At 33.8% G+C, this 248,694-nt stretch overlaps 18 protein-coding genes, 1 long non-coding RNA gene and 10 pseudogenes across 27 annotated transcripts; 15 read left to right on the top strand and 14 right to left on the bottom strand.

Annotated features, from left to right (window-relative positions):
• Window positions 1–14,753: 14,753 nt before the first annotated feature.
• Window positions 14,754–17,129, top strand: LOC120169780 (annotated as a pseudogene).
• Window positions 17,130–17,252: 123 nt separating this feature from the next.
• Window positions 17,253–22,783, bottom strand: LOC120169745 (transcription factor bHLH128-like). 2 transcript variants are annotated; one of them, XM_039177867.1, is made up of 6 exons: window positions 22,396–22,783; window positions 19,120–19,445; window positions 18,804–18,935; window positions 18,432–18,497; window positions 18,203–18,271; window positions 17,253–17,530 (listed from the first exon to the last, which is right to left on the bottom strand). In XM_039177867.1, the coding sequence occupies exons 1-6, from the start codon at window positions 22,745–22,747 to the stop codon at window positions 17,477–17,479; spliced, it is 999 nt and encodes a 332-aa protein (XP_039033798.1). In that variant the 5' UTR covers window positions 22,748–22,783; the 3' UTR covers window positions 17,253–17,476. The 2 variants fall into 2 exon arrangements, with proteins under 2 accessions (XP_039033798.1, XP_039033799.1); XM_039177868.1 differs by having other exon boundaries at window positions 17,255–17,530; window positions 19,120–19,442.
• Window positions 22,784–30,229: 7,446 nt separating this feature from the next.
• LOC120169744 (clathrin interactor EPSIN 2-like) lies at window positions 30,230–38,664 on the top strand. The gene is made up of 15 exons (XM_039177866.1): window positions 30,230–30,380; window positions 30,697–30,759; window positions 30,966–31,017; window positions 31,944–32,023; window positions 32,102–32,180; window positions 32,858–32,941; window positions 33,051–33,196; window positions 33,887–34,210; window positions 34,541–34,582; window positions 34,693–34,788; window positions 34,874–35,028; window positions 35,851–36,071; window positions 36,479–37,028; window positions 37,193–37,849; window positions 37,923–38,664. Exons 2-15 carry the CDS (start codon window positions 30,725–30,727, stop codon window positions 38,474–38,476), a joined length of 3,075 nt encoding a protein of 1,024 aa, XP_039033797.1. The 5' UTR covers window positions 30,230–30,380; window positions 30,697–30,724; the 3' UTR covers window positions 38,477–38,664.
• Window positions 38,665–42,108: 3,444 nt separating this feature from the next.
• LOC120169490 (putative pentatricopeptide repeat-containing protein At1g12700, mitochondrial) lies at window positions 42,109–44,692 on the top strand. Its single transcript, XM_039177619.1, has 2 exons — window positions 42,109–43,002; window positions 43,211–44,692. The coding sequence occupies exons 1-2, from the start codon at window positions 42,170–42,172 to the stop codon at window positions 44,133–44,135; spliced, it is 1,758 nt and encodes a 585-aa protein (XP_039033550.1). The 5' UTR covers window positions 42,109–42,169; the 3' UTR covers window positions 44,136–44,692.
• Window positions 44,693–47,960: 3,268 nt separating this feature from the next.
• Window positions 47,961–51,935, bottom strand: LOC120169779 (DUF724 domain-containing protein 10-like). Its single transcript, XM_039177895.1, has 6 exons — window positions 50,883–51,935; window positions 50,215–50,472; window positions 49,311–49,422; window positions 49,166–49,204; window positions 48,752–48,880; window positions 47,961–48,672 (listed from the first exon to the last, which is right to left on the bottom strand). Exons 1-6 carry the CDS (start codon window positions 51,933–51,935, stop codon window positions 47,984–47,986), a joined length of 2,280 nt encoding a protein of 759 aa, XP_039033826.1. The 3' UTR covers window positions 47,961–47,983.
• A 7,138-nt stretch (window positions 51,936–59,073) lies between these two features.
• Window positions 59,074–66,450, top strand: LOC120169737 (annotated as a pseudogene).
• A 796-nt stretch (window positions 66,451–67,246) lies between these two features.
• LOC120169740 lies at window positions 67,247–69,706 on the top strand. Its single transcript, XM_039177862.1, has 2 exons — window positions 67,247–68,292; window positions 69,380–69,706. The coding sequence occupies exon 1, from the start codon at window positions 67,300–67,302 to the stop codon at window positions 68,290–68,292; it is 993 nt and encodes a 330-aa protein (XP_039033793.1). The 5' UTR covers window positions 67,247–67,299; the 3' UTR covers window positions 69,380–69,706.
• Window positions 69,707–69,862: 156 nt separating this feature from the next.
• On the top strand, window positions 69,863–72,701 carry LOC120169741. The gene is made up of 3 exons (XM_039177863.1): window positions 69,863–70,089; window positions 71,309–71,486; window positions 72,118–72,701. The coding sequence occupies exons 1-3, from the start codon at window positions 69,884–69,886 to the stop codon at window positions 72,367–72,369; spliced, it is 636 nt and encodes a 211-aa protein (XP_039033794.1). The 5' UTR covers window positions 69,863–69,883; the 3' UTR covers window positions 72,370–72,701.
• Window positions 72,702–73,082: 381 nt separating this feature from the next.
• Window positions 73,083–78,386, bottom strand: LOC120169738 (annotated as a pseudogene).
• A 1,236-nt stretch (window positions 78,387–79,622) lies between these two features.
• LOC120169776 lies at window positions 79,623–80,425 on the bottom strand (annotated as a pseudogene).
• Window positions 80,426–83,083: 2,658 nt separating this feature from the next.
• On the bottom strand, window positions 83,084–85,590 carry LOC120169736 (pentatricopeptide repeat-containing protein At1g53600, mitochondrial-like). The gene has a single exon (XM_039177861.1). It carries the CDS (start codon window positions 85,541–85,543, stop codon window positions 83,360–83,362), a length of 2,184 nt encoding a protein of 727 aa, XP_039033792.1. The 5' UTR covers window positions 85,544–85,590; the 3' UTR covers window positions 83,084–83,359.
• A 653-nt stretch (window positions 85,591–86,243) lies between these two features.
• LOC120169775 lies at window positions 86,244–87,833 on the bottom strand (annotated as a pseudogene).
• Window positions 87,834–97,373: 9,540 nt separating this feature from the next.
• On the top strand, window positions 97,374–98,339 carry LOC120169629 (adenylate isopentenyltransferase 5, chloroplastic-like). Its single transcript, XM_039177738.1, has one exon. It carries the CDS (start codon window positions 97,375–97,377, stop codon window positions 98,332–98,334), a length of 960 nt encoding a protein of 319 aa, XP_039033669.1. The 5' UTR covers window position 97,374; the 3' UTR covers window positions 98,335–98,339.
• Window positions 98,340–115,074: 16,735 nt separating this feature from the next.
• On the bottom strand, window positions 115,075–124,719 carry LOC120169774 (annotated as a pseudogene).
• LOC120169991 lies at window positions 118,515–120,403 on the bottom strand. Its single transcript, XR_005520701.1, has 3 exons — window positions 120,287–120,403; window positions 118,754–118,798; window positions 118,515–118,668 (listed from the first exon to the last, which is right to left on the bottom strand). It is a non-coding gene; the product is annotated as an uncharacterized LOC120169991 (long non-coding RNA).
• Window positions 124,720–125,994: 1,275 nt separating the features above from the next.
• On the bottom strand, window positions 125,995–133,409 carry LOC120169990 (protein TIME FOR COFFEE-like). Of its 4 annotated transcripts, none has more exons than XM_039178056.1 (12): window positions 133,065–133,409; window positions 132,468–132,959; window positions 132,188–132,372; window positions 131,807–132,101; window positions 131,257–131,704; window positions 131,116–131,176; window positions 130,906–130,998; window positions 130,559–130,829; window positions 130,416–130,482; window positions 130,232–130,298; window positions 129,779–130,147; window positions 125,995–128,724 (listed from the first exon to the last, which is right to left on the bottom strand). In XM_039178056.1, the coding sequence occupies exons 1-12, from the start codon at window positions 133,171–133,173 to the stop codon at window positions 126,364–126,366; spliced, it is 4,818 nt and encodes a 1,605-aa protein (XP_039033987.1). In that variant the 5' UTR covers window positions 133,174–133,409; the 3' UTR covers window positions 125,995–126,363. The 4 variants fall into 4 exon arrangements, with proteins under 4 accessions (XP_039033987.1, XP_039033988.1, XP_039033989.1 ...); XM_039178057.1 differs by having other exon boundaries at window positions 131,807–132,098; XM_039178058.1 differs by having other exon boundaries at window positions 132,278–132,372.
• A 3,002-nt stretch (window positions 133,410–136,411) lies between these two features.
• On the top strand, window positions 136,412–149,840 carry LOC120169935 (NADH dehydrogenase [ubiquinone] 1 alpha subcomplex subunit 13-B). Of its 2 annotated transcripts, XM_039178001.1 has the most exons (5): window positions 136,412–136,422; window positions 143,288–143,293; window positions 146,859–147,084; window positions 149,321–149,392; window positions 149,483–149,840. In XM_039178001.1, exons 3-5 carry the CDS (start codon window positions 146,870–146,872, stop codon window positions 149,625–149,627), a joined length of 432 nt encoding a protein of 143 aa, XP_039033932.1. In that variant the 5' UTR covers window positions 136,412–136,422; window positions 143,288–143,293; window positions 146,859–146,869; the 3' UTR covers window positions 149,628–149,840. The 2 variants fall into 2 exon arrangements, with proteins under 2 accessions (XP_039033932.1, XP_039033931.1); XM_039178000.1 differs by lacking the exons at window positions 136,412–136,422; window positions 143,288–143,293 and having other exon boundaries at window positions 146,802–147,084.
• On the bottom strand, window positions 139,904–141,852 carry LOC120169934. 2 transcript variants are annotated; one of them, XM_039177999.1, is made up of 2 exons: window positions 141,703–141,852; window positions 139,904–140,969 (listed from the first exon to the last, which is right to left on the bottom strand). In XM_039177999.1, exon 2 carries the CDS (start codon window positions 140,894–140,896, stop codon window positions 140,084–140,086), a length of 813 nt encoding a protein of 270 aa, XP_039033930.1. In that variant the 5' UTR covers window positions 140,897–140,969; window positions 141,703–141,852; the 3' UTR covers window positions 139,904–140,083. The 2 variants fall into 2 exon arrangements, with proteins under 2 accessions (XP_039033930.1, XP_039033929.1); XM_039177998.1 differs by having other exon boundaries at window positions 139,904–140,970; window positions 141,707–141,852.
• LOC120169773 lies at window positions 143,412–145,264 on the top strand (annotated as a pseudogene).
• Window positions 149,841–150,503: 663 nt separating the features above from the next.
• Window positions 150,504–151,581, bottom strand: LOC120169772. The gene is made up of 3 exons (XM_039177890.1): window positions 151,324–151,581; window positions 151,088–151,135; window positions 150,504–150,743 (listed from the first exon to the last, which is right to left on the bottom strand). The coding sequence occupies exons 1-3, from the start codon at window positions 151,336–151,338 to the stop codon at window positions 150,504–150,506; spliced, it is 303 nt and encodes a 100-aa protein (XP_039033821.1). The 5' UTR covers window positions 151,339–151,581.
• LOC120169770 lies at window positions 151,386–160,944 on the top strand (annotated as a pseudogene).
• A 4,240-nt stretch (window positions 160,945–165,184) lies between these two features.
• Window positions 165,185–167,232, bottom strand: LOC120169425 (probable indole-3-pyruvate monooxygenase YUCCA3). The gene is made up of 3 exons (XM_039177566.1): window positions 166,540–167,232; window positions 166,076–166,447; window positions 165,185–165,412 (listed from the first exon to the last, which is right to left on the bottom strand). The coding sequence occupies exons 1-3, from the start codon at window positions 167,230–167,232 to the stop codon at window positions 165,185–165,187; spliced, it is 1,293 nt and encodes a 430-aa protein (XP_039033497.1).
• Window positions 167,233–180,152: 12,920 nt separating this feature from the next.
• LOC120169769 lies at window positions 180,153–186,456 on the top strand (annotated as a pseudogene).
• Window positions 186,457–201,341: 14,885 nt separating this feature from the next.
• LOC120169725 lies at window positions 201,342–210,383 on the top strand. 2 transcript variants are annotated; one of them, XM_039177846.1, is made up of 15 exons: window positions 201,554–201,616; window positions 202,275–202,342; window positions 202,628–202,709; window positions 203,173–203,276; window positions 203,984–204,110; window positions 204,854–204,948; window positions 205,200–205,323; window positions 205,984–206,064; window positions 207,240–207,338; window positions 208,335–208,493; window positions 208,597–208,654; window positions 208,748–208,809; window positions 209,156–209,200; window positions 209,381–209,557; window positions 209,653–210,383. In XM_039177846.1, the coding sequence occupies exons 3-15, from the start codon at window positions 202,671–202,673 to the stop codon at window positions 210,133–210,135; spliced, it is 1,653 nt and encodes a 550-aa protein (XP_039033777.1). In that variant the 5' UTR covers window positions 201,554–201,616; window positions 202,275–202,342; window positions 202,628–202,670; the 3' UTR covers window positions 210,136–210,383. The 2 variants fall into 2 exon arrangements, with proteins under 2 accessions (XP_039033776.1, XP_039033777.1); XM_039177845.1 differs by lacking the exon at window positions 202,275–202,342 and having other exon boundaries at window positions 201,342–201,616.
• Window positions 210,384–210,640: 257 nt separating this feature from the next.
• LOC120169768 lies at window positions 210,641–212,250 on the bottom strand. Its single transcript, XM_039177889.1, has 3 exons — window positions 212,070–212,250; window positions 211,209–211,684; window positions 210,641–211,124 (listed from the first exon to the last, which is right to left on the bottom strand). The coding sequence occupies exons 1-3, from the start codon at window positions 212,248–212,250 to the stop codon at window positions 210,834–210,836; spliced, it is 948 nt and encodes a 315-aa protein (XP_039033820.1). The 3' UTR covers window positions 210,641–210,833.
• A 491-nt stretch (window positions 212,251–212,741) lies between these two features.
• Window positions 212,742–216,298, top strand: LOC120169743 (annotated as a pseudogene).
• Window positions 216,299–225,620: 9,322 nt separating this feature from the next.
• Window positions 225,621–226,577, top strand: LOC120169487. Of its 2 annotated transcripts, XM_039177618.1 has the most exons (4): window positions 225,702–226,023; window positions 226,094–226,130; window positions 226,219–226,340; window positions 226,446–226,577. In XM_039177618.1, the coding sequence occupies exons 1-4, from the start codon at window positions 225,769–225,771 to the stop codon at window positions 226,506–226,508; spliced, it is 477 nt and encodes a 158-aa protein (XP_039033549.1). In that variant the 5' UTR covers window positions 225,702–225,768; the 3' UTR covers window positions 226,509–226,577. The 2 variants fall into 2 exon arrangements, 1 of the variants encoding a protein (XP_039033549.1); XR_005520662.1 differs by lacking the exon at window positions 226,094–226,130 and having other exon boundaries at window positions 225,621–226,023; window positions 226,446–226,458.
• Window positions 226,578–227,562: 985 nt separating this feature from the next.
• LOC120169586 (probable serine incorporator) lies at window positions 227,563–231,061 on the bottom strand. Its single transcript, XM_039177703.1, has 12 exons — window positions 230,844–231,061; window positions 230,437–230,513; window positions 230,076–230,235; window positions 229,848–229,872; window positions 229,488–229,577; window positions 229,234–229,408; window positions 228,840–228,913; window positions 228,509–228,578; window positions 228,168–228,239; window positions 227,972–228,105; window positions 227,795–227,868; window positions 227,563–227,709 (listed from the first exon to the last, which is right to left on the bottom strand). Exons 1-12 carry the CDS (start codon window positions 231,058–231,060, stop codon window positions 227,618–227,620), a joined length of 1,260 nt encoding a protein of 419 aa, XP_039033634.1. The 5' UTR covers window position 231,061; the 3' UTR covers window positions 227,563–227,617.
• An 8,550-nt stretch (window positions 231,062–239,611) lies between these two features.
• LOC120169701 (uncharacterized protein At5g19025-like) lies at window positions 239,612–242,310 on the top strand. The gene is given in 2 exon segments (XM_039177820.1): window positions 239,612–240,280; window positions 242,063–242,310. Coding segments are annotated over 2 exon segments (654 nt in total). The 5' UTR covers window positions 239,612–239,634; the 3' UTR covers window positions 242,071–242,310.
• Window positions 242,311–248,694: the final 6,384 nt, after the last annotated feature.

Genomic DNA, 248,694 nt, shown 5'->3' with positions numbered 1-248,694 from the left:
GGATTTGCCAAAATGACCAACAAAATCGCAATGCGATCGCTAATTCGCAACGCGATCTCCATTATCGCAAATTCGCGTTGCATTTTCGCAATGCGATAGTTGAAAATCGTGTTGCGATGGTCTACAGTATCGTTGCGATTTTCCCAATTCGCAATGCGAATAAGTAAATCGCAACGCGAATTGGGAAAATCGCAATGCGAATAAGTAAATCGCAACGCGAATTGGGAAAATCGCAATGCGATACTGACTATCGCAATGCGATAATAAAAAATCGCAACGAGATACTTACTTTCGCAACGCGATACTGACTTTCGCAACGCGATAATACATAATTGCAATGCGATTTTCAAAGCGCCATTAGTATCCTGGCCAAGTATTTTATTTTTAAATTCCAAACATGAATATTAATATATTGGAACACTGAACTGTCCACAGTATATCCCGTAATCGCAACTCATAACCTAAAACCTAAAATCACAACTCAGTCCCATCTCCATCTCTCACTCTCTCACCCATCTCCGACGAAATCCGTCCCCATCTCCGGCGAAATCCGTCTATCTCCATCTCTCAGAGCCACCCTCACAATCAGAAATGGAAAATCAACCAAATCAACCAACGAGGGTTAGTTTTTTTAATTATTTTCTTTTTGAAATTTTTGCATTATTATTAGGTTTTTCATATTGAAATTGATGATAAGTTTACTGGTAATTTCAATAATAGATTAACCATTTCACTTAGATTGCTTATTAAATCAACCAAGAATCGCAACGCGAAATGCAAATCGCAACGCGATTTTAGTTTCGCGTTGCGATTCTCTCGTTGCGATAGTCATTTTCGTGTTGCGATTTTCATTTTCAGAACTATTCTTCTTCTGCAAATTGAAACTTGAATGAATTGCATTACTTCAACCAAAAAACAAAGACAAATACGAAATTCACAGTGTTGCATATTTAAGTTTGAAGAATAAACTACTACTATTTATGTTTATTATTGTTTTTGGTATATCTTCACAGTGTAGTTTTTGGTATATCTAATTTAGTATGTTTATTGTTTTTGTAGAACTTTTATTCGGCTCAATTGACCTTGAGAAATAAAGTCAGCCTGGCCAAAATAATTACGTCGAAGCTTTCACCTGCACAAAGAAAAATGTTTGAGGATACATGCTTCGGGCCATGGCTGAAAGTACAACATCCCGATGGAGATGCGATGTTGACACACCTGTTTCTTCAAACCATGACTAGCGATCTACCAGAGACTATACAACGTCGTGATGAAGAGATATGGTTTGATTTTCCACCGGCGTATACGTGTTTTGGGCGGGAGGAGTTTTGCTTAATCATCGGTCTACGCTTCGGACACGATGATGTAGGTCGGTACACTAGACACATTACCCGCCCATCATGGCTATCCCGGGTTTTTCCTGAGCTGGAGAGGCCGAGTCTACACGTAGAAGACCTGACAAGATTTTTGAATAATAAAGATGGTTTTACTTGGATGGATGACGTCGACGTTGTCCGAGTATGCCTTCTAATTCTTTTGCATGCCGGCTTTTTAGGCAGAGAGGCCAGACAACCTATTCCAAATGATCTAATCAAATTGGTAGAAGACCTAAATGCGTGGAACCTGTTTCCGTGGGGCTCGTATTTATGGAAAGCTACATGGAATAAGTTATCGTCTGCCTTGGATGATCGAAAAAGTTTGCATGGCGATGGTTCCAAATACACTTTGACAGGCTTTATTTGGGCCTTTAAGGTAAGAATTTTTATATGATGTTTCCAAAATTATAAGTAATTATTTAACAATTACTAATGTTTGTTATTATATTGTTTGTAGATTTTGATATTTGAGGCCTTTCCCGCCATGAAGACATATGCAATAAAAACTTCAAATGATATTCCCAGGGCTATTTCCTGGAAGAGGAAACGGACCTTGCAATAGGAAGATTTACTACGGTATACGACAATAAATAATGTAAGTTAACATAAATACTACCATATGTTTATAAACAAGTTATTACTAGTACACGTTTAACTTTGTTTGAGCTTTTATATTGTTAGGAGGCCAACACTCCTCTACAGAGGCTGACACCCACGGAAGCTGAGCTTGCCACTGATTGGTGGCAAGCTAGTAAGCGTTTTTTTGATGGAACGGTTGATGAGCAGCCTCCACTTCGGGAGCCATCACCTTGCCCAGAGCTATCACCTCACCCAGAGCCATCATCTGATCGACCCGGCTATACACCTCCACAACGACAGCCATCACCTATTCTGTCACATCATCGAGCCTCTTCTCCACCATCACCGAAAGATAGGCGACCGGCAAAGATGCCACGACGTTTATCTCCCTGTTCTCCACCTCAACGGGATGAGTTAGGGGAGTTACGTGATGAGGTCAATGCCTTGCGTGAGGAGGTCGGTACTTTACGCAAAGACGATGGTGAATGGCGTGTTGAGGTGTCTACATTACGTTGTGAGGTAGCCGCTCTACGTGAGATGGTAGCATCGTTGCAGAATGAGGTTCATACTCTACGCAACGAGGTAAGTTTAAGATTTTTCATACTCGTAATTCATTCGGTTGCTGCCAATACTGCTAAACTATTTTTGTTAGTATTTGTTTTTGGTTCTGTTTTTGTCTGTTGGTTGAAGTAATGCAATCCATTCAAGTTTCAATTTGCAGAAGAATAATAGTTTACTTTCGCAACACGAAAATGACTATCGCAACGCGGAAATGGCTATCGCAACGCGAAATGGCTATCGCAACGAGAAAATCACAATGCGAAATGAAAATCGCAATGCGAAATGAAAATCGCAATGCGAAATGAAAATCGCAATGCGAAATGAAAATCGCAATGCGAAATGAAAATCGCAATGCGAAATGAAAATCGCATTGCGATTTTCTCGTTGCGATAACCATTTTCGCGTTGCGATAACCATTTTCGCGTTGCGATAACCATTTTCGCGTTGCGATAGCCATTTTCGCGTTGCGATAGCCATTTTCGCGTTGCGATAGTCAAATGAATGTCTAATAAGTGATGACAACTGAACATATCATAGCAATGTTCAAACTCAAGTTACTAATACATGCCTAACTGAAAATGTTAAAAGTGCACACATAAAATACACATAATGCAAGTTTTGTTAACATATATACTCCTTTTGGTTTGAAAATGTTTGGTTAAGTACCTAGAATTCAATAATAATTGTTAAAAGTTTATGCATGTTAATCCTCGTTGCCTTTTTCATTTCGCATTGCGATTCTATCGTTGCGATTTGCATTTCGCATTGCGATGGTCAAATGATTGCCTTTCGCAACGCGATTCTGACTTTCGCAACGAGATAATACAGAATCGCAATGCGAGTTTCAAAGTTCGCAACAGGTTTTAGTTTCGCAAGCCAAATTTTGTGTGTATATATATACGCAGCAGCAACAACTCATAACCTAAATCCCTAAATCGCAACTCATTCCATCTCCATCTATCACTCTCTCCGGCGACATCCGTTCCAATATCCAACGACATCCTTCCCCATCCGGCAACAGGTCTTAGTTTCGCATATCGTTTGTTTAGTTACAACCATGAAATCATCTAATGTTGATCATGTTTGGATAGATTTGTGTTTTGGAGGGTCATGGGAGAATGTTCATGGTGTTTTACAATATATGCCTTTACCCATGAATCTTCAACTAAAACTGTCATTAAATAAGTTAACTTATGAAACCCTAATGTTACGTGTTTCAAAGAAATTGAATTTAGAGCCCCTAAGTGGATTTAGGCTATCTTATCAGAGAAATGGTAAAGTTTATTTGTTAACCGACAATGAAGATGTTGAACGATTCATTGCTTACATTAATGTTTCAAGTGATGATGTTACATTGTATGTTGTTGAACCTAGAAGTAGTATTGTTGGGTCAGTAGCGGGTAGTAATCAGCTAAGTGGGTCTCAAAACCCACAGTCTTTCTCTAATTCAAATCCAAATCAACTTTCAGCACCAAATTCCGGTTTTCGTATTGACCAATTAGACGATGATGAACCAAGAGAAAAAATTGTGAGTACTAGTCAGTATTCGAAATTTGACCTTGGTCAATACCTGGACTTTGATATTGGTCAATACACGGATTTTGATGATGTTTCAGAAGAAGAAACAGACCCTGCGTGTAATGATTTTGATATTGGTCAATACCCGAATTTTGATGATGAAACACCTGTTGCCGAGGAAGATGTTGTTGATGATAATGAGGAGGAAGTTATGACTGTGAATGAACATGTTGAACATCCATTCTGTAATTCATATAATCCTGAAGAAGAAAAAGAAGAAGAAAAAGTCCCCGAAGAAAAGAAAATGCCACGGGAGTATAACTGGAATATGCCAGAATTACTTCAGTTACCGGAAGAAGAGTTGGCAAAGAAAGCAGTTGATTGTTACACAAAAGTTATTCGTATCAAGAAAGATGATTGTTTTGATACAAAGGAAGACTTGAAGATAGCTTTGTATACGAAATGTGTGGAAGATGGTTATCAACTAAAAGTTAACAAATCAAGCAAAGATCATTTCGAAACAAGGTGTACGATTGACAAAAACTGTACGTGGCGTATGATTGCAAAGAGGATAAAAGATTGCGCAATGTTTCAAGTTAGGACTTTTATTGATAAACATACATGTTCAAGAACCCAAGTTTTTCCTCACCATAGACAGGCAAACAAAAAGGTGTTGGGTGGTTTTCTGGCTGAGTTAATGTTTTTTGAATGGAAGGGTATATCGGGGACATGAAATTATGACTGACATGAATGCTCGGTTCAAGATTAGTATATCATATTCTCAACCTTGGAGAGCCAAATGTTATGCCTTGGAATTGTTGAGGGGGTCGCCAGAAGCATCGTTTGCCCAACTGCAGGCTTATTGTCACAATTTAAAGCTGAAAAATCTTGGGTCGGTAACTCATATCAAAACAGATAGAGATGGACGCTTTGAGTTGCTGTTTATCGCCATTGGTGCTGCGGTTAGTAAATCAATATAATTCTGTTGACTCATTTCTGTTAGTTACATGCATTTCACATTTAAATGATTATATTTCTTGTGTATATTATTTTGTAGATTCGTTCGTTTATTACTTGCATGCGCCCAGTTATTATAGTTGACGGAGCACATTTGAAAGGTCGATACCTTGGAGTAAACTTATTAGCAGTGGCCATGGATGCTAACAATGGGATATTGCCAATAGCTTACGGGGTTGGCAAATCTGAAACCTCTGATTCATGGACATGGTTTATGGGGCATCTTAGGGATTGCATAGGTCCTATTAGCAATCTGACAATCATATCCGATAGGGCAAACTCAATTGACAACGCTGTTAGAAGGTGTTTCCCATATGCTTTTCATGGACTTTGTGGTGTTCATTTGTATAGAAATCTAAAATCAAGGTCTGCTGGTATAAAAAAGCACAAATGGACATACTGGAAGGCTGTAAAGGCTTATCGGGAAGTGGATTTCAATAAGCATATAAACTGTTTAAGACGTATTTTGCCTCAGTGTGCTCAAACACTAGAAGATGTCGGGTTTGAAAGATGGTCAAGAGTACATCAACTTAGAGCAAGATATGGTTTCATGACGTCTAATAGTGCAGAATCAATTAACGCTCTAAGTCGTCATTCCCGGAAATTACCCATTACTATGTTAATGGAGTTTTTTCGAGCCTCTATTCAACAGTGGTACTACAAGAAAAGAAACCATACAGGTATTATTTCTTTGAATTCGTAACTTATCATATATTTTACTAAGTATTATTTATTTAAATTTACAGGAACATTGGAACATCGTGTTACATCATGGACTGAAAAAAAGATAACGAAACTGTCGCAACCGTCTTTCCGATTGGGCCCCGGAATTGGGCTTTGACTTAGGAAAGTGGATTAGAGTCACCACCGACCATTTTAAAATGAATTTAGGTGGGTCGGACACCATCTTACCTGATATGCGTTGTATCAGAAATGTGTCGGGTTCGGGAGTCGGTTACAGTCAATGAAGGATTAACACCCTTGAACCGCCCTTTCGGTACCAATTAACTTATTGGTTGTCTTTAATTGCGCAAAATTAAAAAATTTAAATTGAAATTTAAGTTACCCGATTCGAATTACTTACCTTTGATTGATTTAAACGAAGACCCTTACAAGACAAAAAATGTTAGGAAAAAAATAAATAAATAAAAAAGTTAACTTAAAATAATAATAAAAAGCGAATCACAAAATAAAATAAAATGATAAAATAATAAATTTAAAGGAAATAAGGAAAAATAATAAAAATAATAGAGAATAAATAATAATAATAAAAATACAGAAAACATAAAATATATATATATAATGAAAAAACACATGAGAGGATCAAATTGAAAGAAAACTAACTTGGGAGTACAGTTTAAGAGAAATTAGGGGTTAAATGATAAGCTCTACAGACGAAGAGGACCCATAATGTAGTTTACCCTTTCTAGCGCAAACACGCGTGGATTAGAGGCTAAAACGACGTAGTTTTGGTTCGCCTATTTAATCCCAAAACCAGGACTTTTTTCAAACCATATATCATTTTCCATTTCCCTCTCTCTCTCTACAGATCTCTCTCTCTCGTCCCTCTCTATATTTCTTCGCCCGGTGAGAAAGCCGACCCCTGACCGGTTGCCACTCCGCTGTCCGTCACCGCCTCCGGCCACCACCGGCGGTGGCCGAAAAATCTAAACAAGCCTAGGACACTCTCCTTGACACCCCGAGCGTCGATCCAAAGTCCAAATCCCTCAAATATCCCCAAAACGGCGTAGATCTAAAGTGCAAGTTTCGGTTTTTTACCCCTCTCGCCGGTGTCCCTTCGTTTCTCAAGGCCTTTGGCTTTGTGGTTTCTCTACGTGCTTGTTTTGGTTTGTTTACTGAGAGGCTTCGGCCTTTGGCTTGTATTTTTGTGATGATTTTTGTCTGTTGTTGATGGTCTTTTGGTTCGGTTGTGGCTCGATGATGCTTCTATTTTTATGGTCGTTGGTCTCTCGGTGTGGTACTGAGATGTTTTCGTGTTTTGTTCTCTCGATTGGTTCTTCGTTTCTAGACTTCTGGGTTTACGGTTCTTTTGATGTGTGTGTCTGTGGATCTCTCCCTGATGGCCCCCTGTACTGTGTTGGTCGTGGGTTTTTATAAACCCCACCGGCCGTTGTGAGTCCCGACGATCTCGGGATCGTGGTTGTTGTGGCCGGTCATCCCGGGATGGGTCAGTCCCGGGGATCTCGGCCGGCCGTTGGCACTGTTGACCGTTTGGCTCCCTGACTGCTCGGTGACTGAAAACTGGGAACCCTAATCCCTTGCTGGGCTAGTTCAGGCCCAAACTTGGACTGGATTCTTGAACATGGACCCTGCACAAAAATAAATGAGAAATAAATAAATTAAAAATAAAAATAAATAATAATAATATTATATATATATAAACGTTTTCAAAAACATATAATATATAAATTTTTAAAATGTTTAAAAAAAAACTATATATTATATATATTTTCAAAATAGTTTTTAAAAATTATATATTATATAAATGTTTTCATAACGTTTTCAAAAGTATATATTATATATATTTTAAAAACGTTTTCAAAAACTATATATTATATAATTTTCAAAAATATTTTAAAAACTATATAATATACATATTTTCAAAAAATGTTTTAAACTATATATTATATATGTATTTTCAAAAACAATTTGCAAACTATATAATATATATATGTGTATATATGTATAAAATAAAAATAAATAAAAAATATGGACGGAAATTAGTGTCTACAGAAACGTGTTGTGAAGTCAACGTCATGGAGAGTTGAACCATGTTCAAACACTTTGTTTGAAGTACTGGATAATAACTTAAATGGGCTTGTCGATCTAAATGCAAGGACGTGTAGTTGTATGAAATGGCAAACATCTGGTTATCCATGTGGCCATGTTATAAAAGTTGCTCTTCATCTAAACCAAGATGATTCAAGCACATACTCTATGGATTGCTACACTACAGAAGTATATCGACAGACTTATGCCGAGATTGTCTACCCTATTTCACATCCTTCTGAGTGGGACATACCAGATGACTTACAAACAATTTTGCCACCAGCTATGGACAGAAGGCTACCTGGCCGACCAAAAAGTCACGATCGTATACCGTCTAAGGGTGAAGAGAAGAAGAGATCGACATGTAGTCGGTGCAAGGAAAGTGGTCATACAAGGTTGACATGTGGATCACCAGTGCCATCACAATCATCTTTTCCTCTACCAAAATATGGATCATCATCAAAATCCAAAGCTCATATGGTGTCAAGAAAAAGGCAATCAAAATCGCAATCATCTTTAAAATCCCAATCACAACTGGCTTCACCTTTTGGAACTGTTAACTTAGGTGATTTTTAAATGCAAACGTTGTATTATGTAGATTTTATGTGTGAACTTTTAACATTTTCAGTTAGGCATGTATTAGTAACTTGAGTTTGAAAATTGTTATGATCTGTTCCAGTTGTTATCACTTAATAGGCAATCATCTTAATGTCCATCGCAATGCGGAAATTACTATCGCAATACGAAATGAAAATCGCAACGAGAGAATCGCAATGCGAAATGAAAATCGCAACGCTAATTTCGCAATGCGAAATGAAAATCGCAACGAGGGAATCGCAATGCGAAATGAAAATCGCAACGCGAATTTAATTTCGCGTTGCGATTCTCTCGTTGCGATTTTCATTTCGCATTGCGATAGTACTTTTTGCCTTCAACATAATGCAGATTGAAATCAACAAAATCAACCATTACATTTCAATCAATTAAACAAGCACAAATAAGAATTATGTTAACATCAATTAAACAAATCAACTTTTACAAATCACCTTTTACAAATCAATTAAACAATAAAAAAATAAGCAATAATTATTAGAGAAAATAACACTTCTACTATTGAATCAAATTTTGTAGCCATACATCATTTTCACGCAGCTCACTTCTGAGATTAACCTGCATAAACCAAACATTTGCTCAAACAACACTTTCTACACATCTAAAACCTACAAACAGCAAATTATTGAATTCTAGGTACTTAACCAAACATTTTCAAACTACAAGCCTATAAACATACCAATTGTTTATGGACATTTTTATAATGCGGATGCAGGTAGGCAGCATCTCGTATATATCGATCTAGCCATATAATGTCGAAACCACAAGCCTACTACAGCTCTATCTATATCGGTGGGAGGTAGATACTTTATACTTCCTGTGATCAAACGGTCCAACGCCAAGCATACGAGAGGACCACAATCCCCTCTGGGTCATTTCGTTTGTTGTGGTGCGGTCTCGTCTCTGCTAACTGTAATATTGAGCTTCTTTGGCTTCTTGTTTCCAGAACGAGTCCAATAATTTATCGCATCCAAGTATTTAGCCAAATAAGAGCTCCATCCCTTAATAATATCTCTTAAATCAGCCAATGATATGTAATTTATCATGCTGTCATATACTATTGCCTTAAGGGATGGGATCTGAAGCTCGACGAGAAGCCAATGGTTACGTTCCAAAACAGGGATAAACACCTGCAATCATAAGTAATAATTCATTCATTTGCGCACTTATTTATGAATACCTTTAAACTCAATCTAAAATAAACACTAACATTATCGACCTCCCACCATGCAGGATAAAGTTTAGCTTGTCCATTGCCCAACGCAAATGATTCATCTCGTTGATTCTTCAAGTGAACGGCGTTAAAAGACGTCGGCATAATTGTATACCGTGTATTTCTTTTATTTTCCTTAAGTTTCCTAATTATTAGAAGACATGACACCTACGCATCGATATGTTATTTTACAAAAAAAGACATATATTAGTAACTTACATAAATTTACAAAAAAAATAATCAAATGAAAATATAAGAAAAATATAAGACTTACCCCTCCATCGAAATAGCCATTGTCTTCGACCCCTAATAATACGCCCCACCAAGACCGATCAAGCAACAAATAGATATCATCATTGAGCTTGCATATGTCAGTGAAACACCCCTGGCTTCGCTCATGTAGATAAAAATCAACTGCGGTCTTAGCCCAAAGGGTGTTATCCAGAATTGTGTCCGGTAGTTGTTTCCTCTCCTCTTCAGATACCGGTATGGTACTGGCTGGTAACTCATACGAGAGCCAACTTGAATCCATCATGTCCGGCACGTCAAAGGGTTTCTCAAGAATCCTACATATGACGCCATGTGAATCGGGCTCTTGAATGGTGGGAGGGACCTCTTCAACGATGACAGTGGCCTCTTGAACGGTGGGAGGGGACTCTCGAGGAATGATAGGGGCCTCTTCAACGATAGGAGTGGACTCTTGAGGGATGATAGGCGAGTCGGGCTTCTTCTTGCGGTGTCTTCGCACTATTGGGGTATACGGAGACTTAATAGCACGTGCACGCCGTCTGATGCGTGAACTCTATCGTGCAAGAAAAACCCGACGTAAAGCATCCACCTTATCGGTCCGCTAAATAAAAATACAAATATCAGTAAATAAACAGACATGATATTTAAATAGTGAAAACAAAGATAAATATATTTCAAACTTTCAACCAAAAGACAAAACAAAGACAAATACTAACTTCATAGTGTTAAAGTAAAAAGTTTAGCAGTTTTGGCAGCAACCGAATAAATTTACTAAGCAATCTAAGTGAAATGGTTAATTTAAGTGAAATTACGAGTAAATTTATCATCAAGTTAAATATGGAAAATCTTAAACTTACCTAGTTGCGTAGAGTATGAACCTCATTCTGCAACGATACTACCATCTCACGTAGAGCGGCAACCTCACCACGTAAAGTAGACACCTCCACACGCCATGCACCATCGTTATCGCGTAGAGTACCGATCTCCTCACGCAAGGCATTGACCTCATCACGTAACTCCCTTGACTCATCCCGTGGAGGTGGAGAACAGGGAGATAGAAGTCGTGGCATCTTTGTCGGTCGCCTATCATGAGGTGATGGTGGAGAAGAGACTCGATGATGTGACGGGATAGGTGATGGCTCTCGTTGTAGAGGTGTACAGTCGGGTCGATCAGGTGATGGCTCTGGGTGAGGTGATGGCTCTCGAAGTGGAGGAAGTGGAGACTGCTCATCATTCGTGCCATCAAAAAAATGCTGACTAGCTTGCCACCAATCAGTGGCAAGCTCAGCCTCCGTGGGTGTCAGTCTCATTAATGGAGTGTTGGCCTCCTAAAAATATAAAAACTAAAACAAAGTTAAACGTCTACTATTAATAACTTGTTTATATATGATAGTATTTGTGTTAACTTACATTATTTATTGTCGCATATGGTATTAAGTCTTCCCAATCCAACATACGTTTCCTCTTCCAGGAAATAGCCCTAGGAATATCATCTGAGGATTTTAATGCATATGTCCGCATGCTGGGGAAAGACTCGAATATCCAAATCTACAAACAATATAATAACAAACATTAGTAATTGTTAAATAATTAATTATAATTTTGAAAACATTATATAGAAATTCTTACCTTAAAGGCCCAAACAAAGCCTGACAAAGTGTATTTCGACCCATCGCCCCGCAAACTTTTGCGGTCATCAAAGGCAGACGACAACTTAGTCCAGGTAGCTTTCCATATATATGAACCCCACGGAAACAGATTCCATGCATTTAGGTCCTCTACCAATAATATTAGCTCCTGAGGAATAGGTTGTCTGGCCTCTCTGCCTAAAAAGCCGGCATACAAAAGTAGTATAAGGCATACTCGGACAACATCGACGTCATTCATCCGAGTAAAACCATCTTTATTATTAAACAATTTCTTCATGTCATCGACGTGTAAGTTCGGCTTCTCTATTGACTCATCAGGAAAAACCCTGGATAACCATGATGGGCGGGTGATATGACGAGTGTACCGGCCTACATCATCGTGTCCGAATCGTAGACCAGTGATTAAGCAGAACTCCTTCCGCCCAAAACAAGTATACGCCGGTGGAAAATGAAACCATATCTCTTCCTCACCACGTTGTATACTGTCGGGTAGATCGCTAGTCATGGTCTGAAGCCACAAATGGGTCAAACTAGCATCTCCACCCGGATGCTGTACTCTCAGCCATGACCCGAAGCAGGTTTCTTCAAACAATTTTCTTTGTGCAAGTGAAAGCTTCGAAGCAATTGTAGTGGCTAGGCTAACTTTATTCCTTAATGTCAATGAAGCCGAAAAAAATTTCTACAAAAAAACAATAAACATACCAAGTTAGATATACCAAAAATTACACTGTCAAGATATACCAAAAACAAAACAATAAACATAAATAGTAGTTTATTCTTGAAACTAAAATTTGCAACACTGTTTTTGTCTTTTGGTTGAAATGAAAATCGCAACGAGATAATGAGAATCGCAACGCGGAAATGACTATCGCAACGAGAGAATCGCAACGCGAAATGACTATCGCGACCAGACAATCGCAATGCGAAATGAAAATCGCAATGCGATTTTGGTTTCGCGTTGCGATTTTTATTTCGCGTTGCGATTTTCATTCTCGAAACTATTCTTCTTCTGCATTACTTCAACCAAAAGACAAAGCAAAGACAAATACTAACTTCACATGCTAAACAGTTTAGCAGTATTGGCAGCAATCGAATGAATTTAATAAGAAATCTAAGTGAAATGGTTAATCTATTATTGAAATTACCAGTAAACTTATCATCAATCTCAATATGAAAAACCTAAAATAATGCAAAATTTTCAAAATAAAAAAAAAAACTAACCCTCGGAGGTTGATTTTCCATTTCTGAATGATTGTGAGGGATTTTTGACTGTGAATGGTTGTGAGGGATTTCGCCGGCGATGGGGACGGAAATCTTCGGAGATGGGGACGGATTTCGCCGTAGAGAGTGAGAGATGGAGATGGGACTGAGTGTTGTGTTTTTGGGTTTGAGGTTATGAGTTGCGATTACTGTGGACGGTTCAGTTTCCGATTTATTAAGAAAAAATTTGTGTTTGGAATTTGAAAAAAAAAATACGCGTTAATACGAATGGCGCTATGTAAATCGCGTTGCGAAAGTCAGTATCTCGTTGCGATTTTGTATTATCGCATTGCGATAGTAAGTATCGCATTGCGATAGTCAGTATCGCATTGCGATAGTCAGTATCGCATTGCGATTTTCCCAATTCGCGTTGCGATTTACTTATTCGCATTGCGAATTGGGAAAATCGCAACGACATTGTATACCATCGTAACGCGATTTCCAACTATCGCAACGCGAAATGCAACGCGAATTTGCGATAATGGAGATCGCGTTGCGAATTAGCGATCGCATTGCGATTTTGTTGGTCATTTTGGCAAATCCGAAAAAAGTTGGTTAAAATCGTATATTATATGGGATTTTTGGTCACTGAGGTTATTTTCTCTTTTTGAAATTATAAAGAAAGTCCTAAAATTCTAAAATAGTTTATTCCAATCTCATTAACAACCATCATCGACTGCCATTGTTGTTGCCGCTTTCGTCGAATCACGCCACCATCGTCGAACCATCGACTCATCACCTAGCCCCCTCGACGTCATTTTCCCTCTCCAAAAATAACTAAATAATCTAATAAACTTGGGATTAAGGTAAGAGATTTGGGGATTAGGGATTTATGTTCACGGATTTAGGGGGATTGAGAGAACGGTAGAAGGGATGGTCTGCGGTGGAGGACCGATGATGGGTGGACGACCGTTCAACTATACCAAAGGCGACCGGTGATGGTCGGCGACGGTTGGCATAGGGTTGGAATAAAGAATTTTAGGGTTTCAAGGTCTTTTTATTTGAATGAAAAAATTTATTTTGAGTTTTTTAATTTAATAATATTTTTATGTTTTTGATTTAAATAATATTTTTTAAAATTACCATATTGACACCTGTGTCCCTTATTCGGAAAAAAATTGGTATAGATTAGACACTTATTTTGATATTAATGGTATTAAGCCTATTTTTACCCTCAATTTGAAAGGGAAAAAAAAACTTTAAATCGTTTTCGTTTATTTTTATATTTAAATTTTTAATTCATTTATTAGATTAAATCAATTAAAAGAAGATAACAAATGAATATTAACTCGACAAATATATTATTGTTCAGTCATTTTAATCTGATAACAAGAATTAAAAAAAATGAGGATTAAAAGAGATGACGTCTTTTTATTGGCCAATTTATATTCTGCAAAATGTCTTAGAGTTGCAGAACATAAATGTTTTGGCGAGACTGAGCTTAGTCTGCAAGACGAAGTCCATGGGGCTTCTATGAGAGGGCCTTTTAGAGAACAGAATAGAACATATTCCTTCCCTAAAATTGGGGAAAGAAACTTATCAAAAACATGAATCATGATTTTTCAGTAGCATCAATGAATGTAAAATATAAGCTTAGATTAATTTTAAGGAGAAAATAAATAAGATTGTTACATGAAAGCTCAGGATTAAAACAAGAAAATGCAAAGTCCAATGCAGTAGTTATCAAGGGAAATCTTTCAATTATGAACTTTCTCTGTTCCTGTTGCTCTTTTTTCATTTTTCCCTAGCAAATTTAAAAAAGACAGTTTTATCATAAAATTCAGGCTGAAAACAATCCGAAAAGATGATTTTGTTTGCCGAATCAAATGGAAAGACGTACCGATTATCATTCCAACAGTGACGAATGTTAACAATCCGAAAACAATCTTCATAGCAGGGGCCAGGAAAGCAAAAGTAGTTTATTTTGGAATGGATCTAAGTTCTTCTTCCACTTTCATCTTGCTTGTTTATATGTTTTAACAAAAGGTAGTATTGAGGTTATTAATCTGAGATTATTGAGACTTTAGAAAGTGAGATTAATTTTTTCTCCCTTACATGTATTATGTAGATAGTTGTATTTTTGGATGTTTCTCAGGAGCTGGGTCAAGATGTAATGAAGCTAGAGAAACATATAAAGGAAGCTTTTGGGGCCAAATGGAAGGAAGAGCTTTGTGAAGGGAAGCTCATTTAACCAGGAAGTCCTGCTGTTCTTGTTGTTGCTCCTTCGGCTTTACGATCTATTGAACTTTTAAGGTTCGCTTGCTTCGGTTTCGTAGTGACTTTTGTTGTTTTTCATTTGCAATCAAAATCATGTGTCACATAGTCATTGGTTAACATTCACTTGGATTGAGAGCTGGAGAAAAAGAACTTCAATGGTTTCTTTCATTTAGATAGAAAAATGGGGAGAAGCGAAAGAAGAGAGAAAATTAATTAGAACGTACAAGCTTTTTAATTCCCTTTTCCAGGAGTGAATGTTAGTGGAAATGTTTTAAAATTTGCTTTATTTTCAATTCAAGCTAGAAAGGGGACTAAGGGTTATGTTTTGTATCTCTAGGGGCATGCGCAGATTGACTGAAGAATGTTCTGCTGTAAAACTATTTTCAAAGCACATGAAGATTGATGAGCAGGTAGATACCTTACTATGCTCTGAACCTCAAGTTTTAAATGCTGCATGCTTTTCACTATACTGTTACTCTTTATGAGTTTGGAACCTGTGGTGCTGCGAGGTTTGCATTTTTTAATGTCTTGGTATTTTGTCATTTGTATTTAAAAATTGGTGGACTGGATAAATATTTACAAAAGAGAAACCTCAACGAATACAGTATTACTTGTATTCAAGATTTAGAGACTAGAGTTGTGCTGGTGGATCAGATAACTTGTTTATCGTCTAAAGGGCTTGGCTTAAGGTTGATTCCCAATCTAAGATATAGTTGAAATCAAAGGAAGAAGATAAGTTACATGCCTATACCTAGGTCATGAGATTAGGGATATAAGCTACTAAACTAAACCTGAAAATGTTCTAAATCAAAGTAGTGTAGCCATTCGCAATTTTGTTTTCACAAATGTGCCTTGCCGTTGGTGTCAAAAAGTGAACAAGGACAATTTTCATAATTTATTGTCGTTCTCGTTTTTTTTTCTTTATAGAATGCAATTATAGGAGAAAATTAAGCTTTATGGAATCCAGTTCGGACAGTTTGGTTGATTTTAAATGCATTATTGCCCATGATTGATTAATTATGAGAAAAATAAATTCAATGTATGCATATGACAACGGTATTGAATTTTTTTTTGTAAATTGCTGCGGCATAGCTTGTGGATGACTCAATGAGTTGATGTATCTTTATTACAATGCCTCTGGTTACTTTATATGTATTATATGAAATTCCTATATCTTAATTAATTTTTTATTGTGCTTATTTTGCTTCATTTTTTGTTCTTGCAGGTATCTTTATTGAAGAACAGAGTTATTATCGCTAGTGGTACCCCAAGTAGGTCAGTCACGAGTCCTTCCGATCAAATGAACTAATAATTATTTAACCGAGTAGTTTATGTAAAGACAACTTCGAATAGATTAAATTTATTTGTTTGGTGTAGAAAGACCATCTACTAATACGTAAGAACAAAGGGACTAAAAGTTGTGTTCTTATAGTGGTATCAAACTGATTGAGTCATGGTTTTCTGATTCTCTTGTAATCTGAATAATCAAAAAGTTAATCGACATCAAGGCATTGGTCTTTCACGTTTATCGGTACTTCTGCTCGATATTCGCACAGATTTCAAAGGCTATTCCTTGCTTACACTTCCCCAAGTCAGGTTTGTCGTTAAACTAACTTATATGTTATCACTATTGTCCTCTTTGTTCCATTTCATTTTTATTTGTTTGTGTCTATAGATATCGTGATCTCGTCTTTCACCAATGGTGTTCTTAGGAACATGCTTGTGTCCCTACCTTATACTTCCATGCCACATTTGGATGGATTTGGGAACCATGAGCCATATTTGACTCGTTTATCAATTTGTTTGTTTATTGGCAGAGATGCTTTCTGGGACTTGTATAAGAACTACTTTCACCAGCAAGTCTTTCAATGCGATCTGCGCATCTGTCTTTATGGTCCGATTCCAAATGGTAATGAATTTAAGGGGCAAAAGTGTAGAATTAGCTCAAGGAGATAGAGAACCGTTAAAATCATAAAACAAAATGATGCGTTGTGCATGTATCATGCAATTTTGTTTTAGAAACAGTTTAAGTTCGTCATCCTTTGTTTAGAAATCTATTATTCATGAATTTCACTCTCATAGCCTGTTATATTCAGTACCTATCCATCAGTTTTTGTCCGTTTTAGTACCTAAACTGGATTTTAACAGGAAAACATGTCAACTTAATTTTTCATTCCCATCGAAAGCCAAAACATATGTTACACGACAGACACTGAACTTTAATAGGGAAATCTAGAACAATTAACAATTTTTTTTTCATTTTCCAACGCAATCACTTTCAAACTAGGGAAACTTTGTCACTCCATTTATATACAATTTCGAGTTGTTTACCTCTACTTTTTCATTATTAAGTCAAGATAATCCAACTAAATTAGTTTTGGCTTCAAAATTTGGAAATCAGACAACTTTGTTTCCTTAAACCTGTCAAGCAATCATCATAAGCTTTGTTTGCACCCGCATGTACACGTTTCCAATTCTTTGTGGAGTTTCTGCAAAAGAAGTATAAATGTCAAACATAAACTTGAAGAAAAGTTTCCAAAATGCTGGAGTTGGAAGACATTTTAGACCAATCTAAAGGCAATTTTTAGTTTACAACTGGCCCCGAATTCGAGACAACCTGAATTCGGGAAATGCATGGACCTATAAGTAGGGATGGACGGAAGGGGAGTGGGTGGGGACAGTTGCTCTTCTTTTAAAATTTCAAATTATTATATATTTTAGATATTTTATATTGGTAATCTGTTTTTACTCCTAAACTTTTAGAAGTTCAAAATCCATTAAAATTTTATAAGTTTGCCAACTAACATAAAATCTTACGTCTGCTTCTGTATGTACGTGACTTGCAATATAAATCCACTCCGATTCAAAAGTCTTAAGATTTTGTCCCACGAGAGACACCAGGCAAGATTGTATTTAAGCATCTAACTCTACCATATATGCATAAAATTTCCCAATCAGGTATTACGGTGTTATTGGGATGCCCATGGATTCCAAGCCTTAATGATATGTTTTTGGCCAAGAGAATTTATTGAATGTACGGTACCATGCACATGCATATCACAGTTAGATTCCATATCATCATCCACAGCAAATATGAATCTATCACGTTCAGAAGCATAATAATGATGATGTTTGAAACTAAGCTAGACCTGTTTACGAACCTGAACTTCGTTTTGAAGGCCTTTAATATGCTGCACAGCCAAGTCCAGCATATCTGAATAGCTTGTTTGCTGCAAGAACATTTTAAAGATGATTCATTTTGTCTGAAATAAAATTTTGGACCCCTTTTTACGATAACTTGAAAACCATAACTTCACAAGGTAATGAATGATTTGACGCAACTTTATATACAGATTCAACGTAAGGGCTAGAATAGAAATATGTTATTACCTTGTCCATGTTAGGAACAAGCTCTTGTAATTTCTTCAGTTTCCCACTTATTCTTGTTCTTCTCTCCTGTACATACATAAGAAGTTTTAATGATGGTGGATATGATTTCATTCTTTATAGGATTAAGGTACATGGATGCAGCCTAAACAACAGCACCAATTTTAATTGATAGCCCTGAAAAATGTTCCATGTGTGCAAGGCATATAAGAAAGAAGAACTTTCTGAGACAGATATTGAAGTTCAATAGAACTGGCTATTTGGAAAGACTATAGGTTGGTCTAACAAACTTCACTAACATCTCTAGATTTTCCCAAGAATGAGCATTTTGGTTTCTGAGAAGCTATAGCAATTCTCTCTTGGATCATAACTTACTCTTTCGGCAATGCTTCGAGGATGAGTGGCGCAGCCACGCTTGGCTCGGATTTTGCAAGGCACAGAATCTTCAGGAATATGCATCAGCTTTTCAACTGTGGCCATCTCAAGTGTTGTATGGGGTAAGCTAAACTGAAATAAAGATCAAATGGAATATATGAGGCCAATGCTGAGAAGTAAATATCAAGACTGTAAAGCACTTTGATATTCATAAATGGTGCTACCATTAGCTGCAAACAACCATATTGAGCTAAGGATGAGAAATAAAAGTCATTTTCCTGGGAAACAAACAGCAGTAAGTTCTTCATTTATCTACCTGAGTTTCCAATCCATTTATACAGTTGTAAAAATCACCATCAATATTCTTGGCCCTCTTGCTCGGTGGGGCAGAAAACACAATGGAGTTTGTATTATCCCATGAATCCATTCCAAAACCAGAAGCAGCAAATGAATGAGCAGCATTTGGGTGGTTATTGTTAGAGCTAACACCATCAACAAGATTCTCACTTACTTCAGTGATCTGAGAAAGAGAATCTTGTCCAGTGAAGCTCAATTGGGACTTGAGCCTTGCCACTCCATGGCCACCGTTAGCACTGCCTTGAGAACTATAATTTCTGTTGCCCATTGTAACAGAAAAACCTGAAACGATCATTTTTAGTTTTTGCTGCAACACAACATGATCCATTCATAGAAACTCTGAAACTCTAGATGTATGTATATAATGTGTGTTTAATATAAATATATTTATTTTTTAAAAATAAATTATATAGATATGAGTATTTGAATGACTAAATTCTTTTCTTTTAGTTTGAATATATATTATAAATAAATGCTTACATGTATTTTTAAAAAAATAATAATGAAAACAACATTAAATAAACTTGTGAAATTTAAAATGTTACACATAACTTTTCCTAAAATATAGGATTGTCCTTAGGATGCATGGTTTGGTGTAGGAAAATGTTACCAGGACTCTTTATTTATATAACTTTTTGTGTTCAACATTTATAATTGACATATATTTTGATATGATTAAAGATCTTTTAAATAAATAAAAATCCTAAAAAGAAATATATTACTTAGTTGATTAGGACGAAATAAAGAATTTTATATTGAAAAAATTGAGATAAATTTATAGATTTTAATAAAATATAAATTAACTAATTGATTTTTAGTCTAAAATATAATATTTTTATTTTAATCAAAGAGCCAAGATCCAATTCATTTTATATCATCTTATAATTCAAATAGATGAAGTAGGATCAAATATATAGCGTAAAATTAAAAATTTTACATTGATTTAGTATCGTTGGATAAATGAAAATAGACAGTTGAGATTAATAGTAAAAGATGTGAAGATATTCACCCGGAAAAAAAAAAAGATAATCTCATTTTTCAACTATCTATTTTTACTCATCCAATAATCTTATATCAATGTAAAATTAAAAAATATTTATTTTATATAAATAGATCATAGCCTAAATAGATATATTTATTACGAAATCAATAACATAGGTGGAAGGCACATTAGCACTAGATTAGTAGATATGAACAAAGCCAAGCTACAAGTCCACTAAAGTAACGTGAGATTGGGCATTGGCCACATCTTACTTTATTCCAACTTGTCCAACTTGCGCATTCATAAGGCATATACTTTATGTATCTACGTCGATTAGGATAAGTAAAATAAAAACATAATGCTTGGATTCCTATGAAATTGGTGGGCCACGTGATAGATACCCTCTCAGATCTCATCTGGCCGATAAAGAGCATAATTTTATTATGTTTGGGGTAAAATTTGAACCTTTTTAATAAGAAAAAATATATTAAAAAATATAAAATATATAATAATTTTAAAATTTCGAGTCTCGATTTTCACATTTAACTTTGAACCATACAATTAGAGATGGATAAAAAGAAAAGTGTAGGTTGCATTTCTTTCATACAATTCATGTTATGAACAAATTATTTTTTAAATTTTTGATGTTTAATTGACGTAAAATGACTTGGTCAATGTAATATATTTTGATGGTCAAAGTAAAATGGATTGTGTTTTGAAAGAATAATGTACCATCATCTAAAATTTGATAGTATATTTCTTTTCTAATTTTTCACTTCAAATCATAGAACACCCAAAATAATATTATTTTATATATTTATATTAATAGAATATTTTAAAAATTATAATATTAATTTATTTATAATGAATAGTATTATTTATTTATATTTGATATTTATAATGGATGTTTTTCAAAAATATTCTTTTAAACTAAAATCATTTCCATCTGTGTACCAAAAAGAGTTGTCGAAGAGACAACCTATTCTTATTGGGGCGTAGATAATTTTGGGGTAAAATGGGCAGAAAAAAAAATTGGGTTTCAAATTAAGATAAAAAAAATAGGTGTAAAAATGAAACTTTAATATAGTTCAGGGAAAAGTATGAATTAAACCTAAAAAATGGTTTCGGTAAACAACTTATTTTAACGAAACAAGTGACAAATGAATATGGAATTTACTTGGAGCAAGTAAAAAAAACTACGTCTACAAACTATATTTATTACAGGTAAAGTACACAAATGATCCCCAAATTAAAGAATATTATTTTATTAAGTCTTTCAACTATTAAAAGATACAAAGTGATCAACGACTATAAAGTGTTACTTTGTTGAGTATGTCGACTATTAAAAGTTACAATGGTCACTTGACTATTCAATATATTCCAAACTCGTTCTTTTTTGTTATAAAAATTGATGATATTCTAAGTTGAACGTTAACTTGTTGATTGTGATATGATAAAAATTGATCTTAGAATCTCAGGCGACTATCATATCTCAGTCATCACGTTCACGCCCAGCTTATAGAATCACCAATATTTTAACGAAAAAGAACGAGTGTGAAACATAATAAATAGTCGAGTGACCATTTTGTAACTTTTAATAGTTGAAAAATTTAACAAAACAATATTCTATAATCAAATGATCATTTTGTAACTTTTAATAATCAATGGACTTAATAAAACAATATCCTATAGATGATCATTTGTATACTTTATCCATTTTTTAAATAACCCGAATCCTACCACCAAACACTCTCTATATATAATATGTAAACTCTTATGTAAATCTAAATCGGGTCTAAACAATGTGGCCATTGAAATTAACAAAACTCCAAATATAAAAATTGGGAGCCAACTGACCTGAACTTTTTAATACAGAAAAAAAAAAGGACTAGAATTTTTAATCAATATAAAAATTGGGCATTGAAAAACTCCAAATATAACATTTGGAGATTAATGATGATAAATTAACAAAATGAAACAATAAACCGTTAGTTTAAATAAGAGACACCAAATTATGTAGGTGAGATACATTATTAGCCTAACATTTGCTGTTAAATTGAATAATGAACAGAATCATACATTTTGGTCAACGCCTTTAGCCATTCTGATTATATTATTTTCAGTAGAAGAAAAGCCACCGATGAAACGAAAAGAGGTCGTTAAAAAGTCAGAAATACCCCTAACTGGATAATGATTAAGCATATATGAGAACAAAACGATCGCTTTAAAAAAACAGAAGGAAGGAGGCATTACCGTTTTCCGACGTGAAGTGACTAAGGAAACCGGCAGGGGAACTGCGTTGTCTGACCAGAGAGGAGGAAGAAGGAGAAGGACCAGGATAAGATCCATGTGGATGATGCGGAGGTGGAGGAGGAGGAGGAGCGGACGATTTAGGCTCACGTGGATTGCTCGACGAGCTGGCTTTACAAGCTAACTCCGATGTTAGAGACGAGGAGTCGGCGGAGGAGAGGTAGTGGCCTACGAGGTTAAGATCAGCGCCGATGACGGAATCCACGGCGTTGGTGAGGAAGGAACCGGGAGCTGAACCGTAACGGGTTAGACCGGATTGGCCCATGGATTTTTGAGAGGAAGGTGGTGAATACATGGCTTTGGCTAGCTGAAGAAAATGGAAATTTTGGAAGCTAAAAACTAAAAAGAGAGGTTGTATTTTAAAAGCTGATGGAGTATATAAAAATTAAAGGGTAAAATACGTTAGATACCACTGAAATTTAAGTGTTGTATTTTTTATATCACTAAACTTTTAATTTTTTCAATTACAACATTGAACTTTCAATTTTCTCAATTATAGTACTAAACTTTGATTTTTGTTTCAATTATACCACTAGATCGTTAAATCATTAGCAACCGAATCAAAATGACATCATTTTGGTGATATATCTACGTTGACAATTGTCAGCCATCGTGTCGTTAACGATTTAATGGTTCAGTTGTATAATTGAAACAAAAATTAAAGTTTGGCGTTATAATTAATAAAAATGAAAGTTCAGTGGTATAAATGATAAAATTCAATTGTATTTGACGTAGCTTACCAAAAAAATGAGTGATGCATACATATGCTGCTTGGGAAAATGTCATATGAAGTTTTGTACGAACATAATTAGAAAGTTTAAATAATGATATCAAAATTTTAAAAATGGAAAATAATACACAAGTGATTCTCTTGCTATATGATATTATTTTATTAAGTATTGTGATTATTAAATATTATAAAATGGTCCCTTAATTGTAGGATGTTATTTTGTTGAGTCCATCAACTATTTTTTATTAATTTGGGGTAAGTGCAATGTAGTATCTCTTCAGTGATAACTCTCAACTTTTTGACATTGAACACTCACACGACATTTATAGTGCTCGAACTCAGGTACTCAAGGAATACCAACAATTTCTTTACCATTGAGCCACTTGGTTTGTGCCCATTGACTATTAAAAGTTATAAAACGATCATCCGACTATTCATTATGTTCCAAACTAGTCGTTTTCGTTAAAAAAATTAGTAATTGTTTGAGTGGATGTTAGTATGTTGTCTGAGATACTATAGTCGTTTGAGATTATGTAATAAGATTTTGTCATATCTTATAGAGTAGATTAACATATAGCATAGTTTGTCTTCAAAATTTTAATATAAACGAATGAATTTTGAACATAATGAATAGTCAAGTGATCATTTTGTAACTTTAAATGGTTAGAGGACTCAACAAAGCAACATCCTATAGTTGAGGGATCATTTGTAACTTTTGATAATCAAATGACTCAACAAAATAATACCCTATAGTCGGAAACCATTTTGTATACCTTATCCTTTAAAATTTAAATAGTTGTTCGAAAGAAATGAATAAAAATAAATTGTAAGTGTTAATTTTCTAGGAGTGTTAATTATTTTTAAAAACAATACTAATATTTTATATTTATATATAGATAATTTACAAAATATTTTGTGGGTAAACTATGCACTTAGTACCTAAAGTATTAGTTTTGATCCGTTTTAATATCTAAACTTTCAATTTTTTCAAAATTATATCTAATATTTAGTTTTCATTTCATTTTCGTACACAACCATTAAAAGCGCTTAGCATGTTTAGCACCTAAACTATTAGTTTTATCTGTTTTAGTATTTAAACTTTCATTTTTTTAAAAACTTAATATTAAATTTTGAATTAAAGTACTAAAATAAAACAAAAACTAAAGTTTTTAACAGCATAATACTAAAATAAAACAAAAATTAAATTTTATATATGATTTTTAAAAAATAAAAATTTAAATATTAAAATAAACTAAAACTAATAATTTATATACTAAATGTTCCGATATTTAGTTCGCCGGTGTTCCCAGACAGTTGACACCCTCAACAAAGGCTGTTCTTGAGGTTTTGCTTCCATCAGACGTTGGTGATTTCTTTGTTACGTCACCACTTTGCCTGTTTTTTATAAATCCATTTGAGCTGCCATAATTCACGTGCTGTTTATTTTATTCATACTTTGCCCAATTGGACCATAATCGAGTAAAAAACGGTGAATTACACTCTAGGTCAGTGTATTATGAGTATATTTATAATTGGATCATGTTATTTGAAAATGTTACATTTATCACTTTATTTATTGTTTGTTAAGAATTAGGTTAAAGTTAATTATATAACGAATATTCTTTAGTACATGAATTTTATACTCATTAAGAACACTTCTTTCTACCTCGGTAATAGAAAATTGTTGTTATTCATTGAGGTCTACAAGTAGTATATGTTCTAAATATACTCTCAACCATTTGATAATAAACGCTCAATCATCTTGCTACAATCGTTGGTGCTCGAACCCGTGACCTCTAGGAACAACAACAATTCCTTTAATCACTGAGATTGATTGGTTTGTGTTTATATGTTAAATAGTTAAGAGTTATCTCTGAACATATACTATATTGTATTTATCTTAGATTAATAAAAAAAAGTTACAATAGTATATAGTATAATTTGTTGAGTTATAATAATAAAATTAATTTTAAATATTTATATATGTTATAAATTAATCTACTTTTTAAGTTAAATTTAATATTCAACCTAACAAAATATAAAATTAGTTTTATAAATTAAGAATTTTTATAGTGAAATTTAACCTTCCTCCTCTTAAAATGAAAATCATTTTTATGAAAGTACTAATTAAAATATTAAAACTTTTACCATTTTGATGTGACATCTTATATGAATTTTTTTACATGTACTCTATATTCGCATGACACTATTTATCTTATGTACTGTGTTAATAAATAATTTAAAATTATAAAAATATCCAATAATAATAATAACTCAAAAAATAGCATGGAGTATATTATATCTTTTTGCATATTGCAATGTTAACATGATTGCAAATTTAATATTTTAATTAAAAAACAATTAAACTTTGGGTTAAGTTAAAAAAATACTCAAAGTATGCCCTTTTTCCTTTAAGTATTAGACAATTTTTTTGGTTAAACGAAATCCTCAAATTATGATTATTTTTATTTCAAGCCCCTAAATTATTTTTCGTCAAAAAAAATGCCTAATTTTATATGATATGTCAACGTTTTTTTAGTAAAAAAAATATTTTTCTAACTAAAAATGATAAGACTTGAATGACTAAATATAATAGTTTAAGGATTAGTTTGACAGAAAATAGTTTAAATACTTATAAAAAATTATAATCTGATTACTTGTTTTACTTTAAGTCTTAGACTTTTATTAAAATATTAAAGGTTCAATTTAACTAAAATGAAAAATAAAACACAAAGGGGTAAAAATGTAAAGGATAAACCACACATTTAGTACCTAAACATTAGTTTTGGTTTATTTTAATACCTGAACTTTTAATTTTTTTCAAAACCATACCTAACATTTAGTTTTCATCTCATTTTAGTATCCACCGTTGAAAACTTAATGTGCTTAGTACCTAAACTATCAATTTTAGTATATTTTAATACCTAAACTCTCAATTTTTTTCAAAACTTGACTTTAAATTTTGAACGTATACTAAAATTAAATAAAAACTAAAGTTCTTAACGGTTGGTACTAAAATGAAACAAAAACTAGACTTTCGAAATTATTTTAAAAAAATTAAAAATTTAGATACTAAAATTATCATATAAAGCACTAACATCTATTAAACAAACCGATGGTGTCCCCGAGAAGTCAAGACAAATAAAAAGGGGCCATTTTTTAGAGTGATTGTAAGTAATGCATTGAATCTCACCTTTTCTTGCCTAATTTATGAGGAAAGTTCAGTTAACCTACCATTTAATAAGAGACAAGTCCATTTTATTAGTACCAAGTGGACTGCTGCCTTTTGCGATTGGGCAAATCATAATTGTCTATATGTATTTATATCTATTGGTAGACCATTAGGGTTTTCGTATTAACAAAACCTTGTGTTTGGAAAAATAATTGTCTATTATGTCACATGACAATCAAATTTAAGTGCATGTGATATAGTCTGAAAATGAAAGATATTTTATTTTGACAACCATTACCCAATCACAATGGAACTTTCTTACAATACTAAAAAAATAAAATAAAATTGAACCAAGTTACTTCGGTGGTTAAATGAATGATTTTTATTCTTAGACGTCATGGATTCGAGCACCAGCAACTGCATCAGAGGTGATTGATGGTTTATTGTCAAATGGTTTAGAGTACTTAAAACATATACTACTTTGTAATTAGGGGTGCTTAATGAGTTGAGTAACTTGAACTCGACTCGGTCATAGCTCGGTAAAAACTCGACTCAGGTTCGAGCTTAGCTCGAGACCTTAACGAGTGGAGTCGAACAAAGTCCAGCTCGACTCGATAAGTTCGCGAGCAACTTGTTAATTTTTTAATATAATTTTTTAAGTAGTTACCTTAAAAAAATATTTCATTCAAAGAAATTACTAATTTACTAATAAAAAATAAAAAATATATATAGGTTGCTAATCTTTTGTTTTTTAATAAATAAAAATACTAAATTATTAATTAATATTTTACTACACTCAAAAATCAAATCTTAGGGGTTGTTTGTTTACTTCAGAATGATTACGCGTTGAATAATTCAATGGCCTGAATGATTCAGAGGCTCTGTATGAATTAGCTCTGAATGCGACATGCTGTTTGATAATGAATCTGAATCATTCAGAATGTACTTTGATGTTGAACCATTCAACACTGTTTTGCTGAACCATTCAATATAGTCTTCATTCAGTGGTTAGAAACAAACACGCTGAATGTTGAACGGTTCAACATTCAACGTTGAATGGTTCTATTCAGAGCCAAACAAACAACCCCTTATTTATTATTTTAATATATTAGCATATTGTTATTTTAGGATTTAGATTTTAAAATTACTTCATACATTCTTTTGATATTTTTTTGGTTAAATCTATTAATTTATGATTATATTAAGGTCTATATACTATTAGTATATTTTACCTATAGTTAAGAAAATAAGGTAGAATTTTCGGTGAGCTTAACGAGCAACGAGTCGAACAACAAATTTTTTCAATGAGTACAAGTCGAACAAAATTTTAACGAACAACGAGTCGAGTCGAGTTAAGCAACAAATTTTTTTAACAAACACTAATCTCAAAATTAGTTGAGCATTTTTTCACGATCTCAAAATTCAAAGCACTATTATTATTAGGGTAAATATATATTTCAATACTAAAATTTTACTTTGATTTCTAAGTTTTTTTTTGTTATTCTTATTCAATTTGGTATCTAAATTTGTTTTTTTTTTAAATAAATACTTGTGGATTTTAACTGTTTTGAATCAAGAAGCCAAGTTCAAGTATCAATTTGAAGAAGAAAAAACATAAAATTCAAATACATAATTGGACAAACAAATTAATTACTAATTGAATATTTAAATCAAATTCAAATATTTAATTGGACGAATAAAGATTGATATCATTTGAGCAGATTTTGGGTTCGAGTATTTTTTAATGCATATAAAAGAACCTTAGGAATAGCCTTTTTATTTTTAATGTCATTTATAATTAAAATATATGAATTGAAAGGAAAATAAATAATATATATTTTTCATTTTCCAAATGAACCTCAATCATTCATACTCCAAGTGCCACACTGGCAAGCATCAATGTCAGATTGATGAATGAACCGCCCTTTCTTCTTCTTTGATTTGACAAAATTGACGAAAATTTGATTTGGCAAACTTTTATTTGATTTTAACAGCGTGCTGCAGTTTTAATATATAGTTAGAAAAAAGTATTGTCGGTTTTGTTAATATTTTATTAAAAATATTAAAATATATTGATGTTTTAAGTAAAAATAATAATATTTTAAATAATTTTTATCGATTTTATTATTATTTAAAAAAGTAATAAAATCAATAATATTTTTTTTAATTGATTTTAAGAATGTCACACTATAAAACTTCCCAAGATAGATATTCGATTCTCCAAATACCAACTTCATTCATTGCACAACACCTTTGCCTTTAGCTCTCATAGCCTTTTCTTTGATTGCATGCTGTGTCTTGCCCGAAACAGTTGCATGAAAACTTTTATAATTTGACGTCTTCACCACACTTGATCAATGCTAAAACAGTTGGTACTATACAAATCTGACTTATTTCATGTATACAACTATATATATATGATTCAATTATATATTGTAATTTTCTTTTTTAATTTTACGTAAATTTAATATTGTTGGATGAGTGCAAATAAAATATTAAGGATACTTAATAATTAGATTGCTTTTTTTAACTATCAGTATTCAAATATCTATTAGTCGATTATTTCATATCATATTTTGCATATGCTCATTATGGGGGCGACTCTCTCAATTTAGGTTATTTCATTCACAAATGTTAGGGTTCAAACTCTTAACCTTATTTAATGAGTATTGAATCCACGACCTAAGGGAGAAGATATATCAACTGAGAGCTTTTAACCACGTGCTCTAGAGATTGTTGACTTGATTTATTTATTTTAATGAGTAAGCAAAATTAAATTTGAATTTAATCAAAATTATTGAAATATCATAATCAAAACTTAATTTATGTAAGTATATTAACTTTGATCGATAATTTTAAAATATACCCCCTACAAATACTTTTGAAATATAGATAATATATCTAATCTCATGTCTGAAAATGTAACTGAAACGGACATATTAAACTACTAATATTTTTCTGTAAGGATTTTGGGCCTTTAATGTTAAGGTGAAACCAGAGTTCCTTGGTTTGATTTTGGGCCTTGACACCTGATTTTTGTGCTACTCAGCTGCGAGTTCTGTAAACAAAGCTCCATCTTCATGTTAATACTGTCAATTTGACATGCCTTTTTTACCATAGATACAATTTTAATATGAGAGGGAATCCTCTTGTTACAGTTATTATTATTATTTTTCAATAATATGAGCCGAGTATAAAATAATATCGATTTATAATTTAAGATAAATTTTTTACAACATATACCCTGCATATATAATTTCTCGAACTCAGAATATCTTAAAGAAAACAACTACCGAAACCACTTGATAGGTTCTTATTATAATGATTATTTAATTGACATAAATAAAAAGAAAAATGTTATTTTAATAGGAACAAGTTACATAGGATTTTGAGAAACCTTTGACTTTATTTTTCTTTTAACTGCGAGTTGATGATAATTGTTAATGATCTTAATTTGATTGTAGTTTTATTTGAAATTAAATTGAAAAAGTGAATTATAGACCCCAAAATAAAATTTTTAAATAGTAAAAATAATAAATCTTATAAGTAATGATTGTATAAATTAGGAGAAAGAGTAAAATTGAGTGATAATTAGCGTAATTTATCAAAAAAAAATCAATACGAAGGTATACACAAATTCTCTCATTTTCTCAGACTTTATTAAAATACCGACGGTCTATTTTATCAAATAAAAAAAAAAGGAAAAAAAAAAGAAAAAAGAAAAAAAGAAATTGCCGCTAGATCTGCGGTTTCAATTGTGATTCAATCAGGTTCAGGCTTTGTTTATCTTGTTTGTTACATTTGTCCTCTTTTTTCCCTCACATTTAGATTTGTTTCGTTTTACTATTTATTATATTATTGGTTTGGATTTCTTATTTCGTAGATCTATTTCTACATTTTTGTCTGAGTTTAGCTACATTCGCGTCGCTTTGATTATGTTTTCATCTTGTTTAGATTGATAATTGTTTATGAAGGTTTATCGTTTCTCTTTCTGATCGAACGATTGGAGCTTTGTTTCTTTTTATTGTAAGTTGCATTTAAACAATTATATATACACACATTTTAGGTTGTTTTTCTTTGGAATGATTCTTAGGTTGACGATTACAAGATTCAGGGATCTGTTAATCATACATCTTGAAATTGTAGAATTTTGATCCCAATTAGCTTCTTTGAATAATAAAGCTTAATTTCATTTTATTGTCTGTAAATGATCTTGAATTTTGCTTTGAATTCTTTGACTTCTCTTTGTAATGTTTTGAGCTGTTACGCTCAAATGCATCTAATTTTACTCTATTGTGTGCGAGATCTGATCTTTCCATTTCTTGCCTCTCTAACGTGACAGGACTTCTTCATTTTGAAGGCAGGCTACGATGAAGAAGGCCTTAGGCCAAGCTGTTAGAGACCTGTAAGTGTGCTATTAGTTACTAATTCCTGTATCTGATGAACATTTGTTAAATCGTTTTGAATATTTAACAGTGTAAAGCAATAAATTTGCAAGTGTTATTTGTGAGGCATTATGTGGATCATTTTTTTTATCTTTTTGTATTCGTGCACCTTGGAATTTGCTATATAACTAGTGCCTAAATTATTTTTTATTCTTTGTTCCTGCAGCAAGCGAGGAGTTAATAAGAAAGTTCTTAAAGTTCCGGGAATAGAGCAGAAGGTAAGAATAATTTTTAGAAAGTTCACTGAGTTCTGTGGTGGGTGAAGAAATGGGATTATAAACAGAATCGAACATATGATTTTTTGGGTAAAGTTCTGAAGGATTAATGCTCTTGTCTACATTATAGAGAGGTGACACTGAGGGGAAAACATTTGTTTTCTGAAAAAAAATGAAACCGGTAAGAGAATTGTGAACTCTTTAGATTAGGGTGGTTTACTATCAGTCAGAGGCCTGCATGTTCCCTTTCTCAACTAAGCACTACAAGAAATGGAGCTTTCTGAAAAGTGATAATTTTGTTTGTAAGAAGAGCTTATGATGTGATTTAGGGGAAGAAAACAATAGTGACTGAAAGAATTAAGGCTGTAAAACGGGTTAGAAAGAAGTTGGAACTCTAGAGAACATTGTGTTACATAAAACCCCTAATTTCTTTAAATTAATTCAAAGAAAACAATAAGGATACTGCTGGCTGTAAAGCCTACAACCTGTTTATAGTAGGCTTTCTTGCAAATAAAGTTTCTAAACTCTTTTGCAAATAAAGCTCTATCCCTACCCTTAGATTTAAACCCTAAAACTAACTAATAATCCTAGCTTCAATAATATACCTAATACTTGGTAAAAAAAACTGAAACGATAAAATATTATAAAATAAATAAAGCTCTCCTGCATCAGCATTCTGGTGTTGAGCTTCCTGTTACAGGGCCGGTTTGAGCCTCTGAGTAAAATGTTTGGATAGATCCAAAAGGGTACTAAGAGGACTGATTCTTATATTTGCTCTAGGATCCCAAATTTTCATTATAAACTTCTCCTTAACTTTGAAAAGTGTTTCTAATGCTGATTGAGCTGACTCTTGACTGAATATCACCAGTAATACAATTAAAATTTTGTTTAACTGCTTGAAATAATAATACTTTATTCCTTGTCTTTAGGTTCTTGATGCCACCAGCAATGAGCCCTGGGGTCCTCATGGATCACTTCTTGCAGATATTGCCATGGCTACAAGAAATCTGTAAGCTAAAGGGAAATTATGTTTGATCTTCGTTACTTATTTGTTATGGAGAAATTTATTTTGCAAATCTTCATACAGTCACGAATACCAGATAATCATGGCAGTAATCTGGAAACGTATAAACGACACTGGAAAGAATTGGCGTCATGTTTACAAGGTTAGCATTTTTGTGGAGGGATTATGTTAGCTTTCATTTTATAAGATTGAGTGTTAAATATTTGAGCCTTTATTTAATGTTCAAGGAATGTTTTATTTTGGGGGTTTTGGAAATATTTAAATGATTTGGTGGGAGTTTTTCAAAAGTCAAAATTCTCTTAAATGTTTGTTATATCGAAAAGGGGGAGATTGTTAGCTTTGATTTTATAAGATTTTGATATAACAACGTTCAAGATATTTTTTTCATATGTATTTCCAAAGTCATTTTGTGAAATTTTTATTGAAGATTCTATGAAACATTTTCAAAGTATTTAAAACCTCAAAAATATGGGGGAGATTGTTGAGTTTGAATTTAATATTTGATATAAAAAAATTAAATTAAAAATGTTTTTGGACTTGGTCAAAATTTTCAATTTGTTTAGTTGTGTTTAGTATCAATTTGTTTTCTCTGCAACTGAAAAAAGTGTCTGTCTAGATATTCATGTAATTGTTGATATTTTATCCTTTCACTAAATCTCTTTTTATTTTGCATGGTCTTTGTGTTGTGATGTAGTACATTTTTTCTGTATTATATTTTGATTTGTGTTTTCTCTTCTCTATATTATTTACTTTTCCTCCGTTTCTCCTCTACTTTAAAACATACCATGAAGTAAGTTGTGTTATTTATTGAACTTTCAGGGTCTGACTGTTTTGGAGTACCTTGTTGCCCATGGATCAGAGCGTATGATAGAAGACATAAGAGAACGTGCATCTCAAATATCGGTAGTGTTTGTTTCTTATGACATTATTTTATGCAATGGTGATGACATTATCTGCTGCTCGTTGTGTTTAAATATTTTTGGTCTGATTAATATTCCATTTCATGTTACAGAGTTTGTCCGACTTTCAGTATATTGATTCCAGTGGAAGAGACCAGGGTAGCAATATCCGAAAAAAATCTCAGAGCCTTGTAGCTCTAGTCACCAATAAAGAAAGGATAATTGAAGTAAGACAAAAGGCTGCAGCTAACAGGGATAAGTGAGTTTGCAAACGTGTATTTTAATTTCCTTGCTGTTTTCAACATATGACCAGCATTGGCAAAATTGATCAGCATGCATATTTTCATCATGACAAGTACATGTGTGTGAGAGCTTATGTACTTTCAACACGACAATACATGTGTGCAAGAGCATGCAAATATATACATGCACCTTCTCTTGCATTTGGACTCTGATCTCTTGTTTTAATGGGAAGCATCTTAATAGCTTGGTCCATTAGTAGAGCACAAGGCTCTTAACCTTGGGGTCGTGGGATCGAGTCCCACGGAGGGCATTTCATAATTCGGAGGTCTCCTACGGAAGCTGCTCTCAACCTAGCGTTGGGGGCAGCCTACTATCCTACCTCCCCTTACCCCATTACATATGGGAATAAGGGTCAGCTAATTTTCTAGTATATTTTCACCATTGTTGCCAATAATAGTGATTTCTATAGGTTTTTATTGTTCTCCCATTACAATTTTGAATCTTTTCCATAGCTATGGTCCTATACCTTTTCTAATTGAGTTCTATTTCTCTATGTTCTGATGACATTTCTTGCTCACGATTCTCAGTATCCGCGATTTTATTTTCTTGTCCCAAATAATTTTCCTCGAAATCGTTTTAGTATAGGAGAATATAAATGAATGGAAATGCACAATTCTTCCATAATGCATAACTATTTGTTTTACAGGTTACAAAACACACCAACAGGTGGAATGCATGGGCCAGGTTCTGGGGGACAGGGGGACAAATATGATTATGATTATCAATATGGTTATGGAAAAGACAGGGAATACGGTTATAGAGATGATGATCGGTATGGTAGATATTCAGATGCTAATAGTCGTGACGGAGATCGTTATAGCAGAGATTATGAAGATCGTAATGCCAGAGATGATTACAGGTATGATGAGCACAGAGGTAAAACTAGAAACGTCGATGGTAATCAACATGGCACAAGAAGTAGGAGCTCTGATAGAGACCGTGCTTTTGATGATGATGGTGCTTCATCTCGGTATGCATTTATTGAACCTTTTTGGCCTTTATCTCGCTGTGTTCTTTTTAAGAGACATATTAATTTGTTGATTCTGTTATTATACTTTTTCTTGATTATCTGTTGAAGTAATCTTTTGCTTTTTCTGGGTTGCAATTTACACAGTGGAAGATTGAATATTTAATAAGTTCATTTCACTATATTAGGATACTTAAATGGTGCATTTATCCAGTTATTGATGTTCCAGATTTAGTAGTTTTTATGATCCCCCACCCCCCCTGAATTTAAAAGCATGGTGCTCTTACCTTCATTGGATACTTGTCATGAATAACAAGATCATCTTCTTTGCAGGGGCAGCAGTGCTAGAGCTGATAATTACTCTCAAGATGGAAGGTAACCCTTAGTGGATGCATTTTTAACTTGTCTTAGGTGTTCAATTTTTGTTAGCAAATAATTACCGGTTTCTTGTTTCTAGAACTTTATAAAAATAATTATTTTTGTAGGCAGCATGAGCAGAAGTTCTCTGAACAAAAAAATGGTGCTCCTCCTTGTTATGAAGAAGCAGTAAGTGAATCTCGGAGTCCTGTCCATGTTGAAAGGTATTATTTTGTACCATAAATTTTCAGACATGTTGCCTGTAATCAATTTATTCTAGTTGGTGCATTGAAAGATCTTTGATGATAGGGATGGAGAAACTTCAGTACCAGCTGCTTCCAGGTCGTCTTCTCCTGCCACCAATAACTCTAACGAAGCAACCTCTGACTTTGGTATTTCGGCATCCCCATCAAATAAAAATGTGGAGGCTTTCAATGAACTTGATTCACGTGTTTCAGATTCAGGTATGATATTCCTATACGAATACCATCGTTTGTTTATTCCAGTGGCATTGCTTGGATGATCATGGCTGCCTTTCACATGGAATCTGGGGCCATTATTGCTCATCCAATAAGAACATAGGTGGTTTGGATATTTTGACTTTAACAAATACCATGGAAATCTTAAATTTCCAAGTTGTTTAAGTTTGATATCCTATGTTGCTTGACATTCAATTTCATTTTTAAATTTATATCAGTAAAATATATATTTCTTGCAAAAGGGATTTAATTATTTATACGTCTATGGTAACTTTTCTGGATGGAATATTTTGGCAATTGGTTTCTATACAAATTACCGAGTTGTTTAAGCTTGATGTCCTCTGTTGCACGACATTCTATTTTATTTATAACAAATGGATTTAATTATTTATATGACAATAGTAACTTTTCTGGGTGGTAAACTTTGGCAATTGGTTTTTATACAAATTACCGAGTTGATATCCTCTGTTGCTTGACATTCTATCTCATTTTTTTTCTCTGTAAAATATATAGATCTTGCTGAATGGATTTATTTGTTTCTAAGCTGATAGTAAATCTTTTGGATGTTAAACTTGTCAATTGGTTTTATACTAGTGAGAATTTTAAATTATTGTACATGATAATTTTAAATCAGAACATAAAAGACTGTTGTTAGCCTTTTTTTTATTTTGTTTTCCCTTTACTCATTTGAAATGAAATTACTAGTTGGAGTTTCTATCGATTGCATTTGTATGAACATAAATTGGCTTCTTTTTTATGCTATTGCATTTATCCCTTTAACCTGGAACTTAACTTTCTTCTTTGCAGCTGCACCCACTCCTGCTTCTACGCCTGGCCCCGCCCCACCCACTGCCGCTCCCACTGCTTCAACCAGTTCCGAAATAGACTTACTTGGTGATCTGTCAGATTCATGGGCCGTGGTGCCAACTATACTTGAAACCTTTGCACCTGAGCTTGATACCCATGCTAAATCTAGTGCTATGCCCTCCTTTGCTGCCAAGCAATCAACATCCAACTCTGGAAATCAGGTAAATATGACTTGTTTTATTTAGGGACCTCTTAAAGTCCTTTTTCTCTACTTTATATACTAGGATTTCAGTCTACCTGTCTACAATGTGTTTTGATTTGATTCAAGTATCTTTAATTAATCAGCATGTAAAACATGTAGATTTAAAATTGCAGCTACTATGTGTAATAATATTCAATATCATCTTTATATTTACTATAGAAGGTTAAATTTTATTTTTGAACTATATTATTGGCTAATTGATTATGAGAATAACCATTTTCTAGAATTTTCTCTATTTCCTCCCTTTTCCCTATCTCTCCCCTTTATTTTGCCTCTATCTTTCATGTTTGTTCTTCGATTCCAGTGGACACATTTGTTATCGTAGTTCCGTTATTACAGAATAAGTTAGTTTTGCTCTTGATACAGGGTTTTGATGATCCATTTGGTGATGGTCCTTTTAAAGCTTTCCCTTCGTCGGATACTGCCTCAACTCAGCAACAAGTATTAGTTTTCATGACTACTATGCAGCCTACAATGAGCCAAAATGCAGAAGCAACTCAGCCATCTGTAAAATCCGAGATAGTCACAGATTTCAGATTTGGGGAGTCATTCTCTGCCAATGCTTATTCTGCTCCCATTTCCTCAAATGGTCAACCTCAAGTGAATTCACAATTTTTGCCTCAAGAATTGTCAGTTTCATATCAGGAAAATGATATATTGGTGGATATTCTTCCACCCTCTGGACCTGTAAATGATGCAGCTTCACATACAGCCCTATTTGCACCACCAGTAGCTACTTATGGTCAATTGGCACAGCCAGCTATTTATGGCCAGCATGCACAATCAGGTGATAGCATGTACCAACTCTCACAGCCAAGTACTAATCCTTATAGTCAGCCTGCGCAACCCAGTTCTGATCCATATAGCCAAAACGAGCAGTCAAGTACTAATCCATATGGCCAACCTGCACAGCCAGATGCTAATCCGTATGTCCTGCCTGCACCGCTAAATGTTAATCATTGCGGTCAGCCTGCTCAGCGAAATGTTAATCCCTATGGGCAGCTGCTCAGCCAAATGTTAATCCCTATGGCCAGCCTGCTCAGCCAAATGGTAATCCATTAGGCATGCCTGCTCAGCCAAATGCTAATCCTTACAGCCAGCCTGCACAGCCGAATGTTAATCCTTACGACCTGCCTGCTCAGCCAAATGCTATTCCATATGGCCAGCCTGCTCAGTCAAATGCTAATCCGTACAGCCAGCCTACACAGCCCAGTGCTAATATATACGACCAGCCTGTACAGCTAAGTGCTAATCCATATGCTCAGCCCACACAGCCAAGTTCAAATAATGGATATGGTAATTTTATCCCCCAGTCTGTGTCTACTGTCACTCAAATTCCGGGATCTGCAGGACAGGGCAGCAATGGGAGCTTAATGGTAGGTTCTAATCCTCCTGTCAGTTCACAAATGGCTCCTCGACCTCAAAATCCTACTGTACCCGCTGCTCAGTTCAACAGTGGAAAATTTCTTTCACAGCAGGGCTCTGCTATGCCAGTTGGTTCGCAGAGTGCCAGTCAAACCACAAATGGATCAGGTGCACATAATAACAATGATGTCGTGGGAGGCTTCCTTTCACAACCAGGATCAAACACTTCAATGGCACCACAGACAGCTCCTCCCTCATCAACGGGAGCACTTGCTAGAGTTCCGCAACCATCAAAGGATAAATTTGAGCCTAAGTCAGCAGTTTGGGCTAATACATTGAGCAGAGGACTGGTCAATTTGAATATATCCGGACGTAGGTACTTGTCTTTCCTGTTGTAAAAATGTCCCTTCCACAATAATTAACGTTATTTGTTTTCTACATGCAGCTAAAACAAACCCATTGGCTGATATTGGAGTTGACTTTGATGCTATTAATCGGAAGGAAAAGAGGTTAGAAAAGCCTGTCCAGACTGCTGTAACAAGTACTATCACGATGGGTAAAGCTATGGGATCCGGTTCTGGGATGGGTCGTGCTGGGGCTAGTGCTCTAAGAGCACCAGCAAATCCTATGATGGGTTCTGGTGTGGGTATGGAAAGCGGAATGGGTGCTGGATCTGTCAGGGGCATGGACATGGGAGGGTATGGCGGTATGAATCAACAACCAACGGGCATGAATCCAGGCATGGGGATGAATAATATGGGTATGAATCCAGGCATTGGGATGAATAACATGGGCTTGTATCCAGGCATGGGGATGAATAATATGGGCATGAACCCAGGCATGAGGATGAACATGATGAGCTCGGGCATGGGGATGAATATGGGAATGGGGCAAATAACTCACATGCAATCCCAAAGTGGAATGCCCGGCAGTTACAACCCAATGATGGGTTCTGGTGGCTACTATCAACAGCCACATGGCGGTGGTGGTTACCGGTGAGAAATCATTGTGAGATAAGAGTGACTGAAGTTGCCTGTGTGCTTGTGAGAGAAAAGAGGCTGCCACAGCAAAACCCAGATGACATGTCGCCATTGAACACCAGCGTCAAGCTGTAATTTTGAAGTCACACATTCTATCGGCAGTGGCCTGATGCGATCAATGTTTGATTCATCTCCTATTATTTCTCATTCTTGTCACTTGTTTGGGCCACCAGAATCTCGGTTCATTGCTGGTTTGACCTGAACCGTTGCGAAAATTGTGTAGCAGTGAAGAGAATATACAACCTTGCTCAGGTTGCCTTTCTTTTCTCTCATCATTCTTCCTTCCATAATGTTATAAATATAAATTATAAATATTTTGAGCATTTTAAGTTTGTTTGGGGGTATAGTGGAATAATAAATTTAATCATCATTTTTCATATTTTTCCCCATAATTAAGGGGAATAAATTAGGAAACAATTCCCAGTAGAATTCCAAGTAACTTTGTTGACCAATTAGACCCTTTATTGTTGTTGACCAATTTGATTGTTAACTAGTAATAGAAAAAATTAAGTGATTTTTTATTCTTATCTGAAATCTAAATAATTATCATATAGATTATTATATATAATATTATCCTAATGTATTAATATCTAAATTATTAAATCAAATAAAGCTCATAGATTACTAATTTAAGGAAAAAATCAGGAGATAATGCTTTCAAAATAAAAAATTCTTTAGATAATGCAGTTGAAGGATTAATTGCTGAGATAAGGTAATTTTTACAGTAAAAGAATTGGTTGTCAGCTGTTCTGTGCAGGTCGCCATGTCCTCCATGCGTCGTGTAGAATGACCAAGCAGTAGGTCGTCATGTACGCCTTCAAACTTTTCACCTTCAAACATGAATCTGTAGCAAAGAGGGAGGTAGGGAAAGGCTGCATCAGTGGAGGAGAAGAGAGGGAGAGAGGGAGAGAGGGAGAATAGATCAACAGTGAACGACACTATTCAAAATACCTTATTTGGGAAAATAATTTTTCTCTTTCCCCATTTCAGCCATTCTTTATTTTCAAAGATTCATGGGAGCAAAATTGCCAAGATATCTAATGTTCCCGTTATCTTAAATAATAAAAATATGATAAAAAATTAAAATAACCCTACTAATATAATTTCCTAACCACCTAATTTGAAGCCTAAACCTAAAATAAATTTTCAATTCAACCCTAAAATTAAACTAAGTTAAATTCAATCCCAAAATAAATTAAATATGTATTTTAAAGCCCATTTAAGTGGTGAGAAGTCCTGCACGCGTTCATTGGCTTCACCACTCGAAATTTAATTTAATTTAAAGTTTAAAAAATGCGATCGAAATTGTTATAAACATTATAATTTTTTAGTTAAATGTAATTTAAAATGTTAATTTTGTTAACATTTTTCGGTTGAAATTTATTAGGTTGTAGCATAATATTTTCGATTTAACCGAAATTATTAAAAATTCATAAAAATATTTTAATCGTTATACTATCTAACTTTTGAAGATAAATTACATTTAATATATAATTAATATATTAAATTTATATTTTTAAATAAGGTTCATAAGAATCATATTTATTTATATAAATTATCATATAATATAAAAATAATATTATAGTGGTAAAATATTATTTTAAATAATCACATTTTTACAATAATACTATTTTTTTCATCCCATAAAATTATAAATAGTAAAATATTGAATATTAAAAATATAAAATATTTTAAATTCTCAAAATTATTAATAGTTTAGTAAATCAAACTCTTTGTATATTATTATTATTTTTATAATTTTGAGTAAAGTATAAAAAATAATAATTTAGAAGGATCATTATAAAAAGAATTAATTAGTCCAAGGATATTCTTGTCCAAAGTGGTGGGAATGTAAGATAATCTAAGAATTTGAGGAATGACATTCTCACCATTTTAACAAAAAAAATACTACTATTGGGAAAAGAGTATTACCCAATAGAGTATTACTGGTAATGTAAGATTCTATGAACCAAACGTGGGAATACAATTTCAAAAAAAAAACATTCCCTTTGATAATGTAAGATTCCGCGAACCAAACGCACTCCAAACGTTTTGTTTTAAAGAAAATAATCTAGTGACCAAAAATCCATAATATACGATTTGATTTTTTTTTGATTTGCGAAAATGACCAACAAATCGCAATGCGATCTCTAATTCGCATTGCGATCTCCACTATCGCAAATTCGCGTTGCATTTCGCGTTGCGATAATTGAAAATTTTCCATTTCGCGTTGCGATTTTCCAGTTCACGTTGCGATTTTCCATTTCGCGTTGCGATAGTCTACAGTTGTCGTTGCGATTTTCCAAATTCGTTGCGATAGTCTACAGTTGTCGTTGCGATTTTCCAAATTCGTTGCGAAAATTCGTTGTGATAGTTAAAAAAAAAGATTTTGTTTCTTAAGAATTTTCTCTAAAAAGATAGTATCCGCGCGGACGTGTACGTATTACGTATTACCACGACCACGATCCGACCCGAGACGGACGGCGGCGGCGGCGCGCGAGAGTCCCCCTTGTTCTCTATCACTCAACAAGGAAGTGGGATTCGTTGCGAAAATCATTGTGATAGTTAAAAAAAATGTTTCTTAAGAATTTTCTCTAAAAAGATGTACCCGCGCGGACGTGTCAAAGACACGTATACCATTACCATTACCATTACCATTACCATACCATTACCACGACCACGACCACGACCACGACCCGACCGGACGGACGGGCGGCGCGCGAGAGTCCCCCTTGTCTCTATCACTCAACAAGGAATGGGAAAGCCAAAGCCTTAAATACCATTCTCAATAGTGTTCCAATACTATGTGCGATTGAGCATTACCAACACTTGTTTCCAATACAATGTGATTATCAGGAAACAATAACAATCATGCAACTTAAAACAACTGAATCAGCAACCAATGCATAGTATTATACGATTAAATATGTCATAATTAAAAGTCAATCTACAATCAATCGCGATTATTGCAATTTTAAGCAAAACATTCAAAAATAATATCATATTTAAGGCTCAATCCCACATAGTATTGGGAACAGTGTTGTAATGCTCAAAATCCCACATAGTATTGGAAACACTATTGGGAATGGTATTAAGGCTTGGCTTTCTCACTTCCTTGTTGAGTGATAGAGAAAAGGAGACTCGCGCGCGCCGCCGCCGTCCGTCCGTCTCGTCTGTCTCTGTCGGTCGTGGTATGGTAATGGTAATACGTGTCTTCGACACGTCCGCGCGGATACTATCTTTTTAGAGAAAATTCTTAAGAAACAAAATCTTTTTTTTTAACTATCGCAACGAATTTGGAAAATCGCAACGACAACTGTAGACTTTCGCAACAACAACTGTAGACTATCGCAACGAATTTAGAAAATCGTAACGACATGTAGACTATCGCAATGCGAAATGGAAAATCGCAACGCGATTTTCAACTATCGCAACGCGAAATGGAAAATCGCATATTTATAATTGAATTTAAAAAATTCTTTGGTGTTGCTAAATACAAATTCCTACCCGACCCGTACCCGATTGAGAGTATCACTTTTTTTATCCATGAGAACATAAGCTGTTGTTTATTCTTCTGGTTGCGACGCCGCCGTTTGTAGTTTATTTCAATCGCACCCCTTGTTTTTCCATTTCGCTTGATTAATTCCGAGATATGGGTAAGCTTAATTCTCCATTAATTCTTCGTTCAATTGTTAATGGTGGAAAGATTTTTTCTAATTTCCACTCTTCTTCTCGGAAAACGATTGCTACCCACATCGAAGGTTTAAATAAGAACACCATGTCTGTAAGGGGTAAGCGAAACAAGTATTATAGTTTCGTTAATGTTGGTGATGCTTTGATTTTGTTTGATGAGATGATTCACAAGTACCCTAGGCCTTCAATTGTGGAGTTCACTCAGCTATTAGGAGCAATTGTTAGAATGAAACATTATTCCGTAGTTGTTTCTATGTGTAGCCGGATGGAACTATCGGGAGTTCCCCATAATGTTTATTCTTTCAACATCTTGATTAATTGCTTTTGTCGATTAAGTCAAATTGATCTTGGGTTTTCAGTTCTGGGGAAGATGCTGAAGTTAGGCGTTGAACCTGATGTTGTAACTTTGTCCACATTGATTAAAGGACTTTGTAACCGAAGCAGGATTTCTCAGGCTGTGAGTTTGTTTCATGAAATGATCGAAAAAGGGTATCAACCTGATTCGATTGCTTACAATACAATACTTAATGGGCTGTGTAAGACTGGCAATACCATTCGAGCTGTTACGTTCCTAAGGATGATGGAAGAAAGAGGGTTGGACCCCAATATTATAGCATATAGCACTGTCATTGCCGGTCTTTGTAAGAACAGATTACTAAATGAGGCTCTTGATCTCTTCTCCAAAATGAAGGTTAAGGGTATTAGACCAAATATTGTTATTTACAATTGCTTAATACATGGTATGTGTAATTCAGGCCGGAAGGAGGCAACAAGGCTTCTGAATGAAATGCTGGATGGCAATATTTCACCTGATATTTTCACGTATAATATATTGGTCATGCACATTGCAAGGATGGAAGATTTCTAAAGCTAAAGATACCATTGATACGATGAGAAAGCAAGGCCTTGAGCCTGATCTTGTCACGTATAATATATTGGTTGCTGCGCAATGCAAGGAAGGCCTAATTTCTGAATCTTTAGGTACTGTTGACACAATGAGAAAGCATGGCATTGAGCCCGATGTTTTCACATATAGTATATTGGTTGATGCGCATTCCAAGGTGGGGATGGTGTCTGCAGCTGAAGATATTGTCGACAAAATGAGAAAACAAGGCATTGAGCCTGACGTTGTCGCATATAATATATTGCTTGATGCTTATTGCAAGGAGGGGAAGATCTCTAAAGCTGTAGGTACCATTATCACAATGAGAAAGCAAGGCGTTGAGCCTGATGTTGTGACGTACAATATATTGATCGATGCACTTTGCAAGAAGGGGATGGTTTGTGAAGCTGAATATATTGCTGACTCAATGAGAAAACAACGCATTGAGCTTGATGTTATCACATACAGAATTCTTATGCAAGGCATGTGTCAAGTAGGCAGAGTTTCAACTGCATGTGAACTTTTGAGAAAGATGCATGCTTCTGAACAAGCTCCAGATCTAAGAGCCTATTCAATTTTGCTGGATGGTTTATGCAAAAGTGGCGAACTCAAAGAGGTATTGAAGGTTTTTCAAGAAATGCGGAATAGTGGGTTGAAACTTGATATTGACTCTTATAGTATTGTAATTGATGTCTTCTGCAAAGCTGGGCATATTGAAGCCGCGAAGATGTTATTTCAGGAACTCTCAGTCAATGATTTAAAACCCAATGTCTACACATATACTATAATGATTGATGGATTCTGTAATAAGGGACTGTTAGACGAAGCATACCAATTGTTTAGGAGCATGGGAGATAATGATTGTTTGCCTGGTAGCTGCTGTTATAATCTGATGATCCAGGGGTTTCTTCGGAACAATTGCATCTCAAAGGCAGTTCAACTTCTTATGGAAATGGCCATTAAGGGATTTTTTGCAGATTTCTGCACTTCCACCTTATTTGTGGATCTCATATTACGATCTAATAAATCAATTTTGATTTGAAATGAATGCTTCATAGATAGTGGAAAGATTTCCATTTGCAAATGTGAATCAATTTGTCTATAACCAATTGTACTTTTGTGATAAGTTAAAAGTTTATTGAAACTACAACGAGTATTAAGGTCTATTTTCAGTTTAGTTAGTGGACTTTAAACATTAAGGAAACAGATAAATGCTATACACCATGTTTCAATTTTCACTAGTGATCTTTTTGAGAAGATTTTCTTCTGGTACCTCTGCACAAAGTGAGAATCTTGTCGATGGTAAAGTAGAAAATATGGTGTATAACATCTTTGAAAACCTAAAAATTAAGGGGGGGAATCGTGAAACTCTATCTCCTCTGCAGCTCTAATTGGAAGCTCCACCTTTCTTCATTGTGATGACTGTTTCCTGCCAAGCTGAGCTCATATTCAGCACCAATGACAATATTGTGGGTAAAGCCTCAATGCTCCACTGCAAAAGCTTGAAACAAGATCAAAGCTTCACATACAAAAGGCTGAAACACTTGCTGGTCTCAATTGGCAACTCTAGGAAGTGCCTCTCTGTTTCTTTCTTTCCTTAAAATGCTTATCACATAGTTGTACGGTTTAGGAATATAATAGTAACAGTATTTCTAATGCTTAGCAAGTTTTTGAGAAAACAGTTAACATTAACTTGTTTGGTGCTATATCTATGAAGGCTTTGCTTTCAAGCTTGTTTAGTGCGCAAGGTGCCTATCTAAAATCTAGCCTTGGAAGCTATAGTTAATCTGACGAGGATGTCACCTGTGGTCTTCTGCTTAAGTCTCAATGCATCCAGCGGAACAGATTGTAATGCTTCTTTAAAACTAAGTGAATGGAATTCATATTTCTGCTATTAATAATGGTGTCATAGTTTTAGTGTGCATACTATCTTCTCCACCTACTGTGATGAGACTGTTACCAATGATTAAATTGCTGCTAAACCAAAAGAGCATGTTATCATGCTTCTCACCCGAGGAGGAGCTCGATGTGAAGACAATCATCCACTTAACCTACTTGGTTGTAATCAGAAGTGACTAAAGCTAAACATAGTAGTGCTAGAGATTCTAACTACATCACAAGTAGCCCAGACAACACTTATTGCTCTAACACATTAGTAGTTCTTATGATCCTCCCTATAGAATTTTAAGTATGTCACTCTTACCTTCATGGTATGCTCATCTTCTCTTGCAGGGGTAGCAGTGCTAGAGCTGGTGAGTATTCCCAGGATGGAATGTACCCCTCAGTGGATGCATTCATAACTAATTAACTGGCCTTATCTGATCAATTTTTTGCTACTTGTTTCTAAAATTTCTTAAAAATCAATTTTTTTAGGTGACACGAGCAGTTCTCTGAACAAAATAATGGTGTTCCTCCCTGTTAAGAAAAAGCAGTTAGTGAATCTCGGAGTCCTGTCCATAGTGAAAGGTATAATCTGTGCCTTAAATTTTCGGTGACATGTTGCTTGCAATCATGTTTTTCTATATGGTACACTGAAAAAGATCATTGATGACAGGGATGGAGAAACTTCAGTAGCAGCTGTTCTATTGTAGCCTACAAGTGTTTTGTCATTTGATTTAAGTGTCTGTTAATTGAAACTAATTGGATGGTTAAAATTGAAACTCGCCATGCATAAATATGTTCGAGCAATGATTTTGATATCCTCTTATGTTGCTTCATATTCGATTTCTTTTTTGTTCCTCATGTAACTTTCCTAGTCCTGTTGCTAGGGATGGACTGAGGGGGCGGGTGGGGCACTCGTCTCCTGAAATTTTAAAATTACTATATATTTTAGATTTTTTTTCTATGTATTTTTTTATTGAAAATCTGTTTTCGTCCCCCTAACATAGAATCATTCGTCTCTAACCTTTAACTTTAAGAGATTTCTACTCATTTAAAATGGTTAAATAGGGTCAAAAGTTTTGTAATTTATAATATATGGCATTTAATGAACTTGCTACTAATGTAACGTACACGTTAAAAAATGTATTTGTTAAAAGGCAAGAATTATATTGGGGAAAATTTTGTTAAAAGTAATTGATGCCATCCTATGTCTACGCTCCTAACAATGTTCAAGATCAAATGGCATTTTCTGTGAACTCAAGTTCGGTAGGGGGAGTGGATATTAGGGGAGCCAATTTACAGTTAGGCAATTAAAACAACAAGATTGACTGTATCTTAGAGAACACTCTTTATCACCTACGACCTTGAGATCATTTCTTACGTACGATAACGTGTTGATACACGTAGCCTCGTATGACTAATTAGTCTACACCATAATTTCCTAGGATGTCTTATCAACACTAATGCAACGAGAACTCCGAATCGACACATGGCCAGAATATTATAAATAGCGATGAAACAGAGAGTAAGGGCACGTACAATCTTCTTCACCAAAAAAACATACCACCATCACCGAAACCTCCATAATCATCACTAGAGCTATCGTCCAACCACCTTCTACTGTTGTCATCTACTTTACCAGTCAGCAACACCTTTTTCTGGAATCACAAGTTTCACAAAATCTTGTTGAAGTCCACAACACTGCTTCTTTAATCTCTTGGTCAATTATGGGTAATTGACCCTTGGTGTTAGTTTAGTAAATAAATGTCTAAAGTTACTATATAAGTGCAGATTGGCACTAGCTTAAGCATATATGCAAGTATTCAGTCTCTTATTTTCTTCTCTAAATACTTTCTCCTCCTACTTTCTTATTTTTCTTTTCTTTCTTTTGTGTAATTCTTGAGTGTTAATATTAGAGAGCGAAACAAATCTGTGCAAGACATTAAGAATGCATGCAGTAACAAGAGAATAAACTGCCCGACGTTGGCTTCAAGAAGCTGAAGAAAGCTTTGAAGAAATGTCCAAGAAAGGGGTACTTAACATACGACCCCAAACCAACTAGTTTCTTCTCTTGTCTCAGCATGCACTCCTGATATTTCTTATCAGAAGATGCGCCTGTAGGCACTATGGGATGTGAGAAAGCTCACTGCAAGTGTTCTTCCACCCAGGGTACAATCTTTTTTATCTTTGTAGGTATATATTTCATCGGTGATCAATTATTCTTCCTTATAATGCTGTATTTTACTTGCACTTTTACGCCATTTTCGGTTCGGATTGGCCTTTAAAGTGTAATTATGAAGTAACTTCCATAACCTAGGGTTGTTCTTGAAATCTTGTGCTCGTGTTGAATTCAAGGTATTTTCTATTGTATATCAAGTATATATAGGTGTGCCGTCCTTTGAGTAGAAGGGATCTTCCCCATTTTTCACTGACAATAATCGAAGGCATGCACAAACCAAACTACCTCGATGGTAAATGAATTGTCATTCCTTAAGGTCTCAGTTTCGAGCCCCAAAAATATCAATGTCAGGATGTGAACATTCAATGTCAAAAGGAATTGTTGTTATTCTAAAGTCTCGGATTCGAGCCCCAGAAATGGAATTGTCATTCCTTGAGGTCTCAGATTCAAACCCGTCCTTGAGGTTTATTTTATATTTGGATTTTATAATAAATTAAATATTGTTGTGCTAAGAAAAAGATTGGGGATTTGATATGACAGAATCACAGTTTAATATGAAGCATTTGAACTCATGTGGAAAACAGTAATAGCATGGAACAAAAACTAGTTTTTAAACAAAAGACGTAACTAAACATGTTTTTAGCATAAATTACTTTTTAAACAAAACATGTAACAGAACATGTTTTTAGCATAAATTACTTGCAAGAACCCGACAACTAAATGGATCATCTAAACCATAATCACAGTTAAATTCCCAAAATTCTATGGGTACCTGAAAACATACAATCACCATGAGTACCCTCAAGACCAATATCCAAGTATGAGATCAGTTACCAGGAACTACCCGCTAAATTCTCGAAATCGGCCTCGACATTTTGAATGTCTTTAGTAGTATCATCTGCACATACTTTAAGTGAGGCAATTTCAGCTATTTTACTCTTCTTCCTCTGCAACAGTAATGCTTGCTTTTCTTCTAGTTCTCTCACCCTCTTTTGGTTTGCATCGATCTCTTCATTTATTTTGGTTAACTCATCAGAATATTGTTTTCCTTGCAGTACTACTTCTTTTGAATGTTGTTGAAGATGTCCATGTCTATCTTTTATCTTTAGCAACTCACTTGTTCGGTCCCTTACTGCCTTCACATTGAATCCAAGAATTTCGAATTCAGGAAGAACATCCAAAATGGTAGTAAAAAGGTTCCTAGGACCAGCAACTGTCAACTCAGAAGTCTTCTGCACCAAGGATGCAAAGTTCAACGTATAAGCAACAGCTAAACCTTCACGGAGAATTTCTTTTGATTGAACCAGCTGTCGAAAATGCGGGTTTTGAGGCATGACTTTGAAGATTTCCATAGATTCAACTGCTTTCCAGATTTCTAGGCTCTTCACAAAAGGTAAACCTTGACCCTCCACTCGCTCATTGTCACCTGACAAGCCAGCTAAAGGAGACTGCACCATTGATTCAAGTGGTTTCTCCCTTGGATCATTCCATTGATTTTCAAATCCAGGGGGGAAATCTCCTAGGTACAAACAATATCAGGATCAGAAAATTTACTGAAAAAGGGAACATGAATCATTATAATATGCTACATTATTTACCCGAGTCATTTCCGTGGCATATTATTTGAGGTTGCTCTTCCTTTTCTTGAAGAACTCTGCCAGACTCTCCAGCCACCTTGGTTATTTTTCTCCGAGAATATGCCCTCTCTATTGACATTGTTTGAGAGCCTATAAAATCAAGAACTAGTGATGTAAAATCAAAAACAAAAAGAAAAATAAAGGACATGGAAATTACATCCTTCCTATCGAATGCATTTCTCAGTAGTTAGTTCAAATAAGTCATGACTCGCATATGCAAGTTAGTACCATTGTCAACAATTTAATCTGCAAGCAATATCCTACTATCCTAATTCTTATTATATACGAGTTACTGGTTCATTCACAAGGTTTTAATAAACGCTAAAACAACACCAATATTTATTAAGCTGAAGCAGATTTTATGTTGTACCCAACCTGCTAGCTCCAACCCTGAGATCACAGATGACTCAGCTTCTGTTACAGCAGCATTTATATATTTTAAAAAATAAAGCAGTAGAAATAAGATCTTATGAAATTAGATGATAATAGAAACTGGTAGCTTCAAGTTATTCTACTTTACCAACAGGAGGAGATCGGGTGATTCGAAGCACTGATTTTGGTTGCCTGCTTTCCAGCAAACCATCTTCTTTCCGATGTCTGCTCATACCATGTTCCTTCTGCAGATTCATCTCCTGCATGGATAGGAAACAAGTTCGAAAAGCAATTCCTTTACTCTGTCTCACTCTATTATGTCAATGTACAAGGGAAGAATTTTAAGACATCATGGTCTTTTTTCCCCCCACAATGTTCGTGAAGTAAATCAAATGAACAAGTAAAATTCAAAATCTGACGTAAAGAAACAATCGTTCCTTACAACTTCGTTGAAACAACAGTGTTTCTGCTTTTTGTGTTTAAAGAAAATGAGATATTATAACAGTAGTGATTTAAAGGTCAACATCGGTTTCTTTTTAGCAATCATATGTTTTATCAATGCTTTTATTGCATTCCAAGGAACTTGCAAAAAATGATAAAAAAAATTGCAATATTTTGTAAAACATGGAGATACAACCCACATCATCTTCGGAAGTCAGTTCAGGATCCCCACAATCCATCCCTCCAACAATGTCATTACCTCACCCATACCGGTCACTAACCACATACTCATTGATAACAATTATCTTCAGTGATCTCAGTCAGTTCTCATGTACATCTCAGGGAGGGGTTAGGTGGAGAACCACCCCCTGATAAACCAGACTAAGGATTTGAAACAGAGTAGTCTAAAGTAATAATCTCATCCTTTAATCCTTCCCTTACCGACTTTCAATCCCCACCCAAAAAATAGCAAATTTACTTTAATAATGGTGATTTTATATTGAGATACAATGCTAATAGTAAATATCAGTACTCTAACTTCCTCTACACTTCAAAACAAGAGTTATTAGGAAAACTTTCAGATTCAAAGAGTATGAGTTTGCTAAGCTTACATGTTTGAGCTTCTTGGAAGGATGTAAAGATGTAGAATCACCTTTACGTGTTGACTGCCTTACTTGCTTACTCTTTGCTGGTTCTATAGATGCCATCAATGGACTCATCTTATTCTTTTTAGAAATTACACGGAAATGTTCATGCTTTTTGCTGCTACTTTTTACAGCATCAGGACTTCCAAGCTGAATATTTGCCTCCGCATCTCTGACAATGTTGCATGATAGCTCCAATTTTTGACGATCTGAAGAGGAAACTTCCTGAAGAAAAAAGAGGTCCAATTAAGTGCGCAGAAAGCAACTTGAGCACACAATTTTTCAGGCCACTATTTTGTTGATTCTATGCCTCAAACATGTGCCAAAGCATGGGCAAAATTGCAAAATGGTTCACTTATTTCAACTAGTTTATGTTGCATGGTAAGTTGAGCAGAAATGAGTTCAAATTAGCAGACCAAAATCAGATCAATGAAAATTCCTTGCCAGGAATAGTGACCCTAAAGATAACAAAAACAAAAGACTAGTAGTCAACCGTAAGTGTCAAGCTACTTAGGCACTATAAATGAAGCCAAAACTGATATACAGTACACCACATCAGATGAAAATTTTGGAGCCCGGAAAGCAATTGCATTTGGAAAAGAAGCATAAAACATTTAAAACCAAGAAGGGAATACCTGAAATTTGGAGGGTTTAACCCATCTTCCATTATCCCATTTCCAGTGAGGTCTCAAATTAGAAGAAGAAAACTCAATCTTTTCAGGTGGATCTGGAAAAGACACAATATACCTCTTCAGGTTGTCAATAACTTCAGAAACAGAACCAGTCCACCACCCATCAAGGTGAAACGCATCCACAACATCGTTTATTTCAAAACACTGATCACCAGGGATTTTGAGCTCTGGAGGTAATGGCCTAATAAAGGAAAGCTCAACACTTTCGGTTAATGGCGTTTGATTATCATCTTCGAGTAAGTGTTTGTACTGAACCAAGACCTTGCCTTTAGTTTTGTCCTCTAGGAGTTTCAGAATGGTACAAGTAAACCATGCTCCTCTGAGACCTTCTTCATCAGAGGCTACTTCGACCTCTCTGCCTTCACTCAAAATTAACTCACCATCAATGTCTCCCTCCATTGTTTTAGTTTTGTTGGTTTCAAGAGAAAGATGTTTCCGCAAAGAAAAAGGTACTTTATCATCCTTTTTGTCAGAAGGTACCTCCTTAAATACAGCTAGATCTTCACCAGATTCACTCTCATTCTCATTTTCATCCCTTTCTGGATTAGTGTCTGAATCATCAAATCTAGGTGTAAAGGGTGTTCGGGGCAACTGACATGCTTCACTGCCTTGGCTGACAGATTGTTCAGCACCTTCTATTGGTTGCCTAAGAGCACCAGGCAACATTGTTCCACTAACCTTTTCATCTAAGTGCTCGACATAGATATCTACAACTTTAGTCTTCCTTAACTGACTTGTCATTTCCAGAACCCCTTTATCATCCAATATTAATTTCAACCCTCCATCCAAAGGCTTCCCCTCCTCTACATAGTATACTTTCACTGCCATCCCTATATCGTATCCTAAGGACTTCACTGCTCCTAGTACAGTCCAATAACAAATGCAATCAATATCTTCATCATACTCAACTTCAGACCCATTTATGTATTGAACTGTTGGAGCTCTCAACAATTTCCCCCCGTGATGATACCTTAGCTTACAAACACTAGTACTCATGCTACAAAGACAATAAACAAATAAAAAAACATAATTACAACACATACAAGACATATAACCGTGCAAAAAAAAAAACTATACTAAACACTGTGCCATATACAAGTTTTTGTGCTCAAGTAAATTAAATGGCAAGCACTGAAGTGATTTTACGGTGTTCACGGCTTTTACTATAATTTACTAATATTCCTATCTTTTCTTTAGTAAGGATTAACCAAAAACACCTACTTCAAAGTTGAGCAAAGGCCATTTTGCTTTGTTAATTGCTTTTTTGATTAACTTTAGACAAATTGTTTTCATGTGGTACTTGAATTTGACAATTTTAACATGTGATGATATGGTATTTTTGCCACACGTCACGACCTTCGTGGATGTTGAGATGCCACATCACGACAGGCACCACATTAGAACAAAATGACAAGTTCAGGTACCAAATTGGAAAAAATGAAAATTTTAAGTACCGAATTGGACAAAAAAAACATAGGGACCACATTAGAAAAGGTGAAAATTCATGCAGCAAATGGTATAGTAATCCTTGATTTATTTATTAGAAAAAACTTAGTTACACTTATTTATGTTAATACTTGATTTATAATAGACATTAACTCATCAGTTATTTTACTAATTAAGTTGATATCACTTGAATCACAATAATAATCATCATGTTTCATAGAATCATAGTAAGACATGAAAAGTCAGTGGTCAGCTCATCTCTAAAGAAGTTTAATTTCAAGATGTTCTTTCCAGGTTTCAAGCTTCTCCACGACTAATTCCAATTTGGCAGTCCTTATAGGAACTTAAATAGCGGTCGGGTAGCGGAATAGCGGCCGTTATATAGTGGTAGCTGCAGCGACTGAAACTGTTATTGTCGAAAATAGCTCCAATAACGGTGGATCACGACCACAATTTAATAATAACACCAATTGCGGAACCGCTATTGCCGTCATTGTTCTGTTACGAAAAATATTTTTAAAAAATCCAACAGTCCATTGCGGCAATTAAAATTATTATATTTTACAATAAGTTGTCCCAATTTAAAAAAAATCATGACAGTGGCAAACAAAAAACGTGACCGCAACCACAATTTAAATAGCTACTCCATATGCTTAAGACCAAATAATATCATCAAAAGCATTAAAAGCAGAGAAGTAAACTAATACAAACGATATATCACAGACAAGCAGGGGACCACTTGGAACAATTTTATGGCGGCCAAACAGCACATCAAATACCGATTCATATGCTTCCACAGTCCCATGCAAGGCCACGTAACAATAAACGTAATATAAAACCAAGTAGAACAAGCATCGGGGTCTAGCAAAGATACCTGTCCTCTTCGACTCCACTCTCGACTCGTATTCCAAATCAGGGTTTCTACGAAATGCTCACCCAGTGGTACAGTCTCGGGTTTGGGGTTTCGAAACAGGGTTTCTATGAAATGCTTGTCCAATGGTCCAAAGAATTTTGGGGTTTCGAAAAACCGATTTTTAGTCGGCTCCTGAAAATCTTCACAGGATTTACAATGGTCGCTTGGAGTTGTCTTTTCAGTTTGATCCCCTTTTTTCCGGTTTATTTTTCTTTTTTCTTTTTTCTTTTTAATACAGCTCGTCATGATTAATTGCGTTTTGCCAATCAATTGATATATTATATATATATATATATATAAACTCAACTAAACCCTAAACCCTAAATCTAAAGTCCTAGACTCATGAAGCCTTAAACTCTTAATCATGAACTATAAACCCTGATTTTTAAATCATTAAATGTAAACTCCAACCCTTATGCATTGTATCCTTGATTCTAGGCCCTTAACTATAAGTCTTAAACCATAAATCATTAATTCTAAATTCTAAACCACTAACCCTTAATCATATATCTTAAACCATATAATTCTAGCTTTAAACCCTTAACCTCTGACCATAAACATGCCACCACCGAGGTACGTAAAATAGAAGAGTCTATAGTAAAACTCCACCCGGATAAAAGACCATCAAACAATGTTTTATTAGTTTAAATGATTATAATGTTATATCTATTCGGAAAATTTTCAATTATTGTAATAAACATTCAAACATATTGCAGAAGTCGTGTTCAAATTTAATATTAGAAAAAAAGTTGAAAGTAAGAAATTGAGTAATAATTTGATACTTGTTAATGATGGAAACAATGTCTTAATGTGCAAACTTTTTTTTTTAAAAAGGAAAGAAATGACCTGATTCAAAAATAAATATCTTTACTCGAATCCGATCCAAAAATTTATATCATAAATTCAATTGGATCCAATCCGAAAAAATATATCTTCCACTTTAGAGTATAAATCCAATCTATTCCAACCCCGTATAAATTAAAGGTTTAATTTAAAATAATAATAACTTTTTAAGGAAGTTACATTATTATCTCCAGATCAGGTCGGGACAGAGTTTTTTACCATTCACCCGAATTCTACCTCACCTCTTAAAAAATCTGATCCGATTCGACTCGAACTCGAAATTTAAAAAAAAATAATAAAACACTATCAAATTTGATAACATCAAAACCATCGAATTCGAATTAAATTGTCGTCACTAATTAGTACATCTATATGATGAAAACTTGAGTTGGGTTGGATAATTTTAGGCCGACATTGATTACTTCGCAGTTAGCGGATCATTTCGTTGTGTATCTAAATGGACTTTTAGAAGACGGTTGAAAAAAGATTCACATTATTAGATGTCTTTGAAATCTTAGACTAGGAAGCCGGTCAACATACGCTTTTGATTTTAGAGCAACCCATCTTAGCACTTAGTCATACACAAATTGATGTTGTGTCTTTTTTTAATTAATACGAGTTAACTATGAGATAATATTCGTTCAAAGATCCTCAACCGTTTGATAATGAACACTTAAATTTTAAGCATATGCGGTGTTTGAAATTGATACATCAAGATATAAAAACAAATGCTTTAATCACTGATGTCGTTCTGTTCGTGCATATATATTAAATTATCATATTCAAGTATATGACATGATATAAGACAACAATAGTCCAAATATTTCTATAGAGATTGGTACTCATATCCAAAATCTCTAAAAACAACAATTATTTTTTTAATCATTGAAATCTTACTCATGTCGTACAGTTAATTTTAGTGGGTGAGTATCTTAACAGAGAATTTCTATATACACAGGGACCCGAATCTGAGATTTACTTAAATAATATCAAGTTACTTACTACTTAAATCAACCCGTCAATTTTGTCCACGTTCAATTAAACTTGAATATTTTATATCTTGAAAATTGGAGTAGGTAACTACGTAAAATCATATCCGTTTGAAGCTGCCTATACCAATGCTGTTTTTATTAAAGCACAAAGAAAAATGATTAATTAAGTTGTGTTTAGCATCGCTCTTGTCTGTTTGAAAACATTTTTTTATAAGCAAAAGAAGTCAAAATCAAGTGTTTTGTTATTGGAGTCAAACTGAGAATTATTTAGCAACTGCGTGTTCGATGTTCCAGAAAGCACTAGGTTTCGAAAGGAAATTATTTTATTATATGTCCACTTTGTAATTTTTTATATTAAAGTATATAATTATTTTAAAATTTAATATCAAAATAAGTGTTTAAATTATATCGTTTTTCGAATAGGTGTAAATTATTATTTCTTCTCATCTATGTGTCTAATGTTACAAACATTACCATTTTAAATGCCTCGTTTTAACAGTCATAAAAAACCTGTTAATTGATATGTGTCACAATTTGATAAATTTAAAAATTTGTTTTTAAAAAATTAAAAAAACCCAAGTTTTCCCTAAAATATATAAAAAAAAAAACCTCAAACTCTCTAAATTTTTATTGTAGTCTCTTTACTTCAACCGTCGATCATCTCCGGCCATCTATCCGCGGGCGACTGACCACCTATACGTCAGCGACCACTCATTAACCTATCATAACCCTTGATAGCATCTCAAAACTTAAAATTTTCAAATCTATAAACTTCACTCTCGAATCCCTAAAATCCAAAATATCCAACCTTAAGTCTCTTTGCCCAATAGTGCTAATTGATTGTTTATCCGACTGTAGCAGCTGACCACTTGACTATTTGAGTTTTGATCGTTTGGCCATAGAAACTGAAATCACGAAAGGGTAGGGAAGGAGAGCAAAGGAGGGGAAGAGATGGGAGGAGATGCATGCAGGTTGAGTTTTTTTTTTAATAATATAAATATTTTTAAAAAATAAAAAATTCAAAATTTTAAGATTATGACACGCAACACTTAACGAGGTTTTATAATAGTCGTTATGACCGATGTACTTAAAGTGATATTGTTTGTAACGTTAGGCATATGGATGAGTCAAGAAATAACTTAAACACTTATTCGAGGAAAACGATATAGTTTGAGCACTTAGTTTGGTATTAAGCCTTATTTAATAAAAAAATTAATAATTATTTTATAATTTTTAAAAATTTATTTTAATAAGTAAATATATTTGGTCGGCTAACCAATGTGTTCATCTTATTCTCTCGTATTTCTTTGGGTCATGTGTTATAGATTCACTAGGAGTACACTCCCTCATTCTCTCATTTCTAGATAAGATTATGATTAAACTTAGAATTAGTCAAAAATATTATTTTAATATAATTTAATATTTATAAATTTATCTTAAATTTTTATTTATTTTTGTCAGTATAGCATTATACAATAATTAGTAATACCCTGTTTTTTTTGGTAAATTACATATTTAATATTTTAATTATTATTTTTGTTTTATTTTGGTAGTCACACTTTTTTTTGAAACTATATACCTAACATTTTGTTTACGTTTTAAAGTTGACATCGCGTTGTTAAAAAATTTAAACGATAATATTGACGTGTTAATATAAGGTGATATCACATCATCATTGAAAAATAAAAATAAAGCGTCAACAATTCTATTTATTTTTTAACATAAGGTATGAACTAAAAATAAATAAAATTTAGGTACTAAAACAGAATAAAAATATAGGCTAAACTATGTATTTAGTACTTAAACTATTAATTTTGATATGTTTTAGTACCTAAACTTTTATTTTTTTCAAAATCATACTTAATGTTTAGTTTTCATTTCAATTATTACCTCACTGTTAAAAACTTAACTTGTTTAGTACATGAACTATCAATTTTGGTCTGTTTTAGTACCTAAATTTTCATTTTTTTTCCTCAAAATTTAACATTTTTTTAAATTAATTTAGGGTAATTAAAAGATAATATTTGTTCAAATATAACTATCGACTATTTGACATTGAACATTCACACCCATGACATTCCTGATGCTCGAACTCGAGACCTCAAGGATTAACAACAATTCATCTACCACCGAGGTCGCTTGGTTCATGCTCAAATGAAAAAAATTGAAGTTTTTAATGGCGAGCACTAAAATGAAACAAAAACTTGTTTTGAAAAAATGAAAGTTTATGTACTAAATTAGACCAAAACTGATAGTTTTGATACTAAACACATAATTTACCTTATAAATAATAATCCATTTAGCTATTGAATATATAACGAGTTAATTGCATCATATGTCCCCAATCCAGACCCTCATTTCAAATGAGTCCCTAAACTTTTAAACATTTAATTCATCTTTAAACTATGATATTATTCTAGATTAATCCTCAAGCTTTTGAACATTTCATTTTCATCCCCAAGCTATGATCTTCATCCTAAATTGGTCCAAACTTTTTAAACATTTCAATTGTATCCTAAATTATTCGTATATACCAATCACATCTCTTGTTAATAAAATCATTAGGCAAGTTATATTATTATATGTTTGAAAAAAATACAATTTAGGTTAAACTATGGTTGAAATAGATTACATATTTGGATGAATATGGGGACGAGATTGAATGATCTAAAAGTTTAGAGATTAATTTAGAATGAGATTTGTAGTTTGGGGGATCAAACTCGAATGTTCAAAAGTTTAAGGACTAATTTATAATGAGAATCATAATTTAAGGATAAATTATAATATTTAAAAGCTTAAGGACTAATTTAAAATGAGAATCATAATTTAGGGACATATGATACAATTATTAACTCATATATAATTTACCCTTTCTTTCTTTTCAAATAACACCATAGAAGGAATTGACACCACAAAAGGTGATGCACCGTTAATAGATAGAGGTTAACGAATTTACACAAGTAAGGAAAGCAAATTAAAATTGGGGATTAGGGGGAGTGAGAAGGGATGGCAACGGCCAGGTTCGGGCCGGGTATTGATCCTCCCGTCCTCATCTCCATTTAAAAAATCTATCCATCCCCGTTTAAAAAATACGGGGATTTAAACGGGGATCCCCATCGGGTAATCGGGGAAAACCGCGAGAAACGAGTATATCCGTTTAGCATAAACAATTATTTAAACGGGTATCGGGCCGGGTATATATTTAATTAAATATATAATATTATATATATTATATATTAATTTAAATTAAATTTATTAATATTATATATATATATATATATATAATTATTTTTAATATTTATCGGGCCGGATAATCGGGGCGGGGATTACTAAACCCGTCCCCGTCTAATATAAACGGTTTTTCCCGTCCCCATTTAGCATAAACGGTTTTTCTCCGTTCCCGTTTAATTCGGTTTTCAGTTTACCCCATCGGATTCGAGTTTTTTTGCTATCCCTAGAGTGAGAGAGTGAACCTGAACTTAACCAATTTTTATCCTTCTCAAAAGAAAAAAATTATGGATTCAACTGACTATATTTTTTTCAATATAATAAACATTATCTTATTTATTGATCGAATAGTCCACACTGATATTTAAGAAAAATTATTAGATGGACTACGTTATTCGTAGTCCTAACAAATATTTTTTATTTTAAGATAGATCTTCACTTTTTTTTTCATTATATATATATAAGAATAATCAGTTAGTTAATTATTTAAAAATACTTTTAAAATTAATGGATATGATTATTAAAATTATAAATAATACGTTGAGTCGAGACAATAAAATAATTTATATTTTTAAGAGAGAAAAATAAACTCACCTCTTATCTCATGACATGGTGCTTGACTGAGCTTCTTCTACAAATCATTCATTATTTATATGGGATAATATAATCCATTAATCCTTCCTTCTTCTTCCTCTCTCAAACCCACAAAGCTCTCCATTTCCCTCCAATGGCTTCCTCCCTTTTAAAGACCTCCAAGTTCTCACCTTTCCCTTTCCCCTCCCCAAAATCATCCCTTTTTCTCCCCCATTCATCTTCCCTCCACTTCAAACCACTCTCTTTCCCTTCATTCCCTTCCAACTCATCCCCCAATTCACTCCTCGTTTCCTCCTCCTTGAACCCAAATCCTCCCTCAACCCTCCGCCGCCCCCTCTACGTCCCCGGCCACATTCCCGACGCCAACTACGTACGCGTCTTCGACACCACCCTCCGCGACGGCGAGCAGTCCCCCGGGGCCACCTTGACTTCCAAGGAGAAGCTTGACATTGCTCGCCAACTGGCCAAGCTCGGCGTGGATATAATCGAGGCCGGGTTCCCAGCCGCTTCCAGAGACGATTTCGAAGCCGTCACTGCCATTGCTAAAGAGGTTGGGAATGCGGAGGATGAGAACGGGTATGTGCCTGTCATTTGTGGGCTTTCCCGGTGTAATGAGAGGGACATTAAGGCGGCTTGGGAGGCGGTCAAGCATGCGAAAAGGCCCAGGATTCATACCTTTATAGCCACCAGTGGGATCCATTTGGAGTATAAGTTAAGGAAGAGTAAGGAGGAGGTTTTGGATATTGCTAGAAGTATGGTTCGGTATGCTAGGAGCTTGGGTTGTAATGACGTCGAGTTTAGCCCCGAGGACGCCGGCAGGTTTGGATTTTATCTCCCTTTGTTAGGCTACAACGGGCTTAGTTAATTAATTTTAGCTAATTAGTTACACCACTTCTATTAATCATTGGTTGTATTATCAGCTACAAATAGCTCGTTGTAGCAGCTGGTATATGCATTGTCAATGGTTAAGAAAGATTTTGGACATATGCATTGTCTATGGTTAAGAAAGATTCTGTATTTCAGGTTTTAGTTAATCTTTTTCTGTATCCTGTAATCGGGTTGTGTTTAACATTGCTGGGGTATTTTGCAGTAGGATCAGTGTATGCATTTGCTCTAAGCTACTTTTAAAATAAATAAATGAAAAAGGGTAGATTTATTTTCTTCGCTTTCTTATATGATATATTGTTTCTTTCTATCCTACCAGATCTGACAGAGAGTTTTTATATGAGATTTTGGGTGAAGTGATCAAGGCTGGAGCTACAACTCTCAACATATACTGTTGGCATAACTATGCCTGGAGAGTTTGGGCAATTAATTGCTGATATAAAAGCCAACACCCCTGGAATTGAAAACGTTGTTATTTCAACACACTGCCAAAATGATCTTGGGCTTTCTACTGCAAACACGCTAGCGGTGTGGTTCTACTTTACTTTTTAATCGATACACAGTGAGGTATACTTGGGTTGGATTTACATCTTGGCTACTGTGAATTCAGGGAGCTTGTGCAGGTGCAAGGCAAGTGGAAGTAACAATCAATGGCATTGGAGAGAGGGCTGGAAATGCTTCATTGGAGGAGGTGATATTTTGCTCTTCGCAATATTATATTGACGGTGTATTTGGAATTTCAGTTATGCAGAAGTGGTTAGAGAAAAGCCTGGTTTTCTTTAGCACCATACGGTGTACTTGGACATATCAGGCAAATAATTCACGATCTTGTGTCTGTACAGCCTAAGACATTACCCTGAAATTCAGTTAACGAGGGCTTATTGAATTTTCATGTGCTTCTGCATATGAGATGTGTAAACTATTTTGCATTAATCCGTTTTGTTTTCTGTTTGCAGAGAGAGAGAGAGGGGGAAGGGGGTCTTGAGAATGAGGATGCATAACTTTTTTTCATTCTAGTTTTGCAGTCTGCCTATGTTAAACATTTAAATCCTATAAATTGTAGACTTTTAGCTGTCAGTTTCTTTATTCTTGCTTCATGTTGACTTATGAACAGCTATTTTTGGTTGTAAGTGTTTCACTTTTGTCCCTAGTTGGATAGTTACTGTAAATTGTAAGATCAACTGTGTTTTGTTTTACTGTTTTGATTGCGACTTTTGTTTGTCCAGGTTGTGATGTCAATAAAATGTCGTGGTGAACATGTATTAGGAGGTATTTATACAGGAATCAATACTCAACACATTGTGATGGCAAGCAAAATGGTATTCATTTATGAACTTCAGTTACAATTCATTGACCTTACTTTTGAGTAAATTAGCTCTGGTAGTTATTGTTGACTTAATATGGTTGTTTAGGTTGAGGAGTACACAGGGTTACACGTACAGCCTCATAAGGCTATTGTTGGAGCCAATGCTTTTGCTCACGAAAGTGGTATCCACCAGGTTGGTTTTTCTAATATTTGACCGCTTATATGTTGTGAACCTCTGAATATTTTCTGTCAATGGGTAAAGTTTTTCTTTATGCTGATCTTGTTGATTGATTTGGGAGCATATTTACCATTGTGGTTAAAAGTTAATAGAATACACTGGCATTTGTTGTGATATTTTTCTTTTGCAAATTTTGCCGCTGTGAATACAGCTTTGTTGTTTTATCTTAAGAAAACTAAACTTATTATCCTCTTTTTCCTTTCATTAATAATTTGCATGGAGTTTAGACACATTGAAGAAATTAAAAATGGAATCTGTGCATGTTTTCTTTTATTTAAAATGTTTGAGGGTTTAGGGATTACTTGCTAGGTAGAGGATGTTGGTTGTGGTGTATGTGTGAGCTTGAAGTCTACTTATTGTTTGGTAGAATTTACTCTTTAGGATTTAGTGGGACTGATTTGAGGTTTAAATATAAAACCCTTAAAAAACCATTCTTACAAGCTCGTAGATCGATTCTTTTTACCAAAACCCCTGTTCAACCAGATTGTTTACAATTCAAGTTGCTAATTGCAGATGATAATATAAAGTCACGGATGTATAATGATATATATACATGTTTGAGGTCCGACTAGATGGCTAGATTCTGTAGTCTATCCATTTTTGGCTGTTAGCAGCATGTTTATTTGATCTGTCAATTTCCTTTCTTTGGTTACTCTTCCTCCAATTATGCTTTTGTCTATGCATATCCGTGTATGCAAATATATGTATGTTGTTGACCGTCCATTACTATTCCATCTCATGTTATTATTTGGTGAGTGAAACAATGATAACAAGCAAAAGTATTACACAAGTATTTTGTAGCATAATTCTGGGTGCAATGTCTTTAGAAAATGTGATGCTAGTATAAATTGAACCACAGTTTTATTATTATAGTCAAGGTTATCATTAGAATGTGATGGTACCATTTATGCTATCATGGCAATTTAAAATGCGAGCCCTCATTGTTTTTTGTTGGATGTGGTAGAAATGTAACGGTTTCTCCTTGCTAACTCTTTTATAAGGAACGCTACTTGTATGCTTTTGAAGTTTACTTAAATGTGATTTACTGGTTGAGGTTGCCCATCTGTTTCTTTATTTCTCCCATTAAGTGAATATTTTAAAAATTAGTTTATAATAATTTAAATATGATAAGCTACATCGGTGGTTTCTTCTACAAATCAGATGCCAAGTGAAATTGTTGACAGTCAGTGAAAGTTAAGGTCCAATTCAATCAAGCTCACTTTTAATCCCAAACTAATTGTTCTCGATTACAAGAATCTCTTTTTCTCAATCAGTTTGGTGAAGGACTATCCTCTAAAAGATTTAACAAAGGCAAAAAAATTCTTTTCTTTGTTTTGGTGTGTATGTGTATGCTTAAAAAAATTAAAAGCAATAAGCTTTATAATCCAAATTTTCTTTCTGTTCGGTAGGATGGAATGCTTAAGCACAAAAGTACTTATGAAATTATTTCTCCTGAAGATATCGGGCTTGAAAGGTCCAATGAAGCTGGTATTGTCCTTGGAAAACTTAGGTAGGTATTTCAGCTTTCAGAAAAATTTCCTCAATGGTATTTTTTTTTTTACTTTTGATTTGTTCTAGATAGTGTTTAAAATGATTAGATGGATCATGGTGATAGTTTTAGTGCAGAAAATGCTATAAGTGGTTTTCAAGTTGCTTTTCAATGTTGGATGCAATGTTGCAATGAATTTAACAAAAGTAGCTGAGGATTTAACATAACATATCTATATATTTTTTGTCACCAGTACACAGAATATTATACATGGTTTTTTAGTGTATCTTATATCACGTCTCGGTGAGTACTTTTTAACCTTCTTTGAGGATGGTTGAATCGCTTCAATGGTTTGGATTGATCTTTTAATAGGATTTTCCTTGGATTTTTCATGTTCATATGAAAAAAGTGATTAGTTGCTTATATCAAGGTAATCAATGGGCTTATTTATATCACTTGAGTTGCTATACACAAATGTTTCTCGGCCAAATAAAATAGGGTACATTTTTTAGCATATTTGATAAGTATATTGAACTTTACTTAATATTATTGAATAGCTTGGCAAGTTATCAGAATTATTTTTTAAGCATAAAGGGTCTCTCCATTTGTTAGATTTCTGGGAAATTTCTGTGCGACTTGAATATAGACTTCTTTCTTGTCCCACTAAATAAAGAATTATCAACTTTTGCAAGATTGATTATATCTTCTGTTATTTTGCTGCTACTAAAATTTTTGCAGTTATGATATTTGTCACGTTCATGTAGTTGGTATTTACCTATTCACTTTTTATTATTACAATTTCATTTGTTACAAAACTTATGATTTTTCTCTTTATTGTTTTTCTTTTGCAATTCATTGGTAAAGTGGACGTCATGCTTTGAGAGACCGATTGAAAGAGGTATGCTGCTATATGGCATGTGTAAAATGGATGAATTACCTTTCTTTGCTTCATCTAAGCACCTGGTTCTTGCTGTTTACCACAGCTTGGTTATGAGCTTGACGATGAACAGCTTGGCAACATATTCTGGCGCTTCAAAGCAGTAGCTGAATTAAAGAAGGTTAATGAGATTCTTTACTGGTCTCCTGGATTTCTTTTCTTGTGACATCATCATTTTAGTCGACTTTTTGTAATATTTCAAATTGAAAGAGCTGTGTTTTAAATTTAAGCTGTCTTCAACTGTGGAATTTCTGTTTCTAATGATATCTTCTAAGAAGATGAAAAATGAGGGGAGGTACGTAGAGAACAAATTTGCATAAAAAATTCCCTTGGGAAACTGACATTATATATGCCAGTGGATTCATAAGCTTCATTTTGATGTTGAATGTACCTTTAAGGCAAAAATCACCTATCTTTCTTAATCCATCATGGAAATATGACATGATTAACTGTTGTTATTTAATGGTTAAAGATATGATGTTGGCTTGAGAAATTGTCTGTGGGCTTAGAGAATGACCACATAGGGTTGAAAGGTGGATGGTTGCTGGCAGGTGATACGTTTCAAGGTTTTTTGGGTAGCCCTGGTTTAAGGGTTTTGGTTGAATGATGGCTTAGCGAATAGTTAATGATGAATGTTGGTCGAATTGTGTTCCAATTAATCGAAAATATATTTTCAAGATCATATAGTGATTATGAAAGGCAGTGGAAAGTAATGAAAGCTTGTATCAATTAGCTTTTGAAGTTGCCATACTTCCATGGCTTTTTTAGTTATATTTGGAAATTCAGTTTATTTTGAGTTGATTTGTATTGTTTTGTACTATCTCTTGATCTTACAAGGCAACACTAACTGTTGTTCTAAAGAAGTGCTATATAAATGCTTGATTTCTCTTGTTTGTTTACGATGATGATGTGGTCTATACTTATTTTGTTTGCTGGTGTTCCAGAGAGTCACCGATGCCGATCTAATAGCATTGGTTTCAGATGAAATTTTTCAACCGGAAGTTGTTTGGAAGCTTGATGAATTACAGGTAACTAGAGATAGTTTTGAACCATAGTTGCATGAATGTGACAGATATTTCATGCTATAGTGGGCGTATGCTTCATTAGTTTGTTATTATGGAACGCAATATTATACAAGAGGTTGTGTTGCTTTAAACAAAATATATTATACTTTTGCTTTAGTTTGAATATGTAGATAATAAGTGATACTTTACTATGTTGATCATCTGGTGAGAATTGTATATAAATGGAAAACATCAAATGCAGGTTACTTGTGGAACTCTTGGCCTTTCTACTGCCACAGTTAAACTCATTGATGCTGCTGGGGTGGAGCATGTTGCGTGCTCAGTTGGAACTGGGCCAGTAGATTCAGCTTATAAAGCTATTGATCTCATTACAAAGGTTTGATACCGAAGATCACAAGTTTCCCTTTGTTTACTGGAACTTTCTTTTTGGGATCAATAAGATATGATGCAAGATTCCTTGTCAAGGTTATTAAGAGTGTGTCCATGAGTTCTTGATTTGTTATATTGAAGGTTAATTCGGAGATTATTCTTTCAGTTTGAATATTGAACTTAAGTTAGTTTTACTCACCATTTTAGTAAACCTTCTTCTTTCCCTTCCTCCCACAATTTTATTGTTTTAGTCCTTCGCCTCTGATTTCTCTGTTTTCCTGTTTATTCACTCCCTACTTATCTTCCCAAACTTAATTCGTCATTCGATAGGGCTTCTAGGGTGTAACCATATGTCTTTTTTAAAAATATTTTAATAACTTTGATTTAGAATTTAGGCTTTTCCAAATTGAATATCTTCCGTTCTTCTCTTTGTACCATGTTCCTCTTCCTTGTGTGAATATATTTTTTGAACCCGAAGCTTTTTAGTTTGATTGGTTCATACAGCCACTAGTAAGGGACGGCATGTATGCAACGGTATCATGTGTTCATAATGGTGTTCTGTGGCATCTTCTATATAAGGAGGGATTCAAATCGGTGACAACAGTTGATAGTTCTGCACTTCAGTGTTTGAATACCGTATCTACATATTTTTGCTAAGGTTTGTGGTCAATACTTCATTTTGCAGGAACCTATCACACTTCTTGAGTACTCCATGAATGCTGTTACAGAAGGCATTGATGCAATCGCCACCACTCGTGTTCTAATTCGTGCCGAGAATAGACATGTTTTAACTCAAGTTTTGACAGGTGAAGCAGTTCATCGAACATTTAGGTATGGTTTCTTCTCTCTTGTTTCCATTTCGACATTTTCACTACTTCCACATCTGAAATCGAGTGAATAAAATTGACGTTTCGTGGCAGTGGAACCGGGGCAGGAATGGATATCGTTGTTTCGAGTGTCAAGGCTTACATTGGTGCAATTAATAAAATGTTGGGTATCAAGGAACAAAATCAGCCAAAAGGTTCTGTAGAGCAAACTCGAGTTTCTGCTTAGGTGGATACACATTCATACATCATGTCAGTTTTGGTGACTCCAGTTGCTCATCTGTTAGCAGCAATGCTATGAAAGGTGGTATTATTGTATACAGAAATCTTGATAAGTGTAAGAAAAGACGTTGGTTTTTGTTATTTGTTGTAATAAGAAGTCAAAACTGAGTGAAGCCTCTTCAGGTAATATTAAAGACGAACGAGTTTGTTGAATAAGATGCTGGGCCAACACTTGTTACTTGTAGGCACGTATGTTGGATATTTATTTTTAACGAAAAATTATTTAGGTATTAGGAGTCAATTTTTAACGAAATCATATTTAATGTTTAGTATTTGTTTTTTTAGTACTCGTAATTAAAAATTTAACACGTTTAATACCTAAATGATCAACTTTGGTCTATTTTAATATTGAAATTTTTAATTTTTTTTCAAAACTTAAAGTTAAGTTTTTAACGGGATGCTAAAATGAAATAAAAACTAACTATTATCCATGGTTGCGAAAAAATTAAAAGTTTAAGTATTAAAATAGACTAAAATTAATAATTTGCATATTAAATGCGTAATTACTCTAAAGAAAAAGAGGTTGAGAGAGTGAATAAAAAAGCAGAAAATTTTGATTTGATTACGAAAAATTTAAAAATTTAAGTATTAAAATGAATGTTATTTTGTTAATGTGACAAGTTTTATATGTTTAAAACATTAACGTGATATTATTAATTGTACACAAGTAATGATGTCATATATCTTAGTTATCATGTTAACGTTTAATTCATATCATCGTCAAATTTTTAATAAAAAATAAATTTAGAATATATGAATAATTAGATAATTATTTTATAATTTTTAATAATTGAAGAACTCAATAAAACAATATATTATAATTTGGGACTATTTTTGTACTTTTTCCAATAAAACATAGCACCAAATAACCATAGTTGGAAGCTGACCTATATATAAAATCTAATATTTGCTTCCCCGAACCGGCGTCCAAGAACCAACGCTTCTCTCTCTTTTTCTCAAACAGTTTCGTCATTACTTCTTTCTCAAGAATGGCTGATTATGCCGTGGATTCCGGTTCACACGTTGGTTCCAAGCGCAGAACCTCTACTGACACTGACCAACAAGAAGAAAATCTTCTTCAGCTCCCCTCTTCTCTCTCTGAGACTACCGTCGACCGCCGGGATTCAACCCCACCAGACCGCCAAGATGAAACGGCTATCGATAATAGCAGTCCAAAGAAGAAAGCCAAGTGCTTTCCCCTTCTTTCTGAGGGGAACCAAGAAATGGGTCTCCATTCTTTCACTCAAAAGAATGTCTCTCTTTCTGAGCCTTTCGAGAAAGAAGAGGCATATGATGTGGAGACCAAAGAGGGTTCCTTTGGAATTCAACAAGTTGGTAGCCAAGTCAATGCCATTGAAGCTGGTTTGGGATTTGAGGAGAAAAGGGTTATCAAAGGAAAAGATTTGGAATCTGAAACTGTCTTGGAAGCTGAAAAGAAACGACTTTTGGATGAGCTTGAAGTTGGAAACATCTTTGGAGGTACAAAAGGACTTGCCTTGCCTGTTAAAGGGTCTTTAATGGTTGAAGTTATCGATGATACGGCTTTGATTGGATCATTTCCTCTATCCAGAACTGGAAATGGAAGTGGAAAGGATGAGAAGCAGAAGGGGGAACATGAAATTGATTGTACCAGAACTAAAAGATCAAGAAGAAAGAGAAAGAATGTAAAAGAGGTTTTGGGGGAATCTGGAACTGTGAGACATGTTGAGTCAACCGAAATATTTGAAATTCAGAATGGGAAGAAAGAAAGCGGAAATCAGAATAAGATAATGTACTCAAGAAAAGAGTTAGAGGCTTTGAGGTTTGCTAATGGTGTGGGACAGAGGAATTTCTGGAGGGATGTGTATAAAAGTCTTGGTAAAGATGTGATCAGAGAGTATGAGACTTGGGAAGGTGGAAGCATCAGAAGAAAATCGGCTCAGGTTCGAGCTCCGATACACGTCATGACTTTGCAAAGAAGACTGGGTCTACTGCAATTATGAGTATGTTCTTTTATGTCTTTTTTATGATATGTTGTTTAATGATTTAAGTATGCCTTTGGTTGCTGATATCACTGTTTACTATCGTCTTGAATTTCTATGAGTCCAAAGCATTAGCTTAATACATCATATGGATGCTCTCATGTTCTGATGGTGATGCAACTTTTGAATTGTATGGTGTGATATGTAGTGGTAACTGGTAAGCTCCATGGTAGTGCTTTGTGTTCTCTTCTGCTTTTAAGATGCATTATCTTAGAATGTGGCTGTGATGTATAGGCTTATTCCCAAAGGTGTGGTCGGAACTCGGAAGAAGAGCTCATTGTTTTTGTATATAACTTTCGAGCAATGAATGAATGAGATTTTGATACATTGTCTTATCTAAAGTATTAATTTTTAATGAACCTCATTTGGTGTAAGAACAGGCCTGTTAGTTTTTAGTTTATATTTAGAGCTATACCTGTCAATCTAGTGTACCTTTTAGTTTTTACTTTGTTTTCATACTTATCGTCCTGAAGAATATGCAACTATTCTTTTTATACTTATCTGCCACAAAGCTTTTACTTTACAATCCGGCATCATACCTGTGGCAACTGAAAAATGGGGATTTTTTTGCTTCTCTAACGTAGTGTCGTAGATTATTCTTCAAGCTGTTTCTAAAATTCATTCAACTAAAGAAGGGACTCCTGAAGGGATTTGTTGTTCTTCTCCAGATGCATTTTCTAATACTCAGTGTGGCTTTCTGGTTGTCTTGATTACAGCAAGCATGTTTCTTTAATGGAATTTCAGCCAGTTTTGATAGTGAAGAATTTACTTTTGCTTCAGGTCCTCCAAATTATCTGATTTCATTCTCTTTACTATTTTTTATTCCTTCCTCGAGACCATTCCTACAAAAAATTGTAGTTTTATCTTTCAAAAAGTTAAATAACTAAAGCTTTTCCTCGTATTAATCAGCTCTTTTTTTAATATAAAAAAACTGATATATTTTAATTGATATGGAATGTCGTAGACATTTTGAGGAGTTTGTTCTTCCATCGACTAAAATCCAGCTCATTTGGTGTCAACTTGATGGGTTCATTTTCTGTTGTCACAGGTGTGGTTGCTGGAAGGGGAACAAGGAATGGTCTCAATATCTTTGTACATTGAAGAATTGCCTGAAGCATTCTGCAAAAGACCTTATGTGCAACAATTCAACTAATAGGATTTTCTTGTGTATACTTAGGTGCATTATACCCGTGTTTAGTTCCTATAGGCTAATGTACATAGGAGTCCTGCTGTGATTCTAATGTGTGTGTTAGTAGTATAGATATGCCATTATTTGTAACTAGAACTGATAAAGTGATGATATTCTTTAATGAAATTCAACTTTTGAATGCCTTGCAATGCAAGTGTTGCAATTTTTTGTGTTTCCGCTTGCTGTTACTTGCTTGTTTATAATGTTTTTTCCGTTTGCTGTTACTTGCATTTTTTCATGTTTTGCCGTTTCTTTGGATTAATATTCTCATATGCACAAGCACTCCTTAAAGTTTTTGATCGCTTTCAGGGGAAAATTATTCTGAAAATGTGGTAATGAACTAGAGTACATGGAGACAATGAGATGGAAAATATTTTTCCTTTCGGTTTTACTCCTCTTGATGTTGAAGTTGAAGATGCCATTGTTGACGTAGAAGAAGAATGTATTGAAGATGATGACAGCGACAAAGATTACACCACCATTCTTAGGCCCGCTTTCATGGTGGAAGGTGAACCTGACTTCGATTCTGGTCCTCCAGAGGACGGATTAGAATATCTTAGGCGTGTCAGGTAATCGTCCATTATCTTTAAATTGTCAGTTGATTTATTAATATAATTTCTATGTCAGCAACGCCGTTTTTCTTCCATGGTTTATCTGTTTTCACACCTATTCATAGGGTAGCTTCACAGTTCAAACCATATCATAGAAAGTGCAACTGCTCTCACAAATCACAATTATTTTTTGAAGAATTGAAAGAATATGCTTATTTATATAGTTCCAATTGGTATAATAAGCTGTCTTCCCCTATAGCCCTGCAACAATTCATAGCATAATCCATTTGAAGAAATTGTGTCTGCATCGTCCCTATCATATGTTCCAAACAACAAATTTTTACTGCCCTTGACGTGATCTCTGTTCCTCAACTCTCTTCAACCATTTAACTGCAACTCCTTTTAAATTCAGTTTCACAAATTGAACTTTTCTAGGTTCAATGATGGGTTTCCACTCAAAATAATTTTCTATCCCGTCTTCCTAATCCAAATAGTCTTCAACTTGTAACTTTCCATGGAAATCATCCTCTCCTTCACTCTTCCACCACTCACTTCTAGGGCAGGCAACAACTGCTCTTCCAAACCTCCTTTTGCTGCAAAATTTGCCGGTCCAGCATTATGAAAGGGGTTATCAGCCTCTCCTTCATCAGATTCACCTGCAGGACCCCCTTCTGGCTAACAATCGATCCTAATAACCCTCTAATAAAGTTTTATAATAAACTCTTACTAACAATCCTATTTACTCCTATTAGACTAGTTATACTATAACTCTGGCTAAGTTGTATCATAATGACATAATTCATTAAATGACAAGAATGAAGAAGAACCCAAAACATGCACTTAATTACTAACATAAAAACTATTCAAAAAAAAAACATTAAAAAAAAGCAAATTTTAAAAATTAAATTAAATTTATGCTCCTGCATCATTTTGGCCTGTAGGTTTTATGCAAAAGGTGCTATGATTCGCATTAGAATGGTTTGGTCATCATTATACTTCCACAAGTTTTATTCTCGGAATTTTGTCGTGATTTCTCTGCTTATGGTGTGTTTTATGAAGCTGCATATACACAATTCTTTGTTCCTTTTAGTTTATGAAATTCCAACTCTTGTTTTTCACTAGAGCTGCTTTTTTATTTACGTGAATGTGTGAGATCTATTGCGAAATTGAGATTTTCCAAGATTAACACGTCTATGTTTTAATCATATCAAACTAATAGTCCTTTAATTTCCCTTAGGTGGGAAGCTGCTCAAATTCCAAAAGTAAAGATTGCGAAGCCTGACAAGATTACATCAAACAAGGAACAAAGTGTTTATATGCCTCAGATTCCAGAAATTGCCAACTGCCCCGAACATTTGCTGCCATTGAAACAGTGGGAGGAAGCATTTCTTGCAGATTTTTCGGAGCTACGTATGGTACGTTCTTTCGGTCCCATTTGATTTTGTGTTCTGTTTACAATAAAAAAAACTCTCCAGGTTTTAAGTTCATCAACATTTTGGGTGTCCTCTCGTTTTATTTTAGCTGTCATCCCTTGACTCCGTTTGCTAATTGAATAATATTGAAGTGAAAATTGTAACTTTGACGTTGGAATATTGGAATATAAATACATGAAGTGAACCGAAGTTCTTATTATCCGAATAATGCTATTTCCAACTTTTCCTTCCTGTTTTCAAAGTGTTTAAAACTGAATTTTCTGGTACCATTGACCTTTAACGAGAAAAGCTATGTTGCATGGACTCAAATTTTAGAGTTGAATACAGACGAATGCGGTACGCCCAATATGGGCAAGTTCTTTTTCTAGAAGTTTTTGCATATATTTGGAGGGTTATATCGCCACCTATCTCCAAATATGTGTTGGTCACGGATGGAGGGTCATATCGCCACCTATATCCAAATATGTGTTCGACATGGATGTCAGACATGGGTATTTCGACAAAAGTGGAGCATGACAAACATATGAGAAAGGCTTTTGTTTCTTTGATTTCTAGATATATTTTAAGATTTGGAAACATGCAAGACAAATAACTTTTGTTTCTTTGATCTCAGAATGTGTCACATATGGAGGATCCCAGTGCCGAGGTTTCTTGTAAACTGCCAAGGTTAACCGTTCAAGTGGATGACCTGTGTCAGCTTCCGGAGGGGGGTGCTGTTGAGAATTTTAACCATACAACTGGTGAAGTCCACTCTGACCAGGGTTCTTTGTCAAAATCTGCAGACGAGATTTCACCGGCTCAGAACAATCCATGTCCTAAAACCTGTATCAATGAGACTGTGGTGACTTCCCAACCTTGTCTGTAATACAAAAGATGGACTCAGTAGCTCGAGTTTCAATGCTTAGGAAACAGATAAGCTCGGTTGAGAACATGAGCTCATTGTCGAGGAGCAACTGTGTGTGGCTATTTGCTTTATGTGCAGCAATCGACACTCCTCTGGATGCCACACTTGCGCTTCCCTTCGTAGTCTGCTTCGGAAATGTGCTAATTTGAGAGCTGGGAAGTCTGAGGTTGATGATGAAGTTATCATGCTCAACATTTTGGCGACAGTTTCAGGAAGATATTTTGGTCAGTCAGAAACCTGAAGGTTTGCTTCATATCAGTGTGTATTTATGCTGGGAAGCTATTTCTGTTCAAGAGGGTATAAGTAGTTCTGTGATTTTGGCCAAATGATTGTTGAATCCTTTCATTGGACTAAATGGAATAAAACAGATTTTTATTGTTACGATCAGACCTACTATCCGAAATCAATCCTGAACCTGACGATCATTTCTTTTTCTGATATACAAAATACGGGATTCCACTAAGTCGAATTTTAGGAAATCTCTAATGTTTGTCCTTCAACAAAGGAAGCACAGACCAATTCCATTTCTCTAACAAAAACAATCTATAATGCTTATTACAGCTTGCATCTTTCATGACTCTAAAGCTGCCATTTTTACTTCCAACAAAGCTTGAAAACATAAAGATCATCAATAAACAATATCCATAATAAACATGGATCATGCCTCAAAAGTTCAGGACTTCGGCAATGATACAACTTCTATACAAGACAAAATGCAGTAAACAATCTAAATGTTTTAAGATGCCTACCTTTCGATATTTATGTGTAGAAAGATGAAGCACACACCTTCAAAGACCTTGTGGATAAGGTACTGACTTCGTGGAAATGCAAACCAGGTCGGTTTAGGATTCATTTCCTTGTTCAAGAAGGCTCTGTGTGTTATTACCGCTTCCACGAGCCCTTTCTTTCCAAATTTGTTCCACTTCGACGAATGTCAATCCCTTGGTCTCCGGCACATACACAGTAACGAAAACGACTGCGAGCAAAGCTATGCCAGCCAGGATCAAGAAAGTAACACCAGTTCCTACGGCTTCGGCGACTGTAAGAAAAGTCTGAGCCACATCAAATTTGAAATCCAATTCACTGTGGCCGACATGCCACCGCATATCCCTCGGTACTGCTCAGGGTATATCTCCGAGTTCACAGTCCATGGAACGGGTCCCATTCCAGGTGCGAAGAATGCAATGTAAAGAGCTAATCCAATGACTGCCATCCATCCATAAATTCCATTAGAAGAATCAGGTGTTTGGGCAAAGAAAGCCCCTGCAAGGATGACAAGGGACACAATAACACCTGATAAGCTCGAAAGAGCCAGATTTTTCCTCCCAAAATGATCGATAAGGTAAATGCCCACAACAGTTCCTGCTGCATTCATGGCAGCGACAACAAGTGACAGCAGAAGAGCAAGCTTATTAGAATTGAAGCCAGCCATCTGGACAATTGTTGGACTATAGTACATCACAGTATTGATACCAGTGAACTGCTGCAAAGCCTACATATAATCACAGTTTCTATGTCATAAAAATAGTTATAAGAGTTGTATTCACTGTAATGTTCTTAATTAACTCCGAGTACATTTCATGTTGAAAGATATAAAGGTCACGAGTCACATTAAGTGCATTAAGAATTAGACGAAGTGACGTCTCAAAAAAATGATGCGATTACAAGTTGATTTTTTTAAAAGAATATATAAAAAGAAAAATGTAATTCTGAGGGACCACACATTCCAAAAGAACGTCGATGTTAGAGTCCTTACCTGAAGTCCTGCCCCAGCCAGAAAGGCAAGTCTAATTTCTTTTGTTCTGAAAACATCTAAATATCTGACGGTTTCTTTCTCTGACGTTCTTCTTCTTCTGCAGCAGAAAGATGATCCACTTCATCCTCTAATCGAGCAATGTCGTAAATATTAGAAAGCACCGCTATGGCTTTATCTTTCTCATTCTGTACAATATGATGAGATGGTTCGTTAAAGGAGTATACAGGATCCACAGAAATTTCCCCAAAAGTAATGGATGTACCTTCATGAAAAGCCATCGTGGAGACTCGGGCATACAAAGCATAAGGAAGAACTGAATGACAGCAGGTATGGCTGAAACTCCGAGCATCCATCTCCAAGTTCCTTTAACCTGTTCATGCAACAATGTTTTAGACAGCTACTAGAGGTACTCGAGAACATTTTGGAGTGCATGAAGTCCTATGATGCATAAACGCCAGGTAACAGAACTAAATCTGGACCCATGAACCATCATCCTTCGCCTAATCATATGCTTCTCTCACCTCTAATAACATTAAGACCTCGAAACTTGAATATCCAGAATTAAACGAATATGGTATTGGCAAGAAAACCACTGGTTTAAATGGATATGATTTTATCAAATTATGCTAACAGAATCATACGCTTATTTCTCTTAAAATGCTTCAAATCGTGTTGAACGAATAATGGTTCTCCAAGATTTCCAGAATCATACACTTATTTGTTTTTATAAAACCACTGGTCTCTATGGGGAGGAAACACCATAAGCTTACCCCCAATAGCCTTAAAATTGAATATGTATTCTGAGATCAAATTAGAAGCCCTTAGCTCTCTATGAGTGGACAATAAGCATCAAAAGAATAATGGATAATAAAGCTTCTGATCTAACTTTTAGCTTCCTATGTTCATTTATTTAGCACACATTTTACAGAACATGGAACATATTTACGCTACATACTAGGTAAAATTCAACATGTTGAAAATAATGGCTGCACATGCATAACCTAACTAGCAGAAAAGAACAAGTGAATTCCGTCACTGGTTTCCGTTCAAGACCAATTATATGCAAACCCCGTATTTATCTGGGATATGGTGTCTCCAAAACTGCAAAATTGAACACCATTTCATGCCAGCAGAAAAAATAATGAGCATAATTAGAATAAAATTATCCAATTTTTCCAAGAAAATAAACAATTACCTCGGGGAACTGGTATTACTTAGAACAAAATTTGAGGTTTACCAAATCAAGTATTTATTTAACTCAATAACACCACACAAGAGAGACTGATAATAGTAAAATGCCTAGTCATCAATGATTTATTAACCAGTAATTTAACATGCACATTTGACATTCTATCTTCAGTTTAAATATAAGATCATCTTCAACCTTGAATCTTATCATAATAAGGCAATTGAGTATTACTATCTATACCTTTTGAACCAACTCATTGAGTTCAGGATCTACAGGTGTCCGTTTACTGACTATTCAGCTATAGCTTGTTAATTGAACCATTTATTAGCTTCATTCAACACCAACCTTGTAAATATTGAACTTCTAAAGCAAACAAATTTGTCTGCGCAGGTAATTGGGGAATTTATTTTCAGTTTATACTGATAGAAAACCATTTTTTAAGAAAAAGAGGAATCCTACTTTTTATAAGATATGTATTTTTCATAAATGCAAAATATAATAACATTTTAATCATATCGTAATTATCATACACAATGTATATATATATATAAATATTGGTTCAAGCAGATGAAACCAAATGAAGTAGAAAAAGGAAGACAAGCTGACCTCTGTAAAAGCAAGATTTACAAGGTAGGAAAGAAATTGTCCACCAGTTATCATGAGCACATTTGTGCTAACTAACCCACCCCTTACTTCTGAGGGTGATGCTTCGGCAATGTATATGGGAGCAGTCAAAGATGCTATACCCACACCTAGGCCAACAAAAAATCGTCCCAATATCAGCACATACGGATCGGGTGCAGCGGCCATGACAACTGCTCCAGCTGTAAAGACAACATCAGCAAGAAGTGTAGCCTTCTTACGTCCATACGCATCGTTAATCCAACCTCCGGATGCAGCTCCAATGATTGCACCTACCAAGGCCATGCTGACAATAGTTTCCTGCCGAATAAAAACATCAGGATAATACCAAACAGGGAAAATTTTGAAATTAAAAAAATTATTTACATGTTAACCAACACTAGGAGTAATATAAGATACCAAGTTTAAGGGCCAATGGAAACATAAACCCTCCATGTCACCCAATCGCTCCTCTTCTGCACCTTTTGCAAACATAAGATTTGCCTATTTTTACCAGGAATTAGAATTGCCTATCCCTATCAACTAAAAGCTAGCAGCTTCATGTACACACAAGCTATATAGTTTAGGGGAAATGGGATATAAGCCCTCCGAATGCCTCAATTGCTACCCTTCAGCACCTTTTGCAAATGTGGGGTTTGTCTTTTTTTGCCAGGATTAGAATTGTCTATCCTGATCAATTAAAAGCTAGCAGCTGCATGTGCACATGAGATCTTGAGTTTAGGAGCCATGGGATCTATAAGCCTTCTAGAACACCCCAATTGCTTACCTTTTGGTCCTTCTGCAAACACAAAATACCCCGTTTTTGTCAGGGATTAGGACCGCCTATCCCATGAACTGAAAGCTAGCAGTTGCATGCACTCACAAGCTATTTTACTCAGACTCAATTCTAATTGTAACATGGGTATGTGCCTGAAACAGGTATGTACACTTTTTTTCCCAAAAGTTCCATGTATTAGGAGGATCCTTGGAGGATAATATCCCAATACACTTGTCCGGGACATGTGTACTTCAAGAAAAGTGAAGAGTTGAGAAGCAAAACACAAAAGATCCAACGATGCTGCCCGTGGGCACCTGCTCACAGAGCTCTCAGCATTTCTACCTCTCCCATTCAATCAACCACACCCCCTCCCCCAAAAAAAAGGGAAGACTTTCTTTGATTCCATTTTTTTCATGAATAAAGTAAGTTTAGCATTTCAGAACACCTTTAAAAGCTGAGAAGATAATACCTGCAGGAAACTACTCTGATTGACAACCTCAAAGTCATCTTTTATGTAAAGAAGGGCCCCTGATATCACACCTGCAATTATTACCATTTTCAAATGAGAACTTTTGCTTGGGAATCAATGTAAAATATTTATTTTTTTAAAATAAAGTAAACAGATAAAGAAATGAAAACAATCATGTGTTCCAGTTTTGTTCAGTTGAATTTCATGAACTAAATTAACAGTTTTAGGGGTTTCTTAAGTTACAAAACTATTCGAATGAGAAATTAAATGAAAATCAATTATGATCATGTTAAATTAAGAGTAAGTCCAAGTCCTCAAGTTTCAAATATGAGACAAGAAATTTGCTCTCTCAAAGAGTTAGATCAGTCCAATTCTGATGCTACAATCCAGATTCTAACAAAACTCAGTTTCATCTGCTGAAACACAGAACCGACACTCAAACAAAACTCGGATTCACCGACTGAAACATAGAAATCTTTGTCATCAGATGAAACATACATTCAAATAAAAGCTGGACTCTCATCCCCTATAACTGAAAAATAAAATCTGTCATCAGATGAACCAGACATTCAACAGAACTTGGTTTCACCTACTGAAAGACACAAATCATTGTCATCAGATGAATACAGCAAATCTAACGAGGAACAAAGAGAGTTGGAAATAAGGGTTGAAAGGGATTTGATAACCTGTGTCGTAGCCAAATAGCAAGCCACCAATTCCAGCAATCACAGTAAGTCCAAGAACATATGGATTACCGAAATAGGACATTCTTCTCTCTGGAAACAAATCCAGATACCCTGAACTCCCTGGTAAAGTCTCTAGCGTCATATCTCCACCAAGATAGCAACAATCAAATTCCTAGAAATTTATTCTCGGCTATCAACACTTAATTAGATTTTTTCAGCTGATTCCCAAACAAGGAACGATTCAAGATAATAATTTTCTGACTCTTCAGTCTTGATGATAAAAAAAAAAGTCAACAAGAGTTGTCAGGATCAAGAATCTCCCTCAAAACCCAGAAATGAAAACAAACAATCGTTTTCCTTGGGCTATATATTCGAGTCTCAAAGCTCGAAGAAAATGTTTGATCAATGAAACAGAGCAAGCATTAAGAGACCCAAAGTTCTGATTTCAAATGAAAGCTTAATTCTCGTCAGGGAAAAAATATGTCACTTTTCTTTCGCTTCCTCTCCGAGAAAATGTAAAACCAATATGATTTTCCCAGATAAATGTTGGGTTTTTGAATCTTTTTTTTTCTTTTCTCTCTCGTCTTTTTTGCTTGCACGGGAGAGAAAGAGAAAATTAAGAAGTGAAGGCTGAGACAGTGAGAGACGACTGCAGACAAGCGAAGCGTAGATTACCATGGGTTCAGCTGACCCAGAAAATGGAAAATTTACTCTCTATACAATAATTTATGCAAGTATTCAATTTGATCCCACAATTTATTTCTAATATATATAATAATAATAATTTATATTAAAATAAATTAATATCTTTTCGCCCAATAAACATTGAACTACCTATATTTTTACACATCGTAATTATAGCTTAAGTATTTAAATTTACTTTAAAATTTATTTTTAACGTTAACAATTTGTGTTATATAAACGTTTTACATTTGTGATATCATAATGTTTTAAAAACATCAATTAAAGGGTAAATTATATCATCTTTATTTTTGTCATAGATAATTTAATTTTATAATATATGTTCAAATACTCTATGAACAATCATATTCCTAATATTAAATACGATAAAAAAATCGTCAGTTTCTAATTTTTCTTATTCCTGTAAATAGGAATGGACATGAGTCGGATTGGATCAATTTTCGACCAAACCAACCCAAAAATTTTATACTTCCACTCGAAACTTAATTCGATATGAGTTTAGAGTAATTCCACCTGACCTGAAATCCGACCTAACTTTTGAGATAAAACCCGACTCCGACCTGACCAAAAATAATATAAAATTATTAATTTTATTTAATAAATAGGGACTTCATTGAAAATAATATAAAGAAGGATATTATTATAATTATCCTTAAATATATATAAGGTATTTTATATTATTTTCAGGTCGGATTGGATCGAATTTTTTCATCCTAAATCTGACCCGAATATGATTTCTTTTTAAAATCCGACCCGATCGGATCAAATCAAACCCATCGAATTCGGATCCACCCCTCCCTACCTGTAAACTAAGGCCTTGACCCTTCAAAAATGGCAAAAACAAAGTTTAATCTCTTTAAAAGTTATAGAATTATAAATTAATCCAATAATAAAATTACATTTTGGTATTCAAATTTAAAATTAATCTTTAATCTTTAAAACAACAACCAGTGATACGATGACCTAGTAAACAGCCAGTTAGTTCATTATTCTAAATATGTATAAATGTAATCCTAGTTATTGCCTTCTAAGGCAACAGTTAAATCCCAGCTTTCAACCCATCTTTCTGCCGTCGGCCGGATCGGAACATCGTTGATGGTGCGCTTGTAATGACCGAACCACTTGGACTGCATGTAGCCGCTTCGCCGCCACGGCGGCAAGTGCATGTCCTCGGCTTTCATGGATTCCCTCATCGCTTTGCACATTAGCTTCACGATCTGCTTCAGCTCTTCGGGTTTGCCGACGAAGACCGGCGGGATAAGTCGGAGCAATGAGGAGTAACTGGTCGTCGGTCGAGCTATTTCGAACTGAGCCGCGAGATTCACTTCCACAATGTAACGAGAACCATTGGTGTACAGTACATCTACGTATTCGTAGGCACCGGAGAGTAGTTCCGACCAAGTTTATCCCGCTGGGTTTTGCACAAACCGGCATCGAAGCCCCTGTCGCGCAGGTGAGACATCAACCGCCGCTTGAAATCATCAGATAACCCGAACCCTATCGACGTCTCACATGCATGTTCCGTCTCTTTCTTGACCATCTTCTTCACGTCTTCCTCTTGGTCGTACTGCAGCAAACCCAGCAACGTAGTACTTACCGTTTCGGAATCCGACCAGTCACCATCGTCGCGCTCTAGACAAAACGTCGTCGCTTCATCGGTTCCGACGTCGAAACCACCACCGCCGCCACTCTCGAAGAACGAATTCACGAGATCCGACAGGTCGGTCGGATCCTCCGGCGAGTGCTCGCTGCCGCTGGTCTCGTACAGCAGTGCTGCTTCGTTGAAAGCCGCAGCTATCTTATTCATCTTCGACATTGATCTTTGAGAATTGGAATTTTGGGTCATCTTAATTTATTTATAGTAAAAGAGAGAATTAAAATTCATATGATATGTAAAAGTAAAAAGGTATATATAATTACAACCTAATGTCAGCGCACAGTCAGTCGAGATATTCCCCGAAGATACAGGGAGAATATTAGGACAACTTTTTCCGTACTTATCTCGTATAGCCTGTAAGAATTTTGGTAAATGACGAGTTTTGCTTTAAATACGGTCTAGTTAATTGAGTGAAGGGTAAACTATGTAGATAGCCATCTATGCTTTCGGTCTTATCAACTTTGCTCATTAATTTAAAAATTAAGGGAGAATGGTCCTAATGTTATCGATCCGTTCGATTGTAGTCTCTCACAAATGTTAGGGACTTAAACAAAAGGGTGTTAACGAAAATTAATGGCCGAGGGACTAAATCGAACTGATCAATAACATTAAGGGTCATTTTTCCTTATTTTTTAAGTTAGTGACAAAAGTTGGTCAGACCCAAAACATAAGGGACCATCCACATAGTTTATCCTTGAGTGAAAGAGTAAAACAAAGAGTAAATTACATCTTTAGTACCTAAACTATCAATTTTGATCCGTTATAGTACCTAAACTTTCGATTTTTTCAAAATCATACATAAAGTTTAGTTTTTGTTTCATTATAGTATCCGCCGTTAAAAACTTTAGTTTTTGTTTCATTTTAGTATCTCGTTCAAATTTTACATTCAATTTTTAAAAAATTGAAAGTTTAGGTACTAAAACGTGCCAAAATTGATAATTTAAGTACTAAAAGCGTTAAGTTTTTAACGATAAGATACAAAAATGAAAACAAAACGTCAGGTATGTTTTGAAAAAGTTTGAAGTTTAAGTACTAAAATAGACTAAAACTGATAGTTTAGGTATTAAATGCGTAGTTTACCCTAAAATAAATTGCCACATCATTAGTATATATTGTTTCCATTTTAATTAAATTGCATAATTATTTTTTATAATAATTAAATTCATTAATTATTGATTATAGAGTTGTGATTACTTTACTATTACTAAGTTTATTCTTTAACATTCAACTAGTGGTAGAATATTTCGTTAAAAATAGATGTTTAATATTTTTCGTTATACTTTTAGGCGTCTATCATTAAAAAAATTGTTAAGTAAAATGAAACTCATATCAACTGAAGTAAATAAAGAAAATTTCTTTATATAATTATCGAATATTATAGATTAACAAAATATAACGTAATGTCATCATCCTCCAGGACGGACACAATTTTTTATGTTGAGATTGAACTTATAAAATTTCAAGAGATAAACAAATTTTTAATAAAAAATATATAAAAAATTAAAATACATGATAATTTAAAATTTTTAAAGACGACCCGTCTAGGTAAACCTCTGCCATCAGGAGTCATTTTCAGAGAAAATCATGGGAGATTAGTAAGTTAATTATTTGTTACAGACTGTACAAATGGTAAAGCCTTGATGTGCAAGTATTTGTTGAATTAATGAATCTGTAATCTTCTTTTTCTTTAAATGGAAACTGATATTTCTACCTAGTTTTTGTAATTATATATCTCAATAACAGAATTAACTGTATTGGGATAGGCCGGGCGTTTGTGATAAGCGCCATGCAAGTATCAAGTAGCTCGCGAGCTTTTCAAGTCGAGTATCAAGTATCTCGTTAAGAATTCGAGTTCGAGATGAGTTCATTCGATTCAAGTTTTGACCGAGTCAATCTTGAATAACTCATGATCTGTCTCGTCTCATTCACAACCCTAAAAATAGATGGAGATATGCAACAACAACTAATTTCTGTTGTATCAACTTCTGACATAATAATCATTACCAGTATAATCTGTAAAACAATTTAAAGAACAAATGAGAATTCAATTAGATATAATATGTTGCATTTGGCTGGTCTCATAATCCATTAGAAACTGATTGTCCATGCAGACCTCATATTCATATGAGCAAGACATGATTCATAACCATGTGTGCATGAGTGCATTGTATTTCTCTAATGTTTGGATTACGTTGCTCGAACTCAGATGTGATTGTCAAATATATTTGACATGTGAATAAGACGAATTTAGGAGAGGCGAACTTGAACGTATAAAATTTAAAATATATCATATATTTTAAACCAAAATATATGATAATTTTAAATTTTCATGAGGGCTTGCATGTCATATCCGTCTAACATGGATGTATGATATGAGTACTTCAAGGAAAATGAAGAGTCGGAGAAACATAAAGCATCTATGTGAAGAAGACACTCAGATGAGTAAGGCGTACATCAAATCCAACCACATAAACCACCTGCAGCAGAGAGCTGGGCAGTAAAAGGGAAAAGGATCTGCCAGATTGTTTCCTCATGGTCTTCCATTTAACCACTTGATTGAACACTTTGTTCATTAAAAAGTAATGTTCAACAATCTTTACAAAGCAATAATACAACTATTTAGATTCAAGAAAATATTGGTCAGATTTGCCTTCTTAAGAAGAATGAGACGAGTTTTTATCGAGACATGAGACAAATTATATCATTTCCCATACCTGAGCTTTTGTGTTTGTTGTAAATCTTGTACAAACTCGCATCTGCAAAATGGATAACAGATGAAAGATAGGAGACTACACCTGGTGAAGTAAAAGTACAACTATGAGTCTCGCTTACCGACTGCATTAAATTCTTGACTCCGAAAAATTAAATAACCACAGTGGCAGGAAAAGAAGGAATGATCAAGTTAGCACCTTTCAGGAATGGAACATTACTAGTGATGTTGAAGGCATTTTGTTCACATTGGAAAACCGACAGGAAACATCGAGTACCAATGCACGGTCTGCTTGAACAAAGTCACAAGCCTGTGATAGTAGAAACTATTACAGCAGAAGAACCAACGGAGGGAAAATATTAGGAGCTTAAGAATGGAGCCATTTATCTATAACAACCTAGCTCTTCCATTTCCTTCATAATTGTCTGTAATGTAACTCTAATCTCTTCTGAATCCTTATGAGATTGATCTCCTGAGAGAAACAAATGAACTTTGTCCTTAACCATCAACCAACTACACCCAGGGCTCTTCTGTATCCTTTTGGATTTCTTGTCCGTTCTTACTTTGTCTTCCTCTTTCTTCTTTCCCAGGATGGTATATAATTTGGACAAAACAACATAAGGAGTTGCACTATCGGGCTCCAACTTAATAAGCTGCTGAGCTGCAAGCTTGGCAAGACCGACATGGAGATGAGTCATGCTTGCACCCAAGAGGGCTCCCCAAACTCCAGTATGGGGATCAAAGGGCATTGAATAGATTAAATCAAGTGCTTCGTCAAACAACCCAGCTCGGCCAAGGAGATCAACCATGCAAGAAAAATGGTCAGGCCCAGGTTCTATGTTATATAAAGATTTCATGGATTTGAAGAGTTCCCATCCTACTTCTACGAACCCAACATGGGTGCAGGCAGACAAAACGGCTAGAAAGGTTATAGGATTTGGCTCCTGGCCTTCACTCTGCATTTTCCCAAACAATTTAAGCGCTTCTTGACCAAATCCATTCTGAGCAAAGCCGGCAATCATTGTATTAAAAGAAACAACATTCGGTTCTTTAATGCTCATAAAGACTTGACAGGCATCGGCTACATTTCCACATTTGGAGTACATCGAGATAAGTGAATTTTGAATTGACAAATCGAATTCCAAACGCATCTTGATTGCTTGTGCATGGAGCTGCTGCCCGTTGCTTAGTATTGCTGAATTGGCTGACGCACTCAACAAACTGCTCAAAGTAAGAGAATTTGGCTTTACTGATTTCTGAAGCATAGCAGTGAACCAGCGAAAAGCCTCCTCGTACATCTCATTGCTGACAAACCCTGAAATTACTACAGTCCAAGCAACATCATCTTTCTCGGGCATCATTCTAAACAACTCAACAGCTTTATCAGTTTGTCCTTCACCAAAAAAACCCATAATCATGGTAGTCCAAGAAACTACATCCTTTCTAGGCATCTTTTCAAAAAGTTCATAAGCTTTCTCTGTCTCATTCTCTTGTACATAACCCATGATCAAAGAATTCCAAGAAACCAAATCTTTCCTTGTCATCATGCCAAATACCAAATTAGCAGCATCAATACAACCAAACCTACAATACATAGTAATAATAGAATTTCCTAGAAAAACACAAAATTCGAATCCCGACCTTAAAACCAATCCATGCATTTGAATACCTTCTCTATATCTATCAAAATGTCCACAGGCTTCAAACATGATAGTCATGGTAGTAGAATTAACCAAAACTCCTTTTTCTTTTCTCATCCTTGAAAACAAACAAAAACCATCAATTAAATATCCCATTTTTAGGTATCCATTAATCATTGTTGTCCAAGTGACTACATTTCTCTCCACCATGTCGTCAAACAACTTTCTAGCCTCCACAATTTTCCCACTCTTGCAATACCCATCAACCATTAGGCTCAAAGAAACAACATCTCTCCGAACCATACCTTTGAAAACACCAACTGCCATATCCAATTTCCCAACTTTCAAATACCCATTTATCAATACATTTGAACAAACCGGTTCCCTCCATTTCCCAGGAGTAATTTCATAAATTTCCAAGGCTTTATCAAACCTTCCTTTACTAACAAACCCGGTGATCATTGTGGCGTAAGTCACTGCATCTCGTTCAGACATGTTGAAGAAAAGTTCATAAGCTTCATGTAACATACCGCCATTCTTATTATAAGCTGTGATCATCGCATTATACGAAGAAGTTGTTCTTTCCGGCATTTTGTCGAACATCTCACGGGCTTTCGAGATGTTCCCATTTTCTGCATAAGCTGTCAGCATGGCAGTCCAAGATACAGTACTTTTGAACGGCATGCCGTTGAAGATCGATTCGGCTTCTTTGATATTCCTATTTCTTCCATGTTGAGTGATCTGGGTATTGCAATAAACAATAAATTTGGAATTTTTGCAGCGGATTTTTGCAGAGTTGGGGATGATGCTATCCTTTGTGGAAGTGTGCAGGGAAGATATTGAAAATTTGAGGGAAAACAGAAAGTGGTTAAGTGAAGATTTTGGCTTTGTTAGCATTGCTGAGGAATGGAGTCCATTACTCAACATGAATTTCGATGTTGATAAAATTTTAAACAAATCCAATCAACACTTAAGCGCCTTTACATATTATGTTTTTTTTTAATATATGGGACAAATATAAAACAATTATCAATTTAAAGGTAACTCTCATTTATTTTATAGATAATGAATATTTATATACATTGTACTCGAATCTAAAATCTCAAAGAATAACAATAAATCCTTTAGTCACTGAAATCGTTTAATTTGTGCTTCCATTTTATGTTTAAATACGGTACTCAAGGCCCTCAAATTTTAAAAAAATGGTATGGAATAATTGCACGGTAATATTTATTCAGAATTTTCTTTATCTATCGACATGCACGTACACCCTACAAATACAATCATTTAAATTCGGAACCTCTATGAAGAATAACACTTCTTTTTACCGATGAGAACACTCAATAGGCTCACACCAAATCATGCAAGCAATATGCAACGCATGCTTTGGTCAGAACTTTCCAAATTCTTGTCATGACAGGTTTTCAGTAAGAACTTTTGTAACAAGAGTTGCCTCAAAATGCATATATGCTTCTAAGTCGCCCAACAAAATAGAAAGAAAGGTTCACACCTACATCTGATTAGATATTAGAATATCAAGTTGCAGCATATGACAATTCAATTAGCCGAAAAGAATAAGTTGAAGCAACCGAAATGGAAATCAAAATCCTGTCCCCAAGAATTAAAATGATCAAAGCTTTTTTCTAACACCGGGTTTTTTAACTGGATTTTTTAACCTTGGATGACGGGCTTGAGGCTTCCTTGAATGCAGAGGGGCAAAACTCAGTAATGCTGCAGGAATCACAGCGTGGCCTGAGTGGAGTACAAATCGTCCGTCCAAATCCCACCTGTTCAAACTCAAATTTAGTCATAAAAGCATTCGGTTGTTCGGCCTTAGTTGCATAAATTCAGGGGTTGGCGATAAGATCGTATGAAATACATTACCGAAAGGAACTGCAGTAGTAGTTATCACAAGTTATATAAAAATTGGAAAATTTACGAAAACAAGGATGTTTAAGGCAGTAACCATGAAGGTGAGACGTATACCAATGAATGTAGCATGTACGAAGCCATTCATAGATAAGATAAATTTAACCCTATGCATGCATCTAGTTCTATAAGAGTGCACATTTATGTTTGAAATTACACTTGGAAGTTGTACGAAAATATTTGTTTGGAAGTGGTGATTAAAAAAAACGTGGAAAGGAGGAACAAACATCATTTTGCTACTTTGAAGTCAAATTACTGTCAAGAAGTCATATCTCCATAGGCTTTACATCCACTACGTTAACTGAGTTGAGTAAAATATTTACGGATATCTTCCAATTGGGTTATTTTCCTAAAATCTTTATTCAAATATGACATCGATGCACTTATCCAAATAATTACAGGAATTAAATCCATTTCATCTATCTTCAGACGCTGAAACGTATTTGAAGTTCCAAATTTCGGTGTTATCTACAATCCTGATTAAATTCAGATAGATATCCAAATTGAGCACTTCTAATGCTAAAAATATATTACAATTAATCGAAGTAAGGAAAGAACAATGTCAAGAGTAGATAAAAGATGAAAGAACTAAACATAAAACATCCAACTTCTTGCCATCATCAATGTATAAGATGGAGGTTACCTGTTTTGTCCCAGGTCGAGACACCCATCCAAGCCGATTGGAAATGCGATGCACATGAGTATCTCTACACATATCCCTTGAACATCATTCCACGCAATATTCATAACCTAAAGCACCACTCAAACGACAGTAAAAATCCAGTGTACATATAATCGAGAAAAGGTACGCAATTACCCTACCAAATGAGCCATCTTTGGGCCTATCCCTGGAAGTATGAGTAATTCCTCCAATGTCCTTGGAATGTCCCCATCATACTTCATAAGACGGATTTTTGCGATTTTCTTCGTATTAGTAGCTTTCCTTGCATAAAACCCGACCTAAAACAAAGAAAATGGAATTTCATAACTCTTACAGTAGCCGAGAAAGATGCAGGGGGGAAGGGGAGAGAGAAAAGAATAGAGTAGGGAATAGGATAAAGTTACAGCTTACAGGCAAAAAAACTTCTACACCTCGTCTGGACTAGCACACAGAAGCCAAAAGAAAAACTATTGATACCTAGTTTTTTAAGTGAATTCTAGGATGACATACCGGGTAGATCAAGTTCTTGATAGTTTCTTCATCGGCTTTGTCAATAGCATCAGGAGTCCGAAGACAATTCTGACCTAAACGATGAATTGCTCCTGCACGTAGAGCATCATTATTAAAATGTTAAGAACATAATCAACAAAGTCATGGTATACATATGAATATATCAGAAAATATGAGACCTATAGAAAGTTCCAATGGTGATAGAATCAAATAACATGCTATCATTTACATCTCATACGTTGCACAGATATTCCTTGCCTAAATCTTTACGGCAAAATTTAAGAGTGGCAGTGGCCTGATTCAAAGCTATATTTTGTAAGGGGAGGGGGAAGGGTTGCCCAGGACCTATCCTGAACTAGAACTTCATTCAATGAAAGTTCTTTGCCATTGAATCGCAGGTTTGATTGATGATTCAAAACCATTTGTAGTCATTCATGACCATTACCAGTACATGCTCATGTTCCAAGTCTAAGGTTCACGAGAAGAAAAAAAAACGTTTTTTTTCTTCATACAATAATACCCTTCTCATTGATCTTGAAAATTGTAGTATTGTCAATGTAGAGCTTATCTTCGTCATATCAAACTCGCACCAATTCAGAAAAGGAGTCCTTATCACATAACATATATCTATATATGGCACATTCTTATAAATTTATCTCGTAACATTGACCTTTATTTTCTTTGAAAGCCTGCGATCAGAATACTTGTGCCCTGTCTTGACTTCTATCACGTTCGCATTGATACTATTGGTTTTCTTGTACAGACTAGTTCTAAACAACCTGCACATTTAATCCTACATACGAGGCGAAGCTTTATCTTGCAAATTCTACAGCACTCAAGTTGATTCATGTGAATAGATATGTTTCACATTTGGTATACCACAAATATGGGATTACGCTTTCCATTTTCTTCAACATAATTCACAAGTAGCTTATTTTGAGAATTAATTTCTCATTCACCGTTCAACCATTTTAAACATATGGTATACCATTATAAAACTCTCATCGAATAGAATATAAAATCGTAATTTTATGATTCAAACTTCCACCTCTGCCCATTAAAGATATATCTCAAAGTTTCTAAAAATCCCAACCAAGAAGCCCAAAATGGGATTAACGTCCAACTCTTGCTAAACCCCACCTCTTCTCAGCCCAAGTCCAGCAATTTCTTTTGGTTTTTTCAAGCGATGATTTGACTATATTAAATGACTTTGTCAAAAGAGAGTGAAAATATAATATACTCACTTTTTATTAGGGTATTACACATTTAGCAATTATATTATTAGTTTTAGTCTATTTTATTATTTAAATTTTTTATTTTTTAAAATCATACGCAAAGTTTAGTTTTTGTTTCATTTAGTATCATGTTCAAAATTTAACGTTAAATTTTGAAGGAAAAAAATGAAAGTTTAAGTACTAAAACGGATCAAAACTAATAATTTAGGTACTAAACGCGTTAAGTTTTTAATGATGGGGGTATTAAAATGAAACAAAAACTAAATGTTAAGTATAATTATGAAAAAAACTAAAAGTTTAGGTATTAAAATAAACTAAAACTAACAGTTTAGGTACTAAATTTGTAGTTTACCCTTTTGTTTAACCAAGGTTTCTTTCACTTGACTATTTTGGTAAAAGTTTTTAACGAGACAATTATATTGCATTGCATTGCATTGCATTGCATTGCATTGCATTGTTATAGAGTTTGTATCTTACTTATTTTTTAGGGTTTAATGAAATTTTGGGTAAATTACATTTTTATTATATAAATTATTAATTTTGATATGTTTTAATATCTAAATTTTTAATTTTTAAAATCATATATGACGTTTAGTTTTATTTCATTTAAGTACCCATTAAAAACTTAGCTTTAAGTTTTGAAAAAAATAAAAGTTTAGATACTAAAATTGATCAAAATTGATAATTTAAATACTAAATGTGCAGTTTATTCTAAATTATTTTATCATGATACATAATATACTATAGATATAAAAAATTCTATAAATAATATAAATTATTATAGATATTCATAATATTAAAAGGAGATAAATCATTACTTTCCTCAAATTTATATTGCTTATTAATTATTTATCATTTTTATTAATTTATCTTTGATTTTATAAGCATTATTTATTATAATCACAATTAACTTGCATTTATCTTAATTATTCATTTTTAATACAAAATAAGTTAATTATTCATTTAATTGTTAATTAAAGATACATGATGATAATGATTTAAAGCCGTTTGTGGAGAGGAAGAATTCCCCACAATCATTGCGTCGATAATGTTTTTATCTGTCTTTGACCTTTTTTTTTTCTTTTTTATTGGTTGTTTGACTTATTTTTTTAATTTTTTTATGTTAGATTTGATATTATTTTATTGATCAAGATGACATTTATTTATTATTTTTTCTGTTTTAGACTCTCAAATTAGACTTGAATATGTGGTTTGCGTTTGAAGATAAATTTTTCACGAAGCTCAACTCTAATTTGCATCTATGGGTGATCTTTCAGTGGTTTTGATCCTCTATTCTGATCTATTTTTCGATACAAACAGATATGTTCATATCTATCTTTTGTTCGAATTTTTTGAATGAATTTTTAATATTTTCGTTGTATAATCCGTGTATGATCTCAAGTGGCTTTTTTTTAGGCTAATTGTTATAGGGTAAGATTTTATTTTGGTATCTAAACTTTATTTATTTTTAAATAATATATAAAGTTTAGTTTAGGTTTTATTTTTGTACCCCATCATTAAAAATTTAATAGTGATGTTGTTGTATAACTATAAGGCAATGTCATGTCATTATTAAAAAAATGTCATATAAGCATCTATGTTAATTTTTTAATGACGAGATACCAAATTGAAACATAATTAAACGTTAGATATAATTTAAAAAAAATTTGAGCATTGAAACGTAACAAAAGTAATAATTTAGGTATGAAACGTTTAATTTGCCCAAAATTTAAATGACATTATTATCCTCTGTCGATTTTATTGATCTTGTCATTTTGATATTTTCTTAACCGAGTGGGTGGATACGGAGACCTATCTAGCTGCAATATCATTTTGCGATATATGGATCGGGTCAATAAGCTTTTCTTTTTGGGTAAACTACCATTTGGTAATTGAATTTTATTCTCTCTCCTATTTTACTCATCGTACTTTTAATTTTTTTAATTTACTCATTGAACTTTATAGATTATTTTTTTGTCACTCTGCCGTTAAATAATAAATGTGTTATGACATGCTCCTATTTTAACCAAAACGACGTCATTCTAGTCTAAAATCTTTTTTTCAGGAATTTAAAAGGACATCATTTTGATGTAAGTTGCCAAGTTTTAGTGTCGTTTAATTATTTAACGGTGGAAAACAAAAAAAATCAATTTGTAAAATCAATTTGTAAAATTCAGTGAGTAAATTGAAAAAACTAAAAGTATATAAGTGAAATATAAAAGAGAGTAAAGTTTAATTACCAAATGTGTAATTTGCCATTTCTTTTGTAAAACATAAAGAAAGGTTTGATGATGATGATTAGTACAAGCAATGGAAGCGCCGAATTCAAGGATAAACCTAGGCGGGGCAAATGTGGACGGTTGTCTTTCTTTTTCAATGATTAAGAGTAACATTTACAATTTCTTATCTTTTGATTTTGTTAAGATAGAACAACCTTTTTACAAAAGGATAAAAAAAAGTAAACAAATAAACCTCTCAAAGATAGGTGTTTACAAAGAATTAAGCTCACACAAATACAATATTTACAAGAGAAATGAAAATAAGATTGAAAAATTCTTCTCTTGTGTTTAAATGCTTGGATAGGTGTTCTAACCCTTCTTCAAGTGTCCTCAACTTGTATTTATATGTTGAAATGTTGTTGTGGCCGTTTCTAGTCGTTGAGAGTGTTTTGGAGCCGTTGGGATCAATTTTCGAGCAAAATAAAATTGTCCAGAACAGAGGGTATCGGTACTCTTAAAGGGAATATCGGTACTACTTTTGTTATTTTTAAATCAACTAGTCGTTACTAGCCGTTGAGGTCTGATCATATCGATATTACGTCAATGGTATCGATACTACTACACAGAGTAGTAGCAATATTCCTTTTGGTATCAGTACTATTTTTGCGTTATAGAATTCGAGCATTGTTGATAGTATCGATACTACCTAGTTAGTATCGATATTTCCCTTACCTTTGGTATCGATACCATATGAACAGTATCGGTATTGTTCATGAGGTATCGATACTGTAAGAATAGTATCAGTACTATTTGTACAGAAAAACGTTTTGTGCTCAATTCCAAGTTTTAAGGACTTTGAATTATTTTTGAAAACTTTGAATAAATTTAATTCAAGTCCAAAAACATTTTACCTTAATTGTTATATCAAAATATAGTTCAACAATTTTAGATTTTGTATGTATTTTTTATTGAAAATCTGTTATCGTCCCCTGAATTTCTATAAATTCAAGTTCCACTCCTTAAAATTTTATAAGTTTTAATTTGTTCTCTTAACATAAAATCTCGTGTCCCTCTTGAGTGAAATAAATGATAAAAAGCAAATGGAAAGTGTATAATTCATGCCTACAAATAAAAGGGTTTTGATATTCAATGAAATGGAAGACCATCTCTCTCAAATTTATATAAAAAAAAGAAAACTGAACTTGAGTGCCACACTAACATTTCAATTTGATATTTAAAGTGAATTCACCACTTATATGCAAATCGCGCGCTCAACCCATCATTTCATCGCCAAAAGAGATGGAAAATGCCCTATATCATATCCGTACCCTGCGATCTTAATGCCTGACTGATTTTTATCATCGGTTTAAAGATTAAGGTAAATGATTGATTTAAGTTCCTTTGTTATTAACCCTGGATGAATATGTGACATGATTAATGGACTAAAATCAAATAAGAGTTAATGGTTGAAGGATTAAATCTAACATATCAATAATGTTAGGGATCATGTACCCATAATTTTTAAATTGGTGATCAAAGTCGATCGAACCAAAAACAAAAGCGAATTATTCGCATAGTTTACCTTAATAATATGATAAATTATATATTTAATCACTTAACTAGGGATGGTAACGAGTCAGGTTTTTATAAACCCGACCCGACCTGAAAATATGCACCCTCCACCAGAAGTCAACCCAACTAAAAACTTTATATCCTTCATCTGATCCGGCTTGACCCAAAAAATACATATCATTTAATTAAAAATAATAATAAAATTTTTAAAAAATTACATTTTTATCCTCGGATCAAGTAGGGTAAAGAGCTTTTCCCGCTCTACCCGAACCTAACTCGACTTCACCCCTTAAAAATCTGACCTGAACCTAATTAAAAAAAAATCGATCTGATCAGATTGAAACCTGTCGGATGCGGGTAAAATTATCATCCTACACTTAACTATCACTTGAATTCCATTCAGTTCCTTTATTGTCCCGGCCTTGCTTATCATAACGGACAGTCGACAACGCTCCTTCGCAGCCTAGTTTTTCAATATTTTTGATCCAACCGAGAGATCCATTCTTAGGAGAATAGTAAGTAAATAATGTCACGTCATCATTAAAAAAAATTTAAAAACATAATACATCAGTATTTATATTTATTTTTAACGACGGGTGATAAGATACAATTTTTAAAAAGTAATTTAATAACCAAAGTTATAATTAGAAGATGAAATATATTTGTTCTCAAATGATGTTTCCGTATAAACAATTTCACCGGTTGGTTACCATAGATAATGTTTTTTATTCTCTTGCTAATGATTATAAGCAGGATGGATGCGAGAGCTGAAAAGCATGGGTTATTGACAATGAAACTTGTTTATATTAAGTGGATTAAGTGGCAACAGGTGTGATGGGAAACTAAACTTTTTTTTTTTTTTTTGCAAGTCACTTTCGGATTCATAATATATTTGCTATATTAAAGTAGTGGTTTATGCGCCATGGGGTGTTGGATTCATGTAATAATTTACATTTTGTAAAGGTTTTCATTATCATCATTGACGCACTCGCAAGGCAAAGGGCTTAATGATACTCCACTACACATAATTGAAAATTAAAAGCAGTATTCGGTTCCATGGTAATTATGCTTAGGCTGCACAACAAGATGTTGATCTGCAATCTCATTGCTGCCCCTAACTTGTCTTGGAATTACGGCCTATAAAAGGAAATCCATGTCAAAATGCATGCATATCATCACTTGCCTTGCACTAGCTTTACATTGTATCAAAGTTATTATTATTATTATTTTGGATGGTATAGATTAATTATAAGATAGCATCCGTTTATAATTTTTTTAATCATTGATAATATATACTTAGGGATGGGCACGGGACCCTCATCCATATACACACCTTATATGTTAATAATTTTTCTTAAACCCTAAAGTATAAATCATAAACTCGAAACTTCTAAAAAGAACGGTACTTTCTTTTACCACTGATGTTGCTGGATCAAAGTTATTAATTCGGCTAATTCCACGAGAAATAATTAACACTAACGGAAAAGAAGAGATTAACAAATCAAGAAAGAAGAGAATAAAAAAGGGAGGAAGAGATGAAAGATTCTTGGATGTGTAGTCAATCAAAATTGATGCATAAATTTCTAAGCCACCTTTACACTCTCATTATTCCTACACGGAAACCTACCCATATATGTGTGTTGAGACCTCTTACTTTTTAGGCCTGATTGATTTCTATGGATGCTATTTGTGGAAACATTTCTACTTCTTCTGGACTGCATACAAGTAAGAGTAAATAACACATTTAGTATCTAAACTATTAGTTTTAGTCCTTTTTAGTACCTAAACTTTCAATTTTTTCAAAATCGTTCAGTATCTGATCTATTGATCAACTAATCTGAATCGAGTATTGCAGAATTATATTCATTGTTTTCAAGTGCTTTGGGTGAGATCATAAATATACAAATATATTTATTTTGTGAGAATTAAAAAAAAAAGATCATAGGTCCCATAAGCATGCTACAATTATCATAAAAAATAACTATCAATTAATTAAAGGATTAATATATATATATATGCACATTTTTTTTGTTTCACATGATAAATGTAAAACATATAAAACATAATAATCAATTAATTAAAATTTTAAAAATAGACGGAATTTGTTTATACTTATATTTTGTATTTTTTAAATTTATATTTTTTAAAATCGTTAATTAAATAAAAAATAGATAATTAAAATTAAAAAAATAAAAATATAAGAAAAACATTAAAAAACTTAAACGCCTTTTTTATTTATCTAGGAATCTTTAAAAGATTTAACATTAAAAATTTTATAAATAAATCGTGACCCTTTCGTAATATACATAATTGTATAAACTACGCACTTGGTGCTTAAACTATTAGTTTTGATCTGTTTTAATATTTAAACTTTTAGTTTTTTTAAATTAAACCTAACGTTTAGTTTTTATTTCATTTTAGTACCTCACCATTAAAAACTTAAGGCGTTTTGTATGATTTTTAGAAAATTGAAATTTTAGGTACTAAAACGAATAAAAACTGATAGTTTAGATACTAAAAACAAAATTTACCCTATATAGTTACATATTGTTTAGCAATTGGATTTCATTAATAATAGAAAAAATCAAAATTATAACGCATCAAAATATATTGAGAAATTTTTGAGACAATAATCACCAAAATATTCATACAAAAGTAAAATATTAAACCTAAAGATATAGAGAAAAATAAAATCTTCAATTGAGAATGACGACCAACATCAAAACTCATAACCTTCATAAAACTTCTTGTCTCTATCAAATGAGATGATTTACGTAGTAATAAAAGAGTAGTGAGCGAACCAAACAATTTGACAGACTGTTTCGCTACACTATTATGATTATATTGGCACACAACCTTTTATCAAAAGAGAGGATCTGAATATATGTGACCACCGACAAACTAATCAGTAAATAAAAGTCGTGATGGGTTTTGTGCGAGAACCAAAACAACTATAGAGATATGTGAAAAATGTACCAAAAACTATAAAGATCGTATCATAAGAGCATAGAAAATACATACCTCAAGAGTAGAGAAAACCGTGTCACTAGAATAAAGATTATTATTCACAAGAAAATCCTAAATAAAATAACTAATAATAATCGACGGTTGACCACTAAGATTAGTACAGAATAATTACATATTTTATGTTGCACATCAAAGTGTAAAACATAAAGGTGGGACCCCCATAAGGAGTATAAAAGTAACCTAGTGTCCATTATAAAATTGATATCCTTGGTTGGGATAATATATGCAATATAAAATGATGTTATTTTATAAACGAACTTTTAATGGGGGAAAGTCATGGGTTGAATAAGATGGGAAAGAGAAAGGAATTTCCCTGGACACTGTTTGATTTAATTAATCAACATGTCTTGTCAACGGGCATTTTAATTTAAAGATGAAGAAGAAGAAAACTAACCACTCGTGGCATCTAAGAGCTTTGAGCTTTGTCCTTTCACTGGACACTATAAAACTACTATTATTTAGGTATCAAGACAACTTAAAGCAAAATTCTGTTTGCCCACTGCTTTTCTTGAAAACAACTAGCCCACCCACATTGTTGGGTAATTTCTTCCATTGTTATATGCCCATCAGCCCCATGATTTTGTTTATTCATTTTAGTTTAATTATCAGTATCCGATTTATTATCGAGAGCAATCCTTTTAATATGACTTTCTCAATTCGCAAACGTCGTAATTTTATTTAGAAGATCTAATGCATATTTATATGGGAAAAGAATAGCGGAATCCTCTTGTGAGCCACATTTTCTCCCATGATGAGTTGACTGAATAATTCACGAAATACAATACACTACCCGTTAAACAAAGGAGCCTTGTATATAACTTCATGGCAAGTTTCCATGAACTATATGAAATACGAAAATTGGTGACTCATATACCAAAGATGTCCGTCCGAAATTTATAATATATATAATCCGAACACATATACAATCATATTTTATAAACTAGAGGCAGCCCCAAGTCAACCTAGGAACCCTTTGACCTACTAATGACAACAGCCACTCGTGGCATGAGATATCCGTGCTACCATCGTTAAAATTTCATAAACTCGATCGTTTTAACATAAAATTATATGTGTATCCAAGTGAGCGTAATCAAATTCCCAAAATAAATGAACAAAGTAGTCTTTTCCTGGCAAGCAAAATTACCTGGCCTGATCTTGTCACAGTTGTGCAGGTTTGCATAAAATTTGAGCTTTAATTCAAAATATTCCTTCAGATTCAACCTTTTCCTTCTCTTCTTCTACTTCGAGGGTAAAAATTTGCAGTGGTGTTATAATATAAAGCCATTTGTGGTGGAAAGCAAAACAGTTGCTTTTGCATATACCTATAAAAGAGAACCTTTCCTCCACTAGCTTACTCATTTAAACACCCACCATCACCATTTTCAGACATTAGCTTCTCTGCAACCTTACACAACACAGTTTTCTCTTTTGTCTAAAGTTTTCTTTCTCTTCCAGGCCACTTGCTTCTTCTGGCCGCCGCATATTTGCCAATAAAAGGTTTGGTGGTCCATGCATATATATTTGCCACACTTTTCGTTACCAACTATATTTTTTTCAAGTGCTTGTTGTTCTGACCACATGCTGCCTTTTTGCAGGGTTTTTAAGATGAAACTCTCTCTGTCTGCAAGCAAATTGGTACAGCCCCGAGTGAACTTGGGGCTCAACCTGGAGGCTTTCTTCCGCCGGAAGGATAAGGTGGCGTTCGTAATGGGAGCCACCGGCACCGGCAAGTCCCGTCTCGCAATCGACCTCGCCACCCGTTTTCCGGCGGAAATAGTGAATTCAGACAAAATGCAAATATACAAAGGCCTTGACATACTAACTAATAAAGTGACTGAAGAAGAGTGCAAAGGCGTACCGCACCATTTGCTAGGCATAGTAGACCCCAACACCAATTTCACATCCATGGATTTCCAGCACCGTGCCTCTCTCGCCGTCGAGTCGATACACTCCGAAGGCCGCCTCCCGATCGTCGCCGGAGGCTCCAATTCGTACATCGAGGCATTGGTGAACGATGATCCCGAGTTCCAGTTAAGGTGCGAATGCTGCTTCCTGTGGGTTGATGTGTCACTGCCGGTCCTACACTCTTTTGTGTCAGAACGGGTCGATAAGATGGTACAAGCAGGCTTGGTCGATGAGGCTGCACAAATGTTCGATCCAATGGCAGATTATTCGAAAGGAATTAGACGTGCCATTGGGGTCCCCGAGTTGGACCAATATTTCCGAGGCGGATCAACTGTTGATGCCGGAACTCGAGCTAGGATGCTTGACTCAGCCATTTCGAAAATCAAGGAAAATACATGTACTCTAGCTTCACGCCAACTGCAAAAAATCCTCCGATTTTATAATCGGTGGAGCTGGAGAATGCACCGGATTGATGCCACCGAAGTCTTCCTAAAGCGCGGCGACGAGGCCGACGAGAAATGGGAGCGGCTCGTTGCGGGACCGAGCACCATGATCGTCGACCAATTCCTCTGTGAAAAAAGTCGTGTGCCCACCATTTTACCGTCGGCGACCTCGTCATCGGTCCCTATAGCCGCTGTCGTAGCTGCCGCAACACGTTGAAGTAAGACCCGAAGAATCTGACACATGGAAATAGTGTTCCACTTGGCATCATGCCACATGGCAGGCTGGCACCCGATACCCCTATATATATATATTTAAATTTGTTTTACAATGATTATTCGATAGTCATAATTAAAAAAAATAAACGGAAACAAAAAAAGGTAAACTACGTCTTTATGACCTCAACTATCACTTTTATTCTGTTTTGGTCATCTAATTATTTTTTTCAAAATCATACATAACATTAAGTTTTGGTTTCATTTGTCACCCACTGGCGTAGTATTTTTCAATTATGATATGATATTTTATTATAATGACATGTCAATATTACCGTTAATTATTTAACAATGAATGACCAAAATAAAACCAAGATTAAATGTCAATTATGATTTTAAAAAGTAGTTAGATGACTAAAACTAAATCAAAGTTATAGTTGAAATACTAAATGTGTAGTTTACCTTAAAAAATAGTTTTGCGGGTTGGAGATCGGAGAAGTTTTAGGTGTGTACAAATGGAAGCATCTTAGAAAACCATGCAGGCTGCTCTGTTCAGTACTTGGGTGCGGTGCGCCTGCATTAATCATCGTACAGGACACTGTCTTCTGTGGGGTCCGAGCATCTGTTTATAAAGAAAAAGTCTAATAAGCCCACGGATCCCTAGTCCTTGCTACCCTGTAGTGTCATTTTGTCTTTTCAATCTTTTTCAGTGTGACATGATCTATAATTTTTTTTAATTAATCGGTATCGAATGTATTAATTTACTAATTCAAATAAGGTACTATAGAGACGAGAATCAAATATGATCTTTTTAATTTAATTTACTTCTTTTATAAATGCCAAAGCTTGAAGGCTTAAACTTGTTTAAGAGATGTTATGTCTCATTCTATTATATCAATCGATTATTGATATATGTATTTTTTTTCTTCCTTACAAATGATAATCATTATAATATATGAATAAATTAATAGAATATTAAAATTTCCCTTCTTTTAGAAACCCATTATTGAATTAATCAAGTACATTTTCTTCTCACACATACGGTTTCCAAACCTTATCGAAAATCAAGGACCACAAAAAAAGATAAATTACTCATTTAGTACTTAAATTTTCATTTTAAAAAAAAAATTAACGTTAAATTTTGAACATTGGTACTAAAATGAAATAAAAATTGAATTTTAGGTATAATTTAAAAAAAATGAAAGTTTAGATATTAAAATTGATCAAAACTGATACTTTAAATAATAAACATGTAATTTACCTTACAAAAATCCATTAGTTTTGATGGAGAGAGTATAGTCCTTAAATGCTTGTCAATAACAAAAAAAAGTATATGCCTTAAGTTGATTCTTTTCACATCCTGAATTAGGACTAAATTGAAAGTATTGCAAAAGTTAATGTCAGTTTGTGAGTTTCTAGAAGTTTAGGGACTTAGGGTACAATTTATCCAAAAGTTTAAGTTGTTTTAAAAGCCAACCTATTTCTTCTCCACTCTTTCCCCCTGTTCGAGAAAACCAGAAACGTTTTTCTCTCTATCTACCCCTTTTAGCTTTTCTTCGATTCACCGTTAATCGTGTGGTGGTGTGCGACACCTCTGGTACTATTGTGTTCGTCTACTCGACCCAGTTCGCTCGGTGTTCTTGGATTTCTGTTCACCATCGTCATTTGTAACCAATGAAGGTTCAAATAGTCGGGTTTTGTAAAAACCCTTATTCCATCAATATTTTCAGGAAATTGATTATTGTAAGTGACTTCTCATGCTTTAAAATATTTTCTAGAATTTTTCTATATTTTTTGGCCACCGAAGGATGTCCCACGCGCCTCACGTATCGTCGGACGATAGTTGGTTTCGTTATGCCGGTTCGACCCTAAATGGTCTTGACCCGTTAACTTTGACTGACTCGACCCATTGACTTTGATCGTTGACTTTTTCAAAGACCGTTGACTTTTTTTAAAGACCTCTATCTTGACATTTTTCAAGTCTTAATTCTATTTTTGCAGTTTGTTTTGCCAAATTCTGACCCCGAAAGCCTAATTTTCTGAAGGTATCCTCGTGTCTCCGGATTACTCACCAGTAGACCCTGATTACTCTAATTCTGCTCAGTCAATTATGTTCACTAATCCTGAGATACGCGTTCCCAATCTGCAGGATCTAGTACCACTGATCGTGGGAAACCTAAGTCTTAATAGATATTGATTATCTTTTATAGGTGTGTCCCCTTGACCTTTTCGATATATTTAATGAGTTGTGTTATATGTTGCTATTTGTAAGCATGTTCGTAATCTGATTATATATATATATACGTGACATATCTAACTTATGAATGTTGTGACATCACTATTAATTTGCATGTTGATGCATTTCTAATTCTACATTGGCTTAGTCCCCATTCTGACATCTGCATAGGATTAATTCCCCGTTCTGACATATGCATGAGATTATATCTCCGTTTTGTTTCTATTGGGATCCTCTAATGTAATATACATATTCTGTTGATTTGAAATGTAAGGTAAAATTATGAATTTCGGTTGGGACATTCTGCTGGTAAAATATATGACTTTTAATATTGTTCGATCATTATTTTTTTTTTATTTTACGTTTGAATTTTCTGCATTTTGATATTACCTGATGTAATCTAAAGGACACACTAAGCTTTGTAGCTCACTCCGTTTATGTCTTTCTTTTTCAGATTAACCTGATATATGACCAATTTGGCTATCGAAGGCATGGTCTCAATTATATATTGTATGGGGTTTAATATTTATTTCTCAACCTTCCTAAGATGTGGCATGAGTTTATTTCTGATTTTGAATTCGGTAAATGTTTCCAAAACGATTTATTAATAATTTTCATTCATGGATCATTTATGCGATTAACGTGGTCATCCTGATTTACTTGTAACTCTTAAGTTGGGTCTAGGGGGTTACTGGAAAAGGTATAGAGCTGCAGGGCCATAACAATTGCATTTAGGTCAATTCAGTTCTCCTCAACACCATACTCAATTCCATAATATTTTTTCATCTTATGGTTTGCATGAATGATAGTTATTTTTTTTTTGTTCCGAAATAAATTGTAAATGTTGGTAGGTTAAAATGTGATTTTATTATTAGTTTAATTTCTACCTTTGTAATAAAATTCTATTGTTTGTTGATGAGATCAAAAGGATTTTGACAATTCTAAGTGGTTCATCTCTTCTAGTTGGGCGAAGAGTTGTAGTTGTGATATATCAACCATTGACATATGTCAAGGTGTTTTGTCTCTATAAAGAAGTAGAGATTAGACAGAAAAGAGTGAGGTGATTCCATTTGGATCACATCTTATCTATTGTCTTGCTCAAGAGATTTTATAGTAACCATTAGTGTGTGTCAACTTTAGAGTCATCATGACTACCAGTAAACTAACAAACTAAGTGGATATAATCAAGTGACAGTGAATTTAACTCTAATAGGACATATGGATATATCAAAGGTCATGTCAATAAGTTACAGCTTCCCGAATGATGTTAAATATTCAAGGTTATTCCTTTGAAGACATTTTGTTCTATGCCTTCCAGAGCTACTACGGTGCCAGAGATGCTTTTGAGTCCTCTGAGGCTATGAGGTGTGATAGATTAGTATAGGACCTTTGGTAAGGGTATAAAAATTTGGCCTCCTTACTTGAAAGAATGGCATAAAGTGGTTTAACCTAAGATTTAGTTATTGCAGTTTTACAAGACTTTAAGGGACTACTTTTAAGAAAACACCACAATTATTGCTTCTTGAATAGCTCATAGACTTAAATTTGTGATGCATTATATTTGACGCTGTAACACCTATCTCCCGTATACCTTTATGTATACAAGATACAGATGTTCTATCACTTTCAAAACAGTTTACTATATAAAAATCCGTACAAATTTATTTCTTAAAATGATAAATAATATTATAAAAATATTATATCATATGAATTATGATTCTTTATAAAAATTTAAGGCAAAATATGTATTTATAAACAGTACCGTGAACAGTAAATAATAGTATCGTGAACTATAATGAGCAGTGTCGTGAAAAGTGTACCGATGCAGTGCTACAGTAACGTGAACAATGTACCGATGCACAAAAATTTCGAATCAAAATTGTGTATTGATGCACTGCTACAGTAACTTCGGCAAAACATGTATAAAACTCATAAAAATTCAACCGTTCACCACTATACCGTTACCATTTACATAAATAAGTTTAAATTTATTTAAAACATTTTTATATATTAAAATCTATTACATGCCAACTAAAATATAACTAAAACAGTCCATTATGTCATACGGTTACTGATGAGGCGACCTTGACCGAATATCCAAATATCTCCTTAATCAGCTGTATTCAACCTACAAGTGAAATAAACACACGTTAAATATTACTTAGTGAGACATAATTAATCACAAGTAACATTTCTACGCTCAAGTTATATTATGGTATTAAACCTTCAAGGAATCTTTAATTCTAATAGATATACTATAATTTACATCACTGATGCCATTAACTTTATTTATCATTCATTATTGGAATCCATACATTCCATAGGAAATTCATACAATTCATATAATTTCCTTATAATATTAGCACTTTCAGTGCTCTATTTGGAATATTATATAATTAATATGATTTCCTTTTCATTTAGCACACGAAGTGTCCTATTCAAAAATCCATACCATTAGTATGATTTCTTTACCATTTTAGCATATGAAATGCCCTATGTGAAAATCCATACCATTAGTATGATTTCCTTATCCTTGTAGCACCTTTAGTGATTTATCTGAGAATCCATACACTCAGTATGATTCCCTTACCGTTTTAGCACATATAATTCCCTATATGGAAATCCATATATTCAATATGATTTCCTTATCATTTTAGCACACTTAATGCTCCATATGGAAATTCATACACTCAGTATGATTTCCTTATCATTTTTAACACATATAGTGCCATTTGGTAATCATTATACATACATTAATAATTCATGCTATTATAACTATTACCACATGTACGTAAATAATTAAATGCACTCACCTGGTTCGCCTTGCTATTATTTCCAATACACAAATCTGATTACTCAGCTACTTTGTCTTTGACTTTTGTTTTGCTAGACTCGGGAGCTTGGTTTCGATCTACTCAAGCATCCATTAAAGACACATTCAATATCACTTATTAGTATATTGAAATCTTTCATTTCCTAAACTAAAAGAAATATTATTTTCATTTATTTATTTAACTTATGCATCGATACATTTTATAGTGTATCGATGCATCCACTCATAGGTGCATTGGTACACATTTTACATTCGATGTTTTCATCTTAAGGGGTGCATCGATACACTCACTACCTTCGATGTTTATTTATTTAAGTGTGCATCGGTACACTACTTATGCATCGATACACCTTGCCCAGAATTTACATTTTGAGCACGAAAATCACTTCATTCCAGCTCAAATACTACATATTTCAAACCCTTTCATACTCTTAACTCAAATACCTTCATTTAAGCTCATTTATACGTATTTACCATATCCTTAACCTCAAAATCTTATCTTCTACATGAGATTCAAGAATCATACCCAATTTTCAACATGTTCTAAATCCAATTCTAACACTTCATATTTCTTAATTAAGTTGATGACAAGTCCAATCTACCATAAAATATTCATAAACCTTCATATTTCATTATGTCACTCAAAAACACATTTTCTTTAATTTCTAATTTCTCATCCATAGCTTATTTTTAATCTCTTTTAAACCTTCCTTTAGCTTCCATAATATACAAAGCTTCAATCCCCATTAAAAATCAAATAAAACAACCATTAAATCGAAAACTTACCTTTGAGATGAAGAGGAGAGTTTTCCACGGCAAGAAGATAAGAAGATGAAAGAGTTGACTTCCTATTCCCCTCTTCATCTTACCTCTTATCTTAATACTCCACTAATTGAATATTAAATTCAATTTAATCCAAATGACCAAAATATCCTTTTAATAATCCTTTCTTACAATTTAGTCTAAGTTATGAATCCATTCATCCTCGTCTTTCATTATTTAATTAATAAATCCTCGTATTTTTAAATTATTTCAATTTAATCCTTAAATAAATTTTTGGGCATTACAGACGCAATGAAATAACACGTCATTTCAATTGTTGTGGACGTATCGTTGTGTTATATTATATATATAAAGAGAATTTAGAGTGATAATCGTAAATCCTTTAGAGTTGTTATTTCCTCTTTGTGAGATTTTTTTTAATTTTATCTTGTTTTCATAATGTTGAAAAAAAACTGTGAAGGCTATGATGGATAGAGATGGGAGAATCAAAGCGAATCATCGATGATCGGCGAATGGTGATACTTTCGAATGCATAACTCGTTGGCTCGAGGTTAAAAATTTTCTTTTGAATAGTGGCATACATCGAGAGAATCATGAATTTGAATTTGGCATCCATTTTGGTTTACATTATATAAGCAACCATGGAGATGGTAGCAATGAGAACCTGATATGATTTTATGTTGCTCTTTTTATTTTAGAGGCCGAGTTTCATCTTCTTATACACTAATGCAACTAAATGATCTTGATTTCAAGTAAATATCCAAGTAAAAGAGCATGGAATATACCCTTTTATAAAGTTAACACACACATAATCTTAGACGTTTAAAAAGTCATCACTACAACAATTCTAAAAAGCGAACCCATAAACACAATGGACATTTTCGAATGTATGTTTCGACTTAAGCCATTTTATAACACTCCCTTGATTGAGAGAATATAATTTTTATATCCCCAGAGGTAACCTTAGAAAATTATTTCTCTCTACCAAACAAAATCTCCATGAGGACCCCTCTTCTTACAAGAGCCTCTAAGGAACTCATGTCCAATAAGCACATGAGAACCATAATCTCCAAGCCCGTTATTGTCCACAGAAAAAGGGTTTTTTGACCTAATACCCCAAACGGGTTAATTATTTAGGGTATTAGGCCAACATGGACTTTATTTTAGAAACTACAACATTCCTTACAGTGAAATCGAACTCGTCACCTCAAGATGACGAGTTCCTGAAGATATTATTTTTAAATTATCCTCGTGAAGTAGGCCCCAAGTGGTTCATTATTTTATAATCATTAAAATGACTTATCACCTCGACATTACAAGTCCGTTTAAAAATATTTTTTAAATTACAAAAAAAAAAGTATAAATTAAAGAAATTAAATGGAACTCGTCACATCGAAAAAGTAGTTGTTGGTCAACGACTATATGGAAAACAATCAACTTCAACTCGTCACCTCGAGATTAAGAGTTCGGCATGATAAAATTTACAGAAAAATAAAATTAAAGAAAAATGAACTTATTTATATTTTAAAAATACAAAGTAATTAAATAATTGAAAAAAAAACAAATATTTACAAAGAAAATTTATTTATATTTCATAAATTATTGACGATATCGCGGAGTGGTCGAATGATAATGCCTCGGGGCTTATCGAGTACGCTGGGGTCGTAGGATTTGATAGTCACCGTCGTCTTCCTGAGTTGTATTTAACACAATCTGAGATCAACATTCAAAATACGGTGATGAATTTATGACATTTGAAGCCATCATTGTCGTAATGCTTCGACTTGGCTTCTACTTTGTTGATCATATAGGATATGGTCTCACTCACTCTCAATCGCATATTCTGTCAAAGATTCTTGAGTTTATTGTGATGCAACCTATGAACCTCCAACCCAATTCGGTCGAGTCTCGGCTGAAGTATAAAATGGAATATAGAAACCAAAACTAGCTTGAGATGTATAATAGCACTTTTTAGTTGCAGATGCTGAAGCGAAAGAAAACGACGACGATGTTTTCTTCTTGGACTTGGACTTAGAATTGGCGCACGTGGCCTAGTAATATTCCCATTCTCCCTTTTCTTTTGGTGTTGTGAAATATGGTTTCTCATTTGCTTCATAATTTCGGAGATAGGGAGAATAGTCCAAATCTAGGTCTAGCGGTGTAATGTCGAGATGCGAGGGGAACGATTGTTGATGATGATTCCACGCGTCGATGTATATAGTGTGTTTCACCGACCAATTTTCGATATATTTCCCACGCGTATCAATTATATGGAGTGTGTTCAACTATCTGCGTAGAAATCGGCTAATGCAACACAAAATGCTGCATCACTCTATAAATAGTGTGTCACTCAACAATCGCATAATGCAATAACGACGTCATAACACGTTATAAGTAAGAACCCTAAAAAAATCCCCTTGGCAATAATTGGTTGATCTCCTTCTCAATACGAAAGCCAAGAGCTATAAATATTAAATATCAAAATCAGTATATATAAAGTTAAAAAGATTAAAAAATAAAAAATAAAAAAATCGTAAGTTATACCACATATCAACCAACGATGTATATTCTCATCTGCATATCTCGTGTAGTGGCACTCACCAACTTTGTCTTGGTTATTTTATGACGCCATTTAAAATTTTTAAAAATAAAAAATAATTACATTTATAAAATTCAAAAAATCATAAAAAATAATTACCTTGCAGCTAGAGGAAACTCGATAGGGGTTGTTGTAATTGGCGTCATAAACGGGAATCGATACCAAACCCACGACTGTAGCAGTATCAGACAACCGACGACATCGACTTTTCGACCCGACTGGATAATTGCAACATTGCAAAGCTCCCGGTATAGAAAGGCCAAAATCACCTAGCCCCAACTGGTATTACGACACACAAAAAAGTATTTCAAATATCGTTGATACTGAGTGTGCACCAAATTATTAGATTTATCCGGTAATAATACCATTCCGATAAGTTGGAGAAGATATGCTCAAGACACGAAAATAACTTCATCCTCGATAGACTTGTCTATCATTTTGAATTCCGATTCTAACCATGTTATATGTACCTGAAAGTCATCGATGACATCGGATGGTGGCCATTTTTCCAAAACTTTGTAGACTAAAGATCCAGGGTCGTACATGTTTTGACTCATCATGGGGCTCCATTTACATGAACATCATGTTGGTAAATGACGTCTTCCAAAGTAATCGTCGCTTCACCACTCGGGGAATAGAACATTTTTGTCTCGGGTAATTAACGTTCGACTAGAGCCTCAATCAACGTCGGGTACAACTTGAAGCCACACTCAATATGATCAGAAATATATTGGATTGCTGTAGATATATCACGGTCTGCTGATGCGGCTCTCCGTATGTCATCCCGCGCTTACGAATATTCCATTCATCATCCGACTGTTATACAATTAATGAAACATAGATGTTATCCAAGCGCAACATATATTCTCGAGTTGCCATTTTTTAAGATTTCGACATAATGTATTTTTTGTAATTTTTTTGCATTTAGGGTTTGGTGAGAAACCAAAGCCCAAACCTTTTTTATAACCTTACATACAACGGTTATAAATGGCTAATTTGCAAAAATACCCGACCAAACTTGTCACCTCGAGATGACGAGTTTCAATTGATCGTTGCCCATATAGTCGGTGACCAACAGTTAATTTTTTAAATTTGAATTTTTTAATTTATTATTTTTTTAATTTAAAAAATATTTTTTAAACGAATTCGATACATTGAGGTGATGAGTTATTTTAATGATAATAAAATAATGGCCCAAGTGGAGCCCATTTTATGGGGACATTTTAAAAATAATATCTTCGTGAACTCATCACCTTAAGGTGAGGAGTTCAGTGTTCATTGTAGAGGATATCGTAGTTTCCAAAATAAAGTCCATGTTGGCCCAATACCCTAAATAATTAATCCGCTTGGGATATTGGGCCAAAAAAACCTAGAATAGACTCTTGATAGACTTATATGATTTACTATAATAAAATCCAAAATCTGACAATCATATCTATTTAACATATTCACTTACTAATAGTCATAATGACTCTATATATGACTATGTGAGCTAAGGTCACAATAAGTACCCTTTAACAACGATTAAAAAAGGGATCCTAACTACTTTCTTCTCCTACCACATTGTTATCTCCTCTCAATCCAAATATATAATTAAATCATATATTTTTTCATACCTTTTATGGTTGATCGTGTTTGTGAAATTAGACAAAACTAAAACCAATAAGAAAAACGAAAGATGCCTATTGTGAACACACTATTTCGTCCCATTTTTATATTATATATATATATTTATTTAACGCATATATATATGTATGTATATTTATGTATCAATTCATTACACTTGCAGGCCTGATATTCGACCCAAGTTGGCACGCTGCTTCTCACGCAACGAACCCACTTTTCTCGGCCTCCAACCGACGTGAATGTGTAGGACACCAACTACTCAACAAAGGTCGGTTCTCTCAGCCACAAGCAACGTTCGTGGATGTCAAACAAATAAGAGTAGTAGAGTTTGGTTAGGACTCAAACTAGACTTAAAATAGGCATGCGTTTTTGTATAAATAGGCATGTAATCAACAGTCTTGAGGATACAATTGATACACGGAGAGATTACCACGAGGCATACACACACATAAGCTCACAATAGCAAACACACAGAGAGTCCGAACACTTGTAGAGCATTTTAAAAAAGAAATAAAAGAGGTATATATTTTAGTTTTTACCTTCGATTCGGTCGGCTTTTGTTGCATGTGTTCTCTTTTTCTTTGTTTCAAACTCCAAAAAAAAAAGCTTTAGACCGATGAACGGATGGGCGTTCTCGAGATCTTCATTTATAGATCTAGCCCCCGAGGTCAATAATCTTTGAAAAATGTTTTGATTTTCGAAGCGAGGATAGAAAGAGGTTTCAATTGGTGCAAGAAAATTTTGATTTTGCAGTCGATGACCGATGGTCGGCGCCGATCAACAGCGGCGGCAAGACGGCGTTTTCTGAGTTCTTGAATAACCACGGCGGAGCGTTCATCCTAGGATGAACAAAGGAGAGAATTTAAGTGAGGCAGGGGGGCTCTAGTGCGAGAAGAAAGCAAAATGAAGAAGTTTGAAAGTGTTTTTGAATTTTATATTAAATCCGAATGACCCATGACCCGACCCACCAAACCCCTAGACCCGCGTGTTTTCATTTAACAAGGGGCAAATCACCCTTTTGGTGCCTCGGTTTTAAAACATTTAATTTAGATCACTAAATCAATTTTTGAACCCGAAATCTTTGTAAATTGACCCTTGAATTTGTTTTTTTTTATTTAATCCTTTTATTATTATTTATTATTATTTATTTTTATTCTATTCTACTTTTATGTTATTATGTATTACATTATTATTTTTTATATATATTTTGTTATATGTTTTTTATTTACCTATTATTACTATTATTTTACTAATATTATTTCTTTATATATATATTTATATTTTATTATCCCTTGGGCCTTTTTTTACCTGCATGTACTTTCTTTCTGACTAAAATTTTTCCTTTTGTTTGTTTCGATAAAGTGGTAGTTTAAGTCAGTAGATTAAGTTTGCTTTATATATATTTTTATTTTTATTTTTCTTATGCTATTTGATCTTTGAATTTGTATGCATGTTACACGCTTTAATTTACTACCCATTTGCCTTTGATTATTTTTGTTTCTTAGAATGATTTGGCTTTACCTTCATTATTATTTTAAAATCTTTGTAGATGTTTAGGGTCCCATTTACGATTTGGTTTGAATATTAGATTTGTTTTAATTTGCATGTTAATGGTGTAGAGACATTCTCGTCTAGAATTTTATAATAGTTTTTGAAGGACTTTATTTTTTTATTTTCTTTGGTTTACTATTCTATTTTTTTATTTATGTTTTTTTCTTTGATTTATTCAATGTTCATTTATAATTACTATTTTTATCTAACATTTTTGACCTTTTTAATAAGAACTTCAACCAATCAAGAGGTAAGTTTTGGGATCGTTATTTTACCTTTTAAATTTAGAATTACAATTTTCTTAATTTAATATAACTGGAAATTACGTAGTACCGAAAGGGCAGCTCAAGGGTGCTAACCCTTCATTGATTGTAACCGACTCCCGAATCCGACACATTTATGGTATAACGCAGATCAGGTAAGATGGTGTCTGACTCACCTAAATTCGTTTTAAAATGGTCGATGACGACTCTAATCCATTTTTCAAGTCGAATTCTAATTACGGGGTCCAACCGAAAGAAGGTCGCGACACCTCTGTGGTGGCTAATGCTCCCATCCTTTTTCTTACAGAATTTATTTATTTTTTCTATCGTTTTTTAATGGTGCAAGTTACGAGTTGAAAAAGGAGGAAGGTTCCCTCGACACTTTTTGTTTTAAATGAAATATAAATGTCAATCAATTACTCGTTTGGGAAGCATAATATAAAGTTGGAAGTGAAGAAGATGGTCAATCATTAGATGTAGGCATGCATCAATCAAACATCATTTGAATTAAACAAAGGGTAAATTTTGTATTTAATATTTAAACTATCAATTTTTGTCCGTTTTAACATATAAAATTTTAATTTTTTTTTAAACCATAACTATTTTTTTAGTTTTTATTTCCTTTTAATACCCACCGTAAAAAACTTACTGCATTTAGTACTTAAACAATCAGTTTTTGTTCGTTTGTTAGTGACAGATCCATAAATGTAGGAATGTGAGTCTAAAATTTTAATATTATTTTCTTAAAAATAACGAGTGTGTAAAAAAATTATTTATTTTTCATTTTTCCTTATCATATTTTTCATTTAGTACCTATACTTTTAATTTATTCAAAACTTAACGTTAAATTTTTAACAGGGTACTAAAATAAAACAAAAATTAAATGTTATATAAGTTTTTGAAAAAAATTAAAAATTAGATATTAGAACATACTAAAATTAATAGTTTTAAGAGTTAAATTCGTAGTTTATCCTTAAAAAAAAGAGGAAGGAAAAACCGTTTGTAAACTTTAGTGTTGGAGAATCTTGAGTTGTTGGTACAACTAAAGGACAGGCGAACCATCCTCGAGACAAGTAGACTGTCATGTGCGTGCTGATAGTGATATGGATGGACATATATAGCACCCTATTCTTTCTTGAAAACCCATCAAACATTTCGAGTTTTTGGTATAAAGAGGTCCCAACATATATATACATATATATATCACCCATCTGATTTGAATCATAATCGGTGCAAAAACGATTATTCATAAGTCTGTCACTCCGAGATAAATAAAGACAGGCATAATGGAAAATATGTGGGTAAAGGAGAGCCAAAAATCGATTAATTCAGTCACAATCAAACTAAATTAATCGAATTAGGGGTGTTCATTCATTTAATTCAGTCACGGATCAAACTAAATTTTTATTAATCGAATTAATCGATTTTTTCATTAACCGTTAACTGAATAAAGTTTGATTAATTTGATCGAATACCGAATTAATCGAATTTTTAATATATTTTTAATTAGATTAATTTAAATTTAATATAGATATTTTTATTTGGGTCAAAATTTAATTAAATCTTGATAATCTAATGGACCTAGTGTGATTAAAAAACAATTGTGTCTTAATTCTTAATAGATTTGAGCTTAAAATATGTATCTAATATATATAATTTAATATTTTTGGCTAATTTGATTAGTTCAATTAATTAACTGAATTCGAATTGAATTAACCGTTAAATATTAAAAACAATTAAATGTTCCCTGATAGAACTAATTTAGTGGCCATCCATTTTAACCGAATTAATTCAGTTCGATCGATAAACTCAATTTAAACTTAAAAAATGAACACCCATAGTATGTATGTATATTTTCTTTTGATTATTTTTTAATAGTTTTGTAAGACTCTTACGTTAGTTTAGGTATATTTTACATTAATTTGTCGAATTTTAATATTATGCATTAATTTATATGACTTTATTTAGATATCATAATTTAAAATTATGACACTGTATTATGAAATTCCTAGCTCCGCCCTTGCTCTCAGTCGTGGTTAAGATGTATTGATAGTGATCTTAATTGATAGTGTCAAACATAAAGTAATTATGGCTATTTATTAGTTAACAAGTTAAATAAATATGATTATCATATTTTAGATTTAACTCTAATAGATTATATGAGTTTGTTAGAGATGTTATTTGTGCATTGTAACTTATTCGAGGCTATGATGCTCTTGGGACTTGAAGATATAGGTTCTTTGCAGAAGTATGCTCTGTCTTGCCTTAATATTCAAGTAGTTTAATTTTTCAATTTCTTAAAGTTAAATCAGGCTATACTTGATTTAATTGGATAGCTAAATTTTATTATTTAAATTAAATGATGGTAGTAGAATCAGCAGCTCTTTAATGTGTTTGCATTACATTTACTGCATATTTATCTTATAATCTTCTTAGAGAATTGACAAGTTCTATGTGGTTGACTAGACAGCTGTGTTAACCGGTTTTTCTTCGCTTCCATAGCTTGATAAGCCACTTTATGGGTTTATTAGGTGCGACTTTGCGAACTACCTTTCTCTGTTTCATCATATTTGAAATTATTGAATTATTTATTGTTTCTGGATTTGCTGTAAAACTATGGTTTTGCAGTGATTCACTCCCACTAATTGGTTATCGAAGAAGGTCATACTTGGTTCTATCTGGACTTTTTGGTGCTCTTTCATGGAGTTTGATGGCTACCTTAGTCGACAGCAAGTATGGTGCTGCGGCCTGCATTTTTCTCGGATCCCTTTTTGTTGCTTTCTCAGATGTTGTAAGTTCTGCTTTGCAGAAATCTTTCAGTTATTCACTTAAAGATGACTATTTCTGTGCATGATCTCTTATATTTGCACATTTCTTGTGACGTATCATTTCGAATGATAATGTTGTTGTTATCTAATCTAATTTTGTTAGATATGAAGTCAAAGTTTTAATCAAGAATCAGTGTCATGTTAAATGAAAATTGATTAGTAGGTTAATATATTTAGTCTTAAAGAGCTGAGAGCCTTAGTCATCCTCGGTGCAAGCTTTGGCCCATATGTGAAGTATAAAAGATCCTTATAATCTTGTGCGAACACATTTGTTAAACCAAGTGCAGGGGAAAAGCTGTTCTATTACTTGTGAGTTTTATTGTTACAGTGTTCCTTTAACAGATGCCATTTCTCTCTCTCTATGTGCACCTTGCACATGACTGAATGAGCAATTGCATGCATACGCTTATCTTAATCATTTTAGATGCTAGTCCTAATAGTTTCTTGTTCAGGAGTCATCCCATTCATGTTCTAGTCACATTTCTTGGATTATGTTAGAAACTGTTTCATGGCGCAGGTTGTAGATTCCATGGTCGTGGAGAGGGCTCGTGGGGAGTCGCAAAGCAGGTCACGATCTCTTCAGTCTCTTTCTGGGGATCCTCAGCGTTTGGTGGTATTGTGAGATACTATTTTAGAGGTTCGCTAGTGGATGCTTATGGTGTAAGGTACTTGAGGTGATTCATGTGTGGATGTAGTTTGAAGGATAAAAGGAATTTTGCCTAACCATTTTGTCATCAAATTAATATCTCAGGTTTGTTTTTGGTATCACTGCATTACTACCGCTGATAACATCTGCCGTCGCTGTTCTTGTAAAAGAACAACGTATGCTGGGCCCGACAAGAAAGCAAAATGGCCTTTCGACCAATCACACCTTTCTTGAAAGCTCAAGGGAGAGTATCATTCAGTTGTTGAATGCTGTCAGACAACCCAAAGTGTTTCTTCCCACAGTTTTTATTTTTCTTGTGGCAAGCAACACCTTAGTCAGACTCCGCTATGTTTTACTTCACGTGAGTTCTATTACTTTCAGTCAGTCCCTGGTTTTCTCTCATCTTTCGTATCTCAGCAAAAGGCCGTTTTCATTTCAGCACGAATAAACTCGGTTTCACCCCAGAATTTATAGGACGTGTCAATCTTGTTACTTGGGTTGCTACATTGGTTGGAGTTGGATTGTATAATGGGTTTTTGAAAACCGTTCCATTGCGGAAGATTTTTCTTGCCACAACAATTATCGGTACAGCTCTTGGAATGACTCAGGTTTGTGTTTTTATTTACTTATGCTTGCATATATTTCCGATTTGTGCTTATGAACATTTTGAATGCATAATATTTTGTCTTTGCTTAGGTCTTTCTGGTAACTGGATTGAACACGCAGTTTGGAATAAGTGATGAGTGGTTTGCAATTGGGGATTCCTTGATTCTAACTGTTCTTGGTCAGGCAATTTATGTTCATCAATCATTGTCTGCTAGTTGAACATGCATGATTAAAGTTTAAAAATTAAGCGTATCATTCCTATATTATGTGTATTTGCAGCTAGGGTCGTAAAATAATCGGGTTTGAACGAATGAGTCTACGTTCATATTCGTTTGTTTATTTTGAATGTGCTCGTGTTTGATTTGTGTTTGTTTAAATTTTTAATCTTATTTTCGTGTGTTTGTGTCTGGTTTGTTTAGGGTTCGTGAGCATGTTTGTCAACATGTTCAGCATTCTTCAACATTTTCATTTATATATTCAGAAAATGATGAAATTATGCCACTAGGCCTTAAGCTCTTTAGGTTTCACATTTTAAACTTCACAATTCACTATGTGTTCAGTTTAGTCCCTACTTTCACCAACATTTAAAATGTAGAAAAAAGAAAAGAAATTGTCTCAGGTAAACGAGCTTGTTTGTGAACATAAACGAACCGAACACATCTCTATTTGTGTTCGTTCGATTATTAAATGAGTATAAAAATTTAGTTCATACTCATTTATTTAACTAAATAAATGAACAATTTATTAAACGGTCCGTTCATTTACACCCACATTTGCAGCCAAGTTTGCTAACATAGTGTAAAAGTAAAACTACTGGACAACTTATTTGATTTCAAGTCTGCAGCTGATGTTCTATGCTCATCGACAATGTTGCAGCCTTCTTTCATGCCGGTTCTTGTACTTGCAGCCAAGCTATGTCCGGAAGGGATGGAAGCAACACTGTTTGCAACTCTGATGTCCATATCAAACGGAGTAGGCGTGCTGGGGGACGTTTAGCTGCAGAACCAAAAATAATATTGATAACTTAACCACCTTGATTATCCTATGCAATCTCAGTTCGTTGTTGCCTTTGCCACTGCTTGGCCTCCTTCCTCAGGATGACTCTGAAACTGTTTCTAAAGAGAGAGTAGATGTTGAGATGAAAGCTAATTGAATATATCGGATACAACATTGAAAGTGTATGGTCTTTCGATTACATACCCCAAATTCCACGTGCTGCTGCGATTTTGTTGTTTGGTTTTGAAAAGAGTATCTCTGCAAAAGCATTTCCATAAGCCAGCAGCGACACCCGGTTCTGAGGATCAGATGCAAGGTGCTCTATTATCATTGCAGCTTTCCGGCATAATTCTGGCACCGGATGTGGTGTCTTGATCACTTACGGTATACAATCAGCCGCCGTAAAAATAAGATAAGCTCTTTCAGCTATAAACTTCGATGATAACATGACTACGAATTATCACATTCATCATCAGTACGCCATCATCCGATATTAAAAACAAAACAAAACTTACCATCTCTCACTAGCTAGCTTCAACCTGTGGTCCATATTGATGTCGACTAAGTTATAGAGTGCACCAGTTGCAGTAGCTTGTCCATCGAATGCTTGCAAGCTCAAGATATCGACTAATCGCTTGTACATCTGCAATTACCATCCAGTTTGTATAATTACTTGTAACATGACATTTAATTGAGAAAATATTCAAGCAGAATGGTTTACCTAAGGAACAAAAGGAAAAAGGATTTATAATCATGCGCCCAAGAAATTCTGCAGCCGCGCAGTGCCAGTCTTTGATTGGAGATCTTAGCATCCCCATTATAGCTTGAACTGCACGCTTTCACTGTTCCGTAAACAGTCGGTGTAACCATCGACTCGAAGTTAGAAATTAAAAAGAACCACACACACACTATCTCAAGCAAGAAAGTAGATCAGGATTTTCACGTTATTTTAACTAAGATGGCTTCCGTGAACTGAAAATCCGAAGGTTGAGCAAAGGAGCTGAATTACAATCGCCTCGATGGCATTTGTGACAAGTTGTTCATCCTCCGTCAAGAAAATAACTAGAGAAAGCACACGGAGATATACTGAAAGAGTTCAGGTAACTTCTGCTATTAGATAATAGAAGAAAAAAAGACCATTACGCACACAAGTATGTATTATAAATGACAAAGACATACAAACAAACACTAAACTGTCCACGACGAAAGAGAAAAAGGGAATGGTAGTCTCACCTATGATGTGATCCTCTATACACTGAAAAACAGTTTCCAAGCAATGCCGATGCAGAGCCATGGCAATTTCGTTCTCCGGCATGAAAGAGAAGTTGCGTATGACATTAGATGCAGCAACAGCACACTGCTGTTTTTCAGCTCGACGCTCATCATCTAGATTAAATAAACCATCTTCATCAAGCCACCACTCCGAACGACGGCGTCTAGTTGTATTCTTAGGCCCGGATGTTTCAGCAGCAGAAGAACCCGACCCCAACCTGTCACAGCATAAAAAACTGTCCAATTTTATTTCCACCTCCATAAAACCAGCAAGACGAGAAAAACGACGTCCGAGCCTACCCCGACTGTGGCAGCAAGGTATTTGATCCCAATGCCTCGTACTTGTTGCTGAATCCTGTTACAACAGAATTTGCACCCAATGTTCTAGCCCTGTGTCCCTCTCCAAGTTCCTTAGGAAGTGCTATATCGCGCCGATCATCGATCTTCTCCGCATCATAATCACCATATAAAAGACTGAATTTATTGTTATAAATATGATCAAAACACAAAACTGAAGGTTTATTTGTTTGCCGACAATCGTTCCGATATTATACCACAGAGCAATCTAAGAGTGTTCAAAGCCAAGTTAACTCACTCTTCAAATCGCTTTGAAGTGCAAGAACTATCCTTCTATTGTTCTGCTCTACTTCCAGTAGCAAAAACAACAAATTTACCACCGCACTTAAGATAAAATTACCAAGAAAGTAATTTCAAATAAGCAAGGATTATGATGAGAATAGTTAAGGAATTGCCTCGACTTTGATTTTAGTTCTAAGTGTAGGGTTTACCAGAGAGGGAGCTGTGAATTTGGAGGGAAGGGCCGAGGAGAGTGAACGGAGCAACTGAATCAGCAGCGGAGGCGGAGGCTATGCTAGCAGCTGTGCTTACAAATGGTCGGCCTCTCTTCAAAGGTGGCGTGCAGTTGCCACCCTACGTACCACCTGATTTACCCTTCTTTCTCTTCTGCATGATTTTTGTTTTTCGATATGGGGAAAATTTGCCATGTAAATGTAATTGATCCTGTTAGCAGAACTATACACAGTTGAAGTTATAAGTCTTAAATGCACAAATCCCCCTAAATTAATTATTTATATAGAGGCATACCCTGAAATATATGTTTTAAGACGTTTTGCCTTTTAAAATTAAATCATTAAAAAAGTCTCAAAAGTCAAAACATCCCAAAAAAAATACTTCAAAAGTATATCATTTATGTATTTAATAATATCATCGTAAAAAATCCCTAAATAGTCCTTTTAACTTTTTTTTAAAACATTTCAACCCTCAATGTTTCATTCTAGGATAAAAGATTCATATTCTAGAGTATTAACGGTTTGTTGACCGTCACCATTTCGTTTTAACGCCACTTAATGGTTTCAATATTTTCTTTACCATTGATATCGCTAAATAGATTCTTTCGTATATTCTTTCATATGTTACATATTCATATTACTAAAACAAAGTCATTTTGTGTACCATCTGCTGTATGATATGTTTTGTAGAAAATGTTGGGGTTCATTGTATTCGGGGGGAAATGCCGTAAAATTGTCCATTTCTACATCATAAACATATGAGATCACCATTAATATTCTGTATTAAATCAAAACCTCCCCAAATTAAACACTATAATAATAACGGTTAACTCTTCGAATCAGGAAAAAAAAAACTAAGGTAAATTACGCGTTTAGTGCTTAAACTATCAATTTTGATCCGTTTTAATATATAAACTTTTATTTTTTTTCCAAAACCATACCTAAAGTTTCATTTTGGTATCCCGCTCAAAATCTAATATATGTTTTGAAAAGATTTAAAGTTTAAGTACTAAAACAGAACAAAACTGACAGTTTTGGTACTAAACGCGTTAAGTTTTTAACGATCGGATACTAAAATGAAATAAAAACTAAACGTTAGGTATGATTTTGAAAAAATCAAAAGTTTATGTACTAAAACGGACCAAAACTGATAGTTTAGCTACTAAACGCGTAGTTTACCCAAAAAAACCTATCAACAGTATCCAACATTTGCAACCTTGAGCTTCTTGGGGGCCTTCAAACCATTGATCCCATATGGGAATTATATAGGGCCATTTGTTCTGTCAAAAACTGATCAAAGGGAATTATCAGACTTACTCAAAAATGAAAATAAAGTTATCTATGTATCTATGTTTGTACCGATGGCCCGACGTACATGGGGAGTAGCGGATCGGGTTTACTTTCGACGTTGCCGAGCATCCTGTCATGAGTAAGAAAACATATTTCAATCAGCTTTCATGCTAAGAAAATGATGGTTGCATCGATGTTTATTCAACCTTCAAATTCAACATACAAGACAGTCATTGAAATTGAATCTAGGAATAGAAGATGGAAAAGGAGAACTTAGTAGTTGAAGCCAATCCTGCATCGTTAAATCTTCCGGTAAGCAAACTTAAGCTCGTGATTAGATCAGTAACATAGTATAACTTTCAACCCCTTGATTATCAGGAAAAAACATATAATTCCCACATAATGGGATGGGATGTCTGTTTGATAGCCAATTCTAACTCTATACAAAATGAATCGCATCCCTCTTGCAAATGGATAAATCGAAAGGCTTAAATCCAATGACAGCAAAATTTCATATTAAATTGTTCCGGTCTAGTCCATAGGACTTTCGGAAAAAGCCCCCCCAACCATTTTGGTGAATTCCCATATATCAATAAGCTTCACAGGTGAAGCAATAACATTCATTCATATTACAAGTTAATATTTAAACAAATCAAATATAATAAATTACAGCCTAAAGTCGGTATGCATCCGAATCGAACAAACCAAATTTGAAAGGTGGTGAAGAGCAACGATAAATCATTGAACGTGAGCATAATGAATCAACTTAATGAACCAAAACAAGGACTCAAGAATCTGGTATCAACACCAGAGACCTAGCCACATAACGTGAACAGCAAGTTCTTTAAGACAACGTATTATAGAACAGAATAGCAGTACAATAAAAGTTCAAGTTAAGGTCATCGGAAAGATGACTTAAAAACTAGGTCTTATAGACGAGGGAGTCACATTCGAACAAAGGAAAAAGTAATCGATTAGGAACCAATCTAGTCCACTAGCCCTATTGAATTGATGCAAATGAAGAAAAGAGCAACTGTAGAAGAAGCAACCGATTCAGAACCAATCTAGTCCACTAGAACTATTGAATCGGACCAAAGAAGTTGAACTGGTGCAAATGAAGAAAAGAGCCACTGTAGTTAACTTACGAGTTACGAACGAATGAAGTAATCTATTCGGAACAAATCAAGTGCACTGGTCCTGTTGAATTAAACCAAAGAAGTTGAATTGATGCAAATGAAGAAAAGGTCCGCTGCAGTTAACTTTCGAGGATAGCAAAAGGCCATACCGTAGGGCAATCGAACCAATAAAAGCCATCTAAATCAGTTGCATCTACTTCTATTTTTCCCAGAGTTGTTACCCTATAATGATAACTTAATAATTGGAGGGTATCCCTATCTGTTTAGCAAAAATAAAGTGACAGTAATTCAAGGTCTAGCATTTGCTCCATATCCAGAACAAGGGATAAAATTCAGGTGACTTATCATTTGAAATTCAAAGACACAATCAAATAATCCAAATCCAATCATCAAAAAATGGTTGGTTGACCCTTGTTCTCGTATGTAATAAGATAAGGGAAGTAAGATAGTAGGCTGTCTCAAATACCAGGTTGAGAGCAAACCTCCGAATTATGAAATGTCCTCCTCAGTGAACTCGATCCCACGAACTCAAAATTAAGAACCTTGTGCTCTACCAATCATCAAAGCAACAGAAAATCAAACATCCCAAACAAGAACATCAACATCTCTGTAGCTAAAAGATTAACCCAAAAATAGTATTGAAAAAAAAGGTGAAATATTTTTTACAAACCTCTAAGATTTTAGCCTCTTGCTCTAGCCTTTTGAGTTCTGCTTGTACCCTATGCTTCCCTCTAGCATCTATCTCCTTTGTAGTTAACCCAATTCAGTACAATCCGAAACAGGAGGAAAGGATAAAAAGAAGGAACCAAAAGAGTGTGGTTTGAGCAAATTACAACCTTTGAAGAAAAAAAAGGGCCAAAAGTTGAAGCTTTTTTAGTGGTATTAGAAAAAACATAAGAGGAGGGAGGCAAATCTTCATGGACCCCATGAAAGCTTTAATCTTTAGTCAACCCAAAGGAATTCTCTTTTCGAAGACAAAACAAAACAAATCCTTTTTTTTTTCTTTTTTTGCAACTACAAAAATGGATCTGTTGCGAGGGGATTTTTTGGCTGGCAGTGGAGAAACAGAGTTGGGTTTTATGCCCTTTCTGCTGTTTGTTTCTGGGAATTCGAAGAAAAGTCGGACAGAATAATATTGTAGAAGAAAAGTAGGATTTTAAGGAAGAGAGAATAAAGATACAGTTTTCATCTATTTTAATATTTAAATTTTTAATTTTTAAAATTATATTTAATATTTAATTTTTGTGAACATATTTTCATTATTTCTCTATTTTTCTGAATATATAAACGAAAATATTAACGAATATTAAAAGAATATATTATTAATTATGTTCGTAAATAATAAATAAATCGACCACAAATAACTTCAAAAATATATAAAAAAATATGAAGATTGTATTAAAAATTTAAGTAAACAAGAATTAATTGCCTTTTATGGTGAAGGAATTATTGTTAATTTTTTAATATTCAAGTTCAAGCACATAAATATCGACGGTGAGAGCTTTTAATGTTAAAAATCTAAGAGTTATATCTTAACATATATTATTTTTTATTTGCCTCGGATTAATAAAAATATATTATTAGTTCAAACTCGATTCATTCATACCCTTATCGATTGCTCTAGGCAATTTTTTACTTAAATAAATAAAATTTCTTTTAAAGCATTATTGCACGCCGCGTGAGAAAGGCGGCGGTAGGGCACATGGAAGTTCATGGAAACGGTTAACACGTCGCCGTGCTGGTTGTTCCGTGTACTACACGCCGTTCTCTTTTAAATGTAGGAGCGCGTGCTTTCTTATTATTCACGGGCTGTCTTTTGTCTACGACCTTAACTTTTGACAAGTTTGTTAGTAATTGGGTTGACCACGTGGACACTTTCCCATATCAATTTCTCAAGGCTTAATTGTACGTGAGACCCTCAAACGTTTTCAAAAAAGCTAATGTGACTCTCGGATTATTTTTGCATTCAATATGGTCCTCAATTTCAGATATAGAACTTAATTTGATTCTTTGACCAATGATTATTATTATGGTATTGACATAACAATTCACAATCACCTAACGAAGCATTTACTTTTAAGACACAAAAGCTGGATTCTCATTTGTGATTAACTCCAACCAGGGGCAGATGTGCATGGCTCCATAGAAGAGCCATTGCACACCCATATTTTTAATAAAGTTGTTATATTTTGTTTAATTTGCTAATGGGAATAGAAAAAGTAAGAAAAATTACATACTCAAATTTTTAGAATATAGTATTAAAATTTTGGAACTCTATTTTTTAATTTTTAGATTCGTCACCGACTCTAACATGCTTTTCACCTAATCACCTTCATCATAGCTTAAGTATTCTTATTAGCGTTGGGTCATATATGTGCCTTGAACGACTTCCTAATAAATTTTAAATTGGTATATATTTTAAATATTTTTTGTATTTTTATTGATAATTTATTTTTACCATCCTCTAAAATTTTTTATATTTATCATCCTCTAATTTTTTTTTATAAGTTCATCTCTTAACACAAAATTTTAAATTGGTCCTGTACGAAAATACTTGTGGTGTTGTTACTTGGTTTTACTTTTTGTTGCTTCAAGAAATACTTCCAATTATTGTACATATGAAACATCGGTGCATCAATAATAATGAAAGCCAAAAAGACAAGGCACTTTAGTTGTAGCTAGCAAGCCTTCCTTCATAACAATGCTACTAAGTAATATAATTGATTCTACAACTATTGGAATAATCACACTAACATGGTTCAGTGTAAACCTGATGATACAAGAATTACAAGGCCTGCCATTGCAAAACAAAGCTTACCGAAACTCCCCCTTGAACCTTTTGGAGAGATGGCGGTACTCGCCGAGGGTGACGGAACACTCGCTGAAGGAACCGAAGTAGCAGCTGTCGTCGGTTCAGAGGGAGCCGAGGCCGGAGCGGTTTCGGACATGCGAAGCACGTTGATGTCGACTTTCTGTCCGGATTGGCAGTGTCCGGGAACACCACAGAAAAAGAAGTGGTGACCTTTGGTAGTTATACTAATGGAGTCATTGCCTGTGGTAAATGTAGCCAAAGGGGCTGAGGTGTTGCAGGCCTTGTACATGGGATGGGTTACTCGCATCACATTGTGGAACTGAGCATTGTACTCGAAAACTGTTTGCCATTATTAATGGTGACAACAACAGATTTATGTCAGTCTAAACATCAAGTAATGCCAGTAGGATTTGTGGACGAATCTAAAAGACATCTGGTAATATAAGACTACAGAAAAATAGAAGGGTAAATTTCATATTTAGTACCTAGACTACCAGTTTTGATCTGTTTTAATTATCTAAACTCTTTTTTTTTCAAAATCGTACATTAAAGTTTTTGTTTCATTTTAGTATATCTGTTCAAAATTTAACATTAAATTAGGTATGGTTTAGGTGCAAGACTTGATAATTTAGGTACTAAACACTTTAAGTTTATGTATTAAAACGGACCGAACTTGATAGTTTAGGCACTAAATACTTATTTTAACGGTGAAATACTAAAATGAAATAAAAACTAAAGATTAGGTATGGTTTAGAAAAAATTAAAAGTTTAGGTACTAAAACGGATCAAAACTGATAGTTTATATACTAAATGTGTAGTTTACCCAAGATGGAAAATGGTTGAAAAAAAACTTATCAAAAGTGTAACTTTTTAGAATAAATTAACATTATAAGTTGATCCTAATAAATCATAGGGTGTAAGTTTTTAAATCTACAAAATAAGGGTAGTTAAAATAAACACAATATGATACAGGATAATACAGGCACAATCCTAAAATCAATCTCATAATTTAATTTTTAATCTACAAAACCACCCTAAAATTATATAAATCCATCATTCCATTTGTGACATTTTCATTGAATCATGACACATAGGTAGGTGATTCAATTATATTAGGAGAAGTGTACTGAAAATGTGAGAATGCATTATTATATAATTAAGCATGAACACACAGCTGGGCCCCATTCTTTTCCCATCAAAGAAGTTATTGAACATTATAATACAGCCGAAAGGTCCCTCAACTTTTTCATTTCTCACAGATGCTATTTTTCAAGTTTTGACAAACGTTGAATGGATGGATTTGAGACTCCACCAGACATCATAAATAAACTTGAAAGAGCTTTTGGGGTGAAATGAAAGTTGCAATGATAGAGGCATGTGAAAGTGGGTTGTGGTTCACTGGACCCTAACAAATTGGTGAATGTTGGTACCACTTTTTTTTATGTTTGTCTGCAAGTGTCCTGTAAGATTCCTTTGTGAGTTGTAAACAACACAACTTTATATTAGACACCAACTTAATATACCATAATTTTAATTTTTTTAGAGAATAATAGTCTTCAATCCGTCACTGAAAACAAGAAATTAAAAATATCCTTGCAGCTGCGATGAACCCAAGGAGTACAATGGGAGCAGTCTGTGAATTTTCAGATTCTATTATATTTTAGAATTTAATTATTCCATATAAAATTCTACGTCCGTAGATTACTCTTATTTAAATGGAATTTCAGTTCCAAACAGAGATATTATGCAATCTAATTTTGTTAGAACAGAAAGGAAATCCAATACACCAACAAGCACCTCGACAAACCCAGAACTGCGATAGGAAAACGCACGCAAACTAAGGAAAGGAGGAGGAACTCACCAATAATGTCACCAAGTTTGAAGGTTTTGGTAGCAGCCCACTGCTTGTAGTCAATATTGCCAATGGTGGTCCAACCGGCGGAGCCGCCGACCTTGTAAACAGCTGCGTAGGAAAATCGAAGCAAAGCAGCCATCAGAAGAAGAAAAGCCTGGGCCATAACCCGGTTTGCAGCCATTGTAAACTGTGTTTTACGCCCCTGGAGGAAGAAGAAAAAAGAGTTATTTTTTGACCTTTTAGCTGGATTTGGGAGGATGGGAAGGGGGAGGTGTTTATATATCTTCTCAAATTTGGTCTTAAATTTTCTGTTACATTTGGGAGTATGTGGTCCCCCTATTTTTCTCATATTTATTGGCATTGAACACCATTTTATTTCGAATTGACTCTACAATTCATTCTAATTTGACCTTTCAATTGGACATGTCGGTTGGTTTGGATCGGATTGGTTTACATTTTAAATTCTCTATGTTCGGATAATTTCATATTTAAATCAGATGATTTTGAATTACTAAATTATGGTAAAAGGTACGTTAAACCCCTGCACTTCAAAAAAATATATATATACTTTTCGTTTTATTTTTTTTAAATGTGGTCTTTTAACACACAAAGATAACTTAATGGGATTCCTCATTAAAATTTTCTGTCATCAACTAACATTAGTGTATGGTGTAGATCCTTCGCTACTAATGCTCAGTCAATCAGAAGTTTATGCAAAAATCATCTCATAATTGTTTCTCCTCCACTTGAATAACTGTCCATACATCTAAAAATTGATTATTTTCGTCCTTACCAACCAAACTAATTGTTTTCGTCTCTACCAACAACAAACTACAAACTGATTATTTTCATCCTTACCAACAACCACAAATATTATTTACTTCGTAACATATTTGAGAAAACATCCACATCAGTAATACTTATTATCAATGGCAAGAAACGTTGGTTAACAATCTATAGGGTTCTGAGAGACCCACTTGAATTTCTTTTTCTAAGAGAAAGGGACCCACTCCCAACATCATGAAAGACCTAATAGGTATTTGTTTTATTGGTAGATCTTTTGGGGTTGGAGGAGGGAACAAATGCCTTTATTGGTGGGGTCAACATCCACATCCACACCAAAATTTAGAGAAAACTGAACAACCCCACAGTTTCATGTTTTGAATTTATTTTTATTTATTTTACACCGATAAGATAATATAACATAATAGCTCTAAAATTATTTTTCTTAAAAAAGGGGACAATACAAAAGAATGTGAGCACGTGTGAAGATGAGAGCATCCGCATGTATGCCCCTCTAGTTCCTGAATTGGCTAGGGACCCACCCATCTTAAAGAAAAAGAGAAAGGGTAGATTTGGAAAAGTCTAGCACATATACATACATAGGAAAAAATGGAGACAGTATATCAGGAAAAAATGGAGAGAATTACTCTTAAATGTGCACGTGCAACACATATACACCTTCGAGTTGCATATATATTGTCAAAAGATTGTCTACCCATCTAATCAAAAACCCAAATAAAAAGAAAATAAAATTAAAGAGCAAAAAGAACCATCGTTACTGCCAACAATAGATGGAAAAGGTAGGTGTTGCCCTCCTTTGCTTTTCCTCCAGCCCTATTTCCCCTACTACATCTTTTGCCCTACAAAAACAGTTTTTTGACAACCTATTTCCCCATCTTTCTCCCCCATCAAACCATTCTAATTAATTAGAGACTTGAGGATGATCAAGTTTATCAACACAAGTGTATGCATATATGTTGGATAAACATTATAGTAAGCACAACCCACAAGAAACTCTGCAATACAAACATCTCTTCCCACTGCCCTATCTTTTTCTTGTTCCTTGTAAGGCGATAATCAATACGAACAAAGAACAGAAGGGCATAAATCTACTCACCAGCAGGTTGTTTCTGCTCTGCTGGTTTCACCTGAACAGCGGCAGGAACGGCATGAAAATACTGCAAACCCGGAACAAGCTGATATGGCTTTCCAGAGGACTGTGTGGTAGCGAATTGAGCAGCATGGATAAGCCCCTGTGTTGTTATTATGCCGCCTCCCTTTGTATTTCCCGCAGCAGCCGCCTTTGCAGGGTCGGTTGTACCAGTGTTGGCTGTGGAACACAATGACAACATGGACGTTGAAGTTGTTGATGATCCTGGAGGCTGTGCCTGCTGTTGCTCGTTACGGTGTCTTTGAAGATAGTACCCACTTGCAGCTGTTGTACTTGGTGTGTGTTGAGCTTGGGCCTGCATGTAAGCATTTGAGAAGAACAGCTGCGCAGGATGCACAGCATGCTTTTGATGCTGCTGCTGTTGCTGTAGCACCACCTGGGGCTTGGTACACATATTTGAAGATGAACTTGGCTGGGGGTTTCCCAGGACGGAAGGCACACTCCTCCCACCAATGGGAGATGACATTTGACTAGATGGTGTATTCTTGGTCTGCTGAGATGATAAACTAGATGCTTGACTACCTTTGTTGCCAGTAGAAGCGGAACCTGTTGTCTTGGGGCTACCACCAGTACTTCTGGATATTGAAGTCGTGGGAGAGCCAACCACCATCTGAGGAGAGGAGGATGGGGTGCTAGTAAGAGGCTGTTGACGTGTTGATTTAGGATTAGCTGTAAAAGAAATCTCTGTGTGGTTTTGTTGTGGTTGGGCTTGTTGCTGGGAAATATTTTTAAGGGTTAATGATGATAGAGATGGAGAAACTTGAGAAGCAGTTGTTCTTGCAGAATTCTTCCACTGAGAAGATTGAGTTGGGCTGCTGCTGGTTTGCACCATATTCGGAGGAAACAGGTGATTTGGAAATTTTCCAGCCATAGAAGATGAAGGAAGGTAATCAGAATAAGCACTACCGTTGCTTGTTGACGGCAGCTTACTTCGAGAAGCAGCGGCAGTCCCAAATTGGTGTGATTTCTGAAGCTGAAGCATTTGCTGCTGTTGATTTTGCTGAAGTTGCTGCTGAGCATTAGAATTTACACCACTGATCGAAGCTGGCATAACAGAACCTGAAGTTCTGGCAGGAGCAGAGCCAAGATTAATTGTGCGGGCTGAACTATCAATAACATTGTTGCCTGGAAGAGTGGAAACAGACGAATCAGACAGATCCGGCCTGGAGAAGGCAATGGACTGCCCAGCAGTAGCAGAAATATTTCCTGCCATTGTGTTCCTCCCTTCTTCCACACTAGATGCTTCATTAGTTCCGTGATTCCCTTCTTCAGAAGCATGAAAATTCTTCTTCTTCTGTTGTGCTGTTTGGGCAGCTATGGCGGCTGCCATGATCGGTTGATAGCCTTGCCTTGTATTCTCTGGAAGGCTTTGAAGAATTGCATGATCACGTGTAAAGGAGGAAATATCAAGTCCAGGAGCAGTAGTAGTACCATTAATGGAGGCAAATGACATGGCAAAAGATTGAGATGTAAGAGACTCAACTCCAGGCTTTGAACCTCGCTGTTGGGTATGTTGCTTCTTTTCCCCATGGTTTCCACCAGAAGTGGTGGAACCACCCAATGGCGCTGCAGTCATCGAAGTGAAGTTCGGAGGTTGCAAGGGCATGACAAAATTCTGACCATAAATATTCATATTAGCACCAGATACTCGGCTATCAGCAGTTGATGGGCTATCTTTGCCACCTAATTCACCCTCACGGCGCCGAGCTTGATGAGAAGCATGCTGACTTGGCTGTTGCTGCCGTTGCTGAAGCTGTAGGGGATGAGGTGACTGATTTTTGGAAGTAGGAAAAACTTGCAAGTTTCCACTGCCACCACCCACCCCACTTCCATGAGGCATCTGCAAATGCTTCTGGGAGGAGGATGCACCACTGGACATGCTAGGGTTCTGGTGACTTTGTTGGCTTTGCTGTAACTGTGTAGGTGGCTGCTGCTGCTGCTGCTGAATCTGTGACGGGTGAAGCATTTGGGAAGAATAGAAAGATCCAGGAATAAAAGGCATAGACTGTGCATGATTTCCTTGATATCCAGGCGGTGCCCCAACAGGTGCAGGAAATGGAAATGGATATGCATTATTCTGCAGAATTGCCAAGTACTGGGTTTCGTTGCCTGGCATATTCGCATAGTTGAAGCTCATTGCTGGGGCTGCAGTTGCACCAGCCGGGTTGGTACTCGCTGAGGCAGAGTTAGATGTACTCAATGTTGTGCTGCCAGCACCAGGAGATTTCACAGAACCAGGTCGGACAGATGCAGCAGCAGCTTGTTGCTGGCTCAATGGGAAAATAAACGCTGGGCCATGCTGAAATAGAAACACATCACAAAGAAAAATATCAAATTGATCGTCCAGATGATATAGTTATCCTTAAATAAATATCAACCGTCTAGACTCTACTATAAATTGTCAGCCTTATTTGTGTTTACACCATTAAAACATATAAATACACCGTCACATCGAATCTGCTACAAAAATTTTAAAATTTAGATTTATAATTTTTTTTTTGGATAAATCAGAATTTATTACCCAAAATAACAATGTTATACTACAACAAATCAGCCAACAAAGAGACAAAGCAACCTAAATGCAAAAGAACCAAAGCTTGGTTAGACTATACCCCAAGCATTACAAAGCAATTGGTTAGTTCTATCAAGTCTATTAATAGCTTTGCCCCTAAGTCTAATACTAACAGTTTCAATAATGTCATTAAGCAAAATATCGATCGATCTTTGCCGACCCTGGAAAATACGTTGATTCCTTTCCTGCCAGATGAAGTAGATAAAAGCGTTCCAAGAAATCTTCAATAAGGTGGAGATAAGAGACTTCCCTCTCCAAGTTGTGCTAGCCCAAGATACCATAGTTTCCCAAGTAAGAGGAGTAATAGTCGTATCGTTCAGTTGTAAAACTGCTTTCCAAAGTCCGATAGCAAAAGGACAGGATTTATAAAATTTTAGTTTAACTAAAATGTTCCTTTTTTGAAGTTCAAATAAAATCTCATGACTATCAAATTCAACAATGGAAAGTGAAATTAAAATATTTGTATAATTTAACAAATTTTAAGTGTAAAGCGATTTGATCTGTTAGACAGCACGTGTGAACAGCATTTAATAAGAATTTAAACTCTAAAAATATTTTCTATATTATTATATATTGAAAAAACCTATACAAGTGTTACTGTAGGTGACCAGCCGTGTGCCTGATCAAGCGGCCTCACCCAAAAGGGTCTTAGGCACTTTTATTGTATAATGTTAAGGGCAAGTTCACAACACTATCAGATATAATTGTGGAATTTTATACAGCATAGGACTTCGTTAAAAATAAATAAATAGAAAAGAGGTTTTCTCAGTCAAGAATATACCAGAATATTACTTGGTGCTCCAGTGGGTAGAGCTGGCTGCAGAAGTATTTGCTTTCTCTGTGCACCATCCACAGAATTGGTAGCAGCCTGCAAACTTTTATCTTTACCAACATGACCAGGGAAAATTGCAAGACTCTGCCCCTTGTCATGTACAGAATTCACAGCTCTCCCAGGAATGTTCCCATTCAATTCCGAAGGGGGCAAAATATTTAGATTTGTCTTTGGTCCATAGAGTGAAGCTGAGCCAGGTGCTGCTGGCCAGAAAGTATTCATCTTCATGAATTGCTGGTGATAGTGAACATTTCGAGCAATATAACAATGGGTTGCACATCTCTTTGGCCTTGGTTGATTAAAAAGCAAATATGGAGGCTACATAGTACAAAAGTTAAAGATAGATTAGAACCAATAACAATAAGAATAACAAAGACAGGAGAACATAAAGAACAGTCATGCCTGAATAGATGCTGAAGATACAGCGCTCCCGTCCATGGAAACAACACCTTGTAGAGGAGCCATGTATCTGCTCAGGAAGGGGGGGAAAGTCATTACCCTTACCCTCATTCTAACATCTAAACCACAGGTTTATATCATCTAATACCAAAAACGCACAAAAACCCAATATTAAATCAAGTTATACCCCATTGGAGGAAGTCCACCAGGCCAGCTAGCCAATGACATCGGCAAAGGTAGAGCACCAGATTGTGCTGGACAAATAACAGAAATCCAATCAGAAACCAGAGAGAAGTTTTCCCATGAAAAGAAAAAGGGATTGCTTTTTACCGGATTTCTCAATATCAGGCTGTTGATGCTGCTGCTTTTGAGCATGGTGATTAAACTTGTTCGCACAGACACTACCTGTGCCACTATCTCTATCGGATTTCTCCAAATCAAGCTGAAGATTAATATTCCTCTCACTATTTACAACTGGATTATGTGACTTGACTTCTTCAGCAATCGGTTTGTGCTTGCTATTATTATCAGCATCCACATTCACATCTTCCTTTCCGATTTTCACTCTTGTATCATCTTCCTTAACCGTAGACGTCATCTCCTGCATGTGGAAAAAAACCAAAGGCCATTAATGAGACAAACATCATACTGAAAGATATGACAGCTTGGTGACTCACCAATTCCATATCTGTGGACAATGGTTTAGGATCTGAAGCCCCAAAACTAACCCCATCACCCCTTTCTGGTGATGATCTATATAGAGGAAGAGCCTAAAACCAAAAAAACGGTGGGAGAAACTAAGAATTCCGTAGTCAAGAATCAATAAGAAGGAGATTTTTTAAAGAAAAAAAGAAAGTTGGATCTTTTAACAACAATGGGATTCGTACCATCAGATCAATCTGGAATTTATCTTCCCGCTGACTCTCAATCTCACGAACTGTTGAATTCCTGAGACACCAAAGGTTTCCAGAATTATAACACCCCTCATTAAAAAAATAAAGGAAATGAGCAAAGGGAGCAATGCTCACGCTTTTGTCATGGTCAAATCATCACGCTCATCATCCAATCGGAGACCAGCGGAAGAAGGATTATTATTAACAGGAGATGGTGCAGTTTCCTTCAACAGCGATTGAGACTCCTCTTTTTTACATATACCCAGATCTCTACTCTCAGATTCTTCGGTCAAAGGCTTAGAATCCTTTACCAAACTGCTATTCACTTCTTTCACTGGTTCAGCTTGATCCAACCCTGATGAAGCTGGTCCGGCTTGAGAAGAATGTATCAAATTTTCAGCCACTGATCCAGTGTTCTTCTCAAAATTGGGAGAGGTAGCTTCAATTTTAGCAGGTTGATAGATTTCAACCTTAGTTGTAGTAGACGAAATGGAATTGTTCATAACAGGGAAAATAGAAGGAGGTGCTATCTGCGTAGTTTCATCCTCGTACTTCACTGGTCTTGGTCTTTTCCTCTTTGGAGCTGCATAAACAATAAAAAGGAACAATACCCAAATCAAAATCTGTCACCCAAAAGCTCAAAAAGGTACAAGCTTCTATTTCTTCTAATCTAAAAGTTACTGACCAACTGCAGACATAGGAGTAGCGGAAGAGTTAGAATTTGAAAGTAAAATGGAAGATGGCTGAGGAATAGATGATGGGGAGTGGGAGACCGGTGAAGAAACTCTTGATTTGGAATCATTATTGTGCTTATTAACTTCTCTTGAATCATTCCCATTTATATCTTGCTTCGATGGGACTTGTGGCTTCCTCATCAAACCATATAAAACCTCGGCAATCTCCATCTCAATCTCTTCTTGGGCTGAAGATGAGGATTTCGACGACGATTTGGGTGGCCTTTGCTTTGCTCCGTTAGGCTTCTACATCAAAAACCAAATCCTCGTCAATAATTTGAACTAAAAAACACACGAAGAAGCGGAACAAAAAATGTAGCCAGAAAACTAACCATCTTCTTCCTCACAGAAGCATTGGAAGAAGATGGAGAGGCAGGAGCCGGCGACGGCGATGTTAACATCCCAGCTAAACCTGTTCTCACCGGCGAAGTTGAAGCTTGACGGTGAATATGTTCTCCGCCAACTACACCAACAGCACAGGCACTAGATGCCCATTCGTGAGACCTTTTAGTTGAAGCTGTAAAAAAAGAAAAACACAACAAATCAGTGACTACAGAAGCATAATATGCTAACAAAAAGACAGAATTTCGCTGATCTCTTGCATCTCTCTACCTGACCGAGCTTTTCTAGGTACCGACACGCCAATCATCTCATCAGCAGCCTTCCGTGTAGATGAGGTAGTTGTGATGGTAGCCATAGGAAGGCCCGCTGGCGGTGTCGTTCTAATAACTTTCACCGGTAGTTGGAAGCTCTTCCGGTGTTGATGTTGGTGCTGATTTTGATGCTGTTGATGGTGAATCGACAAACAACCGGCGACGTTGTTTGGCGGAATCATCCAAACAGAACCTCCACCAGCGGTGGTTCCCCCGCCGTCTTCATCATCTTCATCTTCGTCATCGTTTACACTTTCTTCAGAACTTTCATCAGCTACATCTTCTCTGTTACTTATCAATTTATCCCCTCTTCTTCTCTTACTCGTTCTACTCAAGCGATCTCTTTCTCTTTCTCTCTCCCGTTCTCTATCCCTTTCCAGTTCTCGATCTCGATCCTTCTTTCGATCCCTTAAACGTGTCGTTTCTTGTAGCTCCACCGGTCCATCATCCTCTGCACCGAACAAAAAGGGAAAAGAAACAAAATCGAATCAGAAAAATTCACCTTAAAGACAGCGTTAGAGATGAAAAGGAGGACCAGATCTGATTTTAAAAAAACCTGGTGAGTCTCTAAGAGAGTTACTTCTATGCCGCCGCCGTGAAAGGCCATGTGTTGTGGCCGCAACGGCGGCCATAGTGGCTCTCCTGGCCTCTCTGATTCTATCCATCTCTGTAAATTAATCGTCTTTGCAGATAATAATAAATCAGTTGAAATAGAAACAAGAGTAATCCAATCACTCATTAGTGAATCGTCTCAAATCCACCATAGTCCACCGGAGAACAGAGCAGCGGTGCCAATCTCCGGCGATAATACGATTTCAATAGTTTTCAAAGATCTGGTGTGGAAACAATCTGTCAGACTCAGACTTGAAAGATTTTAGCTTCTCTCTCTCCCTCCTCCTTATCTCTGTCTTTCCACTTTTTGTGCTGTAAATGTCATCTTCTTTTCGCTATTTCATCCTCAACGAAACCCAGTCCAAGCGTTAATGAACGACCAAGATCTGTGATTGCCAAATAATACCCAAATCCTAACCCTTCATTCCTTTTTTTCTTCTAAATTATTCCATATCGCAACGTGTCATATTTTATTTTCCTTCCCACCTAAGCTTCCGTAGTTTCATCTCACTCGCTACCGATTTGGTAACAAGTAATTAATTAATTAATATTAAATAAATTTTTGGGTAAACTATGTATATAGTCCCCATTTATTCTTGTAGTTCCTTTTACTCACTTAATTATTTTTTCCAAAATCATGTCTAATTTTATATTTTGATTCTATTTTAATCACTCACCTTTAAAAAAGTAATGTTGATGCTCACATATCATCATAAAATAATATCATGTTATCAGTGAAAAAATCATCACATCAATAATTATATTTACTTTTTAACGTAAGTGATCAAAATCGAACGAAAAAATATAATATTGAGTGTGATTTTAAAAATTAATAGTTTATGACTAAAATAAAACTGGAAAAATATATTGATGACTAAATAAGTTACATGAATATATGTGAAGAACGTAGTTTTAGGGTTAGGAGATTTACGAATTGTGGCTACGAATCTCGATCGACAGAGGAAGCGACCCTAGGATTTGTCAAAGTGATGTGGTGACTGGATGTTACTGGTGGCACAAACTTCATAACTTTCAACTTTTTTAAATTCATATCTAAAATTTTATTTTTATTTTATTTTATAATATTTTTCAGAATTTAATGTTTAAATTTTAAAAATAATTAAAAGTTTAGGTATTAAAATAGATCAAAATTAATAGTTTATGTATTAAATACATTAATTTTTTAATAATAAATACTAAAATAATAAATATTAAAATAAAATAAAAATTAAACATTAAATATATATTTTTTAAAATAAATTTAAATTCTAAAATCAATTAAACTAATAATTTAAAAATACTAAATTCGTAGTTTATCCACGAAAAAACATCATGGGGCTGCATGGAGCAGGAGACTCGTGGTCGTGGATGAACGAACGGATCTGGACCGTCCGATGGATGGGGTCACGGTCGCGGAACTTCCGAGAATGTAGGCCCCACAGCTGCAGATCAGAAATTATTTCCTCGCCTATGCCAACTTTCACGCTCGCGAAATGTGGCCGCTAGTGATGACGTGTGAGATCGGCCCTCCCACAAATATGTTTTAAATTAAAAAATGGAGGAACCTACCCGATAGGTCAAATTTCACCGCGCAGATAGAAAGAGGAAGGAAATAAATAAAAGCGCCCCACACATTCACGTCACGCGCGCTGCGGGTGGTGGGATTCACATCTTGAAACAAACGTGTAAACGAGAGAAATAATTGTACACTAAAAAAAGCAATCTGACGTGGCGACGTCCCTTTCGTTATGTGTCGGATCCTGAACGAGACACGTGGTGTATGTTTCCCTCTTAGTAGTTGCCTCGGATCTTGTAATTGGCTGCTTTTTCCCATTTTGATAAACAAAATATCTGTAGATTAAAAAGAGTAAAAAATACAAGATAATACGACACGGGTGTTTTTGCACACAATTAATGACATGGCAGTTGGAGAAATCATTTTGGCTTTCCAATCTATTTGATATTGGTTCAACCCTGCCCTGGTCCTTATAATCCTAATAATCTTAAAATTTAATCCTCCTCTTTTATAATTCGAAAATTCTAATTATTTTACATGTTGGGTGAAAAAGATCAAACTTAAACGAATAAGGTTATACCATTGTTTATGTTCGTACTCGTTTGTTCATATTTTAAAGTTATTCATGTCCCTTTGTTTAGCGTTTGTGAATATATTTGTTTAACATTCACGAATATGTTCATTTGCAAGCTAAAAATGATAAAATTATGTCACTGGTGTTTAAATTCCAAATTTCATAATATGTTCAATTTAGTCCATATATCCACCGATATGTAAAATGTACAACAAAATGCGCTTCTAATTGAGTTTATAAAAACAAGTCATTAAACGAATGAGTCGATAAACAAACTTATTTGTGAACGTCAACAAACTGGTCTGATCCTGTTTTTTCATTTATTAAATAACCATATTTTTTTAATATTCGTTCATTTTGGTTAAAAACAAACATAAATAATATCATACGAACTGTTCATGGATGACAAGCCATGGTTCAACTCCCCTAACCAGAGATGGGGTCAGTTCTGTCTTGACCTAGTATAGCGGTTCTAATGCTTCTCTTCCAACGCATCTAAAGAAACGGCAATCGTGCAGTTAAATTTTGATTACTCGGTAGGGAATGAGATGGTCAGTTTACGAGATGCTAGCATTCAAGGTCACTACCAAACGATATGTACATTTACTCCATTATTTATATGTTTTATTTTAGAATTAAAGTCTAATGTATATCATTAGTATGCCGGATATTAATATTTAAATGCTTAATCTGGAATTGAAACCCTAGTTACAAATACGTTATTCAAATTAGACAGAAGTCAATAGATAGTTTTATTGATTATAATTTAATTTTTTAAAGCCAGGGTTAAATGTTAAAATTTTAAGAATAGAAGGGACTGGAGGCGTAATTAGACGTTTAGTCACACATATTCATGGCCTGTAGTCCACTTGCGAGTTTCGAGTGGTGAACAAAAGGGGGTTCAATGCACGAGGATGTCATTTTATGAAGACCCCTTGAGCAATAAAAAAATTAATTAATTAAATATAAATAAATAAATAAATAAAACAGAAGCTCGTTTTTTCTTGTGACAGTGGATACCTTTCTCTACCTTTTGTCTCCTTGTGATGCCCCTTTCAATTTTTCTACGCTATCAAGAAATCCCGGTACCATGCCACGTGTACCGCCGATGTGCTATGTCACCGTCATTACGTGGCAACATTCCTAACCGTGCGTTTAAACCCTAGCCGTCGGCGAACAATAAACAAAACTCCCCATTATTTCTCTAATCTAGTCTTACTGTAATTGAATTAATTAATTAATATTTATTACTTTTTTTTCAATTAAATAAAATATTAGGAGGGGACCCATTTTATTATCCAAACTGTTGTTACTTTATTTAATAATAATATTCGTGTATGTATTGCAAAATATTAAAATATGTTATACCATCTCATACTCTTAGTATATTTAAAATTGGGTAAAGTACACAAATGATCCCAGCTATAGAGTATTACTTTACTAAGTCCTTCGACTATTAAAAGTTATAAAATAATCTTTCAACAATAGATTATTGTTTTGTTGAGCCCTTCGACTATTATAAGTTATGGTACACAAACAGTTCCCCGACCGTAGAGTATTATTTTATTAAGTCATTCGATTATTAAAAATCACAAAATAATCATTTGAATATAGAATATTGCTTTGTTTAACCCCTTGACTACTATAAGTTATAGAAGGGTCACCACACTATTCATTATGTTTTAAACTTATATTTTTCGTTAAAAAATTAATAATATTCTAAGTTAATCGTTAACATGATAACTGTCATATGATAAAATCTGATCACAAAATCTCAAATGACTATCAAACCCTAGTCATAATGTTAACGCCCAATTTAGACGACCGTCAATTTTTTAACAAAAAAAGACCAGTTTGGAACATAATGAATAGTCATATGGTCATTTTGTAACTTTTAATAGTTGAGGCACTCAACAAAACAACATTCTACGGTCAAAGGATCATTTTGTAACTTTTAATAGTCAAAGAATATAATAAAATAATACTCTATAATCAAAGGATCATTTGTGTACTTTATCCTTTAAAATCTAGATATTAATATCTTATTAAATCCATTGATTTAACATGTTAAAGTAAAAATTTAATTTAACAACTATGTAATGAAAAATTAATATTATAATAAACTTAATTTTTATTTTAACACGGTATAAAAAATTTATTTAATTTTTATATTTGAATTTTCTTACTAAGTTCTTAAGATTAAACAAAACAAATGAGTTGAATTCTAAATATACAAAATGTACAAAGACAATATATTTTAATCATTAAAACAATAATAAAAGCTTTTAAGAAATCAGGGTAAATGACACGTTGAGTTTTAATTTGTTTAGTACTTAAACTTTTAATTTTTTTAAATCTTACCTAATATTTAATTTTTATTTCATTTTAGTACCTCATTATTAAAAATTTGAAGTATTTAATACCTAAACTTTTATTTTTTTTCCAAAACTTATTGTTAAATTTTGAATAGGAATACATAAATGAAACAGAAATTGAACTTTAAGTATGATTCTGAAAAAATTGAAAGTCCAAAACGGACCAAAACTGATAGTTTATGTACTAAACGTGTAATTTACCCAAGAAATTAATATATAAGTTGAGTTTAGTTAGCAAATTGTTATTTAAAACATCTGTAATGAAAAGCTATTTTGGGCTATTGCTCTCATGAACATTTTTATATCCAATAATAAGTTAATTTATGCAAAATTGAACATTATAAAATTCTCAGAGACTTAAATATTGTTTAATCACTTTGTATTTTCATATTTTTTAAATTCCGCCAATTCCACTCATGAACTCCAATAAAGTTAATTAAGGGTCTGTTTGTTTAGCTGTAATTGGTTTTCCAGAAAATGAATTACTGGAATTTGAATTACTGGAATTTGAATTACTGGAAAATGAATTACTGGAATTTGAATTCTGGAAAATGAATTACATTTCTGTAAAATGAATTACATTTCTGGAAAATGAATTACATTTCTGGAAAACATCTGGAAAACGTTTTATGATGTTTGGAATATGTTATTTAAACATTTTTTCGGTATATTTTAGTGAAATAAAATTTTATAAATTATATTAATTATTTATGAAAGTAATAGTACTATATTATATTTTAAAAATATTAATTAGTATATTTTAATATCTTTACTAAAATATTATTGAAATATATAAATAATATTATTCATTATTAAATATATAAAAAAAAATTATTATATATTATTAAAATAAAAATATAATATCTTATATTATTTATAATATAATTGATTATTTTATATAATATTAAAAATATAATATTATATTATTATAAATATTAATAAATATATTTTAAATATTTTAATAATTAATATTTTGATGAAAATGATATTAAAATATTTTATTAATATTAAATTCATAAAATAAAATTATTTTGAGTATTTTTGCTTTGAAGTAAAAAGTTCGGAAAATGACTTACGGAAAATGAATCCGTAAGTCATTTTACAGAAAACACAAAGGAAATTCTGTTACTAGGAAAATGAATTACATTCCGGAAAACGAATTACGTGAAACAAACACGGGAAAACGTTTCCCGGAAAACGAATTACGTGAAACAAACACGGGAAAACATTTTCCGGAAAACGAATTACGTGAAACAAACACGGGAATTCGGGGAAAACCAATTCCGTAATTCCAATTACGGGAAACAAACAGACCCTAAGTTAGCATGTTAATAGAGGACAATCATTCTAAAATAATAATTAGAGCTCAAGGGTGTACGTTCAAAACTATATACAAAAACTCAAATAAAGTTAATATTTAATTTGGTCACCACTATTTGACACACAAATAAAAGGCTTAAAGAGGCATTCATGTATTTATGTTTATGTAATAAACTCAATTTATCATTTTCACTCATATCATATTTTTGTATCAATTTAATCTTCAAAACACTCGAAGTTACTTAATTGCATCAATATTTAAAATATGTATTGTTATTTAAGGTTTTAAGTTATGATTTAAGATTTATGGTTGAAAGTTTCAAGGTTAAGAGATTATGGCGTAAGATTTAGGATTTAGAATTTAAGATTCTAAATTAGTGTTGAGGTATATGAGGATGAAATTAAACAATTTTGAGAGTTAAATTTATGTGAAAATACGATAAGAGAGAAATTAATAAATTGGATCTACTACAGGTAGGGATGAACATGGGTCGAGTTGAGTCAGATTTTTGGCAGACCCAACCCGACCCAAATTGACCTGAAATTTTTATACCTCCACCTGGGACCCGACCCGAGTTTAGAGTAATTCCACCCGAGCCAACTTTTGAGATAAAAAGCGACTCTGACCCGACCCGAAATAATTTAAAATTATTAATTTTATTTAATAAATAGGGACTTAATTGAAAAAATAATATAAAGAGGTCTATTCTTGCAATTATCCATAAATAAATAAGGTATTTTATATTATTTTTTAGATATGGTCAGATTCTTTTACCATAAACCCAAACCCGACCCGAATTTATTCTCTAAAAATAAACCTGACCTGAACTCGATTTTTTTAAAAAAAAAATCTAACCCGATCGGGTCAGTCCCCATCGGATTCGGGTCTCGTGCCCATCCCTAACTATAAGGGCAAAAGTGACCCTTAAGCTAAAATAAAATCATCAAATATGATTAAATGTAAGATCAAAACAATTAAACCTCTGGCTTCTGGCCATTTGATTTTTTATTCAAAGCACTGATGGAGGGAAGGCAATTGCAATATTGCATGACCATCTAAACATCAATTGCAGTAAAAAGATAACAAAACGAACACGGCTGATTCGAAACATAAACAGAGCTTTTCATGGTATCTAACATGGAGTCACACAAAAGAAAGGGGAATATTAAGGACAGTTTTAACTGAAGATTTCCCTCACTAGCCAATCCAAACTCGGGAAAGCAAAATACAGAATGAGAAACGATGGAACGGCGAACAGGCCGGTGATAAGAATGTACAGGGAGAAAATGGCTGCACTGGCAGGTATGGCATATAAGACCATTAAAAGAAATATGACAATCAAAGGGAACTTAACTGTTAAGTGCAGAAGGAAAACCAAGGACTTACGGAGCAACGATTGGAGTCTTCCAGCACTGAAATAGCTGGTGACTAGGCGGATTTGATTAAGATTGGATGTTGAATTTTCCGAACGGTGGATTGCACATGAAGCTCGCCTAGTGTTTATACATCTACGCTGATTTCCCCCTTCACTTGTTCTATTTATAGTGCATGCAGGTGGATGACACCTATGAATCGGAGAATTCAACTTCGACCTATCACCATTCATGCTCTCAACCATCCAGAGAAGAAAGTAATTCTTGCTCGGAAACTTGATGTTCCCCTTATAGACCACTCTCAAACAGAATTGATTACACCACGGGCAAGCCACGAAGAATGGAAGATGGATAGGTAATGTAGGGTATTTCAGAGCAGCACGCTGCAGCCCTAAGACACAGTTTTTACATAATGTATGGCCACACCATAAAACATACGGTATATTCTCCACAACGTTGAAGAATTCCCAGCATATCGGGCATTCTAATCTTTCCTCTCCATGGTTGTTCAAAGACAAATCATCATCGGAGCATTCGGAATAAACCTTAGATTGTTTCAACGAACCTGGTTTCGACCTGCTGGCTCTGGTAAAGGCCTTAGAAACAAACTTCCACATGGTGAATGTCAGATTAGTGGGGGTTTTACAGGAAGATACTTGTTCAAGTGTACTCAGGCCATGGATTTTAAACCTGAAATATTGACAAAACAAACGGCAAAGAAGCAATTCACAGTTACTATTGAGTTCGACGAAATGAGATACATAATCGATGGCTTGTGGACTTTTATGTGCTAAACAATCAAACGAATATTACAAAATCAAACAATAAACCCAACAAACAAGTTTAAAGGGAGCTCTTTTCTTTATTCCTTAATTTCCCCAAAGATGCCAAACTATTTGAACTAAAAGATCGGATGGTGATCTATGTGAATGACTGAACAAAGAAGATTTGTGTACCCAACATCGAATATATACGATCTAAGCAATCGATTGAGTTTAAAATTTTGTTTCAGTCAAGCATTTAAGCAAACACTTGGAAGACAATATCAATACTCCGATTAAATTCAAATCCAAAGAGAGGAAAAGAAACCGACCTTAACTATGAAGATTGACGAAAACTTAAGTCGCAATGGTGAAACAAAACGGCGTTTTGAAAACATTCAAAGGGAATTTATGAACCCTAAAACCCACCAAGAATAACTGGATTTTATTACCATGCAAAATTAACCGAAATTTATTTACCTTACTGACATCAAATTTTCTATAGAACCACTGATAAAACCAAAAATTACCAAAATTTTCTTTAAAAAAAGAGGAAATTCACAGAGTTTTTAAATTTCCTTAATTAGACCCTCGTTAAAGGTAACTATTTGAAGAAACAAGCCATAACCCTTGAATAAGCAAAGAAAAAGAAGAGAACTTACCGAGAAAAAGAAGAAGAAGAGCTTGTTTCTTCGGATTTTGAAAGAGGAGGGTGATGTGTTTAGAATAGAAAACAAAAACCGAGGGAAGACATGAGTACATGACTAATGTCTGTTGATATGAACAGATGCAGTGCCTTCGCTTGTCAGAATGACTGATGACGCAATCAACTAAAAAACACCCACATATTTTTTTTTGGTAAATTATAAGTTTATATATAAACTATTAGTTTTACTACCTAATTTTTTTAAATTATATTTAAATTTAGTTTTTGTTTCATTTTAATATAATTGTTCAGAATTTAATGTTCATTTTTAGAAAAAAATAGGAAATTTTAGGTATTAAAATATATCAAAACTGATAGTTTAGGTACTAAATGCGTTAAGTTTTTAACAGTGACGTACTAAAATGAAACAAAAATTAAACGTTGGATATGATTTTGAAAAAAAATAAAATTTTAGGTATTGAAATTAACCAAAACTGATAGTTTAGGCACCTAAACTTTTATTTTTTTAAATCATACTTAAATCTTAGTTTTTTTTGTTTCATTTTAATAAAATTGTTCAAAATTTAACGTTAATTTTTGAAGAAGAAAAAACCCTGAAAGTCTAAGTATTAAAACGGATCAAATTTTTTAGTTTGATACTAAACTCGTTAAGTTTTTAACAGTGACATACTAAAATGAAATAAAAACTAAATTTTATATATGATTTTGAAAAAAATTAAAAATTTAGGTATTTAAACAAACAAAAATTGATAGTTTAAGTATTAAATGTATAATTTACCTATTTTTGTATATACGATGATAAATCTCCCAACCTAATTTACCCAATTTACACATGTTAAGTTTTCAATTTGACATTGTTAAGGGATTTAGTCCTTGTCTTATTAAACCAACCAATCATTAATGGTGTTATATTTTAGGTGCTAAAACAAACTAAAATTAATATATTAAGTATTAAATAGCTAAATGTGCCAAATTTTTAACGGTAGAATAATAAAATAAAATAAAAACTAAATATTAAGTATAATTTTAAAAAATAAAAAATTTAAATACTAAAACGAATAAAAAATATTAATTTAAATACTAAATTCGTAGTTTACCTTTAATAATATAACAAATTAGTAGGATATCGCACATGACGATTTGACGAAACGAAAACCAAAAAAGGAAGAGCCCCAAGTGAATGAATGAAAAAGTTTGGGTTGCTGTGTTCTATATAGGCTTGGGTCTGGGTGGGCGTTGGTACTCTATCAGCTTCTCTAGGAGAGGTTTCCAGGCCACCTCATTCTCCGCCCCGCCGCTGCCTCAGCCGCCCCCTCTGCCAAGGCATGTGCCAAAACAGTTTTTTAGTTGTATCGGTGCTCACCCAACAATTAAAAACCGGTATTTACAACCAATTTGTTGTTGTAGATGTCAACGGAGTTCTATACGTTCGGCCCGTACAAGATAGACCCCAAGGAGGTTTTCTACTCCGCCCACCTTTCCTATGCCATGGTCAACATCCGGCCTGTTGTTCCCGGTCATATCCTTTTAATTTAAATCCAATCATTTTTTTTTTACTTTGTTACGTGTATGATTTTGAGCTACCAGTAGGATAAATGGTGGTAATTTGTTGATATTAAGCATGATTTACCTCCGAGATTGAGCATTCATCTAGTTAAATCCTAATGAATAGGTTGCCTTATTCGATTCTGATAGTAAGAAACAATGTCTGCCATAGATAAAACTAATGTTTTGGAAAGTATGCCAGCTTGTGGCAGAGGAGTATTGATGGTACATGTGCACCCACACACCCATATATGGATGGATGGATATTTGTATGTATATGTAGAATTCACACACAATTTTAGGAAGATGTGGAAGAAATTGGTCGACAATATCATTCTAACCATATATCCAAAGCATTGCATTATTCTATCGAAAAGAGTAAAGAAAAGCATTGCATGCTAAAATGGTACCGAAATATATGATGCATTTTTTTTCACGTGAGCTGCAATGGTTTTTCATAAAATATGTTAGGAAACCATGAATCTTCATTGTTCAAAACATTCATGCTTGAATCTGGTTTCCTTGACATTGTGCACATGTGCTTGTCTGCCCCAGGCGTGAAGTTAAGCGGTTTGTTGATCTCACTGTTGAAGAGACGCAAGATTTATGGCTAACAGCACAGAGGATTGGTGAAGGACTTGAACGTTTCCATAAGGCGTCATCACTCACTTTTACCATCCAAGTAAGGAGATAAGATTTGGAGTCTTGATATATTACTTTTGATTACTTGCATATAGGGCTTCTGCGCTAGTGTTGTCATAGGAGACGACATTGGTTTGCTTACATATCATATGTTTGCCAATATTAAATTTTATTTGCTCTCTTTGTCTGGCTGTTGCAGAGGTGATGGAGATGTGGACATCTTTGTTCATAGTCATGCTAGTGTGTTGTTCTTTTTTGCTCACTTCTTGTTTTTGTTTCCGAAGCTTGCATATAGTCCCTTTAGCTGAGATGCCTTTACTAGCAGGGGCGGATGTATGTGGCTCCCTAGGGGAGCCACTGCACACCCATTATTTTGATAAAAGTGTTAAATTTAGTTTAATTTGTTAATGAAAATCGAAAAAAATAAAAAAAAAATTGCATACCCAAATTTTTTAGAATATGAGCATTAAAATTTTGGACCCATATTTTTTAAATTCTAGATCCGCCACTGTTTACTAGAATAATTTTATATTGTAGTTTGGTTTTAATAGTCTCTAAATTTGTAAAATCTTCATCCTATTCATAATTCTCTTGGCCAAGTTAGACCTCTTCAATTTGGGATGACCCTTACTTGGTATCTGAGTACCTCGTGTCGACTCCTATAGCCACAATCGCTCATTTCGAGTTCTAATTTTTTTGGTTTCCCATGCAATAACCAACAATTAGTGTGTGTGATTGGCCATTTGTGATTGAAAACTATGCTTTCTTATAGAAAATTGAATACGGAGTCTTATGGTGTGATACTCACGGAAGTTCCTGCTGTTATCACCATGTGTTAATATGCTTATGCTGCTTGGTAAATCTATATATACATTTTACTTTTAAAGGATCACTTAAACTTAAAGTCTAAAGACTAGCAAATTGTTGATTTGTACTCTAGGATGGACCAAAGGCAGGCAGGGCAGACCGTTGCTCATGTTCACGTTCAAATCCTTCCAAGGAAAGATGGTGACTTCGAGAATAACGATGAGATCTACGATGCAGTAAGATAGATACTGTGATTAGCTTAGCGTTTATTTGCTAAAAAGTTGGATAAACTCGTTTTAACCGTCTGCTGTTCGCGGTGTAGATAGATGCAAAGGGGAAGGAACTGAAGGGAAAGCTCGACTTAGATAAAGAAAGGAAGGACAGAAGTATGGAAGAGATGTGTAAAGAAGCAGAGGAATACAGGTTGCTTTTCATGTTACCCTGACCGCCGTGTTGCATATGAACAAATCGCACTGCATTCCCCGTCGTTGATAGTTCTTGACATTTTTTTTTTGCAAATTTCTTTCGTTTCTGTGTGTCTGAACGAAGAATATTATCATATATTAGCATTGCAAAGTGTCTTCTCCGCCAAGCAATGCTGGCATTTCCTTCCTACACGACCCCCTCTAACGTTATCCTTTACCCACCACCTGTTCTCTTGGCTCCTCATGTCCCGACATTTACGAACCTGCTTCGACCTTGCCTTCACCGGAACTTTAAACTTGTCACACCAATCCACTACAACGGTTCCGCTTCTTAAAATTGTGCTACCTGAACTGTATCTTTTATTGTATTATTCAATATTAAAATTACAGGCTAAATTACGTGTTTAATATCTAAATTGTTAATTTTGATTCATTTCAGTATTTAAATTTTTAATTTTTTCAAAGTCATATTTAACGTTTAATTTTTGATTTATTTTAGTATCCGTCGTTAAATACTTAATGGATTCAATATCTTTTCAATTCTTTTATCGTCGCATTCATCGATCGATGAAACCTAAACGTTTTAGCTTGCACCTTTTTGACCTCCTAAATGTGATTCTGACCACCGTTTCAACGGAAAATGCCTTAATCTCCCTAAATCGACAACGGGCTCTTCGATTTCTTCATCCTTTGATCTTCGTTGTCAATCGTCTGATGGGCCTAAAACTGAACTATATTGATCGACTTGTCATTCTCTCGTAGTTTATCGTTCAGATTGGTTGTCCGTCCACTGGAGTTATGCCTCATTAGCTCGTCCGATAGGCCTGAAATTGAACTATACTGGTCGACTCGTCATTCTATCTTAGTCTATCGTTCGAATTGGTTGTTCCTCCATTGGAGCTATGGCCTATCAGTTGTCCGACGGGCCTGAAACTGGACTATATTGGTTGACTCGTCATTCTCTCGTGGTCCACCGTTCGGATTGGTTGTTTGTCCACTGGAGCTATGTCTCCTCAGTCTGTCCGTTAAATTTTTAATGACATTGGTACTAAAATGAAATAAAAACTAAATGTTAGGTATAATTTAAAAAAAAATAAAAATTTAATTACTAAAATAGACCAAAACTATATAATAATCATCCATGTTAATGAAAATTAAAAATTGGTGTGACAAGTCACGTCAATAATAGTTAGTCATATCATCATTTTATTACGAAATAATAAAAGAAAATAATAAAATTAAAATTAAAGTTCGATGTTATAATTAATAAAATTAAAAATTTAATAGTGGAATCCATGAATAAATTAAAATGATATCTGCAATAGTTTCCCCTCTATTTTACTGTAATGTATTTGTTTCAGATGCTGAATTTGCAGAAAAAAAATGTTTTCATCGGTAGTTACAGTTTCCATATTCGAAAATATTTGATATATTGATATATATATAGTAATTTTGAAAAAAAATAAAAAATAAAATATGCTTGATAATTAATATTTTAATTATATTTGATAATTTATAATTAAAAGTTTTCATTATTTATTATTTTTATTAAACAAAAAAATTATATTCTTAAGATAGAGCCTTACAGGTAGGTGACAAAATATAAGCCCACCAGGTGGTGCAGCCCAAAACGGACCCAAGCTAATTTAAGAACCTCCTCCTCTATATCGCCACCTCCACCGTAGACTCTTCACTTTGCTGAACTCTCTCTCTATATTTTAGAACTAAGAAGAAGAAGAAAAAATGACGGAGGCTGTGATAAGGAAGAAGCCAGGAATGGCGAGCGTGAAGGACATGCCGATCCTCCAAGACGGGCCTCCCCCGGGTGGGTTCGCCCCCGTCAGATACGCCCGGCGTATACCCAACAAGGGCCCCAGTGCTATGGCTATCTTTCTAGCTGCTTTCGGTGCCTTCTCTTATGGGATGTACCAGGTCGGCCAAGGGAACAAGATCCGCAGGTCCTTGTTTCTCTTCTGTATAGAAACAAACACCTTAAATTTCTCTTTTCCTGTTTTCCTTGATTTTCTAATCTAGGTTTTTTAATCTTCACTGATAGAATTTTTGTATATATAATCTGTTTTTTATCGGATTGCTTGGAATCGTTGCTATGATCTCGTATTGTAGCATTCTTTTGCTTTTATCTCGTTTTTAGCTTGGAGTTAGATCTTGTTCTGTTGTTTAACTTTAATATGTTGTTGTTTTTTGGCTAGTTTTTTTTAATTCAAATTAGACTCGGAAATGTGAAGGACTCTACTGATTAGTATATCATATTTTGTTCATATTTGCTGGTCCTTTCTAATGCCTTTTAGCATATAGCCTCTGAATTGGTTGGTAGGAGAGGAAAAGGAAAGAAAAAGGTGAGATTCAGTGATTTGCTGACAAATCTATTATTTGGTCTTGTCATTGAAACTGCATGATGATTTCATGAGCCTGCCTATATCTGAGTTTAGGAATTTCTGCAGTCTGCCTAAGCAATCTCTTGTTTTTTCACAAGGCAAAAAAATTAGTTCACGATTCCTGGTTCTTTCAAATGGCTTTTAGCATGCAACATATTAAGAAGCTGGTAGAAGGGGAAAACGATAGGCAAAATTCAGATACGAGCTTTTATAAAAAAAAAAGTTCAGATACGAGATTTTCCGGAGAATGCTATTATATTTGCTCCTGAATTATGGGCTATGCATGAGAATTTCATGAGCCTTCGTATGTTCTTGTTTTGTAATTCAAGAACCAGCATATTTATCTATTGTAGTAATTCATTAGCAATTCACAAGGCTAAACAATCAGTTCAGGGCTCACGGTTCTTTCAAATGAATTTTATTATGTAACCGATGAAGAAGCTGACATAAGGGGAGAAGGCAAGGAAAAATTCAGACATACAATATTTGTTCACAATGCTATTATTTGTTCTTGACATGTGGACCATAGATGATAATTTCACGAGCCTGTCTATGTTCTAGTTTAGTAATTTCAAGAACCTGCCTATTTACTTATTTTCGTAATTTATTACCGTTTCACAATGCAAAGCAATCTCCAGCCCTTTCAAATGGCTTTTAGCGTGTAACCTATGAAGAATCTGGTAGGAGGGAGAAAAGGAAACATAACTTTCAGATACAACAAATTTATGATGGTGCTATTATTTGGTCTTGTGACGTATGGACAATGCATGAAAATTGGAAGAGTCTCTGCACTTAATTTATTAGCCATTTCATGGGGCAGTAAACTAGTTAGCTAGTCAAGTGGGGTTTAGGGATTTAGAGATTTGTTGAAGCATGCATGTGCTTTTAATATAGATGAGATTATATTTGAACACGATCTTTTATGGGTTGATGATTTTTTGATCTTCTAATTGTTGGTCTCATGATAAAGAGTTTGTCTGCACAAATGATTGTTCAAACTATCCAACCTTTCCCTTATATGTCCAAAGTTCGGAAAAGTGAAACTTAATGCAATTAGGTGCAATATCTTATCCAGAAGATGCACTTTTAGGCAAGATAGTGTATGCATTCCATTTAGCTAACCAACCGGTCATTGTTTTATCTTTGTTCTATTGAGAAGTTTGAGATTCTCTCCGCATCAATTATTTAGTTGATCTTTTTGATAAAGAGACAACCAAAATAGTTTGCCAAAAAATAAATTAACATAAAATGAATAAGCTCAAATCTTTCTGTTTTGAGGATATGCTATATGCATTGGATTCCCATGTCTTGATTTATTTAAGATAAATAGTGTAACTATGTCTATCATAGCATGAACTAAATGAAAGTACAGATAAAAGTTGATACTTCAGGCCGCATTAATTTTTCTGTGAACCTAGGCCGGTTGGATGTCATCTTTTGCACCTACCAAGCAAACTCTATCTGCTATTTTCAGTGGTGAGCTTTTGACCAGGAGGAGGCAAATTCTATTTTTTATCCAACTTTTGGCTGATTGGAGTAGGGCAGACTTCTCTGATGCTCCCCTAAAGAAATTGACAGTTGCAAACTGCATGTTTCGAATATAAATAAACAGATTGACAGTTGTGTTTATTGTTTTCTTTTTTAATTTTGTATATCCTTTACTGTGCTGCTGTTCTATATCCATTTCCTTATCCATGAATTAGTTTTTACCATGGAAATCAAAATTGGATACATATGCTATATGCAAATTGATCTTTTTTATTTTAGAACGGAGGCCTGAAATATTTACATTTTGTAGGGCACTGAAGGAAGAAAAGTATGCTGCACGTAGAGCAATATTACCTGTGCTTCAAGCTGAAGAAGACGAAAGGTATCTAACTACCCATTCCAGACTGCTCCAATTCTTTTACGTAGCTAAAATGCATTGACAGTTCCATGTTTGTTTGTTCGCATTCTTTAGATTTGTCAAAGAGTGGAAGAAGTATCTTGAGTATGAAGCTGAAGTGATGAAGGATGTTCCTGGTTGGAAAGTAGGCGAAAATGTATACAATTCAGGGAGATGGATGCCCCCTGCAACTGGTGAGCTCCGTCCTGAAGTTTGGTGATACCCTTTTTATCTACTCGTTGTCCACGTTGGGCTTGTTTTCTGTTGATTGAAGGATGCTTGTTCTTGTTCGCATTAAGCGAAATAAAACAATTGGAAATTCAGAAACCTATTTCTGAACGGAGAGTATTACTGATACCGCCCGATATTGTCATTTATTCCTTTACCTTCTACGTCTTATCCTGAAAATGTTAGGAAAATAATTTTCATGGAACCCTAACACTTGCTATTGCTATTGCCATTGCTGGCAAGACACGGCTAAGCTTCTCTTGATGTTTGTTTACCTTGCAGAATAAATAATTTTCATGGATTATATTTGAGCTGCTTTTTTTAAGCATATTTTGGTATTCTAAATTTGGTTGAGTATGTTCCAAATTATTGGGATAAAAATTGTGTACTTAGTTTTTGCTTGTTAAATGCTTAAACCGGGGAACTATCCTCCAGTATGACCATCTTCCACCAAAGCTCGCCAAAATCCATGTACCATTTAGCTTGAAAATCATTCAAGGATTGGAATCTAACAACCAAATACCATTTAGCTTGAAAATCATTCAAGGATTGGAATCCAACAAACAAATCGTAATATCCTTGCAAGTAGCTTTTATAGAACTGTAGTGATTTATTTTTTACAGGATGGTAACGTTTACCATCCAAGGAAAGAAGCAAATACCTTGAAACAACGAGCACTCTAGCAAAACAAAGACATGGATATGATGCACTCCAAATTACTTACCAAATGCATCAGGGGTGATATGTACAGAAGGTAAGAATAAGGGGGCCCTGTTCCCCCTTGCTTATTTACGTCGGGAATGCTGGTGTAGCAGTGGAGGCAGTTAGACATTTCCCAGATCCAGTCCTGATTTCTTGAAATGAAGAGTTATCCAGTCCTGATTTCTTGAAATGAAGAGTTGGGCCATCTGTTTATCCTAACATAATGCTCCCTGATCTTTCCGTCACCTACGATGCTAGTTACAATAGAATAACAACATTCTTGTCCACCCCACGCCTTGCCATCAGCACCTGCTGTTTGGCTTCCATCTGGGTGGAAGTAGCGGCGCATCAGAGGACCAGTCCCCTTCCAATATGGATCAAGATTCCGCCAAAACTCTGGACCAGCCTGATAGCAAAATGAATTTTGGCAAGAGTTGATTATGCGAAGTGAAAGGACTGTCTGGTTCTCATGCAAGACTATAAGATGGAAATATACGTAATGAGATCCACAAATTTAGAAGGAATTCTGTCAACTGAGATACGGTCCCTTGGTGATGGCATGAAATCAGTAGAGGTCTTTCAATTAGTCCTTGCAACTAAATATGTCGAGAATTGAAAGCAGTAGCATTATAACGACAGACCAAGTGAGAGAAAATTCTTTTCATAACTTCAAGTATTCAAACTATCTACCAGCAATGCATTTCTGGAGCGTCCAAGTTTCTGACTTGTTGAAATACAAGTTCCACAAACCTTGTTAAAATGAAACTCCCAGATATGATCATCCTTCATGATACGAGCCTGATATAAGGATAATAAAACACAATGAGATTGATTAGGGACCGGTAAAAAGAATAATAAAATAAAAATCAATGGCCATAGAGCCTGAAGCACAATGGTTCAGAAATTAAGTAAATGTCTATCCATGCTTTTCTTTGTGTGAAAGCATCTGTAATGTTCAATGCTACTTGAGAATATCAGTAACTCACACGTTTACCATCCATGAAAGATATCGAATAAGCCGCCAGCTTAGATAGTCCCCGGACTTGGGATGCACGAGGAATGTGTGCCTTCCCATGCCTCAATTCTTCACACCAAGAAGTCAAAGAAAGTTCTGGTAAATTAGTTCTACGACATTTCCTTCGATCAAAACTGCCACATTCCCAATAGGTTAAACAAAAAAATTAAGATATCACGTTGCTTCACCACTGCAACAATCATGCCTCAGCAGAAAAAGTAAATTTAAATAATTGGAAAAATAGGATACAGATCATACTTGGAGAAATCGTGAAGTCACAACATCCGGTAAAAATACTGTAAAATACCGGCACAGGCTTCTCAGCAAAGCGATGCTATGTAAATCTTATCAAATAATGGATAAAAACCATTATGGTAAAACCCAAATGCTGAAAGTTAATAAGGCAAGAAAACTACATTTTAATAAATAAAAAATTAAAAGCCCGGTCAGCAATTCATATGATACACTGCTTTTGATAAGTTGTGAGCCCAGAAGCTAAATTGATGTGAGGATGGCATTTCAAGTCGGTGCAAACTCTTAGCATATAATTTTTATCAACTAACAAATGAAAAGAAAAATACCAGCTAGCACACTGTTAAAGATTGTAAGGGTAAATCCAAAGGCATGAGGACCTATATATCATCCTTAAGTTCTAATCTCTTACCCATCTCATCCTCAAGGCATCATAATCCATTTGAGCTAGCTTGTACCTTCCTCTATATGCAATGCAGGTAGCCTCCTACTTTAGGCTTCTCTTTAGCTTTAGTCGATATACTCTCAATTTACGCAGAAAACTAAAAGGGTAAACTTTGTGAATAGGGAGAGAAAAAATTTTTAAAACACAGTACATAAATCCTGGTTGAATTTGATAAAAACAAGTTTATTTGACAGCTTATTGATGCAAAAGTTGGCTTTAGAGTCACCAAGCCAGAACAGTCATTCCTGTTTGTAGGTTGGAGACCGTAAATCCACTAACCATGTCTTCCTAGTTTTTAAAGATGCACTCTCCTTTTGCGTTGCTTGAGAATAACCATTCTAATCTTTAACAAAGGCTATACAACACTAAACAAAAGAGGATTTTTTATTTTTGGTTTCCTTAGGTTAATCTTCTCATGCACAAATGATTAATGTGCTTGAAGGTCCTAAAAGTTTTATTAGCATACTTAATTTGACTCTATTTAACAATAACTCAAGCATAAAGTAGACCTTCTCCATCTATTCTATCATTCTCCAACCAGATGTGAGCAATGCTCAAAAGCAGATTCAAAATAACAAGTTATTGCTACAGTGTACCAGAAATGTTACCCAGATTCAAACAAATTCAATCTGTCAGACTCCATTCCATGCTAGGTAATAGCATGTAAGGCCAGTGAACTCAGCTTGCTAGGTAATAGCCTCGCACTGTCTTCTTTCTATGAACGTAATTTTGAATTTATGAATTCTCATTGTCCTTATGTTTGTTTATGAACTAAAATGACCAGAATTTTTATTTATCTATGTTTTCATGGTTTTCTTTTGCTAAGTATCTGATGTATGCGGTTTAATTATAGAATCTACTCAATCTACCTTGGACGCAAGAGGATATGCCCTTGAAGCTGGGCAGAACTTACAGGGCAATGCAGAATATAGGGAACCTATGATTTCTGATCTTGGAGAGAGAAAATTTAGCAGTTCAGCATGGACATCTGGATCTTTAGAGTTCAGTTTTGATACCATAAGCTCCAAAAGTCACATACCACTGCAGTCGGTCACAAATGATACTAGTTATACGAAATACTGTCCATCTTTTCTTGATTCTCTTAATGTATCCAAAGGTTCTTCTGGTTCTCTTTCTCAACATAATCAACTTACAAAGGATGCATTTTCCTCCCATGGTTCCCAATTTAACAGCACCAGTGCAGTAGGATCATCGCCTTTTGATAAACCATCAATGGAGACTGAAAATATGAGAACTTTCTCCATAGAAAGGTCCACTGGTTTTCCTAGTGCCACTGAGTATCCTGGTCATTTTTCAATTCCTGCTAATAATGATGGTGACCTACTAAGGCTGAATGAGAATATCTCAGAGAAGAAGCAAGAGTTCTACTCAACCAAACAGAACGAGGATTTCTCTGCTTTGGAGCAGGTTGACGTTATTTTCTTTTCATTTTAAGCTTACTATAGATGCCACAGTTATCAGTTTTTTAGTGATTCTCATTTATTCTTCCAGCTTGTTAACTCTATTGCCTGCAAGATTAGGTTCCCTAAGAACATGAATAAACATTTCTTGAAGTGAACTTTTTGATGTCGTAGAAATATGTAATCATAGGCTTGCTAGCTTTTATCTCTTCCGACTCAATTTGACATTCCATTATGTATATGAAACTTATACTAGCATATGGCTTTTACTGAAACCTTTACAATGATCAAAACTATTGTTTCCCATAATATCCTGGGATTTATATAGATGTTAATTTTTCGGCATTAATTATTCTGGAGAAGAAAGGTTTGTGATCTCTTGAATATAAAAGGAAAAAAGGACTCTAGTTTACAAGGATGATAAGCTTTATTATAGAATGCTGCTCTCGGAGGGGACAAATCTTAGTAGGAAGCTTAGAGCTTAGTTGAGAATAAGGCTGGTTCCTTTTTCAATTTATCATTCCCTTATGATGACGTAAAGGACAAGTATAACTGCATACTTATTGGTCACTGCCTTGTGTTTCTGTGAGGTGCACATGCCGGAGTCAGATGTTGTTAGGTTGGGGATTGGTAAGTTTGTTTATCAAGAGGCAAGGAAGAATAAATTATTGTGGAGTTTAGTTATAATTCAATGTTTAAGTTTTGAAGCCTAATACATGTTAATATCTTGGAGATGAACAAACTGTAATGACTGTTAAAAGATATCTAGCCATCAAGAGAAAACTTCCTCCAATGTTTTGAAGTTTCTAATACACACACAAGCACACATACATTATAATGTAGAAAACTATATTATAGTTTTTCTTTGTGGTTCATCACATTGGTTTTATTTATTGACTTCTTCCCAGATATCTTGTTTGGAATTTATTAACTATTTACTCTTATTTTGTAGCTTATTGAAGATTTGACCCAGGAAAAGTTTTCTCTGCAACGATCTCTTGAGGCCTCACGTACATTAGCTGAATCTTTAGCTGCTGAAAATTCATCATTGAAAGATAGTTATAATCAGCAGGTTTGTTTCCAAATATAATAATTGCAGCATCACTAGCATGTCATGGTCAATGACAGTGGTCAAATGCCATATGATTAGGTTATCTGAATCTACTTAACTGTTACCATTTACATAATTATAAACAGAAATATTCTATTTTCAGTGTTGTAATTTATGTATAAATATAAATTTTATATAATCAAAGAAATATATAATAAATTACTAAAAAATATTTCATAAAATAAATACAATAATAGATAAAGAGATGCCACTTCCCCTACATATTTTATACTTTGTCCTACAAAAGTACTTGTACTGCCTACTCTATTTGTAGTTCCATCAATTACTAGAATGTAAAAACAATGAGTTAGTTCGGTCAATCCCCTTTTACCTTTTGTAAAGGATATTGAATAAAACATATCATTGTGACCATGATTATATTATATGACCAACATGATATCAAATATATTATTTTGTCCTAGAAGGCTATTTTAGGATCCCTTTCCTCAAATGAATGGGTTATGTACTGATAACTTAATCTCCTTTTCCTTGCTTTTTTGGTTTTAACTTTTTGTGGATAATAGGTTGTCATAATTGAGCATTTTTGGAGGGAGAGGAAAACCAATTGTAATGTTTAAAATGTTTCTGCATGTTTATAAAGAGATTAAATATCTTGAAATAATATGGACAATGAATGTGTCTTCACAAGCCTTCTGCTTGTTAGTCAATCTTCACTGGTTTTCATTGCAACCTTTTTATGAAATCCTGAAATGCACTTAATCTTGTTTTCTTCTTCCAATTACTATTCTGATCCTTTTAAAATCTCTTTATTTTCGATTTGACATTTTTTCTCTTTCCAGAGAAGTGTCGTCAATCAGGTCAAATATGACATGGAGAAGTTACAGAATCAAGCCTCAACTGTTTAGTACTTTGTTTTATTTGGGGTACTGGTATCGACTCAAATTGTAAATGAGAATAATTGTATCTTGCCTGACTGCATGTTCATTTATATCAGATAGCTGATGCAGGGGGCGTCTGCAGACATGTTTCATGTGTGCACATGGATTTTGCCCTTATTTCTGCTTTGATATAATTTTATCCGAAAATATCAAAACCTATATTACTTACATCTATTAGCCACAAACTGCTGGATAAGGAACACTGAACTTTAAGTGATTCATTCACCACTATGTGTTCACTCCAATGCATGATAAAAAGTCAGGGTTCAGCTTAGGCAGAGGGATTTTTGCTGAGAATTTTGGTTTTTGGCTTAAGGAATTTGAGATTTATAGGGATTTTTAACAATTTGGTTGGCATTATTTTTCACTAGAGGGGGAAGATTTTTTTTTTGAATTTGAAAAATAGCTGTTGTACTTTTAACATATAAAAATGATCCACAAATATGGAGGTTATCAATTATTTGGATTCTACCTCATTGTTTAGATGATAGTTGAGTATATATTGAAATAGTGCATTATACCATTATTTGTGTCATCTTCACAGGGACAATAAACAGATGGTACAATGTGCAGTTTGGTGTTTCCAATCTGCTCATGCAGTTCATAGTTCAGTGAGTCCTTTATTTGCTATGGTTCTTTTTTTCCAAAGAATCTTGCATAGGATCAGCTCAGATATGTGCACTGTAAACTGCTATGCTGTATGTGGGCCGACTTGCATTTTTCTTGTCTTCTTTGTTTTACGATGTCTGAATGGATGGATCAGCTGTGTTTTTTAGTTAGATATAGGGTGGCTGCTTGGTTTTCGGCAAAGGTGCCTAATTTCCCCGTCCATCTTGATTGTCTTGTGGGGGATCCAACTCTGGCTGATTCTTGTAAAGTTTTAAGGAAGAAGTTGTTTTCCCTGTCCGCGTGGAGTCCTCCACCTTCCGGATTCTTTAAAGTTAATGCAGACAGGGCTGTAAGTCGCGATTAGAAGTGTAGTGAAATAGGTGGTCTTCTTCGGGATGACGAGAGCAGGCTGCTGGGATCATTCTCGGTTGCTTCTGGCCCTGGCCCTCCTATATTAGCTGAGTTGAAAGCTATTCAAGTTGATTTGTCTCTTTTTCTGGAATTGGGGTGGAGTGCTAAGGGTCGTCTTATCTTGTAAAGCGATTCAGTTAATGCGTTGAAGTGGATTATGAATCCAGGAGCGAGTCCAGCTTCTTTTGTTCTTCTGGTTAAGGAAATTGCTGATTGTGTGTTGGATCGTAATGTGATTATTAGGCACATCTAGAGATGTTTCAATTGGGAAGCTGATAGTTTAGCAAAGGCTGACATAAGGTAATTTGGGTTGCATTTTGTATGTTGGGGAGTTGATGTGCTTAAATTGAGGGATAAGTTTAGTTTCGTGTGTATTGGTTGTATTTATTTTGGGTTTTAACCATGGTGTAATTTTTCAGTAGTAATAAATTTTGGGTACTCTTTTTCGCTTTCCAATATCCGTTGGGTTACTTATGTAGCGTGACGGTTATGAAGGGGTTTTAACGAGGGCCTTTTTCTTATAAAAAATGGATGGGGGAGTGCTTACAGATGTCAGAAATCATATTTTAAAATGTTTTTGACATTTAATTGCAGTGTCCTTTTGTTCTTTTCTAATTAGGTCTGATGTTTGATATTTGTAGGCAGAGCTTCAGACTTTCAAAATGGAATACGCAAATGCACGACTGGAATGTAATGCAGCCGATGAACGTGCTAATATATTGGCTTCTGAAGTCATTGGATTCGAAGAGAAGGTAAGAAATTATTTCGATGGACAAAGGTTTTCTTCCTTTTTTAATATCGTTCTATTCATCGTAAATTTTCTTCCTCTCTAGATAATATTGCTGCTAGATAGGCAAATTGCCATATCTGCAATATGCATTGCATTTTCGGCATGTAATGAAGTTAAAGATTCCGAAGTGTCAGTTTAACTTGAGCGGATCTTTGTTCTTTTTTGTGGTATTTGATATTGTTTATTTTCTTGTTTTAGGAGATGATGCTATTAGAATTTGCATTATCTTCTATTGTATGTATCTCTTTTTGCGTCTGTCAGATTAACATTTTTTTCTATCCCTTTTTTAGGCACTTAGATTAAGGTCCAATGAGCTAAAGTTAGAGAGGCAATTGGAGAACTCACAGGCTGAAATTTCTTCTTTCAAGTATGCTCCAGTTTTCATATGTTAAAAGGGTTTGGGATCTGTCTTTTCAGCATGAGTTGCTTTCTTATTTATTCTCCTTGGTTTCTCCCATTGTATATGTCATCTGCCATCTGCCTTTTGCAATCAAAAGTATAATGCATATTTCTCCGGTATGGAATCGAGGAGGGGCATTGTTGCAGTTACTAGACCAGTGGATAGATTGTCTAAGAAATAATTATCCAATTAAAGTTGTACTATTAAGTCTTCATGATATTTTATGCAAAAAGGCAAATAAAATACAAGAAAAAAATCTAAAATTTTCATGTTAAGTATTTGATTGATGCATTAAAATAATTAAACAGTACATATAGAATACAACTGAATGTATTACGTCACTTTTATGTTCACTTAAGAAGTTAAGATCTCATGATGCAGTATGTTATACTACCACATAGAATGATTTGGTTAGATTGTGTTCTATTAAGTACTTTACATACAAACTGATTTGTTTTTGGGTATTAACTTCTGTTTTATGCCTTTTAATTTATTTATTTTGTCAAATGCAACATGGATGAAAACATTTTTCCGATTGTTACTTACCAGAAATAAAGAAACGGAAGAAAGAATTTGGGTTGGGAGGAGATAGTTTGTAGTTAATAATTTCCTTTGTGTTTTTGTTTCTTCAATTTGAAGTAGTCTTTAAATATATTTTTAGTAAGTTCTCTAGTAGTTATTGCAAATCTTATACCTTCTTAATCTCGCAGAAAGAAAATGTCAAGCCTAGAGAAAGAGCGTCAGGATTTTCAATCAACTATTGAAGCTCTTCAAGAAGGTTAGTATGATTAATATCAGACGTGTCTGTTTTTACAGTATTTATTTATAATTTTATATCTAAGATTTTATATTTGTTTTAATATAACCAACCATATGTTTGCTATTTGATTTTCTGATTCACTTAACTCAGAGAAGAAGGTACTCCAATCTAAGCTACGAAAAGCTTCTGCCGGTGGAAAGTCTATCGACGTGACTAAGAATCCTGCTAGTAGGAAGGATATGTCGACTTCAACAGAGGATCTAGCTAGTGTTATCGCTTCGCAACCATGTTGATACGTAAGTAAATAGCCAAATGTTATTTCACTGAACCAAAATCCAGTTAGGCATGGAAGAGAATCCTAAGCTTATTCCCAATTGTAAACCGTTATCGACCGGAGTCAATCTTGGGCAACGTTAAAATTTACTTAATAGTGCCTACCCTTGCAAGTTGAATATGATTATTGAAGCTTATTGATATAGAAACAAAATCCTTTCTTGTGGGTCTATAATGTTTTAACTTTTTTCTTGAGGGTTTGGTTTTCTAGAATTCTAGTATGATATCTTAGAGAGGTGATTGGTGCATGAAATTAGGTCTAGTATTATTTTACATAATTTTTCAAGCTAGGGATTTCTAGTTTTCATGTCTGCCTTAAGGTTAATGTCATGTAGAGCTGGTGTATGTTAAAAGCACAATGGCTGATGTTGGGTATTCTTTTAAATGCCAAATTTGAGTTTTGGGGTAATTTGTTCCAGGAATCACATTTTGATTCGTTATAATCTATGACATTGCAAAAACATTCTTTGTTTCTTATGTTCTTCTAGAACCTTTTAATGGTAACTCTAATTTATTATATTAAATTCAAAACATAAATAAAATTAGGAATATTTTATTTGAAGCATTTGATATTGTGGAAAATTCTAGAGAATGATAAGTTACTTAAACTATTCCGGCAAGTGTCAGGCATGGGTTAAGTGCCCCAAAGTACACATGGACAGGCATATCATCATTTATAGCCTTAAATTTAGGAAAACTGAAGGCACTGTGCCGGACAATAACAACATCCTTATTTGAACTGAAGTTTCAAAAAAAGAAAATCATGTGTATAAGCATTCAACTGCTTTTTACAACCTGCCAGTGCTTAAAAGCAAATGTGGGAAGTCCAATAAGCAATTATAATGAGGATATTTTTAGTAGCTTTTATTTTCTACGGTCCTTATTTAACTGGTGAATCTTTTATGCTCCGAACTTTTGCAGTAAGCATGGATGATGATAGGGAAATGAATAACAGTAATAATGCCTCTAGTTTGAGCTTGCTGCCTGAAGATGGACAATTTGAAGCTGCTTCTGTTTTTATTCCTCCTGATCAAATGAGAGTGAGTCATAACATTAATTCTCTGATTTCTGAGGTATCTTCTGCTACATTATTCAGATTGTCTTGTGGCTGCTATATGTTTTACTCAGCAAATTGAGAAATTAAGTTTTGGAAGTTGGTGGCCACTATTCCTGTCATGCTGATTTGAGGAAGTTTCCTTCTACTTGCAGTTAACATTAGAGAAAGAAGAACTAGCACAAGCTTTGTCATCTGAGTTGTCTCAAAGTTCAAAGTTGAAGGTAATTAACCAGTTCTTACTTCTTAGAGATTTTGTCCGATAGGCACTGTATCAGGCTTTATAGGACAGTTCTGAAAGAAAAAATTTCTGCTCCAAGTGAAATGGAATTCTAGAACAACTTCATTTTTGAGGTTTTCTTCTTTTAGTTGAAGCCTGCTAATTGGAAGCTTGTATGCTTGAAGCTTTATCACATTCCACAAGTTTTCTTTGACTGTATCTGTTTTTCTTCTATTACGTAATTAATTCTTATGTGCATCCGAACATTTTCCAAGTGCTCTTGTATTTTTGTTCTTCTCAATGTTTTTTTATTATTATCATGTACATTGTCCTGATTATTGTTATTGATGAATGAAGGAGTTGAACAATGAGTTATCTCTGAAACTTGAAGCTCCAACCCAAAGATTAGAGCTTTTGACAGCTCAAAGCATGGCAAGTGAGCACATCCCAGTTAGACAATGAGTCTAAAATGATACATGATACCACCGCATATGCTGATGAGGGCGACGAGGTACTCTCCCTCTCTCTCTCTCTCTCGTTGTGGCATGATCATGATTACTCTCTGGTGTGAAGTCCAAGGTACTCTAGGATTCGAAGCCATCGTATGGGAAGTTTGATACCTGCTCTATCAAATAACATTTAAGTTTCTTTTGTAGGTGGTGGAAAGGGTCTTAGGATGGATTATGAAGCTCTTTCCGGGTGGCCCTCAAGAGGGAGAACCAACAAGCGGCTTTCCTATTGAAACCGGATATCATGGCGTGGGACTGTTACAAATTCATATGCTTTTTGATTTCAGGCTCGCCTTACCTCGTTTTTGTGATGCTAGGGAGGTCGTGATTTGTATATTTTTGAGTCAACCCATTCTTTTTGATAGAAGGAAAAAATGAGTTTTATTTAGGATGTTAGTACCACTGATTGGCGGAGTCTAACTTGTGTATTATTTGGAGAGAAGACAATGAAGAAGGCCCTGCCCTTGTTGTAGTCACTTGGTTGATCAAATTTTGTTGTAATGAACTATAATTGACACATGTTTGTAGTGTGTGGAATTATAGTATTTGTGATGAACCTTGCATCTGTGTTAAGTGTTTGGGAAAAAACAGATTTGAGACTTCTAATATTCACCTAGAAAAATAACCAAACTTAGCTTGATTTATATCTGGCCGTATTGAACCAACAATCAGTTGGTTTAGTGAAACAAGATACTTGATCCTTTAAGCAAAGTCAGGGTTCGAATCTTGGTGATTGCGAATGGAATAAATTAGGTTGGGAGGATTGGCCTTACTTTTGTAGTGCTCGAACGGATTAGTCGATCAATATATTGGATACAAGTGTTTATAAAAAAAACTGTCCTATTGAAATGGACAAGATCATCCGGAGAAAAAAACGGATGAGAAATAGGCAAATCATCACAAGAGAGGCGAATAAGCCTAGACATTATGAAAAAATGTGATGAAAGGAGCACTTATTATTTTTAATAATAAAACAAAATCATTATTATCCAAACAAGATAAAAATGATATTTTTACTCATCGGCTTCCCCCTCACCCTTATGCTTCCTATCGTCTTCAGTTTGCCATTCTTTATATAATCACTTACCGCGACTCTCTGTCCAAATTTAAAAGATAAATCACCTATAGCTGTCACTCTTTATACAATCACTAACTGTTTTTCTCTGTCCAAATCAAAAGGATAAACCATCTATAGCTGTCACAACACAAATTTTACCATTAACACTAAGAAGATTCATGTCTTAATTTTTTTGTGCTTAACTTTGGAAATGGCTCTTTCATATATACAATTCATTTGTCATGGAAAAGCAGCCGAATATGTGAATCATTCTTATTGTCCTCATCTTGAAGGGTCTGGAATTTGCTCGATATTCCCTTGATTACCATACTCTACGTAACTATTTATATGTGAACAGCGCCGGGGAAAGCAAAGGTATATTCTACTGAGCACTTAATTTATAACGCACCATCAGGATGAATGCAGAGCTACTGTATTATCTGATGATATTGTGATCTCAATGAAGCCATGTGTGCGTTAGTTTATATTAGTTTTAGGAGGATCCAACATATTGTTATAAACAATTGTCTTTTACCATGAAATTTTCTTGATCTTTTAAGAGTTTGAATACTTAACCTTGCAAGTTATAAAGAAATATGTATTTTACATCACATGAACTGATAAGCATTGAGACTCAGTCAGTTTGGTTGCAAATTTTAATGTTGTTGAACCAAAGATGTTTCAATAATTAATTCCTGAAAAGGGCCTAGAGCAGTCAATGTTGAACATGACATTCTGCAACTTAAGTTGAGATTCCAGGAAGCAGCTATCTTGTTCTTGTCACCATATGGACTGACCTTATATAATCTGCACATGTTTTCTTTTGGATTAAAAGGGTCGGTTCTGTTTGTTGTCTAGTCATATGTCACTAGAAGGTAACATCCATTCGGCTTGGATCATGTGCCATGGACAAAGTTTTGGGGTTTTTTTTCTTCTATTGGCTGGTTTTGGTTCATAGTATCCTTGGATGCTTTGGTTTAACTCGATAAATTCTATATTTTTGCATTTAGAATCGAACTAATCATGTCGGAAAAGAACAAAGTTTTATATCCAGAAGGGTAAATATGGTTCAGCTCTATATCTGTTGAATCCAAGTTTCCCCCCTGCATGGATGCAGGTAATAGAGATGCATGCATGCATGCATCCATGACAACAGAAAGCGTAATCACCATTCATCAATTGTCAGTAACGAAAACAGTGACTCTATTACTGTCCAACAAAAGGGGATGGGTCTTTGTGACAAGTCCCATGTGATTTTCTGTTCTCGGTAACTGTGTTGTCGAAATAATAGTTAGAACATATAGAAATTCTACTGTCAGTGGACAGGTGCACGGTTTTGAGTTTTAATGTTGTAGTGTAAAACAATTACACTTTTCAAACTGTCAAATCTTTGCCTTCTCTTTTCTTCTTTTTCCATTTCTTTGAAACAAGTTGGGCAAGAAAAACCTGCAGATGGTTTTGAGGAATGAGACTGAATAGTTTTTATATTGAAAGACTTGATTGTGTGGTGTTGAGGAAATCCCATTGAATCAACAACATGGGTAGTCATATGGTGTGTTTGTGCTTCACATTTATTTTAACAAGATGGAACTCTTTATTTATAATACCAAATAGGAACCAACGGGGTTGGTTCAAGTGGTAAATAGTTTGATATCACGTAAGTCTCTTTGTGTATGAAGAAAATCCCTACCGGGAGACTCACCCACCAAAGACAGTTGTGCGATCTAGGTCGGTCCGAATTAATCAAGACGAAACCTTAGGAACCAGAGGACAACCAAAAAAAGAATACCAAATGGGAAACCAGGTGAAGTTAATTAACTTTGGCTGCATTTGCCTGGATGGATTCTACTTGTTAAATGGCATGCATACCAACTCCCAGGGATGGATAGAGGGATTAGTAGGGGTGATCGTCCCTTAAAAATTCTGAATTTTCATATAATTTAATTAATTTTTATATTTTTATTGATGATTTATTTTCATCTCTAAAATTTTATAAGTTCGTCTTTAATATAAAATCATATGCACGTCCATGCTATCTCTCCCATTTCTTACTTTTCTTTGCTAACTTGTGTATTACAACCTAAAGTTCTCTTCATCCCACAATTTTCAAAGAATTTATGTTATCTTGATAGTCCAAAGTAATTGGTTTATTTTCTATCAGTTCGATTAAAAAACCAAGACTTTCCATATTCATTGACAATATATATGTCTTGTAGACATAACTGCTCGAACTCAGGACTTTAAGAGAGAACATCACTTCCTTTAAAATCCATATTTTTCCTTTGTGGAATATAAGTCTCATACTTGCAATTAGGCATGTGTAATAATATTGATCGATTTAACTGAAAATGAAATAAATAAACCTTTATATTACTAATTGAAATCTTTCCATTCGTAAATTTTAATACGAGTAATAAGAAAACATATGAACAAATTATGAAGATGTAAGATCTAATCTAAATCATTTACGTTGGTATGAGTTGATTAATTAAATGTAGTCTCTTTAATTTATAAAGTTGTTGAATATATTAAATCCTAAGAACATCTTTCCTGGATTATTTAATTTACAAGAAAAGTAATCACTCGATCATATCTTTAGTTAATGATAAACTGAGAAGAGATTAGGTTATCATAGCGTCCCAAACAACTATAATCAACTTATTCAAAAAGAGTTTAGATAATCTTGAACTAAAATCAATGATCAAATCATGAATTAAATTCTACGATTTACCTTGCCATTTTTTGAAATTCGAAAACAAATCCTCTCACCTAAAACAAATACAGCTAATGAATAAAAATCTTAAATGAAGTTCAATGCAGAGTTAGTAACAACACTTGTAGTCGCTCGATCATCTCATCAGTGTTTAAATTTGTAATCTCTAGAAAAAAACAATGATTTCTTTAATCATTGACGTAATCTAGAAAGTTAACCCGAGAGCCATTTGCATTTATGTAACATTTCAATATTATACTTCGTAACTTGAGGTTTGATGGGTTTTGGAAGAATAAGTTTTGTTCCTAAACTGTAGACTCGAAAGACATTCTAATTCGATTCAACTCAAACGAATGTTCATTCCTAATTCCCGCTTATATATATTTCAAAGATAAGATTCACTTATCCTTGTGTGGGCTCTAGCCATGTGAGAAAGCAACACTTTATTTTTTATTCTCTTGAAAATTTTAGAATAATAAAATCAATGAGAATGATGGCATGAATAGATTTTCTTGTGTTGCTAGGTATAATGGAGAGGGGGTCCATTCAATTTTATGTATCCAAGGTGAATAAAAGAGCCCATTATGACCACAAGAGATCCATTTGACTTGTCGATTTATTAATGTAATACAATGGGGAAATGGAAACAAATACACAACGGTAATTAAAGAAAGAATAGCCTCATCTTCCCTTGTTACAATGCAGTAAAACTAACTAAATAAATACAAACGACAAAGAGTTATTCCGAGGAGAGGGCTACTTGGTGTGTCGATCTACATTATTTTCTATGCAAATCGATCGGATCAGATCGAATTCGATGTCCGTTTAACCGGAAAAATGGAGGTGTTTTAGAAATGGGAAATGCACCTCCTGTGCCTAGCAGCCATGGATGTTTTCTTGTGCTTTGTTTCTTCTTTCCAACATTTGGAAATGTCATCTGCTACACTGATGGCATCCAATGATGCACCAGAAATGCCTCTCCTTGTGAACCCTACTGCGTATAGCCCACTTTTTCCTTTCCATCCGTTGGGAAATGGCTTCTTTGGTACCCCTTCTTCCGAGAAAAACTCATTTTCCTGCAGAATCATTAATGGTTATGAAATGATTAATAATAAAAAAAATGCATAATGTCAAAATTAGTTCTCAACGTTTACCAAAATGGTCATCATGGATAGAAATTGTTAGTAAAAAACGATTAACGCTCCAACATAGAGGCCTTTTATCCTAAAATAAAACATTGATGGTTAAAATACTATTGAAAAATAAAGAATAAGGGTCAAAGTGACTATTCACTCAAACATTAAGGGTCTTTTTATCCTAAAATTAAACGTGGGGTAAAATGCTAAAAAAAATAAGTGCTAAAATGACCATTTTTGTAAGCATTGGGGACTAATTTTGATATTATGCAGAAAACAAAAACCATTGACTTCTCCATTTGTTTGGTTTAGGGAGAATATAAACAAGTTTATTCACTGCTTCCTATTATTAGTATAAAGATCCTAATCTGAAGAGAAAAAAAAAGCTTCTCAAACTATTATAAAACTAAACAGGAATTTTGTTGCATGAATAAGACAAAAGCAAATCACCAGACAAAAAAAGAACAATGCTGACAGTTTTTTTGGAGTTTTGTAAGAACATGTGAATGTCTTAATCAGTTGAAAAGACAAGAAATCTAAAAACAATTAGAGTCAAAGACTTGCAAAACTGTCACATGAATCCCAGAAATGATGGTGGCTCACCTTTAGCCATGAAGGGACATTGCTTCGATACCCAGTTGCAAGAATCACAGAATCAATCTCAAGCCTTTGGCCATTGACAAGCTGAACTTTTCCCCTGGAGAACCTTTTGATCCCTGGGACAATCTTGATTTCGCCGGATCTGATCTTCTCCAATGCACCTATGTCCAGTACAGGTGTTCTTCCTGCAGTGTTTTTCAGCTCTAATGGTCCGATTAATGGCCTTTTCAGGCCATATTTCTCTGTGTTTCCTAGTATTAAACGCGCCAGAATGAGCATTATCATATCGACAAGCCGGAGGGGTAGCCACTTCATCATCGATACTGCCAGCTCGAATGTCGATTTGCCGAAAACTTCCCTCGGCAAGACATGAACCTGTTGATCGGATTTGAAAAGAATGAGAATTTTAGTTTGAAATGTGTTTGTTCTTGGCATAAAATGATTCGGTGAAATGTATGTTCACTTACTGAGCTTCGAACAACCATCGATGGATTCGCATTATGGTTGCAGAGATCGAGAGAGACCTCCATGCCTGAATTGCCACATCCAACGACTAGAACACGTTCTCCCCTGTAACTCTGACCAGATTTATAGTCACATGCATGTGTTACATAACCTCCGAAATCCTGCAAGCCTTCGACTTCAGGGACAACTTTCTCCGCATTTTCTCCCGTGGCGACAACGAGCCACCGACAAATATATTCAACTCCGATCGGATTCGGACCGCCAGTCGAAACGGTTTTGACTCGCCACAAGCTGAACGTTTCGTCGTATTTGGCAGACTGCACCATCTCGTTGAAATGCGGGTCGATATCGAACCGTTTCGCGTAGGACTCGAGATAGCTTATGAACTGATACTTCGTGGGGTATTCAGGGAAGTCATCAGGGAATGGAAAGTTGGGTAGCTGGCAAAACTGCTTAGGAAGATGGAGCTTAAGGCGATCATAAGTTCTCTTCTGCCAAAGAGAGGCAATGCAGTCAGCTCGTTCAAGAATTATGAATGGCACACCTTGGTTCTTAAGCTCGGCACCAACGGCAAGACCCGAGGGACCGGCCCCGACTATGACCGGTCCGTTCACCCATATGCACCGGCTACTAAAAAAATCATCAGGACCGAAAGATTGGAACATATTCGTCATGTTATGACAGCAGCTAGACATGTAAATGAAGAAGAATCGATGATTTTTGTAGGGCAATAGAGAAGAGAAGAGGAGTGGAATTGGTTTGAAATGATGTGAGAGGGAAAGAAGAAGGGAGAGGGGTTAAATAGAGTGTAGCATGTGATTGGGAATTGAAACGATGCTTTTAAGGGTCAGCCTCAAATGATAAGCTTCTCAGCCACCTGCAATTTTTTATTACTTTGATACTATATTTGCATAAACAGTCCCCCCAGCCTCTAATATTTTATTTCAACTCTCTAAAACTTATTATTCTAGTAATTGGACCTGTGACTAAAATAAAACAATCAAGATTTATAAAGCTCCCTGCAGTTTCCTTGCGCTGTAAGAAAAGGACCAGAACCCTGATAGAAATCAATAGGGCTTCAAGTTTCAGAGAGAGCATAAGCAGTGTAGGACTTGGACCAGTGGCTGCTGCAGCCATAGATGGTCCTCACAAGCAATTCATTACTCTTTGCATTGCTGATTTTACCTTGTTCTTGGTTCAACCTACTAGAGCTACACAATTAAACTGTAACACCTTAAACCCGACTGAAAATATCCAATAAATTTACGAGTGTCACATCCGGTCATTATAGCGACCTAAACATTTTTAAATAATAAAAATTGTAAAATTTTAAGTTTAAAATAATATATATATATAATTCGGAACTCTTTTATTGTAAAATGAGATATACAAACAAAATGATATCATTACAAACTTGACTCATTAAGGTTTCAATCTATATATGCTCATTTAAGTAAATATTTGTTATACTCTGGGAGGATCAACTGAGACTCCTCCAATGATATTGGTGTCGTATTGCAAATCAAGAAAGTTGTAATCTACAAATGGAAACAATTCAAATGACGAGCTTTCAGTGGTACGCATCTATTCTACTACATTTCTTGAGTTTTTTTAAACATAAACAAGCATGCAAGTCGAATATAAACATATTGGAGGTAATAAACACAAACATATATCTTCTATAGTTAATTATCAAGGCTCAATACGTCACGTATTATAAATAGTATTTGTATTTAGTAACACATAATATTAAATACTTTTGATGATACTATATCCTGATTATTTAAATTACTCTCTCATAGTACATATCATATTTACGAACATCAAATGAACGAATATGAATCAGATTGAATATCACAAGTGCACAGATGATGTGGGAATTTGGAGAGTCTCTATGCCCTATTGGCTGCCAAATTAGACTAATATCAAACTAATACGATCGTTTATCATCAGTAAATTTCGAACAAATGCCAAAGTTTTCAATATAAAATAAAATGGCTTAACACTTTATTTAACTGCTAAATTATCCAAACCAAAGCAATCTCGAGTCTCGACGTCATGGATTCCAGCTCCAGATATAATTACATTCCTCAATATTTCAAGTTCCGATGATGTTTTAGATAGTTGGAAAAATGCCGGTGATCCCTAGAAGCCCCAAGTACAGGCTGTGTTCCAGGGCAATAAATTGTAGCATGCCAGAGCTGATATTGTAATGGACCAAGATTTTGCTTGACAAGCAAGTTCGAAAGCTGCAATTTTCTAGAAATGGAAATTAAACTTTGGAATGTGGGACCTAAGATTTAACTTTGAACGTTCCATTATCGGAATAATGGCTGTTATATGGCGGTAATAGTGTCGTTCGAAACTGTTATTACATGACCACGATACCTATAATGACCGTAATAACATATGTTATATTCGCAATCAGAAACATGACCGCAATTTATTTCTCTGCTTCTGGTGAAGAGCATAATCAATCTACATCTGGTTGTATACATCAGGGGCTCAATATGTTTGTCAAAGCAATTAGTGGTGACAAAGAATGGCGAGGCGCCCACGTGGAGTAGGTAAATGATCTTGGACTTGTACCTTGGGAGGCTCTCTGTTGGAATTTGGAACCACAACTTTGTTCTTGCATTGGAACAAGTTGTCTTGTGGACCACAGCTGGTCCATTTCTTCAATTGCTGAAGCATAAGTAGCCCGGGATGGATCGAGGAGATCGATGGATGAGGTGGTCGCTCATGAAAATTTTAATTTCTCATAAAATTTAAGCATTTTCTTTGTATTTTTTTTATTAATAATCGGTTTTCTCTCTCTAACATGAAATCATAAGTCCATTCTTATAAACGATCACTTAAGTATTGATTGAAATATGATGTTATAATTGTTATTTTATAGTTTCAGTTCAGTGATTAAAAGATAATATATATTCATAATCTTTCTCATTTATTGACAACATACATTATGCAGACACAACCGTTTGAACATATAATCTCTGGGAATAACAACACTTCCTTTAACCAACGATGTGTCGACTATCCCTAGGCAACAACCATGAGAGCATGAAAGAACTGATGTGTCAATGGCAAATGGGGTTCATCATTTTCATGTGAAAACAAAAGGCGCCGCACGTGATTGGTGCCATATTTACTATGAAATAGTTGATAACTATGAACCATAGGGCTGTGTCACGTAATCAAAGATTGAACTTAAAGATTGACACTAATTGTAGCAAGTGGGGGTATTAAGAAACTTTTGAAGTGAAAAAAGAGGCACAGCACTTGCGTGCATGCATGTAAAAGTAAGATTTACGAACCTAGGGTTCATAAAAAGTCTATATTTTATCTTCTTTTTTAACGCAAAGATTACAGAGTTGTTCGGTTCTTCATGGGTTCATTTTATAGTTAATTTAAAAGCTTTGGAATGAGCATTACCATCATTCCAATATTTGTGAGTGTGTGATCAAATATAAATTACAAGCAAAAGTATCTCAAACGAGATCATTCTATATCTAATTAATTGATTTTGTTATTATGGTGATCTATAATCAATGATGGATTTTACCTTTCGACTTTGGGATTAATTGTTTTTTTCCCCCTTGAAGAAAAAGTATCATATAATGTGTATATAAAACATAGTATTAAATTGCGATCGTAACATGGTATAACAGTAGTATTATAACGTTTTTAAGGTCACACTACAAACCACATCTTTATTATAAAACGTAGTTATTTTTAGGGAAAAAATCACACTTTCACGTTCGTAACATCCACAACTGCGATACGACAGTTGCAATTGCGACAACAACCGTAACCGTAATTTAATTACTTAAAATTTTTTACTATGTTTTGACTATGTTTTCTTTCACGTTGTTTCTTCCATAGAAGAAACTCTTAACAGGTTAAAGAAATAACATGAAATTGTCTTATAGTAAAAATAACTTAACATTCTCTAAATACTATGTTGAAATTTTTTAAATTTTTTTATCGATTAAAAATTAAAGGGAATATGAAATTTGGTTTTTCTCAAAATATTTTTTATTTGAAAATATTATAAAAACATGGAAATTAAAAATATCATAGTTTTAAGAGTAATTAAAAATATATATTATTGAAATAGAAAAAAACGCTTAAAAGACAATTTAAGACCATATAGAAAATTTATATTTTGGAGACTACTAATGTATTGGGTGAAGTATTAACTAGACACCGGGATGAATCTAGGGGGTGGGTGAGGACAGTCACTCCCCTTAAAAATTTAAAATTATCGTATATTTTAGATTTTTTATACATTTTTTTTATTGAAGATCTCTTTTTTCCCTTCTAGAATTTTACAAGTCCAAGTTCGTCCCCTAAAAATTTATAAGCTCAAGTTCGTCCCATATTATAAAGTCTTACATTTGCCCTGACTAGACACCGACCATCTTATATCATACAAAATTAATGTATGTATATTTATAGGCTGATTTGCTGTCGTAGAGTTTTGAAAAAAATTATTTGTTGAAATATGGTCTAACTGAAATTATTTTCTGATATAGTGTGAATGCTACAGTACCTGTCGGAAGTCTTATGGACCACTAATTACCGACGTAGGTAATCAATGTAACTTATGGGAAATCTAGGAAACCAATGCTTGAACGTTTGGAGGACATGGCGACCTATAGAGGTCGCCCAGAGGACCTGGCGACCAACCCTCGAACTGTAGCAAACACTCAAAATGAGCAAATAATTCTCGGATTGCATTATCTGAAGAATTTTTTTATTTCAACTCATTATCTGAAGAATTTTTCCTATATTTATAGGGTTATATTTTTGTGAATATCATGAAGATATTCATAAAAATTATTTTCAGAACTGCTTATTAGGTCGTTGAAGATATTCAGAAAAGTCAAACACGTTATTTCTTAAGTATATGTTTTTTAAAAAAATTTAATAACGTTAACACCGTCCAAATCATGATGGAATTAGGAGTCAATGGATGAAGCATTACTTAATTATTGTTAGAATCTTAACATGCAGATTTCAAGATTGTTAGAAAGAGATCTTTCATGTTGTTGATCATTTATATTAGAAACAACAAACTACACAATCATTAATTATTTGATAGATTTGTTGTTTTATTTTTTTGGTTGCAATTTCGGTTTTTAAGACTCTATCATGATTAATCTGAACCGACTCGGATCGTATACCTGGCTTTGGTAGGTGAGTCTCCTAGCGGGAATTTTTTGCATACAATGACTCGAACTCAAGACATGCTTAAACGATATCAAGTTGCTTACCACTGAAGATAAACGAGATCCAAACAAACTTATAAGTGCTAAGAATAAATGAGAAGAATTATTGATTGACATGTTACAACTGAAAATATAATTTCCCAAATATGTTTTTTAATGATTAAACCTATCTTTCACAAAATTTGGTATTGTTACTCGATATAATATAACTTCATAATCATATTTAAACAAAACTATTTTTATCATTTAAATAGTAATTCAAAAAAGGTTTAAAATATAACATATGATTTTAAAATTATTTTTAAAAGGTTTAACGCCTTATTCTACTAAATTAATTGATACTCGATCAAATCATATCCTTTTAAGGAACATTTGGATTCAAACTAACCCTTTAATTTTTTTTTTCAAGCAGCATAAAGGAACACCCCAATCAAGAATATATATATATTTGTCATGTGAATGTGAGGATTGCACGTGTTCTCTTAAACAAAATTAAGGGTCACATGGAAACATTAGGAGTTAATTACATTTATTAAACTTAAAAGAATTCCAAAATATTTAAAAATTAGATTTTCTTAAATTTTAAAGATTTTTTTTATATTTTTTTAATTAATATATATAATTTAACAAATATTATTTTACTTTATGTGACATATTTTTAGAGTGGTAAATACTTTTTTTAAATAGAAAAACGAAGTAAAATAATTTTTATATAAAAAATTAAAACACCAAAACAAAATAGGTCAAGTACACAAATGGTCCCCCGACTATAGAATATTATTTTATTAAGTCCCTTGATTATTAAAAGTTATAAAATATTCCTCTGACTAAATAGTGTTGTTTTGTTGAGTTTCTCGACTATTAAAAGTTATAAAATGGTCACTCAACTATTCATTATGTTATAAACTCACCATTTTCCATTAAAAAAATGACGGTATTCTGAGTAGAATGTTAACTTGCTAATTGTGATATGATAAAATTTGATCAAGAATCTCAAATGACTATCATATCATGCCGTGGATCTAGAAATTTTTTTGAAGGTGGGCATACATATACTAATAATATAAATTTTTTGATACGATAAAATTTCAGGGTGGGCACACATATATTAATTAAGAAAACTTTGAATTTTAAAGAAAAAAAAATCAAACTCTAGGAAATTTAGGGTGCGCACACACCCACCCTAAAATTAATGTACATCTGCCACTGATCATATCTCAGTCATCATGTTAACGTCTGGCTTAGACCAGTCAATTTTTGACAAAAAAAATGATGATTTTGAAACATAATGAATAGTCGGGTGACCATTTTATAACGTTTAATAGTCGAAGGACTTAACAAAGCAACATTTTATAGTCAAATGATCATTTTATAACTTTTAATGGTTGAATGACTTAACAAATCAACATTGTATAATCATATGATTATTTTATAACTTTTAATAATCGAGTGACTTAATAAATCAGTACCCTATATTCGGTGACCATCTATGTACTTTACCCAGTAAAATAATATGCAACTTTACAATCAAAATATTATTTAACTTTTTCAAAAATAAGAGTCACATGGAATCATGAGGAGTTGATTGCCAATGAAATGATAGATTAAATTTACGATATAACGATGTAATAATATGATCTTCGTACGAAGCCTTTTTTAAAGCAGCTTAACTCGCAGAAACAAACATTTATCTGAATATTATTCCTCTTGACCTTACGATTCCTTATTTGACTAATGAAATAAGCTATCTCTCTGACTTTAAATATTCCCCTTTAAATCCAACACCAAAACTTAATATTATTCACATCTATTAATTATTTTTTTGACAAAACATCTATTAATTATTTGTTTGCCTTGCATTTGGCAGTTTACATCATAGTTTATTTTATGGGTATAATTGCTGTCTATTGATCGATTAATTTGAATTGCGTACTGTAAAGGTAAGGGTGATCCTCCCAACCTGATTTGCTCTATTCGTAATCTTCAGGATTCAAATCTCACGACTTTACTTAAGCGATCTAGTGTCTCATCTCACTAGATCAATTGGTTGTTGGTTATATCATAGTTTATTTTTAAAGCGATAAAATGATATATAAATTTAAATTTAATATGTAACACATGACGTATGGATTTTAATTTTATTTAACATTTTTAAGTAGTTATAGGAAAGTTTTACATTGTTGGTTGTTTGTCTCTCGTGATACAATAAATAGATGAACTGTTACAGTTGTATTATTATAGAGATTACAAATTATTTATTATTTTCGCATATCACCGGAAGGCTAGAGGAGAATAAAAGAATTTTTTTGAGTTTTTGTTTTTGAATTGTATTTAACATAGAAGGTTTACACAGTATTTAATGGGATTTCACTATTTAATATTTATCCTTCTAATTCTAAAATATTTTTTAAAAAAAAGATTTGTTCTATTTGGAAAAAAAAAAATAGTTTTGGGTTAAGATATCCTTAAATTCACAGAGGATTCAATCAGTCCAAACATTTACTTTTCTCACATCGTGCATGTTTTCATATTAAAATTCAAAAACTAATTTTACATTTTTTTAATAACGTTTGAATTAATTTCTCACCCAAAATTTTAAACTTATTAATTTAAAAGGAATGTGATTAAACCAACAATTGTATTAGCCCACAAATAAAATATTGTAGTCATTTTAAAAGGGATATGATTAAACCAAAAAGATGCCGCGTGTAATGTAAAGCTACTGACTATCATTATTAGTCTTGAATTTTGGGTAGTTTCCAATCATCCGTTGGAATATTAGAGAATCATAATGTTCAACTTTTTTTTTCTCAATAAAAAACTAGAAAAAGCAAAAAGTGATAGGGAATTAATTAATTAATTGAAGAATATAATAAAAACAATTATTGGTAATGGTGGGCTAAGTCTCTAATCGATTAGTAAGGTTTTGTTACCATACCTTACTTTTTAAATTATTATATAAAATAAGCTTTTTAAATATAATAGAAACTCACCATGTTTAGTAAGAATCATAAATTCATAATACAATTAATATAACTATATAGATACATTTATTTCCGTTTACATCCACAATGGTTTAATCCTTTATAGGATGACAAACGAGTATAAATTCGTGAATTTCATATTGTATCTGTTTAGGGTAGGGTTATGTATAAGTTTTTATTATAATGTTAATTATTAGACGATTTGCAATTTCATGTTATACATTGACGATAGCTTAAATGATTGAAAATACTTAATTAGAAAATACTTCAAATTAAGATAAATTGTTGACCTTGTTTGAGCCTAGTCAAACGGCATGTCAAAGCCCATCATAAGTCTAAGTTGATCCAATAAGAGCCCCCTATAAGGTTTGAGGAAGGTTATAAAAGTCTTGTTTTTTTAGAAAATAATTTATGTAAAATAAGTTATATTTTCAAAAATTATTTTATAGTATTTAGACGACGTTGGCACAATTTTATATCATTATCTAGTGATAGGGATGGATAGGGGTGTTAGAGCATAAGGTCGCACCAAAAAATTTATTTTTTTTTATATTTTTTATTGATTATATAATTTCTTACCTTTAAAATTTTATAATTTTACACCCATAAATTTCTTAATAAAGATACTATAATATATAGAAGTTTACCATATCGACAACATCCCATTATTATTATTTTTTTGTTACCCGTTGATTTTATGAGAGCATCATAAATAGACACATGATTTATTTTATGGTAGAGGTGAATCACTTAAATTTTAACAAAGAATACTTTTATAAAATTTAAAAAAAAAAACATATTTTTAATAAAAAAATATATATGAAATTTTTAAATTTCAGATCTACCCATTCTCTGGATTCATCCCGTGCGTAATCCTACTTCTGCCGCCTCTTTTTTCCACAAAATATATTTTATTCGTCCCACGTTCTTTTTCATTGTCAAGATAAATTATTATTTTAGCACAAATCAAAAGATTTTAATAATAAAAAAATTATTGTTATTTGTTAAAATTTCAGATTTGAATATAAAAAATGTTAATATTATGAGCGTTTAATGTCAAATTATTAAAATTATCTTTGAACCAATAATGTATTATATTTATCTAAAATTAATAAAAATGATCTTTAATATTTATTTATTAGTCAAATTAACATAAAAAGTCATAAATTGTCATTTTTGAACAGTTCTAACGGGGGTAACCTCCATGATAATATAGGTGTATTTCATTGTTGAAGTGATATAACACTACAACACCAAATATATTTTATAAACTATAAAAATGTCATGGGTATATCATATAAAATTGAATAAACAATGTCCTATAGTGCTCGAATCTTTCGACATTGAATGCTCACACCCCTGACCTCTATTATGTTTGAACTTGAACCCTTAGAAATAACAATAATTCTTTTACCACATAGACCACTTGATTCATGCTCCTTGACTCACTTAAACTAAAGGAGGTGAGTACATTTCATCGTGTAAGTATTTTAAGATTGAATTTCTAAAAATTAAAATGATTCTAATTAAAATGAACGTATTCAGATCATCTCAAAATTATAAAATACATTGCTTTAGGCAGTCATAACTGTATCACGATTAATGTAAAACAATAATATACACTGAGAAAGTACAATAAAAAAATACTAAAAATAAACCATATATAATACAAGTACATGCACTTGACCCGCCTTTGTAAAATAATAGCAGCGTGACATTAATGGAATGCAACTAACTTCTCAACTGAAATAACTGAATGAGAATTGTTTTATGTTATAAATGTCAGATGTGGAACATGGGAAAGGCATGTGACATCACATGAATGTTGGTAAAGAATTGGTCAAACCCAAAGACCTTTCAATCACATTTCACAAGTACCAAATGCCACGTGCCCTTCCAAGAATCATATATTTATCTTTTATGCAACATTACAATGTATAGAGATGAACTTCAACTTATAATTTTTTTTAAATAAAGTATAAAAGTGATCATTAATTATAGGGTATTGTTTTATTAAGTCTTGCAACTATTGAAAATTGTAAGATGATCATTTGATTATAAAATGTTGTTTTGTTAAGTCTATTGATTATTAAGTTTCAAAATAGTCACCCAAATATTCATTATGTTCCAAACTCGTCATTTTCCGTTAAAAATGGACGGTTGTCTAAGTTGGACGTTAACATGATGACTGAGATATAATAGTTTTTTGAGATTCTGATATCATATTTTATCATATCAAAGTCAACATGTTAATATTCAGCTCAAAATGTCGACAATTTTTAACGAAAAATGATAAGTTTAGAACATAATGAGTAGTCAGATGACTATCTTGTAACTTTTAATAGTTGATGAACATAACAAATTAACACTCTATAGTTGGAAGACCATTTTACAACTTTTAAGAGGGACTTAATAAAGTAGTACTATGTATTTAATGGATCATTTATGTACATTACCCTCCAATTTTAAAGAGGTCTATTTGAAAATTTTAAATTTTCAGAGATGACGATCGCTCACACCCGCCTATGCCTAGGTTCAGCCTACCTACCTAACGCTCTTCCACATATATTTTTAAAATATCTCTTCATAAAAAAAAATATTTAAGAGAAAAATATTAAAATAATTATAAGAAATACATCACTAAAATTAATATTGTTGTTTCTGGAACATGATCCAAGTGAGTATGATTAAACTTATAGTATAATAATAAAATATGTTATTTTATTGTTATTGATATCAAATTCTGAATTTGATTTTGGACAACTCCCATTTCCCGACTTTCTTGTTCGTTATTGGTATTAAAATAAGCTACGGTTCCCACCAATCCACAATCCTTAGCATCCGATCAGAACTGTAATCACGACCGTCAAAAGCAAAACTACATCGTTTTAATGATGGCAAATATCTTCCAGACTTAAGGACAAATCAGGAAATCCATATTATCTTTCTCGCCTCCACGACGTTGGGCTAGAGGAAAACAAAACTAGAAAGGAAAATTGCAGAGGCGGAGGAGTGTTTGGCTATGTATGATATTCAGATTCGCTATCTGGCGAAAAGAAGAGGCTTAACGTTCTGCCCTGTATAGCGTTTATCTTTTCTACATTGGCAGTTTCCTTCAACGTGCCATTGACATCTTCATCTCCCCTTCGATTCCTTAAAAAAACGAAATGAAGGACAATCCCGTAACGAATTATTTGCAGTTGTAGAGAGATTTGGCAGCGTTAGATAAAAGGAGAGCGAGGAATGTGAAATTCATGGTTTTTTGTTTGTTTGATCGGAGGCGGAGATTTGGAGGCAAAAGTTCTTTTAACGGCAATTTGCTTGGCATTTGGTGGAGGAAGGATCTAGTGTTTATTTCCCCTTCTGCTGCTTTGGATCCGAATTAAATCAGAAATAATGGTCTGGATTTCTTTCCCATGCATGTTTATTCGTCTTTTCCTGGATATCAATGCATGCATGTTCTTTGGATTGTGTATTCTCTTTTTCGTGAATCAAGAGGACTCTCCAATCCAACGAGCTAATCAACATTATTAAAATATTATATATATATATATTTCATAACGTCGTTTGTTAGATTTGTATATACATGCGCGCCTATGGCGCCGACTGTAAGTGGACGCGAAAGATAACCACTTTTTAAAGAGAGGCGCAGTACAAAACGGGAAGTCCTTCCAAACGCCTGCTTTGGGGCCTTTTTTACATAGGCGTTAGGCTTGTGCTTCTCCCGCCTTAGGGATCAGAGTAGACTCAGCATCTCTCTTGCCTTTTACACCAAAAACTTACGACCTATGTAGTATGTTACGATTGAGAATAGAGAGGGATAATAAAAATAGAAGAAGAAAGGAAGTTAAGAAAATATGCTAGTTTTGCAAATAAGTGTGATTTAAGGTTTATTTCTGCTTCATATTCTGATAATTATTGTGATAGTGATGTGTAAATATACGAGTCACATTAATGGCATAAGTTAAGGCATTGATTTAGACGGGGAAACTGCACAAATTTCCTTGTTGTATAATGCATGAATCCAACTCTATATTAATGGTAGGAGTTAAATGGATGAATCCAACTGCATCTTAATGGCAGTGGCACGTGTCTACCCTCAAATATGAATTTTCTTCTATTAACCACTTATTTTATTAATGTTCACCCCTAAAAAAATTTTGTGCCTTCCTAGAGGTCTAAATTTTATTCGGTTAATGATCTATTTTATTATTGGTGTCCTTTATACTTACCTCATTCAAAAATTTATATTGTTAATATATAAGTGCTCATCTTAAAAAACATTTCTAAATCTAGCTGCTTAGGTTAATCAGAAAATAGAAAAGAAAAGAAGGCAATGAAATGTAGGCCTTTTGGCATTGGGTTTTTACCCGGCTATGAAACTAGGTGAAATGTAGACGAATATGATTAATTTTAAAATAATAAAATATTAAATTAAATAATATTTAAATATTAATGGTGAAGGAACATAGTGTGGAGAGTAGGACTCGATTGAATAAAAATTGAACACAGAGAGGAATGGCCTGCTCTCTCTCTGTGCTTTGTTTTTGTTAATGCCATAAAGGAAGGAAGAATGCTAAATGTTGCACCAAGCAGCTAGTCTACATGATGAAAAAAATATAGAATTCCACTGGATCAGTGAGAGATGGATCGAGGGGTACGGATGGGACACTCACTTTTCTAAGAAATTTAAAATTATTATATATTTTATTTTTCATATGTATTTTTTATTGAAATCTATTTTCGTCTTATGAAATTTTATAAGTTCAAATTCACCCACTAAATATTATAAGTTCAAGTTCGCTCCTCCCAAAATAAAACCACGCGTTTGTCCATGTAAATGATGGAAGTAGATATGGTTTAGTGATAGTATCTTTGGAGAGATGAAAGAGTTGCTTTGTTTCAAGTCAGGAATGAATCTGACTAAGAAAGAAAGGCTCTATGTTTCAATTTTCATAGAGATAGAGGTAGAGTGAGAAGGGAGGAGATAAGTGCTTTAAGAGTGAACCAGTGAGTAATGCTGTGGATATATATGTTATAAAATTAATTTATAGGATATGTTATAAAATTAATTTATAAACTTTTTAGTATAAAAAGTGCACCCTGGCTACGAAAGATGCGTGCCTCTGTCTTGTGCCTAGCTTTGAGAAATTCTTTGCACTTCGGCGCACCTTGCGTTTTTTAAAACTAAAGTTCAAACCGTTATGATGCAGCCGTCACGCCGAGTTACGGGTGAGAAGCATACAAACCAAAGTTCTCTTACTCTTTTCCAATGTGGCATGAAGGTAGTTACACAATGCACTGTTCAACCTTTTTGTTCTACCTGCATAATTATACCTTATTTTTTATGTTTCATACTCTTTTTTTTCCCTCAAATTGGTGGGCTGATGACTTGACATGGGCTTGCAGGCTTCTTCGTCCGCTTTTATGATTGGTACTCTTGTTTGGGTGGAGGATCCAGATGATGCTTGGATAGATGGGGAGGTGATAGAAATTAATGGGGACGAGATTAAAGTATTGTGTACATCAAATAAGACGGTGAGTACTTCTTCAACATATATGCTAGGTTTTGTACGAATGTTATTTAATACTTTTGTTTTAGTACATGAGTTAGCAAGAAACTAAATTTACTTGGTAATTGTTAGTCACTTACATGACTTAATTTGTACAAAGAGAAGGAATAAATATAGCTATTCTGACTAGGTATTATTTTTAACTTCAGTTTTTACTCATCTTTCTAATTCCAAGTTTAGATTTTTACTAATCAAATTATTTTAAACCTCATGTAATAATTAACCTTTTCCTTGTGCTAGTACCCATGTAACCTGACGTAGCATATGGTTAGATGATGAACCCGGTTCATCGTCGCTTCATCTAACATCGCCTGTCATCTGTTCAGCCTCTTATTTACCTTCACTGTATATGTTGGTTAACAAGAACACTTCCCTTTATTTTGTCATTGTCTGAGTTTTGAAAATAGAGTTTGAAAGGTTCATGGCTTTTCTTTCCTTCATTGTTGTGTAGGTTGTGTCGAAGACATCTAGTGCCCATCCCAAGGACCCTGAATTTCCTCCATCTGGTGTTGAGGATATGACAAAGCTAGCATATTTGCATGAACCTGGGGTTTTTCGGAACTTAAAATGTCGATATGATATTAATGAAATATATGTAAGTATTATCAGCCGATTATCATCCATTTTTATATTTAGATATGGTTCGAAATAGACAAGGCTATTCACATTACATGTTTCAGCATATTTCTCATATTACTTGATTTTTATGATATTATGATAGTGTACTAACCAGATACCGTTTTTCATTGTTGCAGCCCTTTAGTATGGCTTGTGATGACTGTTTCAATGTGTTACTTTAATACGCTCTTTGTTTTATGTTTTCTAGAGGAATGTACTGCTATGTGCAGCTAAATGTTCTGGTGTTTGTTCCAGAGCTACACAGGAAGCATATTGATTGCTGTAAATCCTTTTCAAAGACTACCACATTTATACGACAATAAGGTGATGCAAAAGTACAAAGGGGTAGCTTTGGGTGAGCTCAGCCCACATCCATTTGCTGTTGCAGACTCTGTCTATAGGTAGTATTATCAATCATAAAATTCTTCTGCATTCCTATTATCAATCATTGATTTAATAAATGTTGTGAACACAGAATTTAAATGAGTCAATTAGTCAGTCAATTTTGGTAAGTGGTGAAAGTGGAGCTGGTAAAACGGAGAGTACAAAGATACTTATGCGCTATCTAGCCTTTATGGGAGGGAGAGTTGACAATGAAGAGGAGCAGTCTGTGGCTTACCAGACCGAGCTCTTCCTGGACAAGAACAAAGATTACGTTGTTCCAGAGCATCAAGCCTTACTGGCTGCTTCAAAATGCTCTTTTGTTTCAAGCTTGTTTCCTCCTTTACCTGAGGAATCATCCAAATCATCAAAGTTTTGTTCAATAGGTTCTGGCTTCAAGGTCTGTTTCAGTTTTAGCGTGTATGTTAAAGGTGGATTATATTCTTCGCCTATTTTCCTTAATTTCCACCCATACCATGTGCTTTGTACAGCAACAACTCCAGTCTTTGCTTTAGACGTTGAATTTCACTGAACCACACTACGTTCGATGTGTAAAGCCAAATAATGCTCTTAAGCCAGCAATATATTTTTTTTATAAGATTAAGCCAGCAATATTTGAAAACAGTAATGTACTACAACAACTCCGATGTAGGGGTAAGTTTTGGTGCTTTGGTCAATACTTTTGATGATAATCAGCCTGTCTCTGTAAGTTCATTTATGATAATTTTGATACATGTTTGACTCTAGGGAGTGATGGAGGCAATTAGAATTAGTTGTGCTGGATTTCCCTTCCTAAAGCAGTTTCACAAATTTATTGAACGGTTTGCCGTATTGGCTCCGGAGGTTCGCAGTAAGAGGTAGCTTCTCCTTGATTGTCTCTTGCAGTTCAAAATTATTACCTTTATTGTTTACAGTTGTGTTACTAGAATTAACGAGTTACACGTGAGGTGTTACTTATTCTGTGGTAGCAGTGATAAGATCGCTGGTTGCAAAAAGATTCTGGAGAAGAGTAACCTCGGTGGTTATCAGGTACATCTTGTATTTATAAATTTTCTTATTATGAAACTTCGGGACGGGTTTTGTCAATCCATTTACTTCTTCAGAAGTTACTAGATCATGCATGTCTGCACTCCACATTTCTTGCTTGCTGGTTGATTGCTGGTTGATTTCAGCGGTTTCAGATTGGAAAAACCAAAGTTTTTCTCAGGGTTGGTCAGATGGCCGAACTAGATGGTCAACGAGCTGAGATTTTGGGAAGAGCAGCAACGAAAATACAGAGAAGATGCAGTACATATATGTGTCGGAAAAGTTTGTCCTGTTGAGGTCATCTTCCATACAAATTCAAGCCTTTTGTAGAGGTTTCAAGAGTTTCATACACGTGCAGTTGTGATTGTTTCATTGGATGGAATTGCTGTTGTATATCTAGTGTCTTGTTTACTTTTCCTTTTGCTTTCTCTAACCTGCTTGCAGGACAACTGGCACGCCATCTATATGAGGGAATGAGAAGAGAAGCTGCTAGTCTGACTATTCAAAAATATGCACGCAGATTTATGAAAAGGAAAGCATACAAGAATTTGTGCTTCTCAGCTGTTTCCATTCAGGCAAGTTTGCGTGCGCTGAGTGCTCGTAATGAGCTTCGATTCAGGAAGCAGACTGTGGCGGCAATTGTAATTCAGGTAAAGATTTAATCAATGAAACATCAATAGCTGCTAGTTCTACGATCAAATTGCAGTTGGATTGCACACAAGAAGGTTCTACAATCAAAATTTTCCGATTAAAGGAAATGGCCTAGTTGTGTTGCCATAAATATTGACGCTGATTGATTTTTCAAAAGAAATCATTCTAATACTCTTTTCATTGCAGTTCCCGACTGCTATTTCTTTTACAATTTCTGTTTGTATTCTGAAGCCACGTGAGTTTTGTATGCTACAGAGTCGATGTCAATGAAAATTGGCCATCGATCGTTACCATGGGTTAAAGGAAGCAGTGATTATCATACAATGTGCTGTGAGAGCAAGCATTGCATGCAAAGAATTGATGAAGCTAAGAATGATAATTCTGTGATTTCTCTATTTCTTTTATTCCTTGAATTAGTTGAAGCCCATGATCCTGTCTTGTATTGGTATTTGCTAACAAGAGTATTTTTTCAGCAAAATTTCTTCATAGGTGATGATATACCTTAGGTACACCATTTCCATGTGAATATTAGAGTTAATATATTCTGCTCATTTTGATTAATTATAGAAGAACAAAGGAGTGTCTGGAGCCAACCCCTACTATAACAGCCATCTATTGAGAAACGGGATAATAATGCTCATTTGTGCTTTATGTTCCTTGCATCTGTTTGATTTGATCTTTTGTTAGTCTCATCTAGAAGGTGATAGTAAATGCATGATTGTGTAAATTGATTACCCTGTCTCTCTGCAGGCTGCCAAGGAAACTGGTGCACTCCAAGAAGCAAATGAAAAGCTTGAACAGCAAGTTAAAGAACTTACAATGAAGGTCGCCAAGGAAACAAATGAATTATGAATAAAAATCTTCCCTAATTATCACCAGGAAAAGAAAGAAGAGAAGACCAGAAGAATTCTATTTCTTCTTTCAAAATCTTTTGAAATGATGATTATCAACGTTTTGTTGAATGATTGTAGAGCTTATGATGGAAAAAACTATGTGACATGATGTTGTTCTTTCTCAGAGTTTCCGCTCATCATCTTCCGATCTCCCAGTTGATGTAGTGCATCTGGTTGAGGCCAAGTATCCAACTCTTCCTTTTAAGCAGCTGCTTAAAGCATATGTAGAAAAGATCTATGGAATCATGAGGGACAACTTGAAAAAAGACTTGTCTCAACATATTTCTTCTTGTATTCAGGTATGAGGACCTTTACTTTGCAATCACTGAATCTTCCCATGGATGAAAGTAGCTATATTTATCAAGGAATTGAAATTTCTTATGTTGATAAAGAATTACCCCATATATCAGGTACCTATGGCGTCAAAAGAAACTTCAGAAGTATATGAAGAATCAGAAAAAAAATACTGCTCCTGCCAGTCACTGGCAGAACATTATTGAATGCCTGAACTTGATGCTAAGGATATTAAAAGAAAATCATGTACGTACAATGTTATACTGGACTTTTCCATATTTTTGATGAACCAACAGCTTATGGTACAGTTTCTTGCTAGGTGCCTCCAATACTTGCTAAGAAGATTTTTGCTCAAAACTTTGCATACATGAATGTACAGCTCTTTAATACGTAATCACTATTTATTCATCATTTTCTAGGGAGAACACAAATGGTCCATTGACTATAGGCCGTTGTTTTATTGAGTCCCTCTACTATTAAAAGTTTCAAAATGGTCTCTTGACTGTGGAGTGTTGCTTTGTTGAGTCTATCGGCTATTAAAAGTCACAAAATAGTAACCCGACTATTCATATATTCCAAACTCGTCCTTTTTTGTTAAAAACTTCATGACAGTCTAAGCTGGATGTTAACTGATTGGCTGAGAGATATGATAGTCATTTGAGATTTTGGGATCATATTTTATCATCTATCAGTCAACATGTTAACATCCAGCTCGGACTATCATCAATTTTTTAACAGAAAATGACGAGTTTAGAACATATAAATAGTCGTGTGACCATTTTGTGACTTGTAATAGTCAAGGAATTCAACAAAGCAATGCCGTATAGCCAAGGGACCATTTCGTAACTTTTACTAGGCGGGAGACTCAATAAACACCGTCCTACAGTCGGGAGACCATTTGTGTACCTTACCCTATATTCTATTACCGTAGATAAGATAATTAAGTGTTAATTACAAATGATGATGTTTTGGTACAGCCTTCTTCAGCATCGAGAGTGCTCCACATTTAGCAATGGGGAATATATGAAGTCAGGTCTAGATGAACTGGAAAAATGGTGTGCCGAAGCAACACAAGAGGTAATTTCTTTAGTTCTGACTAATAACTGTTGAAAGTGTCGCCTACACCTTACTGCATTTAAATCTTAATTAAGAGTTCAACGTTGTCTTTGGTGATGATTTCTCTACCTACAATATGTTGGCTCGTCATGGGATGAACTTAAGCACACAAGGCAAGCAGTTGGATTCTTGGTATGTTTCTTCAGTTGCTGATATTACTATGTTAGAATTTTGTTGCATTAAATTACTTCTCTTGTGGTTTCATCCATTTTTACACGTCAGTCTCATTTGATGCTGTTTTATATACATACACACACATACGCCAATGTTATAAAAGTATCTACCGTGCCTGGTAATTAATCACCACAGGGTAATTATGAAATTGTTTTAAACTGTCAACAATCATTAGTTAGAACTAAAGAAGGACCTAAAATAACCATTAGTAACTGCTAGGGATCATAATGAACAACATAAATTAAACACATAATAACTGATGGTAACTAACCTTGGTTCTGTTTGCAAATATTTTTGTTAGTTATGGTACCCACCCTTCCTTGCTGTTAGTAACTGCTCTTTTATGTTGCATTTCAGATTATGCCTGAAAAGTCCAAAATATCGTACGATGAAATAACGAATAACCTCTGTACTGTAAGTCACTTCATCTCTTTACATGCACGTACGGTGAATAGATCTGGTGCAACTGACAATCATTCCGGTGAAGTAAAACCGACTGACCTGCATGAAATTTATCACCAGGTTCTGAGCGTTCAACTATTCTACGAAGTATATACTCTTTACAGTGATGACAACGACAACGAAGGTGTCTCGGCCGACGTAAGGCTGCAAAAGAATTAATCGAAAAATGCAGATTTTAGCCAACCCTCCAATGTTAATCAAACCTCTCCATTGTTGCACAGGTCATTTCCCAAATCAAACTTCTCATGACAGATGCCGATGGCAGCTCCGTTTTATTGGATGAAGACTCCAGGTAAAAAGATGAACAAAACCCTCAAAAACTTGGTTCTTTTGAAGTTCATTCAGAGCCCTTAATCATCGGTCATCCTGTTTGAATGCAGCATCCCATTCTGAGTGGAGGACATCACTGATTCCATGAAGCTAGAAGCATTTGCATATGTAAAACCCACTGCTGAACTTGCCGAGAATCCTGACTTCCAATTCTTACAGGAACAAGGCACCCCCGCTACTTAGTAGAATTGGTATCCTTCATTGTAACATCAGTGTCTATCCAAATATGAGATACTACGTAATTTTTAATAGCAATAACATCGAATAGAGATGAGAGATCATTTTAATTGATGATATTATGTTTGTTTATTTTATTACATTGTAATATATTCTTTGATAAATTATGCATTTAGTACCTAAACTATCGGGTTTGGTCAATTTTAGTACCTAAATTTAAAAAAAATCAAAATCATACTTTAAGTTTAGTTTTTGTTTCATTTCAGCATCTCACATTAAGTTTTGATTTTTTTTTGAAAGTTTAGGTACTAGAACGGATCAAAACTGATAGTTTAGGTACTAGAACGGATTAAAACTGATAGTTTAGGTACTAGATGCGTTGTTTACCCTATATTCTTTAACTTTAGGGTAAAACTACACACTTAGTACTTAAAATATTAGTTTCGATTAGTTAAACTTTCAATTTTTTTTAAATCATACCTAACATTTAGTTTTTGTTTCATTTGAATATCTCGCTGTTAAACACTTAATGCATTTAATACCTAAAGTATTAATTTTGGTCTGTTTTAGTACATGAACTTTATTTTTTTTTCAAAACTTAACGTTATATTTTGAACAGAAGTACGAAAATGAAACAAAAACTAAATTTTAGGTATAATTTAAAAAATGAAAGTTTAGGTACTAAAACAGATCAAGACTAATAATTTAGGTATTAAATGCGTAATTATTCTAACTTTATAATACTATTAGATGTTTTTAAATGTTCAAAAAAAATTCTTATTCTATTAAAAGCAATTAAAAGTTCAAAAAATAACACACTACTATATTCTTACATTGAAAAAACGGCTAAAAAACGGCGTGATCAGTTAAACAAGTGACCGGTTAAAATTTAAACTGGTTATGTTATATCATTTAATCGAAAATATTATCAAGTACAATAACATATTAGGTACCGCTTATATAATGTAATAGGTAGCGCTTATATAATAAAATAGGTTAATTACTGGAAACATTATTAAGCACAATAATATATTAGGTACCGCTTATATAATGTAATAGGTAGCACTTATATAATAAAATAGGTTAATTGCTGGAAACATTATTAAACACAATAATATATTAGGTAGCGCTTATATAATGTAATAGGTAACGCTTATATAATAAAATAGGTAGCGCTTATATAATAAAATAGGTTAATTACTAGAAACATTATCAAGCACAATAACATATTAGGTACCACTTATATAATGTAATAGGTAACACTTATATAATAAAATATGTTAATTACTGGAAACATTATCAAACACAATAACATATTAGGTAGCGCTTATATAACGTAATAGGTAGCTCTTATATAATAAAATAGGTTAATTACTTAATTTGTTTTTACAACATATTAGGTAAACACTTAAAATGTTACTAAGGAAAACATAACTGGTTAATTATTATTTTGTTATTTTAAAATAACTTGTACGTTTATTATAGTGTAATAACATTATTTTGTTATTACTTAACTTGTACGTTATAAAAAAAAGCTACGTTAATTGATTATAATATTTTTTATATTCATTTATTAACGAAAAAAAATAATTGCATCTTGTAATTAAGTTTACAATGTAATATAATATGAATATTATTTGAAAATAAATTATTTATGAATTGTAAAAAATATTTATTATGTAATTATTACATACATATTAACGTAATTTGTAAAGGACTTGCAAAGATTATTTATTATAAGGATTCTTTTGTTTTTAATGACGTAAAAACTCATTAATACTTTTTATAACGTACAAGTTAAGTAATAACCGCTTATATAATATTATTTTGTTAATTACTTAATTTATTATTACAACATATTAGGTAAACACTTACAATATTACCAAGGATAACACTAAAATAATATTATTTATTAACAAAATAATAATATTATTTTTAAAATAAACATTGCAAATTTACCTATTACATTATAATTATCGGTTTTGATGTTTTTGGGAAACATACAATTTTAAATGTGTCGACACTTTATGCGTGCACATCGTTGGGCATTCATTTTGGAAAAAGTATCGACACAAACTTAAAATGTGTCGATACATTATGTAGACCTATTTTCTCATAAAACCGTGTTGAAAACATTTTGATATTTCGATATAACAAATTAAGTTAAATGAATTTTAAGATTTTCCAAAATGATTTTCTAAGTATATTCGATATAATTATTCAAATATCAAAACATTACTCCAAATATTTCAAAAATCATTTTTAATCCTTACTTAAGTGTAAAATTAAGTTTTAATCTTAAAACAATTTCAAAATAATCTTTCAAAGTATTTCGAACCATTTCAAAGCCAAAAATTCCAGATTACTCAGAGGGAACCGATTCCCCCCAAGGGGGTACCGATCCCCCCTGAATGGTTTGGCTCCGAGATTTCCAGAATGCTCGGAGGGAACCGATTCCCCCATAGGGGGTACCGATTCCCCCCTGTTCAACGGTCGAAATATTTGAATTTTACACTTAGGGAACCGATCCCCTATGAGGGGGAACCGATTCCCCCCACGCTCCAAGCATTTTTATTAAATGTTTTCACACTTAAACGGCTATATTATCTTCATTAATTATCCCCAACGTTCAGAAGTGATTCAAGGTGTATTTAAACAAGTTCTGAAGCCCTTCAACAAGAAATCATAGAGAAACAGAGAAAGCATCAAACACCAAGTTCGTGCAAATCAAGCCAATTTTTTCTTTCAATATTCATTTTTACTTTCAAGAACACCATTTGTCCTCATTTGTAATTATCTTTGAGTGTTCTTTTCTTGTTCTAGAATTGTGCAAACATCTTACCTTGTGAGGTTTTCCTTGTAAGTTTGCAAATTTGTAATCTTCTCTTTGAGAAATAGTGTTCTCAAGAATTGGGGTATATTCTTGAGGGTGTTGTAAGGTTATCTCTTTGGCCTCAAAAGAAAGAATTAGTGAATTTGTTGGGAAATCCTTAGTGTGGATAGCTAAGGTAGTGGACGTAGACTTTGATTGAGAAAGTCGAACCACTCTAAATCGCTGTGCAATTACTTTCAATTTTCTGCAAAAGCTTCCACCAAATTTTTAATTGCCAATTCACCCCCCTCTTGGCCAAATCCGTCAATTGATTAACTCAACAATTGGCATCAGGAGCCTAACTCATTTGAAGGTTTAATCGCCTCTTGAGTTGATTCGGGAAGAGTTATATCAATTATCAAAGTCATCAATGGCCTCCGCTTCAAACTTCGACTCCGGTCTCGATTCGATGCCCGTCAACAAGCCTCCTTTCTTCAATGGAGCTAACTATGCTTATTGGAAGAATATAATGATGTACTTCATTCAAGCAAGTGACATGGGAGCATGGAATGCTGTAGAAGAAGGATACATCAAACCTCTCACTCATCCAAGGTTGTGGAGTGAAGGAGAGACAAGAATGTTCCAGCTCAACTCCAAAGCCATCCATATAATTTTTTGTACTCTTGGACCAGATGAATACGGAAGAGTTTCATCGTGTACAACCGCCAAAGAAATATGGGACAAACTTCAAGTCACTCATGAAGGTACCGATGAGGTAAAGAAATCTAAAATTAGTATTCTAACGCATAGCTATGAAAATTTCAGGATGAAACCAAATGAAGATATCAAAGCTATGACGGATAGATTTTCAACGATTGTCAATGGTCTCAAATCATATGGAGAGATCATTTCAAATGAAAAGCTTGTGAGGAAGTTAGTCTACTCCATCCCAAAATCGTGGCAATCAAAGAAGACGGCAATCATCGAGTCTAAGGACTTAACGTCCTTAACTCTTGAAGAGCTAATTGGGTCACTCCTCACTCATGAAATGATGCTCGAAGATGAGGGTGGACCTCGAAAAAATTGACGAGACACCAAAGGAGAAGGAGAAGAAGAAGAAAAACATTGGAGTTGCTCTCAAATCCACAAAAGATGAGAGTGATTCGAATAACGATGATGATGACGAGGAAATGGCATTGTTTGTCAAATAGTTCAGAAAAATGATGAGACCTTATCGAGGAAGAAAATTCAAACGAAATGAAGGCCTCAAAAATGAACCGAAAGAGAAGGACCCAATCATTTGCTACGAATGCAAAAAGCCAGGGCATATTAAATATGATTGCCCATAATTGAAGAAAAAGGGCCAATCAAAGAATAAGCACAAGGCTCATGTGGCTACATGGAGCGATGAAGAAAGTTCCGATGAAGAGGAACAAGAAGTAGCTAACTTGTGCTTGATGGCATTTGGGGAAGATTCTAAGGTAACTTCTAACTCATCCGATTTTGATGATTTATCCTATGATGAGTTATTAGAGGAATATAATGGGTTGGCTTCGGATTATGAGAAATTATTTTTAAAATATAAAAATGATGTTTCAAAATTGAAAAATGAAAACAAACTCATATCCAAAACCAACAACGATATTGAAAGTAAAATCAAAGATTTGCAAATCAAACTAGAAGAATTTGAAAAGAAAAATTTAGATTTGCAAAATTTACTTTCAAAGATCAATGATGATCATCAAAAGAAAATTGATGATCTTAAAACTTCTTTTGATAAAGTTGGAACAAAACATTTTGAAAAAGGTGGAAATTCAAAATCCAACTTTGTTAGAAAAAGTTTTAGAAACTACAATCATAGAGGTCCCCAAAGAACATCTAATGGAAAAATCGTTAGAAGTATGTGGGTTCCTAAAGAACTCATTACTACTAAAGATAAAAATATCCTACACAAATGGATACCTAAGGAGACTAGGATTTTGGAAACTAATGAATGGACCCAAAAGAATTTGGGTACCAAAAATCAAAAATTAATCTATGTTTGTAGGGAAAGGCATTGCTACAAGGCACGAGAAACAAATTCAAATTCATGATACCTTGATAGTGGATGCTCAAGACACATGACCGGAGACAAAAGCCGGTTCATTGAGCTTAACGCCAAAAATAGAGAAGAAGTGACTTTTGGAGACAATTCAAAGGTCACATTGAAGGTATTGGTATAATAGGTAATACCTCTTCCATAAATTAAGAATGTTTTATATGTGAATGGATTAAAGCATAATCTATTGAGTATAGTCATTATGTGATTAAGGATTCAATGTCTTATTTGAAATTAATGGTTGTAAAGTCATTGACATTGCATCTAATCGGATTATGCTTATTGGTCATAGAATAGGGAATATTTACATGGTGCATTTAGATTCTTTTGATATGACTAATTTATGCCTAATTGCTAAGGATGAACATGATAGTTGGTTATGGCATGGAGACTAGGACATGCTAGTATGATGTTTTTGCAACGGCTAATTCAAGATTTAGTTCGAGGGTTGCCCAAGCTTAATTGTAATGATAAATCTGTGATGCTTGTGCTAAAGGAAAACAAAAGCGTGTTTCTTTTAAATCCTTAATGATGTATCAACTAGTAGAGTATTACAATTGATCCATGTAGATCTTTTTGGGCCAACTAGGACTACTAGCTTGGGTGGAAAACAATATGCATTTGTCTTGGTAGATGACTATTCTAGATATACTTGGGTTCTATTTTTAAGTACTAAAGATGAAGCATTAGAATAGTTCATCACATTTTCAAAAATAATCCAAAATGAAAAGGGTTACTCTATAACTAGTGTTAGGAGTGATCATGGCACTGAATTTGAAAATCTTAGATTTATTGAATTTTGTAATTCTAATGGTATTAGTCATAATTTTTCAGCACCTAGAACCCCTCAACAAAATAGAGTTGTTGAGAGGAAAAATCGAACTTTAGAAGAAATGGCTAGAACCATGCTTTGTAAAAATAATTTGCCAAAATATTTTTGGGCGGAAGCCACAAATACTGCTTGTTATGTTGTTAATTGAGTAATGATTAGGCCAATTTTAAAGAAAACTCCATATGAAATTTTCAAAAATAAAAAGCCTAACATTAGCTATTTTCATCCTTTTGGATGTAAATGTTTTGTTTTAAACAACGGTAAAGAAAACCTTTGCAAATTTGATGCTAAAAGTGATGAAGGTATTTTTCTGGGTTACTCCTTAAATTCTAAAGCTTATCGAGTATTTAATAAAAGAACTTTAGTTGTAGAAGAGTCTATACATGTTGTTTTCGATGATAATCCCCTTCCAAGGAAGGATTCTTGTGTGAATGATGATGTAGGTGTTATAAATACAAATGATGTTAGACATGAAGTTGGAGAACCATCATCAAAGGAAGAAACGAAAAATGAGGAAACTCATGATCCTCTTGAGAATCCAACCATTGAAGAAAGGGAAGTATCTTATCCAAGAGAGTACAACTATGTCAAGGGTGGTGAGATTATAGGTGATCCATCCAAAGGGGTAACAACTCGATCTTCTCTTAGAAATATTTGTAATTATGTTGCATTTATTTCATGCATAGAGCCTAAGAATATTAAAGAAGCATTAAATGATGAACATTGGATTATGGCTATGCAAGAAGAATTAAATCAATTTGAGAGAAGTAAAGTATGGACATTAGTTGAAAGGCCTAGTAATAAATCTACTGTAGGTACTAGATGGGTATTTAGGAATAAGCTTGATGAGAGTGGTAATATAATGAGAAACAAGGCTAGACTTGTTGCTCAAGGGTATACTCAAGAAGAGGGTATAGACTATGATGAAACATATGCTCCCGTAGCTAGGATGGAAGCAATTAGAATGTTATTAGCATTTGCATGTTTTCATGAATTTAAATTATATCAAATGGATGTTAAAAGTGCATTTTTAAATGGTTTTATAAAAGAAGAAGTGTATGTGGAACAACCTCCAGGATTTGAAGATTCAAAATTTCCAGATCATGTTCTTAAATTGACAAAAGCTCTTTATGGTTTAAAACAAGCTCCTAGAGCTTGGTATGAAAGATTGTCAAATTTTTTAATTGAAAAAGGTTTTTCAAAAGGAAAGGTTGACACTACATTGTTTTTAAAGCATAAAGGTAAAGATTTATTAGTAGTTCAAATTTATGTTGATGATATAAATATTTGGTTCTACTAATGATGTTCTTTGCCAAGAATTTTCTAAGCTAATGCAAAGTGAGTTTGAGATGAGCATGATGGGGGAGCTCTCATTTTTCTTGGGACTCCAAATCAAGCAAAGAAAAGATGGCATCTTCATTAATCAAGCTAAGTACGTCAAAGATATGCTCAAGAAGTTTGGACTGGAAAATGGGAAACCTCATGACACTCCAATGAGCTCTTCAACAAAGCTTGACTTAGATGAAGGAGGTAAATGTGTAGATGTTAAATTTATATAGGTCAATGATTGGATCTCTACTTTATCTAACTGCAAGTAGACCAGACATTATGTTTAGTGTTTGCTTATGTGCTAGATTTCAATCATGCCCTAAGGAATCACATTTACTAGCTGTTAAGAGAATCTTTAGATACCTTAAGGACACTCCTAGTTTAAGACTTTGGTATCCTAGAGACTCTAGCTTTAGCTTGCATGTTTTTTCTGATGGGGATTATGGAGGATGTAAATTAGATAGGAAAAGCACCTCCGGTACTTGCCAATTCCTTGGAAATATGTTGATTTCTTGGTTTTCAAAGAAACAAAATTGTGTTGCATTATCTACCACTGAAGCAGAATATATTTCAGCCGGTAGTTGTTGTGCACAAGTTTTATGGATGAAACAACAACTTTTTGATTATGGAATTGAAGTAGATACTATTCCTATCAAGTGTGACAATACTAGTGCTATTTGTCTCACTAAAAATCCCATCCAACACTCTAGAACTAAACACATTGAAATTAGACATCACTTCATTAGAGACCATGTCACTAAGGAAGATGTAGTTCTAGAATTTGTTGATACTTTGCATCAATTAGCGGATATTTTTACAAAACCCTTAGATAAGGAAAGATTTTGGACACTTAGGAGAGAATTAGGTTTAACTGACCTATCTTCACTTAGTGTTTAAAATAATTCAGCACTTTTAATAAATACTGAAAAATGCTCATAATAGTAATTTTTGATTGCATTCATTACTATTAGTTAGGGGGAGTTTATGATTCTTGATGAAAAATTAACTTTATGTTCAAATATTGATTAAAGATTAATTTAATTGTTTGAACATAATTATTTTTCAATATATGAGTTGCCTATACCACTAGAGAAGATTAATTTAGCATTTTGTGTGCTTAAAAGTCGGATTTTAGCATTTTGGTGCAGAGGGAATCGATCCCCCCATGAGGGAACCGATTCCCCCTTTGAAAGGGAACCGATTCCCCCCCACAGGGGAATCGATACCCCCTTGGGGTTCTGTTAAAATCGGGCAGAACACCCCAAAACCCCAAAACCTCAAAACCTATTCTGCCTCACCCTCAAACACTCAAATCTCCATTCTTGCCTCAAATCATTGATTTTAATCGGAATTCACTTCAAATATCATCTCCTAAACTTGCAATCATCATTAAAATCGTGCAAACAACATCTAAATCCCCTCAATCTTCATCTTTTAAGGTAAATTTTTCTAAACTCTCTAGTTCATTGATTTTGAACATAGGATTAGTTTTAATTAGTTCTAGGTTGAAATAGTGATCGGGCATTGATTGTTTAGTGATTAGACACTAGATGTTACAACTAATTTCATCAAAAACACAAGAATTTTCCAAAAATTTTAAATTTTCGAAATTAAAAAAAAATTGTTATTTTTCAAATTATTGTGTTTTGATTAGATTATGTTGTTGTTATGAAAACTATACATATATTGTTTCTCAAAACCATATTTTTCAAAAGTTTTTCAAAAACTTTGCCCATTAGGATTGATTTAGAGAACCTTGAAATATTGAGGACTCAATTGAGTTTTGGGATTAATTGAATTGCATACATTTGTTTTTAAAATTGTAGGTTATCCAATCTATTCCGATTTCCTTCACCATGTCTAATCCTAAACGTGCTAGGTCTTCATCTAGTCGTTCTAGTCGTCAACCAAATCCTCCTCCAAATCCTCCTCCTATTCCTCAAAATCCTATTCCAAATCTTGATCCTAACTTGACTATCCAAAATTCTTGTTTCAATCAACCGGGTCCTAAAGATTATCGTTATTGGTTTTACCAATATTTTGACTCGTATAAGATTAAGGAAGAACGTATCCCATCTCTTCAAGCTATGGTTGCTATTAACTTTAAATATCTCCCTATCTTAGACGAATGGAAATTTGATAAACTTTTCGAACTTGAACCCGTTGTCTATCATCAACTTGTTCGTATCTTCTACTGTAATGCCGTTTGTATCAAAAATCGTGACAAAACCAAAACCATAGGAGTACGTTCCTACCTCCTAGGTCAATATTTCCATCTTGATCCAGATTACATAGCCAATGCCTTAGGCTTGGATAATGAAGGTTTATCAAATGAAAAAACAAGTTTTAGGCTCACGATATAAACGAAATGATAGTGCAAGTGTTCTAGATCTTCATGAGCGTTTTCTTCATCTCATGATCACTTGGTGGTTTCGACCATCCGGGGGTCGTTATTCTACTCTCAGAGCTTTAGACCTTTGGTGGTTGCATTGTTTTGAACACAACATAAAAATAAACCTTTCCGAGATTATCTTTGCTGAGATCGTTGAAACCGTTAACCTAGTGCCAAATAAGAAACTCTGTTCTTCACTAGTTTACGGTTGTATCCTTAGTAATCTCTTTTCTAAAGCCGAGCTTCGAGTTGGTCTAGATGCCGCTTTTCCTCTTAAGAAACAAATCAATCTTCTTTCTTTAACAAGAGCGAGATGGGTCAAAAATAAAGAAACCGGTGAATGGGTTCGATCTTCTGCAACTACTCCGGGAGCTAGTTCTTCACAAGCTCCACCCGAAGCTGACGAAGATCTCGAGCTTGAGCAATTAATGCGAGACATCGATGAAGCTGAAGATGAACCTGAGCAGCCCGAGGAGCATCCCGAAGAGCAAGCACAACAATCGACTCAAATGCCTCCATATTTTCAATCTTTTATTGAGACATTTGATTACCGATATGCGAGCATGGATTCGCGCTTTAATTCTATAGAGTCTCATTTATCCACAATGGGAACTCAACAATTAGAAATTCTTCGAGAAATGCGTGCAAATAATGAAGCAACCAACGCACGTATTAATGACCTCACTAACGAAATGGCCGCTATGCGAGCTCGTTTTCCTCATCCTGATCCGGATATGTGATTAAATGTTTTACTTTGAACTCCAAATTTATTGTTTTAACATTTTGAATATTTTGGAATGTTTGAATTTGTGGATTGTGAATTTGTTTGGATTTATGGATGGTGTGAACTTATATGTTTGGTGTGATTTATTCATTATTGCATCATTTATCATTATTAGCAATATGACCAATTTTACCATATCACATTGTTTATGAATATTGATTATGGAACTAATGGCTAACGTTTCTCTAGATTGTGATCTTAGCAGCTTATTCATACATATACCTAATCAATTGGCTAAATGTTTTTTCACGTTTCTTTAAATCTTTTTGATTTAACAAAAAGGGGGAGAAGTGTGTGTTTTAAGTGTGTTTTAAAAATGATAAATGGGAGAAGTGTTAAAGTAAGGGGGAGTAATTTCAAAACTTGATTTCAAAATCTTAAAATTACTAAAATGTTTTGTTATATCAAAAAGGGGGAGATTGTTGAAAACATTTTGATATTTCGATATAACAAATTAAGTTAAATGAATTTTAAGATTTTCCAAAATGATTTTCTAAGTATATTCGATATAATTATTCGAATATCAAAACATTACTCCAAATATTTCAAAAATCATTTTTAATCCTTACTTAAGTGTAAAATTAAGTTTTAATCTTAAAACAATTTCAAAATAATCTTTCAAAGTATTTCGAACCATTTCAAAGCCAAAAATTCCAGATTGCTCAGAGGGAACCGATTCCCCCCAAGGGGGTACCGATCCCCCCTGAATGGTTTGGCTCCGAGATTTCCAGAATGCTCGGAGGGAACCGATTCCCTCATAGGGGGTACCGATTCCCCCCTGTTCAACGGTCGAAATATTTGAATTTTACACTTAGGGAACCGATCCCCTATGAGGGGGAACCGATTCCCCCCACGCTCCAAGCATTTTTATTAAATGTTTTTACACTTAAACGGCTATATTATCTTCATTAATTATCCCCAACGTTCAGAAGTGATTCAAGGTATATTTAAACAAGTTCTGAAGCCCTTGATCAACAAGAAATCATAGAGAAACAAGATAGAAAGCATCAAACACCAAGTTTGTGCAAATCAAGCCAATTTTCCTTTCAATATTCATTTTGCTTTCAAGAACACCATTTGTGCTCATTTGTAATTATCTTTAAGTGTTCTTTTCTTGTTCTAGAATTGTGCAAACATCTTACCTTGTGAGGTTTTCCTTGTAAGTTTGCAAATTTGTAATCTTCTCTTTGAGAAAGAGTGTTCTCAAGAATTGGGGTATATTCTTGAGGGTATTGTAAGGTTATCTCTTTGGCCTCAAAAGAAAGAACAAATTAGTGAATTTGTTGGGAAATCCTTAGTGTGGATAGCTAAGGTAGTGGACGTAGACTTTGATTGAGAAAGTCGAACCACTCTAAATCGTTGTGCAATTACTTTCAATTTTCTGCAAAAGCTTCCACCAAATTTTTAATTGCCAATTCACCCCCCTCTTGGCCAAATCCGTCAATTGATTAACTCAACAAACCGGTATATTTATACCGAGTACATTGTAAATTTACCTATTACATTGTAATTATTGGTTTCGATGTTTTTGGGATCGATACTTTTAATAAATGTATCGACACTTTATGTGTGCACCTCATTTGGCATTCATTCTGGACAAAATGTATCGACAATTTTTAAATTTGTGTCGATACATTATGTTGACATATTCTCTCATAAAATCAATATATTTATACCTGTTACATTGTAAATTTACATATTACATTATAATTATCGGTTTCGATGTAACATATGTGTCGATACTTTTTGAAAATGTATCGACACATATGTTTAACTATTCTCTCATTATAATATAATTAATGATATATTATTCTTATTATAATAAATAATAAATATAATTTATAATAATCTTATTTTTAATAAAATATAATAATCATAATTTTTTATTTATAAAATTATAGATATAATATTTTAATAGTAATATTGACATAAATAATATTAAATAAATTATTCTAATATTTTAAAAATAATAATATTATTTTGTTAATAAATAATATTATTTTATTATATTTGATGTTTATAATAAAGAAGTTTTTTTTAAAAATTGTATAATTTGTATTTGCTAATTTTATCATTAAAAAAGTTTATTTTTACCGGTTTTGTTATTGTTGGGTTAATAAAACCGGTAAAAAATTACCTAAAAAATTATTATTTCTACCTAAAACATCAATTTTTTTAACATTTCCTGTAAAATGCCAAACAATAACAAAACCGGTAAAAAAATAACAAAACCAATAGCGCTTTACCTGTTTTGTTAAAATAATGATATTTTCGGTAATTTTTACCGGTTTTGTTATGCCCAACAATAACAAAACCGGTATATTTTTACCCGGTAAAATGCCAAATAATAACAAAACCGGTAGAAATAATGATGTTTTCGGTAATTTTTAACGGTTTTGTTATGCACAATAATAACAAAATCGGTACCTTTTTTTTAGTCAATAACAAAACCAGTATCGTTTTTTTTAGCCGTATATTAAGCGCCTCACGTAAGCATTCCCCCCCATGAGCGGAACCAAGGGGAGGGTAAGGGGACCTTGGGCACTAGTCAATTATATTTTTAATTATTAATTGTAATAAAAAATATATTTTTAAAAAATAAATAAAGAAAAATTTATCAAGTCATTCGATTAAAAAATTATATTTATATAAAATAAAAGATTATTTTAATCCCGCTATAATAAATTCTTAGTTCCCGCCTTGAATACCTCTTTAATTCATTGGAATCACATGGCATGCAACTACAATAAAAGTATTTTTTTTACTAAACTAAGGTGATAGCTGCAGTCATTGATGCTCGAATCCGAAACCTCTAAAAACAATAATGATTCGTTTAACTACTAATGTAAGTTGGTTCATGCAGCTACAATAAAAAGTAACTTTTTTTTTATTAATTTAAGGTGATTACAAAGTAATATATGTTTTAAGTACTATCAACTATTTGACAAAACACTCTTGATGTTCGAACCCGAAACCTCTAAAAATAATAATAATTTCTTTAATCACTAAAATAAATTAATTTGTGCACATACCATAAAAGTAGAATTAAAGAGATGGTGTGAATTTGTTAAGGGCGAGGCTATCATTAATCATCTTCTAAGGGACAAAATCATGAAATAAATATGTTGGGTGGTGGTGTGACATCATTCGAATTGTGTGTGTGTTTAGTGGAACACATTCTATAAGGTCGGATGTTGATATCATCATCTTCTTCTTCTTTTTCTCATTTTCCTTTTCATTATTTCGATTCACTATGATTGAATCTTAATTTTGTTATACGTTATTCTTTTAATAATTTGAAGGTCATCGATTTAAATATGTAATTCATCTTTAGTTTAAAATTTAAAAGATTATGTTTAATTTAGATATGATATTGAAAAATAAATAAATTATATTTTAGTCTTTGAATTTGTTCATTTTCTCATTTTTTGTATTTTTTTTTTTACTTTTCTATCATTGGTAACTTCTTTTTAACGATTTTAATTCCTATAAGTTTTATAATTTTTTAGATTTTTCAATTTTATAATATTTTGTATATTTTATAACTTTTTTTGGGTGATTATGTGATATAATCTAAAAGTCCAACATTAGCTCTTTTAGTGTTGTGAAAAAATACCTATTAAAAATATCAAACTAAAAAATTAAAGGTCGTTTGAGTTGGATGTTAACATGTTGATTGTGATATAACAGTCGTTAAAGATTTTAAGATATTTATCAACAATATCCAGCTCAAACAACATTCAATTTTTAACGAAAAATGATGAGTTTCGAACATATGAATAGTTGAGTGACTATTTTGTAAATTTTAATAGTCTATGGACTCAACAAAGCAACATCCTATAGTTAAAGGACCATTTTGTAACTTTTAATAGCAACAAAAAATACCCTATAGACAAGGGACCATTTATATATTTTGCCCTATATTTTTTTATCTTATATTATATATTAAATTTTTGATTGAGTTAACAATATTTGTTTATTAAATCTCAACTCAATTGTGAATTTATAAAAATATTTTTGTTTTAAATGAAAATAGATAATGTTTATTTATATAAAGCTTTTAATAAAAATTTAATTAATAATATACATTTAAATTTAACGAAAATAAAAATGAGAAATTCATATATTGAATTTAAATATAATTTTAAAAAAAATTAATTATATATATATATTTTGACATGATTCAAGTTTATTTAAAAGATTTTGACTAACTACTTCAGTGGTTCGAGTATCATATATGTAGGGTATGATCGTTTAATGTTAAATGTTTGTGAGTCTTTAAACATATACAACTTTATACGTACGGGTTAAATGGCATGATGTGAAGGAAGAGTCGATCCACAAAATATAACACAAATAATTTTTAGATCGATCTTTATAACATTCCACTCAGTATGTTAACATCCAGCTTAAACGATCGTTAATTTTTTTAATAAAAAATAACTAGTTTGGAACATATGAATATTAAAATGACTATTTTATAATTTTTAATAATTAGAGTATTTAACAAAATATTATCTTATAATAAAAGGACTATTTTATAATTTTTAATAATTGATGGACTAAACAAATTAACATCAGGGACCATTTATATATTTCACCGTTTGTTTTATGTTTTTTTTCCCGGATGGAAGGATTGAAAAAAACTCGGTAAACATCAACAGCAACGACAACATTTGACAAAGTTTTTGTTCTTCTTTTTCTAAGCCTTTTTCTTTACTCATCGCAAGGCCCTTTTCCCTTTGAAAGCTCTGTTGTATTTTCTTTGTCGCAATATATTATATCTCTCTCATAAAAGAATTTCTTCTCATAAGCTTTAGGTTTTTGTTGGTGGCCTTTAACCTCAACCCAGATCACTTTACTTATTATTTTTGGAGATCTATGGAGCAGCTTGTAAACTTTATAATACGGCCTCCCAGGTAGTAACCTCCCCAGTTTTAATTTTGCTTTTTCTGGGAAAAATTGATATTGTTTCCCTTTTTTATTGAATTGAAAACATGGGTTCGGTTCATGATCTGGTCTGTTTGAGAGATGGGGGAAATTGAGAAGAGGGAGGAGAATTGGGATTTGAAAATTTTTATTTTTGGTTTTCAGCCAACGGGTAGAGAAAACCCTTTGCTTTACACGTGCACCTTTTTTTATAGCATTAGATTTGAAGTTTCTGTTTTTGCCATTAATGTTGATCAGTTTCTAAGCAAGGATACCGGGGTGATTATAATTGTTATTATAGCCTTATATGGCTGATCACTGTTGTAATTTGATGGTTTACGCTACTTCTTGGTTATCTATGGTCTTTCCATAATTTTAGAGCACGTCTGATTCATTGTCATGGGTTTCTTTAGCTCTCGTGTTCTGTTATTGATTTGGTTAATTTTCTTAGTTTTATATAATTTTGTGTTCTTGTGCATAAATACATGTATGTGTGTGTATATATATATATATTGTTGTTATGGGAGTTGTGGGTATTTGAATCTCAAACTTCTTCATAGATTCTGGCATGATTAAGTCCTTGTACTTTATTGTATTCCATATAGTTCTAAAAGCTTCGGCAGTCATTGATTTGTTTAGTTTTATGAGGAGTTTTGGGAACAAAAAACTGAAATTTATAGTTTGATCAACTTAACTGTGGAATTAGGCCTATTATGGTAAGATTATATCTTCATTAATGTAGAGTTATATAGCCAATAATCAGGAGCCATAAGTCATGCGACTTGAAGTATGCTGTTGTAATGCTGTTCTACACTGAAGTAAGATGGTTTATAACCAGCAGACCTATGGAAAGGACCTCGAGATCCTTCATGTTAAGCAAGAAAGAGGAACAAATTGGAAATGGTCAAACACCTTTTTCATGAATATGTTTGGGACATCATTAATTTAAGACTGCAAATTATTTTACTCAATTTCTAATGGGCATCGTTTTTTTATGGCAGAGCCGAGTACAATCCAGAAAGTGATCTTTTAGATGAAGAGTTCATGTTGAAAGGGAAATGGTACCAAAGGAAGGATATAGAGGTACAGTTTAAAGTTATCTATGCAAGGGAAATTTTAAATTTATTTATCGTCCTAAAATTCTCAACTTCCTTTTTTTTCCAAACCTTTTCATGATGTTAATCTGTTCATTTCCCCTATCCTTCAATTATAGATTTCTTTACTAAAAATAGTAGCATAATAGATACGACTATGCTGCGTTTTCATCAACTCATTCGTATTACTGGTAAACTAAAATCAGTTAGTAAGGTGCACCTAGCTATTGTACCTCTTTGCTTTTGTCTTTTCCTTTGACAGGATACATTACAGAGAGGCCATTGTGCTGCTGGCATGTGCTTTATGAGACATCATTTAAGACAGACATCTACAAATTTTGAATTGTCATCCATTCTTTTGCATACCTGAATAGAATATATTTTATATATTTGTTATAGTCTCTTATAATTTGGATAAGAGATCATAAACATGTGTTTTGGTCATTTTGCAGGTTAAAAATGGAAGAGGAGATGTTCTACAGTGTAGTCATTATGTACCCCTTGTTAGTCCTGAAGGAAAACCTCTTCCCTGTGTGATATACTGTCATGGCAACAGGTTAGAGAATTTTTATTGTTTCCTTTGGAAATTGCAAGCATTATTCAATAATTACTTGTGGGAGAAAAAAAGGAAACTTAAGATTTTGTGCTCAAATAAAAAAAGGGTCTTGTAATCCAGGTTGCTTATATCAATCAGCACCAACCTTATAATAGAATTGTTTTTTCAGGATACAAATTTATCTGGATAAAAGCGCGTAGTTACTTATTATTTTTGTTTCTCGTGCTTATATGTTGTCAACTTGCACTAGGATTCAACTTTGCTTGCAAGAAAGCGGGCCTATATAAATAAGTTGTAGGCTTACAGCCAACACAATTATTCTTATTATTGTTTTCTTTGAATTAATAGAAAAATTAGATATTTTTTAAAACCCTAAGTTTTCTAAGTTCCATCTTTCCTAATTGTTTGTTTAGCCTTATTTCCTTCATTGTTGCTGTTTTCCCCCTTAAACCAATTCATTTGTCTTAGTTTCAGATATCAGTTTCTTTAGTATTTTGTATTGCTGATGGGGAGAGTGTTAGGTGGCTAGTTTCTGTAGTATCCAACTGCTTCGTACTTTCAGATATAATATATGCTTGTTTCCTTTTGTTACATCTTCCATCCTGGCTGCTGACTGATTACGTTGCTGTACATTTTTACTTTTTTTTTTAGTTTATTATTACTATTGTTTACTTTGCTGACCGCTACCGTATCTTGATTTTGTGCAGTGGCTGCAGGGCTGATGCCAGTGAAGCTGCTATAATCTTGCTACCTTCAAATATTACTGTTTTTACTCTTGATTTTTCAGGATCTGGGTTATCTGGAGGAGAGCATGTCACCTTGGGTTGGAATGAAGTGAGTTGTTAACTAGCCTACTTGTGCAAAGTCTAGAATTTCTTGCTCATTTTTCTTATGGATGCAGGAAATGCCTTCTCTCATATTGGATTAGCATTCTTTAGTAGTTTTTTTCATAGTCTTTACTGGTTGTGAACTTCTAATAATGTGGCTCTCTGCAAATTGCTTATGTTAATTCTTGTTTTGTCCTGGGTTATTTGGGGTATTCTTACTTCATACATGTGTTCTATAGACTATCAGTTTTTTTTTTTGGAAAACTCTTATTTTGGTGCGAATGCTTGGGGTTTTTAGACATGCATAGTATTTTCACTGGTTGAATAAATTATGACAGATGAATTTGCAATCTTCTGGGTTAACTTAATTAAAGAGCCTAAAATAGCCCTTCTCTCACTTCAGTCCTTGGCATAAACTGAATTCTTCTTATTAACTGACATTTTGAAGTTCTGATCAATAACATCCCGTCACCCCCTATATATTTCTAAAAGTAAATTTGAAATAATTTTCATAAACTTTGAAAACAGATATCTGTGAATTATATAGATAAGAAACATGAATTATATTTGTATTGCCAAGTGAAAAATATGTAAAAGTCATCTTTACAAGGACATTTAAGGCAGTAGAAAGTTTGTCTCAAGTATACATTTGGTAAGATTAAACTTCATAGGGATGATAGTTGGATACTTTATCTGATGACGAGCTTGCATGTCATAAAATCTGTCTAACATTCTTTTCCCATTTTCCAGAAGGATGATCTGAAAGCTGTAGTTGATTATTTGCGGGAAGATGGAAATGTCTCTTTCATTGGCTTATGGGGGCGCTCAATGGGTGCTGTTACCAGGTTTTCTAAAGCCCTTGCCATCTTTCTGTTCCAAAGTTTGAGCATGGAAGCACATCTCATAACTGCCATCTCATTATGAATTTGTGGAGTATTATCTAAAGCTCTGCTGCCTGGACTTCTCAATTATTTACTAAAATCTATGGTTTAAGTTTGCTGTATTGCCGCATATGCTTATATAAATTCATGTTTTTATTTAACCTTATTATATTCGATGTGTTTCTAACATTAAGGATGTAAATCATTGTTCACAGCCTAATGTATGGAGCTGAGGATCCTTCAATTGCAGGAATGGTTCTTGACAGTCCTTTTTCGGACTTGGTCGATCTGATGTTGGAACTTGTAGATACGTATAAATTCCGTTTGCCCAAGTTCACAGTAAGTACACACTTTACATTTATTATTATTATATTTTGTTGGTTTTCGCTCTTTTTGAGTATGTGGGTAACTAATTAGCCACTGAGAGAATCTATTATGGATGGTAAAGATTTTATACTAAATCTGGTGTTCTCAACTATTGTATGGAATTGTGGTCTTATATTCAATATAAATAAGAAAAGTTGTAGTCTTTGGATTGTAGGTGTTCATGCACTCATTCTAACACACATCAAACAATTTTCTTCTTTCTCTGATTGCTTAATCAATCCAAAGATGGGCAAGTTCTGTTTTGCAAGTTTATTTTATAGATGCCTTCGTATAAATTTTATTGCTGTCTTGTCAGTCAGTCCATATTCTTTCTAATTAGTAATCAAGCACCACTATGAACTAAAGGAAATTTTTAAGAGCAATGATATAAAATTGAACTGCAGCATATGCTGCAAGTAAAATATGTTTAAGTTGATTACTTTGGTATGTTATGTTGCGGTTGAAGTTGAGTTATCAAACTTCATTTTGAGGTTCTATTGTTTCTTCGAAGCCCAATTTATCCCGTTTAACTGCTTATCAGTGTTTTCAGTTTTTTTTTTGTATAAGAACCTTGAGTTGAGATGATTGCTTCTGTTGTCTTTTAACTCTATACTTTCATTTGCCTTGCTCCAGGTTAAGTTTGCAATCCAGTTCATGCGGAAATCTATCCAGAAAAAGGCGAAGTTTGACATAGCAGACCTGAACACCATCAAGGTTCTAGTCTGGAGATAATTTACTTTTCCATATTGATCTATAAGCTCATGTTTCTTGTTTCACATGACGATGCAGTGTTTTTCCTGGTATTGTTGCATTAATATCTTTTGTCTAGGAGAAATGGAAAGATAAAAAATTGGAAGAGGAGAAAAGTTGGGGGTGGGGGGTAGAAATTAGGTTTTTTTCCACTGGTGTGCTTTAGGAAAATCATACAAGTGGATTAAGAAAATGATTATTTCCCTTCATTTCTTAGTAGAGCTGAGAAGGGAAGGGAAGAAAATAAAAGGCATAATGACAAAAATCGTCCCTAATGGTTGACTAAATAGTCCCTTTGGCCCTTGTTCTATTTTTTTGGAGCATTTTGAGGCAAAAAGGCCCTCCATCGATGGAAATCAGTAGTCAACAAACAGTAATCACTCCAAAATAGGGGCTTTTTTGCCCCAAAATGAAACGTTGGGGGCCAAAATGATAAAAAAAAGAATAAGGGCTAAAGTAAATATTTAGTCAAACGTTAGGGGCCTTTTTTCCCTAAAATGAAACGTTATTGGCCAAAATGGTTCCAAAAAAAAAGAAAAATGACCAAATTAACTACTTAGTCAAATGTTAGGGGTATTTTTGACATTATGCCAAAAATAAAAATTACATCTTTTTACGACTATTCTCTTTGTGATTGGAGGTAAAAAGATAAATATAAAAAAAACTTGGATAACATTGCAAATTTCTTACACTGGACTTTCTCTTCTCATTTTCTGTCCTCCGTTGTTTTCAATTTGAATTGATTAGTTTCAATGAATTAAGGATAAGAAATGACCATATCTAACTTTTTCATTTGTTGTACTTTTCTCTCTATACCTAGCACTAGTGAAAAACATTTTGTTTACACTTTTCCATCTATCCCACGCAATCCTCACACTTATCCATTTTCCATGTATAGCCTTAATGGTTTGCTTAACGCTTTTCTTTATGTTCAAGTTGATCTAAACAATTTTGTCCAGTTACCATATGATTTTGTTCTAGTTATTGTCTAACCAATTTGTAAGTGAACCTGAAAGATCAATTGATTGCTTGCTTATGACTGGAAATTGAATGATACGCTGATTTAACTTGTCAATGCCTTTATTTTATTTTTATTGTTATACATATTAGTGAATTCATTTATCTTCATTTTAATCTAGGTGGCGAAATCTTGCTTTGTTCCAGCGCTGTTTGGGCTTGCTATTGGTGATGATTTTATACGTCCTCATCATTCAGATCGAATATTTGAAGCTTATATGGTAAGTTGTGTATTCTTTTTATTGGTAAGTTGCATGTTCTTTTTGGTGATGATTTTATTTTCTCCCTTTTCTTTTTAAAAATTAAAATCCAAAATGTGATATAATTCTCATTTTGATTAAAATATATGGTTTCTACTTTCTAGAAATGAATAACAAATGAACATTTAGTTATGCTAATTTTACACTAATAAAAAATTAAGCTGGAGCTCTATAGCAACTTAAGTTTTAAATTACCCTAAAAATAAGAGTTTCATGTATTAAATATTGTAAGTTACCAAACAAAATGTTTATCATTCAATATTACATGCTAATAATATTCCTTTCAAGGAATTAATAATAATAATAATAATAAACACGTCGATAAGTTATTTACCTCAATATCATTCGAGATATAAAATTTGAAAGTCCTAAAGTACTTAATGACCAATGTATTTCAATTATACAACTAATCATATAATGTATGCTTACATGGATTACATAGAACCTATGTGAACAATCAGGCACATTTGAAAATGATATATTGTATTATTTATTATCCCATAGATATTTCAAATATCAAATCCAACATTTTTTCTAAGATTTTAATAGTTTTTATTTTTGTTTTTTAACTTTTCTGTATATGTTAATGTCAGAAACATCCGTGTAGTTTTAGTAATCTAATTTTTTTTAGAAGTCTTCTAGGATAAGAAAGAGAAGTATTAGGAGTATTTATAATACAGTGTTTATCCTATCTGCTAGTCTTGTTTTGTCTTTATGGCATGCACTTTGGGGAAAAAAGTATGTAGCTGTTTTGGCCTAGAAAGGAAAACGAATGCGGTTCATAGAAGAATCTGATACCAAAAATGGTTGCATCCATTCTTTTATTAGCTTTTTATAATCCATACAAAGAGTGCTACCCTTCAAATTTCTTTGTGCATGATTAAACATGGTTTTTTATCATCTACATTAATTTGCATTTTTGGTGATACCTTCTACATTGATGCACTACTTTTGCAGGGTGATAAGAATATTATCAAATTTGAGGGAGACCACAACTCTCCTCGTCCCCAGTTTTACTTTGATTCCATAAATATCTTTTTTCACAATGTCCTTCAACCTCCTGAGGATGGGGTGGGGACAACTTTCTATGATTCGGTGCATGATTACTTTGGCAAGGTAAGCTGAGCTCTAAAAATATCTATGGTGATAGTTGTTTTATTGGAAGTCCCCGATATCATACCCACAATTCTTTGTTAATTCATAACTGATAAACATTCAGGGTAGTTGGGCAATCCCTGAAGTTGGCTTTTTCCCAGATTCTTCAGCTGCATCTAAAGGTACTAATTGTACCTTGTATTTCTTCCCTCAAATGCCAAGTTTTCTACTCCTGTTAATGGCATTTTCTTAAACTCTGTCTTAATGGTTTCCAGCAACTAGCACAACAGATGCCATTAAACAAGTTCGTTCTAAAAGACCCATGAGTCGAACAGAGGTTAGTTTCAGTGGCTTTGTTTTATTTTTCGTTTCTCAAGAATGACTTGTAAATATTTTCTTAAAACATTCATCTTTAATTGACTGCATTTAAAGGGGTAATGTAACTAATGAAAATCTGGAATCATGCAGTGGATGAACCACTAATTATTCTGCTTTATATTTGAAACATAGGAAAAATATAAAGGAGAAGAAAAGAAGGCAATATCATGAATTCAAAATCGTTGTAAACGGCATATCCTTCCATTGTTGTTTTTGGGTTATCGTATAAATTTAAAAGGAAATGCAAGTGGTTTTTTATATTTTATTTTATTGTGTCTAATATTTGCAGCTTTTATTATACTCAGGTTCCTTCTGATAAACCATCTGAAGAAAATAATCCCAAATGTCAGGTATTTTTCTCTGCTTCTGACATTGTACAATGCATAGGAAAAAAATTATTGCCAAATTTTACAAATGGATGCTATACAAAGACAACTTGTAATTGGCAGTCTCACTAGATTTTTTTTTTAAATGATGAGGATGATAAAAAGGCGTCCCATGTCGCTGATACCAAATAGTATTTGCTGCAGAATAAAGATACCACTGATGGTAATGGCTCGTCATCATCCGATGTGATAAGTTTTGAATTGTCCAATGGTCATCCATTTGACCCTCATGTGCCAACAACCATGGATGATGATCAGTATGTGGAATATCAACTCGATGACTCGACAGGCTTTCCATGTAATGTGGAGGAAGAAGAGAGGGTGACTTGAAACTTTCATCTTTCACTTTGTCCAGAACAATTCATGTCTATTTAATGACTCATAATCCTTTGTGAAATTTTCCTTGGTGGGTTCAGATGTTTATGGAAGCGATAATCGAATCCTTAAAAGACTTAGATATGCGACATCCTCCTACAGAAGAGCAACCCAAGACTTGTGCCGATTCTTCAGAGTCTTTAAGGGGAGATGAAATAAACAGCAGGGGTGCTTGTTCCACAGCAGAAAAATGCAATTCTGTTCCCCAAGAGTCCACTTTTTCTCAAGTGGAACATCATCAATCCACCTTAGTAGTCAATGGCTCCAATGTTGGTCTCGAGCAAGCATCCCCCGACACTAGCATCTCGTCTTCGGGACATGCATTCGATACACCTCCATCGACCGAGGAATCAGGGAGCACGAGTACCTCAACTCAAACTGAAACCTCGTCAAGTACCCAAAGTTCATCCGATGCTGACATGTCAGGTAACACAAAAGCCACTGTAACAATTGTACGGAACCCGTCGAATAACATCATGGATGGTTTGATGAGTCGCTGGGACTTCTTTCGGGACAGTCGTTGAAAGTTAAAGATGACCTTGTTTGAACAGCCTGATGATTGTATTATTCTTGTAACCAAGTCGAAGCATAGAATTTGTAGTTCTGTAAAAGAAAAAAAGAAGAAAAAAGAGATTGATTTGTCATGTGCCAAGAAATTTGGTTATAGTGTCATTGGCTTTCATTGTCTATTGTTTTTGATGAAAAAAGATGTAATGATTTTTCTGCACAATTAGGGAGTTGTAGGCAATACGCATTACCAAAAATTCTTTGATTTGCTCTGTATGTTATATGGTGGATAATATAATTTGCTCAAATGAAGTTGGTAGTCAATTTCCCTTTTACGAATGTGTCATATAATTTTACATCCCCATAATCTTATTCATAAAAATACTTTAATATTCGATAAATCAAACAAGCATTGTTACATCATTGCATTAACCTATTACACTCATTATTGCTTGGAGGAAAAGAATATGCAATAGTTGTTATGAGTTCATATTCACATGAATCAAACATTTGAAGTAATACATGTATATATATATATACTCCTGAATTTGAATAATAGGAGTGCTTTATTTTGTAAAATTTAGCCACCCTTGAGCAGGTTCAATGCGGTTTCAACGAGTGAGTGAATTGTTGTGGTGTGCCGGCTAAGCCCAACAGTGGCGGAGAAAATGTTGAAACTCTCCAGCTCTGCTGTGGTGTCTAGCACACTTTCAAGCTATTTCTCCATCCCCAGATCCTTTAAAATGTACACATTCTTAACATTCTCATGCATCATCCAAATTGCCAACTCTACGGCGAACTGCCTTATTCTCGGGATCTTCGCCCACGGATGCTTGTACTTGTCGAGAATCCGGACCAATGCTCTCGCTAGTTCGTCCTCTTTCATTCCAGCTCTCTCGAACATGATGCTTGATTCCGTTGAAGTCATGCGTTTGAAGACTTGTGCTGCTAGTCCAACCATTACTTCCTGCAACTTGTTCTCTTTTGACATAATTGCCTTGAGCACCTGCCAACCGCATTGATCAACCGTTAACAGTTGCATTTTTTTTACATTTAGTATAGTTTTCCGGCGTCGGAGATCGGAACTTACAGTTGGTGCTGCTTCTATGACACCCTTTAGCCCGTAGAAGCAATCTGATCCGCTGTAGGTGCACAAGTGTCTTAGAATTCTTGCAGCATTGACACGAAGTAACGGGACCTCCAATGCTGCAACAAGTTTTTCGAGCACTTGCAGTCTCAATATGCGGTGGCAATTAGCTCTACTTTCTAAGGACAACATGGCAAGTGCTTCTCCTGCGGCGCGTCTCACGTGATTCTGGTGCTCCGGCAACCCCTGCTTGAGGAAGATGTTGAAAAACTCCTTGAGTACTCCGCCTGCACCACCGATCCTCTCGGTGGCTTCCTCTTCCAATGCCAGATTCGTTAAAATCTCTATGCCTAGCTTTTGAAGAACCGGATGGTTTTCTCCATGTCTCAAAATATCTCTAATTTGCTGATTGTGAAAACTACCTCTGAGATTTCCTTTCTGAGATGTTTTCCTGTGGTGTGTTTCTAGGTGAGTATGGACTGATAGAGGTGAGTATGGGATGAATAGTGGATATTTAATTAGGTAGTAGGTGTGGGATGAATTTGAGAATGTATCCACTTGGTTAGGTGTGGATTTAAAATTTTTATCTGAAGTAGATATAAAAATATTATATAGATATGGGATGAGAAAAGAGTATCCACACCCTGTTTGACATCCTACATTCAACTTTCAAAACTTCTAATTTTACTATTCCACTTATGAATTCCTTTTTCAATCGCCTAACCATTAGTTATGTAATGACAATAGCAAAACGTTGTGTTTTAGATAATTCCTTTTCTTGTACACTCCCTTATCTGCTTCTTCGGTATTCCCTTGTAATCACCATACGCTGCTGCATACTCCAAAAAGCTCATCTTTCTCGACCATTGATAAAAGCTCTTCCTTTGACATCTGCTTCTTCCCGTAGCCTTTTGATCACTGCGTCTTTGCCTACGCCACTCGGACCGCTTATAACTATGACTGAGGGTTTGTGGCGCTGCAAATACGGTTGGAGCTGAATTAAGAGCCCAGAGAATCGAAAGAGGTTTCCATTGTTGTTGAGCATGTTAAAAGCTTTCAGTTTTGGGTTGAAGGTAAAGGCGCCAATCCACTGGATTCCTACCTCTTTGTGTAGTAAATAAAGCCCAAGGCTTTCAAATCAGGCAGATTCTTCCCACCTTTTTTTCTCTTAATTTCAGAACTATTATTACTATTATTGTAATAATTATAATAATAATTAGTCCATTATTGTTTCAAGATTACTAATTGGTTAGAATATGATAATATTTGATAAAAAATCGTTTAAGCTATATATTTTAAATCTTCAGTATAATTTTATTGTATATCAATTAACATGCGCCAATTATTTTACAAAAAAAAAAAGATGATTTTAAGAGTTATAAATAATCGACTATTTTATAATTTTTAGTAATTAACGAGCCAATAAAAGAATACTGGGGGACCATTTATAATAATAAAGATGGGAGTAGTGAGTACCCTAATAACAAACAAAGATGGGGGTAGTGAGTTGCTAGTACATTAGTGAGTAGGCTGAATAAGACCTAAAACACCGAAAGCTTTGATTTTTCTACATTTACACTCGCTCACCCACTGCCCAACTTCCCAAATAAGAGCAGGTAAACCTCTTCTATCTTTTCCTCTTTTCAATCCAATCTCTGTATTTTCCTTCCTAGATCTGTGTCTCAACTGTTATTCTGGCTTTTATACTTCAAATTTGTACTCTTGTTATTATGATTACCGTTAAAGATCAATCTTTTCTTTTACTGCCTTAGATCTTGTGTTTTTGTTTTCGTTTCTTTACCTTCTCTTTGTAGCATGCATTGTTTATTTTTGATTCAATGCTCTGCTAATCAGCTGTACGGATAAAAGCAAATGACCCCGTTTTTCCCCTTCTTTTTTTTCCTTTTTAAAGTTGCCGCAGTTTTCATTTTTAAGTAATTAATTGAAATATAAATACGATTATACGGCTGGGATAATCCGCTGCCCGTGTAGGTTTTGGGTCTCAAAAAATAAAGCCCGTTTAAATTACGAGTTTTTTAACCCGGACCGATAAACCCGAGGGTATACTCGTGGGTATCCCGCTTAATTTAATTATTTTTTTCAATTTATTTTATGTTTTACGGAAGACAATTCACGTTTAGCCCAATTCACGTTTTATGTGCACTGAAATTTGAAGCTCAATTCACGTTTTAATTTGATGATATCCAATTTTATAGTTCGAACGTATTAATTATACCTATGGTAACGAATATGATAACATAAGCAAAAATGTTTCAATCTTTTTATATACGTATTTACCATTTATAATTAATACCATCAATATATATATATAAATAAGCTATAAAACGTTTATTATACTCCAATAATTAATTATAAGAAAAAATATATACATATACGTTAAAAAAACAGAAAAAAACAAATCAAAGTATTAAACCATGTATAAATATAATAATTAAATTAAAAAATAAAGTAACATAATATGTAAATATTATAATAATATATAAAACTTGAGACAGTGATAAAAAAATACATAAAATTAGAGTGCAAAATTAAAATAATAAATTACATTTGAGGATTATATTGCATTAATTCAAAAGTGGGTGGAGTCCTTACACAATTAGTACATTAAAACTTGCCATAGTTGCCCTAAATCCCTAGAATATGTTATTTTGTGTGACTTATATTATATATACATCGTTATAAAATTTTAGAAATCATAATCTCATTATTTTTTGTTTTTCTTTTTCGTCGTTTCTCTCTATCTCCTCATTAGTAAATGGGTAAGCCCGTTTAACCCGCGGGTTAAATGGACGGTCCGCGGACCTTAGAATTTAAGACTGTTTATGATTGCGAGTTTTTTTAACCGCTCCGTCAAAACCCGCGGGCTAAACGGGCGGGTAGCCCGTATACCCAGCTCTAATTTTGTGCAGTTTTTTATGGGGGCTCTTATTCTTTTGAATTCGATGACACATATTTTATGGTAAAGAACAATTATGTAAAATTTGTTTTTTGTGATAGCAAATGGATGTCTTTTTTCCTCATTGTGTATTTACATGTGAGATGTATGCATGTATGTATTTTTCAGATTTTGATGAAGTTTATGATGAATGTTTCAGCTTTTCTTTTTTGGGAATCAGTTGAACCATGTGAAATTTAGGAACCCAGACATGTTTGTATGGCTGATATTAATTTGTATTACTGTATTCTCGAATTTTTATTAAATTTGGACTAAGGTTTTTTGAGAATCTGCAGCCAGATTCTTTAGTTCTCTAATGGACTCAACTGCAAATTCACAACACAAGCCATTCTCGATTAAATTATGGCCCCCTAGTGAAAGCACTCGTCAGGTACTTGTGCAGCGCTTGACAAACAATTTCACCAGTAATTCAATCTTTACCCAGAAGTATGGTGCTCTTAACAAAGAGGAAGCTGAGGAGAATGCTAAGAAAATTGAGGACGTAGCTTTTAACACAGCGAATGAACATTATGATAGGGAGCCCGATGGTGATGGAGGTGCCGCAGTGCAGCTTTACGCCAAGGAATGCAGTAAGCTTTTGCTGGAAGCTCTTAAAAGAGGGCCCGCGGGAAAGGAGGAGTTGGCATCTCAGAACAATGCTTCCGCAGAAACCCTGTTTGACATGTCTAAAGGCCAACGGGCTTTTCTCGAGGCAGAGGAGGCTTAGAATCTTCTAAAGCCTTTGAAGGAACCCGGAAATTCTTACACCAAGATATGCTTTAGTAATAGAAGCTTTGGTCAAGGAGCAGCTCGTGTTGCCGGGCCCATTTTGGCTTCCCTCAAGAATCAGTTGAAAGAAGCTGATTTGTCGGACTTTATTGCAGGAAGACCAGTGGCAGAAGCCCTGGAAGTTATGAATATATTCTCAACTGCCTTGGAGGGTAGTGCTTTGAAATCCCTCAACATTTCAAACAATGCCTTAGGTGAGAAGGGTGTTAGGGCTTTTGGTGCTCTTTTGAAATCAGTGTCTTGCCTAGAGGAGCTCTATTTGATGAATGATGGTATCTCAGAGGAAGCTGCTAGGGCTGTCTGTGAACTGATTCCCTCTGCAGAGAAGTTGAAGGTGCTTCACTTTCATAATAATATGACAGGAGATGAGGGTGCACGTGCAATTTCTGATGTCGTGAAGTGCTCTTCTTTGTTGGAGGATTTTCGATGTTCCTCCACAAGGATCGGTTCAGCAGGAGGAATTGCCTTATCAAAGGCACTTAAGTCTTGTACCCATTTAAAGAAGCTCGATTTGCGAGACAACATGTTTGGTGTTGAAGCAGGAGTTGCCCTGAGTAAGGCTCTTTCAAAGCATTTGGATCTGGTTGAAGTTTACTTGAGTTATCTCAACTTGGAAGATGAGGGTGTGGTTGTGCTAGCCAATGCTCTTAAGGAATCAGCTCCTTCTCTTGCGGTTCTTGAAATGGCTGGAAATGAAATAAACGGCTGATGCTGCTCCAACTCTAGCTGCTTGTATAGCAGCAAAGCAGCATCTAACCAAGCTGAACTTAGCGGAGAATGAACTTAAGGATGAAGGTACTATCCAAATAAGTAAGGCTTTGGAAGAAGGGCATACCCTTTTAAAGGAAGTCGACATGAGTAACAACTTCATAAGAAGGGTCGGGGCTCGTCATTTGGCTCGGATAGTTGTTGAAAAACCCGGATTTGTGCTGTTGAACATCAACGGGAATATTATCTCTGATGACGGTGTTGATGAGTTGAAGGAAACATTCAAAAAGTCTCCCGACATGCTTGGTCCCTTGGATGAGAATGATCCTGAAGGCGAAGAAGATGATGATGAAGAAGAATCAGGACAGGGTGAAGCTGATGAAAATGAACTGGAAACTAAAATGAAGAATCTTGAAGTTGGGCAAGAAGAATAGATTTCTCGTTTTGATTTACAAAATTGCTCTGTTCTGCTTTAAATTTTAATAATTATAGAATTCATTGTTAAGCAGATTGCCAACTGATGTTATTTTAGTAGGTTAGCATCTTCTGTAGGATCATTTTTGTCTGTTGTCTCTTTATGTCGTTCTGGTATGCAATAACTTGGGAAGTTGGATCGGATCTCCTTTTAAAACTTCAACCATTTTGTTGTGATTGCCATTACCAACTCTTTTTCTGGACATTGCTAATGCTGATTTAGATCCGTTTTGTTCTCTAAGCTGCCTCTAGCGGGTAAAATTGGCTCAAGCGAGTAAAATAATTAGATTATTAAACTATTTTTAAAATTAATTCGGCATTTACTACGGCGATTAGAACTTATCATGTTGATGTGATAAATTTTAAAAAAAATATTTGGACAAAATTGTTATATAGACCTGATGAGTTTGTCCTACCCTATAACATTTAAAATAGATTTTAAAATAAAATCTAGGTTGACCTAATGAGCTAGAAGTTTTAGCCGTTTAGCTTATTGAGTCAATTTTGTGGCATTTGACATTCTCTATTATGATTTGGTTTTATAATGCACATACCAAAACATATTCTAAAAATGAAATTACTTTTTAAAAGAATATTAATATAAAGGGGGTATTATTATAATTATATTTAAATATATATGGTATAATTATATTATTATTTAGGCCGTGTTGAACATTTTGTATTCTAAACATGAATCCGACATATACTTATATTCTAAAAAACTTAACCCTAATCCAAACTTTAGCTCAATTTTCTTTTTATTAAAAGTCTGATTCAATAGGATCAAATCAAGTTAGAGCATGTGTCTCATTCTTAAAAAAACGCATATTATAAAGAAATCTATATGGTGTATCATTTTAGTTGAAGCAAACGATTTTGGTGGTAAAAGAATTATTATTATTTTTTGAGGTTTTAGGTTCGAGTACCGTGAATATCAACATGTCTATTTTTGAGATTTCGGTGGCCCTCGAGCTAATAAAAAATAAGGCCCTAATAAAAAATTTAAATTATAGTTCATATTTGTGTCTTCGATTATGTTGTGTTTATCGTCATTGAGAACATAACAAATGGAATTGCAGTCACTACAAATATCGTGGTTGTAACTTTTTAATAACATATGTTATCGTGGGCATAACGAGTGTGGATATCGCAGTTTCAAATGATGTCATTACCACTGCTTAACGTTTATTGTCGTGGTTACATATCGTTATTTAAGTAACTGTTCCTAAGAACAAATGTTGAATTTTTTTTTTAAAGACAACTCCATAATAACAAGTATTGAAAAATAGGTCTCATAACAAAAATTAAAAAGGAAATTAGACTATCAATAAAAAGTACTGAAAAAATTAGACTAATAATAATGAATAAATATTAAAAAAGAAGATAAGTTTTAAAAGTATGCTCATATTAATAAATGTTGAACAAGATTAGTCCTCTAATGATAAGTATTGGAAAAAAATTAACGTTTAATAATAAATGTTAGAAAACATATTAGCGAAAAAATAGACTATAAGAGTAGCCCTTAACAATAACAGGAATTAGAAGAAAATTCAACCTTTTTTTTGGTAAGAAAATGAAAACTACCTAATTACTTAAACCTAATTGCATTCTTCAATCACGAGTTGGCTTATATCAGCAGGAGGCTCCTGTAAGATTCTGGTTTGGCTATCTTCGAAATTGACGCTTCTTGCTAGTTTATCAGCAATGTTATTCCCTTCTCTTCGGACATGTTACAATCTGACGTTCCAATCTCGGTTTATCAGTTCCCTTATGTACGGTATTATGGTAATATTTCCTTCTTTGTTTGTGCTATTCTTCAGTGTCTGTATTGCTTCGAGGCTATCTACTTCAACTATGAGTTGTTGGATTTCTTGTTCCCATACACATCTTAGCCCTGTATATACTCCCCATAATTCTGCTTCCATTGTAGAATATATTCCTATGAATTTTTTTGAAGCCGATCCTCCATTTTCCATTCAAATCTCTGATTACTCCTCCACATGCTGCTTTTCCATCTGTATTTCTACGGGTTGCATCTGTATTAAGTTTTTCCCATCCCTCTGATGGAGGTAGCCAAACTGTTGGACCAACCAATTCAATTGGTTGTGATTTGTTTGCTTGGTCTCTTTCTCTATTTGCATTGTTTATTGAGTTTGTCATCCTGCGGCTTCGTTCTAATATTCATGTGTTATCTTCCATAGGATTGTTGAAGACAATCGAATTCCTCATGATCCATATGTTCCATAATACCGATCCGAATAGGATTTCCCAATCTTTACTTTCTTTAGAAAACATGCTTGGTCTTGTTAAATTCACTTCAACCCAATTCTTTATGTCCATTGTTAGGGAAGTTCTGTAATCTCTCGTTTTTCACCAGTGTTGTCCAAATAGGGGTCACAGTAATGCAGTGTCGAAAAATATGGTTAATATCCTCTGTTTGTGTCACACAGATTGGGCAATTACCATCAATTGTAAGATGTCGTCGAAGTCTTTCTGCATTTGTCAGAATCTTACCTTTGCAAACTAGCCATAGGAATGTTTTCAGCTTTTGTGTTCCTTTGTATGCGTGAATTACCTTCCATATAGGTTCTTGAGTATATTCCCTTTGTTTTATTCTAACTTCATATGCTGTTTTGACAGAAAATTGATGACCCTCTCTCTTTAACCATCCAATTCTATCGTTTTTTGCAGTTGTATGAGGTCCTTTAATCGCTGTCAGTCTCATAAGTATATGCAGTGGTAGAAGGTGTTCAATCTGCCTCCAGTTCCAATTACCATTTTCATCAGTCATGCTTTTTATGGTTGCTTTTCCCACCTGATTATGGTCTCGTTGATTGACCAAATTTATTAATGGCCCTATTTCTGCAATCCAGTGGTCTCTCCAAAAATCGGTATGTACCCCATTTCCTATTATTCTGGTTATATTGCTTCGGACATCCTCTCATACCATGCTTATCCCTTTCCATAGTTTGGAGCAGTTTTGGCTTCTAATGTTAGTCGGTATCTCATCTTTGCATTTGTATTTCGCCTTGAGAACCCGAACCCACAATGCGTCTTTTTTTGCTATTAGATTAAACGCCACTTTCATTATAAATGCTTCATTTTGCTCTTTTATCTTTCTAAATCCAAGACTTCCATCCGATATTTTTTGGCATACTTCCTCCCATTTTACTAATGGCAACCCTCATTTTCCATCTATTTTACCCCATACAAATTGTCTGATGATTTTTTCCAGTTCTCCACAATTTTTTTTGGGTAATACTGCTGTCTGCATGGTGTAAGTTGGGATGACTGCCAAAACAGCTTTTACAAGTGTAATTCGACCAGCTAGTGACAATGTTTTTGCCTTCCATCCGCTTAATTTAGTTTGAACCATTTGTACCAAGTAATAATAGTATTTCGAGGTGGCTCAGGAGTGTAATATTGGTACTCCTAAATATTTCCCTAGATCATCAACCATAGTAAATCCAAATGATGTGCTTATTTGATTTCGCAGTGCTGTTTGTACATTATTAGAGAAGAAAATTGTTGTCTTTGCAATGCTTACTTTGTGTCCCGAGACTTCACAGAATCTTTATAGTACTGTTCTGATGATAGTGAGCTGGTCTAAGGAGGCTTCTGTGAATAGAATCATGTAATCTGCAAAAAATAGATGGGATATCTTTGGGCTGCTTCTTGATGTTTGGAATGGTTTCCATCGTCCTTTTTCGATTTCTATTTTAATTGCTTGTGATAGTCTCTCCATACATAGAATGAAAATATAAGGAGACAATGGGTCGCCTTGTCTTATCCCCCTTGATGGTTTAAAAGCGTTTGTCAATGATCCATTCCACGATATTTGTGTCGAAGCTGTCGAAACACAGTGGTAAATAAGATTACATAGAGCATCTGGGATACCTAGGTCTCGTAATGTATCATCTATGAAACTTCATTCCAGTCTATCATATGCTTTTTCCAAGTCGATTTTTATTGCCATCCAGCCTTTTTTTCCAGATTTCCTTCTCGTAGAATGTATTACCTCTTGGGTTATTATGATATTATCAATGATGCTTCTACCCGGAACAAAACTGGTTTGGTTATCTGATATCCATTCTGGTAACAAGGGCTTCAGACGATTAACTATGATTTTTGTGATTGTTTTATATAGCACTGAACAAAGGCTGATCGGTCGAAACTGGTGCATTTTTTCTGGTTTAGCTACTTTTGGTAAAAGTATCAGTATTGTCTGATTGAGTTGTTCTGGCATTATTCCTTCTGTGAATATTTTTCGGATCATCATGCAAACTGAATTCCCAGCTAAGCTCCAATTTTTCTGATAAAATAAAGCATGGATTCCATCTATTCCAGGTGCCTTAAGTGGTCCCATTCCAAAAATAGCTTCCTTGATTTTCTCATTGGTTACTTCTCGTGTAAGGCTTTCTTTTTCATGCTTTTATATTTTTTTGAACTTGCCTCTTATTTCATAATTGTATTTAGGATCCTCATTGCTTGAGAATAGTTTGGTATAAAATTGGTTTGCCATTTCTCTAAGTTCTTCTTGATCAGTACTCCATCTGCCATCTTTGCGTTTTAAGGTTTCGATTTTGTTTGCTCTTCTTATTGTTATTGTTGAGGCATGATAGAATGCAGTGTTTCGATCCTCTTCCAGTATCCATTTTGTCCGTGCTTTTTGTCTCCACAGACTCTCCTCCTGGTCTAGTATAGTGTCGAGTTCTGTCCGTAATTGTTTATCCAACTCTACCAGAAATTCTGAGTGTGTTCGTTGTAGAGTGTCTATTCCTCTCAGTCGTGCCAATAAGATTTTTTTCCTTTTTCCTATATGACCAAAGACGTCTGAGTTCCATTTTTCCACTTCAGTTTTGAATGTGCTAATATTTTCGTTTAGTTCCCCGTTTTCTTTCCATATAGATTTGATAAAGTCTTTAAACTCATGGTGTTCCTGCCATGCTGCTATGAAGCAGAATGGTCGATTTTTATGATCTTGTTTGTCTGTTGTCAGCCTTAGGAGAAGGGGTCGATGATCTGAACCAATTCGATCTAGATGCAGTACCTGTGAGTTTGGAAATGTTGAAATCCACTTTGTGTTTCCGAGGCAACGATCTAGTCTTTGTTGTAGGTTCCCACGATTCCATGTAAATGGTGGACCATGGAATCCTAAATCTAATAATCTAGTAGAATGCATGAAATTGGTGAATAATCAGCTTCCATTTGTGTGTGTCGTCGCACCTCCTCTTCTTTCATCTACGTCTAATATCACGTTGAGATCTCCCCCCAGGATCCAAGGTGTATTATCGTTTGGTGCTAGTGCCACTAGTTGGCTCCATAGATGTTTCCTTTTAGACCCGTTTGGGTTTGCATAAATTACTGTGAATTGTGCCCATGTATTTACTTCCTTATGCCGAAATATACCATTAATGAATTGATTTGATATATGGGTAATCTCAATTTCCATTGTTTCTTCCCAAAGTATCCAAATTCCACCTCCAAATCCATGTGCTTCTACTCGAAGTGACTGTGTGAATCCTAGTTTATTGATTATTCTGTCTGCTTTTGTTCCACTCGTTCTTGTTTCGAATAATGCAACCATATTTGGTATGTGTTCTCTAACAAAGAGATTAAATATTCTTTTGAAGGTCAGGCTTGCAGCTCCTTGGCAATTCCAAAACATGAAACTAGTCATTTAGTTAAATTTGTGAGGTTTCGGATCCTTGTTGTCCGGTAATTAACCGGGACTTCTCTGTGTCTCCCTTCACTTTGCTGTTCTTTATCTGTTGATCCTTTATCACCATGTTTTTGCGTATTGGCATATTAACTAGTGTTTGTGGTTCAATGTTGATATGTTCATCATTCGAGGCTGTGGATAGCTTATTAGATACCGTCTGCACCCATTCTTTGATCAGGTTATGATTTGCAGGGCGAAAAGTTGTTTGTTTTTTTACTTTTAATCTTTTCACATTGTTTTCTTTTCTCATCCTTCCACCTTCTTCTCCCCCTTTTGGGAATTTAGTCCTATGCGTTTTTTTCCCATGCTTGGTTCTTTTATGGTTATGGCTGTGTGGTTTCCGTTCCCTGCTGTGGTTATATGTTCCACTGCTTCCATGTTCTGTCCTTCTATCATTGGAATTACTTCTATTACGTTTTTTATGCTGTCCGATTCGTGCATTTTCTTTGCTTGTTTTGGTACCATGTTGTTCATGTTGCGATTTGTTCCCCTTGTTTGATGATCTGGTAGGTTCCTTTTTGTTGTTTCTCCATTTACTAGTCTGATTCTGTTCTCATTATCTTTTTTATCATCTGTCCTTATTTCTATTTCAGCCATGTGACCATTCTCTTCTTCGCTCAAAATAGTGAAACGAGAGCCCCCTATTTCAGACTTTTGTTTCGCCTTGTCTTTCTCAGTCTTTTGTGTCGTCGTTATTTTTCTTTGACGATTTTCCACCACCATCCATGGTCCAAACATTGTTTCTTCTGATGTTGTTGCAAGGTTATAGTTGTTTTTGTTCCTTTCGTTAAGTTCTTCCTCACGTTTAGATTCTATATGTACTTGATATGCTGCACATTGCTCTCTTGTATGCCCATAAACCCCACAATGGAAGCAAATCTGTTGTAATCCTTCGTACTCTAGTTTTTGTGTGAATCCATCTATTCCAATACAAGGAATTAGTGGTTGGTTTAGATCTACTAAAACCGCGATTCTTGCAAACTTACCTCTTTCCCTCGCCTGAGTGTTATAATCAACTTTAATTACTCGTCTGACTACTGAAGCAATTAGTCGAAAAAGTGCTTTTGTGTAGTATCTATAAGGTAGTCCTGGCAACCTGATCCATACTATCACTTGTGATGGATGTTTTTCAGAAGTTGAGAATGATCTACTCCACGGTTGGACTGTCAAATAGCTTCCATATATTGTCCATGGCCCTTCTGTTAATACCTTTGTACAGTCATCTTCATCTGCAAATTTGACTAAGAAATAGTTGTTTTCTAGGTCGATTAGTTGTATTTCTCCAATTGGTTTCCATAGGGCTTGGATCCAATTTAGCAGGGCTTTGTATCATATCATCCGTCCTAACAGCCGAACGATGATGACATTCCTCATGTTTTTATCAATTTGATCATGAACTTTTTCCGAGAATTTGATTGTTAGGAAGGCACCCGATTTGTCGATAACGTAGTCCTCATCCAATACCACAATTTCATCATCATTAATACCACAGCCTGTATTTAGCGTTTTCCTTGCCCTAGATGTGTTGGCTACCATGCTTGCGTAAGTTGCCTTCCCTCTTATCTCTGTTTCTGGTTTATCTCCTGTTTCTTTTTGTATTGCGCTTTCAATTTCTTCTACTTCATTCATGCCGGATGCTTCGGCCATGTCTCTCTCTGATAGATTATTGACATCCATCTCTTCTGTTTCTGTAACACTATCGTTGATATTTCCATCCTTTGTGTTCTTGATTTTCTTTGGATTTCTTTGTTCTTTCAGATTCGCCTAATATTTGGTTCTTTCTAAAGCTGGTTGTAAATTGGTCTCCGTCTTCTCCTCCGGCGGTCTTCCTCCAAAGGTTCCATATAGGTTTTGTTTTTCGATAAGGTTTTCTTGCGGGAACGAGGGAATTTTCCCAATCATATCGATGTCTTCTTCTATTATTGTTTTTAATTTTTCCTTTTAGAAAATTCAACCTTTAATAATAAATATTAAAGAAAATTAAACCTTTAATAATAAATATTAGAAATAATTGGACCCATATAAATAATATAAATAATAAATATTAAAGAAAATTAAACCTTAAATAATATATATTAGAAATAATTGGACCCATATAAATAATATAAAACTATCTTTTTATAAATACAATACAATATTAAAATTCTAGGCCAGATCCAGGTATAACACTATGGTGGTGTTTGTTTTTACTATGCAAGCTCTTCAAACCACTTATGTCTGCGTCGCGCAGACCACGCGCAGACATTAGGCTTCGCAGACTGTTTGTTTTTTAGAAGACAGAAGATCTTCAATCGTCTGCGCGAGCTCTTCTTGGTGCAGACTTGGTTTTATGTCTTCAAAGGTCTTCAAACCTCTTCAAGAACAATTATAAAATATAGTTATTTATTAAAATAATTTTAAATAATTTAATAAGGTTATTTATTTTAAAATAATTTATTTTAAAATAATTTATTATAAAATAATTTATTATAAAATAATTTATTATAAAATAATTTATTTTAAAATAAATTATTATAAAATATGGATTGATTTATTTTAAAATAATTTATTTTAAATAATTTATTAGTATGGATTGATTTATTTTAAATAATTTATTAGTATGGATTGATTTATTTTAAAATATGGATTGATTTATTTTAAATAATTTATTAGTATGGATTGATTTATTTTAAAATATGGATTGATTTATTTTAAATAATTTATTAGTATGTATTGATTTATTTTAAAATATGGATTGATTTATTATTGTAGTTGTATGGATTGATTTATTTTAAATAATTTATTAGTATAGATTGATTTATTTTAAAATATAGATTGATTTATTTTAAATAATTTATTAGTTTGGATTGATTTATTTTTAAATATGGATTGATTTATTTTAAAATATGGATTGATTTATTTTAAAATATGGATTGATTTATTTTAAATAATTTATTAGTATGGATTGATTTATTTTTAAATAATTTATTTGTATGGATTGATTTATTTTAAAATATGGATTGATTTATTATTGTGGTTGTATAGATTGATTTATTTTAAATAATTTATTAGTATGAATTGATTTATTTTAAAATATGGATTGAATTATTATTGTAGTTGTATAAATTGATTTATTTTAAATAATTTATTAGTATGGATTGATTTATTTTAAATAATTTATTAGTATGGATTGATTTATTTTAAATAATTTATTTGTATAGATTGATTTATTTTAAAATATGGATTGATTTATTATTGTAGTTGTATCGATTGATTTATTTTAAATAATTTTTTAGCATAGATTGATTTATTTTTAAATATAGTTTGATTTATTATTGTAGTTGTATGAATTGATTTATTTTAAATAATTTATTAATATGGATTGATTTATTTTAAAATATGGATTAATTTATTTTAAATAATTTATTATTGTATTTGTATCGATTATTTAAATTTCAGTATTGTAAAACTAAAATTATTTAAATCTCAGTATTGCAAAACTCTTTTAAGTTTAAAAAATCAATTTATTTATATTTCAGTTTATTTTAGCAGTCTGCAGACGTTAAAAAACAAACAATCTTCTTCTTACAGACTACAGACTTTTGGTCCACCTCTTTTACTGTAGGTATCTACAGATGTAATCCGTAGACTGCATATCTTTTATCTCTATAAAAACAAATATCACCTAAAATATCGAGAATGTGAACGTTGAATAACAAATGCATATTTTACTTTGCACTCACTCTCTCTTCTACTTACCCAAAAGAAAAAGGAAGGGCCCAGAAATGGCCACGATGAACCCTTATCCATTTTCAAACTTGGAAGTTCACATAAAACAGCAGGAGGGTTCTAAAATCCAGAAACCAAGAACAAAAAAAAAAGGAAAAAAAACTAACGTGGAAGATGTGGTAAGTTTACCAATCCAATTTAAAACAATGGCATCATCATCATCATCTGCAGCAGCTTTCAGTTTCCCTGGTGCTGGTGGCCTAATCTCCAGCAGAGACAGAGCAGCAGAAACGAAGTTACTGCAACTAAGACCATCAGCAAGAGCAAGAAATGTACAGAATCGGATATCATCAAAATCATTTGATCCGGTAAAAGCAGCAGCTTCAGGTGGAGTTCCACTCCCGCCATTGGATTTGACTGAAGAAAATATTGAACTCGTCTTGGCTGATGCACGCGTTGAGGCAAGTCCCTTGTTTTCTTTTCCCTTTCTTTTAGTTCAAATATGAATACTCACACGCACATACGATGCAGCTTGGTCAGCTTTTTGACACATCAGTTGGCATAACAGGCGAGTGTTTTTAAGACACGTTATGACTTTCAATTTCGGTCCTCATAAACTTGTTGGATTGAACTTTTAAACTGGGAAATACTCTCAGGCCAAGTTGAACTATCAGAATTGGATGGACCCTTTGTGAAGATTAGTCTCAAAGGTCGATTTTGGCACAAACGCTCCACGGTTGTTGCCAGGCTCGGCAATTATTTGAAGCAAAGAATCCCTGTAAGCCTATATTATTATTTACTTTCGGTCCATCTAAAACTTAGTCCTAATATCGTTTTTTTTAGTTTAATAAATGTAGCCAAAAATGTTTTTGCTTACCTGCAGGAGATCCTGGAGGTCGAGATTGAAGATGAGAAACAATTAGATGACAGCCCTGAAAACTTTTGAGAGTCTATTCTTTCATAATAACTTTTTTTTAATTTTAATTTAAGCCTTCTTATTAGTATTGGCAGTTCAATGGATACAACTCTAAAAGTACAGTGATGAAACAGGCACCAAGGTCGGATTTCATGATTGTTTAGTTATTGCATTTTACTGCCATAATTTTACAAAGAAGAATGTGATTGATAGATAGGTAAGTAGATAGATAGTGAACGAAACGAGTGCTTCAAGAAATGACAAAACTGGGTCTCAAGGTTCATAGATCTCCTCTCGAACTGATTCATATGATTCATCTACACATTGCCGGGACCGAAACCTAACATCCGAAAGTAATCTAACAATACGTTTTTCAAGCCTTTTTGCACCTGGACTAGTCCTCAAGATATCAGCATTCCCCCACGCTGAACATGTATCATTTTTAGGAACCCCTAAGCACCATCCACCCGGTGCCTCTGCCGGATTTACATTTCAAAACTTTCCGGTCAATACGGTCTAGTACCGCATCGTCGAACTGCAACTCCGTTGCAAAGGCATCTCCACTCATAATCATAGCATCAAATTCTGCAGAACCGATCGAGGAAGGCTTCTCCGAAGACGATGTGCTGGAGGTTACATGCTGTACGTTATGGTTTATAGCAGTGTGCTTGAACTTATCAGTGTTACAAAGGATGGTAAGGAAATAATGGGTGATAGTATAAGGCATATTTGCCGAATACATTAGCGAAGTACTTGGAAGATTGTGTGTGACAAGGATGCAGAACTCGACTTAACATTGTTATCCGGTTGAACTTCTCTGCATTGGACCTCGAATTGAACTTGGATACACGGTTTTCATTCGTTGATAGTTTTCCTCACCATGCTCGATTTTAATTTACGATTGTAGGTTGTCTTTCAATAATTTAATCCCCTGTTGTGATTCGTTTACCGATGTAGTCAGATTTGTTTGTATCTGTCATGTTCGAATTTTCTAAATGAGTATTAACTTTGTCCTTGTTTGGTCCTTGAAAGATCTCGAATGACTAATTATGTATTTAGTTTACCAACAAGGCAGCCAATAAAAAATGAGGAAAGAATGAAAGAAATAAACAATGAAAATGTGAAGTGCAAAACAAAAATCATGGGGAGTTTGTAATATTAATCTGCTGCGCCGAGTCCTCATTGTTAATGACCTTAGGTTGCTTCACAACTGGGGCAATCAACTTCCACACTGCATTTAAAACAAACAAAATAAATGTCTTTCCTTTTTCTCCATTCTCAAAGACCCTAAAAAGCAAAACATGGGATTGTCATACTGTAGATGCTGGCTGCAAACCACTCGTTGATGATTTTCACCCAAGTGCTTGCCCACCCAACATCAATGCTCCATCTGATATTGTGAAGTGTGAGGAACAAATTATGTTTAAAGGATTAACTTGTCAATTTTAGTAAAGTAGATGGATGATATTCACAGTTAAATTATATCTACTCACTTGGTTGCAGAGTTTTGTAAGTTCCAGCTGATGAACAACATGGCAAAGTACATGGCACCCAAGGAGAATATGATGTGGAAAAATCCATAGCTATAGCGTATATCATCCTCTAGTTTCACCATATCTTTGCTAAACTGAAAAATCATTAGAGCTATTAAAACAAGGATTTAATGTTTAATTTAGTGAAATTATTTACCTGAAATGATTTTGAATCAATCCCCGTTGAAAAGGTTGCCATGACAATGGCACCTATTGCGATCAGGAACCCCTGTAAATGAGTAAAAGGACTAAAACACTGAAAAGATAATAGCAGGAAGCGGCTAAGAAAGTAAATATCATGGTGTCACCATCCGCCAATTGGCAAGGTACTACTATTTCAGCAACACCGGCGATGTCGGCACGATGCAGCCTAGGGAAATGAGAGTACCTTGCCGGTTGGAGGATCGTGACAAATAAAGACAAAAGTTGCTTGCAGTTTCTTCATATAGGATTAAAATTGCAGAAACCATGATGAGCAAGAATTGGCTACACTCTTACAAGGATGGTGGTCCAATCGCCATGTCCATGTTTCCCCTTTTGTATATTGCATTTGTCATCAGCTGGTTCACTGAAAACCAGTACGGTGAAAGCCCGAGTCAGTTTCTCTTCTGTTAATTTCTTCAGCCATGTCATATTGAAGCACGGAAAATCATCTATAGACCAACTTATTAATGCATAGCATAAAACTTGACCAAAATTTTGTTCAACAGAGATGCATATTATGTGAAGCTTGAAGCAGATAAAGTGAACCTATGTCCATCAAAAACAGGAACTGCAATAACGCGCGAGCTTAAACTCAGTTCAATGCACCCGGTAAGAAAGTCCTAACCTTCTAACAGCAGACCAACAGAGGAAAACAACATAAGCGGCCATAATTCCTGAAGATAAAAGACCTCGATTAACCTGCATTGAATGAAATGGTTGTCCTCTTTGTATCAAATCACTTTAGATGAAAAGAATCGATTAACCAGCAGGTGAACAGAATCGCATTCATATAAGCGTAGGTAGTCAATGATGATCCATGCTATAACAATTAACAAAGAAGTAAAGCCAAAACATCACGGTAATGAGTTAAGACACTGTCATATTTGTTACATGACAAGGATCACATCTATGCTAGTTATTTCTTCCCCTTTCTCGACGGAGATTGTATTGTCTGTATCATTAGAAAAAGTGCAGGAAAATACTCGCAATCAAAGAAATTGATTCCTTGAGGAGCATACCTTTGAATGCAAGGACATAGCCATCATCACTATGACCAGAATAAAAGTCCATGTAATGAAGAATATGTTGAGAGAACATGATGCTTTAGGGGCATAAAAATAGTACATGGACACAATTCCGCAGATGGAAGCAACGTAAAAAACTGTCGAGGTAAATAATGCAATGGAGCAGATGCTGAATGAAAAGAAGATAGTGATTTGTCAGCAAATAATTACATCATTTTTAAGAAAATGAAAAGTTCCAAAAACACTACCTTTTTTTGCTTTGCTCATCAGGTGCCCAGTATTTATTCCACCATCTGATAAACTCGATCACGCTTACAAGTTGCAGAAGGAGAAAAACCCTGTGTCAAATGAGCACAAAACTACATATTTAATCAAGAGACCGAAAATAAAACAATAATCTTCATGCAAGTAATGAGTTCAGCCAGTTTTGCTGTGAAACTTTGATTCTGATTGGTATATATTTTGCTGCAAGTCAATTGAATGTTAAATGGTTGTAACATTAGATTACAATGAGCACCATGATGCAAACACAAGAATTCTGTTGAGGGTGATTTCAGAAACGAAAAGATGTTAAATTAAAGGTGGGAACTGGGAAGTATAAAGCATACCCTGCTCCGATGCGAGCAACTTCTCCTGCAAGAAGAGAAAATAAACTCCTGAATTCATGGTACCATGAAAAACCAAAAGTTAAATGGGAAAAGAAATACCTTTTCTGTAGTTTGTAATTGATATAACTCATAATGATGTAAATGTTTAAGTTGAGCTCTGGTTTTGTTCATAATAGTCATTAGCATAGCATTTCAAGCTCTTAGATTTGGTTCACAAAGCAAACATACCATACATATGAATAAAACCCGGAGGAACGAAGAATGAAACCACCATCGATACGACCAATAGGGAACACTTCAGCCCCCACCATCCCGAGTGCCATTTACCGCAAGCTTCATACAATTTTCTTGTGCTAAATGTAGTGAGAAACATGAGAAAAAAGAATATCTGATCTGTCTGTCAAGGACTTCAGTATTCACAGACAGGAAAACAAATCCAGGGAATGAATACAGATAAAAGGAAAACATGGTTCATTTAGTGGTGATTATGGTTTGTAAGTGCATTTAGAAGTTTGAAGGGTAGCCTAGTCCTCCAAAGAAGTAGCATCCTCAAACAATGCAAACATATTATAGGCTCGTTAAAAGATACAAAACATCCTAAACTAACTCGGAGAACTCCCAATGTTTGGAAACAGTCATGTCCATGGATTCCGCAAGCTCTTTTATCTGTATAGAAATAATGTTTGCCACATAAAAAACAAATATTTGGAGAAGTAGAGCATAGAACATGTAACTAAATTAACATTTTGTATCCATGTTCACAACTAGGGAATTAAATAGCTGTCTACTACCGAAATAGCAGCTGTTATATAACGGTAAAGTGCTATATGAAACCGTAATCGCAATAACCGTGATAACAACAACAATTAAAAACCCTGGTCACAACAAGTCTTTTCCTTGTTTTCAGCAATAGCATATACCAAAACCAGACAAAGAAATTTTACAGGTACAGTACAGAGACAATAAACTGAGGCAGAAGGGAAAGTTTAGACTCACAGTAGAGTGGAGGAAAAATGGTTTGGCCATAATCACGAATGAACCAGGCGGTAAGATTGGTGACCAAGAAGATGATGCCATAAATATATCTTGCTCGGAGCGATTTCTTCCTTTCTTCAGAACAATCCATTGCCTCGAATGATGGCTTTACTCGCTGAGAGTTGCTTGAACTTATGTGTATCACAGTAGCTTCAACTTCTGCAGCAGACCAACTCATTCTGATAGCTGGACAGCAATTGAAGCTTGAGGGTGAAAGGTTATAAATAAATATATATATAGGTATAATGAATGTGCTTGGTCACACGTTAAAGTAACTACTAAGCAAAGCACCGAACACTCATTTAGAAACAATTAAAACACCCCAAATTATAAATGCGAAAGCAATTCCTACCGCTGCACACTATATAGACGTTACTTCTTTACACCCGCTTTTTCATGTTTACTTTATACATTGATGCTTATATCATCCGAGTACAACACATATATAATATTTAATAATTAAATGATTTTTTTATATATCCTAAATTCAAACAGTTGTGTTTACAGAATATATGTGTTGTCAATAGTTAATAAATATTTTAGATAAATACAACGATGATGAATTGAGGGGTATAAAAATTTTAAATTTTTATATATTTTAAATATTTTTTTATATTTTCGATTGAAAATCTATTTTCTCCCTCTCCTAAAATTTTATGAATTCGTTCTCCCTTAAAATTTTATCTCGAACCTAAAATCTTGTGTCTATCCCTGACAGATAATATTATAATTACCTCATACTATTAGAAAAAGTCGATAAACATAAGTGATATTTTTAATTAAATCATTTTATTATAAAAAGTCATAAATTGATTACTAACTTTTGTAAGATTATAATTCGTTAAATACTAATTAGATTTTGAATTAGACGTTAGAACATTTAGGGACATATATAGTAATTTTATATTTCAAAGAGATGGCTGCACCCACCCGTCTCCAGTCCATCCTGAAAATATTGATTTTAAAATTTAAAATAGTTGTTAAATTTCACCTAATGTCTTTGTAAGAAAATTAAACAGTTATAATTTCTAGGGTTATGTTATTAACTTAAAAATTTTATTAAATAAAATTTTTAAAAAATTCGTGATACATGTGCTTCCTTTTTGTTTCTTGTCCACTTCCTTCTCACCAATTTTGACTTTTACAACACCATGCTTATACTTGGAGGTGTCTCTTTATTACAAATCGTAAATTCGTGTTGAATTATTACAATACTAAAATATTGCACAAAATCTCATTTACATTGCAGACATGTGAACATTTAATTTAAAAAAAATTGTACGAGCCCTCATTCATTAGAGAAATCGTGGTGATTAAACTATTATTATTAAATAATTGAAAGTATTTATAATATAAGTTATTTTGTAATAATTTTAGCTTAACATTTTTCATCATTTGAAAAAGATTAAACTTCCACGAGATAAACCAATAAACTTTTTTCCTCTCGGTTTTAAGAGTTCGTCTTGATTAATTTGGACTGATCCACGTCACACGCCTGAGTTTGGTGGGTGAGTCTCCCGGCAAGAATTTTATGCATACACAAGGACTTGAACTTGAGACCCGACTTAAGTGATATCAAGTTACAACACTTAAACCAACTTAGTATATAAACTTCAACCAATAAACTTTCAAATTTGGATGAATAGTGTTTCATAAATATATAAGTTTTCATAAAATCTTTAAAATCCACGTGAAAATAATAGAATTTGAATAAAAATATAAACATTCGTTCTTTATGTGATTCAAGGCAAGGTTAACTTTACCACTATATCCAATATATTTATATATTACGTTACTAGTAAAAAATAATCTTAAGATGATAATAAGTAATATTTTTAAATTATTAAAGGGTTTATAAAAATATAAATTATTATATTGGAATTATTTGTAGCTTTTGAATTAATTGTGTATCAAGTAATATTTTCCTATGTATAACCATTTGAGTACACGTAAATGTGCATAGAACGTACAAGTCATCATATTCATATAGAAGTTTTTTTATTGTTACAATAAAGTTTACGTCAGAATGATTCTTCTAGTTTAGAGTCGGAGTATATTTAAAATCCAATTTAGATTTACATAAGAATTTATAATTTGTTCATTAAGAGTGACAATGATAAGATTCAAATTTAATCTTATAAGTTTAAATTATTAAATTACAACTATTTGTACTAACACTGTCGGCATATCCATATAAAAGCTTAAACAACGATATTAATAAATTAGGAATTAGCGAAGAAAAAGGGGAAATAGTGGCCAACGTGCTTTTCTTACTTTCAAGTAATTACGTCCAAGAAGGAACCTTCCAACAACTAACATTTACTTTGCCCAAATACATGTTTCTTTATTTATAAATACACGTTAAGTATCCCGGTTATCATTTTTATTTTATTTTAGTCACTATTTCCTTAACCTATCGTTATATTTTGATTTTATTTTGTTCATTTATCGTTAAAAATATAATGAAACTGTTGATGTTGCATTCTTTAATTTTTTTAATTGATGATGTGGATTACTTTATTGGTGACATTTAGCATAATTGTCAATTTTTGGCAAAATGATCACTTCTATCCCTGTAGTAAACCCAATTTATCATTTTCATCAATATCATATTTTCGTATCAATTTAGCTCTCAAAGTTGTTTAATTGCCCTACACCCTAAAACATAAACATTCTAAGTTTCTAACTTAAAACCCTAAACAATAGTAAATATTTTTAATATTGATGCAATCGGGCAACTTCTAGGGTTAAATTGATGCGAAAATATGAAAAATGCGAAAATGATAAATTGTGTCTACTATTGAGCCAAAAGTAATCATTTTACGTAAATTTTTTAATGACAAGTGGCCAAAATAAAACTAAAGCATACATTAAGTATAATTTTGAAAGAAAAAAATTAAATGATCAAAACGAAACAAAAATAACAGTTGGGATGCTAAATGTGTGGTTTATCCTAATTTTATCTTTTCCAAGCATATGCTTTTAGTTTTCACTGTATTAGCTTAAAATAGTTGATTATTAAATTACATGAAATTTAAAATAATTAATTATACTATTAAAAATATTAAATATGAAATTACACGGCAATACTCGCATTAGGTATAAAACATTATATTAAGCTTGAAGGGATTAATGATAAGTGATTGATTAATTGTGGATTCAGCTTTGAATATTTGGTGAAGAGAGACGACTAGGACTAGGCTTAATTGTTTACGGACAAAAGAGTCAGTTAGTTTGGTGCATTTATAATAATAAATTAAAAATTTTAAATTTCATTGTTGCTTTACATTTTTTACATGTGATTTCGATACCAACAACCAATTAATCTAATGGGATGAGGTACTAAATCTTTTGAGTAAAATCAGAAGTTCAAATCATGATAATTATGAATAGTACAAACTAGGTTGAGTGAGTTATTCTTACCTCTGCAGTACTCGATGTAGATTAGGTGATCAATAGATCGAATACTAATGGTTATAACAAATATATATATATATATTGTGTTAAATATTTTTATGACTTGTAATTTAACCAAATATTAGTGTATAAAATTTTTTATAATTGAAGATCGTTTTTTCTCTCATATCAAACTAGGGGGTGTAGACGGGTATGAAATTAGTGGTAAGTGTACAACTGGATAGTGGGCGTGAGGATGAATTTGAAAATTAATGTATGTGCATGAACTATCATAATTTACCTTATTTTCACTAAAATATTCAAACTATGCAATTTAGCCCGGTTTCCTTTTTCTTTTAAAACTCAAATGATCCATTATAAACATCAATTCAACCTCGTACGAGCTTCATGGTAATCTAAGTACTCGTTTAGAATTAACTATGCTTCTACTCTTACCCAAATTCAAAGAACGCATCATTAAGATTTTCCAAATTGACCCCCATTTTAGCAAAATAAGTTAATAAATGATTAATCATAAAAGATGGCTATTGCTTGAGTAGTATCAAAGAAAGATGAAGGAAAGAAAGAGTCGCCATTAAAGCTCTTTAAGCTTAAGGTTGAAGACGAAGTTGACTTAAAAAATGACTAGACATCTAGTTTTAAAGATTCAAATAACTTGAAATCAATAAAAATGGACTCATCACCTTAAAAATAGGCTTCCATTAGTCAAAATAAAAAATTACATATTGTGAACCAACTTTTTCCTTATATCACTAAGTAATTACCATACTTAACCTATCTTTGGCTCATACATTGATAACAAATGAGCTCTTAAACACCAAACGAAATTAGTTTTATTAAATGACTAATGAAAGATGTTGAATTTTTTTATTAATCTATATAAAATATAAGATATTATCTGTTTAAAGATAACTTTCAATCATTTGATCAAGCCCGTTTCTGAGATTTCGGTGGCCTTTGAGCGAACCAACAAATTAGGCCTCTAATCAGGGATTTAAATTATAGTTTGCATTTGTATCTTCGGTCGCGTTGTATTTATCGCTATTGCAAACATAACGAATGATATTGTGGCCATTGCAAGTATCGTGGTAGTGAATTTTTAATAGCATATAATGATTGTGGATATTACGGTTTCGGACGATGTCGTTATCATGACATGCCGATCATTGTTGTGGTTACATACCCTTATTTAAATAATTGTTCCTAATAAAATGTGTTGAAAAAAATAAATTTTAAAAACAACTTCATAATAACAAGTATTAAAAAATTATGTTCCTAATAACAAATATTGAAAAAAAATTAAGAGTATGCTTAAAATAGCAAATATTAAAAAAAAGTAGACCTCTAATAAAAATGCTAAAAATGTACTTATAATAACAAATAAATATTAGAAAAGAATTAAATTTTAAAAGTATGTCCCTAATAACAAATATTGAAAAAAATTGGGCCCATAGTAATAAGTATTGAAAACATTTGCGCCTTTATTAACAAATATTAAAAAAAATATTGGTAAAAATTAGACACTTATACAAATTTAGAAAATATAAATTATAAGAATAAACCCAAAATAATAAATATTAGAAAACTTGAGTCCATAATAATAAACATTAAGAAAAACAATTAAATTCTTAATAATAAGTGTTAAAAATAATTGGACTCCATAATATATATATATAATCATTTTTTGAAAGTATAGTACATGATAAAAATTTTGGGCCTTGGAAAGGTGTCCCTCTTGCTCAGGCCCAGATACGATTCTGCATTTGATATTATATTCTTAATATTATTGATGTTTGAATCTGAGGTTTTAAAAATAATAATAATTCATTTATTATCAAAGTCGTTTAATTTATAATATGTTGAATGTAAACTTGAATGGCATTGTAATGTTCGATAAATTCTTAATTGTAATTTCCTTTTAAAAACCATCTCTTATTTGAATGTAACACTCTTATTTAAACAATTATTTAGGCCGGATAGAAAATTGTTATAAGAAATTAATTAAGCTTATGCGGTGGTGGAGCCGCAGCTTAGTGAGGGTGGACAAGTGTTTACCTTAAAATCTGAATTTTCTTTAATTAGTTATTTATTTTATTAATTGTGTCCAAGCTAAAATTTGAGTATTCTTGGATTAATAAATTATTTTACGAATATTGCTCACCATGAAATTTTATTAGTATCAGTCCCATTTAAAATTTTTATGCAGTCTCATTTAAAAAATTTATGTTATTAACATATTTTATACATAGTCTGAAAATATTTCTAGATCCGTCACTGAGCTTATTGTAGACACTAATTTTCATCCATTCTTTTTTATTCGAATATGTCTATATATATATATATATTATATAGTTCGCAAACGGTTTGAAAATACATATATAATATATAGTATCTAAAAACCTTTTGAAAATGAATATAATATATGGTTTTTAAAATACTTTTGAAAATTGTATAATATATAGTTTTTAAAACATTTTAGGAAAATTTATAATATATAATTTTTAAAATCATTTTGAAAACTTACATAAAATATAGTTTTTGAAAACATTTTTTTTAAAACTTATATAATATATAGTTTTTGAAAACATTTTTGAAAACTTATATAATATATGATTTTTAAAGACATTTTTGAAAATTATATAGTTTTTAAAAACATTTTTTAAAATTATATAGTTAAAAAAATATATTTGAAAATTATATAGTTTTAAAAAACATTTTTGAAAAGTTATATATAATATATAGTTTTTAAAAAAAAAACTTTTTAAAAATTATATTATATAGTTAAAAAAAATACTTTTATTTATTATTATTATCTTTATTACTTATTTTATTCTTATTTATTTATTTTTATTTTATTATTTGTTTTCCAGGTCCAATAGCAGTCGAAAGTGGGCTTGAACCAGCCCGTACCAATAGCCAAGATTAGGGTTTCCCAGTCTCAGTCAGCGTCGCATGGGGAAGTTACACAGTCAAAGGGAGAACGGCCAGCCGAGATCCCCAGGACTGACCCATCCCGGGATGACCGACCAACCACGAACAGAACAACGTGAGGCCCGAAACATACGAGAACACCCCCATATCATCGAAAACAGTCCCCATCGGGGCTGTATAAATAGAACGAAGGAACAGGCACAATGGGGGGAGAACGACCAACAACACAAAAAATTGAAAACATTCAAAGCCAACCAACAGCAAGGTCGAGACAACCAAAAACCATCATCGAGAGAGAACATTTCAGTACCAAAACACGCAAAGCCGAAACAACAAATAACAGAACCATCGGTCACTACCCACATAGACGAAACCGATAACAAACGAAACCATACACAACAAAAAAGTAAAATCAAAGGCCGAAGCCCCATAGTAGAAAAATCTGAGCAAATATATACAGCAAGCAAGACAAAAGGAAAAATCAGCAGTCACCGTGAAACGGTGAAATAATGATGAAAAGGTAAAACCTTTTAGCTTAGATTTACTCCGATCTAGTGGCTCTTTGGTGGTTCTGAGGACAGATTCGGCTTCGGGGTGACGTTAGGAAGCTTCTAGGTGAGTGTGGGTTTCTCGGCCGCCGCAAGCGGCGGCTGTGCGGCTGAGTGGGCCACCAGACGGTGGTCGGATATCGCCCGGGGAAGGGTTGTTTGAGAGCATTCTCTCGGCTGAGAAGAGAGAGTTTCTGGGAAATGTTGGAAATGAAGTGAAATTAGGCTTATTAGGGTATTATATATACCAGGGACTCATTTGTAATTACTAGATTCTTAAATTCTCTCCGTAGTCCCTGATGGTTTGAAGCGCTTTTCAATCTAGTCACCAGTTGTAATGTGGCCTCTGAATTTCCAATTTAATCAATTTGATCCCTACTTATATTTTTATATTTTGTGAATTGACCCCCTAACTTATTTTTTTCTTTTACAGCCCATTTTTCCCCATTCGTTTCAGTTTAATCCTCTATTTTATTTTATTTTATCATCATTTTTCTCCATATTGTTTTATTGCTTTTAAAATTTAGTCCTTTCTTCATTTTTTCCCTTTTGACTTCTTATTTTATTTACTTCTTTAATATTTATTATTATTCATCTTTATCTATTTTCTTTAATTTTATTATTATACTAACATTTTCTCTTTCCTTTTCTATATTCATTTTTTTTATCTAACATTTTTCTTCTTCATTTTCATTAGTCATTTCAATCAATCGAAGGTAAGCAATTCGAATCGGGTAATCTAAAATTTAATTTAATTTTTTTATTTTCGCAACTAAAGGCAACCGACAAATTAATTGGTACCGAAAGGGCGGTTCAAGGATGCTAATCATTCATTGACCGTAATCGACTCCCGAATCCGACACGTTTATGGTAAAAAGCAGATCAGGTAAGATGATGTCAGATCAACCTAAATATTTTTAAAAATGATCGGTGGCGACTCCCAATCCAATTAATCCAAGTCGAAGCTCAATTCTGAGACCCAACCGAAAGACGATTCCGACACTTATGATATATGAAAAAAAGATATTGTTGTATTATTTGTTAACATTAAATTTCAAAATTTATATTATATAATTATTTTTCCCTCGTGAGAGAAAAAGAAAAGAAAAGCCTCTAACGTGCAAATTTGAACTTCCAAACTCATCCTTTCATAAAGCAAAGAATATATTTTCTTGACAAAAAAGGAAAAAGTAAAAAAAGAAAGCAAATAATATATTTTGTTTGTCTCCTTAAATATCAAAATAAATGATTTTTCGATTATAAGGTATTATTTTATTAAATTATCGATTATTAAAAATTATAAAATGATCATTCGACTATAGAAAATTGATTTGTTGAATCTCCTAATTATTAAAAGTTATAAAATTGTCAATCGACTATTCATATGTTTTAAACTTGTCATTTTCCGTTAAAAAATTGATGATTGTCTGAGCTGCACGTTAACCTATTGATTGAGATATGGTAAAATATGATTTTAGAATCTCAACAACTATACAACTCAAAAAATTTTGGGATAAGATTTTATCATATCCAGTCAGCAAATTAATGTCTAGCTCATACGATTATTAATCATTTAACAAAAAAATAATGAGTTTGAGACATATGAATGATCGAATGACTATTCTATAATTTTAATAGTTGAAAGACTCAACAAAGTAGTGACATATAATTAATGGATCATTTTATAACTTTTAACAGTTAAGAAACTAAACAAAACAACACTTGGAACCATTTGTGTAGTTGACCCAAAATAAAAACATTTTAGTACGCGCGCGCCAACACATAAATTTTACACCAAATAGTTATTGTCTGAGCTGTAAATTTCCAGTGCATCGGAACAAATCTACAGTTTTAACATGCTAGATTTCCACATCATGCCCACTTCTTCAAAATCCACCGCCACCGCTACAGCCGCCACCAAATTTACCGGGCACCATCACTACCACCAAAACTACCATTCTCGCTCCCCTCTACTCCACTGCAAACACTCACCATCAGCCACCCGAGACCTCCTTTTCCTAATTTTAGTCCTTTTCTCAGGCACTTTTCTCCTATCCTCTTACTTCTCCTACATCTTCCATTCTCTTTCCCTCCTCCTTTCCCCTCTCCTCTCCACTCATAGTTCCTCCTTATCTATCCCTTTTGTTTCCTATCTTTTGGGTTACACTCTTTTATTTGTCACTACCCTTGTTTCCATCGAGTTCTTCTGCGGTTCACGATCTCGTAAATGCAATAGGCCCGGATGTAAAGGGCTGAAGAAGGCTTTGGAGTTCGATTTGCAGGTACAAACGGAGGATTCTGTGAAAAATGGATCAAAGGAGATTGATCATTTGCCTTTTTAAAGGTGGGAGTGAAGGAACCCTGATTATGAGTGTTTGAGGGCCGAGTTGAGGAAGATGGCACCGCCTAACGGACGAGCTGTTTTGCTTTTTCTTGCTCGCTGTGGTTGCTCCATGGCTAAGCTTGAAGGTTGGGGTGCTAAGAGAGGGAGGCGCATAAAAAGTGAGTATTTATAGGGTTGATTATAATGGATTTTGGGAGGATTGGGTTTTTCTTTGGTTGATTTTTTGATTAATTATATTTTGAGGGGCTTTTGAATCGGATTTAATCTCTGGGTTTTGTTTGATTAAGGGATTTTAATAGAAATTTATGTTTTAACATTTAATTGCTCAGCATTTTCATTGACTGCTCTGTTTTGGATGCCGTGGCAAATTAGATTTCCTTCTCTCTGAATCGCAGTTACTTTTAGAGATTTTTACAATTTACGTGTAGACATATACCCATTGATAACTGGCAGATTTCTGCATTTTTCATGTCTTCAGCTATGATGCTCAGCACTAAATAAAATCATTTTTTCTTGGATTTTTCTATTTGTTTGCATACAAGCTAGTTTGTACATTCTTTTGAAACATTGATGCTTTTCTAACAGTATATCTTGAAAGACGGATCTTCATGTTTTCTGGGCTTTGTCCCCGGTAAAGACTTTAAGAGTCTTTGATTGTTGAAAACTAGCCATTTTTGTTCGCTTTGGTTGCACTTTCTATTTATTAGAGAGTTGTGAGTTGTGTATGGTTTGCATATTTTCATCCTTGCATTCGGATGAACGTGAAACACATGGATATGAAAATCTTCTCATGGTTGATAATTTGATCTTCTAAACGCTGTTAAATGAATCAAGTATATTTCATTTGGATTGTCATCTTTGTCAGCAGCATTTATATAGAATGAATTAATTGTTTGTTTATAAGCTAGGAACTTAAGCAAAAACAAAAAGTTTCTTTTGTCAGTATGGAAAAGCAAATGCTTGCATAGTTTGCATTTAGCCAGCAGGTCTGTGGTTTGGAATTACCATCTAACTGAGGTTTTCGTTAATTTGTTTTTCCTTTTTTGAGGAAGTTACTAACCTCTTGCATTTATGGTGTTTTGGTATTGTGCTGTGACCGATGCATATGCTTGAAGTTTAACTTCTTTAGCCATAACATTTATGAGAATGCCATCCCACTGTATTTGAACATGGAGATCATTTGTAAACTTAATGCATCTTTCCGAGCTAAGTTTCTGTTATACTTATGCGGTGGTAGTGTGGTACCTTAATGATTTTCTCCACTATATTATCATTTGCATGTTTTATGTCTGATTATTGTATGTGGTAGGTGATTTTCTACTTCATAACCTTATGTGATTGTAATGGGTATACAGTGTGCATAACTTATTTCTTGCTTTGCCATATGGATACGATACATTTAAGGAAAACTTGAAAGTTTTAACATCTAAGTTGGTTACGTCTGAAAAATCCAATAGTAGCTGTTCGTAGATGAGCTTGTCTTTTTTTCGGAGGTGAACTGTTAGTGGATATGCTTTTGTGAAGTTCTCTGCCACATTGCCTGTTTAAATGAGTGGCCACTAGATATTAGATTTTAATACTAAATACGAACTTCACCTTCATCCCCTCTTTTGTTATGATGTTAAATAAGAGCATTTTATGTAAGTCTAGTCTTCTAAGAAGGATAACCCCAGGCTCGATTGTATGGAGGGATGTTTATTTATATTTTTGAGGTATTATTATTAAATTCAAAGCATGAGAAAGAATGTTTCAATTCTCTTGATGACTATGTAACCATAGATGTTTGAATATCAACTATGTTTATCACATTAGCTTTTTCTGGATGTCATTTGATTGTCTGTGGCTGGTAATTGAGGTCTATCGATAGTTCCTTCACTCTTCCACTTCATAAGTTCCCAAATATAAGTTGATATAACCTAGGTGAGTATTGGTTTTTGCAGGGGTGTAGCTAGTTCAGCACAAAATGGTGATCATTGCTAATAATTAATGACATACAGTCACCGGAATCCCCTTATATTCTGGTTTGATCTATATTCTTTAACGCTTTCTCACTTTACTGTAATCTGAAGAAATTCTTATATGCTGTATTTCTGATTGCATTTCTTGAACCTTTTTTCTGAAATCATTAACATGGAAGGATATATAAACATTTAATTCGAATAATATAACATTGGATGATGTTCCAATTACATGGTATCTGTGTTTGATATTGAAGTCTGATACGAATTTGAATATGGTTTCTAGAGTATGATCTTCCAATTATATGGTATGGCTTAAAAAATAAAGGTTTAACTACACCATTTAGTACTTGAGTTTGGATTCAGTGTTTATTTGTGGTCCGCAAGCTTTGTTTTCTATAACGTTTATTGTCAAATGCGAAGGAAGAACACTACTCTCTTGTAACTGTTGTCGAAATCCCAACTGATGGACTGAAAGGTTTGGGCACCAGAGGCATTGATGAGGATGAGTAATTTATTGACTTTCTAGTTTATGGAAACTTGAATTTTGTTCGGGACCAAGAAGTTTACATTAGAGTTTTAAGTGCTGCAGTAATTGCTCCTCTTAGCTACGAATTCTGTATGCATCAAGGCATTTTCCAAGCAACCGGTTATGCATATACATACATATATATATATATATACATATACATATGCATATGCATAAGCTTCACCACAGCTCATGTCATCCTACAAAGGTAGGGTTTCGACAAAGGTAGTGAAGAAAAAATATATTAAAAAGAGTAAATTAATAATACGTGGCATTAATACACCTCAATGACTATTCGTAGATTAGTATGTTAAGTGGGTACAGTTAGATGACAATGACTTTGACTCTGGCAAGTCATCTAGACTTGTTAGAGGTCATGTTAGTTAATTTGTTGTAATTTTTTGAGATTAGGTCTTTGTGGTCTTTTTTTCTGAAGACGTTTCCTGTACGTCATTCAGAAGACCCGTGATTGTGAAGTACGAAAATGATATGCAAAGATGTCGTGACAACCAATACGCGTTTCTGAAGACTTCTCAGAAATGTGAGAAAGAGAAGAATATATGTGAAGAGAGGATTTGCCTGCATATCACCTTCAAGTTTAAATTGACATGTTTTTTTTTTTAGATTAATCTGAAATAAGTAAAGGATAATACATGTTTAAAAATAATTCTCAATCATTTGATATTGAATACTCAAACCCTTGACAATTTAATTGTTCAAATATGAGATCTTAAAAAATAATAACAATTCTTTTACTACTAAAGTCATTTAATTCATACTTCAATCGGCTGTGACCATTAATAGACTTTAACCTTGTCACAGCCAAATCAACGAATAAATATTTTTATTATAAATTGAATTAGCTAAACAACACAATTCCTCTACGACACAAATGCACCTATTATTGTTATATAGTTGAATCGTATACCCTTTCCTCCTTAATCATAGCCACTAAAAAGGAAATCGTATTCCCCTTTCTAAAATTAATAATACTCCATGAAAAAAAATTATTTCCTTTTTCCTTATATATTAACTTATGAGGGAAACACATAAAGATTGCGACAAAACCAAGATTCTTCCTTGTAAGATTATTGCACCAGCTTGGCCGTAAAGCTACTTTAGGCATCCAATGTCACATAGCCTTCCCTTTCATCAAACATTTTAAAATAAATAAACATTAATGAAATAAATAAACGAATATTTTATTACGTATGTTGATCCTTAAATCAAGGTTATATTAGTAGAATATTATGATTTAAAAAAAAAAGTTTAAGGTCACATTTCTTCTTGTAGTAGACTCAATTTATCATTTTTCACCCCTATCATATTTTCGCATCAATTTAGCCTTAAAGTTGTTTAATTGCATTATTCTATACCCTACCCCTAACTTTAAATCTCAAATTATAAACCCTGAGTTAGGGTTTGGGTTTAGGATTTATAATTTAGTTTTTTAAATTAAGAGCAGGGTATAGAATGATGTAATTGATCAATTTCGAGGACTAAATTGATGCGAAAATACGATAAGGACGAAAATGATAAATTATATCCACTAAATGGACAAAAGTTATCCTTTTGCCAAAAAAAGAACAAGTATTGTTTTAAATTAATATCTATAGAAATAGGGTGAATGTTACCATGTGAAATTAGTAAATATCTATAAAAATGAGTAAATGAGGATAATTTTTGACAAGTGGCCAACATGTGAACCATTGAATATTGAAAGAAAGTTAAAATTGAAGGGATTGAATTTGAAATGATTTTTTTTTAAAAAAATTGATTTCATAATAAATGAAACATAGAATTTAAGAAAGACATTTAAATTGTGTTGATGTTTGAACTATTAGTATATGAAATTAAATTTATAGGTATCAAAAATAAAAAAATTCAAAAACTTTAAAATTTAAATATTTCTCTATATAATTTTTCCCAAGCAATATTTTCTTAATACTTTTACCATAATATTTCACTAACTTAGCCTTAAATCAATGAGAAAACTAGACTAGGTTAGAATGAAAGGGTCAAAAGTCGAAAGAATGTTCAATTCAGTTTGATATATTTATATTAACGAAATTTTAGAAAATTTGAAAATATTTTTGTTTTTTTATGATTGATTATATTTCAAACCTTAAAATTCTTTCAAGCAATAATAGTAATAAAAAAGGATAAATTATGCATTTAGTGCCAAAACTATCAGTTTTGATCTATTTTAGTACTTAAACTTTCAATTTTTTTCATAATCATACCTAATGTTTAGTTTTCATTTCATCTTAGTACCCACTGTTAAAAACTTAACACGTTACTATCACTTATGACTCGTTTTAGTACCTAGACTTTCAATTTTTTCAAAACTTAACGTTAAATTTTGAACAATGTACTAAATGAAATAAAAACTAAACTTTAGGAATGGTTTTGAAAAAAAAATAAAAGTTTAGGTACTTAAACAGGCTAAACCTGATAGTTTAGGTACCAAACACATAATTTACCCTAAAAAAAATAAGAAGAGTGCTCCCTCCAATCACTCCGGTGGAAAAGATGAAAAGTAGAAATAAAATAAATAGAAGAATAAAGGGGAAGAATCATTAAAAAAAAATTAGGAGAGCTGTAAACCAACAAATCTATGCCTACATATTGTGTTGAGCTCCTTGATGAGCGGGAGATAAGAGGGAAGCATGTGACCAACCCCCCTTTTGCATGCCCAATTGATGCTGCACACATTGGGACCCCATGGCTTCAATTTTTGCCCTTTTAATTTGGCTGCTCTCATTAACTAATTTGGCGAGAAGTATACCGGAATTGTCTGGAGTTACTATAAGATAATATCTATTCAGAATTTTCATTAAGTTTAATGAAACATGGATTATTTTTTAAAAAATTAAAGTGACGATGAATGCTTTATTTATTTAATATTATCGGCTTTTTAAACTTTTTGTACTTCATTTATGTTTATGAAAAAATTACAATAATAATACATCAAATAATTATCCGTAAATTATATTAATATTCTTTTAATAGTTTAGAGAGATTACAAATGAATCTTTAAAAAGATAAAAGGGTGTGTTTCTTAAATAATAATTTTTTTATCAAACATAGGTGATTATAAGATAGTATTTATTTTAAAGATTTTAAATCATTTAACAATGAATGCTCAAACACCTCTACAGACGCTGGTGCTCAAATGAATGCGTTTAGTATATAAACTATCAGTTTTGATCTATTTTAATACCAAAACTTTCAAAAAAAATTCAAAATCATATCTAACATTTAGTTTTTATTTCATTTTAGTATCATTCCGTTAAAAACTCAACGCATTCAGTACCTAAACTATCAGTTTTGGTTTGTTTTAGTTCCTAAACTTTCGATTTTTTCAAAACTTAACATTAAATTTTGAACGGGCTTACTAACATGAAAAAAAAACTAAACGTTAGGTATGATTTTGAAAAAATTAAAACTTTAGGTACTAAAATGGACCAAAATTAATAGTTTAGATATTAAACACATAATTTACCCTAAATCTTAATGTAATGGGTAAAATAAATTAAGTTTAATGAGTTATTTTAATAATAGATCAATGTAATATTCAATCTAAATCAATCGATCAATAAATCAAATTTAAATAGTTTTTTTATCAAAACATTAACCGACCCTTTATTGAATAAAGAGAACAAAAAAACAAAATGCAAATCTCGATAAGTCCAAATGAGAATACAGCTAAGCAAAACACACAAAATAAAACAAACACCGCTACAAAAAAAAGCCAGCTAATCGTCTTCTCCACATCCCAACTAAAACCCATGAAAGCTTCAAGTGGCGAAGACCAACAGAGCAAAATAGAGCATGTTCATATTCCAACCAGACAGAGAGAGCACCTTACGATGGCTCCAACCTACACCTATCCTCAACAGCTTGCTCTTCCACTTCTAGAGGAGCCTCCTCGATTCAGAATCGATCGTCTTCATTGTGATTATGCATCGTTGCAAACAAGTGTCCTGCTTTGTTACCCATCCGGTGGATATGCCGATAGGTACATGCATATAATTCCCTCGCTTTGCCTTTTGCTTCCCATATTAGTGCACATATCTCAGAGTAATCAGTATTCTCTGAGGATAACTTTGAGATCACAGCTTTCGAATCCTCCTCGATCACCACATCTATGAAGCCCAAATCAACAGCAAGATCTACGACGTAAATGGTCGCCGTTGCTTCAGCTGCAAACGCCAAGGTAATCCGACTCATCTTTCTCCTGCTCACCCCCATAATGTTACCCGCAACATCACAGATTAAAATGACTGACCATGATGTATTCCTTGCTTGTTTAAAACATGCATCGAAGTTTATTTTGTTAGATGGGGGGAGACGGTGTACTCCACTGAGCAATGAAGCTTGACTGGGATGGTTGGATCCTCGCATTTTCCCTTCATTGTATTGTAAATTACATGCATGCCCCAGTGTCCAAATGCCAACAAAAATAATCGGTCTCATACTAACTGAAAGATGATTTAAAAGCCGCCCAAACCACTGTTGAAAATCAGTCAAGTTATGTTGAGAAGGCCAACGAATTGCTAACCCCTCCCACACTACACGAGCTAATAAACAATCTCTGTTAATATGTACATTCGATTCAATTACATTCAAACAATTCGAGCAATAAGGATCTGCAACTAATCTTTTAATAAAAAGATTTTGTTTTGAAGGTATGAAATTATTAAAAAATTTCAACACCTGAATCCTGATTTTTCGTTGACATTCGCACTCCCAAAAACGATTGAAGAACTAAATCAAATGTAAATACTTATAAGAAAATATATAGTAAATTTGTAATAAATTTAATCAATTTGATGACTATTTTATTTAAATAATAGTAATCCGACTCATCTTTCTCCTGTTCGCCCCATAGTGTTACTCACAGCGTCACAGATTAAAATACCTGACCATGATGTATTCCTTGCTTCTTTAAAACACGCATCGAAGTTTATTTTGTCAGACGGGGGGAGACTGTGGACTCTACTGAGCAATGAAGCGTGACTAGGACAGTTGGATCCTCGTATTTGCCATGGCAAAGTCTTGACATTGAGCACGAATGGAGGTAATAATCTCGTATACCCTCGTCTTTTTCCCTTCATGGTACTGTAAATTACATGCATGCCTCACTGTCCAAATGCCAACAAAAATAATCGGTCTCATACTAACTAAAAGATGATTTAAAAGCCGCCCAAACCATTGTTGAAAATCAGTCGAGTTATGTTGAGAAGGCCAATGAATTGCTAACCCCTCCCACACTACACGAGCTAATAAACAATCTCTGTTGATATGTATATTCGATTCAATTACATTCAAACAATTCGGGCAATAAGGATCTGCAACTAATCTTTTAATAAAAAGATTTTGTTTTGAAGGTATGAAATTATTAAAAAATTTCAACACCTGAATCCTGATTTTCCGTTGACATTCTCACTCCCAAAAACGTTTGAAGAACTAAATCAAATGTAAATAGTTATAGGAAAATATATAGTAAATTTGTAATAAATTTAATCAATTTGATGAGTATTTTATTTAAATAATAGTTTAATGATTAAATTCCTTTGAAGATACTCATCACAAATTAAGGAGGATCAGTGGCCAAAATTATGAGGAATAGGATCCTACGAATCCAAAATTCAGATTCTCACAACTGTCTTGGGAAAGACCTTAATTTGCCTTCCATCACCATCCATCCATAACTTTTTTGGGTCCCTTGACATTGTCCACAGCTGGATAAAGCATATGAACTCAAATGGATTTAACACAACAAAGAAGATAGGATCATATGCATATATAATCTTATGTTGAGCGGTGGTGTCTTCATGAGAATTTTATAAATTTTTCTTATTTAAAAATATTATAATTTTGACCTACTAACATAAAATATTGTGCTGTCCCTATGTATATAGAGAGATGACCCAAGTCAAAATCTGGATTAATTCAATTAGGTATGTGCTCGATGAGTTAACAGACATGGAAACTATCACTTGACCCCTAATGTTCCCAACTATATGATTTCCCCACATGATCATCATCAACTTGAGCCGTGAATACGAACTTTAGAGTA

This window comes from Hibiscus syriacus, unplaced genomic scaffold, assembly GCF_006381635.1.
Source record: "Hibiscus syriacus cultivar Baekdansim isolate YM2019G1 unplaced genomic scaffold, ASM638163v2 tig00111769_pilon, whole genome shotgun sequence".
In the NCBI taxonomy this organism is placed as follows: Eukaryota; Viridiplantae; Streptophyta; class Magnoliopsida; order Malvales; family Malvaceae; genus Hibiscus; species Hibiscus syriacus.
This window is presented reverse-complemented; position numbering and strand designations above follow the sequence as displayed.

Bases quoted from the DNA above. Each gene is read 5' to 3' on its own strand.
- LOC120169740 (XM_039177862.1), top strand. From the start codon at position 67,300: ATGGCTGATTATGCCGTGGATTCCGGTTCACACGTTGGTTCCAAGCGC.
- LOC120169629 (XM_039177738.1), top strand. From the start codon at position 97,375: ATGAAACTCTCTCTGTCTGCAAGCAAATTGGTACAGCCCCGAGTGAAC.
- LOC120169725 (XM_039177845.1), top strand. From the start codon at position 201,579: ATGGAGCAGCTTGTAAACTTTATAATACGGCCTCCCAG. The intron at 202,710-203,172 runs GTACAGTTTAAA...GTCATTTTGCAG, and splicing joins ACCAAAGGAAGGATATAGAG to GTTAAAAATGGAAGAGGAGA. The intron at 207,339-208,334 runs GTAAGTTGTGTA...CTACTTTTGCAG, and splicing joins GAATATTTGAAGCTTATATG to GGTGATAAGAATATTATCAA.
- LOC120169490 (XM_039177619.1), top strand. From the start codon at position 42,170: ATGGGTAAGCTTAATTCTCCATTAATTCTTCGTTCAATTGTTAATGGT. The intron at 43,003-43,210 runs GGATGGCAATAT...TGACACAATGAG, and splicing joins AGGCTTCTGAATGAAATGCT to AAAGCATGGCATTGAGCCCG.
- LOC120169768 (XM_039177889.1), bottom strand. From the start codon at position 212,250: ATGCTCAACAACAATGGAAACCTCTTTCGATTCTCTGGGCTCTTAATT. The intron at 211,685-212,069 runs GTCGAGAAAGAT...CACCTCTATCAG, and splicing joins AGGAAGAGCTTTTATCAATG to TCCATACTCACCTAGAAACA. The intron at 211,125-211,208 runs GTAAGTTCCGAT...TGCGGTTGGCAG, and splicing joins TCATAGAAGCAGCACCAACT to GTGCTCAAGGCAATTATGTC.
- LOC120169586 (XM_039177703.1), bottom strand. From the start codon at position 231,060: ATGAGTTGGTCTGCTGCAGAAGTTGAAGCTACTGTGATACACATAAGT. The intron at 228,914-229,233 runs GTATGCTCCTCA...CATTCAATGCAG, and splicing joins CTATGTCCTTGCATTCAAAG to GTTAATCGAGGTCTTTTATC. The intron at 228,579-228,839 runs GTTAGGACTTTC...ACTGGTTTTCAG, and splicing joins TGTTGGTCTGCTGTTAGAAG to TGAACCAGCTGATGACAAAT.
- LOC120169772 (XM_039177890.1), bottom strand. The intron at 150,744-151,087 runs GTTTGTGGAACT...TTTTGCTATCAG, and splicing joins GGGAGTTTCATTTTAACAAG to GCTGGTCCAGAGTTTTGGCG.
- LOC120169935 (XM_039178001.1), top strand. From the start codon at position 146,870: ATGACGGAGGCTGTGATAAGGAAGAAGCCAGGAATGGCGAGCGTGAAG. The intron at 147,085-149,320 runs GTCCTTGTTTCT...TACATTTTGTAG, and splicing joins CAAGGGAACAAGATCCGCAG to GGCACTGAAGGAAGAAAAGT. The intron at 149,393-149,482 runs GTATCTAACTAC...CGCATTCTTTAG, and splicing joins CAAGCTGAAGAAGACGAAAG to ATTTGTCAAAGAGTGGAAGA.
- LOC120169425 (XM_039177566.1), bottom strand. From the start codon at position 167,232: ATGTCTAGCTGCTGTCATAACATGACGAATATGTTCCAATCTTTCGGT. The intron at 166,448-166,539 runs GTAAGTGAACAT...TCCGATCAACAG, and splicing joins CGATGGTTGTTCGAAGCTCA to GTTCATGTCTTGCCGAGGGA. The intron at 165,413-166,075 runs GTGAGCCACCAT...ATGATTCTGCAG, and splicing joins ATGTCCCTTCATGGCTAAAG to GAAAATGAGTTTTTCTCGGA.
- LOC120169934 (XM_039177999.1), bottom strand. From the start codon at position 140,896: ATGTGGAAGTTTGTTTCTAAGGCCTTTACCAGAGCCAGCAGGTCGAAA.
- LOC120169741 (XM_039177863.1), top strand. From the start codon at position 69,884: ATGGAAAATATTTTTCCTTTCGGTTTTACTCCTCTTGATGTTGAAGTT. The intron at 70,090-71,308 runs GTAATCGTCCAT...AATTTCCCTTAG, and splicing joins GAATATCTTAGGCGTGTCAG to GTGGGAAGCTGCTCAAATTC. The intron at 71,487-72,117 runs GTACGTTCTTTC...CTTTGATCTCAG, and splicing joins ATTTTTCGGAGCTACGTATG to AATGTGTCACATATGGAGGA.
- LOC120169736 (XM_039177861.1), bottom strand. From the start codon at position 85,543: ATGTTGAGTAATGGACTCCATTCCTCAGCAATGCTAACAAAGCCAAAA.
- LOC120169990 (XM_039178056.1), bottom strand. From the start codon at position 133,173: ATGGATAGAATCAGAGAGGCCAGGAGAGCCACTATGGCCGCCGTTGCG. The intron at 130,830-130,905 runs GTGAGTCACCAA...TTCCACATGCAG, and splicing joins TGTCCACAGATATGGAATTG to GAGATGACGTCTACGGTTAA. The intron at 130,299-130,415 runs GTATAACTTGAT...CTTCCTGAGCAG, and splicing joins GGTGGACTTCCTCCAATGGG to ATACATGGCTCCTCTACAAG.
- LOC120169744 (XM_039177866.1), top strand. From the start codon at position 30,725: ATGAAGAAGGCCTTAGGCCAAGCTGTTAGAGACCT. The intron at 30,760-30,965 runs GTAAGTGTGCTA...TTGTTCCTGCAG, and splicing joins GGCCAAGCTGTTAGAGACCT to CAAGCGAGGAGTTAATAAGA. The intron at 34,789-34,873 runs GTATTATTTTGT...CTTTGATGATAG, and splicing joins AGTCCTGTCCATGTTGAAAG to GGATGGAGAAACTTCAGTAC.
- LOC120169745 (XM_039177867.1), bottom strand. From the start codon at position 22,747: ATGTATTCACCACCTTCCTCTCAAAAATCCATGGGCCAATCCGGTCTA. The intron at 19,446-22,395 runs GTAATGCCTCCT...AAATGATCGTTT, and splicing joins TCACTTCACGTCGGAAAACG to CAGGTTTTTCTGTTACAATG. The intron at 18,936-19,119 runs GTAGATAAATGA...TCTTTATTTCAG, and splicing joins TAAATGGATTGGAAACTCAG to TTTAGCTTACCCCATACAAC.
- LOC120169779 (XM_039177895.1), bottom strand. From the start codon at position 51,935: ATGAGTACTAGTGTTTGTAAGCTAAGGTATCATCACGGGGGGAAATTG. The intron at 50,473-50,882 runs GTATTCCCTTCT...TTTTTTCTTCAG, and splicing joins TTAAACCCTCCAAATTTCAG to GAAGTTTCCTCTTCAGATCG. The intron at 48,881-49,165 runs GTTGGGTACAAC...TTGATTTTATAG, and splicing joins CTCAGGGTTGGAGCTAGCAG to GCTCTCAAACAATGTCAATA.
- LOC120169487 (XM_039177618.1), top strand. From the start codon at position 225,769: ATGGCATCATCATCATCATCTGCAGCAGCTTTCAGTTTCCCTGGTGCT. The intron at 226,024-226,093 runs GCAAGTCCCTTG...CATACGATGCAG, and splicing joins TGGCTGATGCACGCGTTGAG to CTTGGTCAGCTTTTTGACAC. The intron at 226,131-226,218 runs GCGAGTGTTTTT...AAATACTCTCAG, and splicing joins CACATCAGTTGGCATAACAG to GCCAAGTTGAACTATCAGAA.